The 265,081-nt window shown below is 31.9% G+C and overlaps 35 protein-coding genes, 1 long non-coding RNA gene and 2 other non-coding genes across 49 annotated transcripts; 12 read left to right on the plus strand and 26 right to left on the minus strand.

The window, feature by feature from the left end:
- Positions 1–2,468: 2,468 nt before the first annotated feature.
- Positions 2,469–3,880, plus strand: LOC109790323 (universal stress protein PHOS32). Its single transcript, XM_020349456.2, is given in 4 exon segments — positions 2,469–2,773; positions 2,886–2,995; positions 3,113–3,231; positions 3,466–3,880. Coding segments are annotated over 4 exon segments (534 nt in total). The 5' UTR covers positions 2,469–2,598; the 3' UTR covers positions 3,596–3,880.
- Positions 3,881–6,413: 2,533 nt separating this feature from the next.
- Positions 6,414–6,485, plus strand: TRNAD-GUC (transfer RNA aspartic acid (anticodon GUC)). Its single transcript has one exon. It is a non-coding gene; the product is annotated as a tRNA-Asp (tRNA).
- A 2,898-nt stretch (positions 6,486–9,383) lies between these two features.
- Positions 9,384–12,179, minus strand: LOC109790325 (protein THYLAKOID ASSEMBLY 8-like, chloroplastic). 3 transcript variants are annotated; one of them, XM_020349459.3, is made up of 4 exons: positions 11,517–12,179; positions 10,708–11,098; positions 9,995–10,026; positions 9,384–9,852 (listed from the first exon to the last, which is right to left on the minus strand). In XM_020349459.3, exons 1-2 carry the CDS (start codon positions 11,898–11,900, stop codon positions 10,709–10,711), a joined length of 774 nt encoding a protein of 257 aa, XP_020205048.1. In that variant the 5' UTR covers positions 11,901–12,179; the 3' UTR covers positions 9,384–9,852; positions 9,995–10,026; position 10,708. The 3 variants fall into 3 exon arrangements, with proteins under 3 accessions (XP_020205048.1, XP_082917948.1, XP_020205046.1); XM_083061822.1 differs by having other exon boundaries at positions 9,995–10,038; positions 11,517–12,178; XM_020349457.3 differs by lacking the exon at positions 9,995–10,026 and having other exon boundaries at positions 11,517–12,169.
- Positions 12,180–12,353: 174 nt separating this feature from the next.
- LOC109790332 (uncharacterized) lies at positions 12,354–13,609 on the minus strand. The gene has a single exon (XM_020349467.3). The coding sequence runs from the start codon at positions 13,301–13,303 to the stop codon at positions 12,692–12,694; it is 612 nt and encodes a 203-aa protein (XP_020205056.1). The 5' UTR covers positions 13,304–13,609; the 3' UTR covers positions 12,354–12,691.
- TRNAD-GUC (transfer RNA aspartic acid (anticodon GUC)) lies at positions 13,522–13,593 on the minus strand. Its single transcript has one exon. It is a non-coding gene; the product is annotated as a tRNA-Asp (tRNA).
- Positions 13,610–15,724: 2,115 nt separating the features above from the next.
- Positions 15,725–18,899, minus strand: LOC109790328 (Tetratricopeptide repeat (TPR)-like superfamily protein). The gene has a single exon (XM_020349463.3). The coding sequence runs from the start codon at positions 18,591–18,593 to the stop codon at positions 16,293–16,295; it is 2,301 nt and encodes a 766-aa protein (XP_020205052.2). The 5' UTR covers positions 18,594–18,899; the 3' UTR covers positions 15,725–16,292.
- Positions 18,900–25,611: 6,712 nt separating this feature from the next.
- On the plus strand, positions 25,612–27,488 carry LOC145949315 (ras-related protein Rab11C). Its single transcript, XM_083061852.1, has 3 exons — positions 25,612–25,842; positions 25,954–26,146; positions 26,807–27,488. Exons 2-3 carry the CDS (start codon positions 25,982–25,984, stop codon positions 27,290–27,292), a joined length of 651 nt encoding a protein of 216 aa, XP_082917978.1. The 5' UTR covers positions 25,612–25,842; positions 25,954–25,981; the 3' UTR covers positions 27,293–27,488.
- Positions 27,489–28,884: 1,396 nt separating this feature from the next.
- Positions 28,885–30,928, minus strand: MTPB1 (metal tolerance protein B1). Its single transcript, XM_020349464.3, has 2 exons — positions 30,657–30,928; positions 28,885–30,070 (listed from the first exon to the last, which is right to left on the minus strand). Exon 2 carries the CDS (start codon positions 30,055–30,057, stop codon positions 28,906–28,908), a length of 1,152 nt encoding a protein of 383 aa, XP_020205053.1. The 5' UTR covers positions 30,058–30,070; positions 30,657–30,928; the 3' UTR covers positions 28,885–28,905.
- Positions 30,929–36,128: 5,200 nt separating this feature from the next.
- LOC109790330 (elongation factor 2) lies at positions 36,129–40,587 on the plus strand. The gene is made up of 4 exons (XM_020349465.3): positions 36,129–36,437; positions 37,336–37,380; positions 37,470–37,557; positions 37,916–40,587. The coding sequence occupies exons 2-4, from the start codon at positions 37,378–37,380 to the stop codon at positions 40,354–40,356; spliced, it is 2,532 nt and encodes an 843-aa protein (XP_020205054.1). The 5' UTR covers positions 36,129–36,437; positions 37,336–37,377; the 3' UTR covers positions 40,357–40,587.
- Positions 40,588–45,604: 5,017 nt separating this feature from the next.
- On the minus strand, positions 45,605–47,664 carry LOC109790327 (tropinone reductase homolog At5g06060). The gene is made up of 5 exons (XM_020349462.2): positions 47,491–47,664; positions 46,579–46,786; positions 46,281–46,497; positions 46,101–46,207; positions 45,605–46,023 (listed from the first exon to the last, which is right to left on the minus strand). Exons 1-5 carry the CDS (start codon positions 47,574–47,576, stop codon positions 45,835–45,837), a joined length of 807 nt encoding a protein of 268 aa, XP_020205051.2. The 5' UTR covers positions 47,577–47,664; the 3' UTR covers positions 45,605–45,834.
- Positions 47,665–55,310: 7,646 nt separating this feature from the next.
- LOC109794479 (senescence-associated protein 13) lies at positions 55,311–57,085 on the minus strand. Its single transcript, XM_020353927.3, has 5 exons — positions 56,909–57,085; positions 56,360–56,567; positions 56,005–56,224; positions 55,809–55,915; positions 55,311–55,667 (listed from the first exon to the last, which is right to left on the minus strand). The coding sequence occupies exons 1-5, from the start codon at positions 56,986–56,988 to the stop codon at positions 55,485–55,487; spliced, it is 798 nt and encodes a 265-aa protein (XP_020209516.1). The 5' UTR covers positions 56,989–57,085; the 3' UTR covers positions 55,311–55,484.
- A 3,352-nt stretch (positions 57,086–60,437) lies between these two features.
- LOC109794708 (tropinone reductase homolog At5g06060) lies at positions 60,438–63,340 on the minus strand. Its single transcript, XM_083062688.1, has 5 exons — positions 62,988–63,340; positions 62,690–62,897; positions 61,809–62,025; positions 61,600–61,706; positions 60,438–60,883 (listed from the first exon to the last, which is right to left on the minus strand). Exons 1-5 carry the CDS (start codon positions 63,191–63,193, stop codon positions 60,692–60,694), a joined length of 930 nt encoding a protein of 309 aa, XP_082918814.1. The 5' UTR covers positions 63,194–63,340; the 3' UTR covers positions 60,438–60,691.
- Positions 63,341–70,419: 7,079 nt separating this feature from the next.
- Positions 70,420–74,814, minus strand: LOC145950891 (uncharacterized). 4 transcript variants are annotated; one of them, XR_014428722.1, is made up of 4 exons: positions 72,147–74,814; positions 71,399–72,074; positions 71,247–71,319; positions 70,420–71,166 (listed from the first exon to the last, which is right to left on the minus strand). XR_014428722.1 is itself a non-coding variant. In XM_083062759.1 (2 exons), exons 1-2 carry the CDS (start codon positions 74,139–74,141, stop codon positions 71,808–71,810), a joined length of 2,262 nt encoding a protein of 753 aa, XP_082918885.1. In that variant the 5' UTR covers positions 74,142–74,814; the 3' UTR covers positions 70,420–71,807. The 4 variants fall into 4 exon arrangements, 1 of the variants encoding a protein (XP_082918885.1); XR_014428721.1 differs by having other exon boundaries at positions 70,420–71,319; XR_014428720.1 differs by having other exon boundaries at positions 70,420–70,984; positions 71,071–72,074.
- Positions 74,815–75,428: 614 nt separating this feature from the next.
- Positions 75,429–76,688, minus strand: LOC145950879 (uncharacterized). Its single transcript, XM_083062722.1, has 4 exons — positions 76,076–76,688; positions 75,835–76,002; positions 75,663–75,767; positions 75,429–75,583 (listed from the first exon to the last, which is right to left on the minus strand). Exons 1-4 carry the CDS (start codon positions 76,309–76,311, stop codon positions 75,475–75,477), a joined length of 618 nt encoding a protein of 205 aa, XP_082918848.1. The 5' UTR covers positions 76,312–76,688; the 3' UTR covers positions 75,429–75,474.
- A 2,999-nt stretch (positions 76,689–79,687) lies between these two features.
- Positions 79,688–81,462, minus strand: LOC145950603 (senescence-associated protein 13-like). The gene is made up of 5 exons (XM_083061809.1): positions 81,286–81,462; positions 80,737–80,944; positions 80,382–80,601; positions 80,186–80,292; positions 79,688–80,044 (listed from the first exon to the last, which is right to left on the minus strand). The coding sequence occupies exons 1-5, from the start codon at positions 81,363–81,365 to the stop codon at positions 79,862–79,864; spliced, it is 798 nt and encodes a 265-aa protein (XP_082917935.1). The 5' UTR covers positions 81,366–81,462; the 3' UTR covers positions 79,688–79,861.
- A 3,352-nt stretch (positions 81,463–84,814) lies between these two features.
- On the minus strand, positions 84,815–87,717 carry LOC145950602 (tropinone reductase homolog At5g06060-like). The gene is made up of 5 exons (XM_083061808.1): positions 87,365–87,717; positions 87,067–87,274; positions 86,186–86,402; positions 85,977–86,083; positions 84,815–85,260 (listed from the first exon to the last, which is right to left on the minus strand). The coding sequence occupies exons 1-5, from the start codon at positions 87,568–87,570 to the stop codon at positions 85,069–85,071; spliced, it is 930 nt and encodes a 309-aa protein (XP_082917934.1). The 5' UTR covers positions 87,571–87,717; the 3' UTR covers positions 84,815–85,068.
- A 7,079-nt stretch (positions 87,718–94,796) lies between these two features.
- LOC145950899 (uncharacterized) lies at positions 94,797–99,035 on the minus strand. 2 transcript variants are annotated; one of them, XM_083062779.1, is made up of 5 exons: positions 96,524–99,035; positions 95,776–96,451; positions 95,624–95,696; positions 95,448–95,543; positions 94,797–95,361 (listed from the first exon to the last, which is right to left on the minus strand). In XM_083062779.1, exons 1-2 carry the CDS (start codon positions 98,516–98,518, stop codon positions 96,185–96,187), a joined length of 2,262 nt encoding a protein of 753 aa, XP_082918905.1. In that variant the 5' UTR covers positions 98,519–99,035; the 3' UTR covers positions 94,797–95,361; positions 95,448–95,543; positions 95,624–95,696; positions 95,776–96,184. The 2 variants fall into 2 exon arrangements, with proteins under 2 accessions (XP_082918905.1, XP_082918904.1); XM_083062778.1 differs by having other exon boundaries at positions 94,797–95,543.
- Positions 99,036–99,270: 235 nt separating this feature from the next.
- LOC145950866 (uncharacterized) lies at positions 99,271–100,684 on the minus strand. Its single transcript, XM_083062704.1, has 4 exons — positions 100,430–100,684; positions 100,189–100,356; positions 100,017–100,121; positions 99,271–99,937 (listed from the first exon to the last, which is right to left on the minus strand). Exons 1-4 carry the CDS (start codon positions 100,663–100,665, stop codon positions 99,829–99,831), a joined length of 618 nt encoding a protein of 205 aa, XP_082918830.1. The 5' UTR covers positions 100,666–100,684; the 3' UTR covers positions 99,271–99,828.
- A 3,347-nt stretch (positions 100,685–104,031) lies between these two features.
- Positions 104,032–105,806, minus strand: LOC145950611 (senescence-associated protein 13-like). Its single transcript, XM_083061829.1, has 5 exons — positions 105,630–105,806; positions 105,081–105,288; positions 104,726–104,945; positions 104,530–104,636; positions 104,032–104,388 (listed from the first exon to the last, which is right to left on the minus strand). Exons 1-5 carry the CDS (start codon positions 105,707–105,709, stop codon positions 104,206–104,208), a joined length of 798 nt encoding a protein of 265 aa, XP_082917955.1. The 5' UTR covers positions 105,710–105,806; the 3' UTR covers positions 104,032–104,205.
- A 3,353-nt stretch (positions 105,807–109,159) lies between these two features.
- LOC145950610 (tropinone reductase homolog At5g06060-like) lies at positions 109,160–112,061 on the minus strand. Its single transcript, XM_083061828.1, has 5 exons — positions 111,710–112,061; positions 111,412–111,619; positions 110,531–110,747; positions 110,322–110,428; positions 109,160–109,605 (listed from the first exon to the last, which is right to left on the minus strand). The coding sequence occupies exons 1-5, from the start codon at positions 111,913–111,915 to the stop codon at positions 109,414–109,416; spliced, it is 930 nt and encodes a 309-aa protein (XP_082917954.1). The 5' UTR covers positions 111,916–112,061; the 3' UTR covers positions 109,160–109,413.
- An 8,276-nt stretch (positions 112,062–120,337) lies between these two features.
- On the minus strand, positions 120,338–122,481 carry LOC145950909 (uncharacterized). Its single transcript, XM_083062819.1, has 2 exons — positions 120,881–122,481; positions 120,338–120,808 (listed from the first exon to the last, which is right to left on the minus strand). Exons 1-2 carry the CDS (start codon positions 122,381–122,383, stop codon positions 120,542–120,544), a joined length of 1,770 nt encoding a protein of 589 aa, XP_082918945.1. The 5' UTR covers positions 122,384–122,481; the 3' UTR covers positions 120,338–120,541.
- A 756-nt stretch (positions 122,482–123,237) lies between these two features.
- On the minus strand, positions 123,238–125,727 carry LOC145950910 (uncharacterized). The gene is made up of 2 exons (XM_083062820.1): positions 124,787–125,727; positions 123,238–124,713 (listed from the first exon to the last, which is right to left on the minus strand). The coding sequence occupies exons 1-2, from the start codon at positions 125,020–125,022 to the stop codon at positions 124,533–124,535; spliced, it is 417 nt and encodes a 138-aa protein (XP_082918946.1). The 5' UTR covers positions 125,023–125,727; the 3' UTR covers positions 123,238–124,532.
- A 2,663-nt stretch (positions 125,728–128,390) lies between these two features.
- Positions 128,391–130,168, minus strand: LOC145950629 (senescence-associated protein 13). The gene is made up of 5 exons (XM_083061865.1): positions 129,989–130,168; positions 129,440–129,647; positions 129,085–129,304; positions 128,889–128,995; positions 128,391–128,747 (listed from the first exon to the last, which is right to left on the minus strand). The coding sequence occupies exons 1-5, from the start codon at positions 130,066–130,068 to the stop codon at positions 128,565–128,567; spliced, it is 798 nt and encodes a 265-aa protein (XP_082917991.1). The 5' UTR covers positions 130,069–130,168; the 3' UTR covers positions 128,391–128,564.
- A 3,346-nt stretch (positions 130,169–133,514) lies between these two features.
- LOC145950628 (tropinone reductase homolog At5g06060-like) lies at positions 133,515–136,417 on the minus strand. The gene is made up of 5 exons (XM_083061864.1): positions 136,066–136,417; positions 135,768–135,975; positions 134,886–135,102; positions 134,677–134,783; positions 133,515–133,960 (listed from the first exon to the last, which is right to left on the minus strand). The coding sequence occupies exons 1-5, from the start codon at positions 136,269–136,271 to the stop codon at positions 133,769–133,771; spliced, it is 930 nt and encodes a 309-aa protein (XP_082917990.1). The 5' UTR covers positions 136,272–136,417; the 3' UTR covers positions 133,515–133,768.
- Positions 136,418–139,479: 3,062 nt separating this feature from the next.
- On the plus strand, positions 139,480–141,124 carry LOC145950829 (uncharacterized). The gene is made up of 2 exons (XR_014428679.1): positions 139,480–140,168; positions 140,309–141,124. It is a non-coding gene; the product is annotated as an uncharacterized LOC145950829 (long non-coding RNA).
- Positions 141,125–144,319: 3,195 nt separating this feature from the next.
- On the plus strand, positions 144,320–146,018 carry LOC109816301 (uncharacterized). The gene has a single exon (XM_020381249.3). It carries the CDS (start codon positions 144,840–144,842, stop codon positions 145,368–145,370), a length of 531 nt encoding a protein of 176 aa, XP_020236838.2. The 5' UTR covers positions 144,320–144,839; the 3' UTR covers positions 145,371–146,018.
- Positions 146,019–150,475: 4,457 nt separating this feature from the next.
- Positions 150,476–154,619, minus strand: PTAC16 (plastid transcriptionally active 16). Its single transcript, XM_083062256.1, has 5 exons — positions 153,923–154,619; positions 152,343–152,795; positions 152,151–152,219; positions 151,835–151,893; positions 150,476–151,199 (listed from the first exon to the last, which is right to left on the minus strand). The coding sequence occupies exons 1-5, from the start codon at positions 154,364–154,366 to the stop codon at positions 150,665–150,667; spliced, it is 1,560 nt and encodes a 519-aa protein (XP_082918382.1). The 5' UTR covers positions 154,367–154,619; the 3' UTR covers positions 150,476–150,664.
- Positions 154,620–155,054: 435 nt separating this feature from the next.
- Positions 155,055–162,921, minus strand: LOC109816303 (splicing factor PWI domain-containing protein). Of its 3 annotated transcripts, none has more exons than XR_014428523.1 (15): positions 162,594–162,921; positions 162,307–162,396; positions 162,005–162,127; positions 161,573–161,740; positions 161,377–161,463; positions 161,111–161,238; positions 160,395–160,442; positions 160,245–160,301; positions 159,113–160,018; positions 158,728–158,910; positions 158,486–158,629; positions 158,165–158,359; positions 157,220–158,074; positions 156,904–156,977; positions 155,055–155,410 (listed from the first exon to the last, which is right to left on the minus strand). XR_014428523.1 is itself a non-coding variant. In XM_083062255.1 (13 exons), exons 1-13 carry the CDS (start codon positions 162,612–162,614, stop codon positions 157,438–157,440), a joined length of 2,787 nt encoding a protein of 928 aa, XP_082918381.1. In that variant the 5' UTR covers positions 162,615–162,921; the 3' UTR covers positions 157,216–157,437. The 3 variants fall into 3 exon arrangements, 1 of the variants encoding a protein (XP_082918381.1); XR_014428524.1 differs by lacking the exon at positions 155,055–155,410 and adding an exon at positions 156,467–156,825; XM_083062255.1 differs by lacking the exons at positions 155,055–155,410; positions 156,904–156,977 and having other exon boundaries at positions 157,216–158,074.
- Positions 162,922–171,727: 8,806 nt separating this feature from the next.
- Positions 171,728–177,821, plus strand: LOC109816314 (transcription initiation factor IIA large subunit). The gene is made up of 11 exons (XM_020381265.3): positions 171,728–172,093; positions 172,337–172,507; positions 172,607–172,759; positions 172,891–172,945; positions 173,021–173,079; positions 173,291–173,416; positions 175,215–175,358; positions 176,831–176,888; positions 176,994–177,157; positions 177,294–177,377; positions 177,473–177,821. Exons 1-11 carry the CDS (start codon positions 171,971–171,973, stop codon positions 177,494–177,496), a joined length of 1,161 nt encoding a protein of 386 aa, XP_020236854.2. The 5' UTR covers positions 171,728–171,970; the 3' UTR covers positions 177,497–177,821.
- A 2,287-nt stretch (positions 177,822–180,108) lies between these two features.
- Positions 180,109–183,914, plus strand: LOC109816313 (Major facilitator superfamily protein). Its single transcript, XM_020381264.3, has 14 exons — positions 180,109–180,442; positions 180,531–180,631; positions 180,837–180,915; positions 181,020–181,079; positions 181,181–181,247; positions 181,344–181,468; positions 181,539–181,640; positions 181,719–182,096; positions 182,237–182,284; positions 182,380–182,442; positions 182,528–182,608; positions 182,711–182,809; positions 183,109–183,246; positions 183,360–183,914. Exons 1-14 carry the CDS (start codon positions 180,242–180,244, stop codon positions 183,492–183,494), a joined length of 1,677 nt encoding a protein of 558 aa, XP_020236853.2. The 5' UTR covers positions 180,109–180,241; the 3' UTR covers positions 183,495–183,914.
- A 432-nt stretch (positions 183,915–184,346) lies between these two features.
- LOC109816311 (low-temperature-induced protein) lies at positions 184,347–186,839 on the minus strand. Of its 3 annotated transcripts, XM_083062703.1 has the most exons (5): positions 186,553–186,835; positions 186,106–186,408; positions 185,832–186,008; positions 184,713–185,798; positions 184,347–184,593 (listed from the first exon to the last, which is right to left on the minus strand). In XM_083062703.1, exons 1-5 carry the CDS (start codon positions 186,653–186,655, stop codon positions 184,541–184,543), a joined length of 1,722 nt encoding a protein of 573 aa, XP_082918829.1. In that variant the 5' UTR covers positions 186,656–186,835; the 3' UTR covers positions 184,347–184,540. The 3 variants fall into 3 exon arrangements, with proteins under 3 accessions (XP_082918829.1, XP_082918828.1, XP_082918827.1); XM_083062702.1 differs by having other exon boundaries at positions 184,713–186,008; positions 186,106–186,405; positions 186,553–186,839; XM_083062701.1 differs by having other exon boundaries at positions 184,713–186,008.
- A 1,486-nt stretch (positions 186,840–188,325) lies between these two features.
- On the plus strand, positions 188,326–192,487 carry LOC109816309 (protein TOC75-3, chloroplastic). Its single transcript, XM_029274975.2, has 7 exons — positions 188,326–189,396; positions 189,487–189,699; positions 189,796–189,903; positions 189,996–190,247; positions 190,341–190,589; positions 191,512–191,766; positions 191,863–192,487. Exons 1-7 carry the CDS (start codon positions 188,473–188,475, stop codon positions 192,100–192,102), a joined length of 2,241 nt encoding a protein of 746 aa, XP_029130808.1. The 5' UTR covers positions 188,326–188,472; the 3' UTR covers positions 192,103–192,487.
- Positions 192,488–193,645: 1,158 nt separating this feature from the next.
- LOC109816318 (Tetratricopeptide repeat (TPR)-like superfamily protein) lies at positions 193,646–195,713 on the plus strand. Its single transcript, XM_020381271.3, has one exon. The coding sequence runs from the start codon at positions 193,807–193,809 to the stop codon at positions 195,445–195,447; it is 1,641 nt and encodes a 546-aa protein (XP_020236860.1). The 5' UTR covers positions 193,646–193,806; the 3' UTR covers positions 195,448–195,713.
- Positions 195,714–198,429: 2,716 nt separating this feature from the next.
- Positions 198,430–200,435, minus strand: LOC109816315 (transcription factor PCL1). 2 transcript variants are annotated; one of them, XR_002241247.3, is made up of 3 exons: positions 199,407–200,435; positions 198,568–198,834; positions 198,430–198,477 (listed from the first exon to the last, which is right to left on the minus strand). XR_002241247.3 is itself a non-coding variant. In XM_020381266.3 (2 exons), exon 1 carries the CDS (start codon positions 200,274–200,276, stop codon positions 199,419–199,421), a length of 858 nt encoding a protein of 285 aa, XP_020236855.1. In that variant the 5' UTR covers positions 200,277–200,435; the 3' UTR covers positions 198,430–198,834; positions 199,407–199,418. The 2 variants fall into 2 exon arrangements, 1 of the variants encoding a protein (XP_020236855.1); XM_020381266.3 differs by having other exon boundaries at positions 198,430–198,834.
- A 9,820-nt stretch (positions 200,436–210,255) lies between these two features.
- Positions 210,256–216,901, minus strand: LOC109816300 (pumilio homolog 2). Its single transcript, XM_020381248.3, has 9 exons — positions 215,934–216,901; positions 213,181–214,706; positions 212,965–213,106; positions 212,780–212,887; positions 212,448–212,660; positions 212,257–212,367; positions 211,652–211,846; positions 211,025–211,199; positions 210,256–210,751 (listed from the first exon to the last, which is right to left on the minus strand). The coding sequence occupies exons 1-9, from the start codon at positions 216,582–216,584 to the stop codon at positions 210,714–210,716; spliced, it is 3,159 nt and encodes a 1,052-aa protein (XP_020236837.2). The 5' UTR covers positions 216,585–216,901; the 3' UTR covers positions 210,256–210,713.
- A 6,697-nt stretch (positions 216,902–223,598) lies between these two features.
- Positions 223,599–225,072, plus strand: LOC145950778 (uncharacterized). The gene is made up of 3 exons (XM_083062501.1): positions 223,599–224,109; positions 224,222–224,517; positions 224,623–225,072. Exons 1-3 carry the CDS (start codon positions 223,599–223,601, stop codon positions 225,070–225,072), a joined length of 1,257 nt encoding a protein of 418 aa, XP_082918627.1.
- Positions 225,073–241,453: 16,381 nt separating this feature from the next.
- Positions 241,454–249,178, minus strand: LOC109798558 (pumilio homolog 2). The gene is made up of 9 exons (XM_020358882.3): positions 247,991–249,178; positions 245,357–246,882; positions 245,139–245,280; positions 244,954–245,061; positions 244,621–244,833; positions 244,429–244,539; positions 243,532–243,726; positions 242,113–242,287; positions 241,454–241,942 (listed from the first exon to the last, which is right to left on the minus strand). Exons 1-9 carry the CDS (start codon positions 248,639–248,641, stop codon positions 241,905–241,907), a joined length of 3,159 nt encoding a protein of 1,052 aa, XP_020214471.2. The 5' UTR covers positions 248,642–249,178; the 3' UTR covers positions 241,454–241,904.
- Positions 249,179–259,158: 9,980 nt separating this feature from the next.
- On the plus strand, positions 259,159–261,010 carry LOC109798800 (E3 ubiquitin-protein ligase RDUF2). The gene has a single exon (XM_020359198.3). It carries the CDS (start codon positions 259,207–259,209, stop codon positions 260,272–260,274), a length of 1,068 nt encoding a protein of 355 aa, XP_020214787.1. The 5' UTR covers positions 259,159–259,206; the 3' UTR covers positions 260,275–261,010.
- The last annotated feature ends 4,071 nt before the right edge of the window (positions 261,011–265,081 follow it).

The raw sequence follows: 265,081 nt of genomic DNA on the forward strand, positions 1-265,081 counted from the left end.
TTTAGATCTATGTTTAAAAAATGTTAGATTAAGAATTAATACCATCCCCACTTGAGTGATTGAAACTTTTATGATATCTAGAAGTCTCGGGATAAAATATCCTAATTCTAATCGTGGCCCAAAAAGAAAATGCAAATAGGAAAAAAAAAATTTATGAAGCTTTTATCACGTGTTCTCAAATATTAAAGTCTCAAATTTGAGTTTTAATTTTGATAATAAAAAAATAATGTTAAAAAGAATAATCTTGATGTAGTTAAAATTTTGAGAGAATATTTTTTTTACGAAACTGATAGATATTTTTAGGTTAAAACCTTTATTTGGTTCCTGATAACATTTTTTTGTTTCAATTTAGTCTCACTTTAATTTTTTGTCTCAATTTGGTCCCCGATAATTTAAATCGTTGCAATTTGGGATTTCCGTCCAAATGATTTAAACGAAGTTAACTATTAGTCACGTAGATGCCACGTGGATGCCATGTAGATGCATAGGTACACGCCAAATTGCATGAATGCACCTGGAACCAGAACGACCCGTTTTGAAACCAGAACAGACCGTTCTGCTTGCACATGGTATGTGTTAATTTTGCAACCGGAACGGGCCGTTCCAAATGCAAATTTCACACATCATGAGTGCATTAGAAAGAGCCGTTCTGAAACCAGAACGCCCCGTTCTGGTTTTAGAAAGGGCCGTTATGGATTCAGAACGAGCCGTTCTAGATTCAGAACGGCCCTTTCCAGAAAGCCAACTTCATGCATGCGTTGACAAAAATGCTGCAATGTGATTCAAAAATTGAAAATAAAAATTCATAACATATCATAAATTCAAAGACAGAAACATGATTCAGAAACTGAAAACAAAAATTTAGAACATAACATATACTAAAAAAGTTCAAAGAAATTACTGAGAAAGGAAATGATCGGGTAACGCTCAATGGAAAACACCGTTTTGTTTAATCCTTGATTGTATAGTGTCAATTTGTAGTAAATGGTTCACTCCAGTTTGACTAACAATGAAATAAAATCTGCTATCATTGTCTTTAGTAATATACTGCATTGTCCTTAATGATACATTGTATAGCCCAACTGTTTAGCAATTGAAGTTATCAATTTTCATTGACAATATTACCAAATTCAGTGTTTGAAATGCTTTGTACCTTGGGTCTTTTTTCTTTCACGATTCATAACCGTAAACTATAATCAGTGACCATTCGTGTGTGGTATTCTAGAACTAGAACGGCCCGTTCTGGTTGCACTCTTAATATGTTAATTTTGCACCTGGAATGGGCCGGTTCGGATGCAAAATTAACATACTAAGAGTGCATCTAGAACCACCCGTTTTGGTTTCAGAACGGCCCGTTCTGGTTCCAGGTTTTTTCATAAAATTTGGCGTCCACGTGACATCCACGTTGGCAACAGTTAACTCCGTTTAAATCATTTGGACGGAAGTCCCAAATTGCAATAATTTAAATTATTGAAGACCAAATTGAGACAAAAAATTAAAGTGAGACTAAATTAAAACAAACAAAAAATGTTATCGGGGACCAAATAAAGGTTTTAACCATATTTTTATCAATAGCATAATGCAAAAAAAAAAAAAAATCCATCACATGAAATAGTGACTAATTTAATATTTATAAAAAGATATGTTATGTATTAAAATATATATTTATTATAATTATTTTATAAAAATCATTAATATTGAAGATATAAATTGATTGATATAAAATTATAGAGTATTTGTTTACGAGCAAGTTATTAATATAAAATATTTATAGTTTTGTCATAATCAATTATTGAGAAATCTAATTAGTTATTTTAATAAAATTTTTACTCTTAATCATATTGATCTTATTCATAGACTCGATCTCAAAACTATCTTAATAATAACGGCTAGTTCAAAGAAGCTTTTTATAAATATTTTGTAAAATGTAAGAAAATATTTGAAATAAACTTTCCATAAGTGGAGTTAAAACTAAAATTAAAAAAAATTAATAAGATAAAACTACTAGAATTCTTTTTGGTATATAGAATTTTTACAAATTAATTTATGTATAAATTAATTTTATATTATAGAAAAATTATTTTACTTTTTATCTTTATTTATTCTCTTAAAAATATTATCAAATATGTTTAATTATAACTAAATTTTTTTTGGTAAAATTGACTCAATGTTCTTATATTTGGTTTTTGTGTGTCAAAATAATATATATCCAATAAAAATCACATCACATAAAAATAAATTTATCTTTAATTATTAATTCAAAGAAAAATCATGTCCAAAATATTTTACTTATGCATAACAAAAGCTATATGCTATATGAAGTATGATCGCATTTAATAATGAATAAATGTCTATTTTGGTCTTTAGTGATTTTGGTTTCAAATATCTAAATATTATTATTTTAGATTTATTTTATATTTTAGATGGATATAATTGTAAATTGAGAGTTTGACACGCGGAGAAGCAGTAGAAAGAAACGAAATTAAAATAGGAATAGGAATTTTGGTCGGTGGGTAAAACCCTACCTTAGAATCAAGCTTTGTTTGCAAAGGTGAGTGGTGGAGGGTTTGTTGAAACTCAGCTATTGAATCAGAAACGATGAGCAGTGGAAGGAATATTGGGGTGGCCTTGGATTTCTCCAAGGGAAGCAAGAGTGCTCTCAAATGGGCTCTTGAGAATCTTCTCCGCGACGGTGACACCCTCTATATCATCCACATCAAACCTTCTCAAGCCAGTGAATCCCGAAATCTTCTCTGGTCCACCACCGGTTCACGTAAGCTCCTTCTTTTAATTATGCCCTTTTCAACAAAATCCTCTTTTTTTGCCTCTATCGTCTTCGATCTTCCAATTCTGATTATGGTGATGATGTGGGTGTGTGGGCGAAGCTCTCATTCCCTTGTCAGAGTTTCGTGAGAAGGATGTGATGCACCATTATGAGGTCGATACTGATCCCGAGGTTTTGGACATACTTGACACCGCTTCTAGGCAGAAACAGGTTTTGGTTCTTTTACCTTTACCAATTACTAATTATTACTCTCTGTTGTTGGACTTGGTTTTTTTTTGTTTTCATTTATGATGTTATTTTAGTTGCATCATGTTGCCTTGAATACAGGTTACTGTGGTGGCAAAGCTATACTGGGGTGATGCAAGAGACAAAGTTTGTGAAGCCGTTGGTGATTTGAAGCTTCACTCTTTGGTCATGGGTAGCAGAGGCCTCGGCGCAATACAGAGGTCTTTCTGCTTTAATAAAGTTTAAAACTGAAAATTGATAAATAAAAATATATTTAACATGCAAAATTGCATTAAAACTTATCATTTCTGTTTCTATAACATAATCATTGTTATATTACCTATTATACCTATACTCCTCTCCAGGTGTTATCTAGCATGTGGTGCCCTTGCATGATTTTCTAATTAGAAAATGAATCTTTGTTGATGCTGTTTATATTAATTGCTTGATTGTAGGGTATTGCTGGGGAGTGTGACCAGTTATGTTGTCACAAATGCGAATTGCCCTGTAACGATTGTGAAAGATATCTGATATGCTACTGAATTTGGTTGGCCTTTCAATCGGTTGTTCCATCTTCATCAGTGACTAGATTGTGTTTCCCTTCGTTCTAATTTCTTATACATGTTTAGTTTCGGATAATGAACACACTTGATGACTAAGGATTCGCCAAGCATAATGTATAGTTTTGGGAGTCTCTTAAGTGCTTGGTTATAGCCAAAAGTGTGCATCATAAATAAGCTCTGTGGTGGATATGTTTCAAACTTATAGGGCATGTGATGTATTGTGTGTTTGAGATATACTTTAAAAAGTTAAGTTGAGTTGAACTTAACTTAAACTTAAAAAGTTTAATTAAAAATAGATTTAAGTTAACTTGATTCATGTTTGAATATTAAAAGTATTTTTATCAAAAGAAAATTTGTTTGAATGATAATAATTAAAAGTATTTTCAAATATGTATTTATTAAAATGGGTATGAATTTTATAATATAATATGAATGCTATTTATTTCATTATTTTTTAGGTATATTTGAATTGATAATATATTATTATTAATAAAAAATGATGATAATATTATAAATTAAATTATAAATTATGTTAAAATATTTTCATGACAATATTGATTAAACTATAATAAAATAAATAAAGATAAACAACAATTAAATATATATTCTTTGTATTCAAATATAACATACAACAAATATAAATACATGACTAGTTAAGTTGACATATAGTTTCTAATTTGATCTTGGATTGAGTTTAGAACAAGATTTATCTCTATTGAAAACTTTTCAATTAAAAGTAAGGGTTGTTCTTCACTAATATGATCATCATTTTCATGCTCTATATTTTCATTTTGTAGAAATTCAAATTCAGATTAAGATTAGCTTCTAATAAAATCATTTATAGTCATTGTTGTAACAATTGGTTGAACTTGTGTTTCAAATTTGAACTTATAGGCATGTGACATAAAATTGCAAATCTATTCTTGCATATCCTAAAAGTCCTTTTTATTGTGTACCTCATCTAAATGGTAATAATTAAACACCTTATTGTATGTTGAAATTCTAAGTGATAATGTTCATATTTATACGGGCATTATATCTTATTGGTGTTGGGTAACCAACATCAATCAAATAATATTTACTTAATAAAAAATAAAATTATCATCATGTAAATTATGAGTTCATTAACATATAGATAAATTTTAATTATCATAAACATTTACCAAAAGGTGGATGTGGAAAATTCATGAAAGGAGTTGTTAAGGCATTCTCAAATACATGGACATTATGTGAAGTATCTTCCTATCGTGATAATGCAAATGTGAAACACATGTTCCAATTACACACAATCATTACATTGTGCTGAATGTTCCTTTCTTCCAATAAATTTTTATTGTTCACTAGGATTAATCATGTATAAAATATGAGTACCATCAATTGCTCCTATAGTATCCTTGTAAAATGATCAATATTGTCATTTGTGTTGAATTTTTTTATGGACATTATAAAACCTAGAATCTTGTGGCTTGATGTATTTAAAGGCAAATCTAAGACATGCAACTAATACTTGATGGAAATACCTACTTATAGTTTCTCCTAAATATTGAAACCTTTCTTGTATCATCCTATTGTCTACCTCATGACCAACCATGTTTTAAAAACATTGCAACCATTTCTTGAATACTCATTTGCTTAGTTCCTTTTACACCATGTTCAACCAGTTCAATACAAAGTTGATTAAATACATGTTTTTTTATTTGAAACATATCATAATAGCGGATAGGATGTTCATTCAAAATGTCTTGCACTCAACCTATTTGTTGATTAATTCTACATTACTTATGCAATAAATGGTAAAAATGTTAAGGTAAAAATTGTTTGAGATGTCAAGGTAATTAAAATTTATATTAAAGTATACTTGGAAAAAGTGTATAAAAGAGGAGAAAATGGAACTACCCTTACTAAGAAGGGGTGGAAAAAGTTGTTGAACTGCTTTCGAAATATTTAATGACCTGTTTATGTTGATTTTTAGCGAGATGGTTTTCGAAATATTTAATGTAGTTATACTGTTCTTAGCACTCGCTTCTTGTGTTTGAAAAATCGAAATCAGTAGTTTATCCAAACAAATCATAGTATCCGTTGCAGAAAGTCTAATGCTATTTCTCTTCCCTTCTGTTTATCTCCTTTCTTGGTTTTTTCATGATTTTTTTTTTCTTTTTATTAATTGTCTCCGGTGAATAGACATTTGATTATTAAAATCCTCAACAAAAGGATTGCAATCACCTAATTGAATGTCTTTGGAGAGAAACCCTTGGAGGTCATCCTATACAATTAAATAAAAAGTACAAAATATATGATGAGTTACGTACCTAAAAATATTACTAGAGAAGATATTATGATAAATATATTTAATAAAACGTGACATGAAATCTGTAAATGGAAATAAATTGTTAAGGTAAAGTATAATGCTTACTAATAATTATAAAATAATAAAAGCTGACAACTATTCATTACTTTGGAATAAATATTTCATATCATGTTTTATCGTAAAAAAATTAAAAATATCGATCTCTTAACCAACGTGTTAACATATTGTTTTAAATGTTTATCACACGCATATAATTTTATAATCCAACTTGATTTTTTTTAAAAAAAAATTGTAAAACTGATTGAAAAAACTAACAAATCTTACAAAAATGAGAGGAAGAAACATTAATATTTATTATATGATTTATTCAATTATTAAATTATTTAAATAGAAAGTTAGTTATTAAAAAAAGAATATTGATGAATGAAAAATAATATCCCCCTATGTTAAACTTAAACAGAAGGGTCAAAGGGTCAAAGGCCCAGTGTGTAAGATAAATTGGATAAATTAGTAATAATTGGAAATGTGAAGTGTCGTTGTAGTATAGTGGTAAGTATTCCCGCCTGTCACGCGGGTGACCCGGGTTCGATCCCCGGCAACGGCGAGTTTTTAATGAATTTTAATTTTTTGGTCTTCATTCATCATTCCCTTTCTATTTTCAGCATTTATTGGTTGGAAACAGAAGCTTGTATGGTAAAACATTGGCTGAGGCTGAGGCTGAGGCTGAGCATGAGCATCATCGTATATTCATACAAAATGCTGTCTTCCTTCTTGAATTTGGGTCCATCGAGGAATATGTCTGACGTGGCGTCACGCAATGAAGAAGAAGCCACCACAACGACACGGTTTCGGCTTTTGGGTCGGTGGTGGGATGCGTGTTTTTGGTGATGTCTCTGGTGAACTTGGTTCAGATCAAGTTGGGAACGTTTGCTTGTGGTAGTCCTCATACTTACGCTGCTGTTCTTCCCATCTTTATTCTTGTTCCCTCTGCGCTTCTTATCTACGTTGTTCTCCTTTTCTATGCTTTACTCGTTAATACTTCTACTACTCAACCTTAACCTTATTATTATACTCATAAACAAATTCAACTTACTCCATCATTTTATGTGTCGTCCAAGTGTATCCATCGTAGGAAAGGCTCCATGAAATCAAGAGGCCTGCTAGCCTCCAATCTCCATAGTCGTTATTCTTTTTTATTATTGTTATTTTTGGCTAGGAAATTGTATTGTTCAAATTTTATATATTGGATATATATATGAAATATGATATACATTTTTTTTTTTATTTGGCATTGTGAACGTAGAAGCCTGCATGCAGCTTGCTGAAAAATTGCTTCCTCTTGTGTTTGGTTGGGAGGGACGTACATGGAGAATTAAATCATTAATGTTAATTACTTTTTGCCAAGTGTCTCTTCCCATGTTGCTAGTCAATGAAATAACTTGGTTTTTACTAAATTTAGAGGAAGAGGATATACAATTACTCACTCCTTGAGATAGGAAATTTTTCCACAAATTTGGAATTGTAATGTGCATGTGTATAAGACCGAAGGATTCAGGGGGAGAAAGGGCAAGTACATATTTTTTGTGTTTTAGATTCGGGCAACTTCCAAGTGTTTTTTATGACGTATTCCATACCATAATATTTTGGTGTCCACTGTTGAATTCAGTGAAACTCTTTCTGATTGGTGGACGATTTTTCATTAGGATGCAGACTTAAAAAGAATATTGCAAGTCCGACCAACTATTCTGGTGAAAAACCCTTTGTTCCAAGTTATGGAGTTAAAGAAATAAAAACAAGGTCATTTAGAGTGACCATATCCACTAGAGGTAGTTGACAAAGACGTTTTTTTTGTGGTAGTATAATTCTTTAGACATATAGTCCAGCTAAGTTCTCAATATCCATCCTCTTATTATTATTTTTTTTTCTTACTTTTCTTTATGGGATTAAATTTCTTGTTAGTTTCAAAAGGATGATAATGCGTGGAAAAATATTTTTAAAAAAATGCACTATAAAAAAAAATTAAAAATAATATGAATTTTTTTTTCCTGATGATGATTTGATCGTGTTAAATATAAGTTTTCAATTTCAATTTGCAATTGCGCTATTAGATTGATGTTATGCAATTGATTGACTAAATGTGTTGGCTTAAGCTCATGTGCTAATTCAAATACGCCTGAACGTTAATTGTTATATTGAATGGGTATTTCACTAATAACCAATTTTTAATTTGGCATGCTAGTCATGTTTTCAAGTTTAGCTTCTTTTTTTTTATTTAAAAAAATGTTAGTGGCAATTGTATTTGATTCGTGATTAATGTTTGATACATTCCTTTTAAAAAAAAAATATATTTGATACATTCAAGATGATTTCAATTGTATCCTTAATGGCCATTAATTTCAATTAATGGTGATTAATGGTTTGATTTCTGTGTTAAAATAATGTGTTATAAAAAATAAAAATAAAAAAAAACGCTCTAGCATATGCAAATTAATTCTTGACTATTAACTTTGATATATGTAAAGACTATGTTTATTTACACAAGAAAAATGCATTCAACTTATACACGATTCTCTTTCAAATTTTTTAATTTGATATGTTCTATTGAAAGATTATTGAAATAAATTAAAAAAAATATTATTCAACTTATCAATAGAGTTTACTTAACTGGTTTATTTTTAAGTTAGATAAAAAAAATTAGTTGATAAAATTAATTTTGATTTGTTTCCATAATAAGGATGCATGTTCAAATTAATTACAGCTATAAATTTATTTAGAAACTTGTTTAAACGAGCATGAAATGAAAATTGATTGCATTAATTGATTTTAAATTTCGTGCTAAATTTAATGTTACAACTTACAGTAGTTCTGACACGAATAGAATCATATTCTTTCCATTGAAATACAACTTGCAATAGTTAGTAATTTGAAAAAAAAAAAAAAAGACTTATAACTTTTCATTCGATTTTTTATTTCAAGTTATACTTGATATATTTGATTGCATTATTTGCTTTAAATTTTGGAATAAATAGTAAGACAATATTTTAAGAAAAATCATATCACAAGTCATCTTTTTAAGTTTTTAATTCAGGTTTTATGGTAAACATTTTTTTTATTTATCATGTTAAACATAATTGAGAGCTTTTAAAAAATTTAATGCAATTGAAAAAAATTAATACCTTGTTTTTATGGAAAATGCTAAAAACGGTTGTTAAGGAATAATTTCTATTAAAAAGTTTATTTGTGATGTAAATGAGGCTTTATTAGCGCTATATAACAATGTATTATTTTGCTGGTTGCATTTGACTATTAACGGTGTTTTTGAATAATAATTTACACGTTCTAACTTATAAGCGGACGTCTACAATGGACAAACGTGAAAACAATCATGCACAATTTTCTTTGAAGGATACCCCAACAAGACTTGTCAAATATTTTTTTACAACATAAAAGTTTTCAAATATTATGTCTGAAACCAACAACTAATAAATATAAACAATGTAAATGGGTAAGTATAATAAGGATACAATATCAACTCAACTCTTATGTTTGTCAATTGTAATTTCTATGGGTTAAAAAAATAAATATACTCAACTCCCCCATTCCTCCCTCACCTTCTTCATCCAAGGCAACATACATCCATCATTAGACAGTAGGGCACAAAGTACCGACGAGTTTATTTTCCTTTGTTAACAATTTGTTCAATGCCGTTATGGACAATGAAACTGGAAAAGAGCATTAAGATCTTTCAAACTGAGTAAAGTTTAACCAGTTTTAATACCAAAAGCTTATCTCCCTCGAGCAAGGACATCGATGGTAAACAGTTAGTGTAAACCCTCAGTCAACTTACTAACTATCGCAATGCACACAAAGCTTGAAAATGATCGCAGCCTCTATCCTCAACTCCTACATCTGCTGTCATTGAAGATCCAGCTCCTTCCAGAATTCATCATGGCACCCGGGACCGGGAGATACTATTTATACAATAAGAGGTTAATGGAATTTTCATGAGCATTACTAGTTACTACCTTGTATATATAGAAAGAGACTAATGATTGAAGACTTTTTATCTTAAAACAAAACAAGCTTGATCCTTGAAGATGGATAAGATGGTACCTCATAATATAAAGTCTTTTTTAGATAAATTTCTTCAAAAGTACCTCCAAAAGAAATAAAAAAAATCAAAAAAAAAATTTCTGTAAGCTAAAAGTATCTTATGCATGAATTCAAAATAAGATTTTGAAAAAGTTAATAAAAGAAAACTTCTATAAATTAGTTTTATGTTACTTATGGAAAAATTTATTTCATTTTTCCTTCATCTTTAATTATCCAAGAAATGCTTATAAAGAAATTTGCTCAAATAAGTCCATAATCTAAATAACAAAATTAGCAAAATGATACATGTGAGTACATGACTCCAATACGACCACAGAACATTTCCGAGGGAGATAAGTGGAACTTAATGGCATCATCATATTCTATTTTCTAATGAAATCATGATAAGTTAAAATCCCTATACCTATTACTCATTCTCATCGTTGACTTTCTCCGTACAATTTCGAATCAAAAAGCCAGCCTAGTTGACTAGTTCTATAAAATTGACTATCTTCTCATCATATTTTGATGGAAAAAATTGACTATCTGATTATACCAACGTAGAACCTATTGACCCCCGTGCACACAAGCATACTTAAAAACTTGTAATTGTTTCAAATTTAACTCATTAACACTGTACTTTGTGAGCATTACTGTGCTCATGAGTACAAGAAAACACCATTTATCTAAAAGCAAACTTCGGATCACAGGATAACTAAGAAAAGGGTTCAAACCTCAGCGTGCACCAAATATCTCTTGCGGCGGATCATAGATACTTGAATCAGGAAAAATCTCCTCGAAATCCTGTTTCACTTTGTTTCTCAAAAGAGGATGTGGCAGGAGCCCTTTCAACAAAATTCTGAACGGCAACTCCTCTGGTGGATCCGGAGAATTCTTCATGTCCTCATATATGTTCATCGCATCCGCGGGAGATCCATAGTTCAAGAAGCCCCTTATGACTTCAGTATAAGTCTGAGAATCAGGGAACAGATTTTCCTTTCTCATGCTTTCCCAAATTTGCAATACTTCATCCATTTTTTTAGACCTTGCCAATGAAATGATCAAGTCCTTATAGAGGTATGCATCAGGCTTGTACCAATCTTGCTTTTGCATCACCTTAAACATCTGAAAAATTCATCAAGTTAGTAACTTATAAGATAAATACTACAAGTAGAGTGACAATAATGTCATAATGACAATAACAAAGGTTATGACTAATGGTTCGAATGAGTCTATAAGCAATCATAGAAGAGAAAAATAAATTAATAAATAAATATCTTTATAAGTTAAAATTAGTTATATATAAATTAATTTGTAGAAGTTTTTTTCTTGTTACTTTTTAAAAAAATTTATTTTTAACATAAACGAGTTTTGATATGTTAAAAAGCTTATTTTAGTTTTCTTTCTTATTTTTCCTTCTCTTACAGGTATTTCTCAGTAAGTTTATCTAAACATGTCCTAAGAAGCATTACGACAAACAGGTTACGGGTGAATATTAATAACACAAGAATTTAAAATGTAAGAGGATTAGAAGAGTGAAAACCATGAGAGCGAGAGAAACTTGTTCCTGGCGCTCAAGTTCAGTGAGAACAGAAATCATGTCCATCTTCAAGAGTCTGAGAACGTGGGTTTTGATGAACTTGTGAAGCTTATCCTCGTCGTCCTTAAACCTCTTCAACCCAATTATCACAAAGAGCGCTTCTTTGCCAATGAGCTTCTTTCCTCTCCAAAGGGGCCCTCTGGGTCTTCCGTCGTGGTAGTGCCTCAACCACGACGCCGTTTTGAACCAATTGCTTTCGGACACTGCAACCAAGGGCATTGAAGTTGAAGCGTCTTTGATGGGTTTGCGACTTCTCGTAAACTCTCCCACTATTACTGAACCCAAATCACGGATTTTAAATTTATTTGAGAAGGAACGAAACGCCATCACACTGCTGCAATACCAACACAAATAAGGCACTGTTTGGATTGAAAATAGATATCCCGAATAGTTCTATACCAAGGAAATGAATTCACAGATAGACAGAGATCAAAGCTTTGCTTTGTAACTTGGTTTCGTTTGGACGGGAAAAGAAGGGTAATTCTCCGGCTCATGTGGTTTGGGCCCAAAGTTGGGCCTAAAGCCTTTTTTAATGTTCTACTATTTTTTTTATCAATAATGTTCTCCTTTGATCACCAACTGCAAAATAGAAAATACAAGAGCACTATCTTTTTTTGGAAATACAAAAGTACTATTAAAACTCAAGTAGAGATTCCTATTAAAAAAAAATGTAGAGAATCATTAGAACTATGATAATTTATCCTCTGTGACATTCCAGTGTTATTACAATGTTGTAATACAAACATTGTTGCGGAAATGAAACAATAATTAGAGAAGAGATAAAAAAACACTGCTTTATTTATTTATTTATTTAGAGAGAAATGGCTTTTTTTTTTCTGTCAAGGTGGAAATGAGAGAGAACTTCTGATTTCCAAAGCAAGAGACCTGATCAGATGCAGGAGGTAGTGAGAAGCAAGTAAAATGAAGAAACCTAATCATGGGTTCTCCACTCCTCAGTGCAAGAAGATGTCATAATAATATTTGATATTTGATATACACAACAAAATTTGAATGATAGAATTTGCAGGCAAATACATCCTGATGAAGCTTCCTCCTACATGGATCCTTGATTCCTTAACTGATTAACATGATCCACTTAGAGGCATGGAAAATTGATATTAACGAGTAAAGGCATAGAGTACAAGAAAAACATAGATAAGCAACGCAGTGGGAACGAGAACAAGCAATGGAGCCACGGCAGCGTAAGTATGAGGACTCCCACAAGCCAAAGTTCCCAACTTGATCTGAACCAAATCCACAAGAGCCATCACCAAGAAGCCGCACCCGAAAACCGACCCAAAGGCCGAAACCAGAGTCCCCAACCTCAAAACGACCGTGTTAATTTTGGCGACACTGTGGAACCACGTGTTGATGCTGGCGCTGTCGTTTCCCAGAACGAGGCCGTCGTCGTCGACGTCCTTGCTGATGTTGATGACGTTTTTGAGGGCCAAGGCGATGAGGCTGGAGAAGAGGAAGGAGCTGAAGGAGTAGACGTGGTAGGCGATGAGGCCCTCCGAGATGGAGGTGGCGGCGGCGCAGGCAGCGTCGTCGCCGATGAGCGTGTTGGTGGTGCTGGTGGTGGTGATGCCGAGGAAGAGGGCTAAGGTGAAGAGCGAGTTCACGTTCACGATGCCGTCTAGGGCCATTATGTGAATTCTGGTCGTCGATGCTTTGCGCCGTGACACGTCAGACATATCCGCCGATGAAGGAAAACCCAAGAAAGAAAGCATGTTCTTGTATTATGTATACTATGTAGTATAGAATACGATGATGCGCTTTTCTTTGCTCACCCCATCTATTTCTATTGCTTGCAAGCAACAATAGAACTGTGTTCAAAGTGGCGTACAAGCTTACGTTTCGAACCAAACACACTTTACTTTTCTCCTTCTCTCAACAAAAATGGTGTAAACAGAAATCAAGTTCAAAAATTAAAAACGCCTACAAGTTTCGCCGTTGCCGGGGATCGAACCCGGGTCACCCGCGTGACAGGCGGGAATACTTACCACTATACTACAACGACAACTGATGCTAAAATATTTGTCTTAATTTTAAAATAAATATAAATCATGTACAAATATTTTTTTTCTCATTTTTTATAATATTACATTAAAGTGTTTTTTTTTTCAATCTTTTTAACAATAACTTTTTTTTTTTAAAACATATCAAGTTAAATAATTAATAAATTTCCATGTTTAAAACAATGTGTTAAAACATTACATAGCGAATTATATATGCTCACAATACAGTATGTCAGTATATAGTTTTCACCATACTTTTTCAAATTCTAATAAATATATTTGAACACTCACCATAGATTGATTCTTTTTTCAGTTTTATATTTTGATGCAATTAATAAATACTAGGATTAATTATACCTTATCGTTTTGTTATTTAAATCATTTGTATCTGTCATGTATCAATATTATTTCCTGATATGTAATTTTCTATTTAAAGAATTTTAAATTTTTTAATAAGATATTTATCTTACTTGAAATAAATAGGCTATATTATACTTTTAGTTATTTGTCTTAATTTTGAGATTCATTTTGATCCTTTATCTTCTAAAATATTCATTTTAATTTTTTATCTTCTAAATTTGAATCTATTTAGTTCTTTTAAATCATTATTTTTAATTTTAAGAGAAGACTTTAAATATTTTGCTAACTGATTCAAGACTTAAAATATTACTTATTAGATTCATCTATATTATATAAATAACTCCAAAAAGTGAAAAAACAATTTTAAAAACTTAATTTCATATTATTTTAATTATTTATGAGATATATTTATCATATAATTTTCACTATATTTATAAAAAAAAAAAAATTAGATTCAATAGTTAATAGGTGAATTTAATGAGACAAGTTTTAAGTTTTGAATTTGTTAACCAAAAATTCAAAATTGTCTCTCAAAATTAAAAGTAATTATTGTTCCAAAAAGATAAATAGATTCAAATTTGGGAAATAAATGAACAAAATAAACAATTAAAATGAGTTTAAAAAATAAAATAAAGAACAAAAATATAATTTAACTAAATAAATATAAATCATGTACAAATATTAATTTTGTTTTCCTCATATTTGTTACAAATGTACGTTAAATATATTAGTTTTTTTTTCAATCTTTTCCATAACTTCTTAAAAAAATTATCAACTTATAATGTTGAAAACAATATGTTAACATTCCTTAGCTAATTGATATATGCTGACAATCCAGCAAATAATAGTTTTAACCTTACTTTTTCAAATTCTAATAGATATTTGAATACTAATGATCAACGTAAACAATTCAGATTATCCCAAAAGCAACAGGTTGTTAACAATGTGATACAACAAAGACAGTGAGAATCAAATCAATATTTAACATTTCACACCATTATATCGTGTGCACCAAGTCTGAAACAGATCCAGCACAAAGCTTATTTAAAAGCACACTTTTAGCTATAACCAAGCTCATTAAAGAGACTCCTAACACTATGCTTGACGAATCCTTATTCATCCATCAAGTGTGTTCATAATCTCAACTATGAGAAATGCTAACAACTATTAGTTAAAACTTATTAGAAATTAAAACACAAAATTTGATGATCGTAAAGTTGCTTCTCCATTCTTATCCTGCAAAATCTGTATCCTATTAATTCTCCGGTGCACCAAGCTAGAAAAACAACCGCTGTACAATAATGACTGTCAGAGAAATCATCACAAACCATTATAAAAATTTTAAAAATTAATATTTATATTCACGAACAGTTATGGTGGTATCAATCCACAGCTGGTTCCTTTTCCTGGCAAACAGAAAGTCCAGGTTCATTTAATACGAAGATTATCTATAAACATTACACAGCTTTTTTTACTTACTAACAAGGCAAAATACGAAAAAAGTAACAAAACAGAGGAATCTTTTGGCAAGGTCGAGAATATCAGTATAATTTTAATGGTTTCCATATTTAAAGATCCTAACAGTTTTTTTCCCCACACCTTTTGTGTCTTATGGTGAGTGCAGTGTTGAAAGAAAAGCCGCCAGTGATAAATGTTTAGGTCACAATACACACGTAGCAATGTTAAAGAACCAGTGAATATTGTTGAAGGAGTAATAACGAGTGGAGTCCCTATTTAATTTGTAAAGTAGAGACCACAAGACAAATAAAAGAATGGATAAAGGGAGTGCAATGAATGAAATATAATGAGCGATGGTTTACAGGATATGCTTCTTTAATTTGCAATTTCTCATTGCACCTAAGTTCGTAGACATGGGATAAAATAATTAATGTCCTGTCAAAAATCACTAACCTGCTGTAACCCAGAAAAGAAAACATCTAACCTCCAGGATCAAATTATTTTCAGTTCAGTATATGTTCTGTTCTGCTAGTGTGTGACACTTTAATGTATGTGTTTCACATATCCCATAACACGTACAGAAAGCTCGCACTTACACCAATTTCTGATCTAGATATACATGATGCCTAGCACTGCAACGATTCCAGGCTTCCAATAACATCCACGACGAAGTTAGGTTGAATCCATTAGGTGTTCTGAGTTCTTATCTCTGAGCTTCAATTATTAGCACAGCAATTTCTTAAAAATAATTAACATTGTCTTTGATCACAGGAACATGAGCAGACCACAACTCAGGACAAAACTAAATTATAAATTCCAATTTCATAGTCTGCTAGAATTGTATCCCATCCCCAGCACTTAAGTTATACCCAAGTTTGCCATCTCAAGATGGATCATCTTTTTCGCTCAAAATTGATGCCTTTTGGAATCTCAATTTATCAATCTCCCTCCCTAGATAATCTAAAGTTGTGTCTGTAACATGGTTAGGAGTGCATCCCGCATCCAGCATCATTTTCAAGAACTTATAAGCCTCCTTCAATCGCCCTGCCTTACTGTGAACTTCAATTAATGTATTATAAGTGACAACATCAGGATTTATCCCACTGCTCCTCATTTGCTCAAAGAGCTTGTTCACCTCATCAATTCGGCCTGCCTTCCCCAAAGCATTGATGAGAGTGTTATACATAACTATGTCAAGATAACCACCCTGCTTCAGTAGCCTATCAAGAACAGCACTGGCTAGATCTGCTCTTCCCATCTTTCCTAAACCTTGAATGATCATATTGTATGTGGCTATATCAGCTGGGCAAAACTTCTCTCCCATTTCAGTTAGAATAGCCCAAGCCTCAGTGAAATAGCCCTTTTTGACAAATGAGCTCATGATAGAATTATAAGTATAACTCACAGGATCCACACCTGCATCACTGAAAATCTCAAACAGTTTGCAAGCCAAGCTCAACTTTCCCTTGGCCAAAAATATAGACAAGAAAGTATTCATCATATCAACATCAAAAGAATCCGACCCTTTTTCTTGAACTCTTTGTCCACGAGAAGGAGTAAACAGCTGGGAAGAATGGCCAGCGGAGCTCACTTGATTGGCCAATTTATCCATGTATGGCGATGATGACCACTCGTCAATTTCATTGCTGGAAGTTTCCTCCCCATCATTAATGTTGGCGGTATCCTGGGGACCACTCATGAAGCTCATGATGTCACTAAAATCTCCTTTGGCAGGGAACAAGGGTGAGTAATCCTTTTTCTTGCTAGGTGGGTTCTTCATAGAAGCTTCCATTCCAGCTTTCCATTTGAGAACAGAGAGTACCAAATTACCTTCCCTGATATGCTTCATAAGGCGGTCCGTCCAATCCCAGCGACCGTGTCTATGAATGCTAATCAAGAGGGATGTTATAGTAACAAGGTCAACAACAAAACCTCTGCTTTCCATTTCTTCCACCAACTGCAGCGCCTCCTCTAATTGATCCTCCCTACAAAGTTGCAACACAACAATGCTGTAAGTAATCCCATCCACAAATTGGCCCTTCTTCTTGAGGTCACAAAACATAGTATACGCCGCTTCCGCCCTGCCATTCCTAAGCAATCCATGAATGAGAATATTATAAGTCCAGGATGACGGCTTCACCCCTTCTTGAACCATTTTCTCAAACAGCTGACAGGCTTCTGTAACCTTAGTGGCCTTAAAATGTCCATCCAGCAGAGAGTTATAAACAACCGTTTCCGGCCTGAACCCATTGCTCTGCATATGGTTAAAAACCCTGGTGGCATCATCTAATCTGTAAGTCTTGGAGCACGCCTGAATAAGGTTCGTGTAAGTGAAGCGATCGGGTTGATGAGGCGAGCCATTCAGCTCCTCCCACACGACGAGCGCATCATCCACCTTGCCAAGCCTGCAAAGCGCTGCAATGAGACTGTTGTAGGTGCACAAGTCAGGGGCAACCAACCCCTTAGCATCCTTCATCTCCTTGAAAAGCTCAAAGCAAGTAACCAAATCGCCCCAACAACCAAAAGCATGGATACACACATTGTAACCCCACGTGTCAAAGGAAAACCCTCTCTTCTCCCTCAACCTTTGGAACACTTGCTTGAACTCCACCCGCATGTCCGCTTTCCTAAGAGCAACCAATAATTGATTGCAGGCGATGGATTTCGAATCAACGGCGTGTGGGAGCTTGAAGAAGATGGAGAGGGCGAGGGAAAGTTGGTTTTTCGCGAGAAGAGCAGCGAGAAGCGAGTTGTAGACAGGGGTAGGGTCGAGGTGAAGGTGTTGCACGTAGTCTAGTAATTGGAGTGCTAAATTGAAGTTAGAGGAGAGGATGAAGGAGTGGAGGAGGAGATTGAGGGTGTGCGGGTCCAAAACGACGCCGTCTTGCGTCATGGAATGGAGGAGGGAGGGGATGTCGGAGAAGTTGCCGGCGCGGGAGAGGGCGCGGAGGATGAGGGAGTACGCGGCGGGGGAAGGATTGTGGTGGGAGCGAGACCACTCGAAGAAACGGAGCTTGTGCGAAGGGTGGAGCGTAGGGTTGGAAAGGATTTTGAGAATTAGGGTTTGGTTGAGTCCAACGGCGAGGGTGCGAGGGAGGTTGAGAGTTGCAGAGTGAGAGTGAGATAGCGTGTTGGTGATGGAAGCCGCCACCAACACCTCTCCCAATTGCTTCCATTGCCGCATTCCGCAAGGAAGCAAAGTACTATCGATTGTTTTGGTTGCTTTATGATTAATCTTCCATGATAATGTGCATCAACAATCACGGTCCTAGAACCCTAATCGCACTAACTGAAAAACGGCGAAATCGAAACATGAGAGGTAAACTTGTTGCGATTGTGAATGGTCTGTGAAACCATCGCAGCTTCTTCGTCTTCATACGTCGCGTCGTTCAACCACGGAAATTCCAGATTGCCGTTTCGGTGTTACTCGGTTGCCGTTCCGGTGGATAGATACGGCATACGGGTATACTGGACAGTGGTCAAACACGACTTTTACACTTGTTAAAAGTTAATATACAAACAATAATTTAATGCAATTATACAATTTTTTGTACTTCAAAATTTTAGTATAATTATTTTCTTTTTTAAATTATTATAATTATGCAACTTTTACACCAAATTTTAATTTTTAAAATTATATAATTTTAGTCTCATTTATTAACAATTTAATAATTTTAAAATTATATAATTATTGACATATTTAAGTTATAAAAAATGACTTAATTGATATCATTAATAATATAATAAAGAAAAGAATTATAGTGTTTACAAAGTTTAAATTTCAGTTGTCATTACTATATTGGTGGTTTCTAGTGTGAACTAGTTTATCAAATGGTATATGGTGTACCACTTTTATTTATCATTAGATGCATCTAATCCTATTAGCATATTATATATCTTGTTACACAAGATCTAATTCTTCCACTATTACCGCACTGTTTTCCTCCAAACTTTTTACTAAAATAATATTTTTTTTTAAAATTACCCAAAAAATATCTGTTCTAATTTATTTACACAACTAGCACGTTTTATTGTTCACGTTTAGAATGGGTCGTTCCTAATGAAAAAATAATACACGACGAATGAATCATAACAGCTCGTTCTAGATTCAAAAATGACACATGACCAGTTGAACCAGAACGGACCGTTTTGGCCAAATGGGTCGACATATGGAACAACAGACGTGAGCACACATTGATGGGTCATCCAATGCAAGGCCCGTTGTTTCACACACGAGAATACATGGAATGGTACATGGCCAATTCCATCTATTTTTTATCTGTGCTACGACTACTACAATGCAAGTTCCGACATGAAGATTATTGGCTAATAATGACAAGCCTAGATAACCTGCAGATCACACTAGGAAGACATGTCCAAATAATGTATAATTATAATAGTTTATAAGCGAAATAGTGCATTAAAAGTAAAAATGCATAGCATTAAAATTCATATTACATTGATAAAGAGACATAGTGTATTAAATTTTATTGTTAGTTAGAACTTTTTACCATTATAACTCTCCATGGATAACCCTTGCTGAAATGTTTGGTCGCCTTTAAGATGAACAACTATTATCACAAATCAACATAAGATTTTTTGACATACTTAATTTCCACTAGTACACTTTTTGGGAAACTTCTTGAATGACCACCCATTCGTAAATCACTACAAGTTAAACACATTTAATTGTGTATTTCTTAATTGATGAGGCATTGACAAGTAGATACATCTTGTTAGTAAGTAAAAAACGATAACATTAAGATAGAGTGAATTATATAAGTTTTTTAATCTCCGTAATGGTGTCCAGTTCTACAACGAGGGCAACGTTTGTTACGACCTGAATTACGCCGTGAAGGTTGTTGCTCAGAAGGAATTGGTTCATTATCAAGCACTAGTTGTTGAAATGCTGTTGAATAACTACCAGGTTCATTAGCGAATTTCGGTTGATAAAGAGATTGCATGTATGATTGTACTGAAGATGGAGTTCTAAAATCTACTCCAAATAAATTTGTAAAAAAATTCTCTGAAGTTGTTGTAAACAATTGCCTTCTATCAATTATGTTTTCTTGTAGGTGATGTTGTGTGGAGGATTTGATACATGCTGATGAGTCTCTTCATACGATCGCATGAAAGTTGCACCAGTTTCAAATGTTGTGAAAGTCCTTCGTCGTTGATGGGTCCTTGGATCTTGTAGTAGTCGTGGCACGATAGGAAATAGATGGAATTGGTCATGTACCATTCAATGTATTCTCGTGTGTGAAATAATGGACCTTGCATTGGATGACCCGTCAATTGTGTTCACGTCTATTGTTCCATATGTCGACCCATCTGGCCAGAACAGCCTGTTCCGAATTCAGAACGGCCCATTCTAGTTCAATTGGTCATGTGTTATTTTTGAATCTGGAACGAATTGTTCTGATCCATTCGTCGTGTGTTATTTTTTCATCTGGAACGGCCCGTTCTTAACGTGAACAGTAAAGCATGCTAGTTGTGTAAATAAATTGAAACAGATGTTTTTTGGGTAATTTTTTTAAAAAAATATTATTTCAGAAAAAATTCGAAAAAAAACATTAGAGAAATTAAATCTTGTGTGACAGAACGTATAATATGCTAATAGGATTAGATGCATCTAATGATAAATAAAAGTGGTACACCATACACCATTTGATAACTAGTCCACTCTAGAAACCACCTACTATATTATGAACAAGTGAAGTTATCTGGATAAAAACTAAGAATAGAATTTGTGAAACTATTGAAATGTAGTCTACCTGCACCAACAACATGTCCAAATTCAGAAACATCCCTATGAGGGTGACCGATACTTTGAACCAGTGTGTAGCAATCCATTAGAGAAGTAACTAATTTCACTCCAAACTCTCCTATCCATTTGACCGGTTCCTTCTCCCTGGTGGGGTTTGAGTAGGAAAGGGAGATTACATATTCTGCCTCTCAACAAAGATCCCATATGGTCCTAAGAAAATCCCGATCTTCAAAACCTTTGACCCTCGGAACTGGGAAAAGAGCAACATCTATATTAATTTATCTATAAATATATTATTCATATTATTCATATTAATTTATCAATAATATTATAATACTAATAATATATATATATATATATATATATATATATATTTAATTTATTTAATAATATATAATATAAATAAAAAATTATAATATATATTTTTTAAATAGGTTAAAAATTTTAATATATATATATATATATTATAAATTTAAAATTATTAAATTTTTAATAAAAAAATTAAAATTACATAATTACGATATATATTAAAATTACTTAATTAAAAATTGAAAAACTAAAATTCAATTTTGAGACTGAAATCAAACAACTACTTAACTAAATTAAAATTACTCAATTAAAATTTAAGAAATTAAAATTATATAATTATAATTAATACATTTAAGCCTAAAAGTTAATAAATAATAATATAAATACATACTTTCATACTTGCCCCACTTGAATCTTAATAATAAAAAATTAATTTTAGAATACTGCATGAATATTTTTATGAAAAAAAAAAACAACAACTGTTTTTGTATTATTGGCGTTTTTCTTATAACAAAATTCAAATTTTAAACTTGCTATATATTACCTCAATGAGAACTTTAATAATTCTATTGGATTTAGTCTCTTCTAAAAAAAATTGTATTAGGTCAAAGTCTAGTGGTAGAGTTAATATCACCCAGAGTGAAAAAGTATTGCCAATCATATGATCCAAATTTATAATTTGACCAAGTGTGTTTGATTTAGTCAAAAATTAAGTTTATAAAAATATATACTTGCAATGTATACGTCATGAAACTATAGTATTATACAGTCATGTAAGAACAGATAACACGGTATAACTAGTGAATGTCTGGTCTTTGATTAAAATAATTAAATTCTCAAGTTTGTTTTCTTCATGCAACTACCAGACATATTTTATGGTTGAAAAATGAGGATATGTGTCCAACTTAATTAATTTGTGTTTAGCAAGTTGTTAATTAGTTGTTTCCGCGATGAAAAAAGTTGTTGCCTTGTTGGCGCTAACAACTACTACATCAAGTTACTTAAAGAACTCAACCTATGTTATTTTAAGAATTTATAAGAATTGTCTTGTGAATTTTAATATATTTTGTAAAGGTTTAATGATTTTTAATATTTTTTTAAAATATTTTGTAAGAATGTAATAATTTCAAACAAAAAAAATTAAAGACTTTTTTAATCAAGATTTTGTAATATAAATTTTAATAGATTTTAATCTTAAGAATTTATAAGATTTAAAAGAATTTATTTAATTTTAAAGGATAATATGAAATTTTAAAAAACAATACAGTTAATAAAAAAAAAACATGAAAGATAAGATTTGAATGAAGAAAAAAAAGTAATTTTTTTAATCTTTTAATATACAAATAATTATAGTTTCATGTCCTATTTCTTTATATATAACTTTTTAAATATTTATATTTTTTTCATTTATATTATTGAATTGATCAAATTTATAATTTATTAATCAATAGAATTCTCAAAATATATATTTAATATATTTTTGAAATTTTTATATTTTAATATTAAATTTTATTAAAATTAAATATTTGTTAACTTTTAATAGTTTGAAAATTTTAACAACATATAATATTGGATAATAAAATTGAAGATGAGAGAGAGAAATAAAGAAAAAAGGAAAAATAGAAAAAAAAATCTTGTAAAATCTCAAAGATTTTTGTAAAATTCTTAAATAAGTAAATTATATGTAAATTCTATTTAAAAAGGTCATACAAAATCCATCTTTCAAAACAATTCGTTGAAATTTCTATGTTTCATAATATAAATTGACTTTTTTAAGTGGAAAAAATACTTAATTGAATATGACTAGATTTTGATGCATGTTTTTGAAAAAAATTATAATTGTTTGTAGCACTTTTATTTTGAACTTTAATCGTATTCAAAATATTTTATTATTAAATTTTATGAGATAAGTTTCAAGTTTTAAATCATTTAAAAATGATTTTAAAAGATTAATTTAACTTAAATTTAAAAGATAAATGATAAAAATGAATATTTTAAAAGTTAAAATATCAAAATAAATAAAAGAAACACAAGATAAAGAATCAAAATATAATTTAGAAAAAAATCAAAAATCAAAAAATTTAATGATCTTAAACCTTACATAGAAAAAATGTATTTCATGATTAATTTTTAATAAATTTTAATCGATAAAAGATATTGTATTAAAATGAATGTAAAAGTAGGTTGTTAACTTTTTTATATATAGAAATATTAAGTTTATAATTTAATGGTACTGCTAAAACTTTATAAGAAAAAAAGTAGCAAAATTATATATATATATATATATATATATATATATATATATATAAAGTTACGAGATTAGGATTTTTTTATTTGAAGAAAATTTTAATATTAAAATTGATAACTTTTAAATAAAAGATTAATCAATTTAATTTGTGAAGTAAAGATTAATAAAACATAAAATTTAATTTATTTAAAATTTATTATTTCGGTCAAAAAAACTTGAAGAAGAATATAATTAATTAGTATTTTAGTGACTAAATATTTATTATATATAATTAAAATTTGTAATAAATTATATATACAACAAACATTTTGTTTGAATATATAATATGTATTTAAACTTTATATATAAATAAATATATTTAAACATATAAATTGTATTTTAAATTTATGCTAAATAATTTATGTTGTATAATAATATTATTTTTATTATTGATAATTCATTTAAAAATATTAAATTTTAATTCATAAATAATAATGACAAATAAAAACTAAATTAAAAAAACTTTAAAAGTATCTTATTAAAAAAAATTAAAACGTTATTGTCCAAGATAGAAATTTATATTTAGTATAAATAAGTTCATTAAATAAAAAGTTTAAAAAGAATCATAAAAACTTTCACATAATTTTTTTTTTAAAATACTATCACACATGACACAGATGAAAAAAAGTGTAATTAAACCTTTTATTTTATTATTTTTAATTTACAACCTATTTTATCTTCTACGTATACCTCGAATTGATATGTGGATATACTGTACACATAAACATATTTAGTAAAAGCTTAAAAGGTAAGATAAATAAATATTAGTAATCCAACCATATTCATAGAAAAACTATTGTTTATTATCAACACGACAATTTTGAACTCAAATCTAAATCCTTAACTCCCATCGAACAAAAATTTCTAAAAACATTATTGCAATAAATAAATATCAAGAAAAGTGTAATTAAACTTTTCATTTCATTATCTGTAATCTATTTTTTTTTCTTCTTTTAAACTTTAATCTGATATGTAAATATACAGTATCCATGAACACATTTAATAAAATTTTGAAAGGTAAGATGAATAAATATCAATAATTCAATCATATTTACATAAAAACTATTGCTTATTGTCAACATGACAATTATGAACCCAAACCATTCAATTACATAGGTTATAGATCGAGGTAAAAAAAAATAAAGATTGAAGTTAGTTAACGATCATATAATTTAAAAAAATCATATATGCTTTTTGTAATTTTAATTATTCATTTAAAGTTATATGATTAATATTTATAATTTTAATTTTTCTTGTAATTAAGAGTTTTCACTAATTACTTTTTTCAAGATTAAAAGCATAAAAATACTAATAGCACATATCTATCATGTTCATTCTAAAAAAAAATTAGAAATCAGAAAAATTGTGAGTATACTACTAATATTTCTCTTAAAACAAAATCAACCCATGAGATCGGAAAAAAGAAAACACAAATTGGTGAATTGAAAACAAGATCATAAGCATAAGAATGTCACTGTGACAAAGCATATGGACCTCAAAATTAATAAATATGGTCAATTGCTGAAATTCCATTCCATTCCCCTCATTAATTTTTTTTTTTTTTTTTAAAGCCTTGCAAGGTCAGGAAGTAAGGTTGTGATTGGTTAGGATATTGATCTGGCAAGAAGGAAGAAAAGACGCCAACAAAGAAAAACGTGGAAAAACAGTGGCAACTGGCAAAGGGCACTCTACTCTACCCTTCCCACGGACTTTGTCCCATTTCCCAACACGACACCGTTCCCTTCCCTCCACGATATAAAAACCACACCAAATTTAAATTATTATTTTTCTCCCAAAATTAAAAAAAGAAAAAGAAAAAAACTTATTTATTTGGCGTTGGAATTGCTTTCTCACTCATCGACATTTCCGTTTTCTCCCATTGGCCAATTCGGCCACTCTCCTCTCAAAAAGCCTCCTTCTTCTTCTTCATCACCAAAATCCTCTGCGGTTCCTTCGCTTATTCCAACCGTCTCTCAAGTTCCCTACTTCGCTCAGCTACCGCCAACTAAAACCTCACCCAACGCATTTCCTTCACTAATCCCTCGCTGTCTCGTATCAATACGTCTCACGGTGAGTTCTCTTCCTCTCCGATTCAGTTCCTTCGTAGATCCGTTGCTTCGTTTCGCGCTCCTAACGCTGCCGTTTTGGATCTGAATGAATATTCGCTCTTGGATCTCGCAGGTTCCAGAGATCGGAGGGGAGAGGAGCCATGGCGCATAGAGTGGACCACGAGTATGACTATCTCTTCAAGATCGTTTTGATCGGAGACTCTGGTGTTGGCAAATCCAACATCCTCTCCAGGTTCACTCGGAACGAGTTCTGTTTGGAGTCCAAATCCACTATCGGAGTTGAGTTCGCCACCAGGACTCTTCAGGTACTTCAACTTTGCTGATTGATTATTTCATTTTTACATGTCTGGATTTTGTCCTGTTATGTTTTCCTTCTGCTTTAATTTTGCGTAGATAGATATTTGATTATGTTATTTTATCTTTTTTAATCTCTGTTTCAAAGCATTGATTCATTAGCTTATAGTACCTCGCATTCTCTTCCGAGGATAGCAACTAGTATGAATAGTTGTTAAGAATGATTTTAGTTTTTGGTGCTATGATCGAGTGGATGAGGACTCGGATTTATAATTTATAGTATAATTAAAAAAATTGATTGAAGTCTTGGCCCGACTTTTGTACCTTCTGATGGATTGCTTCGTAGTTAAAAATTCGGATTATCAGTAACCAAATAATTATCATCTATTAACTTAGGACTAATACCATGCAGTGGATGTTGAGTGAATTTTTTTGGTTATGTTTGAGGGTTATTGGATGATACACGGATTTATTTATTTATAATTACGAACAAGGTATATAAATTACAATTACGGTATTGTCGCAACACTTAATAATGCTGGAAATTGCGGACAAATCAATTGAACAAAATCATTGACGCTGTGGCCATGGATCGATTTTTGGAAACCTTGATTAGGAAGCTTTGTTTGTATTACAGCACTACTGACTAAGGGTTGTTTATTTGTCTACAGGTAGAGGGAAAAACCGTGAAAGCACAGATCTGGGACACAGCGGGTCAGGAGCGATACCGTGCCATTACAAGTGCTTATTATAGAGGTGCTGTTGGTGCTTTACTTGTATATGACATAACAAAGAGGCAAACCTTTGATAATGTCCAAAGGTGGCTGCGTGAACTGAGGGACCATGCAGATTCTAATATAGTTATCATGATGGCTGGAAATAAATCTGATTTGAGCCATCTTAGAGCGGTTTCGGGGGATGATGGTCAAACATTGGCAGAGAGGGAAGGTCTCTCGTTTCTCGAGACATCTGCTCTGGAAGCAACCAACATTGAGAAGGCATTCCAAACCATTTTGACAGAGATTTATCATATTGTTAGCAAAAAGGCACTAGCAGCTCAGGAAGCAGCTGCTAGTACCTCAGTTCCTGGTCAAGGTACCACCATCAATGTTGGGGATGCATCTGCGAATACAAAGAGAGGCTGCTGCTCCACTTAAAGTGAAATTTGAGTAAAAAGCATTGCTAGCAGATAGTATTCCCCCCAATTCTGTTTTGCCCCCTTTCTCTTTTTATCTTTTTTTCCCCTCTTCTTTATGGGTGAGAGAGACACATGTAGAGTACATTTACTTCATTGAGTTGCGAAAACGAAGTATGTGAAATTTATAAAATAGTCTTGCTAGTTTCTTTCGATTATCTCTTCCGTGATGTGATAGTTTCTCATGAATTGATGTAATATTGGAACTGACATATTGACGATATAGCGTGGTGGTTAATGGGAATCTGACATTTTCAGAGAGGTCAGGTCATGTAAGATTATACGTACCTTCGGGATTTTGTTGGTTCATTGTTGTTGCGAAGCTACTTTGAGATCTGCTTGACAGAATATATTAACCCGCCGTTCGTTACTTCTGGAGGCAAAATCTAATCAAGAACCGCGTTTTGTAAAAAGATAATTACAAGTACTAGTTTAAACCGACAACTATCGAGGTAGCTCAGTTATCAAGTATGGGGAGAGCATTTCTTAGTCGATATAATTGCAAATCATGTCGACAATTTTGTATCGTTGAATCCAGTAATATTAATGCTTATAAAACAGAGTACAAAACCAAATTTCTTGCGTTGGGTATCTACTTTAAGTGTTTGTACGTTTGCTATGTTATTTAACAATAAAAAAAAAGTTTCATGTTGACACTGGACGCAAAGGTTAATGTCAGAGATTAGCATGTATTTCTAAGATGAATTTCTAATTTTAATTAGAGAAAAACATTAATTGATTCGTTAAAGAGGTAGGACCTTGAAGCCTTTACATTTTCTTGTATTTTGATTTCTTTTCTCCTTAGTGCCTAGTATATCTTACTCCAAAGGACATCCCATACTCAACTGTTCTCACGGTGCCCAACCACTGTCCGCACCTTTCACACCACACGAACATGGCCAGTCTTCACTAAGCTTGACGAACTTTAGGCAAACAAACCTTCATCTTTGGGTTGTTGTTGCTTTAACCGCCCCCTGCAAGCAATGTCAGTCTCCACATTATGCTCTTAAGTGTAGTGGTGTTTGTGCCGAGTGTCACAGATAACAGGGGAAGAAAACTGAGAGACAGGTGGTACATAGAAGAAGGATATTAATGAGAGGAAAAAAATGGTTGAGTGCTCTTTACTTTTGGAATTAATGAGATGAAGAAAATGTTGAGTGTTGTTTACTTTAGGATGAAGAGGGATATTAATGAGAGGAAGAAATGGTGGAGCGTTCTTTACTTTTGGATAGTGCTGTGCATAATAGTCTTTCAAGTAACAATTTTACAGGATAATTATAAACATATACTCGATTTCTCATTTTTTGTTTTTCTTTATCTTACTACATAGCATGTATCACTTATTTTCTCTACCTTTGCTTTTTTCCTTTCTATCTTTCTCTTTTCTCCACCCGAAAATGGGATGAACATTTACAGTTTTCCAATTTTTAAACTTTTGTCCTATGCTTACATTTTCTAAAATCAAACACGAATATTATTTTAAACTGTCTAATTCTTCATTTTTTTTAGCATATCAAACTCACTCTGCCAATAATTCATATGGGGAGAATAAAGTAACGGGAAAACAATGTAGCATTACTCAATTTGTATGGTTACATGTTGTATTTGATATGTTTGTTCACAGTAATGTTTAATCGTGCCTATTAAATCAATGGAACTGGTGCCAGATTCAGCCACTATGTGGCAAGACAGAACATATTTTCCAATGGTTATAGCCCAAACATGCAAGTCATGAACATCTTGCACTCCCTTTATATTTCTGAGGCCATTTTCCAGTTTACTGATATCGATCTCACTTGGAGTCCTTTCCATCAGAATGCCATAAATATTCCTAAGCATGGGAAGAGTAGTACTTAAAGATAAAACAGAAAATATAAGAGTACACACAAGGTCAACTATAAACCACTCCGGTTGAGCCCATATTATGGCTCCCGCAATCATCACTCCAATAGATTGAATCATATCAGCCATGACATGCAAATACGCCCCCTGGAGATTTATGTTCAACACATTAGTATTTCTCTGACTACTTGAAACCAGGGTAACACTCTCCTCATCAGTTATTGTAGATAGTTCCTCCTTCCCATGATCATGATCTGCATGGCATTGTTGATGACTATGATCATGACCTGAGTTTTGACAGCCATGATGATGATGACTATGATCGTGACCAATCCATGCAACCATGATAAAGTTTAGAACAAACCCAAGTGTTGCAATAGCAAGCATGAGCTTTCCATTCACACTGGCATTTTGGAGAACAAGTCTACCAACTGCTTCATATATTAAAAAACCAGATATCAACCAAATTAACTGCACAGATATAAGAGCCCCCAAAACCTCAAGACGATTGTATCCAAAAGATTGATGCGGTGTTGCCTCCCAACCTGAAGCCCATACTGCAAAGAGAGAGATAGAGAATCCAGCAATATCAGAAAGCAAGTGTGCTGCATCACTGATGACAGCTAGGCTGTGAGCTTTTAATCCACCAATAATTTCCACAACCATAACAATGGTATAGAAAACAATGAGTCCAGAAAGCTTCTTCGCTGACTTTGACGACTCCTTTGATGCTACAACACTGTTTTCATGTCTGGAAAAAGAACAAACAGAACTACAAGATGATTCTGCCTTCATAGGAAGAATATCAAGTCTTTCAGAGGCAATGGGTATCTCAATTTCCTGCATAGCCCTTTCTTCCAAGATAGGGGCTTCCTCATGTTCCATTTACTTCACCAATCTGGGTATTTATAAAACAAGCAAAACAAAATCATTTAGAAAAGGTCATCCCCGAGGCTTGGTGGATTATCAGATCACCAACAACAACATAAGGAAGAGCAATCAAAATCCCGTTCCTATGTGGAAACGGCCATGTTTTGGTAAATTGTGAACATTTTTGCAATTTCAAACTGAAGCAAGGCACAGTAATAAGCATAAAATAAGATTAAAAAAATGTTATTTAATTTATTCATCGCGGGTAAGGACGAATTCGACTGTTTCAAAGAAGTGTGTAATTAAACATAAAATAAAGAGAGATGCATTGAACTATAGGGTTGTTGAAAAAACACAGAAAGAGGCAAAGCTACACACACACGCCTATTGTATCATAAAAGGATTGAGTATTTTGCCACGTGAAAATTTGGCTTTTATCTGAATCTTTCCATTGGCTTAGGTAAAGGTGATAGTGGAATATCAATTTTGCATACAAGGGAGAAGAAAAAACAATAAAAAATGCTTCTTTAGTGTTGGAATAACAAATGGTGAAGAATGAATCTGCAGAAAAACAAGAGGGCAAAAATGAAAAGAACAAAGACATAAAATCGTACCAGTGGAAGTGAAGCGATGGTGGAAGTGGAGAGAATGAATTGGAAATTGAGAAATTGTTTGGGAAGGAAGGGCTTAGGTTTGAGGAGGGGAGAAATTGAAAGGGAAAGAGAAGGAGAAGAAAAAAAAATGAGAAAGAAAGAGAAAATGATTGGATGTTGAATTGATTTGAACGTAACGTTGTTTCGGAGCACATCTATAGGCAGAGAGATAGCAGAATATCAGCCAACAACAACCAAGTACAAACAAGCTCTTCTCTCATATGGATTTCCGATCTCATAGTTAATGTTTTCATATCAAAATTAATCAATTAATTTAGTAATCAAAATTAATCAATTAATTTAGTAATCAAAATTAATCTGCCTCAGGATACACTTGCATCTAATGGCTCATACTTAATGTATTCATATTATACCTCTTATTTAGTAATAAATCAATTAATTTTTATGCTTCAGATCCTTTCCGCTTAATTTCTCAATTGTACAGGATCTTACTCCTCTAAATTAGGGGAAAAAAATAAAATTAAATAAAGTAAATACTGATTTTCATTTCTTAAAGTGCTCAAACTGCTTTTTTAAAAAAAGAAATAAATATCTAGATTTTACAATTTATTATAATTATTTTGATTTCTAAATACACATCCACTAATATTTCAGCACTTGCAATGTGTGATAAACATTTTTTTTATAAATAAGATATTTTTTTATTTTAGGAATAATATGCATCTCTATATCCACAAAAAAAAATTATATCTATCTACTTTGTAATTATATAATATAACAATTTTCTAGTTTATCCGACATTATTTTATAAACATACTATGTAGATATACAACTTTTTATTTTATTGTATAAAATAAATTAAATTATAAGCAATTTTTGTCATGCTATACATATCCTTCCTTAGTTAACTATGTCAAAAACTAATCTCATTCGCTGTATTACATTTGTCATTAGTATAAACAATTTCATAGCATAACATAATGTTTAATCACTATATTAAATAATCAAGTTAATTTGTAAACATTTGAAATTAACTACCTCAACTGTTTCAAAATATGCTTTTTGAAACTTAATAAAACTAGAGTGTGTATCTATGTAAGCAAGAGGTGTTGGGTGCTATGTGAAACCAGCCTCATGTTGTACCCTCCAGTTTAGGGACCAGGAAACCTCAGCCTTGGCTCAAGTCCCATTGCCCAACTCTCTATTTTGTGCATCCTCTAGCCCAATATATTATTTTTAATATAGTTTTAAAGTTTAGTTTCACAATATTTGCATTCTTGAACTGAAGCTTTTATACAAGATTTAAATTATAGAAATCAAATTAAAGTATAATTTTATTTAGACTTAAATATATATTCTTTTACTATAACTTAAATATGTTTTAATTTTTTAATGTTTATAAAATCAACACCATCCTTATTATAAGAAACTTATAATATAATCATGAAGATCAATATAAGTATTTGTTTTTATTAGTTATTTAAAAGAATATTATAATACACCAAATTTATCCTTATTACTTATCAATTATCATTCAATTATTATAGAAGAGGTTTAACTATTAGTTATGCACCAATACTAGTAATTATTGACCTCTAGAATATTTTCTTTTATTTTTATTTACAGATAATGAAAACAGTAGTTAATTCTCTATAAAAATTATAAAATAATCAATTTTTCATAAATTATATTTTATAACAAGGTCAAAGTGAGTATTTGATTTTATCTCTTCAAAATATGAAATGTTTTTTTTAGTCTTTAATAATAAATGACACTCATTATTTTTTTTTCAAAACACGACACTCATTAATTGCTCATATGTTTAATTGAAATTTAAATAACCATCTTAAGTGACATTTCTAGTGTTTGTAGTACTATGTTAATATGTCTCACCTCCAAAAAAAAATAAAAATTATAGACCTAAATATGAATGTTATTTATCTACTTTCAAAAATTGTTAGAAAAAAATAACGATATTGGATTTAAGACGAATGGTTATCAAGAAAAAATAACTCACATCGACTAAAAGAAAGTTTTTTTTTTAAATTATAGAAAAGAAAAATAATAAATAAAGATTTGTTTAGATATTGTTTAAGATTTTAAGAAAATCATACACTATTCACAATTTCAACAAAATATTTATAACATTTTGTAAAAAATTAAATTTCAACAAATTGTTTATAATAATTTAAATAAAATATCAAATTTGAAAATATTAACTTACCTCCAGCTATTGTTTAATTACAAAAGAACACATGATATTTTTAAAGTATAAAAATTCAAATCTTTTGGTGATAAAACTTATTGCGAATCACAAATTTTTCCATTGCCTTTGGTGGGAGAAAGGGTTTAGGAGGGTTACTCGGATTCTAAATTGGTGGTGGATCTCTTGCATGCTAATCATTGCTATGAAAATTCATCAGTTACTTTGTTCTTCACACTTTATAGCTAATGATAGACTAATTATTTTACAACTGCTCTTTTATTTCCTCACTCTTTGGCCTCTAATCATAAACTCTCTTATTTTTCTGTTCTGTCTTTTGTTTTGTTCCACTAAAAATCTAATACTTAAAAAGGAAAGGTACCAGTACCATTTAGGAATGAAATCCTCACAAATATAATATTATTTATGTATCAAAGCAAATAAATATTTTTGAATATGAAAGTAATTTTTATCAAAATGCTTTAAAAACAAATTGTGTTTTAGAAAGTAATTTTTGAATTTTTTTTTAACACTCTGGAAAGTATTTTTTACAAAATATTAACAAAAAGCAAACCAGTGTTTTAATTTATTTTTTTCAAAAGAGTGAACAATTTTTCAATTTTTTAAAAGAATGATTATCTATGTGTTTGTTTGAACTTAAAAATAAGTGTTTTAAACAAGTACATTTTAAAAAAAAAATTGAAAACTGATAGAAGTTGCTTCTTAAAATAAAAAATTAATTACTAAAAAATTAAACAAATACATAAAAAATTAAAAACACTTATTTTATTTTAAAAACATGTTAATAATTTTTTCAAATAAACGAACACTATATTGTAATTGAAAAAAATCAACCCTTATATATTAAATACACATTTATATTTCATACGAGAGTATTTTTATGAACTTTTTTGTTGATGGGAGGATTTTTAAGAATTCTTTAATTTTTTATCAAATTTAATTTTTATTTATCATAATTATATATGAATAAAATTTTAATATTTTAAAATGAATCAATCCTTATATATTAAACAAGAATATATATATATTGTATGAAGGTGTTTTTGAGAGTTTTTTTTTTCAATAAGAGGGTTTTTAGAAATCTTTTAAATTTTTTTATTTAATTTAATTTTTATTTATTATAATTATTTTTGAACTAATTTTTTATATTTTAAATTAAATTATCAATAAATAAAAACAATATTCTATTGTAAACTATATTATTTGTAATAAATTTTAAATATAATTTATATATTTAAAAATATTTATTTATACAAATTTTAAATATAATTATATATTTAAACATAATATTTTTTTTTATATAATTTATTATAAATTTTACTTGTATATAATAAATATTTCACCAATACATTACACAAATTAAAATATTATTACTTTCTTAGAACAAAATACAAATAGTCAAACGAAATCATTAAAGAAAATTATCATCGCTATAACTTTAAAAATGGTTTGTCAATATTGTACAAAGAAGGAAATTATGATCACTATAATTTCAAAAATGATTTGTTGACAAATCCGTAGCTAAAATATTGCAAAACAAGGGAGTGAACACACAAGTAGGAGGAAGGGTAAGTGTGAAACAGAAACACAAATGTGATCTTTTAAATAAAGAGAAAAGATAGAAAGTTATTTAAGTAAATACAAATAAGAAAAAAGGAAGTTCATTTAGCAAACACGGGAGAGTTTAAATAGAAAATCCCTAAGAATTTGTTTGAATAAAAAATTAAAATGAAATAATTTATTTATTTGAAGAATTTCAAATTTTTTTAAAATGAAATATTTTATTTGAATGAAAAATTTATAAAAAATTTAAAATATAAATATTTGTAAAATTTATTAAAATAATAGATTTTTTAACTCCAAGCGTGTGGTTCAGAGGTAAGGGTTGATCCACGCTTAAGCAAAGTCAGTGGTTCAAATCCTGCCTTGTGTATGCAGTCGCGTTAAATCTGGGGGTCAGCTACCCCACCCTTTGAGGTGCCTCCAACGTAGCGAGAAGATTAGCCACTGCTATCGGCAAAAAAATAATAAATTTTTAAATTATTTTAAAATAAATAAATAAAAATTTTTTATATCTTTTTTATTTTATTTATATATTTTATCTTATCTCGTTGTATTTTTAATTATTAAATATTCAAAAATATTTTAAAAATTATTAATTATTTAATATTGTTAAATTTTTAAATACTAATTAATATTTATTTTTATAAAATTTAATTTAAAAATTTCAATATATAAATATATTTTTAAAATTCATTTTACTATGATAACATCAAATTATAATATTTAAACTAAAAATTCAAAATTAAAAAAATTTAATTAATTAATTTAAATAAATTTTTTAAAAATAATAAAAATTAAAATCAAAATAATTTAAATATTAAAAATTTTAAAATTTCTCATCCAAACATATCATAAATGCATTTATATAGGAAGGTTGATGATAAACACACCTCCACTCTCGTATAAGCACACCTCATTTTTTTAAAAATATATATAAAATGTCTAAATTACCCTTAAAAAAATGAAATTCCTAAATTTACACCCCCTTCCCCGCACCCCCTTTCCCGCATCCCACACCCCCCTTCCCCGCATCCTAACACCTCCACTCTCGTATAAGCACACTCCTTCCCCGCACCCCCTTCCCTGCACCTTTTCCAAATTGTGTTTGAGAAATTAGGTGGGCTTCTATTCAAGCCTGGCGGGAGTAACTTGCAGCATGCAACAGCATTCTCATTTCTGTTTCTGGTTTATGCTGGCTATTTGAAAAAGACTAATCAACAGATTGATTGTGGTGGTAATGTTTTGGCTTCTCCAACGCGACTCAAACAAATAGCAAGAAGCCAGGTATATATGCAAATTTTAGATTTAACTATACTTTTAAGTCCATATGATAACTCAACGATTTGTTTTTATATGTTTACTGTACATGTATACATTTATGCAGGTGGATTACATACTTGGAAGCAATCCATAGAATATGTCATACATGGTTGGATACGGAGGAAAATATCCTGAAAGAATACATCATCGTGCGTCGTCATTGCCATCCATAGATGAGTACCGTGGCCACATTGGTTGCAAAGAAGGATCCTTTTATTTTCAAACCCAGAATCCAAACCCCAACTTGCTTTCAGGAACTCTTAAACACTTGGGGTGCGGGGAAGGGGGGTGCGGGGTGCGGGGAAGGGGGTGCGGGGTGCGGGGAAGGGGGGTGCGAGGTACGGGGGTGCGGAGAAGAGGGTATAAATTTAAGAATTTCATTTTTTTTAAGGGTAATTTAAACATTTTATATATTTTTTTTTTAAAAAGGGGGTGTGCTTATACGAGAGTGGAAGTGTATCATCTGCCATATAGGAAGTATCTAGCCCAATGGTTAACTAATTTTTGCTGGTTCAAGCCCAGTCCAGTCGGGCCCAGAATGAGAGAGAACCCTACGGTGCAGAATATTTTGGCATATACTTTTCTGCTCTTCTTTCTCACACCACACTGTATATATAGCTGATCACAGAGAAAGAAAAAGCTGCGATTCCTTTGCAGCCTCTCTCTCTTTCAGGGTTTGTTTTATATGGCTCTATTTTTTGCTTAATGCCATTTTAACTCCCATTGTGATTAAACTGATTCCTGCATTGTTGGTTGAATTGACTGATTATCATATACTCTGTATGTAGCTACATTGTTTGAGATATTTTGTAATTTTCGCATGCCTCAATTTTGCATGATTACACCTTCATCGTCATTATTTTTTTTTCTTTTGGGTTGATCAATTTAAAGGCTTGATTTTTTTCACTAAGCATTTCTATTTCCAGAACTCGGTGCAACCAAGATTGTGATAGTGTTTCTGCAACATTGTTTTAGTTTTTGATGATGTTAATTAATAATTAATATTCACTTTTTTTTGTGTTACTCTGTTTCACGTATCTGAATCAATCGTTACTCAGTTTCTGTTTTATTGAGTAGTTGGAAAGTGGCTGGAGTGAAAATGATTTTGAGCCAACGTTAATTTTCTACTTCTATTGTAACGTCATTTTTGTTTCAAAGTCTCCATGTTTCCTCTTTTCATGTAACTAACCACATGGATTAATAGACTACCGGTACATTTTTTATTTTGAAATTCTCCGATACATTGTTTTGCTGAATTTTGATTGTTGTATTTCGTTCATTTTTTTTCATATTGTACAGAGCACCTTCTGTGGATTTTGAAAACTTTAGCCGATTTGGAACATACTCTTTTACAGGCCTTAGCAAACAAACTATTTAATTTGCTTGAAGTTATTTGTTAGGATCCTAACAAAATTAATTTGAGTCACAATGAATCATTTGTTAGCAGTTTCAATTTATCATATTATAATAATTCTTTGGTAATTTTTTCAGAGTATGTTGTGTTCAAACAGATTATATGTGATTCTGGACCCTTTCTGTATATGAGCTAATTGTTCTTTAATTCATTTGCAGTCACATTATTTTGACTTGTTTTTGGTGCAAGGAAACGTCAAGATGGTAAGTCAAAAACTTTGCTAAAATACCCTGTTGGTGTATTTTCATTAACTATTCATCACGTAAACTGTGAGATCTGTCAATGCGTGCAGGTGAAGTTTACAGCTGAAGAGCTTCGTCGCATTATGGACTACAAGCACAACATTCGTAATATGTCTGTTATTGCTCATGTTGATCATGGTATGGGTCAAACTGGCACAATTTTTTGTTCTGGTTACTTCTTTTCTGTTATACACTTTCCAGATGTGAATTTGATTTTGTAATTTTGTCTCTGTTCCTTATATGGAATCATGGTTATTATGCTATTTTGTTTAAAAAGTATCTTATGGTTAGTCAATGGAGATTTTCAATTGCATCTATTCTGTTCTTTTTATCATCATCCAGTGGGATAAGGCATAGGTTGTTGCTGTTTATTGTTTTCTGAGTATCATTGTGGTATCATAATTATTTGTCATACTAAAAAGTTACCTTGTTGTTTCTTTTGCTAAATGATGTATTTGTCTAAATGATAGTGGGGTGTTGTTATCTCTAAATTCAGGAAAATCAACTCTTACGGATTCTCTAGTGGCTGCTGCTGGTATTATTGCACAAGAAGTTGCTGGAGATGTTCGGATGACAGATACTCGTCAAGATGAAGCTGAGCGTGGCATCACAATCAAGTCTACTGGTATCTCTCTTTACTATGAAATGTCCAATGATTCTCTCAAGAACTTCAAGGGAGAACGGAATGGGAATGAGTACCTCATCAACCTTATTGACTCTCCTGGGCACGTGGACTTCTCTTCTGAGGTTACAGCTGCCCTGCGCATTACTGATGGGGCACTTGTGGTGGTAGATTGTGTTGAGGGGGTCTGTGTCCAAACTGAAACAGTTCTCCGTCAGGCTCTTGGTGAAAGGATTCGGCCTGTTTTGACTGTTAACAAGATGGATAGGTGTTTCCTTGAGCTTCAGGTGGATGGAGAAGAAGCTTATCAGACATTTCAAAGGGTTATTGAGAATGCTAATGTGATTATGGCTACATATGAAGATCCCCTTCTTGGTGATGTTCAGGTCTACCCAGAGAAAGGAACTGTTGCTTTTTCTGCTGGTTTGCATGGCTGGGCTTTCACTCTGACCAACTTTGCTAAAATGTATGCCTCAAAGTTTGGTGTTGATGAGGCAAAGATGATGGAAAGGCTCTGGGGTGAGAATTTCTTTGATCCAGCCACCAAGAAATGGACCAGCAAGAATACTGGTTCTGCTACATGCAAGCGTGGTTTTGTTCAGTTTTGTTATGAGCCTATCAAACAGATAATTTCAACTTGTATGAATGATCAGAAGGACAAGCTGTGGCCTATGTTGCAAAAACTTGGAATCACCATGAAATCTGAAGAGAAAGACCTAATGGGTAAAGCTCTAATGAAACGTGTCATGCAGACCTGGCTCCCAGCAAGCACTGCACTTCTGGAGATGATGATTTTCCATCTTCCGTCCCCTTCAAAGGCCCAAAAGTATCGTGTAGAGAACTTGTATGAGGGCCCCCTTGACGATGTTTATTCTACTGCTATCAGGAATTGTGATCCCGATGGACCTTTAATGCTTTATGTTTCAAAGATGATTCCTGCATCTGACAAGGGCAGATTTTTTGCTTTTGGCCGTGTTTTCTCTGGAAGGGTCTCAACTGGTTTGAAAGTTAGAATTATGGGTCCAAATTATGTCCCTGGAGAGAAAAAAGACTTGTATGTCAAGAGTGTGCAAAGGACTGTAATTTGGATGGGGAAAAGGCAAGAAACTGTTGAGGATGTGCCTTGTGGTAACACTGTTGCCATGGTTGGATTGGACCAATTTATCACCAAGAATGCAACATTAACAAATGAAAAGGAAGTTGATGCACACCCTATCCGAGCTATGAAGTTTTCTGTCTCACCTGTTGTTCGTGTTGCTGTCCAGTGCAAGGTTGCTTCGGATCTTCCTAAACTTGTTGAAGGTCTTAAACGATTGGCCAAATCTGATCCTATGGTCGTGTGTACGATAGAGGAGTCTGGAGAGCACATTGTTGCTGGTGCTGGAGAACTCCACCTTGAGATCTGTTTGAAGGACTTGCAGGATGATTTCATGGGTGGAGCTGAGATTATTAAGTCAGATCCCGTTGTCTCCTTCCGTGAGACTGTCTTAGAGAGATCTTGCCGCACTGTGATGAGCAAGTCACCCAACAAGCACAACCGTCTATACATGGAGGCCAGACCCTTGGAGGAAGGGCTTCCTGAGGCTATTGATGATGGTCGTATTGGTCCAAGGGATGACCCCAAAGTTCGTTCTAAAATTTTGTCTGAAGAATTTGGTTGGGATAAGGATCTTGCAAAGAAAATCTGGTGTTTTGGACCTGATACTCTGGGACCTAATATGGTGGTTGATATGTGTAAAGGTGTTCAATACCTGAACGAAATTAAAGACTCTGTTGTTGCTGGTTTCCAGTGGGCATCAAGAGAAGGTGCATTGGCTGAAGAAAACATGAGGGCCATCTGCTTTGAAGTGTGTGATGTTGTTCTCCATGCTGATGCTATTCACAGAGGTGGTGGTCAGATCATTCCTACTGCCAGGAGAGTATTTTATGCTTCCATGTTGACTGCAAAGCCTAGGCTTCTTGAGCCCGTGTACCTGGTTGAAATACAGGCACCTGAGCAGGCTCTTGGTGGCATCTACAGTGTTCTTAACCAGAAACGTGGGCATGTATTCGAGGAAATGCAGCGCCCTGGTACCCCATTATACAACATTAAGGCATACCTCCCTGTCATTGAGTCCTTCGGCTTCTCAAGCACATTGAGGGCTGCAACATCAGGCCAGGCTTTCCCCCAGTGCGTATTTGATCACTGGGATATGATGTCATCTGATCCATTGGAGTCTGGATCACAAGCTTCACAGCTTGTTGCTGACATTCGTAAGAGGAAAGGTTTGAAGGAGCAAATGACACCACTTTCAGAATATGAGGACAAGATTTAAGTAATCTAGCACGTTGAACCTTAGTATTCAGTTTTTTAAAGTTTAGAATTTTGTTTTGTTTCTCTTCTATTGCCAATTAAAGTTAAAGAAAAGCTTTGCTGTACTCAGCTGTTAATTGCCTCTTATGGGTTTTAGCCTTTTAGGAATTGTAGATAACGTAAAGGCAGCGTTGCATCGTCTTCGATTGAACTATTTCGGAGAAGTTCAATTTAAAATTACTGTTTTCCTTCATACGCTACTTATATTTTAGCATGGTTTGTGCGGTACTTCAATTTTAAAACAAATTGAGGTGAAAACATTTGAGATGGCATTATCATTTGCGGTCGCGTAGCCAAAATTAGATGTTCACAGAATCACAAACGCCTTGCACCACCTTTTAGTGCTACAAAGGTAAGCAGTCCAATCCGAATTGATTTTTTTTTAATTTAGTAATTCATCTTTTTACATTTTTTTTAAATTTAGTTCGCAAAGTTAGACATTTGTTTATAATTTATGAAATTTTATAAAATATTTTTTATATTCTCGTGCATGAATTACTATATCATATTACTATTTCATGATATTATTTGTATGTATCAAATTTTAATTTAATCCCTACTTGTATTTTTTTTTATTAATCTCCAAGTCATAGCATTATGGAGTTTTAGCAGGTAGGATTAAAATATGATTCACACAAATGATATGAAATAATAATCTAATATAGTTGTTCAAGTAAAAAAATATATAAAAAAATATTTTGTGAAATCTTATGGATCATAAACAAATTTCTAATCTCAAGAACTAAAATATAAACAATAAAGAATTTAATTACAATTTCAAGTCTTTATTTAAAAGAAAACTGGTTGGACCACTAAAGATAGTTAATAAAAAATAAAAACAAAAAATACAAGTTTGACGTATATTAAATGGATCAAGATATTGTATATTTATTATTGTCGTTAAACATGGCCAATTACATATTATACACTGTAATTATAATTATAATGACAACTACAGAATTTGTGATTATTGCAAGATATGGAAGTGATAAAATAGAAGCAAGGGACTTCACTCTTTATTCTTAATATTAATTAATATCTTTATATATAAAAAGAAAAAAAGAGTTACAACAATTAATATCGACAATTTTTTTATCATTATTTGAAGTTTAATGATTTTTAATATATATATATATATATATATTAATTTTATCATTTATATTTTAAAATAAATTATGCATGAATATATATAATAACTGTAGAGTTATACACTTATACTTATTTAATTATCAAGAGAATCATTGAGAAAATTTTAAATGATGCAATGGGAATTCAAAACTTTGAATGAATTAAAAGTAATTATAATTTTTAAGACAATTCGCATTTTAATAATTTAATGTAATATATATGTTATACGCGGTAGAATGATACTTCTTTAATTGTTGAGAGAATCTTAAACAATATATTTGGTATATTTAAACTTTATTTGTTTTAATAGATATTGTTATTTCTCCATTTATCTAGAATTCTCTTATGTCATATTCTCTCAATTTTTTGGTATTTTTCCCAATTTTTCTATAGGATCTTAATATGCATAAAGCAAACAACTTTTTCATTATATACATGTAGTAAAAATAAATTATACCAATAAATATTTTTTAATAACTATCATTTAGAACACTAAATACCGTGAAATAAGGTCATACAACATATTTCATTCTCTAAAAGTGAACAATTTTTCATATAAATACATATAAGAAGAAGAAGAAACTCTACTACTAAACATCCTTCAACAAGTATCATTTAAAGTGTTAAATACTATGGAACAATTCTAAAAAATCGTGATTATACATATTTCATTTTTAGGAAGTTATTCTCATCGAATAATTTTAACTTGTATAAATGAACTTTAATCATCATATTTTCATCATTATATTTCTTTTCATTATTAAGTAGTTTATTTGTCATTTCATTTCAAAAGCAAGTCTCGTGCATAACCTACTTATTTTGTACTATCGTTCATTGATATATGCAAACATGTTTGGTTTGCAATTTGTAGAAATTATCCAAAAACAAGTCTTTTGCTATGAACATGTTTGCTTTCCAATTGTAGAAGAGGTTGAGATATATAGTAACCTAACCCGATTCTTTTGGATCCACCAGTGATTAAGGATGTAAGCAGGTTGCGTTGGACCAGATTTGGATAAACTCATTATCTGAGCCAATCAAAATTTAACGGGTTGGGTTGGTTCAGATTTGTGTATTTTTTTTAAAAAAATCTAATCCAACCCTACCAATCACGAATGAGTTGGGTTACATTGGGTTAATCAAGTCAACATAATTTATATTTAATTTTTTGTAAAAATTTAAATATTTTAAAATAGATGTAAATCATTTGGTACATTATTGCAAATTCAATGTTATAAACCTATAAAGTAAACAATGATACAAATTAAATTATAAAATAAATATTAATTTATTACATTATTATCAACTCAAAAAATCAACATTAATTAATACAAAATAAAACTTAAAATAAATATATTATATTGTTATAATGTTATCAACCTAAAACACAATTTTTTTTTACTAAATAAGAGTAACAATAAGTATTATCTTGAACAAATAATTATTCAAATATTATTATTATTATTATTATTAAATATTTGAATGAGTTCGAATTCACATATTACCCATACATGTATGTATACATCCTTTAAGAGTCATCATTCCCGTCAAAGACCATCTGCTGCTTACCTCAGTCATTTCTCGTCGATTCTCTACAATCAAGGAGTAGCCTCTGAAATATCTCACACTTCTTATTAGTATACTACTAACTTCTCAATGGCTAATATTTATTTATATTCTCCAAAGAATGGTTAATATTCTCCAAAGGAAAAACATGAGAAATTATTTCTTTTTCTTTGAAAGATATAATAATGCATTAAAAAGTGGAAATCACAGCCAAATACGTACTTTTATAATAATTTATTAGGAAACTCTTTATATCTTTATTAAAAATAAAATAAAAATAAAAATAAATAATAAAAATGTATTGATCAATATAATGATTGGTCCTTCAATTTTAAGTCTTAAATTTGATAAAAATATTTTTTTTTACAATAAAATAAAATAATAGTATCCCAAATATAAAGATAAGTAATTACTTAAAAACAGTATCCTGTATAGATATAAATAATAACTAAAACGTCTTTTTGGGTGTTGAGAAAGAGCGGTTAAGGTTGGACCATGGAGAATAGTTTTGAACCTGCAGTAGACACGCTTCAGTTAGTGCACAACCTACTATTATGAACATATGAGACAAAGTATACAGGTTTTCTACCCAAATAAAAAGTATTAATTACAAAAACATCGTTAGTCATGTCTAAAATAAATTCTAAATCTAACGAGTTTTCTATTATTTATTTAATTTGGTTGTTGTCTATCTCCATGATTTCCATTAATCGTTATCAATTCATTTCATAATTTATAAATTTAAATATTTATTATATAAATTTTGGTTGAGATCATGAAAAATTGATTTATCTAATTTTCTTTTTTGTTATTCTCGCTGTTTAGTGCTAGGTGTTATATTCTCTTTTCCCCTTCTAGTATTAAAAAAAAATATTGACTATACATTTTTTCTATGAACATATTTGACCATGCATAAAGGTATTTTTTTATTTTTTTATGAAAGAGTTTTTGAAATTTATAAATCATTGGGATAGTTCTATCAGAATATGTACTTCTTCCATTAAAGTTATAACACTTGGTATATATATATATATATATATATATATATATATATATATTCATATTTCAAAATATTTTTAAAGAAGAAATAAGTGAAAAAAAAATTAAGAAAACCAACTATAAAAAACAATATATGTACGAGTAAGCAAGTTTTGACGCCATTTTTCTAAATTATATGTTTAACCTACTTATTTACATATTTTAAAATCAATATTCATTAATCTAACACTTAATACATTGACTTTTGTGGTAAAGCATTCCTTTTCTATTAATTAAATCCCCTTTATCTCATTCATATTTCATTAACTTTTAATACATAATTTTTTGTAGTAGTTTTTGTGATTTTCTTTCGCTGCATAATACTATTTACCTAATTCTTAATTTAGATCACATTACAATACATTCTATTTTTTTTTTATAATACTTAATAAAAAAATATTAAATAATAATAAATACATGTCTGTTTTCATTTTTTTTAATTTTTATGAAAGAGTATTTGAAATTTATAAATCATCAAGATACTGCTATAAGAATATATGTATTTCTTCCATTAAAGTTATAAAACTTGATATACATATTTTTTCCCCATATTTTAAAATATTTTTGAGGAAAAAATAAGATTAAAAAAAAGCATAAAAAATCATCACAAGTGAAACTAAGAGTTTTTGGGACTTGGTTGATATATGAAGCACAAAAAACATTTGGGAAGTCTAAGAGTATCTCCAATGAAGGTTGCTTATAAGCAATTCTTGTGCCACATCACTGCCAAATTAGTTGACTCACTTTATGGATTGCTTAAATTTTAGCAGAGTTACTTCTACAAACAATTTTCTAAAATTTAAGCAACCCACAAAGTGAGACAGAGCTAATGTGACATATGGAGTTGCTTATAAGCAACTCCGTTGCAGATGCTCTAAAGGAGTTTACAAAGGTGAACACGAAGTCACGAACAAACTCCATACTTCGTATTTAGGCAGAGAAATTCACAATCGTGAACTCGAACAGAATAATAGTAGTTAATATACAAGTGTTTAAATTATAATTTATTTACATGACAACATATGAACAATTAATAATAATTAATAAATTAAAATTAAAAATAAAAAATTATTTATAATTAAAATTTTATTATAAACACTTATATATCAATGTATTATTACGTTGAATATATTATTGTCATTATAATTATTATCATCTTTATAATTATGATTATTTTTGTTATTATCTTTATTATTATTATTCTTATCATTACTAATTTAATTGTGAAAGAGTTGGAGATAAGAAAAAAACAATGATGTGATAATGAAAGTGATGATTGTCACGGTGATGGTAATTGTGGAGTTATGTTTGTCGTCATTGCTTACGATCATAACTCCACAGTTACCATTTTTCTAACGAATAAATAGAGTCGTGTTGAACCTTTCGTGCTAATAAAAATTTGATCACTCCACGTGAATTCACTTTGTAGGACAAGTCAATTTTGAAGTTAGCAACCAAAAAGCGAACTGATACAGATCTGCAGTAATATCTGGCATTTATTATCACCATTAAGCATGGCCCATTACATTGAAAGACAAACTTTGTGATTATTCATAATTGCAATTCCAACCCATGTTTTCTTTTTCGCTGAAATTTTCACCTGTGCAAAGGATAAGATTGAACCAAAGGACACACACACTCTTTATTCTTATTATTAATTAAGAGTTAAGACAAAGACTAGTACAACAGGAGTGCACAGGCCTTGCTTCTATTCAAAGTCTGCATGGAGACCATTCACCGTTAGCCCGCCATCAACACAAATGGTTTGTCCTGTTATGAAAGAGGCTGCAGGTAAGCACAGAAACGCCACCAATGAAGATACCTCCTCTGCCTCTCCTATTCGTCCAAGTGGGGTTTGCGAAATGAAACCATCATGAATTTTTGGATATTTAAGAACCTGTAAAGAAATGTGTGTTACTAACACTTCTCATGCAATGATTCTCTAATTAACAAGAATGCTACTTAGAAAATTACTTCGGCAGCAAGAGCGGTTTTGATTGGCCCTGGTGCTACGGAATTAGTCCTTATGTTGTCTTTGGCCCACTCACAAGCCAAATTTTTTGTCAATTGGTTCATTGCTCCTGCATGTCAATTACATAGGTAATTATCATATCAACATGAATGAAAAAATACAATGAAAGAAATGATTATTACCTTTTGTTGCACCATAAACGGATCCTACATTTATCGACACCACACCAGCAATGGATGATACAAAAACGATGCTTGCAGCCTCTGAAGCTTTTAGGAGAGGATGTGCAATCTGGCTTATGTGGTAAGAGGATTCAAGATTGGTACTAATCAGAAGTGAGAAATCTTCCTCCGTAACATCCAAAGTCCGTTTGGGTACGTTTGTTCCCACGTTGTTTACCTACACCAGTTTATAAATGTGACAAATACTAAGTACTAAAACGAATACTTAAATTTCATGGCATTCAAATGAATTACTGACAAGAATGTTGAGTTTGCCATTAAACTCAGAGGAGACTCTAGCTATGAGCTCTTTTCTGTCTGCACGTGACGCCATGTCACAAACTGAACCGGTTACTCTGTATCCTTTTGCGGTCCATTGATGTAAGCATTCATTGAGTTGAGCTTCGTTACGAGAGCAAGTGTGTACTCTGGCTCCAAGCTGTGCCAGCTCCTCCACAATAGCATATCTATAGTAAGAATATCTCAGAGAAATTGTGAGAAATAAGTCTCATGTTACTCTCTAGTTGTACAATTATTATTGTCTTTGATATGGGACAAATTAAGGGTGTTAATGGATCGATTTTTAAAAAAAATTTGAATCGAACCGTTTTATAAAAGTGAATCAGTTAATCCATCCATTTTTTATAAAGTGGATTGGTTTGATTTTTTTAAAATATGGGTCGGTTTGGTGCGGTGCAGTTATCCACTTTTTACTCATATATGGATCAGTTTTTTTAAAAGACCAAATCGAACCGAACCGAACCGATCCATTTTATAAAAATGAATCAGATAACTGAACCAGTTTTATAAAGTGATTCGGTTCAGATTTTTTTCAAAATGAATCAGATTTTTCAATACAGATCAGGTCGGTTATGGATCGATTCGAATCAATTTGAATTTTTTGTACACTCCTGGTACAAATCACTAAAAATTAAACAACTAGCTTGGTTGTAATTAATTATTTTTTTAATCCATCATATTCGAACTCTACTAAAAAAAAATTATAACACTAACACATTTTGTTTAATATCTCAGCATAGTTGTCGTTGTCAATTGATAGCAGAGAAACATGTATTTTTAGTAACGACTTTCAAATTAAGAATATATGTAGAAGGAATATAAAATGAAATGAATTAATGTGTGGAAGAAGAACTTGAGATAGTAACCTAACCCGATTCCTTTGGATCCACCGGTGACCAAAGCCGTCATCCCTTGCAAAGACCATCTGTTTTTGCTACCTATGTTTACCTGAGCCATTTCTCTTCTCTATCTCTAAAATATCCCACACTTTCACACAAGTATTGCTAACTTCTCAATGGCTAATATTTATAGTAATGCTAGGCCTCTTTACTAGATAAAATTCAGACCTAACATGTATGCTGTTTATCGAAATTATTTTCCCACATCTATCTTATCCAGTGTTGAGTAATGGCTTACATAAGGTTGAAAAGAATTAATTGTATGTGGGGACTATGTTTTGTCTCATATGGAATGTACATCTCCTGCAGCCAGTTAGGATTTACTTGTGAGTTTTGAGTGTAAAACTCGTCTACTTATTATCAACCAAAATCTTTTTTATTTATTAAACAAATGTGTACAATTATACATTTTTCCTCTGTCCAGGTCTTTTTCTTTTCTTATTATGAAACATGTTAGATAGACTATTAGGGTTAACATAGTGGTTGAGTAGGTAGGGTTAGCATATAATGGTTGGGTGGGGAAGGATTGAGGTAATTAGAAGTATGAGGACATAAGTTCAATTCTCGCGATCATCTTTATAATTTTTTCTATCTTTACAAAAAAAAGAAAAGTTGTTAGATCTACAAAATATACATTTTTGCAAACTAAGTTAAAATATTATAGAATATCATTAGTCTTATCTGAAAGAAATTTTGAGCTTTTAATTATTTATTAGATTGTCGATCTACCTGATCACATTTAAAAATAATATATAATTAAGTTATTAATTATTTTTATAATTAATTTTTTTGAATATGTATTATAAACAATAGTGAAGACCATAAAAAATCAGTAGTTTTAAAATACAAGTTTGTTTAGATAAACTTTTTCAAAAACACTTAAAACAAAAAAATAGTATAATAAAAAGTTGAGTATTTTTTTTAAATTAAAATTATTTAATGCATAAATTAAAAATTAAATTTTAAAAAATATAATATATATGAGAATTTTTATAAATTAATTTATGCAAAAACTAATTTTAATTTATAAAAAAATTTATTTTATTTTTTCTTTTTATTTTTCTCTCCTAAAACAGTGTATGGAAAACTTTATAATACGTATTTAATAATTTCTTCTATTGGTGGCAGTCAAAATTGACAAGTTTTGGTGGCGTACTTTTTTGGCTACTAGCTAATTCAAGTAAAATTTCCAGTTTTAACTAAATTATTTGAAACATTTTTAGAATTTTTTTGGCTACTAGCTAATTCAAGTAAAATTTCCAGTTTTAACTAAATTATTTGAAACATTTTTAGAAATATATATATACTGATTATTTAATTTTTAAAAGTAGTTTATTTACAATACGGTAGAAAAGTTTAACAACTATACAGTAAATTATTAAAAAAAAAAACTAACCATTTATGAAGGTGGAGAGATTTTATTCCTATTTATTTACGAATTAATATTTTTTTAAAAAAATTAATATTGCTAGTTTAATAAATTATGTGGTAAAAAAATAGAAAAAATATTATTATATAAATTATTATGAGTCTTTTTTCTCTTATAAATCTTCTTTTAGAAATAATCTTGATTCAACAAAGTCACTAATTTGAACACTACTTTTAACGGAATTTTGAACCCTTTCACGTGCAAGACTAATTCCTTCTAGTCTTTTGCTAATACTGTAGACCCAACTCCCATTAGTATATTTTTGTTTAAGTTATTGTGTGAATAACATATTTTTTAAAATGTAAATATGTAGTTTTTCAAATTTAATAATGTATTTGATTAAATTCAAATTTAGAAGGCTGTTTTACTAAATCTCACCGGATGAAATCGAAATTTTCTGTTCAAAGTTAGGGGGATAAATAGTGAATTTTTTTCTTTCTTTTGACTAGTATATGTAATCTTAGCAAATATTAATTTCTTACACTGCTACTCTGCTAGTTTTAAAACTTATGTCCTTTACACTGTGTCTGTCTGGTATACAGGAGATTGATAGGAGGAGAAGGGTTGAGGAAGAAAGTGAGAAGAAGTAGGTAGGAGGAGAATGGATGAGGAAGGTGAGGGGAGGTTAGTAGGAGGAGAATGGTTGAGGGAGAATGTGAGTAAAAATTGGTAGGAAATGTTAATTATTTTAGTAGTATTATATATTGAGATATTAATTGTTTTTGTTATTATTGTTATTAAAAGTATTTATTATTATTTGTCAACAGATTAATTTCTTTTATATTATATTAGTGGAATTGAGATATTTCATATCTTTATTAAAAATTAAAAAAAAAGAGATTAAATAAGATAAATGGAGTGAGTCTTAAAAGAGAGATGATTATCTATTTTTTTTACATTTTTTCATATTTTTTGTTGTGAAACTCTAACGTATTTGACTTCAAGTATATGAGTTTAAACACATCCTAATGTAAGTCTTGAGAATTAAATTGGTTATTGAGTTGCATTAGAAGTCTATTGAGAATTCGCTTTCAAGACGGTGATTTTTGTCACGACATAATATTCTCTTTTATTATTATTTTTTAATATTTTCTAACAATCTGAAAGCAAATTCTTTATCTTTTATTATTGTATTGTTCTAATAAATTTGTTGTTTATGAAATTGATTTGGTTAATGTATCAAAACTTAAACTCTTTGATGAAACTAACAACAATATGACAAATCCAAAGATTGTTAATATTCTCTAAGTAATTGGAGACTGACAATATTTTGAAGATGAATCCATAACTTGTTTTTTTTTTTTTTTGATTACATAATCCATAACTTGTTTGAGAATACAATGAGGTAGTAAAATCAAATTAATTGAAAACTCCCCAAAAATACAGATAAGTCATATTCTCTTTAATTGTATATCAAATTTTTTATTTGATTTTTGTGTAAAACAATTTACAAAATGTTTATGAAAAAAATAGGAAATAAAATGTGATAAAAAATAAATAGTTAATAATATCTAATATGCAATTAAAAGGCTATTTAGAAAAAAAATGATTTATTATTTTGTAATATTATTGTTTTAATTAGTTGTATATGTTAAAAATCTTGTTTTGATGATTGTTTCTTATATAATGTATGATCAAATTTATTTGATATTTATTATGTGATCAAATTTTGTGCATGATGCAATGAAAAAACCAATTATTATTATTTATTTATTAATTTGATGAGAAAAATAAAAATAAAATTATAGATTTAATCATAATAGAAATGTTGAAAATACATACATTATCATATATGCTCAAATGTAGTCAACTAATATGTATAAATAATGTACAAAATGAAAGTATAAAATTATTGTTACCTTAGAGGTTGTTTTATTAATAAGTATAAAATAAAATATAAAATGCTAATGAAATGAAATGATTTGTTAAAATAAAATGTAGGCATGATGGATCAATAAAAGAAAATTACATTGAGATCCACAAGATTATTTTATATCAAGACAATAATACAAGATTTGTAAGCTTATATTGAATGGTTTAAAACAAACAAATAAGCAATGGTAGGATAAGTTTAATAAACACTAATTCTTGTGTGTATGTAAAAATGATTTATTCTAATTGTGATATTATATGATTATATGTTATAATTTGACGTCTACTTGAAAGTAAAAATCAAAATTAAAGAATTTTTAATTTTTAGTTTGAAATGAAAGACTTGAGATAAAAATTGTATGATTTAAGGTATTAAAATACAACAAGAAAAAAAAACTAAAAAATAGTTTCTCTTTTAGTCAAGCTTATTATATTTGAAAATTTATTAAGGAAATTTCAATAGTTTCAATTTTGTGTGTGATAGAGCATTATATGATCACACACGCACACGTACATGCAGTGACGGATCCAGAAATTTGAAGTAGTGGGGCAGTATTAATACATAAATTTATAGTATTAAATATATATTTATATTTTTTGAAATATAAATATACATTAAATTGTTCTCTATGAGATTTCATATTTTGAAAATATTGAATGATTTTCTCATTTTTAACACTTTCAAAAATATCTCTTTCTATATCTCGTATCAAAATTTTGACCTTTTTTCATTTTAAAATTAGTATAATATGAATTTAGATCAATTATCACTCCTTAATCCTTTTGCTAGCTTGATTTAACTATTACTAGTACTCCCTTTATCTTATAATAAGTATCGTTTTAGGTTGTTTCATACAAACTAGAAATAAAAAACTTATAATTAATTTTCTTTACTATAAATAATACAATACAATATTCACTTTCTAAAAAATATTATGAAGGGTATAAATGAAAAAAAAAGATAATTAATATTATATTAAAAAAATAACATGACACTTATCTTAAGATTTAATTTTTTTAAAAAAAACTTAATATATTAACTCTGACTTTTTTAACAAAATAAAAATATAAAAAGAGTGGGAGCACTTAATTTTTAACATGACAAGTGTGAATACATTATTATAAATTTATAATAGACTTAAATATGTTTTTAATATCTCAAATTTAAGGTAAATTTGTCTTTAGTCCTCAAATTAAAAATTGATTTTTTTAATCCTTGTAATTTTTAAAAAATCTTGTTTCAATTTTTATACTCAAATTTTGTCAGAGAATCTATCAAATATTGTTGTCTAAAATCTATCTATTGATATCTTTATCCGTAAAAATATCGCATCAAATCCGATTGAAACTACATTACTATTTTAATATGTCATTTGTATATATGTTATTGATGACTTGAGAGATTAAAACAAAATTTTTAAAAAATTATAGAAATTAAAAATAATAATTTTACAATTGAAGAAATAAAAATATATTTAAATCTTAATATAATATATATATATATATATATATATTTAAATTAATAAAATATATAAAAAATGTTAGTGGGGGCAAGTGCCCCCACTAGGATACATGTGTATCCGTCCCTGCGTACATGCACATGCATACATATGATGGAATGTTATTATCTTTATTACTTTTCTCTTTATCAAACACATTAGTTTGTAATTTGTAAATTTCTTTTGACCAGTTCAAACTTATATCCTTTGATCTATAATTTTAAAATTCAAACCAAATTAATAATGAAAATTGTAGCATCCCAAGCTTTTCAAAATTATTAAAAGGATGTTTTAATTAATTAAATAAATTTTAGAAAATATTTTAGAGACTTTTAATAATTATGAATATTTTTATTAATTTAAGAAAAGTTTGTGAAATCATTTGTTATATCAATTATTAGATATATATATATATATATATATATATATATATATATATATATATATTTTATTTGATTTTAATGTATTTTGATTATATATTATAGTTTTTAATTAATTATATTTTATTTTAATATTTGAGGGAATGGAAGTGTAATTATGGTTTGTTTATTTTATTGGAGGGTTAAACATGTGTTGGGAACTTTTTAAAAGAGTCGTGTTAGTTTTTACATTTTACGGTCTCATTATTTCTTTATGCTAGTGTTCATCGAAGTAATTAAGGATAAGTGAATAGTCTCGTTCTAGGCTTGAGATAATTGTTGGATAGAGCTTCCATTCTCTTTTCCATTGTATGCGTCATATGAAAAGGGAAATTCTAATTTGTGACTTGTGTTGTTTTTGTCTTTCATAGGATTCTTCAATGCTTTATTTGATGTTATTAATGTATACATGTGTTTAATTACGTGTGTCAAACTAATCTTGTAGATCTTGGATTGTCCACGAGTTTCCATGGGAACCCTAGGGAATGAACGTATTGAGTTAATACGGAATAATTGATATGAATATGTAAAATTAATATTGGATTTGAGTAATTGAGGACTTAGTAGAGTGGTTTTAAGCTTTTAATCTTTGATTCTATTAATTTGAAGGTCACTCTTGGTGAAATCTAGTAATGAGATGAGACACGAGTTTGAAATAATTGAATTTCATATATGTTAGATTGTGTCATAGGTGTGACTAGTGAGTCATGATTATCATACCTTATATTGACCTTGGCCCTTTTTAGAAACGCGAGCCAGTCACGAGCGTGATCAATGTTACGACTATGACCGGTGAGTCATGGATGTGACGCATCTTGTTGCTTCCTTTTCTCATTCTTTTCTCGTTTTTTCTCATCTTGTCGCTTAAGATGAGTTATATTTATGAACTTGAGATAACTTTAGGATGATTAGGTTAAGGATAAGATCTAAGTATTAGTAATGATAAGGAAGTAATTGAGTTAATGTTCGATAATTATAATATGTTCTATTAATGATTTTGATTGAGGTGTTTTAATGGCGTGGCTTAGGATCATGATTCAGAATATTAGTATTGATACGAGAATGAGAGAGGATATTTGTGAATGAGTTATGATGAAAATACAAAATTATGTTTGTGAGACCTTTTGCATGAGACTTTGTGTTTGTATGCAATATGAGGTGTTTTTATGTGATGTGTGTGATATGAAATGTTTATGTATGATATGATAACCTTATATGTAATATGAGATGACAATGTGTAATATGAGAATAACACGATAATTATATATTTGCATGACATTGATGAGATGATGATGTGTATTCATGAGATTGATATGAAGATGATATTTTAAGCGAATAATACGAGTATGAGTTGAGTCTATGAGATGAAATAATGTATAGAGTCCAGTACGAATGACATAAATTATATGTATAAATTTTTTTATAATTGTACATGAGTATTAACCGCACATAAATATTAGTCTTTGGACAACCATACATGAGTATTAACTACATGAATATTAGCCTTTGGACAACTATACATAATTAGTATTAACCACATATGAGTATTGGCCTTCGGACAACCGTACATGAGTATTTGTTTTCAGACAACCTTATATGATTATTAGTCTTCAAGTGCGTAAATTGTAATTACTTATGTGGTTTGATATGTCTTTGTTGTTACTAGTAACTCTGAGATATTGTTTGGATTCTCAATATTAATTGTATATGTTATATGTTATGTATGTGACTTCCTGACCTTATCTCATATTGAGAGTTAGAGTGAGACATATCTCACTCGCTTTTGCTCTACTTATTGTTCTTATGTATGTTTTGTAAGAGGTTATTAGAATGATAATAATGTTAATGTTGAGATTTAGGCTTTAACATGTTTATGGATGAAACTCTAATAGGATGTGACATCGAAATTCATAGATTGAGATTTGTCATTTTGTTTACTTAGTTTATATTTCATCCTTTTTTGAAGCAATGTTAGTCCTTGAATTCAAGTATTGATTTTACGTAGTCACTTTGGTCTAGTCATTATTTTAGGGATATTTATATTTTTAACAAAATACTTAGACAAGTTCTTTTGTTTCATTAGTATTTATAAGTATAAATATGTGGAATAGAGAGTGTCACATAAATCAACACAAATTTCTCTTCCAATTTGATTTAAATTATTTACCTCGACTAAAATTTTGTGACCTCTCTTACTTTTTTTTTTTTAAATTCTCCTGACACTCCATATTAATAAGTAATTAGAAAATATATTGACACAAAATAAAATAAACTATTTAATATAATAAAAATAGAAAATAAAGAATAATTGATATTAATAAGCTTTTTTCATATATTAGATTAAAATTAGAACTCGTCTTTTTAATATGTTATACTTCGAATAATTTTTATTATCGGTTGAAAAACAAATTTTAGTAGAAAATAGGAGGATGAGTGAATAAATGAGTCACTAGTAGATTGAATTTGATCGGTAGGATATTAGTTGGGTTGAGTTATATTTCATTGAAACCCAAATAAATGTGAAGAGTGTATGCTAAAATTTTGGGAGTATTGCAATTTCATACAAAGTTAAGGAGATTATAAAGACGGGAGCTGACAAATGCAATTTCAAGCAATGTTTTTTAACAGGAACCCTCAACCATCCTAATTAACGTACGATACAAATTGAAACTAGGTAAGAGAGTACACTCTTTTATTAACTTTATTCTAGATATTGATATACTAATTACTAAGTAAAAGAGTGAAGCCTAGCTTATATAGAGGCCATTGACAGTGAAGCCGCCATCAACACAAATGGTCTGTCCTGTTATGTAAGAGGCTGCAGGTAAGCACAGAAACGCCACCAACGAAGCCACCTCCTCTCCCTCTCCAAACCGTCCAAGAGGAGTTCGTGGAATGTAAGCATCAACAATTTTTTCCTCTTTCAGAAACTGCAAAGTGCAAGCAAATAAATAATCATAACATGCCCTAAAAAATATACAATAATATCTTATATATAAAATTAACTTGTAAACGCCACTTATAACTCTATTTTAATACTAGTCAACTATAATAACATAACAGAATATCACCTCGGTAGCTGCAGGGGTTTTGATTACTCCCGGTGCAACGCAGTTAGTCCTTATGTTGTCTTTGGCCCATTCACATGCCAAATTTTTTGTCAGTTGGTTCATGGCTCCTGCATGTTCATTTGCATAAACACTTTAGTATTTTACATTTATCAGTTACTACTTACTTACTACCCTCACTAAACTCTTCCTTAATTACCTTTTGTTGCACTGTATACAGCGGATCCTAAATTTATTGATACCACACCACCTATGGAGGATATGAAAACGATGCTTGCAGCTTCGGAAGCTTTTAGGAGAGGATGTGCTAGCTGGCTTAGGTGGAAAGCAGATTGCAAATTCGTATTCACCACAAATGAGAAATCTTCCTCTGTGTAATCCAGCAGATCTTTCCATATGTTTGTTCCCACGTTGTTTACCTATATCCATTCATAAATGTAAACCTATTTATAATATGATGATAAAATATAAAATATTGGTAATTAAAAAATATTCTTTTAAAAGGATGGAAAAGTAACTTAAATCTGATGGCATTCAAATTATAAATTACTCACAAGGATATTGAGTTTGCCATTAAACTCGGAGGAGATTCTAGTTATGAGATTCTCTCTGTCTGCAGGAGATGCCACGTCACAGACCGAACCAGTAACTTTGTATCCTTTTGTGGCCCATTCATGCAAGGATTCTTTGAGTTGAGTTTCGTTCCGAGAGCAAGTGTGTACAATGGCCCCAAGCTGTGCCAACTCCTCCACGATAGCATATCTATGAGAGGAAAAATTTGTGAGAAAACAAAACAAGTCTCATGCATGACCCACTATTATTTTGTATAATTATTACTATATGATCGATACAACTTAACATGTTTGGCTTGCAATTTGTAGAAATTACCCAAAACAAGTTTCATGGTGAGAAACATGTCTGTTGTTGTTAATTGATAGTTGTGAAACAAGTAATTAATTTGAGTAACGAATGGACATTCAAATTATAAGTAGTATATAATATATGTAGTAAGAATTAACGTTTAAAAAATGAAATGAATAAATGTGAAAGAAGAAGGAAATTAAGAAGGTAAAATCATGAGTGCAAAGATAGTAAGTAGTAACCCGATTCCTTTGGATCCACCGGTGACGAGAGCTGTCATCCCTTGTAAAGACCACCTGCTGCTAATGTTTGTTTGAGCCATTTCTCTTCAATCAAGGATCAACCTCTAAAATGTACGACAATAATATCTTCTGTGTAGGCTGCTTAAGCTTATAATTAACCTCTTTGCTTTTCCATGCTTTAAAACAAGTTGCTGTTGTTTTATTCATATCTTTCAATGAGGTGGACCCCGATTATCATGGTTGAAAATAAAAATTTCCCTTTACATTTCTTCTTTTTAGTTTTTACTTTACCTTTTCTTTTTTAAAAATTGGAAACAAAATGATAGGATAAAATACACTTACAATAATTTGTACAACTAACATACACAAGAAATACAAAAAAAATATTAATCTTAAAGACAAAAAAATGTGAATATAGACGGGATGACAGTGTGATAGGATGCTTTTATATTTTAATAAGTGTAAACATATATATTAATAACTTCAAGATTATAAAAAAAATTAAAAATAAAATTATGTTATTAATTAATATAAATATCTAAGTTTAATTATTATTAAATTAAATTTAAATTTAGATGACATAAATCTTAACAACATCCCCTCAAAAAAAAATAGTAACGACATATTTCTTTAATTTTTTTTTTAAGTTCAATTAAGATAGATGTGAAATCGCAGAAATGTATTAAGTATTAATTTGTTTATATAAGATTTTTCTTCCTTTGACATTGCAAAACGAAATTCGTTCTCTCTTTTAAAAATGTCAAGTTTAGAAAATAATTTTGTTAACAATTAATGAATTTACATATTGAGAGTAAAATCCATTGAAGGAATAGGAGATATTATGTTAGTGGAACTTATATAATTTTTTTTTTATTGACAAAAGCAATCAAAAGACTGATTTATGAATCAGCTTATGTCAATGAATCAGTAAGAATTTGTTAATCACAACATACAAATATAATAAAACTATATCCATAAAAGTTCGGAGTGTATTGTACACTTTTTTTTTTCTTTCCTTTTTTGTTTTTTTTTTTTATAAAATCGAAAATATAATGAAATTACCTGTGTAAGACACTAAGACCACAAAGAAGTAATTAATGATCGTCAAAAATCTAATCAATTTTAAAATTTGCCAATGGGAAAATCAAACTCTTCGATTTACGTAAGATTATTATATGAGATTGATGTAGTGTAAATATTTTAATTTATACTATCAATTAATTGATTATCACTATATATATATAATTTTTTAAATATTTATTACAAAATTAATAATATTACTTTATAATAATCTATAACATAAAATTAAATTTTCTATAGTGCGTGGGCTCAAAGTATTCACTATAAAAGTTTAATCATTATATGATATTATTTATGCATATACTCCGTCAAAGAACATTTTTTCTAAATCTAATGAAAACATTTACACTTTAACATAAATATCAGTAAAATAGTGGTCTTTATGAAAAAAATGACATGATTGTGATTGATTATTATATAAAGCATTTGTGTTTATGAAGCCTTCTAACTTTTCTTTATGCATCTTTGTTCAGCCATGCATCTAAAACAAAACACAAAACCAGGATGTATTTAGACAGAAGACGTGATAATGACTAATGAGTGGGGCAGACGTTTGAAAAAAAAAAAAGAATACTTATCTTTGTCCTCCGTCGTCATTCATGATTAAACATTGAATAGTGTAAAGTTATATTAAAATATTTTGAAAATAAAATAATCAAGAAAATTGTTTGAAATTTTATAAATTATCCCAGTTATTATATAGAAATTCTACTATGATGATGACAATGAGGATTATTCTAACTATTACGCCAACCTAATAGTTCGTACCCATTTTATACCGTTGGTGATACATAAAATAAATATTAATATATATTTTATTTGTAATATTAAATTAACGTTATATATACATATACATATATATTTAAAAATATATATAAATGTTTAATTATTTTTATTATTATTCATTTTTAACATAATATAAAATTACTGACAGCGTAATAATAAATAAAAAATTATATCGGTATAATTTCATATTTCTTATAATTAAATTCAAATCATGACGGCTATTTCACTAAACGTCTAAATCACCTCCTTGGTAAATTAATTAAATTTCCTGTTCGGAATCTGAATCCCAGCTTAATGACTTTTCATTGCGAATCTTTCTAGCGCCACTCTACTAATGTTGCATTTTGGAACAATTCAAAATTGAGTTTTCCTTTGCTTGGATATGACATAGGTGATTACAGAATAATGTTTACTTTTAAAAACAATTTAACTTTTTTTTATATATAATTATAAGTAATAAATCAATGTACCAAAAAAAAAAAGTTACATTTGACTTGGCCTCATGGCAACTACCAAATAAAATCAATGAAATGATGACCTTATCTTTAAGTTATTAACTCGTTAGGTTTTAAGTTTTATGGATGAAATAATATGGTTAAAAAAGTTAAATTTTTTCAAAGATTATTCATTAACAAAATTGATAAATATTATACTTTAACAACATAGTTATTAAAAAATTATGTTTTGAATTAATACATGTATGTGTGAATTTAAACTTTACATCACTATTAATAATAAAAAATGACATTGTATACATAAATTTTTTTATAGAAGTTGAGACATTAAAAATAATTGTTCTAGTGTGTTTAAAAAGTCTTATATTACTTAAAAATTTATATTACGGATAGTTTATAAATATTTTTTCTTCTTTAATCATCGAGATGTCTTTCAAGAATAAAATCATAATAGTTTAATAAGTATCAAAATAAATAATTTTTTTGAATATGATAATCTTTCCTAGAGTTGCTCCGCCTACCGGAACACTTAAGGGAGCTCCTGTGTCAATCACTTCCATTCCTCTCATTAGACCATCTGTAACACTCATAGCTACAGTTCTAACTCGATTATTTCCTAATAATTGCTATACTTCACAAGTTATGTTAATTTGTTGATATTACTTTAAAAGTCTTATATCACTTAATAATTAAAGTTACTAGTAAGACTTATGATCGAAACATCAACAATTATTAAAAAGAGTAATATAATAAATTTTTGCATTACTATTTTATATATACTATTCGTTATTTACCAAACAATATATAAAACAAAAAATTATCTAATAATCTAACTTGTGTTTATTCTCTTAGCATAATATTTATCAAACCTATCCATATGTTGTGTGTGATACACAATAAGGACCTATCCATATGTTGTGTGTGTTACACAATAAGGACTTTATTTAGGCAGAGTAAATAACAAATTCTAACGCTCTTTGAGATCATAAATATAAAATGTAACCTTTATTTTTATTACAATCTCTTTGTTTTTTTTTCACCTTGAAACCCAGAAAAAAAGAGTTTTGGGAAGATATAGATGTAGGAAAAAAAATTATCATGTTCTAATATGAGTCTATGCAATAATTTCTCCTAAAAGACAATTTTTGTCTAAACTGGCATAAATCAAGACCAAGTAGATCAGTAAATTTTTAGGTTACAGCTATGAATTAAAAAAATTACTGGAAATCTTCCATTAGATAGCACGGCCATATATTGTGATTTAGTACACAAAAAAATTACATTAGCAGACTACAAAATCTTGGAAGTGCCTATCAGGGGTTGGTCGACTTTTGGTGTGGCCTAAAAGTTCAGAATAATTGGAATTTGACAGAGAAGTAGAGAACCAAGCCAAATGCTCCACATGAATGGCAGTTGGAGAGGAAAATTGGTGAGGGTGCATGATATAAGCTGCATGCAACTCTTAGAACTGTGTTGTTGGGTAGAAACCATTCACGGACATTCCTCCATCAATACATATAATCTGGCCAGTGATGTATGACGATGCTGGCAAGCAAAGAAAGGCAACAAGAGAAGAGACTTCTTCTGGATCTCCTAGGCGCCTAAGAGGAGTTCTTGAGTACACTTCTTCCAGATAGTCTTTGTTGCTGAGCACCTAAAAACAAGAGGGTAAAAGTCAGATAATGGAGCACTACTGACTAATGTTTGAATTTTTCACAAGTTAATATGCAGCACCAATTTTAGGTGATTGATTTCTATGCCAGGAAAATGCAATTTTTCACGAGTTAAGGACTAGGGATGGTTTACTGATCTTTTATTCCTGATCAAATCCAGGATGGTCCAATTATGAGAAGAGTGTCTTAAAAATCCTATCCTTGGATAATTGGAAGGTAGTAAGAATCTATTATGTTTCTGTTTCTGCCATTTCGATGCAAATCATCAATGAGATGTAATATATGCGTGTGGAGGAGTTACTGTTCCAGAGGACTGACTGGATTCAAGATAAGTAGGTGGTTTAGTAATTCACCAGAAAATAGACTTGTTACAATCTACCTAAGAGGGCACTTCAGCAGGAAGAATTAAGGAAAGAGATTATGCATATTTACCAAGTACCAAGATGTAGGATCAATTCTGTTCCGTTGAAATAGAAACTTACAAAGGGAATGGAAGATTTAAAAATGGGAGGAGGTGTATTTCCTAGTAATTTCAAATCTGTTCTGTTTCAGAATAAGTTTTTCAAGCACTCAACCAAATTTTTCAACAAAAAATGTAGAAAAAGTGATGCTATTGCTATACCATTCATGGTACTAATTAGTGTCATAGGCAGCTCATTCTAACAAATGGTTACAGGATAAAACGGAAGAAAATTACCTGCTCTACCATTGAAGTTCTGATGTACCAAGGTGCCACCGCATTACTCCTTATATTGTCTTTTGCCCACTCACAAGCTAGATTTCTTGTAAGTTGATTTATTGCGCCTGTTAACCAGAAAACAAACAAATCTTCAAAATTCCATAAACTCTTCAACATCATAGCACTTGTTAAGCAAGCTGCAATACAGCATTGAGAAGGTAAATTACCTTTCGTAGCTCCTTGAACAGACATCAACTTCAGTGAGACAAAACCAGAAACAGACGAGATAAACACAACACTTCCCATTCCCGATGCTTTCAAAAGTGGATATGCAAGTTGGCATATATGAAAGACGGATCCCAGATTGGTATCAATAAGAGTGGAATACTCTGTACTTGTGAAGTCTGTCATTGGTTTCCGAATGTTTGTCCCCACATTGTTTATCTATACATCAAACTGATAGGGTTACTACAAATAAAGAGGGTTACTAATCCAGAGTGAACCTCAAAGCAATCCAGAACAACGAAAAATGCATATTTTGACCCTTGATAGCATTGGGGGGAAAATGAACACAATAGTTATAATTATGAACGTGAAACACACCCTCTCCCATTGCAAAGTTAGACAAATGTAAGTGGTCTAATAATGACTCGTTAATGAGTGGTTTAATAAGTCCAACAACAATTACTAAAATAGGCTATAATATCATCTTATGATTTGAGTTTGGGATTAACTTAATCTTAAAAGCTAGCAGTGAGGATTATTCCCTATTTATATACATTATTTTAGTTATATTATTAACCAATGCTAAATCTCCCTTGATAGCATGGGGAAAAATGAACGTAAGAGTCATGATTATCAACATGAAACACCCCCTCCCCTCAAGAGTTACAAGATTGAACATATGCAGATAGTCTCATAATGGCTCGATAAGGAATTGGTTCAATAGGTCCAACAATAACTATTAAAATAGACTCAAATCATTTTATGATGAGTTTGGGATTGACTTAACCTTAAAAGCTAATTATAAAATGAAGATTGTTATGCACTTATATACATTATTTCAATCATATTACTTATCAATGTTAGATCTGGAACAACAACTTACAAGGATGTTGAGTTTCCCATGGAAGAGAGAGGAAACAGACTGCATAAGCACCTCCCTCTGGTGAGGAACTGAGACATCACAAACTGAGCCAGTGACCTCAAAACCCGAAGCATTCCATTTCTCAAGGCACTTATTGAGATCGTGCTCGTTCCTGGCACAAGTATGCACTCTGGCTCCAAACCCCGTCAATTCCTCCACAATGGCGTGCCTTTACAGTACCCCACAAAAAATCACAAGTTAAAATGAGGATGAGGTGAAAAGGGTGAGAAATAGAAATTGAAAAATGAAATGTTGGTACCCTATTCCGCGAGTTCCACCAGTGACGAGAGCTGTCATGCCCTGAAGAGTCCATCTATGCTGTTTGGACTCGCTCCTAATGCAATTGTTGGACAGTGATTTTCTTCTTCCGTGGTTGAAAATGAAAGAGGTGGTGGCTGGAGAATCAGTGCGGTTTGAGGGTAATGGAAGAGTAGCAATTGGATTTATGAGGGAAGATTGGTGCATTTTGTTCTAATCATGCGACTAACAATTTTCTTTTAAGGTAATATAATGTTCCATTACATTATTCAGAGGGCTCTGTGTGGTGCATGGATTGAGAAAAGCCCTAATGCATCCTATTCATCTCCTTAGAGGGAAGTTTTGAGGCAAGACAATGGACATGGAAAGGGAAGTCTTGTCAAATAAAAAAAAAAAAAAAACAATACTGTATTTAAACATAAATTAATATAAAATTGAAGATTATTAATTTTTTGTAAAATTATTTTAATTACATTTTTTATTAATTAATCGATGATATAAATTTTTTACATAATATATCAAAATTAAATTCTAATTTTATATAAAAATCTCATAAATCTTTTACATGAGTTTTTTTTAATATAAAAGCAGAATTTTAAGTTCGATATATTATTTCTAAAAAAATATATTAATTACTATTCACATTCATGAAAAAAAAATTATAAATTTTCAAATACTCCCTAAATATTGTTTATTAAGTATTAACAGGAAAAAAAAAACACTAAATACCAATCATATTGTTCTTTTATGTTAATGATGAAGCTCATTGTGAATATTTTAATCTTGAAGATTTTTACTATCAAATGGAAAAACTTTGTCCTGGATGCGCAAAAACAAATTAGACACATTAGTGAAGAGAGTGAGAGGGATAGAACCATGTTGGCGTGTACAAGACTGTGGGCTGATACAGCTAAAATGTTGCTACATGGAGGACTTCACTTGTAAATTTAGTAGCAATCTAAATCTAGGATATTTGTAGAGTGTAATTAATCTGCTTAATCTTAATCCTATGAGAGATTATATACTTGTATTTGGAATTATTAAAATTCTCAATTCTTTAAAGATACTTTTCAAATATTCTCATATAAATACATCTAACCTTATTTATTAGACCATTATCTTAACTAAGCTGGTAATCGACATAATCATCTACATATGCACGTCGAGAATAATTTACTCTAGTTAGTTGAGTCCTCAAGGTAGAAAAATATCTAAATTGGGCCCATTATGCCCCATGTATTCATTGTTCATGTTGATTCTTTAGTTTATTGTTAAGCATCTGAACTCATTTTGGTGTCATTTTTTTCTTAATAAAAGTATTTAGCCCAAATATATTATTTGTATTTGAGAAAATAGTCTATGTATCAATTGTAAAGAGATTTTTTATTTTTTTTATAATGTTTTTGTTGGACCCACTCGAAAAACTACAAACAAGTCGAAACAATCATGTAGATTCCTCGAAAAATGATATGAAGATGGACACCTTCTAGTGACAAATATTCGAGATCGAGAAGAGTTGTGCTCGAAAACTAGTAAAAGTGTAGTACCAATGGTCACATGAAGGTGGTCAAACGTCTAAATCGAGAAGTTAACATATGTGAGGACAGGTAGGTCGAGAGGTTAATATGAACGTGGGAGGACGGTTAAAGGAAGTTATAACTCAAGACCACGTAGCAAGCATAGTGGATAGCAGTTATGAGTTAGAGGTGTACGTGCACAAAATTAACCGCTCTTGATTGCTCTATAAATACAAGGATTACGGACCGTAACAGAGGTCGGAAAAACTCATACTTGAATTAACTTCTGAAGCACTCTCTGCCTACACATACATATGGCTTTCGTGCACAAGATCGTTTTTTGGTATGACTGACTCTCGGCCACTCTTCTTTTACTTTTTAGGAGTAGAATTAGCATAGTTCTCTTATTTATTTCCTTTAATCACGTAGTTATATTACTTTGATATTGTAACTCTGGAACATTATGCAAGTTGAACCATAGTTTTAAAAACCGGACCGGTCATCGAACCGGTTAAGGTACTGGGTCAGTGGGTCAAAGGTTGAACCGGTGGGTCACTAGTTGAACCGCATGACTCGATTTTTATTTATTTTTATTAAAAAGTATTCATATTAAATATATTTTATACTTATAAATTTTAATAAATTCATATCTTATTTTAAATTTCAATTTTTCTATCTTATTTAAAATTATTTTTATTTTTATTTTGTAAAAAAATACATAAAAAAATTACATGTTAAACGGTATATTAATACAAATTAAAAATATAAATAATATGTACATATATAATATGCTTGCAATTAATATCATAAAATAATATATGTAATATTTACATAGATATTGCATTATTAAATATATAATTTAAAATTAATAATATACTATAAAAGTTATTTAAGTTGTATATATTGCAAACAAATATATTAGAATAAGTAGTCATTGTTATATTTAATAAGATTCCTTGCTTTTTCATTAAGAGATTCAATTTTCATTATTATTTTTGTGATTTATGGTCCCTTAAAAAAAAAAAAAAGTGGTTGAACTGGTTTGACCCACCGGTTCACCAGTTGAACCGGAAAATTGACCGGTTCAATCCGGTTTGAAACGGGTCGACTGCATAACCGATCCAACTTCAGATTCGGACCGGCTGGACCACCGGTTCCCGGTCCAACCGGTCCGACCGGCCGAGTCGGTCCGGGTTTTAAAACACTGAGTTGAACTATGATTTGTATTGCAAGTATCTTAATTATTCATTCTGTTCATCTTAGCATTTATATGTGTGAAAATTATTGCTTGTTAATTATAGAAGAATCTTTAGAAACAAGTAATTACTAAAGTTGTTCACTCCTTTTCCTGTTCTTAAATCACAAATCCTAAATTGAAACCATTTACGTGCTAGTTCGAGTAAAAAGAACCCTTAAACGACGTTTTTCACCGTAAACAGTTTTCCAACTAAAAATTGTCTATTGACTTGTATAAAAATCATTAGAAAGTTATATATAGAGTGTGTGTTTAAATTATAATTAAAAAATTGAATTAAATTCAATTTAATTTCTCAAATTAGCTTTCAAATAAAAGTAATATCTTTCTAACTTTTATTTCAATTAAGATTTATTTATAATTTATATTTAATTAAAAAAATTGTCAAACATATAAACATTATATTCAAGTTCAGTTTAGAGCCGTTAAAGTGAGTTTCGACTCGTGGGTCAACTTAACCCACCTTGAAAATAGGTCAGGTTGGACCAAAACATTGAAAAAAAATTCATAATGAGTCAAAAATTATAATTCGACTCACTTTCGACTTGGTCCATATGGGTTGAACCCATAATGAACTGGACTGTTCACCTAACTCTACTTACTCTCCTATCAACTCAACTTACTAACAACCTGCTTAACCATTTATTATTATATATGAATTATTTTAAAAAGATATGATTATTTTTTGTAAATAAAGATAAAGTCAATGTTAAATAACATGAAATTGCTATAAATTTATCTACTCAAGCTTCCAATAAAATTTAATATTAATGAATAATCACTCTCATGAAAAGATTTATATTTATATTTTTTGATTATTTAAAGTTGTACACTTTTTAATTTAAATTTAATATTATATGCATGATATTTAGTTTGACAATTTTTATTTTAGATTAGAGATTATTTTAGATTGAAATTTATTTTAAATTAAAAAAAATTAGGTGGGTTGGTGGGTTAACCCGTTTAGCTCATCAATCTATAATGGACCGGGTCAATTAAAAAATTTTGAAGCTTAAAAATGGTGGACCAAACCGAATCAATACACTTTTTAAATGGATTGAGGTGAATCAGGTCAAACAAGTCGGTTGACTCATTTTGAACTCTAATTTTACATCATAAGTGTATAGTCAGCAATTAAAACTCTTAAAGCTATTTTCTTATGTCTTTCATATTGTCTACATGAATTCTCTTCATTTTCTAGTATGAGATAATGGGAAATATCAACTGCTGATTTGGTCATCGAATCCATCGAATTAAGCTGCAACGTTAGAAAATGGTTCGCCTGTTCGGGTTTCGACTTTGGATCGATCACTGGAAATTGAAGTAGGAGAACAAGGTGGACAGTGTTGTATACATTGTCGTGTTATTATATATATTATTAAGATTAATAGCCATGCGTATGCATGTATATATTGTATGATGTATCGTATACGGTATACCCAACGTTCTAAGTTTCTCTTTCTTCTTTATTTGCAGCTGCATTGATCGGGTATGACTAGCTCCTCCATATGTCCAAGTCCAACTGGCTTAATGCCTTTGTGGTTTCCAACTGGAAGATGTTCATGAATCAATGAATCATGATCGTGGCTACGTTACGTACGTACATATGTTTTATGTTCATTGTGTCGGTTTGGTACAACCAAGAGAAGATTATTTCCTCTTCCAGCTACGAATACCCTGGTTCTTTTTATTGTTTCCTTTTTGCATCTGCATTGCCCCAAGCAACAATACCAAGTCAACTTCAAATTTAATCTTCAGGACGGCTAAACATGCACACGTTGGAAACTTTGTTTTTTATATATATATATTTATATAAATAGAAGACTGTGTTGGACTAGAGAGACTATATGGAAACACCAATATGCATGGAATTATAAAATAATTTACGATTATTACTATAATCACTTCTCCATATTTTCAACATATATATTATATAAACCAGGACTTTAGTTTTATTTCAAGATTCATCTAGAGACTTTAATTAATTTGAAGATTCGAGAAACATTGGAAAGCACTAATCGGGTTCACATAAAGTTATATTTAAAAATAAAATTAATAAGATTGTGTTGGAAACATTTTTTTAATAAAATATTTCTAATTTTAATTTCTTAATCTGTATCATAAAAGTAATTATATAAGGCAGAATCCATCCAATAAGTTAATTGTTAAGTATTTGTTTGTATAATTTTAATTAAGTGGTTTTGAACAAAGGTTTAATTAGCTCATATGGTTAAGCAGTTCGTGATTCGCTGTAAACTCATAGTTTTACTTCTTCTTTCTTTCTTTTTTTTTTTCTAAATAAAACTAACCAGTTTTAATACAGGACAGGGATAAATAAAATATTCAAAAATTTCTGACTATTTTATAAATCAAATGGTCATATTCTAGATGATTGCGTGATTCCTAAGATAATAACCTTTTCATTTTGAGAGAGAAACTTATCTAATTTGATACAAATATTACTTTTCTTTCTTCCGTCCATTTAGCTCATCTAAAGAGAAAAAGAATTTTTATTAGAAAATAAAGTATATTAATCACTGTTATTAAAAAATTAACAATAAATATCATAATAAATTTTAAATTTAATTATACATGTATTTATTTTTCTCATGATTTTCAATCATTAATTCTTTTAGTTAACAATTATTATTACACTTTATCTTCTAAAATATAGATTTCACTTTAAAGGAGACAAATCCTTCCTCCACAGCTCACAATAATTTTCACTTTGAAAAAAACATTTATCTAGAGGTGTACAACAAATTTAAATCAATCCACAACCAAATTGATCCATATTAAAAAGTATGATTCATTTTAAGAAAAAATTCAAACTGACCCATTTTGTAAAATCGGTTCAATTATCTGATCTATTTTTTATAAAATAGATCCATTTGGTTTAATTTGATATTTTTTAAAAATAAATTCATATATAAGTATAAAATAAATAACCGAACCACACCACACCAATCAAATTTTAAAAAAAATATAATTTATATTTTTAAAAATCAAACCAATTTACATTATAAAAAAAATGATTTGATTAATTGATCTAGTTTTATAAAATGGATCGCTTCGATTTGATTTGAATTTTTTAAAAATGTAATTCATGAACACTCCTACATTTGTCATCTTTGTTTTAGCTTTCTTGATTCATGCTTTATGATTAGAAAAAATTTAGAGGGTTAATGGTTTTAAAACCATCCACATTTAAAAAAAACAATAATGGTAGATAAGTTTCAAAAGTATGCATATGTTTTTTTTAATCCATAATAATGGTAGATAAAAGATGACACTTCATAATTACTAGGTGGGGTTAATGACATGTTGAAAATTCTCAAATCAAGTATCACGTACTATCACTTAGTGGTTAATCGAAACTTAACACTGTTCAATTTGATTCAATGATATATTGGAGATCTCTTTAGACCAAATATCATTATCCATTAAGAGGTTAGCCAAAGTTAAGTTGGGCATAGCTTGACATATATAGGACTTTACTTGTTAAAGTTCAAAGTTAATAAAAGCTCATATGAGAAATTTTACCTTAAAAATTTTTTTTAGTAGATATATGTAGTAAATACCATTTGTATCTTATACTATATTTGTGTAAACTCAATATATATATATATATATATAATTAATATCAGCTAACATCATTTCATTTTAAAATAAATACTTACTCATGCTTTAAATTATAATAATTTTTACAATCCAAACTCTATTTATTCAACAGACAGATTTAGAGACCGAATACGTTCTGTCACTAAAGAGTTTAATTTAGATATGGATTTAGAGACCATATTTGTAGTCTCTAATAAATCGGTCTCTAATAGTCAAAGTTTATGAACTATTTTGTGTCTAATTAAAATGAAATTAGAAAATGATTTTTCGTTATTTATTTATAAACTCAAATTTTGATCTATTTAAAATATAATTAGAACATACGTTTATAATTGCTAATTAACCTTTTCAGAGTTTTTTTACGGTCTCTAATATAAATGTAAATGTAATTAGAAACCCATAATTTAGTCTATAACAAAAATTTAATTATAAACTGGTTTTTCAGTCGTTAACAACCTATTTTAAAGATGATTTTTCTGAATAATTATTTTTTTTTACAATCCAAACTCTGTTTATCTATATATATATATATATATATATATATATATATATATATATATATATATATATATAATCTCTTATAACCCAAAATCTGCTTGTGAATACGAAAATCATTACTTCTTTTCTGGAAAAAAAAAATCTTTACAATATCAACTACATAAGAAAATTTACTTTAAAGTAGTAATATACACGGCGTAAATTTACGTCGGGGATTTTTCCAGACCGACGTAAAAAGGGGCAAAATCATGCCACAAATTTACGTCGGACGTGGCCTTGTCCGACGTAAATTTACGTCGGTCATTGCAAGGCCCGACGTAAATTTACGTCGGACAACGCCATGTCCGACGTAAATTGTGGCAGTTTTTTTTTAAAAACGTTTGTAAATTGATATACCCAACACCTGCATATAAATATAATCCAGAATACCAAATCTAAACCAGGCAGTCCAGAATCGAAATTCAAATTGTATTTCAAAATTGACACTAGGACACAAAGGGTGTTTTACGTCGTGTATTTTGACCCTTTTACGTCGGAAAAGGGTCCGACGTTAATACGGGAGTCGTAAATTTACGTCGCCACTGGAAGACGACGTAAATTTACGTCGGGAAATTTTTCAGACCGACGTAAAAAGGGTCAAAATCGTGCCACAAATTTACGTCGGACGTGGCCTTGTCCGACGTAAATTTACGTCGGTCATTGCAAGGCCCGACGTAAATTTACGTCGGACAACGCCATGTCCGACGTAAATTGTGGCAGTTTTTTTTTAAAAAACGTTTGTAAATTGATATACCCAACACCTGCATATAAATATAATCCAGAATACCAAATCTAAACCAGGCAGTCCAGAATAGAAATTCAAATTGTATTTCAAAATTGAATGACAAAAAGAAAATAATATATAAATCTTAAAAAACATAAATTATGACAATGTAAATCCTATTATCCTAAAAAAGCTATAAAACATGTTTGTCAATGCTATCTAAATAACTAACTATCAAACTATAAACATAATATCTAACTAACTAAACTTAGAAAAAAAGTTGCCCATTGTTCTCTTATCTTGAGCATCTCATCTTCGGGCAATGGAGATGGATCTTGAAAGACCTGAAAGGGTAATTTAAGTGTCATTAATATGCAATGTTAATTATTCTAAAGGTAAATATAGTTAAATAAATTTTGATATGAATTACCTGCGCCCAAGAATCAATAATACCCGCAGAAACTATGGCTTTCATCCAATACATGATGTAATAGCCACATTCAAACGAGTCTTGTTGCTTATTACACTAAAATGAGAAACAAATAACTATTAATTCCAAAGTCAATAAATTTAAATATTATTGACTGTATGAATTAATTTGCTAACCTTAGGGTATATGAAATGCAATGACTTTGATGATCTGGCTCTTCCACTTAATATATTAGCTCCAGACACGATTCTAATTAATTGAAATAAAAATAAATGTTAGCCAATATATATAATTACAGTGTTAAAACATAATGAAAAAATTTAGTTACCCATGTAATTGGCTTTTAATTTCCTGGCTTGGTTTTCGATGAAGTGAACAAAACCACACCACGGTATATTCCTTAGGAATGATTACCATTAACTGCCAATGAGACCTACATTGTATGACAAACAAATCAGTTAAAAAATTACCATGATTAAAAAATCAATTAAAAAACTAACCCGTCAATGTATGGAGCCATGTATATATGTCTTCTTGAGTCACTCATCCATGTTTGCATATATTGTTGGATCTGGACCTGAGTGTTTCCTGATTTTTGGATGGATTGAGGCTCAATAAATCCATATACTTCTGCTTGTGCTTGCTCCACACTCAATTTGTCCATGTACCTAACACAAATAATTATTATAAGTTAAATGTAATTATTGTAAATTTAGACTCATAAAAGAAAATATGACTTACATGGCCCACAATTGTATGATAGATATATTTAACATGGAGGTTCCCCCAACAATCTCTAATGCATCAGGCAGAGATATGTATAGTGGAACATCAGAGCTATCAACTCCAAAAACTCTAATGTCCCACTGCAATTGAATTGGTTGCTTCTTTAATCGTGGTAATTTGATTAGAAGCTTAGATATGGGATCATCCTCAGCTTCTGCGATATTAGCATCATGAACATGAGGTTCTCTCATGACCTCCTTACCACGATCGATAAAATCCTAAAGAAATAATGAAAATTAGTTAAACAATAATAGAATTATAAGAATCTAAAAGAGCAATAATATAATTACCTTTGCCCGTGCTGAAAGCGGCATGACCAAACATTTTGGCCAAGCTAAGAATGTGCCGGTTGCCTGCCCCACTAGTTGAACCTCTGTATTGGGCAAAGGCACTGGAGCAGCAGCATCTTGAACTTGGTCAACCACAACCCGTGTCCAGTCTGGCTGTAGAGGGACACCATGGATGGTTGAGCCACCCTCAAATACTCGGCCAATAGCCACTAACCGTGGGGGGTCATCCTCAACATATAACTCGCACTGGTTTGGTACATCAGTGTGAGCATGTTCCCCTGAGAAATTTGGAGCAGCACAACTCCCTTTAGTGCTGACTCGAACACCATCATGAGCAACTGCAGTCTGTTGCTGAGAACGAGCCAAAAGTTCAAACTTCTCTTCAAACTGTTTTTCAATATTCTTCAGTTTCTCTTCAAACTGCATCTCCAATCTCTGCTCCAATTTCTGTATAACCTCTTGACTGCAAGAGTCGACAGTGCTCCTCGATGATCGGCCACCAAAGAAATCTCGGTGGCTCCAAGAACCACCAACACTATACCCACTGTATGATAGATATACTTCTTCACCATTGCGCGGTGTCGAGGCAATTTCATCCTCTTGACTTCCATTGAATGCTTTCTTCAATCTACGGTATGGATGACTACGAACAAGAAACTTACGATGCCTAGTGTACGCAGTCTTTTGCCCATGTTTCAATTGGGTATAACTTGTGTTTTCTTCACATATAGGACATGCATAATGACCCTTCACACTATACCCACTCAGGTTACCATATGCTGGAAAATCATTTATTGTGCAAAATAACATTGCACGCATGGTAAATTTTTCTTCACGATATGCATCAAACACCTCCACTCCTGTGTCCCATAACATTTTCAAGTCATCAATCAATGGACTAAGATACACATCTATGTCATTTCCTGGTTGTCGGGGACCTGATATCATCATAGACAACATAATATATTTTCTCTTCATGCATAGCCAAGGAGGCAAATTATAAATGACCAACAAAACTGGCCATGAACTGTGTTTACTACTTAAGTTCCCATAAGGATTCATGCCATCTGTAGCTAAACCAATTCTCAAGTTTCTTGACTCTGCACCAAATTCTGGAAATGTTTCATCAATCCTCTTCCATTGCGGAGAATCAGCTGGATGTCGAAGAAAGTTGTCACATTTTCTACCATTTTCATGCCATGTGAGGTTTTTTGCATCTTCTTTAATGGCAAACAATCTTTTAAACCTAGGTATTATTGGCAAATACCATAAGACCTTAGCAGGGGGACCCTCTATTTCTTCCTCACCATTACTTCCATCAGTTTTCTTTTTGAACCGCGACAATCCACATGTGGGACACACTTTCAGTGTAGCAAAATCATTTGTATATAATATGCAATCATTAGGGCACGCGTGTATCTTCTTATACTCCAAACCCATTGGACATAGTATCTTTTTTGCCTCATAGTTGCGATTAGGTAACGTGTTATCTTCTGGAAGCATCTCCTTCAATAACTCCAACAATTCTGTGAAACTTTTATCAGTCCAACCATTTCTTGCTTTTAAACTAAACAATTTTAAAGTTGCTGATAATCTTGTAAACATACTGCATCCTGGGTATAATGGTTGCTCAAAATCAGACTTTAAGGTATCATACACATGTGCTCTTTCAAAATTTTCTTCACCAACATCACGTATCATCTCTTCTAAGTTATCGTTCATCCCTTCAAAATTTTCAGTTGTTGACATTGTTGGAATGTCTAATATTTCTCCGTGCCATGTCCATACTGTATAACTCTTCACAATACCATATATAAACAGGTGATCACGTATTTCTCCAACTTCTTGACGTATCTGATTCAAACATCGAACACATGGACAATAATATGCCCCTTTGATGGGTTTCCCATTTTCTCTTGCAAATTGTAAGAACTCTTCAACTCCATTTCTGTACTCTTGACTAATGCGACTTGCATTCATCCAACTTCGATTCATTATCTATATATTAACACAAATTAACTATTGACTCAGTTATTCATAATTTTTTTAACCTAAACTACAACCCTAAAAAATCGATGGTAAACTAAAGGTCAATGCCTAAAAAAGTCTCTTCTTTAATGCATCTGGAACGGCCGTACTGAAACTAGAACGGGACGTTCCAGATCAACAAATTACAACAAAAAAAATTCCAGCAGAACGGGCCGTTCTCCATGCGGTACGACCCGTACTGCTTGCAGAACGACCCGTTCTGCAAGGAGAACGGCCCGTTCTGCAAGGAGAACGGCCCGTTCTGCAAGGAGAACGGCCCGTTCTCCTTGCAGAACGGCCCGTTCCAGAGGAACAAATAGCAAAAAAAAAACAAATAAATTACGGGGACAACAAACTAACCTCAAACGACCAACGTGCTGACACTTACAAACTTGGATACGTTGAATGTAGCCGTAAACGCAGAGGGAGACTCAAGTAATTCAGAGGATTTCGTATAAACTGTGAGCGCGGGAATGAAAATGGGACTTTGGGGGCAATATAGGAGAACTATTACGTCGGATAAGGCGTCGCCGACGTAAATTTACGTCGCCCTTGTTGAACTCCGACGTAAATTTACGTCGGATTTGGGTGGGACCGACGTAAATTTACGTCGGACTACAGGGAACCGACGTAAATTTACGTCGAAATAGTGGTACCCGACGTAAATTAACGTCGGATTGGAGGTACCCGACGTAAATTACCTAATTTACGTCGGTCTAAGAGAGGTCCGACGTAAATTAGTCTCCACTTATTTACGAAACTGCCACCCCGCGTTTTTACAACGTCGATGTTTGTGGTTTGCGACGTAAATTGGGTGACGTAAATACCCTTTTTTGCACTAGTGTGAATGACAAAAAGAAAATAATATATAAATCTTAAAAAACATAAATTATGACAATGTAAATCCTATTATCCTAAAAAAGCTATAAAACATGTTTGTCAATGCTATCTAAATAACTAACTATCAAACTATAAACATAATATCTAACTAACTAAACTTAGAAAAAAAGTTGCCCATTGTTCTCTTATCTTGAGCATCTCATCTTCGGGCAATGGAGATGGATCTTGAAAGACCTGAAAGGGTAATTTAAGTGTCATTAATATGCAATGTTAATTATTCTAAAGGTAAATATAGTTAAATAAATTTTGATATGAATTACCTGCGCCCAAGAATCAATAATACCCGCAGAAACTATGACTTTCATCCAATACATGATGTAATAGCCACATTCAAACGAGTCTTGTTGTTTATTACACTAAAATGAGAAACAAATAACTATTAATTCCAAAGTCAATAAATTTAAATATTATTGACTGTATGAATTAATTTGCTAACCTTAGGGTATATGAAATGCAATGACTTTGATGATCTGGCTCTTCCACTTAATATATTAGCTCCAGACACGATTCTAATTAATTGAAATAAAAATAAATGTTAGCCAATATATATAATTACAGTGTTAAAACATAATGAAAAAATTTAGTTACCCATGTAATTGGCTTTTAATTTCCTGGCTTGGTTTTCGATGAAGTGAACAAAACCACACCACGGTATATTCCTTAGGAATGATTACCATTAACTGCCAATGAGACCTACATTGTATGACAAACAAATCAGTTAAAAAATTACCATGATTAAAAAATCAATTAAAAAACTAACCCGTCAATGTATGGAGCCATGTATATATGTCTTCTTGAGTCACTCATCCATGTTTGCATATATTGTTGGATCTGGACCTGAGTGTTTCCTGATTTTTGGATGGATTGAGGCTCAATAAATCCATATACTTCTGCTTGTGCTTGCTCCACACTCAATTTGTCCATGTACCTAACACAAATAATTATTATAAGTTAAATGTAATTATTGTAAATTTAGACTCATAAAAGAAAATATGACTTACATGGCCCACAACTGTATGACAGATATATTTAACATGGAGTTTCCCCCAACAATCTCTAATGCATCAGGCAGAGATATGTATAGTGGAACATCAGAGCTATCAACTCCAAAAACTCTAATGTCCCACTGCAATTGAATTGGTTGCTTCTTTAATCGTGGTAATTTGATTAGAAGCTTAGATATGGGATCATCCTCAGCTTCTGCGATATTAGCATCATGAACATGAAGTTCTCTCATGACAAGTGTGAATACATTATTATAAATTTATAATAGACTTAAATATGTTTTTAATATCTCAAATTTAAGGTAAATTTGTCTTTAGTCCCTCAAATTAAAAATTGGTCTTTTTAATCCTTGTAATTTTTAAAAAATCTTGTTTCAATTTTTATACTCAAATTTTGTCAGAGAATCTATCAAATATTGTTGTCTAAAATCTATCTATTGATATCTTTATCCGTAAAAACATCGCATCAAATCCGATTGAAACTACATTACTATTTTAATATGTCATTTGTATATATGTTATTGATGACTTGAGAGATTAAAACAAAATTTTTAAAAAATTATAGAAACTAAAAATAATAATTTTACAATTGAAGAAATAAAAATATATTTAAATCTTAATATATATATATATATATTTAAATTAATAAAATATTAAAAAAAAAATGTTAGTGGGGGCACTTGCCCCCACTAGGATACATGTGTATCCGTCCCTGCGTACATGCACATGTACATGCACATGCATACATATGATGGAATGTCATTATCTTTATTACTTTTCTCTTTATCAAACACATTAGTTTGTAATTTGTAAATTTCTTTTGACCAGTTCAAACTTATATCCTTTGATCTATAATTTTAAAATTCAAACCAAATTAATAATGAAAATTGTAGCATCCCAAGCTTTTCAAAATTATTAAAAGGATGTTTTAATTAATTAAATAAATTTTAGAAAATATTTTAGAGACTTTTAATAATTATGAATATTTTTATTAATTTAAGAAAAGTTTGTGAAATCATTTGTTATATCAATTATTAGATATATATATATATATATATATATATTTTATTTGATTTTAATGTATTTTGATTATATATTATAGTTTTTAATTAATTATATTTTATTTTAATATTTGAGGGAATGGAAGTGTAATTATGGTTTGTTTATTTTATTGGAGGGTTAAACATGTGTTGGGAACTTTTTAAAAGAGTCGTGTTAGTTTTTACATTTTACGGTCTCATTATTTCTTTATGCTAGTGTTCATCGAAGTAATTAAGGATAAGTGAATAGTCTCGTTCTAGGCTTGAGATAATTGTTGGATAGAGCTTCCATTCTCTTTTCCATTGTATGCGTCATATGAAAAGGGAAATTCTAATTTGTGACTTGTGTTGTTTTTGTCTTTCATAGGATTCTTCAATGCTTTATTTGATGTTATTAATGTATACATGTGTTTAATTACGTGTGTCAAACTAATCTTGTAGATCTTGGATTGTCCACGAGTTTCCATGGGAACCCTAGGGAATGAACGTATTGAGTTAATACGGAATAATTGATATGAATATGTAAAATTAATATTGGATTTGAGTAATTGAGGACTTAGTAGAGTGGTTTTAAGCTTTTAATCTTTGATTCTATTAATTTGAAGGTCACTCTTGGTGAAATCTAGTAATGAGATGAGACACGAGTTTGAAATAATTGAATTTCATATATGTTAGATTGTGTCATAGGTGTGACTAGTGAGTCATGATTATCATACCTTATATTGACCTTGGCCTTTTTTAGAAACGCGAGCCAGTCACGAGCGTGATCAATGTTACGACTATGACCGGTGAGTCATGGATGTGACGCATCTTGTTGCTTCCTTTTCTCATTCTTTTCTCGTTTTTTCTCATCTTGTCGCTTAAGATGAGTTATATTTATGAACTTGAGATAACTTTAGGATGATTAGGTTAAGGATAAGATCTAAGTATTAGTAATGATAAGGAAGTAATTGAGTTAATGTTCGATAATTATAATATGTTCTATTAATGATTTTGATTGAGGTGTTTTAATGGCGTGGCTTAGGATCATGATTCAGAATATTAGTATTGATACGAGAATGAGAGAGGATATTTGTGAATGAGTTATGATGAAAATACAAAATTATGTTTGTGAGACCTTTTGCATGAGACTTTGTGTTTGTATGCAATATGAGGTGTTTTTATGTGATGTGTGTGATATGAAATGTTTATGTATGATATGATAACCTTATATGTAATATGAGATGACAATGTGTAATATGAGAATAACACGATAATTATATATTTGCATGACATTGATGAGATGATGATGTGTATTCATGAGATTGATATGAAGATGATATTTTAAGCGAATAATACGAGTATGAGTTGAGTCTATGAGATGAAATAATGTATAGAGTCCAGTACGAATGACATAAATTATATGTATAAATTGTTTTATAATTGTACATGAGTATTAACCGCACATAAATATTAGTCTTTGGACAACCATACATGAGTATTAACTACATGAATATTAGCCTTTGGACAACTATACATAATTAGTATTAACCACATATGAGTATTGGCCTTCGGACAACCGTACATGAGTATTTGTTTTCAGACAACCTTATATGATTATTAGTCTTCAAGTGCGTAAATTGTAATTACTTATGTGGTTTGATATGTCTTTGTTGTTACTAGTAACTCTGAGATATTGTTTGGATTCTCAATATTAATTGTATATGTTATATGTTATGTATGTGACTTCCTGACCTTATCTCATATTGAGAGTTAGAGTGAGACATATCTCACTCGCTTTTGCTCTACTTATTGTTCTTATGTATGTTTTGTAAGAGGTTATTAGAATGATAATAATGTTAATGTTGAGATTTAGGCTTTAACATGTTTATGGATGAAACTCTAATAGGATGTGACATCGAAATTCATAGATTGAGATTTGTCATTTTGTTTACTTAGTTTATATTTCATCCTTTTTTGAAGCAATGTTAGTCCTTGAATTCAAGTATTGATTTTACGTAGTCACTTTGGTCTAGTCATTATTTTAGGGATATTTATATTTTTAACAAAATACTTAGACAAGTTCTTTTGTTTCATTAGTATTTATAAGTATAAATATGTGGAATAGAGAGTGTCACATAAATCAACACAAATTTCTCTTCCAATTTGATTTAAATTATTTACCTCGACTAAAATTTTGTGACCTCTCTTACTTTTTTTTTTTTAAATTCTCCTGACACTCCATATTAATAAGTAATTAGAAAATATATTGACACAAAATAAAATAAACTATTTAATATAATAAAAATAGAAAATAAAGAATAATTGATATTAATAAGCTTTTTTCATATATTAGATTAAAATTAGAACTCGTCTTTTTAATATGTTATACTTCGAATAATTTTTATTATCGGTTGAAAAACAAATTTTAGTAGAAAATAGGAGGATGAGTGAATAAATGAGTCACTAGTAGATTGAATTTGATCGGTAGGATATTAGTTGGGTTGAGTTATATTTCATTGAAACCCAAATAAATGTGAAGAGTGTATGCTAAAATTTTGGGAGTATTGCAATTTCATACAAAGTTAAGGAGATTATAAAGACGGGAGCTGACAAATGCAATTTCAAGCAATGTTTTTTAACAGGAACCCTCAACCATCCTAATTAACGTACGATACAAATTGAAACTAGGTAAGAGAGTACACTCTTTTATTAACTTTATTCTAGATATTGATATACTAATTACTAAGTAAAAGAGTGAAGCCTAGCTTATATAGAGGCCATTGACAGTGAAGCCGCCATCAACACAAATGGTCTGTCCTGTTATGTAAGAGGCTGCAGGTAAGCACAGAAACGCCACCAACGAAGCCACCTCCTCTCCCTCTCCAAACCGTCCAAGAGGAGTTCGTGGAATGTAAGCATCAACAATTTTTTCCTCTTTCAGAAACTGCAAAGTGCAAGCAAATAAATAATCATAACATGCCCTAAAAAATATACAATAATATCTTATATATAAAATTAACTTGTAAACGCCACTTATAACTCTATTTTAATACTAGTCAACTATAATAACATAACAGAATATCACCTCGGTAGCTGCAGGGGTTTTGATTACTCCCGGTGCAACGCAGTTAGTCCTTATGTTGTCTTTGGCCCATTCACATGCCAAATTTTTTGTCAGTTGGTTCATGGCTCCTGCATGTTCATTTGCATAAACACTTTAGTATTTTACATTTATCAGTTACTACTTACTTACTACCCTCACTAAACTCTTCCTTAATTACCTTTTGTTGCACTGTATACAGCGGATCCTAAATTTATTGATACCACACCACCTATGGAGGATATGAAAACGATGCTTGCAGCTTCGGAAGCTTTTAGGAGAGGATGTGCTAGCTGGCTTAGGTGGAAAGCAGATTGCAAATTCGTATTCACCACAAATGAGAAATCTTCCTCTGTGTAATCCAGCAGATCTTTCCATATGTTTGTTCCCACGTTGTTTACCTATATCCATTCATAAATGTAAACCTATTTATAATATGATGATAAAATATAAAATATTGGTAATTAAAAAATATTCTTTTAAAAGGATGGAAAAGTAACTTAAATCTGATGGCATTCAAATTATAAATTACTCACAAGGATATTGAGTTTGCCATTAAACTCGGAGGAGATTCTAGTTATGAGATTCTCTCTGTCTGCAGGAGATGCCACGTCACAGACCGAACCAGTAACTTTGTATCCTTTTGTGGCCCATTCATGCAAGGATTCTTTGAGTTGAGTTTCGTTCCGAGAGCAAGTGTGTACAATGGCCCCAAGCTGTGCCAACTCCTCCACGATAGCATATCTATGAGAGGAAAAATTTGTGAGAAAACAAAACAAGTCTCATGCATGACCCACTATTATTTTGTATAATTATTACTATATGATCGATACAACTTAACATGTTTGGCTTGCAATTTGTAGAAATTACCCAAAACAAGTTTCATGGTGAGAAACATGTCTGTTGTTGTTAATTGATAGTTGTGAAACAAGTAATTAATTTGAGTAACGAATGGACATTCAAATTATAAGTAGTATATAATATATGTAGTAAGAATTAACGTTTAAAAAATGAAATGAATAAATGTGAAAGAAGAAGGAAATTAAGAAGGTAAAATCATGAGTGCAAAGATAGTAAGTAGTAACCCGATTCCTTTGGATCCACCGGTGACGAGAGCTGTCATCCCTTGTAAAGACCACCTGCTGCTAATGTTTGTTTGAGCCATTTCTCTTCAATCAAGGATCAACCTCTAAAATGTACGACAATAATATCTTCTGTGTAGGCTGCTTAAGCTTATAATTAACCTCTTTGCTTTTCCATGCTTTAAAACAAGTTGCTGTTGTTTTATTCATATCTTTCAATGAGGTGGACCCCGATTATCATGGTTGAAAATAAAAATTTCCCTTTACATTTCTTCTTTTTAGTTTTTACTTTACCTTTTCTTTTTTAAAAATTGGAAACAAAATGATAGGATAAAATACACTTACAATAATTTGTACAACTAACATACACAAGAAATACAAAAAAAATATTAATCTTAAAGACAAAAAAATGTGAATATAGACGGGATGACAGTGTGATAGGATGCTTTTATATTTTAATAAGTGTAAACATATATATTAATAACTTCAAGATTATAAAAAAAATTAAAAATAAAATTATGTTATTAATTAATATAAATATCTAAGTTTAATTATTATTAAATTAAATTTAAATTTAGATGACATAAATCTTAACAACATCCCCTCAAAAAAAAATAGTAACGACATATTTCTTTAATTTTTTTTTTAAGTTCAATTAAGATAGATGTGAAATCGCAGAAATGTATTAAGTATTAATTTGTTTATATAAGATTTTTCTTCCTTTGACATTGCAAAACGAAATTCGTTCTCTCTTTTAAAAATGTCAAGTTTAGAAAATAATTTTGTTAACAATTAATGAATTTACATATTGAGAGTAAAATCCATTGAAGGAATAGGAGATATTATGTTAGTGGAACTTATATAATTTTTTTTTTATTGACAAAAGCAATCAAAAGACTGATTTATGAATCAGCTTATGTCAATGAATCAGTAAGAATTTGTTAATCACAACATACAAATATAATAAAACTATATCCATAAAAGTTCGGAGTGTATTGTACACTTTTTTTTTTCTTTCCTTTTTTGTTTTTTTTTTTTATAAAATCGAAAATATAATGAAATTACCTGTGTAAGACACTAAGACCACAAAGAAGTAATTAATGATCGTCAAAAATCTAATCAATTTTAAAATTTGCCAATGGGAAAATCAAACTCTTCGATTTACGTAAGATTATTATATGAGATTGATGTAGTGTAAATATTTTAATTTATACTATCAATTAATTGATTATCACTATATATATATAATTTTTTAAATATTTATTACAAAATTAATAATATTACTTTATAATAATCTATAACATAAAATTAAATTTTCTATAGTGCGTGGGCTCAAAGTATTCACTATAAAAGTTTAATCATTATATGATATTATTTATGCATATACTCCGTCAAAGAACATTTTTTCTAAATCTAATGAAAACATTTACACTTTAACATAAATATCAGTAAAATAGTGGTCTTTATGAAAAAAATGACATGATTGTGATTGATTATTATATAAAGCATTTGTGTTTATGAAGCCTTCTAACTTTTCTTTATGCATCTTTGTTCAGCCATGCATCTAAAACAAAACACAAAACCAGGATGTATTTAGACAGAAGACGTGATAATGACTAATGAGTGGGGCAGACGTTTGAAAAAAAAAAAAGAATACTTATCTTTGTCCTCCGTCGTCATTCATGATTAAACATTGAATAGTGTAAAGTTATATTAAAATATTTTGAAAATAAAATAATCAAGAAAATTGTTTGAAATTTTATAAATTATCCCAGTTATTATATAGAAATTCTACTATGATGATGACAATGAGGATTATTCTAACTATTACGCCAACCTAATAGTTCGTACCCATTTTATACCGTTGGTGATACATAAAATAAATATTAATATATATTTTATTTGTAATATTAAATTAACGTTATATATACATATACATATATATTTAAAAATATATATAAATGTTTAATTATTTTTATTATTATTCATTTTTAACATAATATAAAATTACTGACAGCGTAATAATAAATAAAAAATTATATCGGTATAATTTCATATTTCTTATAATTAAATTCAAATCATGACGGCTATTTCACTAAACGTCTAAATCACCTCCTTGGTAAATTAATTAAATTTCCTGTTCGGAATCTGAATCCCAGCTTAATGACTTTTCATTGCGAATCTTTCTAGCGCCACTCTACTAATGTTGCATTTTGGAACAATTCAAAATTGAGTTTTCCTTTGCTTGGATATGACATAGGTGATTACAGAATAATGTTTACTTTTAAAAACAATTTAACTTTTTTTTATATATAATTATAAGTAATAAATCAATGTACCAAAAAAAAAAAGTTACATTTGACTTGGCCTCATGGCAACTACCAAATAAAATCAATGAAATGATGACCTTATCTTTAAGTTATTAACTCGTTAGGTTTTAAGTTTTATGGATGAAATAATATGGTTAAAAAAGTTAAATTTTTTCAAAGATTATTCATTAACAAAATTGATAAATATTATACTTTAACAACATAGTTATTAAAAAATTATGTTTTGAATTAATACATGTATGTGTGAATTTAAACTTTACATCACTATTAATAATAAAAAATGACATTGTATACATAAATTTTTTTATAGAAGTTGAGACATTAAAAATAATTGTTCTAGTGTGTTTAAAAAGTCTTATATTACTTAAAAATTTATATTACGGATAGTTTATAAATATTTTTTCTTCTTTAATCATCGAGATGTCTTTCAAGAATAAAATCATAATAGTTTAATAAGTATCAAAATAAATAATTTTTTTGAATATGATAATCTTTCCTAGAGTTGCTCCGCCTACCGGAACACTTAAGGGAGCTCCTGTGTCAATCACTTCCATTCCTCTCATTAGACCATCTGTAACACTCATAGCTACAGTTCTAACTCGATTATTTCCTAATAATTGCTATACTTCACAAGTTATGTTAATTTGTTGATATTACTTTAAAAGTCTTATATCACTTAATAATTAAAGTTACTAGTAAGACTTATGATCGAAACATCAACAATTATTAAAAAGAGTAATATAATAAATTTTTGCATTACTATTTTATATATACTATTCGTTATTTACCAAACAATATATAAAACAAAAAATTATCTAATAATCTAACTTGTGTTTATTCTCTTAGCATAATATTTATCAAACCTATCCATATGTTGTGTGTGATACACAATAAGGACCTATCCATATGTTGTGTGTGTTACACAATAAGGACTTTATTTAGGCAGAGTAAATAACAAATTCTAACGCTCTTTGAGATCATAAATATAAAATGTAACCTTTATTTTTATTACAATCTCTTTGTTTTTTTTTCACCTTGAAACCCAGAAAAAAAGAGTTTTGGGAAGATATAGATGTAGGAAAAAAAATTATCATGTTCTAATATGAGTCTATGCAATAATTTCTCCTAAAAGACAATTTTTGTCTAAACTGGCATAAATCAAGACCAAGTAGATCAGTAAATTTTTAGGTTACAGCTATGAATTAAAAAAATTACTGGAAATCTTCCATTAGATAGCACGGCCATATATTGTGATTTAGTACACAAAAAAATTACATTAGCAGACTACAAAATCTTGGAAGTGCCTATCAGGGGTTGGTCGACTTTTGGTGTGGCCTAAAAGTTCAGAATAATTGGAATTTGACAGAGAAGTAGAGAACCAAGCCAAATGCTCCACATGAATGGCAGTTGGAGAGGAAAATTGGTGAGGGTGCATGATATAAGCTGCATGCAACTCTTAGAACTGTGTTGTTGGGTAGAAACCATTCACGGACATTCCTCCATCAATACATATAATCTGGCCAGTGATGTATGACGATGCTGGCAAGCAAAGAAAGGCAACAAGAGAAGAGACTTCTTCTGGATCTCCTAGGCGCCTAAGAGGAGTTCTTGAGTACACTTCTTCCAGATAGTCTTTGTTGCTGAGCACCTAAAAACAAGAGGGTAAAAGTCAGATAATGGAGCACTACTGACTAATGTTTGAATTTTTCACAAGTTAATATGCAGCACCAATTTTAGGTGATTGATTTCTATGCCAGGAAAATGCAATTTTTCACGAGTTAAGGACTAGGGATGGTTTACTGATCTTTTATTCCTGATCAAATCCAGGATGGTCCAATTATGAGAAGAGTGTCTTAAAAATCCTATCCTTGGATAATTGGAAGGTAGTAAGAATCTATTATGTTTCTGTTTCTGCCATTTCGATGCAAATCATCAATGAGATGTAATATATGCGTGTGGAGGAGTTACTGTTCCAGAGGACTGACTGGATTCAAGATAAGTAGGTGGTTTAGTAATTCACCAGAAAATAGACTTGTTACAATCTACCTAAGAGGGCACTTCAGCAGGAAGAATTAAGGAAAGAGATTATGCATATTTACCAAGTACCAAGATGTAGGATCAATTCTGTTCCGTTGAAATAGAAACTTACAAAGGGAATGGAAGATTTAAAAATGGGAGGAGGTGTATTTCCTAGTAATTTCAAATCTGTTCTGTTTCAGAATAAGTTTTTCAAGCACTCAACCAAATTTTTCAACAAAAAATGTAGAAAAAGTGATGCTATTGCTATACCATTCATGGTACTAATTAGTGTCATAGGCAGCTCATTCTAACAAATGGTTACAGGATAAAACGGAAGAAAATTACCTGCTCTACCATTGAAGTTCTGATGTACCAAGGTGCCACCGCATTACTCCTTATATTGTCTTTTGCCCACTCACAAGCTAGATTTCTTGTAAGTTGATTTATTGCGCCTGTTAACCAGAAAACAAACAAATCTTCAAAATTCCATAAACTCTTCAACATCATAGCACTTGTTAAGCAAGCTGCAATACAGCATTGAGAAGGTAAATTACCTTTCGTAGCTCCTTGAACAGACATCAACTTCAGTGAGACAAAACCAGAAACAGACGAGATAAACACAACACTTCCCATTCCCGATGCTTTCAAAAGTGGATATGCAAGTTGGCATATATGAAAGACGGATCCCAGATTGGTATCAATAAGAGTGGAATACTCTGTACTTGTGAAGTCTGTCATTGGTTTCCGAATGTTTGTCCCCACATTGTTTATCTATACATCAAACTGATAGGGTTACTACAAATAAAGAGGGTTACTAATCCAGAGTGAACCTCAAAGCAATCCAGAACAACGAAAAATGCATATTTTGACCCTTGATAGCATTGGGGGGAAAATGAACACAATAGTTATAATTATGAACGTGAAACACACCCTCTCCCATTGCAAAGTTAGACAAATGTAAGTGGTCTAATAATGACTCGTTAATGAGTGGTTTAATAAGTCCAACAACAATTACTAAAATAGGCTATAATATCATCTTATGATTTGAGTTTGGGATTAACTTAATCTTAAAAGCTAGCAGTGAGGATTATTCCCTATTTATATACATTATTTTAGTTATATTATTAACCAATGCTAAATCTCCCTTGATAGCATGGGGAAAAATGAACGTAAGAGTCATGATTATCAACATGAAACACCCCCTCCCCTCAAGAGTTACAAGATTGAACATATGCAGATAGTCTCATAATGGCTCGATAAGGAATTGGTTCAATAGGTCCAACAATAACTATTAAAATAGACTCAAATCATTTTATGATGAGTTTGGGATTGACTTAACCTTAAAAGCTAATTATAAAATGAAGATTGTTATGCACTTATATACATTATTTCAATCATATTACTTATCAATGTTAGATCTGGAACAACAACTTACAAGGATGTTGAGTTTCCCATGGAAGAGAGAGGAAACAGACTGCATAAGCACCTCCCTCTGGTGAGGAACTGAGACATCACAAACTGAGCCAGTGACCTCAAAACCCGAAGCATTCCATTTCTCAAGGCACTTATTGAGATCGTGCTCGTTCCTGGCACAAGTATGCACTCTGGCTCCAAACCCCGTCAATTCCTCCACAATGGCGTGCCTTTACAGTACCCCACAAAAAATCACAAGTTAAAATGAGGATGAGGTGAAAAGGGTGAGAAATAGAAATTGAAAAATGAAATGTTGGTACCCTATTCCGCGAGTTCCACCAGTGACGAGAGCTGTCATGCCCTGAAGAGTCCATCTATGCTGTTTGGACTCGCTCCTAATGCAATTGTTGGACAGTGATTTTCTTCTTCCGTGGTTGAAAATGAAAGAGGTGGTGGCTGGAGAATCAGTGCGGTTTGAGGGTAATGGAAGAGTAGCAATTGGATTTATGAGGGAAGATTGGTGCATTTTGTTCTAATCATGCGACTAACAATTTTCTTTTAAGGTAATATAATGTTCCATTACATTATTCAGAGGGCTCTGTGTGGTGCATGGATTGAGAAAAGCCCTAATGCATCCTATTCATCTCCTTAGAGGGAAGTTTTGAGGCAAGACAATGGACATGGAAAGGGAAGTCTTGTCAAATAAAAAAAAAAAAAAAACAATACTGTATTTAAACATAAATTAATATAAAATTGAAGATTATTAATTTTTTGTAAAATTATTTTAATTACATTTTTTATTAATTAATCGATGATATAAATTTTTTACATAATATATCAAAATTAAATTCTAATTTTATATAAAAATCTCATAAATCTTTTACATGAGTTTTTTTTAATATAAAAGCAGAATTTTAAGTTCGATATATTATTTCTAAAAAAATATATTAATTACTATTCACATTCATGAAAAAAAAATTATAAATTTTCAAATACTCCCTAAATATTGTTTATTAAGTATTAACAGGAAAAAAAAACACTAAATACCAATCATATTGTTCTTTTATGTTAATGATGAAGCTCATTGTGAATATTTTAATCTTGAAGATTTTTACTATCAAATGGAAAAACTTTGTCCTGGATGCGCAAAAACAAATTAGACACATTAGTGAAGAGAGTGAGAGGGATAGAACCATGTTGGCGTGTACAAGACTGTGGGCTGATACAGCTAAAATGTTGCTACATGGAGGACTTCACTTGTAAATTTAGTAGCAATCTAAATCTAGGATATTTGTAGAGTGTAATTAATCTGCTTAATCTTAATCCTATGAGAGATTATATACTTGTATTTGGAATTATTAAAATTCTCAATTCTTTAAAGATACTTTTCAAATATTCTCATATAAATACATCTAACCTTATTTATTAGACCATTATCTTAACTAAGCTGGTAATCGACATAATCATCTACATATGCACGTCGAGAATAATTTACTCTAGTTAGTTGAGTCCTCAAGGTAGAAAAATATCTAAATTGGGCCCATTATGCCCCATGTATTCATTGTTCATGTTGATTCTTTAGTTTATTGTTAAGCATCTGAACTCATTTTGGTGTCATTTTTTTCTTAATAAAAGTATTTAGCCCAAATATATTATTTGTATTTGAGAAAATAGTCTATGTATCAATTGTAAAGAGATTTTTTATTTTTTTTATAATGTTTTTGTTGGACCCACTCGAAAAACTACAAACAAGTCGAAACAATCATGTAGATTCCTCGAAAAATGATATGAAGATGGACACCTTCTAGTGACAAATATTCGAGATCGAGAAGAGTTGTGCTCGAAAACTAGTAAAAGTGTAGTACCAATGGTCACATGAAGGTGGTCAAACGTCTAAATCGAGAAGTTAACATATGTGAGGACAGGTAGGTCGAGAGGTTAATATGAACGTGGGAGGACGGTTAAAGGAAGTTATAACTCAAGACCACGTAGCAAGCATAGTGGATAGCAGTTATGAGTTAGAGGTGTACGTGCACAAAATTAACCGCTCTTGATTGCTCTATAAATACAAGGATTACGGACCGTAACAGAGGTCGGAAAAACTCATACTTGAATTAACTTCTGAAGCACTCTCTGCCTACACATACATATGGCTTTCGTGCACAAGATCGTTTTTTGGTATGACTGACTCTCGGCCACTCTTCTTTTACTTTTTAGGAGTAGAATTAGCATAGTTCTCTTATTTATTTCCTTTAATCACGTAGTTATATTACTTTGATATTGTAACTCTGGAACATTATGCAAGTTGAACCATAGTTTTAAAAACCGGACCGGTCATCGAACCGGTTAAGGTACTGGGTCAGTGGGTCAAAGGTTGAACCGGTGGGTCACTAGTTGAACCGCATGACTCGATTTTTATTTATTTTTATTAAAAAGTATTCATATTAAATATATTTTATACTTATAAATTTTAATAAATTCATATCTTATTTTAAATTTCAATTTTTCTATCTTATTTAAAATTATTTTTATTTTTATTTTGTAAAAAAATACATAAAAAAATTACATGTTAAACGGTATATTAATACAAATTAAAAATATAAATAATATGTACATATATAATATGCTTGCAATTAATATCATAAAATAATATATGTAATATTTACATAGATATTGCATTATTAAATATATAATTTAAAATTAATAATATACTATAAAAGTTATTTAAGTTGTATATATTGCAAACAAATATATTAGAATAAGTAGTCATTGTTATATTTAATAAGATTCCTTGCTTTTTCATTAAGAGATTCAATTTTCATTATTATTTTTGTGATTTATGGTCCCTTAAAAAAAAAAAAAAGTGGTTGAACTGGTTTGACCCACCGGTTCACCAGTTGAACCGGAAAATTGACCGGTTCAATCCGGTTTGAAACGGGTCGACTGCATAACCGATCCAACTTCAGATTCGGACCGGCTGGACCACCGGTTCCCGGTCCAACCGGTCCGACCGGCCGAGTCGGTCCGGGTTTTAAAACACTGAGTTGAACTATGATTTGTATTGCAAGTATCTTAATTATTCATTCTGTTCATCTTAGCATTTATATGTGTGAAAATTATTGCTTGTTAATTATAGAAGAATCTTTAGAAACAAGTAATTACTAAAGTTGTTCACTCCTTTTCCTGTTCTTAAATCACAAATCCTAAATTGAAACCATTTACGTGCTAGTTCGAGTAAAAAGAACCCTTAAACGACGTTTTTCACCGTAAACAGTTTTCCAACTAAAAATTGTCTATTGACTTGTATAAAAATCATTAGAAAGTTATATATAGAGTGTGTGTTTAAATTATAATTAAAAAATTGAATTAAATTCAATTTAATTTCTCAAATTAGCTTTCAAATAAAAGTAATATCTTTCTAACTTTTATTTCAATTAAGATTTATTTATAATTTATATTTAATTAAAAAAATTGTCAAACATATAAACATTATATTCAAGTTCAGTTTAGAGCCGTTAAAGTGAGTTTCGACTCGTGGGTCAACTTAACCCACCTTGAAAATAGGTCAGGTTGGACCAAAACATTGAAAAAAAATTCATAATGAGTCAAAAATTATAATTCGACTCACTTTCGACTTGGTCCATATGGGTTGAACCCATAATGAACTGGACTGTTCACCTAACTCTACTTACTCTCCTATCAACTCAACTTACTAACAACCTGCTTAACCATTTATTATTATATATGAATTATTTTAAAAAGATATGATTATTTTTTGTAAATAAAGATAAAGTCAATGTTAAATAACATGAAATTGCTATAAATTTATCTACTCAAGCTTCCAATAAAATTTAATATTAATGAATAATCACTCTCATGAAAAGATTTATATTTATATTTTTTGATTATTTAAAGTTGTACACTTTTTAATTTAAATTTAATATTATATGCATGATATTTAGTTTGACAATTTTTATTTTAGATTAGAGATTATTTTAGATTGAAATTTATTTTAAATTAAAAAAAATTAGGTGGGTTGGTGGGTTAACCCGTTTAGCTCATCAATCTATAATGGACCGGGTCAATTAAAAAATTTTGAAGCTTAAAAATGGTGGACCAAACCGAATCAATACACTTTTTAAATGGATTGAGGTGAATCAGGTCAAACAAGTCGGTTGACTCATTTTGAACTCTAATTTTACATCATAAGTGTATAGTCAGCAATTAAACTCTTAAAGCTATTTTCTTATGTCTTTCATATTGTCTACATGAATTCTCTTCATTTTCTAGTATGAGATAATGGGAAATATCAACTGCTGATTTGGTCATCGAATCCATCGAATTAAGCTGCAACGTTAGAAAATGGTTCGCCTGTTCGGGTTTCGACTTTGGATCGATCACTGGAAATTGAAGTAGGAGAACAAGGTGGACAGTGTTGTATACATTGTCGTGTTATTATATATATTATTAAGATTAATAGCCATGCGTATGCATGTATATATTGTATGATGTATCGTATACGGTATACCCAACGTTCTAAGTTTCTCTTTCTTCTTTATTTGCAGCTGCATTGATCGGGTATGACTAGCTCCTCCATATGTCCAAGTCCAACTGGCTTAATGCCTTTGTGGTTTCCAACTGGAAGATGTTCATGAATCAATGAATCATGATCGTGGCTACGTTACGTACGTACATATGTTTTATGTTCATTGTGTCGGTTTGGTACAACCAAGAGAAGATTATTTCCTCTTCCAGCTACGAATACCCTGGTTCTTTTTATTGTTTCCTTTTTGCATCTGCATTGCCCCAAGCAACAATACCAAGTCAACTTCAAATTTAATCTTCAGGACGGCTAAACATGCACACGTTGGAAACTTTGTTTTTTATATATATATATTTATATAAATAGAAGACTGTGTTGGACTAGAGAGACTATATGGAAACACCAATATGCATGGAATTATAAAATAATTTACGATTATTACTATAATCACTTCTCCATATTTTCAACATATATATTATATAAACCAGGACTTTAGTTTTATTTCAAGATTCATCTAGAGACTTTAATTAATTTGAAGATTCGAGAAACATTGGAAAGCACTAATCGGGTTCACATAAAGTTATATTTAAAAATAAAATTAATAAGATTGTGTTGGAAACATTTTTTTAATAAAATATTTCTAATTTTAATTTCTTAATCTGTATCATAAAAGTAATTATATAAGGCAGAATCCATCCAATAAGTTAATTGTTAAGTATTTGTTTGTATAATTTTAATTAAGTGGTTTTGAACAAAGGTTTAATTAGCTCATATGGTTAAGCAGTTCGTGATTCGCTGTAAACTCATAGTTTTACTTCTTCTTTCTTTCTTTTTTTTTTTCTAAATAAAACTAACCAGTTTTAATACAGGACAGGGATAAATAAAATATTCAAAAATTTCTGACTATTTTATAAATCAAATGGTCATATTCTAGATGATTGCGTGATTCCTAAGATAATAACCTTTTCATTTTGAGAGAGAAACTTATCTAATTTGATACAAATATTACTTTTCTTTCTTCCGTCCATTTAGCTCATCTAAAGAGAAAAAGAATTTTTATTAGAAAATAAAGTATATTAATCACTGTTATTAAAAAATTAACAATAAATATCATAATAAATTTTAAATTTAATTATACATGTATTTATTTTTCTCATGATTTTCAATCATTAATTCTTTTAGTTAACAATTATTATTACACTTTATCTTCTAAAATATAGATTTCACTTTAAAGGAGACAAATCCTTCCTCCACAGCTCACAATAATTTTCACTTTGAAAAAAACATTTATCTAGAGGTGTACAACAAATTTAAATCAATCCACAACCAAATTGATCCATATTAAAAAGTATGATTCATTTTAAGAAAAAATTCAAACTGACCCATTTTGTAAAATCGGTTCAATTATCTGATCTATTTTTTATAAAATAGATCCATTTGGTTTAATTTGATATTTTTTAAAAATAAATTCATATATAAGTATAAAATAAATAACCGAACCACACCACACCAATCAAATTTTAAAAAAAATATAATTTATATTTTTAAAAATCAAACCAATTTACATTATAAAAAAAATGATTTGATTAATTGATCTAGTTTTATAAAATGGATCGCTTCGATTTGATTTGAATTTTTTAAAAATGTAATTCATGAACACTCCTACATTTGTCATCTTTGTTTTAGCTTTCTTGATTCATGCTTTATGATTAGAAAAAATTTAGAGGGTTAATGGTTTTAAAACCATCCACATTTAAAAAAAACAATAATGGTAGATAAGTTTCAAAAGTATGCATATGTTTTTTTTAATCCATAATAATGGTAGATAAAAGATGACACTTCATAATTACTAGGTGGGGTTAATGACATGTTGAAAATTCTCAAATCAAGTATCACGTACTATCACTTAGTGGTTAATCGAAACTTAACACTGTTCAATTTGATTCAATGATATATTGGAGATCTCTTTAGACCAAATATCATTATCCATTAAGAGGTTAGCCAAAGTTAAGTTGGGCATAGCTTGACATATATAGGACTTTACTTGTTAAAGTTCAAAGTTAATAAAAGCTCATATGAGAAATTTTACCTTAAAAATTTTTTTTAGTAGATATATGTAGTAAATACCATTTGTATCTTATACTATATTTGTGTAAACTCAATATATATATATATATATATAATTAATATCAGCTAACATCATTTCATTTTAAAATAAATACTTACTCATGCTTTAAATTATAATAATTTTTACAATCCAAACTCTATTTATTCAACAGACAGATTTAGAGACCGAATACGTTCTGTCACTAAAGAGTTTAATTTAGATATGGATTTAGAGACCATATTTGTAGTCTCTAATAAATCGGTCTCTAATAGTCAAAGTTTATGAACTATTTTGTGTCTAATTGAAATGAAATTAGAAAATGATTTTTCGTTATTTATTTATAAACTCAAATTTTGATCTATTTAAAATATAATTAGAACATACGTTTATAATTGCTAATTAACCTTTTCAGAGTTTTTTTACGGTCTCTAATATAAATGTAAATGTAATTAGAAACCCATAATTTAGTCTATAACAAAAATTTAATTATAAACTGGTTTTTCAGTCGTTAACAACCTATTTTAAAGATGATTTTTCTGAATAATTATTTTTTTTTACAATCCAAACTCTGTTTATCTATATATATATATATATATATATATATATATATATATATATATATATATATATATATAATCTCTTATAACCCAAAATCTGCTTGTGAATACGAAAATCATTACTTCTTTTCTGGAAAAAAAAAATCTTTACAATATCAACTACATAAGAAAATTTACTTTAAAGTAGTAATATACACGGCGTAAATTTACGTCGGGGATTTTTCCAGACCGACGTAAAAAGGGGCAAAATCATGCCACAAATTTACGTCGGACGTGGCCTTGTCCGACGTAAATTTACGTCGGTCATTGCAAGGCCCGACGTAAATTTACGTCGGACAACGCCATGTCCGACGTAAATTGTGGCAGTTTTTTTTTAAAAACGTTTGTAAATTGATATACCCAACACCTGCATATAAATATAATCCAGAATACCAAATCTAAACCAGGCAGTCCAGAATCGAAATTCAAATTGTATTTCAAAATTGACACTAGGACACAAAGGGTGTTTTACGTCGTGTATTTTGACCCTTTTACGTCGGAAAAGGGTCCGACGTTAATACGGGAGTCGTAAATTTACGTCGCCACTGGAAGACGACGTAAATTTACGTCGGGAAATTTTTCAGACCGACGTAAAAAGGGTCAAAATCGTGCCACAAATTTACGTCGGACGTGGCCTTGTCCGACGTAAATTTACGTCGGTCATTGCAAGGCCCGACGTAAATTTACGTCGGACAACGCCATGTCCGACGTAAATTGTGGCAGTTTTTTTTTAAAAAACGTTTGTAAATTGATATACCCAACACCTGCATATAAATATAATCCAGAATACCAAATCTAAACCAGGCAGTCCAGAATAGAAATTCAAATTGTATTTCAAAATTGAATGACAAAAAGAAAATAATATATAAATCTTAAAAAACATAAATTATGACAATGTAAATCCTATTATCCTAAAAAAGCTATAAAACATGTTTGTCAATGCTATCTAAATAACTAACTATCAAACTATAAACATAATATCTAACTAACTAAACTTAGAAAAAAAGTTGCCCATTGTTCTCTTATCTTGAGCATCTCATCTTCGGGCAATGGAGATGGATCTTGAAAGACCTGAAAGGGTAATTTAAGTGTCATTAATATGCAATGTTAATTATTCTAAAGGTAAATATAGTTAAATAAATTTTGATATGAATTACCTGCGCCCAAGAATCAATAATACCCGCAGAAACTATGGCTTTCATCCAATACATGATGTAATAGCCACATTCAAACGAGTCTTGTTGCTTATTACACTAAAATGAGAAACAAATAACTATTAATTCCAAAGTCAATAAATTTAAATATTATTGACTGTATGAATTAATTTGCTAACCTTAGGGTATATGAAATGCAATGACTTTGATGATCTGGCTCTTCCACTTAATATATTAGCTCCAGACACGATTCTAATTAATTTAAATAAAAATAAATGTTAGCCAATATATATAATTACAGTGTTAAAACATAATGAAAAAATTTAGTTACCCATGTAATTGGCTTTTAATTTCCTGGCTTGGTTTTCGATGAAGTGAACAAAACCACACCACGGTATATTCCTTAGGAATGATTACCATTAACTGCCAATGAGACCTACATTGTATGACAAACAAATCAGTTAAAAAATTACCATGATTAAAAAATCAATTAAAAAACTAACCCGTCAATGTATGGAGCCATGTATATATGTCTTCTTGAGTCACTCATCCATGTTTGCATATATTGTTGGATCTGGACCTGAGTGTTTCCTGATTTTTGGATGGATTGAGGCTCAATAAATCCATATACTTCTGCTTGTGCTTGCTCCACACTCAATTTGTCCATGTACCTAACACAAATAATTATTATAAGTTAAATGTAATTATTGTAAATTTAGACTCATAAAAGAAAATATGACTTACATGGCCCACAATTGTATGATAGATATATTTAACATGGAGGTTCCCCCAACAATCTCTAATGCATCAGGCAGAGATATGTATAGTGGAACATCAGAGCTATCAACTCCAAAAACTCTAATGTCCCACTGCAATTGAATTGGTTGCTTCTTTAATCGTGGTAATTTGATTAGAAGCTTAGATATGGGATCATCCTCAGCTTCTGCGATATTAGCATCATGAACATGAGGTTCTCTCATGACCTCCTTACCACGATCGATAAAATCCTAAAGAAATAATGAAAATTAGTTAAACAATAATAGAATTATAAGAATCTAAAAGAGCAATAATATAATTACCTTTGCCCGTGCTGAAAGCGGCATGACCAAACATTTTGGCCAAGCTAAGAATGTGCCGGTTGCCTGCCCCACTAGTTGAACCTCTGTATTGGGCAAAGGCACTGGAGCAGCAGCATCTTGAACTTGGTCAACCACAACCCGTGTCCAGTCTGGCTGTAGAGGGACACCATGGATGGTTGAGCCACCCTCAAATACTCGGCCAATAGCCACTAACCGTGGGGGGTCATCCTCAACATATAACTCGCACTGGTTTGGTACATCAGTGTGAGCATGTTCCCCTGAGAAATTTGGAGCAGCACAACTCCCTTTAGTGCTGACTCGAACACCATCATGAGCAACTGCAGTCTGTTGCTGAGAACGAGCCAAAAGTTCAAACTTCTCTTCAAACTGTTTTTCAATATTCTTCAGTTTCTCTTCAAACTGCATCTCCAATCTCTGCTCCAATTTCTGTATAACCTCTTGACTGCAAGAGTCGACAGTGCTCCTCGATGATCGGCCACCAAAGAAATCTCGGTGGCTCCAAGAACCACCAACACTATACCCACTGTATGATAGATATACTTCTTCACCATTGCGCGGTGTCGAGGCAATTTCATCCTCTTGACTTCCATTGAATGCTTTCTTCAATCTACGGTATGGATGACTACGAACAAGAAACTTACGATGCCTAGTGTACGCAGTCTTTTGCCCATGTTTCAATTGGGTATAACTTGTGTTTTCTTCACATATAGGACATGCATAATGACCCTTCACACTATACCCACTCAGGTTACCATATGCTGGAAAATCATTTATTGTGCAAAATAACATTGCACGCATGGTAAATTTTTCTTCACGATATGCATCAAACACCTCCACTCCTGTGTCCCATAACATTTTCAAGTCATCAATCAATGGACTAAGATACACATCTATGTCATTTCCTGGTTGTCGGGGACCTGATATCATCATAGACAACATAATATATTTTCTCTTCATGCATAGCCAAGGAGGCAAATTATAAATGACCAACAAAACTGGCCATGAACTGTGTTTACTACTTAAGTTCCCATAAGGATTCATGCCATCTGTAGCTAAACCAATTCTCAAGTTTCTTGACTCTGCACCAAATTCTGGAAATGTTTCATCAATCCTCTTCCATTGCGGAGAATCAGCTGGATGTCGAAGAAAGTTGTCACATTTTCTACCATTTTCATGCCATGTGAGGTTTTTTGCATCTTCTTTAATGGCAAACAATCTTTTAAACCTAGGTATTATTGGCAAATACCATAAGACCTTAGCAGGGGGACCCTCTATTTCTTCCTCACCATTACTTCCATCAGTTTTCTTTTTGAACCGCGACAATCCACATGTGGGACACACTTTCAGTGTAGCAAAATCATTTGTATATAATATGCAATCATTAGGGCACGCGTGTATCTTCTTATACTCCAAACCCATTGGACATAGTATCTTTTTTGCCTCATAGTTGCGATTAGGTAACGTGTTATCTTCTGGAAGCATCTCCTTCAATAACTCCAACAATTCTGTGAAACTTTTATCAGTCCAACCATTTCTTGCTTTTAAACTAAACAATTTTAAAGTTGCTGATAATCTTGTAAACATACTGCATCCTGGGTATAATGGTTGCTCAAAATCAGACTTTAAGGTATCATACACATGTGCTCTTTCAAAATTTTCTTCACCAACATCACGTATCATCTCTTCTAAGTTATCGTTCATCCCTTCAAAATTTTCAGTTGTTGACATTGTTGGAATGTCTAATATTTCTCCGTGCCATGTCCATACTGTATAACTCTTCACAATACCATATATAAACAGGTGATCACGTATTTCTCCAACTTCTTGACGTATCTGATTCAAACATCGAACACATGGACAATAATATGCCCCTTTGATGGGTTTCCCATTTTCTCTTGCAAATTGTAAGAACTCTTCAACTCCATTTCTGTACTCTTGACTAATGCGACTTGCATTCATCCAACTTCGATTCATTATCTATATATTAACACAAATTAACTATTGACTCAGTTATTCATAATTTTTTTAACCTAAACTACAACCCTAAAAAATCGATGGTAAACTAAAGGTCAATGCCTAAAAAAGTCTCTTCTTTAATGCATCTGGAACGGCCGTACTGAAACTAGAACGGGACGTTCCAGATCAACAAATTACAACAAAAAAAATTCCAGCAGAACGGGCCGTTCTCCATGCGGTACGACCCGTACTGCTTGCAGAACGGCCCGTTCTGCAAGGAGAACGGCCCGTTCTGCAAGGAGAACGGCCCGTTCTCCTTGCAGAACGGCCCGTTCCAGAGGAACAAATAGCAAAAAAAAAACAAATAAATTACGGGGACAACAAACTAACCTCAAACGACCAACGTGCTGACACTTACAAACTTGGATACGTTGAATGTAGCCGTAAACGCAGAGGGAGACTCAAGTAATTCAGAGGATTTCGTATAAACTGTGAGCGCGGGAATGAAAATGGGACTTTGGGGGCAATATAGGAGAACTATTACGTCGGATAAGGCGTCGCCAACGTAAATTTACGTCGCCCTTGTTGAACTCCGACGTAAATTTACGTCGGATTTGGGTGGGACCGACGTAAATTTACGTCGGACTACAGGGAACCGACGTAAATTTACGTCGAAATAGTGGTACCCGACGTAAATTAACGTCGGATTGGAGGTACCCGACGTAAATTACCTAATTTACGTCGGTCTAAGAGAGGTCCGACGTAAATTAGTCTCCACTTATTTACGAAACTGCCACCGCGTTTTTACAACGTCGATGTTTGTGGTTTGCGACGTAAATTGGGTGACGTAAATACCCTTTTTTGCACTAGTGTGAATGACAAAAAGAAAATAATATATAAATCTTAAAAAACATAAATTATGACAATGTAAATCCTATTATCCTAAAAAAGCTATAAAACATGTTTGTCAATGCTATCTAAATAACTAACTATCAAACTATAAACATAATATCTAACTAACTAAACTTAGAAAAAAAGTTGCCCATTGTTCTCTTATCTTGAGCATCTCATCTTCGGGCAATGGAGATGGATCTTGAAAGACCTGAAAGGGTAATTTAAGTGTCATTAATATGCAATGTTAATTATTCTAAAGGTAAATATAGTTAAATAAATTTTGATATGAATTACCTGCACCCAAGAATCAATAATACCCGCAGAAACTATGGCTTTCATCCAATACATGATGTAATAGCCACATTCAAACGAGTCTTGTTGTTTATTACACTAAAATGAGAAACAAATAACTATTAATTCCAAAGTCAATAAATTTAAATATTATTGACTGTATGAATTAATTTGCTAACCTTAGGGTATATGAAATGCAATGACTTTGATGATCTGGCTCTTCCACTTAATATATTAGCTCCAGACACGATTCTAATTAATTGAAATAAAAATAAATGTTAGCCAATATATATAATTACAGTGTTAAAACATAATGAAAAAATTTAGTTACCCATGTAATTGGCTTTTAATTTCCTGGCTTGGTTTTCGATGAAGTGAACAAAACCACACCACGGTATATTCCTTAGGAATGATTACCATTAACTGCCAATGAGACCTACATTGTATGACAAACAAATCAGTTAAAAAATTACCATGATTAAAAAATCAATTAAAAAACTAACCCGTCAATGTATGGAGCCATGTATATATGTCTTCTTGAGTCACTCATCCATGTTTGCATATATTGTTGGATCTGGACCTGAGTGTTTCCTGATTTTTGGATGGATTGAGGCTCAATAAATCCATATACTTCTGCTTGTGCTTGCTCCACACTCAATTTGTCCATGTACCTAACACAAATAATTATTATAAGTTAAATGTAATTATTGTAAATTTAGACTCATAAAAGAAAATATGACTTACATGGCCCACAACTGTATGACAGATATATTTAACATGGAGTTTCCCCCAACAATCTCTAATGCATCAGGCAGAGATATGTATAGTGGAACATCAGAGCTATCAACTCCAAAAACTCTAATGTCCCACTGCAATTGAATTGGTTGCTTCTTTAATCGTGGTAATTTGATTAGAAGCTTAGATATGGGATCATCCTCAGCTTCTGCGATATTAGCATCATGAACATGAAGTTCTCTCATGACAAGTGTGAATACATTATTATAAATTTATAATAGACTTAAATATGTTTTTAATCTCAAATTTAAGGTAAATTTGTCTTTAGTCCCTCAAATTAAAAATTGGTCTTTTTAATCCTTGTAATTTTTAAAAAATCTTGTTTCAATTTTTATACTCAAATTTTGTCAGAGAATCTATCAAATATTGTTGTCTAAAATCTATCTATTGATATCTTTATCCGTAAAAACATCGCATCAAATCCGATTGAAACTACATTACTATTTTAATATGTCATTTGTATATATGTTATTGATGACTTGAGAGATTAAAACAAAATTTTTAAAAAATTATAGAAACTAAAAATAATAATTTTACAATTGAAGAAATAAAAATATATTTAAATCTTAATATATATATATATATATATTTAAATTAATAAAATATTAAAAAAAAAATGTTAGTGGGGGCACTTGCCCCCACTAGGATACATGTGTATCCGTCCCTGCGTACATGCACATGTACATGCACATGCATACATATGATGGAATGTCATTATCTTTATTACTTTTCTCTTTATCAAACACATTAGTTTGTAATTTGTAAATTTCTTTTGACCAGTTCAAACTTATATCCTTTGATCTATAATTTTAAAATTCAAACCAAATTAATAATGAAAATTGTAGCATCCCAAGCTTTTCAAAATTATTAAAAGGATGTTTTAATTAATTAAATAAATTTTAGAAAATATTTTAGAGACTTTTAATAATTATGAATATTTTTATTAATTTAAGAAAAGTTTGTGAAATCATTTGTTATATCAATTATTAGATATATATATATATATATTATTTGATTTTAATGTATTTTGATTATATATTATAGTTTTTAATTAATTATATTTTATTTTAATATTTGAGGGAATGGAAGTGTAATTATGGTTTGTTTATTTTATTGGAGGGTTAAACATGTGTTGGGAACTTTTTAAAAGAGTCGTGTTAGTTTTTACATTTTACGGTCTCATTATTTCTTTATGCTAGTGTTCATCGAAGTAATTAAGGATAAGTGAATAGTCTCGTTCTAGGCTTGAGATAATTGTTGGATAGAGCTTCCATTCTCTTTTCCATTGTATGCGTCATATGAAAAGGGAAATTCTAATTTGTGACTTGTGTTGTTTTTGTCTTTCATAGGATTCTTCAATGCTTTATTTGATGTTATTAATGTATACATGTGTTTAATTACGTGTGTCAAACTAATCTTGTAAATCTTGGATTGTCCACGAGTTTCCATGGGAACCCTAGGGAATGAACGTATTGAGTTAATACGGAATAATTGATATGAATATGTAAAATTAATGTTGGATTTGAGTAATTGAGGACTTAGTAGAGTGGTTTTAAGCTTTTAATCTTTGATTCTATTAATTTGAAGGTCACTCTTGGTGAAATCTAGTAATGAGATGAGACACGAGTTTGAAATAATTGAATTTCATATATGTTAGATTGTGTCATAGGTGTGACTAGTGAGTCATGATTATCATACCTTATATTGACCTTGGCCCTTTTTAGAAACGCGAGCCAGTCACGAGCGTGATCAATGTTACGACTATGACCGGTGAGTCATGGATGTGACGCATCTTGTTGCTTCCTTTTCTCATTCTTTTCTCGTTTTTTCTCATCTTGTCGCTTAAGATGAGTTATATTTATGAACTTGAGATAACTTTAGGATGATTAGGTTAAGGATAAGATCTAAGTATTAGTAATGATAAGGAAGTAATTGAGTTAATGTTCGATAATTATAATATGTTCTATTAATGATTTTGATTGAGGTGTTTTAATGGCGTGGCTTAGGATCATGATTCAGAATATTAGTATTGATACGAGAATGAGAGAGGATATTTGTGAATGAGTTATGATGAAAATACAAAATTATGTTTGTGAGACCTTTTGCATGAGACTTTGTGTTTGTATGCAATATGAGGTGTTTTTATGTGATGTGTGTGATATGAAATGTTTATGTATGATATGATAACCTTATATGTAATATGAGATGACAATGTGTAATATGAGAATAACACGATAATTATATATTTGCATGACATTGATGAGATGATGATGTGTATTCATGAGATTGATATGAAGATGATATTTTAAGCGAATAATACGAGTATGAGTTGAGTCTATGAGATGAAATAATGTATAGAGTCCAGTACGAATGACATAAATTATATGTATAAATTTTTTTATAATTGTACATGAGTATTAACCGCACATAAATATTAGTCTTTGGACAACCATACATGAGTATTAACTACATGAATATTAGCCTTTGGACAACTATACATAATTAGTATTAACCACATATGAGTATTGGCCTTCGGACAACCGTACATGAGTATTTGTTTTCAGACAACCTTATATGATTATTAGTCTTCAAGTGCGTAAATTGTAATTACTTATGTGGTTTGATATGTCTTTGTTGTTACTAGTAACTCTGAGATATTGTTTGGATTCTCAATATTAATTGTATATGTTATATGTTATGTATGTGACTTCCTGACCTTATCTCATATTGAGAGTTAGAGTGAGACATATCTCACTCGCTTTTGCTCTACTTATTGTTCTTATGTATGTTTTGTAAGAGGTTATTAGAATGATAATAATGTTAATGTTGAGATTTAGGCTTTAACATGTTTATGGATGAAACTCTAATAGGATGTGACATCGAAATTCATAGATTGAGATTTGTCATTTTGTTTACTTAGTTTATATTTCATCCTTTTTTGAAGCAATGTTAGTCCTTGAATTCAAGTATTGATTTTACGTAGTCACTTTGGTCTAGTCATTATTTTAGGGATATTTATATTTTTAACAAAATACTTAGACAAGTTCTTTTGTTTCATTAGTATTTATAAGTATAAATATGTGGAATAGAGAGTGTCACATAAATCAACACAAATTTCTCTTCCAATTCGATTTAAATTATTTACCTCGACTAAAATTTTGTGACCTCTCTTACTTTTTTTTTTTTAAATTCTCCTGACACTCCATATTAATAAGTAATTAGAAAATATATTGACACAAAATAAAATAAACTATTTAATATAATAAAAATAGAAAATAAAGAATAATTGATATTAATAAGCTTTTTTCATATATTAGATTAAAATTAGAACTCGTCTTTTTAATATGTTATACTTCGAATAATTTTTATTATCGGTTGAAAAACAAATTTTAGTAGAAAATAGGAGGATGAGTGAATAAATGAGTCACTAGTAGATTGAATTTGATCGGTAGGATATTAGTTGGGTTGAGTTATATTTCATTGAAACCCAAATAAATGTGAAGAGTGTATGCTAAAATTTTGGGAGTATTGCAATTTCATACAAAGTTAAGGAGATTATAAAGACGGGAGCTGACAAATGCAATTTCAAGCAATGTTTTTTAACAGGAACCCTCAACCATCCTAATTAACGTACGATACAAATTGAAACTAGGTAAGAGAGTACACTCTTTTATTAACTTTATTCTAGATATTGATATACTAATTACTAAGTAAAAGAGTGAAGCCTAGCTTATATAGAGGCCATTGACAGTGAAGCCGCCATCAACACAAATGGTCTGTCCTGTTATGTAAGAGGCTGCAGGTAAGCACAGAAACGCCACCAACGAAGCCACCTCCTCTCCCTCTCCAAACCGTCCAAGAGGAGTTCGTGGAATGTAAGCATCAACAATTTTTTCCTCTTTCAGAAACTGCAAAGTGCAAGCAAATAAATAATCATAACATGCCCTAAAAAATATACAATAATATCTTATATATAAAATTAACTTGTAAACGCCACTTATAACTCTATTTTAATACTAGTCAACTATAATAACATAACAGAATATCACCTCGGTAGCTGCAGGGGTTTTGATTACTCCCGGTGCAACGCAGTTAGTCCTTATGTTGTCTTTGGCCCATTCACATGCCAAATTTTTTGTCAGTTGGTTCATGGCTCCTGCATGTTCATTTGCATAAACACTTTAGTATTTTACATTTATCAGTTACTACTTACTTACTACCCTCACTAAACTCTTCCTTAATTACCTTTTGTTGCACTGTATACAGCGGATCCTAAATTTATTGATACCACACCACCTATGGAGGATATGAAAACGATGCTTGCAGCTTCGGAAGCTTTTAGGAGAGGATGTGCTAGCTGGCTTAGGTGGAAAGCAGATTGCAAATTCGTATTCACCACAAATGAGAAATCTTCCTCTGTGTAATCCAGCAGATCTTTCCATATGTTTGTTCCCACGTTGTTTACCTATATCCATTCATAAATGTAAACCTATTTATAATATGATGATAAAATATAAAATATTGGTAATTAAAAAATATTCTTTTAAAAGGATGGAAAAGTAACTTAAATCTGATGGCATTCAAATTATAAATTACTCACAAGGATATTGAGTTTGCCATTAAACTCGGAGGAGATTCTAGTTATGAGATTCTCTCTGTCTGCAGGAGATGCCACGTCACAGACCGAACCAGTAACTTTGTATCCTTTTGTGGCCCATTCATGCAAGGATTCTTTGAGTTGAGTTTCGTTCCGAGAGCAAGTGTGTACAATGGCCCCAAGCTGTGCCAACTCCTCCACGATAGCATATCTATGAGAGGAAAAATTTGTGAGAAAACAAAACAAGTCTCATGCATGACCCACTATTATTTTGTATAATTATTACTATATGATCGATACAACTTAACATGTTTGGCTTGCAATTTGTAGAAATTACCCAAAACAAGTTTCATGGTGAGAAACATGTCTGTTGTTGTTAATTGATAGTTGTGAAACAAGTAATTAATTTGAGTAACGAATGGACATTCAAATTATAAGTAGTATATAATATATGTAGTAAGAATTAACGTTTAAAAAATGAAATGAATAAATGTGAAAGAAGAAGGAAATTAAGAAGGTAAAATCATGAGTGCAAAGATAGTAAGTAGTAACCCGATTCCTTTGGATCCACCGGTGACGAGAGCTGTCATCCCTTGTAAAGACCACCTGCTGCTAATGTTTGTTTGAGCCATTTCTCTTCAATCAAGGATCAACCTCTAAAATGTACGACAATAATATCTTCTGTGTAGGCTGCTTAAGCTTATAATTAACCTCTTTGCTTTTCCATGCTTTAAAACAAGTTGCTGTTGTTTTATTCATATCTTTCAATGAGGTGGACCCCGATTATCATGGTTGAAAATAAAAATTTCCCTTTACATTTCTTCTTTTTAGTTTTTACTTTACCTTTTCTTTTTTAAAAATTGGAAACAAAATGATAGGATAAAATACACTTACAATAATTTGTACAACTAACATACACAAGAAATACAAAAAAAATATTAATCTTAAAGACAAAAAAATGTGAATATAGACGGGATGACAGTGTGATAGGATGCTTTTATATTTTAATAAGTGTAAACATATATATTAATAACTTCAAGATTATAAAAAAAATTAAAAATAAAATTATGTTATTAATTAATATAAATATCTAAGTTTAATTATTATTAAATTAAATTTAAATTTAGATGACATAAATCTTAACAACATCCCCTCAAAAAAAAATAGTAACGACATATTTCTTTAATTTTTTTTTTAAGTTCAATTAAGATAGATGTGAAATCGCAGAAATGTATTAAGTATTAATTTGTTTATATAAGATTTTTCTTCCTTTGACATTGCAAAACGAAATTCGTTCTCTCTTTTAAAAATGTCAAGTTTAGAAAATAATTTTGTTAACAATTAATGAATTTACATATTGAGAGTAAAATCCATTGAAGGAATAGGAGATATTATGTTAGTGGAACTTATATAATTTTTTTTTTATTGACAAAAGCAATCAAAAGACTGATTTATGAATCAGCTTATGTCAATGAATCAGTAAGAATTTGTTAATCACAACATACAAATATAATAAAACTATATCCATAAAAGTTCGGAGTGTATTGTACACTTTTTTTTTTCTTTCCTTTTTTGTTTTTTTTTTTTTATAAAATCGAAAATATAATGAAATTACCTGTGTAAGACACTAAGACCACAAAGAAGTAATTAATGATCGTCAAAAATCTAATCAATTTTAAAATTTGCCAATGGGAAAATCAAACTCTTCGATTTACGTAAGATTATTATATGAGATTGATGTAGTGTAAATATTTTAATTTATACTATCAATTAATTGATTATCACTATATATATATAATTTTTTAAATATTTATTACAAAATTAATAATATTACTTTATAATAATCTATAACATAAAATTAAATTTTCTATAGTGCGTGGGCTCAAAGTATTCACTATAAAAGTTTAATCATTATATGATATTATTTATGCATATACTCCGTCAAAGAACATTTTTTCTAAATCTAATGAAAACATTTACACTTTAACATAAATATCAGTAAAATAGTGGTCTTTATGAAAAAAATGACATGATTGTGATTGATTATTATATAAAGCATTTGTGTTTATGAAGCCTTCTAACTTTTCTTTATGCATCTTTGTTCAGCCATGCATCTAAAACAAAACACAAAACCAGGATGTATTTAGACAGAAGACGTGATAATGACTAATGAGTGGGGCAGACGTTTGAAAAAAAAAAAAGAATACTTATCTTTGTCCTCCGTCGTCATTCATGATTAAACATTGAATAGTGTAAAGTTATATTAAAATATTTTGAAAATAAAATAATCAAGAAAATTGTTTGAAATTTTATAAATTATCCCAGTTATTATATAGAAATTCTACTATGATGATGACAATGAGGATTATTCTAACTATTACGCCAACCTAATAGTTCGTACCCATTTTATACCGTTGGTGATACATAAAATAAATATTAATATATATTTTATTTGTAATATTAAATTAACGTTATATATACATATACATATATATTTAAAAATATATATAAATGTTTAATTATTTTTATTATTATTCATTTTTAACATAATATAAAATTACTGACAGCGTAATAATAAATAAAAAATTATATCGGTATAATTTCATATTTCTTATAATTAAATTCAAATCATGACGGCTATTTCACTAAACGTCTAAATCACCTCCTTGGTAAATTAATTAAATTTCCTGTTCGGAATCTGAATCCCAGCTTAATGACTTTTCATTGCGAATCTTTCTAGCGCCACTCTACTAATGTTGCATTTTGGAACAATTCAAAATTGAGTTTTCCTTTGCTTGGATATGACATAGGTGATTACAGAATAATGTTTACTTTTAAAAACAATTTAACTTTTTTTTATATATAATTATAAGTAATAAATCAATGTACCAAAAAAAAAAAGTTACATTTGACTTGGCCTCATGGCAACTACCAAATAAAATCAATGAAATGATGACCTTATCTTTAAGTTATTAACTCGTTAGGTTTTAAGTTTTATGGATGAAATAATATGGTTAAAAAAGTTAAATTTTTTCAAAGATTATTCATTAACAAAATTGATAAATATTATACTTTAACAACATAGTTATTAAAAAATTATGTTTTGAATTAATACATGTATGTGTGAATTTAAACTTTACATCACTATTAATAATAAAAAATGACATTGTATACATAAATTTTTTTATAGAAGTTGAGACATTAAAAATAATTGTTCTAGTGTGTTTAAAAAGTCTTATATTACTTAAAAATTTATATTACGGATAGTTTATAAATATTTTTTCTTCTTTAATCATCGAGATGTCTTTCAAGAATAAAATCATAATAGTTTAATAAGTATCAAAATAAATAATTTTTTTGAATATGATAATCTTTCCTAGAGTTGCTCCGCCTACCGGAACACTTAAGGGAGCTCCTGTGTCAATCACTTCCATTCCTCTCATTAGACCATCTGTAACACTCATAGCTACAGTTCTAACTCGATTATTTCCTAATAATTGCTATACTTCACAAGTTATGTTAATTTGTTGATATTACTTTAAAAGTCTTATATCACTTAATAATTAAAGTTACTAGTAAGACTTATGATCGAAACATCAACAATTATTAAAAAGAGTAATATAATAAATTTTTGCATTACTATTTTATATATACTATTCGTTATTTACCAAACAATATATAAAACAAAAAATTATCTAATAATCTAACTTGTGTTTATTCTCTTAGCATAATATTTATCAAACCTATCCATATGTTGTGTGTGATACACAATAAGGACCTATCCATATGTTGTGTGTGTTACACAATAAGGACTTTATTTAGGCAGAGTAAATAACAAATTCTAACGCTCTTTGAGATCATAAATATAAAATGTAACCTTTATTTTTATTACAATCTCTTTGTTTTTTTTTCACCTTGAAACCCAGAAAAAAAGAGTTTTGGGAAGATATAGATGTAGGAAAAAAAATTATCATGTTCTAATATGAGTCTATGCAATAATTTCTCCTAAAAGACAATTTTTGTCTAAACTGGCATAAATCAAGACCAAGTAGATCAGTAAATTTTTAGGTTACAGCTATGAATTAAAAAAATTACTGGAAATCTTCCATTAGATAGCACGGCCATATATTGTGATTTAGTACACAAAAAAATTACATTAGCAGACTACAAAATCTTGGAAGTGCCTATCAGGGGTTGGTCGACTTTTGGTGTGGCCTAAAAGTTCAGAATAATTGGAATTTGACAGAGAAGTAGAGAACCAAGCCAAATGCTCCACATGAATGGCAGTTGGAGAGGAAAATTGGTGAGGGTGCATGATATAAGCTGCATGCAACTCTTAGAACTGTGTTGTTGGGTAGAAACCATTCACGGACATTCCTCCATCAATACATATAATCTGGCCAGTGATGTATGACGATGCTGGCAAGCAAAGAAAGGCAACAAGAGAAGAGACTTCTTCTGGATCTCCTAGGCGCCTAAGAGGAGTTCTTGAGTACACTTCTTCCAGATAGTCTTTGTTGCTGAGCACCTAAAAACAAGAGGGTAAAAGTCAGATAATGGAGCACTACTGACTAATGTTTGAATTTTTCACAAGTTAATATGCAGCACCAATTTTAGGTGATTGATTTCTATGCCAGGAAAATGCAATTTTTCACGAGTTAAGGACTAGGGATGGTTTACTGATCTTTTATTCCTGATCAAATCCAGGATGGTCCAATTATGAGAAGAGTGTCTTAAAAATCCTATCCTTGGATAATTGGAAGGTAGTAAGAATCTATTATGTTTCTGTTTCTGCCATTTCGATGCAAATCATCAATGAGATGTAATATATGCGTGTGGAGGAGTTACTGTTCCAGAGGACTGACTGGATTCAAGATAAGTAGGTGGTTTAGTAATTCACCAGAAAATAGACTTGTTACAATCTACCTAAGAGGGCACTTCAGCAGGAAGAATTAAGGAAAGAGATTATGCATATTTACCAAGTACCAAGATGTAGGATCAATTCTGTTCCGTTGAAATAGAAACTTACAAAGGGAATGGAAGATTTAAAAATGGGAGGAGGTGTATTTCCTAGTAATTTCAAATCTGTTCTGTTTCAGAATAAGTTTTTCAAGCACTCAACCAAATTTTTCAACAAAAAATGTAGAAAAAGTGATGCTATTGCTATACCATTCATGGTACTAATTAGTGTCATAGGCAGCTCATTCTAACAAATGGTTACAGGATAAAACGGAAGAAAATTACCTGCTCTACCATTGAAGTTCTGATGTACCAAGGTGCCACCGCATTACTCCTTATATTGTCTTTTGCCCACTCACAAGCTAGATTTCTTGTAAGTTGATTTATTGCGCCTGTTAACCAGAAAACAAACAAATCTTCAAAATTCCATAAACTCTTCAACATCATAGCACTTGTTAAGCAAGCTGCAATACAGCATTGAGAAGGTAAATTACCTTTCGTAGCTCCTTGAACAGACATCAACTTCAGTGAGACAAAACCAGAAACAGACGAGATAAACACAACACTTCCCATTCCCGATGCTTTCAAAAGTGGATATGCAAGTTGGCATATATGAAAGACGGATCCCAGATTGGTATCAATAAGAGTGGAATACTCTGTACTTGTGAAGTCTGTCATTGGTTTCCGAATGTTTGTCCCCACATTGTTTATCTATACATCAAACTGATAGGGTTACTACAAATAAAGAGGGTTACTAATCCAGAGTGAACCTCAAAGCAATCCAGAACAACGAAAAATGCATATTTTGACCCTTGATAGCATTGGGGGGAAAATGAACACAATAGTTATAATTATGAACGTGAAACACACCCTCTCCCATTGCAAAGTTAGACAAATGTAAGTGGTCTAATAATGACTCGTTAATGAGTGGTTTAATAAGTCCAACAACAATTACTAAAATAGGCTATAATATCATCTTATGATTTGAGTTTGGGATTAACTTAATCTTAAAAGCTAGCAGTGAGGATTATTCCCTATTTATATACATTATTTTAGTTATATTATTAACCAATGCTAAATCTCCCTTGATAGCATGGGGAAAAATGAACGTAAGAGTCATGATTATCAACATGAAACACCCCCTCCCCTCAAGAGTTACAAGATTGAACATATGCAGATAGTCTCATAATGGCTCGATAAGGAATTGGTTCAATAGGTCCAACAATAACTATTAAAATAGACTCAAATCATTTTATGATGAGTTTGGGATTGACTTAACCTTAAAAGCTAATTATAAAATGAAGATTGTTATGCACTTATATACATTATTTCAATCATATTACTTATCAATGTTAGATCTGGAACAACAACTTACAAGGATGTTGAGTTTCCCATGGAAGAGAGAGGAAACAGACTGCATAAGCACCTCCCTCTGGTGAGGAACTGAGACATCACAAACTGAGCCAGTGACCTCAAAACCCGAAGCATTCCATTTCTCAAGGCACTTATTGAGATCGTGCTCGTTCCTGGCACAAGTATGCACTCTGGCTCCAAACCCCGTCAATTCCTCCACAATGGCGTGCCTTTACAGTACCCCACAAAAAATCACAAGTTAAAATGAGGATGAGGTGAAAAGGGTGAGAAATAGAAATTGAAAAATGAAATGTTGGTACCCTATTCCGCGAGTTCCACCAGTGACGAGAGCTGTCATGCCCTGAAGAGTCCATCTATGCTGTTTGGACTCGCTCCTAATGCAATTGTTGGACAGTGATTTTCTTCTTCCGTGGTTGAAAATGAAAGAGGTGGTGGCTGGAGAATCAGTGCGGTTTGAGGGTAATGGAAGAGTAGCAATTGGATTTATGAGGGAAGATTGGTGCATTTTGTTCTAATCATGCGACTAACAATTTTCTTTTAAGGTAATATAATGTTCCATTACATTATTCAGAGGGCTCTGTGTGGTGCATGGATTGAGAAAAGCCCTAATGCATCCTATTCATCTCCTTAGAGGGAAGTTTTGAGGCAAGACAATGGACATGGAAAGGGAAGTCTTGTCAAATAAAAAAAAAAAAAAACAATACTGTATTTAAACATAAATTAATATAAAATTGAAGATTATTAATTTTTTGTAAAATTATTTTAATTACATTTTTTATTAATTAATCGATGATATAAATTTTTTACATAATATATCAAAATTAAATTCTAATTTTATATAAAAATCTCATAAATCTTTTACATGAGTTTTTTTTAATATAAAAGCAGAATTTTAAGTTCGATATATTATTTCTAAAAAAATATATTAATTACTATTCACATTCATGAAAAAAAAATTATAAATTTTCAAATACTCCCTAAATATTGTTTATTAAGTATTAACAGGAAAAAAAAACACTAAATACCAATCATATTGTTCTTTTATGTTAATGATGAAGCTCATTGTGAATATTTTAATCTTGAAGATTTTTACTATCAAATGGAAAAACTTTGTCCTGGATGCGCAAAAACAAATTAGACACATTAGTGAAGAGAGTGAGAGGGATAGAACCATGTTGGCGTGTACAAGACTGTGGGCTGATACAGCTAAAATGTTGCTACATGGAGGACTTCACTTGTAAATTTAGTAGCAATCTAAATCTAGGATATTTGTAGAGTGTAATTAATCTGCTTAATCTTAATCCTATGAGAGATTATATACTTGTATTTGGAATTATTAAAATTCTCAATTCTTTAAAGATACTTTTCAAATATTCTCATATAAATACATCTAACCTTATTTATTAGACCATTATCTTAACTAAGCTGGTAATCGACATAATCATCTACATATGCACGTCGAGAATAATTTACTCTAGTTAGTTGAGTCCTCAAGGTAGAAAAATATCTAAATTGGGCCCATTATGCCCCATGTATTCATTGTTCATGTTGATTCTTTAGTTTATTGTTAAGCATCTGAACTCATTTTGGTGTCATTTTTTTCTTAATAAAAGTATTTAGCCCAAATATATTATTTGTATTTGAGAAAATAGTCTATGTATCAATTGTAAAGAGATTTTTTATTTTTTTTATAATGTTTTTGTTGGACCCACTCGAAAAACTACAAACAAGTCGAAACAATCATGTAGATTCCTCGAAAAATGATATGAAGATGGACACCTTCTAGTGACAAATATTCGAGATCGAGAAGAGTTGTGCTCGAAAACTAGTAAAAGTGTAGTACCAATGGTCACATGAAGGTGGTCAAACGTCTAAATCGAGAAGTTAACATATGTGAGGACAGGTAGGTCGAGAGGTTAATATGAACGTGGGAGGACGGTTAAAGGAAGTTATAACTCAAGACCACGTAGCAAGCATAGTGGATAGCAGTTATGAGTTAGAGGTGTACGTGCACAAAATTAACCGCTCTTGATTGCTCTATAAATACAAGGATTACGGACCGTAACAGAGGTCGGAAAAACTCATACTTGAATTAACTTCTGAAGCACTCTCTGCCTACACATACATATGGCTTTCGTGCACAAGATCGTTTTTTGGTATGACTGACTCTCGGCCACTCTTCTTTTACTTTTTAGGAGTAGAATTAGCATAGTTCTCTTATTTATTTCCTTTAATCACGTAGTTATATTACTTTGATATTGTAACTCTGGAACATTATGCAAGTTGAACCATAGTTTTAAAAACCGGACCGGTCATCGAACCGGTTAAGGTACTGGGTCAGTGGGTCAAAGGTTGAACCGGTGGGTCACTAGTTGAACCGCATGACTCGATTTTTATTTATTTTTATTAAAAAGTATTCATATTAAATATATTTTATACTTATAAATTTTAATAAATTCATATCTTATTTTAAATTTCAATTTTTCTATCTTATTTAAAATTATTTTTATTTTTATTTTGTAAAAAAATACATAAAAAAATTACATGTTAAACGGTATATTAATACAAATTAAAAATATAAATAATATGTACATATATAATATGCTTGCAATTAATATCATAAAATAATATATGTAATATTTACATAGATATTGCATTATTAAATATATAATTTAAAATTAATAATATACTATAAAAGTTATTTAAGTTGTATATATTGCAAACAAATATATTAGAATAAGTAGTCATTGTTATATTTAATAAGATTCCTTGCTTTTTCATTAAGAGATTCAATTTTCATTATTATTTTTGTGATTTATGGTCCCTTAAAAAAAAAAAAAAGTGGTTGAACTGGTTTGACCCACCGGTTCACCAGTTGAACCGGAAAATTGACCGGTTCAATCCGGTTTGAAACGGGTCGACTGCATAACCGATCCAACTTCAGATTCGGACCGGCTGGACCACCGGTTCCCGGTCCAACCGGTCCGACCGGCCGAGTCGGTCCGGGTTTTAAAACACTGAGTTGAACTATGATTTGTATTGCAAGTATCTTAATTATTCATTCTGTTCATCTTAGCATTTATATGTGTGAAAATTATTGCTTGTTAATTATAGAAGAATCTTTAGAAACAAGTAATTACTAAAGTTGTTCACTCCTTTTCCTGTTCTTAAATCACAAATCCTAAATTGAAACCATTTACGTGCTAGTTCGAGTAAAAAGAACCCTTAAACGACGTTTTTCACCGTAAACAGTTTTCCAACTAAAAATTGTCTATTGACTTGTATAAAAATCATTAGAAAGTTATATATAGAGTGTGTGTTTAAATTATAATTAAAAAAATTGAATTAAATTCAATTTAATTTCTCAAATTAGCTTTCAAATAAAAGTAATATCTTTCTAACTTTTATTTCAATTAAGATTTATTTATAATTTATATTTAATTAAAAAAATTGTCAAACATATAAACATTATATTCAAGTTCAGTTTAGAGCCGTTAAAGTGAGTTTCGACTCGTGGGTCAACTTAACCCACCTTGAAAATAGGTCAGGTTGGACCAAAACATTGAAAAAAAATTCATAATGAGTCAAAAATTATAATTCGACTCACTTTCGACTTGGTCCACATGGGTTGAACCCATAATGAACTGGACTGTTCACCTAACTCTACTTACTCTCCTATCAACTCAACTTACTAACAACCTGCTTAACCATTTATTATTATATATGAATTATTTTAAAAAGATATGATTATTTTTTGTAAATAAAGATAAAGTCAATGTTAAATAACATGAAATTACTATAAATTTATCTACTCAAGCTTCCAATAAAATTTAATATTAATGAATAATCACTCTCATGAAAAGATTTATATTTATATTTTTTGATTATTTAAAGTTGTACACTTTTTAATTTAAATTTAATATTATATGCATGATATTTAGTTTGACAATTTTTATTTTAGATTAGAGATTATTTTAGATTGAAATTTATTTTAAATTAAAAAAAATTAGGTGGGTTGGTGGGTTAACCCGTTTAGCTCATCAATCTATAATGGACCGGGTCAATTAAAAAATTTTGAAGCTTAAAAATGGTGGACCAAACCGAATCAATACACTTTTTAAATGGATTGAGGTGAATCAGGTCAAACAAGTCGGTTGACTCATTTTGAACTCTAATTTTACATCATAAGTGTATAGTCAGCAATTAAACTCTTAAAGCTATTTTCTTATGTCTTTCATATTGTCTACATGAATTCTCTTCATTTTCTAGTATGAGATAATGGGAAATATCAACTGCTGATTTGGTCATCGAATCCATCGAATTAAGCTGCAACGTTAGAAAATGGTTCGCCTGTTCGGGTTTCGACTTTGGATCGATCACTGGAAATTGAAGTAGGAGAACAAGGTGGACAGTGTTGTATACATTGTCGTGTTATTATATATATTATTAAGATTAATAGCCATGCGTATGCATGTATATATTGTATGATGTATCGTATACGGTATACCCAACGTTCTAAGTTTCTCTTTCTTCTTTATTTGCAGCTGCATTGATCGGGTATGACTAGCTCCTCCATATGTCCAAGTCCAACTGGCTTAATGCCTTTGTGGTTTCCAACTGGAAGATGTTCATGAATCAATGAATCATGATCGTGGCTACGTTACGTACGTACATATGTTTTATGTTCATTGTGTCGGTTTGGTACAACCAAGAGAAGATTATTTCCTCTTCCAGCTACGAATACCCTGGTTCTTTTTATTGTTTCCTTTTTGCATCTGCATTGCCCCAAGCAACAATACCAAGTCAACTTCAAATTTAATCTTCAGGACGGCTAAACATGCACACGTTGGAAACTTTGTTTTTTATATATATATATTTATATAAATAGAAGACTGTGTTGGACTAGAGAGACTATATGGAAACACCAATATGCATGGAATTATAAAATAATTTACGATTATTACTATAATCACTTCTCCATATTTTCAACATATATATTATATAAACCAGGACTTTAGTTTTATTTCAAGATTCATCTAGAGACTTTAATTAATTTGAAGATTCGAGAAACATTGGAAAGCACTAATCGGGTTCACATAAAGTTATATTTAAAAATAAAATTAATAAGATTGTGTTGGAAACATTTTTTTAATAAAATATTTCTAATTTTAATTTCTTAATCTGTATCATAAAAGTAATTATATAAGGCAGAATCCATCCAATAAGTTAATTGTTAAGTATTTGTTTGTATAATTTTAATTAAGTGGTTTTGAACAAAGGTTTAATTAGCTCATATGGTTAAGCAGTTCGTGATTCGCTGTAAACTCATAGTTTTACTTCTTCTTTCTTTCTTTTTTTTTTTCTAAATAAAACTAACCAGTTTTAATACAGGACAGGGATAAATAAAATATTCAAAAATTTCTGACTATTTTATAAATCAAATGGTCATATTCTAGATGATTGCGTGATTCCTAAGATAATAACCTTTTCATTTTGAGAGAGAAACTTATCTAATTTGATACAAATATTACTTTTCTTTCTTCCGTCCATTTAGCTCATCTAAAGAGAAAAAGAATTTTTATTAGAAAATAAAGTATATTAATCACTGTTATTAAAAAATTAACAATAAATATCATAATAAATTTTAAATTTAATTATACATGTATTTATTTTTCTCATGATTTTCAATCATTAATTCTTTTAGTTAACAATTATTATTACACTTTATCTTCTAAAATATAGATTTCACTTTAAAGGAGACAAATCCTTCCTCCACAGCTCACAATAATTTTCACTTTGAAAAAAACATTTATCTAGAGGTGTACAACAAATTTAAATCAATCCACAACCAAATTGATCCATATTAAAAAGTATGATTCATTTTAAGAAAAAATTCAAACTGACCCCTTTTGTAAAATCGGTTCAATTATCTGATCTATTTTTTATAAAATAGATCCATTTGGTTTAATTTGATATTTTTTAAAAATAAATTCATATATAAGTATAAAATAAATAACCGAACCACACCACACCAATCAAATTTTAAAAAAAATATAATTTATATTTTTAAAAATCAAACCAATTTACATTATAAAAAAAATGATTTGATTAATTGATCTAGTTTTATAAAATGGATCGCTTCGATTTGATTTGAATTTTTTAAAAATGTAATTCATGAACACTCCTACATTTGTCATCTTTGTTTTAGCTTTCTTGATTCATGCTTTATGATTAGAAAAAATTTAGAGGGTTAATGGTTTTAAAACCATCCACATTTAAAAAAAACAATAATGGTAGATAAGTTTCAAAAGTATGCATATGTTTTTTTTAATCCATAATAATGGTAGATAAAAGATGACACTTCATAATTACTAGGTGGGGTTAATGACATGTTGAAAATTCTCAAATCAAGTATCACGTACTATCACTTAGTGGTTAATCGAAACTTAACACTGTTCAATTTGATTCAATGATATATTGGAGATCTCTTTAGACCAAATATCATTATCCATTAAGAGGTTAGCCAAAGTTAAGTTGGGCATAGCTTGACATATATAGGACTTTACTTGTTAAAGTTCAAAGTTAATAAAAGCTCATATGAGAAATTTTACCTTAAAAATTTTTTTTAGTAGATATATGTAGTAAATACCATTTGTATCTTATACTATATTTGTGTAAACTCAATATATATATATATATATATATATATATATAATTAATATCAGCTAACATCATTTCATTTTAAAATAAATACTTACTCATGCTTTAAATTATAATAATTTTTACAATCCAAACTCTATTTATTCAACAGACAGATTTAGAGACCGAATACGTTCTGTCACTAAAGAGTTTAATTTAGATATGGATTTAGAGACCATATTTGTAGTCTCTAATAAATCGGTCTCTAATAGTCAAAGTTTATGAACTATTTTGTGTCTAATTGAAATGAAATTAGAAAATGATTTTTCGTTATTTATTTATAAACTCAAATTTTGATCTATTTAAAATATAATTAGAACATACGTTTATAATTGCTAATTAACCTTTTCAAAGTTTTTTTACGGTCTCTAATATAAATGTAAATGTAATTAGAAACCCATAATTTAGTCTATAACAAAAATTTAATTATAAACTGGTTTTTCAGTCGTTAACAACCTATTTTAAAGATGATTTTTCTGAATAATTATTTTTTTTTACAATCCAAACTCTGTTTATCTATATATATATATATATATATATATATATATATATATATATATATATATATATATATATAATCTCTTATAACCCAAAATCTGCTTGTGAATACGAAAATCATTACTTCTTTTCTGGAAAAAAAAATCTTTACAATATCAACTACATAAGAAAATTTACTTTAAAGTAGTAATATACACGACGTAAATTTACGTCGGGGATTTTTCCAGACCGACGTAAAAAGGGGCAAAATCATGCCACAAATTTACGTCGGACGTGGCCTTGTCCGACGTAAATTTACGTCGGTCATTGCAAGGCCCGACGTAAATTTACGTCGGACAACGCCATGTCCGACGTAAATTGTGGCAGTTTTTTTTAAAAACGTTTGTAAATTGATATACCCAACACCTGCATATAAATATAATCCAGAATACCAAATCTAAACCAGGCAGTCCAGAATCGAAATTCAAATTGTATTTCAAAATTGACACTAGTACACAAAGGGTGTTTTACGTCGTGTATTTTGACCCTTTTACGTCGGAAAAGGGTCCGACGTTAATACGGGAGTCGTAAATTTACGTCGCCACTGGAAGACGACGTAAATTTATGTCGGGAAATTTTTCAGACCGACGTAAAAAGGGTCAAAATCGTGCCACAAATTTAAGTCGGACGTGGCCTTGTCCGACGTAAATTTACGTCGGTCATTGCAAGGCCCGACGTAAATTTACGTCGGACAACGCCATGTCCGACGTAAATTGTGGCAGTTTTTTTTTAAAAAACGTTTGTAAATTGATATACCCAACACCTGCATATAAATATAATCCAGAATACCAAATCTAAACCAGGCAGTCCAGAATAGAAATTCAAATTGTATTTCAAAATTGAATGACAAAAAGAAAATAATATATAAATCTTAAAAAACATAAATTATGACAATGTAAATCCTATTATCCTAAAAAAGCTATAAAACATGTTTGTCAATGCTATCTAAATAACTAACTATCAAACTATAAACATAATATCTAACTAACTAAACTTAGAAAAAAAGTTACCCATTGTTCTCTTATCTTGAGCATCTCATCTTCGGGCAATGGAGATGGATCTTGAAAGACCTGAAAGGGTAATTTAAGTGTCATTAATATGCAATGTTAATTATTCTAAAGGTAAATATAGTTAAATAAATTTTGATATGAATTACCTGCGCCCAAGAATCAATAATACCCGCAGAAACTATGGCTTTCATCCAATACATGATGTAATAGCCACATTCAAACGAGTCTTGTTGCTTATTACACTAAAATGAGAAACAAATAACTATTAATTCCAAAGTCAATAAATTTAAATATTATTGACTGTATGAATTAATTTGCTAACCTTAGGGTATATGAAATGCAATGACTTTGATGATCTGGCTCTTCCACTTAATATATTAGCTCCAGACACGATTCTAATTAATTGAAATAAAAATAAATGTTAGCCAATATATATAATTACAGTGTTAAAACATAATGAAAAAATTTAGTTACCCATGTAATTGGCTTTTAATTTCCTGGCTTGGTTTTCGATGAAGTGAACAAAACCACACCACGGTATATTCCTTAGGAATGATTACCATTAACTGCCAATGAGACCTACATTGTATGACAAACAAATCAGTTAAAAAATTACCATGATTAAAAAATCAATTAAAAAACTAACCCGTCAATGTATGGAGCCATGTATATATATGTCTTCTTGAGTCACTCATCCATGTTTGCATATATTGTTGGATCTGGACCTGAGTGTTTCCTGATTTTTGGATGGATTGAGGCTCAATAAATCCATATACTTCTGCTTGTGCTTGCTCCACACTCAATTTGTCCATGTACCTAACACAAATAATTATTATAAGTTAAATGTAATTATTGTAAATTTAGACTCATAAAAGAAAATATGACTTACATGGCCCACAATTGTATGATAGATATATTTAACATGGAGGTTCCCCCAACAATCTCTAATGCATCAGGCAGAGATATGTATAGTGGAACATCAGAGCTATCAACTCCAAAAACTCTAATGTCCCACTGCAATTGAATTGGTTGCTTCTTTAATCGTGGTAATTTGATTAGAAGCTTAGATATGGGATCATCCTCAGCTTCTGCGATATTAGCATCATGAACATGAGGTTCTCTCATGACCTCCTTACCACGATCGATAAAATCCTAAAGAAATAATGAAAATTAGTTAAACAATAATAGAATTATAAGAATCTAAAAGAGCAATAATATAATTACCTTTGCCCGTGCTGAAAGCGGCATGACCAAACATTTTGGCCAAGCTAAGAATGTGCTGGTTGCCTGCCCCACTAGTTGAACCTCTGTATTGGGCAAAGGCACTGGAGCAGCAGCATCTTGAACTTGGTCAACCACAACCCGTGTCCAGTCTGGCTGTAGAGGGACACCATGGATGGTTGAGCCACCCTCAAATACTCGGCCAATAGCCACTAACCGTGGGGGGTCATCCTCAACATATAACTCGCACTGGTTTGGTACATCAGTGTGAGCATGTTCCCCTGAGAAATTTGGAGCAGCACAACTCCCTTTAGTGCTGACTCGAACACCATCATGAGCAACTGCAGTCTGTTGCTGAGAACGAGCCAAAAGTTCAAACTTCTCTTCAAACTGTTTTTCAATATTCTTCAGTTTCTCTTCAAACTGCATCTCCAATCTCTGCTCCAATTTCTGTATAACCTCTTGACTGCAAGAGTCGACAGTGCTCCTCGATGATCGGCCACCAAAGAAATCTCGGTGGCTCCAAGAACCACCAACACTATACCCACTGTATGATAGATATACTTCTTCACCATTGCGCGGTGTCGAGGCAATTTCATCCTCTTGACTTCCATTGAATGCTTTCTTCAATCTACGGTATGGATGACTACGAACAAGAAACTTACGATGCCTAGTGTACGCAGTCTTTTGCCCATGTTTCAATTGGGTATAACTTGTGTTTTCTTCACATATAGGACATGCATAATGACCCTTCACACTATACCCACTCAGGTTACCATATGCTGGAAAATCATTTATTGTGCAAAATAACATTGCACGCATGGTAAATTTTTCTTCACGATATGCATCAAACACCTCCACTCCTGTGTCCCATAACATTTTCAAGTCATCAATCAATGGACTAAGATACACATCTATGTCATTTCCTGGTTGTCGGGGACCTGATATCATCATAGACAACATAATATATTTTCTCTTCATGCATAGCCAAGGAGGCAAATTATAAATGACCAACAAAACTGGCCATGAACTGTGTTTACTACTTAAGTTCCCATAAGGATTCATGTCATCTGTAGCTAAACCAATTCTCAAGTTTCTTGACTCTGCACCAAATTCTGGAAATGTTTCATCAATCCTCTTCCTTTGCGGAGAATCAGCTGGATGTCGAAGAAAGTTGTCACATTTTCTACCATTTTCATGCCATGTGAGGTTTTTTGCATCTTCTTTAATGGCAAACAATCTTTTAAACCTAGGTATTATTGGCAAATACCATAAGACCTTAGCAGGGGGACCCTCTATTTCTTCCTCACCATTACTTCCATCAGTTTTCTTTTTGAACCGCGACAATCCACATGTGGGACACACTTTCAGTGTAGCAAAATCATTTGTATATAATATGCAATCATTAGGGCACGCGTGTATCTTCTTATACTCCAAACCCATTGGACATAGTATCTTTTTTGCCTCATAGTTGCGATTAGGTAACGTGTTATCTTCTGGAAGCATCTCCTTCAATAACTCCAACAATTCTGTGAAACTTTTATCAGTCCAACCATTTCTTGCTTTTAAACTAAACAATTTTAAAGTTGCTGATAATCTTGTAAACATACTGTATCCTGGGTATAATGGTTGCTCAAAATCAGACTTTAAGGTATCATACACATGTGCTCTTTCAAAATTTTCTTCACCAACATCACGTATCATCTCTTCTAAGTTATCGTTCATCCCTTCAAAATTTTCAGTTGTTGACATTGTTGGAATGTCTAATATTTCTCCGTGCCATGTCCATACTGTATAACTCTTCACAATACCATATATAAACAGGTGATCACGTATTTCTCCAACTTCTTGACGTATCTGATTCAAACATCGAACACATGGACAATAATATGCCCCTTTGATGGGTTTCCCATTTTCTCTTGCAAATTGTAAGAACTCTTCAACTCCATTTCTGTACTCTTGACTAATGCGACTTGCATTCATCCAACTTCGATTCATTATCTATATATTAACACAAATTAACTATTGACTCAGTTATTCATAATTTTTTTAACCTAAACTACAACCCTAAAAAATCGATGGTAAACTAAAGGTCAATGCCTAAAAAAGTCTCTTCTTTAATGCATCTGGAACGGCCGTACTGAAACTAGAACGGGACGTTCCAGATCAACAAATTACAACAAAAAAAATTCCAGCAGAACGGGCCGTTCTCCATGCGGTACGACCCGTACTGCTTGCAGAACGGCCCGTTCTGCAAGGAGAACGGCCCGTTCTGCAAGGAGAACGGCCCGTTCTCCTTGCAGAACGGCCCGTTCCAGAGGAACAAATAGCAAAAAAAAAACAAATAAATTACAGGGACAACAAACTAACCTCAAACGACCAACGTGCTGACACTTACAAACTTGGATACGTTGAATGTAGCCGTAAACGCAGAGGGAGACTCAAGTAATTCAGAGGATTTCGTATAAACTGTGAGCGCGGGAATGAAAATGGGACTTTGGGGGCAATATAGGAGAACTATTACGTCGGATAAGGCGTCGCCGACGTAAATTTACGTCGCCCTTGTTGAACTCCGACGTAAATTTACGTCGGATTTGGGTGGGACCGACGTAAATTTACGTCGGACTACAGGGAACCGACGTAAATTTACGTCGGAATAGTGGTACCCGACGTAAATTAACGTCGGATTGGAGGTACCCGACGTAAATTACCTAATTTACGTCGGTCTAAGAGAGGTCCGACGTAAATTAGTCTCCACTTATTTACGAAACTGCCACCGCGTTTTTACAACGTCGGTGTTTGTGGTTTGCGACGTAAATTGGGTGACGTAAATACCCTTTTTTGCACTAGTGTGAATGACAAAAAGAAAATAATATATAAATCTTAAAAAACATAAATTATGACAATGTAAATCCTATTATCCTAAAAAAGCTATAAAACATGTTTGTCAATGCTATCTAAATAACTAACTATCAAACTATAAACATAATATCTAACTAACTAAACTTAGAAAAAAAGTTGTCCATTGTTCTCTTATCTTGAGCATCTCATCTTCGGGCAATGGAGATGGATCTTGAAAGACCTGAAACGGTAATTTAAGTGTCATTAATATGCAATGTTAATTATTCTAAAGGTAAATATAGTTAAATAAATTTTGATATGAATTACCTGCGCCCAAGAATCAATAATACCCGCAGAAACTATGGCTTTCATCCAATACATGATGTAATAGCCACATTCAAACGAGTCTTGTTGTTTATTACACTAAAATGAGAAACAAATAACTATTAATTCCAAAGTCAATAAATTTAAATATTATTGACTGTATGAATTAATTTGCTAACCTTAGGGTATATGAAATGCAATGACTTTGATGATCTGGCTCTTCCACTTAATATATTAGCTCCAGACACGATTCTAATTAATTGAAATAAAAATAAATGTTAGCCAATATATATAATTACAGTGTTAAAACATAATGAAAAAATTTAGTTACCCATGTAATTGGCTTTTAATTTCCTGGCTTGGTTTTCGATGAAGTGAACCAAACCACACCACAGTATATTCCTTAGGAATGATTACCATTAACTGCCAATGAGACCTACATTGTATGACAAACAAATCAGTTAAAAAATTACCATGATTAAAAAATCAATTAAAAAACTAACCCGTCAATGTATGGAGCCATGTATATATGTCTTCTTGAGTCACTCATCCATGTTTGCATATATTGTTGGATCTGGACCTGAGTGTTTCCTGATTTTTGGATGGATTGAGGCTCAATAAATCCATATACTTCTGCTTGTGCTTGCTCCACACTCAATTTGTCCATGTACCTAACACAAATAATTATTATAAGTTAAATGTAATTATTGTAAATTTAGACTCATAAAAGAAAATATGACTTACATGGCCCACAACTGTATGACAGATATATTTAACATGGAGTTTCCCCCAACAATCTCTAATGCATCAGGCAGAGATATGTATAGTGGAACATCAGAGCTATCAACTCCAAAAACTCTAATGTCCCACTGCAATTGAATTGGTTGCTTCTTTAATCGTGGTAATTTGATTAGAAGCTTAGATATGGGATCATCCTCAGCTTCTGCGATATTAGCATCATGAACATGAAGTTCTCTCATGACAAGTGTGAATACATTATTATAAATTTATAATAGACTTAAATATGTTTTTAATATCTCAAATTTAAGGTAAATTTGTCTTTAGTCCCTCAAATTAAAAATTGGTCTTTTTAATCCTTGTAATTTTTAAAAAATCTTGTTTCAATTTTTATACTCAAATTTTGTCAGAGAATCTATCAAATATTGTTGTCTAAAATCTATCTATTGATATCTTTATCCGTAAAAACATCGCATCAAATCCGATTGAAACTACATTACTATTTTAATATGTCATTTGTATATATGTTATTGATGACTTGAGAGATTAAAACAAAATTTTTAAAAAATTATAGAAACTAAAAATAATAATTTTACAATTGAAGAAATAAAAATATATTTAAATCTTAATATAATATATATATATATATATATATTTAAATTAATAAAATATATAAAAAATGTTAGTGGGGGCAAGTGCCCCCACTAGGATACATGTGTATCCGTCCCTGCGTACATGCACATGCATACATATGATGGAATGTTATTATCTTTATTACTTTTCTCTTTATCAAACACATTAGTTTGTAATTTGTAAATTTCTTTTGACCAGTTCAAACTTATATCCTTTGATCTATAATTTTAAAATTCAAACCAAATTAATAATGAAAATTGTAGCATCCCAAGCTTTTCAAAATTATTAAAAGGATGTTTTAATTAATTAAATAAATTTTAGAAAATATTTTAGAGACTTTTAATAATTATGAATATTTTTATTAATTTAAGAAAAGTTTGTGAAATCATTTGTTATATCAATTATTAGATATATATATATATATATATATATTATTTGATTTTAATGTATTTTGATTATATATTATAGTTTTTAATTAATTATATTTTATTTTAATATTTGAGGGAATGGAAGTGTAATTATGGTTTGTTTATTTTATTGGAGGGTTAAACATGTGTTGGGAACTTTTTAAAAGAGTCGTGTTAGTTTTTACATTTTACGGTCTCATTATTTCTTTATGCTAGTGTTCATCGAAGTAATTAAGGATAAGTGAATAGTCTCGTTCTAGGCTTGAGATAATTGTTGGATAGAGCTTCCATTCTCTTTTCCATTGTATGCGTCATATGAAAAGGGAAATTCTAATTTGTGACTTGTGTTGTTTTTGTCTTTCATAGGATTCTTCAATGCTTTATTTGATGTTATTAATGTATACATGTGTTTAATTACGTGTGTCAAACTAATCTTGTAGATCTTGGATTGTCCACGAGTTTCCATGGGAACCCTAGGGAATGAACGTATTGAGTTAATACGGAATAATTGATATGAATATGTAAAATTAATGTTGGATTTGAGTAATTGAGGACTTAGTAGAGTGGTTTTAAGCTTTTAATCTTTGATTCTATTAATTTGAAGGTCACTCTTGGTGAAATCTAGTAATGAGATGAGACACGAGTTTGAAATAATTGAATTTCATATATGTTAGATTGTGTCATAGGTGTGACTAGTGAGTCATGATTATCATACCTTATATTGACCTTGGCCCTTTTTAGAAACGCGAGCCAGTCACGAGCGTGATCAATGTTACGACTATGACCGGTGAGTCATGGATGTGACGCATCTTGTTGCTTCCTTTTCTCATTCTTTTCTCGTTTTTTCTCATCTTGTCGCTTAAGATGAGTTATATTTATGAACTTGAGATAACTTTAGGATGATTAGGTTAAGGATAAGATCTAAGTATTAGTAATGATAAGGAAGTAATTGAGTTAATGTTCGATAATTATAATATGTTCTATTAATGATTTTGATTGAGGTGTTTTAATGGCGTGGCTTAGGATCATGATTCAGAATATTAGTATTGATACGAGAATGAGAGAGGATATTTGTGAATGAGTTATGATGAAAATACAAAATTATGTTTGTGAGACCTTTTGCATGAGACTTTGTGTTTGTATGCAATATGAGGTGTTTTTATGTGATGTGTGTGATATGAAATGTTTATGTATGATATGATAACCTTATATGTAATATGAGATGACAATGTGTAATATGAGAATAACACGATAATTATATATTTGCATGACATTGATGAGATGATGATGTGTATTCATGAGATTGATATGAAGATGATATTTTAAGCGAATAATACGAGTATGAGTTGAGTCTATGAGATGAAATAATGTATAGAGTCCAGTACGAATGACATAAATTATATGTATAAATTTTTTTATAATTGTACATGAGTATTAACCGCACATAAATATTAGTCTTTGGACAACCATACATGAGTATTAACTACATGAATATTAGCCTTTGGACAACTATACATAATTAGTATTAACCACATATGAGTATTGGCCTTCGGACAACCGTACATGAGTATTTGTTTTCAGACAACCTTATATGATTATTAGTCTTCAAGTGCGTAAATTGTAATTACTTATGTGGTTTGATATGTCTTTGTTGTTACTAGTAACTCTGAGATATTGTTTGGATTCTCAATATTAATTGTATATGTTATATGTTATGTATGTGACTTCCTGACCTTATCTCATATTGAGAGTTAGAGTGAGACATATCTCACTCGCTTTTGCTCTACTTATTGTTCTTATGTATGTTTTGTAAGAGGTTATTAGAATGATAATAATGTTAATGTTGAGATTTAGGCTTTAACATGTTTATGGATGAAACTCTAATAGGATGTGACATCGAAATTCATAGATTGAGATTTGTCATTTTGTTTACTTAGTTTATATTTCATCCTTTTTTGAAGCAATGTTAGTCCTTGAATTCAAGTATTGATTTTACGTAGTCACTTTGGTCTAGTCATTATTTTAGGGATATTTATATTTTTAACAAAATACTTAGACAAGTTCTTTTGTTTCATTAGTATTTATAAGTATAAATATGTGGAATAGAGAGTGTCACATAAATCAACACAAATTTCTCTTCCAATTTGATTTAAATTATTTACCTCGACTAAAATTTTGTGACCTCTCTTACTTTTTTTTTTTTTTAAATTCTACTGACACTCCATATTAATAAGTAATTAGAAAATATATTGACACAAAATAAAATAAACTATTTAATATAATAAAAATAGAAAATAAAGAATAATTGATATTAATAAGCTTTTTTCATATATTAGATTAAAATTAGAACTCGTCTTTTTAATATGTTATACTTCGAATAATTTTTATTATCGGTTGAAAAACAAATTTTAGTAGAAAATAGGAGGATGAGTGAATAAATGAGTCACTAGTAGATTGAATTTGATCGGTAGGATATTAGTTGGGTTGAGTTATATTTCATTGAAACCCAAATAAATGTGAAGAGTGTATGCTAAAATTTTGGGAGTATTGCAATTTCATACAAAGTTAAGGAGATTATAAAGACGGGAGCTGACAAATGCAATTTCAAGCAATGTTTTTTAACAGGAACCCTCAACCATCCTAATTAACGTACGATACAAATTGAAACTAGGTAAGAGAGTACACTCTTTTATTAACTTTATTCTAGATATTGATATACTAATTACTAAGTAAAAGAGTGAAGCCTAGCTTATATAGAGGCCATTGACAGTGAAGCCGCCATCAACACAAATGGTCTGTCCTGTTATGTAAGAGGCTGCAGGTAAGCACAGAAACGCCACCAACGAAGCCACCTCCTCTCCCTCTCCAAACCGTCCAAGAGGAGTTCGTGGAATGTAAGCATCAACAATTTTTTCCTCTTTCAGAAACTGCAAAGTGCAAGCAAATAAATAATCATAACATGCCCTAAAAAATATACAATAATATCTTATATATAAAATTAACTTATAAACGCCACTTATAACTCTATTTTAATACTAGTCAACTATAATAACATAACAGAATATCACCTCGGTAGCTGCAGGGGTTTTGATTACTCCCGGTGCAACGCAGTTAGTCCTTATGTTGTCTTTGGCCCATTCACATGCCAAATTTTTTGTCAGTTGGTTCATGGCTCCTGCATGTTCATTTGCATAAACACTTTAGTATTTTACATTTATCAGTTACTACTTACTTACTACCCTCACTAAACTCTTCCTTAATTACCTTTTGTTGCACTGTATACAGCGGATCCTAAATTTATTGATACCACACCACCTATGGAGGATATGAAAACGATGCTTGCAGCTTCGGAAGCTTTTAGGAGAGGATGTGCTAGCTGGCTTAGGTGGAAAGCAGATTGCAAATTCGTATTCACCACAAATGAGAAATCTTCCTCTGTGTAATCCAGCAGATCTTTCCATATGTTTGTTCCCACGTTGTTTACCTATATCCATTCATAAATGTAAACCTATTTATAATATGATGATAAAATATAAAATATTGGTAATTAAAAAATATTCTTTTAAAAGGATGGAAAAGTAACTTAAATCTGATGGCATTCAAATTATAAATTACTCACAAGGATATTGAGTTTGCCATTAAACTCGGAGGAGATTCTAGTTATGAGATTCTCTCTGTCTGCAGGAGATGCCACGTCACAGACCGAACCAGTAACTTTGTATCCTTTTGTGGCCCATTCATGCAAGGATTCCTTGAGTTGAGTTTCGTTCCGAGAGCAAGTGTGTACAATGGCCCCAAGCTGTGCCAACTCCTCCACGATAGCATATCTATGAGAGGAAAAATTTGTGAGAAAACAAAACAAGTCTCATGCATGACCCACTATTATTTTGTATAATTATTACTATATGATCGATACAACTTAACATGTTTGGCTTGCAATTTGTAGAAATTACCCAAAACAAGTTTCATGGTGAGAAACATGTCTGTTGTTGTTAATTGATAGTTGTGAAACAAGTAATTAATTTGAGTAACGAATGGACATTCAAATTATAAGTAGTATATAATATATGTAGTAAGAATTAACGTTTAAAAAATGAAATGAATAAATGTGAAAGAAGAAGGAAATTAAGAAGGTAAAATCATGAGTGCAAAGATAGTAAGTAGTAACCCGATTCCTTTGGATCCACCGGTGACGAGAGCTGTCATCCCTTGTAAAGACCACCTGCTGCTAATGTTTGTTTGAGCCATTTCTCTTCAATCAAGGATCAACCTCTAAAATGTACGACAATAATATCTTCTGTGTAGGCTGCTTAAGCTTATAATTAACCTCTTTGCTTTTCCATGCTTTAAAACAAGTTGCTGTTGTTTTATTCATATCTTTCAATGAGGTGGACCCCGATTATCATGGTTGAAAATAAAAATTTCCCTTTACATTTCTTCTTTTTAGTTTTTACTTTACCTTTTCTTTTTTAAAAATTGGAAACAAAATGATAGGATAAAATACACTTACAATAATTTGTACAACTAACATACACAAGAAATACAAAAAAAATATTAATCTTAAAGACAAAAAAATGTGAATATAGACGGGATGACAGTGTGATAGGATGCTTTTATATTTTAATAAGTGTAAACATATATATTAATAACTTCAAGATTATAAAAAAAATTAAAAATAAAATTGTTATTAATTAATATAAATATCTAAGTTTAATTATTATTAAATTAAATTTAAATTTAGATGACATAAATCTTAACAACATCCCCTCAAAAAAAAATAGTAACGACATATTTCTTTAATTTTTTTTTTAAGTTCAATTAAGATAGATGTGAAATCGCAGAAATGTATTAAGTATTAATTTGTTTATATAAGATTTTTCTTCCTTTGACATTGCAAAACGAAATTCGTTCTCTCTTTTAAAAATGTCAAGTTTAGAAAATAATTTTGTTAACAATTAATGAATTTACATATTGAGAGTAAAATCCATTGAAGGAATAGGAGATATTATGTTAGTGGAACTTATATAATTTTTTTTTTATTGACAAAAGCAATCAAAAGACTGATTTATGAATCAGCTTATGTCAATGAATCAGTAAGAATTTGTTAATCACAACATACAAATATAATAAAACTATATCCATAAAAGTTCGGAGTGTATTGTACACTTTTTTTTTTCTTTCCTTTTTTGTTTTTTTTTTTATAAAATCGAAAATATAATGAAATTACCTGTGTAAGACACTAAGACCACAAAGAAGTAATTAATGATCGTCAAAAATCTAATCAATTTTAAAATTTGCCAATGGGAAAATCAAACTCTTCGATTTACGTAAGATTATTATATGAGATTGATGTAGTGTAAATATTTTAATTTATACTATCAATTAATTGATTATCACTATATATATATAATTTTTTAAATATTTATTACAAAATTAATAATATTACTTTATAATAATCTATAACATAAAATTAAATTTTCTATAGTGCGTGGGCTCAAAGTATTCACTATAAAAGTTTAATCATTATATGATATTATTTATGCATATACTCCGTCAAAGAACATTTTTTCTAAATCTAATGAAAACATTTACACTTTAACATAAATATCAGTAAAATAGTGGTCTTTATGAAAAAAATGACATGATTGTGATTGATTATTATATAAAGCATTTGTGTTTATGAAGCCTTCTAACTTTTCTTTATGCATCTTTGTTCAGCCATGCATCTAAAACAAAACACAAAACCAGGATGTATTTAGACAGAAGACGTGATAATGACTAATGAGTGGGGCAGACGTTTGAAAAAAAAAAAAGAATACTTATCTTTGTCCTCCGTCGTCATTCATGATTAAACATTGAATAGTGTAAAGTTATATTAAAATATTTTGAAAATAAAATAATCAAGAAAATTGTTTGAAATTTTATAAATTATCCCAGTTATTATATAGAAATTCTACTATGATGATGACAATGAGGATTATTCTAACTATTACGCCAACCTAATAGTTCGTACCCATTTTATACCGTTGGTGATACATAAAATAAATATTAATATATATTTTATTTGTAATATTAAATTAACGTTATATATACATATACATATATATTTAAAAATATATATAAATGTTTAATTATTTTTATTATTATTCATTTTTAACATAATATAAAATTACTGACAGCGTAATAATAAATAAAAAATTATATCGGTATAATTTCATATTTCTTATAATTAAATTCAAATCATGACGGCTATTTCACTAAACGTCTAAATCACCTCCTTGGTAAATTAATTAAATTTCCTGTTCGGAATCTGAATCCCAGCTTAATGACTTTTCATTGCGAATCTTTCTAGCGCCACTCTACTAATGTTGCATTTTGGAACAATTCAAAATTGAGTTTTCCTTTGCTTGGATATGACATAGGTGATTACAGAATAATGTTTACTTTTAAAAACAATTTAACTTTTTTTTATATATAATTATAAGTAATAAATCAATGTACCAAAAAAAAAAAGTTACATTTGACTTGGCCTCATGGCAACTACCAAATAAAATCAATGAAATGATGACCTTATCTTTAAGTTATTAACTCGTTAGGTTTTAAGTTTTATGGATGAAATAATATGGTTAAAAAAGTTAAATTTTTTCAAAGATTATTCATTAACAAAATTGATAAATATTATACTTTAACAACATAGTTATTAAAAAATTATGTTTTGAATTAATACATGTATGTGTGAATTTAAACTTTACATCACTATTAATAATAAAAAATGACATTGTATACATAAATTTTTTTATAGAAGTTGAGACATTAAAAATAATTGTTCTAGTGTGTTTAAAAAGTCTTATATTACTTAAAAATTTATATTACGGATAGTTTATAAATATTTTTTCTTCTTTAATCATCGAGATGTCTTTCAAGAATAAAATCATAATAGTTTAATAAGTATCAAAATAAATAATTTTTTTGAATATGATAATCTTTCCTAGAGTTGCTCCGCCTACCGGAACACTTAAGGGAGCTCCTGTGTCAATCACTTCCATTCCTCTCATTAGACCATCTGTAACACTCATAGCTACAGTTCTAACTCGATTATTTCCTAATAATTGCTATACTTCACAAGTTATGTTAATTTGTTGATATTACTTTAAAAGTCTTATATCACTTAATAATTAAAGTTACTAGTAAGACTTATGATCGAAACATCAACAATTATTAAAAAGAGTAATATAATAAATTTTTGCATTACTATTTTATATATACTATTCGTTATTTACCAAACAATATATAAAACAAAAAATTATCTAATAATCTAACTTGTGTTTATTCTCTTAGCATAATATTTATCAAACCTATCCATATGTTGTGTGTGATACACAATAAGGACCTATCCATATGTTGTGTGTGTTACACAATAAGGACTTTATTTAGGCAGAGTAAATAACAAATTCTAACGCTCTTTGAGATCATAAATATAAAATGTAACCTTTATTTTTATTACAATCTCTTTGTTTTTTTTTCACCTTGAAACCCAGAAAAAAAGAGTTTTGGGAAGATATAGATGTAGGAAAAAAAATTATCATGTTCTAATATGAGTCTATGCAATAATTTCTCCTAAAAGACAATTTTTGTCTAAACTGGCATAAATCAAGACCAAGTAGATCAGTAAATTTTTAGGTTACAGCTATGAATTAAAAAAATTACTGGAAATCTTCCATTAGATAGCACGGCCATATATTGTGATTTAGTACACAAAAAAATTACATTAGCAGACTACAAAATCTTGGAAGTGCCTATCAGGGGTTGGTCGACTTTTGGTGTGGCCTAAAAGTTCAGAATAATTGGAATTTGACAGAGAAGTAGAGAACCAAGCCAAATGCTCCACATGAATGGCAGTTGGAGAGGAAAATTGGTGAGGGTGCATGATATAAGCTGCATGCAACTCTTAGAACTGTGTTGTTGGGTAGAAACCATTCACGGACATTCCTCCATCAATACATATAATCTGGCCAGTGATGTATGACGATGCTGGCAAGCAAAGAAAGGCAACAAGAGAAGAGACTTCTTCTGGATCTCCTAGGCGCCTAAGAGGAGTTCTTGAGTACACTTCTTCCAGATAGTCTTTGTTGCTGAGCACCTAAAAACAAGAGGGTAAAAGTCAGATAATGGAGCACTACTGACTAATGTTTGAATTTTTCACAAGTTAATATGCAGCACCAATTTTAGGTGATTGATTTCTATGCCAGGAAAATGCAATTTTTCACGAGTTAAGGACTAGGTATGGTTTACTGATCTTTTATTCCTGATCAAATCCAGGATGGTCCAATTATGAGAAGAGTGTCTTAAAAATCCTATCCTTGGATAATTGGAAGGTAGTAAGAATCTATTATGTTTCTGTTTCTGCCATTTCGATGCAAATCATCAATGAGATGTAATATATGCGTGTGGAGGAGTTACTGTTCCAGAGGACTGACTGGATTCAAGATAAGTAGGTGGTTTAGTAATTCACCAGAAAATAGACTTGTTACAATCTACCTAAGAGGGCACTTCAGCAGGAAGAATTAAGGAAAGAGATTATGCATATTTACCAAGTACCAAGATGTAGGATCAATTCTGTTCCGTTGAAATAGAAACTTACAAAGGGAATGGAAGATTTAAAAATGGGAGGAGGTGTATTTCCTAGTAATTTCAAATCTGTTCTGTTTCAGAATAAGTTTTTCAAGCACTCAACCAAATTTTTCAACAAAAAATGTAGAAAAAGTGATGCTATTGCTATACCATTCATGGTACTAATTAGTGTCATAGGCAGCTCATTCTAACAAATGGTTACAGGATAAAACGGAAGAAAATTACCTGCTCTACCATTGAAGTTCTGATGTACCAAGGTGCCACCGCATTACTCCTTATATTGTCTTTTGCCCACTCACAAGCTAGATTTCTTGTAAGTTGATTTATTGCGCCTGTTAACCAGAAAACAAACAAATCTTCAAAATTCCATAAACTCTTCAACATCATAGCACTTGTTAAGCAAGCTGCAATACAGCATTGAGAAGGTAAATTACCTTTCGTAGCTCCTTGAACAGACATCAACTTCAGTGAGACAAAACCAGAAACAGACGAGATAAACACAACACTTCCCATTCCCGATGCTTTCAAAAGTGGATATGCAAGTTGGCATATATGAAAGACGGATCCCAGATTGGTATCAATAAGAGTGGAATACTCTGTACTTGTGAAGTCTGTCATTGGTTTCCGAATGTTTGTCCCCACATTGTTTATCTATACATCAAACTGATAGGGTTACTACAAATAAAGAGGGTTACTAATCCAGAGTGAACCTCAAAGCAATCCAGAACAACGAAAAATGCATATTTTGACCCTTGATAGCATTGGGGGGAAAATGAACACAATAGTTATAATTATGAACGTGAAACACACCCTCTCCCATTGCAAAGTTAAGACAAATGTAAGTGGTCTAATAATGACTCGTTAATGAGTGGTTTAATAAGTCCAACAACAATTACTAAAATAGGCTATAATATCATCTTATGATTTGAGTTTGGGATTAACTTAATCTTAAAAGCTAGCAGTGAGGATTATTCCCTATTTATATACATTATTTTAGTTATATTATTAACCAATGCTAAATCTCCCTTGATAGCATGGGGAAAAATGAACGTAAGAGTCATGATTATCAACATGAAACACCCCCTCCCCTCAAGAGTTACAAGATTGAACATATGCAGATAGTCTCATAATGGCTCGATAAGGAATTGGTTCAATAGGTCCAACAATAACTATTAAAATAGACTCAAATCATTTTATGATGAGTTTGGGATTGACTTAACCTTAAAAGCTAATTATAAAATGAAGATTGTTATGCACTTATATACATTATTTCAATCATATTACTTATCAATGTTAGATCTGGAACAACAACTTACAAGGATGTTGAGTTTCCCATGGAAGAGAGAGGAAACAGACTGCATAAGCACCTCCCTCTGGTGAGGAACTGAGACATCACAAACTGAGCCAGTGACCTCAAAACCCGAAGCATTCCATTTCTCAAGGCACTTATTGAGATCGTGCTCGTTCCTGGCACAAGTATGCACTCTGGCTCCAAACCCCGTCAATTCCTCCACAATGGCGTGCCTTTACAGTACCCCACAAAAAATCACAAGTTAAAATGAGGATGAGGTGAAAAGGGTGAGAAATAGAAATTGAAAAATGAAATGTTGGTACCCTATTCCGCGAGTTCCACCAGTGACGAGAGCTGTCATGCCCTGAAGAGTCCATCTATGCTGTTTGGACTCGCTCCTAATGCAATTGTTGGACAGTGATTTTCTTCTTCCGTGGTTGAAAATGAAAGAGGTGGTGGCTGGAGAATCAGTGCGGTTTGAGGGTAATGGAAGAGTAGCAATTGGATTTATGAGGGAAGATTGGTGCATTTTGTTCTAATCATGCGACTAACAATTTTCTTTTAAGGTAATATAATGTTCCATTACATTATTCAGAGGGCTCTGTGTGGTGCATGGATTGAGAAAAGCCCTAATGCATCCTATTCATCTCCTTAGAGGGAAGTTTTGAGGCAAGACAATGGACATGGAAAGGGAAGTCTTGTCAAATAAAAAAAAAAAAAAACAATACTGTATTTAAACATAAATTAATATAAAATTGAAGATTATTAATTTTTTGTAAAATTATTTTAATTACATTTTTTATTAATTAATCGATGATATAAATTTTTTACATAATATATCAAAATTAAATTCTAATTTTATATAAAAATCTCATAAATCTTTTACATGAGTTTTTTTTAATATAAAAGCAGAATTTTAAGTTCGATATATTATTTCTAAAAAAATATATTAATTACTATTCACATTCATGAAAAAAAAATTATAAATTTTCAAATACTCCCTAAATATTGTTTATTAAGTATTAACAGGAAAAAAAAACACTAAATACCAATCATATTGTTCTTTTATGTTAATGATGAAGCTCATTGTGAATATTTTAATCTTGAAGATTTTTACTATCAAATGGAAAAACTTTGTCCTGGATGCGCAAAAACAAATTAGACACATTAGTGAAGAGAGTGAGAGGGATAGAACCATGTTGGCGTGTACAAGACTGTGGGCTGATACAGCTAAAATGTTGCTACATGGAGGACTTCACTTGTAAATTTAGTAGCAATCTAAATCTAGGATATTTGTAGAGTGTAATTAATCTGCTTAATCTTAATCCTATGAGAGATTATATACTTGTATTTGGAATTATTAAAATTCTCAATTCTTTAAAGATACTTTTCAAATATTCTCATATAAATACATCTAACCTTATTTATTAGACCATTATCTTAACTAAGCTGGTAATCGACATAATCATCTACATATGCACGTCGAGAATAATTTACTCTAGTTAGTTGAGTCCTCAAGGTAGAAAAATATCTAAATTGGGCCCATTATGCCCCATGTATTCATTGTTCATGTTGATTCTTTAGTTTATTGTTAAGCATCTGAACTCATTTTGGTGTCATTTTTTTCTTAATAAAAGTATTTAGCCCAAATATATTATTTGTATTTGAGAAAATAGTCTATGTATCAATTGTAAAGAGATTTTTTATTTTTTTTATAATGTTTTTGTTGGACCCACTCGAAAAACTACAAACAAGTCGAAACAATCATGTAGATTCCTTGAAAAATGATATGAAGATGGACACCTTCTAGTGACAAATATTCGAGATCGAGAAGAGTTGTGCTCGAAAACTAGTAAAAGTGTAGTACCAATGGTCACATGAAGGTGGTCAAACGTCTAAATCGAGAAGTTAACATATGTGAGGACAGGTAGGTCGAGAGGTTAATATGAACGTGGGAGGACGGTTAAAGGAAGTTATAACTCAAGACCACGTAGCAAGCATAGTGGATAGCAGTTATGAGTTAGAGGTGTACGTGCACAAAATTAACCGCTCTTGATTGCTCTATAAATACAAGGATTACGGACCGTAACAGAGGTCGGAAAAACTCATACTTGAATTAACTTCTGAAGCACTCTCTGCCTACACATACATATGGCTTTCGTGCACAAGATCGTTTTTTGGTATGACTGACTCTCGGCCACTCTTCTTTTACTTTTTAGGAGTAGAATTAGCATAGTTCTCTTATTTATTTCCTTTAATCACGTAGTTATATTACTTTGATATTGTAACTCTGGAACATTATGCAAGTTGAACCATAGTTTTAAAAACCGGACCGGTCATCGAACCGGTTAAGGTACTGGGTCAGTGGGTCAAAGGTTGAACCGGTGGGTCACTAGTTGAACCGCATGACTCGATTTTTATTTATTTTTATTAAAAAGTATTCATATTAAATATATTTTATACTTATAAATTTTAATAAATTCATATCTTATTTTAAATTTCAATTTTTCTATCTTATTTAAAATTATTTTTATTTTTATTTTGTAAAAAAATACATAAAAAAATTACATGTTAAACGGTATATTAATACAAATTAAAAATATAAATAATATGTACATATATAATATGCTTGCAATTAATATCATAAAATAATATATGTAATATTTACATAGATATTGCATTATTAAATATATAATTTAAAATTAATAATATACTATAAAAGTTATTTAAGTTGTATATATTGCAAACAAATATATTAGAATAAGTAGTCATTGTTATATTTAATAAGATTCCTTGCTTTTTCATTAAGAGATTCAATTTTCATTATTATTTTTGTGATTTATGGTCCCTTAAAAAAAAAAAAAGTGGTTGAACTGGTTTGACCCACCGGTTCACCAGTTGAACCGGAAAATTGACCGGTTCAATCCGGTTTGAAACGGGTCGACTGCATAACCGATCCAACTTCAGATTCGGACCGGCTGGACCACCGGTTCCCGGTCCAACCGGTCCGACCGGCCGAGTCGGTCCGGGTTTTAAAACACTGAGTTGAACTATGATTTGTATTGCAAGTATCTTAATTATTCATTCTGTTCATCTTAGCATTTATATGTGTGAAAATTATTGCTTGTTAATTATAGAAGAATCTTTAGAAACAAGTAATTACTAAAGTTGTTCACTCCTTTTCCTGTTCTTAAATCACAAATCCTAAATTGAAACCATTTACGTGCTAGTTCGAGTAAAAAGAACCCTTAAACGACGTTTTTCACCGTAAACAGTTTTCCAACTAAAAATTGTCTATTGACTTGTATAAAAATCATTAGAAAGTTATATATAGAGTGTGTGTTTAAATTATAATTAAAAAATTGAATTAAATTCAATTTAATTTCTCAAATTAGCTTTCAAATAAAAGTAATATCTTTCTAACTTTTATTTCAATTAAGATTTATTTATAATTTATATTTAATTAAAAAAATTGTCAAACATATAAACATTATATTCAAGTTCAGTTTAGAGCCGTTAAAGTGAGTTTCGACTCGTGGGTCAACTTAACCCACCTTGAAAATAGGTCAGGTTGGACCAAAACATTGAAAAAAAATTCATAATGAGTCAAAAATTATAATTCGACTCACTTTCGACTTGGTCCATATGGGTTGAACCCATAATGAACTGGACTGTTCACCTAACTTTACTTACTCTCCTATCAACTCAACTTACTAACAACCTGCTTAACCATTTATTATTATATATGAATTATTTTAAAAAGATATGATTATTTTTTGTAAATAAAGATAAAGTCAATGTTAAATAACATGAAATTGCTATAAATTTATCTACTCAAGCTTCCAATAAAATTTAATATTAATGAATAATCACTCTCATGAAAAGATTTATATTTATATTTTTTGATTATTTAAAGTTGTACACTTTTTAATTTAAATTTAATATTATATGCATGATATTTAGTTTGACAATTTTTATTTTAGATTAGAGATTATTTTAGATTGAAATTTATTTTAAATTAAAAAAAATTAGGTGGGTTGGTGGGTTAACCCGTTTAGCTCATCAATCTATAATGGACCGGGTCAATTAAAAAATTTTGAAGCTTAAAAATGGTGGACCAAACCGAATCAATACACTTTTTAAATGGATTGAGGTGAATCAGGTCAAACAAGTCGGTTGACTCATTTTGAACTCTAATTTTACATCATAAGTGTATAGTCAGCAATTAAACTCTTAAAGCTATTTTCTTATGTCTTTCATATTGTCTACATGAATTCTCTTCATTTTCTAGTATGAGATAATGGGAAATATCAACTGCTGATTTGGTCATCGAATCCATCGAATTAAGCTGCAACGTTAGAAAATGGTTCGCCTGTTCGGGTTTCGACTTTGGATCGATCACTGGAAATTGAAGTAGGAGAACAAGGTGGACAGTGTTGTATACATTGTCGTGTTATTATATATATTATTAAGATTAATAGCCATGCGTATGCATGTATATATTGTATGATGTATCGTATACGGTATACCCAACGTTCTAAGTTTCTCTTTCTTCTTTATTTGCAGCTGCATTGATCGGGTATGACTAGCTCCTCCATATGTCCAAGTCCAACTGGCTTAATGCCTTTGTGGTTTCCAACTGGAAGATGTTCATGAATCAATGAATCATGATCGTGGCTACGTTACGTACGTACATATGTTTTATGTTCATTGTGTCGGTTTGGTACAACCAAGAGAAGATTATTTCCTCTTCCAGCTACGAATACCCTGGTTCTTTTTATTGTTTCCTTTTTGCATCTGCATTGCCCCAAGCAACAATACCAAGTCAACTTCAAATTTAATCTTCAGGACGGCTAAACATGCACACGTTGGAAACTTTGTTTTTTATATATATATATTTATATAAATAGAAGACTGTGTTGGACTAGAGAGACTATATGGAAACACCAATATGCATGGAATTATAAAATAATTTACGATTATTACTATAATCACTTCTCCATATTTTCAACATATATATTATATAAACCAGGACTTTAGTTTTATTTCAAGATTCATCTAGAGACTTTAATTAATTTGAAGATTCGAGAAACATTGGAAAGCACTAATCGGGTTCACATAAAGTTATATTTAAAAATAAAATTAATAAGATTGTGTTGGAAACATTTTTTTAATAAAATATTTCTAATTTTAATTTCTTAATCTGTATCATAAAAGTAATTATATAAGGCAGAATCCATCCAATAAGTTAATTGTTAAGTATTTGTTTGTATAATTTTAATTAAGTGGTTTTGAACAAAGGTTTAATTAGCTCATATGGTTAAGCAGTTCGTGATTCGCTGTAAACTCATAGTTTTACTTCTTCTTTCTTTCTTTTTTTTTTTTCTAAATAAAACTAACCAGTTTTAATACAGGACAGGGATAAATAAAATATTCAAAAATTTCTGACTATTTTATAAATCAAATGGTCATATTCTAGATGATTGCGTGATTCCTAAGATAATAACCTTTTCATTTTGAGAGAGAAACTTATCTAATTTGATACAAATATTACTTTTCTTTCTTCCGTCCATTTAGCTCATCTAAAGAGAAAAAGAATTTTTATTAGAAAATAAAGTATATTAATCACTGTTATTAAAAAATTAACAATAAATATCATAATAAATTTTAAATTTAATTATACATGTATTTATTTTTCTCATGATTTTCAATCATTAATTCTTTTAGTTAACAATTATTATTACACTTTATCTTCTAAAATATAGATTTCACTTTAAAGGAGACAAATCCTTCCTCCACAGCTCACAATAATTTTCACTTTGAAAAAAACATTTATCTAGAGGTGTACAACAAATTTAAATCAATCCACAACCAAATTGATCCATATTAAAAAGTATGATTCATTTTGAGAAAAAATTCAAACTGACCCATTTTGTAAAATCGGTTTAATTATTTGATCCATTTTTTATAAAATAGATCTATTTGGTTTAATTTGATATTTTTTAAAAGTAAATTCATATATAAGTATAAAATAAATAACCGTACCACACCACACCAATCTAATTTTAAAAAAATATAATTTATATTTTTAAAAATCAAACCAATCTACATTATTAAAAAAATAATTTGATTAATTGATCTAGTTTTATAAAATGGATCGCTTCGATTTGATTTGAATTTTTTAAAAATGTAATCCATGAACACTCCTACATTTGTCATCTTTGTTTTAGCTTTCTTAATTCATGCTTTATGGTTAGAAAAAATTTAGAGGGTTAATGGTTTTAAAACCATCCACATTTAAAAAAAACAATAATGGTAGATAAGTTTCAAAAGCATGCATATGTTTTTTTTAATCCATAATAATGGTAGATAAAAGATGACACTTCATAATTACTAGGTGGGGTTAATGACATGTTGAAAATTCTCAAATCAAGTATCACGTACTATCACTTAGTAGTTAATCGAAACTTAACACTGTTCAATTTGATTCAATGATATATTGGAGATCTTTAGACCAAATATCATTATCCAATTAAGAGGTTAGTCAAAGTTAAGTTGGGCATAGCTTGACATATATAGGACTTTACTTGCTAAAGTTCAAAGTTAATAAAAGCTCATATGAGAAATTTTACCTTAAAATTTTTTTTAGTAGATATATGTAGTAAATACCATTTGTATCTTATACTATTTGTGTAAACTCAAAATATATATATATATATATATATATATATATATATATAATTAATATCAGCTAACATCATTTCATTTTAAAATAAATACTTACTCATGCTTTAAATTATAATAATTTTTACAATCCAAACTCTATTTATTCAACAGACAGATTTAGAGACCGAATACGTTCTGTCACTAAAGAGTTTAATTTAGATATGCATTTAGAGACCATATTTGTAGTCTCTAATAAATCGGTCTCTAATAGTCAAAGTTTATGAACTATTTTGTGTCTAATTGAAATGAAATTAGAAAATGGTTTTTCGTTATTTATTTATAAACTCAAATTTTGATCTATTTAAAATATAATTAGAACATACGTTTATAATTGCTAATTAACCTTTTCAGAGTTTTTTTACGGTCTCTAATATAAATGTAAATGTAATTAGAAACCCATAATTTAGTCTATAACAAAAATTTAATTATAAACTGGTTTTTCAGTCGTTAACAACCTATTTTAAAGATGATTTTTCTGAATAATTATTTTTTCTTACAATCCAAACTCTGTTTATCTATATATATATATATATATATATATATATATATATATATATATATATATATATATATATATATATAATCTCTTATAACCCAAAATCTGCTTGTGAATACGAAAATCATTACTTCTTTTCTGGAAAAAAAAAATCTTTACAATATCAACTACATAAGAAAATTTACTTTAAAGTAGTAATATACACGGCTCAGCTCTTTCAAATCCTTACAAACACATCGCAGAAAATGATTTTATGTTTAGTAGCCAGCAAAATCAAACAAATAAAATCACTTTTTACATGTTTTATTATCCAAACATAATGATTTCTAAAAGAAAATAGGTGATGTAGTAGTCTTACACTATTGCCTAATTACAAACTAGGATGGAAAAAATACTCGCACTCGCGGGTATTTGCGGGTAAAATCCGCTATGGATAATAAATGGATCAGTTAATTGAATACCTGCCGATAACGGAGATGGATAACTTTTTTACCCGTTTATAAATAGGGCGGGGGCGGGTATGATGATATTCATACCCGTGGTACCCGTTTAATAATATTTCTTAAATATCCTAATTATCTTTGTACCACATAATCCTAAAACTACACTCTCTCATCTTATTTTCTTTCCATAGAATTATGTTGGATGTAATTTGATTAATTTTCTAGCTTTGATTATTGAACCAATAAGATTTATGTATTTTAAATTGTTTACTTTCGTTTGGAATTATGAGATTGAATTATTGTAACTTTATGATATGAGACTTTCACTTACTTGTGTGAGATTGGTGTATTTTAAGTTATTGTTTATCTTGCATTTTTATTATTATTTCAATAAAATTAACGCTAAATACAAGTTTAAACTTAACATTGAATTTTCATTTTTAATATTTCAATGATATTAAATATAAACTTAAAATTATTTGTAATTAATTTTTTTAATTTCTTAAAAAAATTATAAATATCTATGGATATCCGTGAGTATTCGAGAAATTCATGGATACCCGTTTAATAGATATCCACGTGAATATGGCGGGGCGGGAACGGGTTTACTATTACGCGCCCCCATGAGGTCTCATTGTCATCCCTATTACAAACCATTATTTACAATAAGTTATTAATTTTTATAATAGATAAATAAATAATTGTAATATGTAATTAATTAATAATATATAATTATTTCATATACTGCCATACTTAAACTCAAATAAGTGTGTATATATATATAATATAACTGGCTAGAAACAACTTAGAAAGCAAGCTTTGTAGAGAACACACGGCAATATAATAATAGTTACACGAAATTATATATAGTTAAATACATAGTATATATTTATATAAAAACTTGTGTTGATAGTAACATTGTGAGTTTATGCGAGACAACATTTGAATCAAACGTAGGCCGAAGCCACAAGCCAAAACACAAAAGTTGTCCACATACAATATTTGACTCAGTAGTATTTCAAGCCTGAAGTTATTTTGTCCTTTGCTACCACTCAAGCTGTAAAACATCCAGGAAGCTACATTCTCATTACATGGCACTTGCATAAAATAATGTGAACATGAAAGCAGCAGGCCATATATAGAAATTATTATAGAGAAATTATCGAATAATCCTAAACCGCATAATCTCTAATTAATATCTATATCTATGTTTTTTAATAAATACGAATCAAATACAATATTAAACTACTCATGCAGAATGCTTAACCAACTGAGTTAAACTTTTTTAATTTTAACCAGAGTCATAACTTGTGATTTGTTTGTGCTCCCATTCAGCATATAAAACCACCCCTATCTGCCTTTGTTGACCATCTCTATTCCTGTCTATGTTACTTCATATTTCTACATCTTGAAAAAAGTTGAAACTCATCAAATGGAGTCTGATCTTAATCATCAAGCTGCACCATCAGAAAATCCCACTGAGGGTGAGGATCAAGGTGCAAGTCACGTGACATCAAGGTCCTATGAGTGCAACTTCTGCAGGAGGGGGTTCTCTAATGCACAAGCACTAGGGGGACACATGAACATCCACAGAAAAGACAAAGCCAAGCTCAAACAGCAGCAGCAACAACAACAACAATCTTCAATTTCAAACCAAACTGAACCATCTTTGGACAAGGTCATTCCGCAGGATCAAGCCATGTCTGGTGAAGCAAATTGGAATTGGAATGTGTCATCTCAACAAGAACACGCCTCCTCCAGAGCCATTCACACGAAGCAGCTTCCACTCTTTGCAGAATCACCAACTAGCAGTGAAACGCAAAATTCGCCACTAGGTCAAACTACTACTGAACAGACTTTGTTACCTAGACAAGATTCTTCATCGGAGGAGTTAGACCTTGAACTGAGACTAGGACCTGAACCACAGGATCCATCAGAAACGGGTACAAGAAATTTTTTTTGAGTTCAATCCTCAATACGTAATTATTTGTAGATGTTCATGAAACCCCTTTTTTTTCTTTGCGAAGAGAGTTCATATACTGTTTGATTTAAAATTAATTATGAGCATTGTTTTGTATTTCATATGTTGGTTGTAAAATTTACTGGACATGACATGATTACTGCTTTTGATTCGTTTATTTTGGGTACAATTTTGAGTCTTGCACCGCAATCCAAGTATTGCCTCAAACCCTATTAATCTAATCAATTCTTATTCGACTCAAGTACACCAAAATTAAAGTAGAAGCAACAATTAATATGTATGCAGCTTGCCCTTGCTTGATGTATGTAGATTATGCTTTCAATGAATATGAGCTTGCCAAGGAAAGAAAATATGTAGATATATCATATGATGTCAACCTCAGAATAAATGTATTTTGTTTCCATTTCTGACAAGATTTTATTATCGATTAGAACAAAGAGAACTAGCCTTGCCATCTTCAACCCCTTAGTAATCGTCGATAAGAACAAAGCAATTAATTTCCTGGCCTGTATCTATATATAGAATTAATCTATTTATCAAATGTATAGTTTAGAATGCTAGCAGACGATATATATATATCAACAATTTTAAATTCTGACATTGTCAATCATGCTAAATATAACATTTGTAATTTTGTTTCGCTTTAATTAGTTTCTGAAAAAGTGAGTTTCCATTTTGCATCTATTTTTAAAACATGTCAACATATTCGTAACGTAAGTAATTTGATATCTTTTTGGAGTATTCAGTTTAACGAGTTTCTTCACTATTAGTGGCTCGAGAAATGCTAAACTTTCATTTTCTGTGATGGAAAAATATATTTAGTCACTTGAGATGCTATTGGACACCAAACGAAAGAGATAAAAGAGAAATAAATATAAATATATATGATAGGTGATATAATGTTACATATGAAGAGGTAGATAATAAAAGAAATTAATGGTAAAAATAGGGTACCGGTGTTTAAAAATAGGGAGTGTCTAAAAATCATAACTCTACTATAGAACTATCAACTGTCTCAACTTTTCTCATTTAATTTATGATTCAGCATAACCGTAAGATCTCTCTGCAGTGGCAACATTTTTTTTTTTTTTTGGCGACATATAGCTAATGTAAGAAAAATAGTTAGTTAGTAGTGTATTAATTCAGTATACATTATCCACCCGCATAATCTTGGGTTACTTTTAGTCCTTTCCTTACATTCAGTATGATATATATATATATTCATTGCAAGTATGCTTTTAACTGACACTACTCTAGGATTAACTCAGTAATCTACATGCACTATATTAGATAAGAGTATTGTTAGTTGTTCTGCGTTTCTGTGTGTAAAGAGGTTTGAACTATATTGTAAAAAAATGAAATGATAACGAAGGTGAAATATATTGATTTCTTAGGTACATGTAAATATTTAATAGGTAGATTAATTATCCGAATAAAACTCTAATTCTAATTTAAAAAACAACATTAAAAGTACTTACCAAATTTTATTATCCAATTATAATCTCAGTAGTTAAGAATAGCAAACAAATTAAAGTTGCTTAAGTATATATATATGTACGCGATGTGATTCCTTGTAGAAATTGTTTATTGTTGTTTCCTTTTGACTCATGACAAAAATATGCATATAGTTTGCAGTTTCTTATGATCGGAACCGCTGATGGTAAAATTTGTTATAAGTTCATAGCCTGAGCTATTGACATTTTTTTAAGAAAAATCCTTTCCATATATCAATTCCTCCCCTTCCAGATTATTTTGCGCACGAAATATTGTACACGTATTGTAATTTTTGGAATTCAATTAATTATGACTACATCCTAATCAATTTCATAATATTTTACATATTATAGTTGCAAACAGTATTTGTAAAGTTATACACACAATACATATAGGAAAAATTAGGTATGCATAAATGTTAAAATATGCATATAGAGAGAAAACATATCCAATGAAAACATGTTTTAATATAAGAGATGAGATGAGTAAATTATAACTTTTAAATTATAAATCAAAATAATTAATAACTAAAATTAAAATTGATAATTGTAAAAGAGATAATATTAATAATATTGTAAAGAAGTTCCTTACAATTATCTCTAAACCACCCTCTATCTGTGTGTGGAAATACAAATTAAACAGGATCAAATAAACCAGTTTAATTTAAGGAAACGTTTTCTATTTTTTTCTTGTTTTTAAATAGTTATAAAAATATCATTTTATTTTTCTTTGATTCTTCATTTTAAAGAGTTGTATTTTTTATGAGAAAAGATTTCTATAAGACAGATCAAAAACAAGATTTTTGCCATTTTAACTATTTATGATAAAAATATATTTGAAAATAGGAAATGCAATGACAAAGAATAAAAAATTAATAATAAACCCTTGATTTTCCTAAAAGAAAATGTAAATATGCTTAAGCGAAATTTTTAAGTGAAACTTATTATCGCACATGAACAATTTATCCGACATCATCTAATTACATGATTAGTTGAAAGCATGTAAGCCTAAAAGCATTAGATTCTTAGACAACAGTCAGAGTACAACCATAAATATTCCGTTAATGGCCAATTATGAAGCTCAACAACAGGAATAAGATATTTACTATTTGCATTGATCCTAGCTAGTAGCCTCTAAGATAATAATTGGATAGGGATATACACCATTGCTAAGTGGCTTACTCCGATATCAAATGCTACAATTTTAGAAAATTCATCATGCCAGAAGTAACGCACTTTGAGAAGGTACGTAATTTATGTATCGTTCTAGTAGAATATCATGTGTATTGTATGTGTATTATTTATATATATATATAACTAATTGAAATAAATACAATTGAATTTTTTATTCATGAAAATCAAAGTTGATATCAATGACTTTAAAGTAACTCACGTACTGCATTTAATCAATTGAACTAAACTTTTTTTATAAATAAATATAAATGTTTAAGTATTAAGAAGAGACGCATTTTAATATAAAATAAAATTTGAAATAAATTGATTTAAAAGTATAAAAAGATAAGATATAAGATAAGAAAAATTAAAATGTAAAATAGAAATTTAAAAAAATAGAAAAGAAAAAGAAATTTAAAAGCATTTAATAATATTAATTATAGAAAATATTAAATTAAATAATGATATATTCACGTTTGTTAACTCAAAAAGAAAGAGATATCTTGAGTTTCAAATTAGGTGAAGTTAAACATACTTTAAAGGGACTACGACCCTCTAATTTGTTTTTTATTTGTAACATATTTAAAAATTACTTTTTATTAATTTAAAAAGGTAATTAAAAAGGTAACTTAAAAATGTAGTTTCACCTAGTGTAACAAGGTTTTAATCGTCTTAAGGTTGACCTAATAAATTGCACTATAATTATAATTGCATGATTTAAATGGACATGAAAAATTATGTGCATTTTTTTTAGAAGTAAAGCACTTTTAAGATCTCACAAATGTCTTGACTTACACGGGCAAATCTCCATCTTTCATGCAACCAGAGTTTTTGTCATATTTAAATTTGCCCCTTCTCAAATCCGAATTGTGATTTGAAACAAGTATGATTTACAAACACTCAAATTATCAATAAAGCAAGTGGTGAAAGATTTTTTACACTTGGCAAGTAGATCAAATTTCCTGTAATAATTTAAGATATCGTTCTCCTGGATTTGGAAATATTATGTAATTTTCTTCCTAGTTTAATTTGTATAAACATCCATATACAAATATATTGAGCAAATATGTAAATAAGATAAATTGTAAATCAGATGTTTAACACTATTGATTCAAGAAATTATTCTTATGCAAGAAATTTGGGGTTAAATGTACTTTTACAACACTTATGTTTTCCGATGAATCTTCTATATGAATTCAAGTTTTTATATTCCCACATTCATATAGTTACTTAAACTAATTCCTCAAACTTGAATCTCTAAGGATTAAACCTTGAAACATGATTCTTAAATGATCCAAATTAAATCTTTACATTAAGCATAAGGATGTAAATGGCTAACAAATCTAAATCTATTCCTAGCACAAGTCATTATTAGGTTAAATGATTCAAACTAAGTTTAGAAAATGTTTTCCAACAAGATTCAAAATTATAGATCAAAAGATGAGTGATCAAATCAGCTTACGCATTAAGATCAGAATCACAATACAAATATGATAATATATATATATATACATCTATATATACATCTATATATATATATATATATATATATATATATATATATATGTATGTATGTATGTATGTATGATTCAAAGGATTACACATGGTAGTTACATTCAAACCCAATCTAAGAGATGTCAGTCACTCATGCTAAGGGCTCTAACTGGTACAAAGATGAAGAAGAAAAAACCCTTATTCCCAAAGGATCTCAACCTTCCAAAACCTCCTTCAAAGCTCATTTCTTTCTCCTAGATTTTTTCTCTCTAGCTCACATTTTTCATCCCCCTTCTTTCTCTCTCTTTGTTTGTTATTTATATGATCTTTAAAAACAAGAAAAAGTTGAAAATTTTAACTCCACTACTGCAACCATGGATCATCACTACAGTGGTGAAAAGTCCTTTATAGTGAAGAAAGCTCCTACAATTTGGGTGTTGATTGAGCGTTACAATGTTGAGATTCCTAATTTTTTGCTTCTTCCAGATTTTTCACCACTATGACCGCAAACTAGCGTTATAACCATGATTCTATGACTTGTTCATTCTTTCTCCATTCTTCACAGTTGCAACCATGAGTAAGCATTATAGTCATAGATCTCTGACTTTGTTATTTTTCTTACACAAACAAGAGAAAACTTTAATTAAAAATTCACCACACACTATTTAACATTTTCCTTTTAATTACTACTAAAATTAAAGAAAATTATAATAAATATATACAATAACTTAAAAAAAAATACTAAATATATAATAGAATCACATATTCCAATCACTCCTTAGTAAGGCAAGACCATGGCCTAAGCCCTAAGACATTATTAATTATTAGCAAGATGTACTCACATGATACCAAATTAGTGTACATAAAAGTCAACAACTTTCACCTTACAATCATCAAATTTATAAGAATTAACGAGAGCAGAGAAGATAAGGGAAAACCCTTTTATTGTTTTCCCCCGAAAACAGGGTTCTGAACCAGTACAATACAACTAAATAAATATCCTGCTTCAAAACATAGAACTTTACAAGACCATACACATGCAACCAAATTATCTACGGTAACACAGACTCAAGCAACATAGTTTTATGCCGTGCAAGATAAGATGCTCCGCCTCCACTAGTCATCATCAACATAGATAGTCTCTTGCTTGAACAGGCCACCAAATACATTCCTCACTTCCTTTGCTGTCTCTGCCTGCTTTGGTTTTTCCTCCTTTGGTTTACTAGCAGCCCTTCTCGGAGTTGCTTGCTTAACCACTGCTTTGTTGGGGGCCAGATTCCGAGCCTTGGCCTGTCCCCTTACAGTGGCTAGCTGCACCTTTGGTTTCTCTTCCTCACCATCAGGTTTTTGGATTGAAGTGGTAATCTGTGTGCTCAACTTTTCCCAGGAAAACCCTGCACCAAAACCCTTTGCCTTGTTCAAAAGGGTTTCCACTGAAGCCCCAGCTGCATCTGCCTTCTCTTGGGCCTCTTGAGCTAAACTAGCAGCCAGTGCTTCTTGCTGGGAAAGCTTTTTCACCTCTTCTTCCAGCTTCTTTGCTGAATCAGCAGCTTCACGGGCCTTCTCAGCAGCCACTCTTGCCTCTTCCTCTGCCTTTGCTTTTACCTGCATTTCAGCATAGGCTTTCCTTCTTCCATCCTCAGGAATAGTGCTGTAAGAAGAAAGTTGCATAAATCAGATAGAATAGGAACACATACTAATCCTCCTCAAAGGAAAGCAACTTAAAAATCTTTGTTCTATTTTCTGTGTTTGGACGAGATACTCTTTTGGTATTGATCACATGTATTCTTTGCGGGAGGCAATTCTACTTAAGTGGGATAGAACTTTTATGACAATTAGGTTTTTCCTCCGTGTATTTAACATAGTTGCATATTCAAAATTCGAATTCGAGATATTGGTTAAGCTGAAATAACCCATTACCAGTTGATGGATAAGTGTTTCTAAAATTGATTTTGCAAAATTGTTTATGGTTAATTTTAAAGTAAAATGATTTATGTTTAAGTATTTTTATTCTAAACATGACTTTCAAATAAAACTCAACAAAAATATATATATATATATATATATATATATATAATGTTAGAGTTAGTTAGAGTTAGTTAAAGTTGTTTCAGTTGAAAATCAATTCTGGGCTCAATTCTTTAACTTAAAACATATGAACATTTATTTAAAATCACATTAATCGATAATTTAACGTGATTTTTTTGTTTTGATGATTCAAACATGAAACCAAACATGCATGCTGTAATGAAAAAGAGAAACGACAAGCTATATCAGCTGATTTACTTGAAAAGTTCATCTACACGCTTCAAGGGAGCATTGGGATCCGAGTACACTTTCACAACCTATTAGACAGAAAAATGTATTGATCAACAGAATGCTTCGATCTTTATAACTTGTCAAATATAAAAATCCAAAATGTTCTGTTATTATATGATTTCTATATTTTCAAATTTACTATTCCATTCGATGCCAAAGTATTAACATGATTAATTAATCAGAAGATTTTACTGTGGAGGATATAACAGTATTCATTCAAATGTATATCTCAATTAGATATAACAAACACTAGATGCATAATCCAGCTAATGTAAAAGAATACCTTGTTTTCTGCTACCTCAGTGTTGGAAAAGACATCGGCAACCAACGATGCAATCTTGGACTTGGCTACCTATAACAACCATCATTTTCTAAAAAACTATTACCTACATACAAGTATGGAGATAAGAATGTAACAAAGGGAGGGGAAAAGAGATACAATATCGATCAGATATTATCGCATACATTACATTACTTTATAGTCGTTTGCACTGGCGCTTCCTTCGCCTAAGACGACAACATTGTAGGAACTCTCGGGTGTGAAATCATCGGTCAAACTTGTCCTGATGAAGGTGTATTTGACGTCCGTTTCAATGACCTTCTGCAAGAACTCTTGAATGGTCAACGGTTGAGACCGGGAGAAGAGGTTGTTGAAGAAGGAGGAGAGGCCATCGAGTACGTTGTAGGTAGAGGCTCCGGCGGTGGTCTCGTCGTAGATGACTGCCACGTGGCCTACTCCTGCGAGCTGTGCGGCCTGAACCACTTGCAAGGCGTCTGATGTGGACACCTCTGCGGTTGGACCATTCTCTGTGGGACCAATGGTCACAACCACCTTGCTGGCGTTGCCTATTGCTTTGGCTATTGAGTCTGCATTCTCAAAACTTGACTGCACAGCGTTCAGACGCTTTGCTTGTTCATTTGATATTATCTGCGTTGCTCATCATGCATTAGTATCTCCAAATGGAATACACTGCCAAATACAGATTTTATACAACACAAATACTAGCTGACACCTTTCTATATTATACACGTCAGTCATATTCTTTATATTTTTTTTCTTCTTTTTATTGCATCATATCATACTTATATTTTTCTCTCTTTTATAGAGTTGTGAAAAAATGAACCGAGTCGAACTCATTCAACACTGACCCAACTAATAAAAAATTAATTTATTTTGAGAAAAATATTGACATGAACTATTTTTTAAAATTGATTTAGTAAACCATTCCACTTTTATATAACGTTTTAGTTTAAATTGATTTGATTTGATTTTATAAAAAAAAAAAAATTGATTCCGAGAATAAAGTCCATAATTAAAATGCATCAAACAAATTTATTTTGAAAAAACTCAATCCATTTTCAAACAAATCGACTCATTTTTAAAAAAAATTCTATTAACCTGTTTTATAAAATAGATTCATTCGATTCGATTGTTTAAAAAGTGCAAACTATGAACAATCCTACTCTTTTAACTCTCATTCTCTCTTTAGGTGTTAATTAGAGATTGGTATCACCAATATTTTTTCTTTCATATAAGTTCAATTGATGCTCCCATTCATTGCTCTATATTATTGGTGATTTCTCCGGCATGCTCAGTGAATTAGTACACTTTGTTGCCACATCAGATATTATTAATTAGTCTTAATATCATTTCAAACTTGTACTTCAGTCGTAGGGTCTTATTTGCATAGTTTTTTTACATGGTATAGATCAATTTTGTGGTTCCACTGACACTAGAATTTGTAATGCGATATTATATCATACGGAATCGCACTCTGGTTAAAGTGCTTGAAATAGCAATTTTATATTACCATTATATTTAAGTAACGAGAATACATACAAGTCATAATTTCATAACTATGTCCTTTTTGATTGTGATTTGTGTAATAGCCAAGTTGATCATATTCTTAAATATGATTAAAGCAAATATAAAATTTGAAAGAAAAAAGTTGAATTTAAAGGGGAGCGGCAAGAGTGAGTTGTGTAGTTTGGTGAGTGAGGGGGGAGAGAATGAGAAATTGAAGAGAGGGGGAAGTTATTGATGAGTGTGTTTACCTTGTATTGAGCAGCAAGACGAGCGAGTTCTTGTGCAGAAGCAAGTTCGGGGACTCCAGCACGTACACTAAAACCTTCCCTAAGCAGCGTTTGTGCAATGCGAATACCAGCTTGGCCTGATGCGCCAGCGACAAAGACGGTGGAAGGGTCCTTGCGCCTTGGGTTTCCAAATGAAAAGCCTGGCGAAGAAGAAGTGTTGTTGGTTGGAACAGGGATCAAGGAAGTTACGTCGGGTAACTTTCCCAAGTTCAAACGAAAGGGGTTGGAATTGGATGAGGTGTCTCCTTCTTCAGGAGAAGAATCGTCTTTGGGTTTGCCTAGCCCAAATGATGGGAATGATCCAGACTTCTTAGCAAACACTCTCACCCTTGGATTACGGAGGCTCAACCTTGAATGAGGCGTCGTGGCTAAGAGAGATGAATTTGATGTAAGAGTGGGAGCCATGGATGGATTTCCAAGCTCACCCTCGACTTCAACAGGACTGGCTCACTATCACTGCCTTAGCCTCTCAACCATTATTTTTCTTTGCTCTTTCTGCCAATTATCTGAATGGAAGAGGTAACCAGAATCTAGCCAATTGCTTCCAGCCACGTTGACACACTATCCATTAGGCAAATATCCAACACCAAGCGTTCACATACCACAGAAAATGACGTTCCCCTCTAGCTATGTTTTCATCCGTCAATTAGTGTGCTAACTTCGCAAAAAAATAATGCACTAAAATTTTAGGTTAAGGGTACAGTACCCCAATATAAGGTAGGAAATACTTTCAAATTCAAACACTCAATTACGACTAGCATTTACCTCGCCTGAAAAAAAGTTTCCGAATTTGCTTGTTGGTTGTTCTTGTGTGGGCCATTAACATAATACAGTCACGTAAATATAGATAAATACAAATAAGTATATACTGTATATCGTTAGTTTTTAACATAGTATACTTAATACTCGCGTCTATTACCCTTCGTAGACTATATTAAAAGCTTAAAAAAAGATTCAAATTAAAGTTCAATAATAACTAGTCCTAGACAGATAAAAGTATAAAACTAAACTAAAAGTGGGAGCAGAGAAAGTTAATTATGCTTCAAGTGATTACTGATTAGCATAACAAATTTTATTTAAACACGATGGTAAATTCCATCTAATCACTTACAGTTTTTTTATTGCTTAACTGTTTAATGCATAATAGAGAAGTGATGTGAGTCTAGGCGACTAGGCGCGGTACATGAGCTGCGTACTTGCAAGATTTAGATGAGATAGGTAAAATGTTAATTTAAAAGTGTTATGTTTCAGTAAAAATAAAAATAAAAAAACAATGTTATGCTGAACCTTGACTGTTTCATGAGCAATTTAAATAATTGGGACCATCGTTCAAGGCGAGAATAGTAGCAGTATGTTTTTACTGTCGTTTGGATGGAGTCCAGAGTCCAGACCAGGTGAAATCGCATGACTTTTATAGCGCAACTGCCCAAGGATCTCGTTCGATAAACCCTAGACCCAGAAAATATAGTGAAAAGTATACAACTTTATTAAATAAAACTTTATATCATAAAATTTACAATAAAACTAAACAAAGCAGTTAATACAGGTTCATGAAAAATGAAAAAAAAAAGTTTAATTTTATTAGCTCAAAGAAATTTCATATAAATTCCAAACACAATGCCAATTGAAATGTTATACCGAAAGGCATAGACTCCTATTTTCCTCGCTTCCTCTGCTCTCACTTTCTGAAATAATAACTCCAACATAATGAATATGTACCCACGGTTTAGAAGAAAAAAAATTTAAATAATAACTATATTATTTTAAATTTAAAAAATGTTTAAAAACTCGAGTTAAGATTATTTGGACTTTTCATAAAAACCAATTCAAAAAAAAAAACTGGTTCCAATTTTTGTAGGTACTCATCCAAACTTTAAAAAAATATAAATCAAATATAAAAAAATAATACATATTATTTTGAAATTTTTAAATAACTTGTGGAAGAAAAAAAACCATAATTGACTTTTCTTAAAAATAAAATTATCTTTCATTAATTTATCAAAAATATTTAAAAATCACTTTATATATGTTGAAACACTAAAAGTTAAACATTACCAATCACCTGAATGCACGACTAATCAAAAACATTATGTACAGTGCAATGCTACGAAACAAAAAGGACACGTTATAATAATTCCTCAATATACATTTTCATAAATTATTTCAGATGTCACTTAAAAATAATACTCTAATTAGTTCTTTTATATTCCTTTTTTTAAGACTTGTATAATCATTTTTCAAATTATTTTTTTATATTTTTATTAAAAAATCTCTGAAAAGAAAATGGCCCACAGAAAACGTTTTCACAACAATCTACAAAAAGTTAATTTATATTATTTAAATTTCATTAAGGAAGCCAGTAGCCACGCCTTCAATTTTAAAAAATTACCATATTTCATACTCGGCGAGTATCGATAGTATACTACTCAAGCAGCACAAGAAACAACCCTCTGAATTTCTATGGACAAACAAGCCTTGAAGTTTCTCATTAGCACAGAAAGGACGGAAATAAAGGTATTTGCATTGCAACTAAGGAAAATTGGAAACAAGCATTTCTTTGAATGCAACAAACAACCACACTCTGCATGAACTTAACATTGCCACGAAGCAGGGAAATTAAAATTAATTGCTCTACACGAAGCAACCACAATAAACCTCACTAAAGCAGAATGCTTGAAAAAAAAATCGCCAAACTCTTGCACACAATCAAAGTAGGCACCCCAACAACACATTTGTACAAAGCATACAGCTACATCAACCTTGTAGGACCCAAAAATACATGGAGAATTCCAGGAAACACAGCCCAGGAACAACTACTAATATGCAAAGTTAGTTTTGAAAAATATACAGCGAGGAAGAACCACCTATGCACCATACAACAGATTACTTATGAAGCTCTTCTAGAACCAAAAAAAAAATGCCAAAAGAATGAAAAACTTCACCTGAATTGAGGTTCAAAATATAGATCTGCACATGGTCTTCTCACCAGGTCATCTAGAGTTGACATAAAATTCATCTACCAATTGACCAGAAAGCTAATTTAGTATAAACCTCATTAATAATATTACCAAGACCTTCAGGATTAATCTGGTCTAAAGAAACTAGTCAACATTACCAACCACATCAAAGCCACAGGGAAAAATAACAAAACAATCGAGAAACCACAAACCAAGATAGCAGAAAAAATATAAAGAGACAGAACCAAGATGCACCACCCAGAAAACATGAAATTCCCAACGAAGGGGAGACAAATATTACCAGTAAAAACAGGGCAATGTCTGCAAAGAGTTGTACTCAACAGATTTGCTCAGAAAGCTTTATCCCTTTCCGCTGCCAGCATTAAAGATAGATAACATCAAACATTTACCCAAAAATAATGAACATAACATTTATAAAGCCTAGTTTCTTAAACAAACTAAGATATTTCTCAAGAAGTTTTTAAAGCATAAAATGACTTAAACTCGAAAGTGATGCATTTAGTTATTCATGCCCCTCTTTGCTTTGAGGGATTCAAGAGCCTTGTTCCGTAATTCAATCTCAAGCTTCTTTTGCTCAGATGGTGTCTCTTCACTATCACTGTGATGATAATCCATTCGTTCAGCTTCCTCATCATCTGAAATATAGTCTGTTTTACTCTTCATTTTCAGCTTCTCTGCACGCCGTTCTTCCCTTCTGCGACGCCTCTCCTCACGTCTTCGACGCTTCTCCTCCTTCCGCAGCTTCTTCTCCTCTTTTTTCCTCTTCTTAGCTTCTTTCCTGTCCTCTAACTCAGAATCATAACTATAATCTCCGTCGGAAGACGCATACTTTTTCTCAGACCTTTTATGCTTTCTCCTATCCTTTCCCTCCCGTCTATGCTTACCACTCTCCTCAGAAACAGAATCATATGAAGCACTCTGATTGGCACGATCATTTTTTCCAACTAGATCTTGAGTGGCTTCAGATTTGTGGTGCCGGTCACTACTTTTGGCAAAATGGGATTGGTCCTTGTCATCTGATTTCTTAATATCTACAGCATAGGATTCATGAGGCTTCTCCCGGGAAAAAGTTTCTTTGTCCGCTGATGTCTTCTGTTGAGCAGGAAATTCACTGCCCTTTCCAGAAGATTTATCACTGCCAACAGAGTTAACTATTATCAGATATTTATGCAGTGTACAGGCACTCAAATTAGTTAGGACAGCTGCAGTATGCCAAACATATTACCGTTTTATATCCCGGCCTGTCTTTCTCCCATCATTATTATCATAATGACGATATTCAGAAGTTGGATGAGCTGCCACCTTTTCAGGAGAAAACTCATCCTCATGACGATATTTTGCAGGTGAACCTTTCCGCATACTAACCGGGGAATGTTTTGATATCTTTTGTGATGAATTCATTTTAGGATCTCTGCTTTCTCTGTCAAATATATAAAGAGAATGAGAAAAAGGAGCAAGCGAAATAATAAATAATTTATAATACTAACTTATATTCTTAAAAAAAAGCAAACCAAATAACTGAAAGTAATCCAATTCAACATCAAACCTGGAATAGTATGTTTCTTCTGCTTCGGCTCTTGTCTCTGGGCTGTCAATGCTAGGTTTATGGGTTCTTTGTTTCTTCAGAGGACTCAAGCTTCTTTCATTGGTCAATTTTTCCCTTCTTTGCTTCACAGGGCTCTCATGAGGACTAAACATTTCAAAACCAAATAATAGATGTGCATGAACATTCAAAATCTGAGCAATGATGAGAAGATAAGAATGTAGCACGAAGTCAAGAACAACTACCTTCTCCCTTCACTGCTGGTCTCACTCCTTGCTTCTGGAGATACAGATCGAATTCGAGACTTCTCAGGTGTGGACATTGAATCTTTTGAATTATAGTGAGAAGCTCTGCCACCTTTATCTCTTCGTATAGGCCCTAAAGGACTAGAGGGTTGATTTGCCTCAGATGACAATCTTTCTTGGGTTCTGCAACATATGTATCCCCGAAGATTTTATAAATTTACTTTCAAGAACAAACATGATTGAAACCATTGCTACAAAATTTTGCAGTTCCAAACAGAGTGTAGAGTACAAACATTAAGCTTCACTATTATCACAAATAAATTTATGCACCCCCAAGACAAAACACAATAATATTATTCAAGCATTTTCTTGAGTGCCACTATACCTGACTCTCCCCATAGAAGACTGCAAAGGACTTTTTTGGTGTCTTGGGGAATCTTTTCTAATCGGAGATGGAGATACACGCCGTACAGGAGACTGAGAACTCCAATCATCTCGAGGAGACCTTTGTGGGGAGATACTAGGAGATCTTCTCTTACCAGAAATAGGAGACCTACGTCGCAATGGAGATGGAGAGTGTGGAGGAGTTCTACTACCATACCTTCGTCGTATAGGGGAGGGGGACTGCATAGGGGAGTCTGATCTATGTCGTACATTGGTTGGTGGTATTCGACGCCCTGGTGAAGGTGACCTATGCCGAGTGACAGGAGATCTTCTTCGTCTAGGTGAAAGCAACCTCCGTCGTCCAATAGGTGAAGGTGATCTATGTCGATGCCCAAGAGAAGGTGATCTACGCCGGCGTACTGGAGAAGGTGATCTACGTCGTCGCACTGGAGAAGGTGATCTACGTCGTCGCACTGGAGAAGGTGATCTACGTCGTCGCACTGGAGAAGGTGATCCTCGCCGCCTCACAGGAGAAGGTGATCCTCGCCGCCTCACAGGAGAAGGTGATCCTCGCCGCCTCACTGGAGAAGGTGATCCACGTCGCCTCACTGGAGAAGGTGATCTACGTCGCCTCACTGGAGAAGGTGATCTACGTCGACGGAAAGAAGGCGAACTTCGATGGAATGGAGAATGCATTCTACGTCGTACAGGAGAAGGAGATCTGTAACTTGAGCGGGATCTAGATCTTCTCCTTGAATAAGGCAATCTCCTATGAGGAGAACGACGTGGTGAATGCCTGTGAGGAGAAACAGATCGTCGTCGTGGAGATCGGCGAATCCTTTCAGAAGAAGGAGAGCGTCCTCGAGCCTCTGTAGACCTGGATACACTCCTTGACTTGTGTCTACCACTAAACAACATACACCCATTAATACAAAATGACAAATCCAAATTAAAATTAAATGCATAGTATTATAGTTATTAGAAGACTAGATAGGTGGGGAACAAAATGAAGATCCAACAACTGGCCAAGTTGCATATTTAATTATGCACCAAATTTGGATAAACGAATGGGAAAAGGCACAAAAATGAATCAAGTCAAAAAGGAAATTAAGTTAGCAAATATACAAGCATACCCTGAATAACTTCGAGAATTTGAAAATGATTTGCTCATTGACCTTGAAGGTGAACCTCTGCAACAGATAGCAAACACATTTTTCAGTCATCCAAATCCAACTCAAAATAAAGATGAAAAATATAATTAGAATTTAGTTTTTAAGTGTTACCGGTGAGGTGAAGCAGAAACTGCAGGTGAATGTGGGGACCTAGAATGCCTATAATAGAGTAACAACAAATTAGTACTCAAGATCTCAATTGCAAAGTTTCAAAGAGCCAAGTCCGTCAAGGTTCTCTCTAGTCATAAAATACTTAAATAACAGCTAAAACTAATTGGGGGGGAAAGTTGAAATGAAATGTGTATGTCATGATTGACAACACTTGAGAAAAATTGAAGATGTAATTCCAACCACATATAATATAATGTTCAAATATCACATCAATAATTAACATTGAATTCAAATGACTTCTTAAAGCTGAAAGTTTCAACAATTTAATGTAATTCTCATTGAGATTTTTAAGTAATATAGGCAATTTTATGGTTGTCAATTGGCATGGTAAAATATGAGCACTAGTAGGATATAGCTTTGGATTCAAGAATGATTTTTAAGTTTGTTAACTTGTTAATCCAGCTTATTCTACAAATAGATCTCTTGTGGATAAAGTGAGTTACACGGTATATTTTCACCCTGGCAGGTCATCAGCTAGAACTATGACTAACCTCTTCCACCATATATAAACATAACTTAATAATCCACCCATTGTAAGAAACTAAAACAATTTTAGTTTATATTCTGGTATTCTGAAGCTTGACCCACGGGGAAACCATTAAAAAAGACAAATAACATCACATGTAATTATTAAAAAACGAATGAATCCATTTCACCTGCTCCTTGCTCTAACACCATTCCTCTTGTCAGTTTCCTTCCCGTCACGATCATAGAAACCAGAATCCCTGAGCCTCAAGGTTGGGTCTGATGCTGTATCATTATCCTTGGAATCAAATCCACCGTCCTACAGTAGTTTGAGGTAAAGGACATGAACCCAAATAATTGCAGAAGCTAGCTGAACGTCATAGAAACACAAATGAAAGTTAAAACCAAAATCTCGGCTCTATAAAATGTGACTCCAGCATGTACAGAGTAGTATTACCAGTTTCTTCAGCCTCTCTTCCATGAGCTCTCTACCTTCCTTATCTTTTTTCCTCTGAACTTCACTTGTTATCCGATCATTTTCGGCCTAAAACATCCAGAAGACAAAACTTCTGTCAGAAACCCCCTAAAAGTAAAGAGAAAAGGTATTTTGAGAATTTAGATCCAACAAATGGCATATCAAGAGTCAAGAGCACCTTCTTCTTCAGGAGTTCTTCTTCCTTGGCATCCAAGAACTGCTGAGGAACACCACTGGCATTTTTTTGTGCACTGAGAAGAAGTGTCCAGAGCTCTTTCATGAACTTTCCAGTATTTTTTTCCATAAATCCAGTAATTTGTATTTGAACTTCTTTCCCATTCACTTCCTGCATCAAAACGAATAGAATGTGACCAAATGGTGAAAAAATTAAAGTATAGATATATCAAAAATCAAAAAGTTGGTGATAAAGCAATGAAAATAGCCAAAAATGCATGAATGCATATACATCAACAATAGTTTAGTTTAAGGAGGAGTAAGACTGCACAATCACAACCTAAAAGCAAATAGATGTTAGATAAAATAAATATAATATAATTTCAACAAATACACACTAGGAGGAAAAATGACAATATTAAAAACAGTAAATTACCTTTGCATCCAGAAGACTGTGTATGAAGTTAATAAGCACTTCATCTTCGAATCCAAGAAGTTCAGTTACCCTTCGGGTGATCCAAGGCTTAATTACTTCCATATTCACCTTCGTCATGTCCACCTAAACCATATTACAAGCATATCTGAATTTGTTACAGAAAGTGGCAGACAGAAAGGCAATGAGTACAAATTTTATTTATCAAGCTCATATAAACGATAATCCTCGTCGCTCCAAACAGCAAAAGCACTTCGAAAAACCCTAACAAAATCTACAGATCAAAGTTAACCAAGGAAACAGACCAGATGCTCCAATTCCGGTGCAAACTTCTGCGATTTCATCAGCTTCGCTTGCTTGTTCGAAAACCGAGTGTCCTGATCCGCGGATGTGCCCTATATACGAAATTCAACATGTACAGTCCACAAGCTAAGTAACACGCTACAATTACGATAACAAAACAATACAAGGACGAGCGAAACAAGTAAAAAATGGAACACAGAAGATCTGAGAAATGTTGAGATAAGTTAGGTCCGATTCAATTGAACAGGAGAAAGAGTAATTGCAAGTTCAACGGTGGCGAAATACTAACTCGAAAGAAACCGCCCGACATCTTCTGATGCCAATGTTACCGAACGGAGAGAAGAGTGTGTGGCGGAGATTGCGAACGAGAATCTACGCGCAGAGAAAGGTGGATTCGGAGCAGCACTTAGGTTGAACCTGTGGCATGCGCCGATAAACAAGGGGATAGAAGATGGATGGGTTCTGATGCTGAACACTGGTGGAAAAGAGAAGAGAAGAGAACCGAAGCTCCAGGGATGAAGCGCAGACTAGATATACTGGTTTGCGTTTTCAGAACCTACTCGAAGCGTGCCCTAATTGAACTGACCCGATTACTGAATCCATCCCTCGTATTGAAATTACAACGCTGCCCATCGGTGAGTCTTGCCCTTGTGTTTGATTTTTATTTGGATGGAAATAAATAGACAAAGGCGAAACTCTTTCCACACAAAATTACATTAATTATATTTTATTTAATATAAATTAAAATAAAATAATTATTATATAAATTTCAAGTAAATCTTTTAATAAATTAAATTAAATTTTTATAAATTTAAAAATGAGATAAATACGTGATAGATAATTATATATTTATTTTTATATTTAATTTAACAAATCAAATATTATTGATACTCATACATGTATTTAATCAAATCAAGTGTTTTTTTGTTAAAATTAAGATGAGTTTATATATTATCCACAAGTACAAGTTTATTTGTCATTCCTTATTGCGAGTGACTTTGATACATGTTGAATAAGAGAACTATTTAATTTTTGAGCTAAGTTTTCATCTTATAACTTAATTGATAGATAAAGAATAATACAATAAAATAAATTGTTTCCCTTTTACTCTAATATATTTTTTGATCAATTAAAGCATAGTCAAAATATGTATATTTGTGTTTCTCTTTAAGTGAATTCACTTTATTATCCACCCAATTCCTACTTTTAGGTCATAGACAAGGATGTCAGTTTCTTCTTTCATACTATTTTTGGTAGAGTTTAAATCTACAAATTAAGTACAAATAATTTTTTAAGTAAAACTTCGAATCCTCCAAAAATCGTGTGAATTTTTTTTATTTGAACTAACAACCTATTATTTTTTAACTTTAGGGTGTGAGAAATGTTAAAGTTTACATTTTGTATGTGATCAAAACTACAAGCATAGCATAAATAATTAAAAAGATTAAGTTTCAAGAAAAAAAATAATGAAAAAGTAATTTGCACAAACGTAAATAAGTTAAGAGTTTGAAAAATAAATTAAGATTAAGAAGTAAGAAGATCAGGTTTGAGAAGAGCAAGTAAGAAAAAAAAGATTTCAAATAAATGTAAAACATTGAAATTGAAATGATAGTTGAAAATATTATTTTTTGTCAACTAAAAGTTATAATATATATATATATATATATATATATAATCATATTATATCCAAATATATGACATACCGTTTAGCAGGTTATTAAGCAACAAGTAATTGACAAAACAATGTCCTATGAGTCTTCCATGTTATTACTTTATATTCATCACAAGTTAATAAAAATATTACGTAACCATATTTACTCCAAAGATTGCAATAGGTGCATCGTTACCCTAACATGTCATATTAAATGTTGACTCCCACCAAAAAAGTCATAACATATTGTTGTTGGCATCCAAAAGTTATCCATGCAACTTTATCATCATTAGATTAGTGTCCCTCAATCATGCAACATTGTATTCCATTTAAATGATCATTGATACTTACATGCACATCACCGTTTTCCTACATCATTTCCACTATGTGGTTTATTTGTCCACAATACATGCAATTTTGTTTGCATTCCATCAAGTGAACAAGTAACAAAAGGTAGGATCATATGCCTTTAACCATAACCAACAGTGAAAAAAAAGCTCATGTGTAATTTCTTTTGGATTCACACACTTGTTTTGGAGGACACGTTCATTTCCTCTATTCCATATTGTCCATATTATGAAACAATAAACAAATCTCCACCAAATGTGTGCAATGTTGTTTCTTCGTAACATAATGTGTTGCAAAAAATGTGCCTTTGCAAATGTAAGGGAAATAAATCGAATACCAAACATTGAGAATAATGAATCATAAATCTCTATAATAATATTACACCCAAACAAAACATGGCTCAAAGACTCCTTTTGTTTTTCACAAAAAGGGCATGATAGATTCTCATCATTAGCCATAATATTTCTCTTTATCAAATTTTGTCACGTTGCTAGTTTATCCAACATAACCCTCCATAAGAAGAAAGTAACTTTCACGGCAATTGCAACTTCTATAATTGAAAAAATATTTATTCTTCATGTGATGGATTCAAGGAAACATGTAAGCCTTGTATGACAATCTCACTTAATATAGGTCATATGTTCTCTTTTAGCCACTCCCAATAAACACGAATCTCCTTATAATGCATGAGGTCTTCCAACTAACAAAGGAAGCGATTAAGTTGTTCTATTTCATACTTGAACCATTATCTCCACCAACAAAAAAATAATCTCCAAGAATCACCCTCACATTGTTTGTCATCTTTGTTAAGAATAAAGTTATGTCCTTGTATAATATGTTTCCAAGGATTGATCTCAAAGCTATAGATCTCTCCAAAACATCACTTTCTCTCCATCCCCTATCTTCCACTTTATCATGCTATCAAACCACTTGTTATTATTTTGACCACCATAGACCTTACGCACATTCTTCCACCACAAAGATGATGATTTGTTAAGTTCCACTCAAAAAAGTCCCCTCCATACATCATATTTAGACACCAATATTGCACACCATAGTGTTCCCCTGTGATGAAAAAGTTCTCACCTCCATTTAACCAAAAGGGTCGCATTAAATAAAAGAAATGTTTTTTTATTCCCAAGTCTCCCACAATCCTTTAGTTTAAGGTTTACCCATTGTACTTTCTTTTTGTCTTCCTCACAACCCTACGAGAAGTCTTTTTGGAGACTAATGATTCCCCACAACACTTTTAGGCATTTTGAAGAAAGAAAGGAAAAATAATGGAAAATATGTGAGTATCGAGTTAAAGAGACACACCCTTCCCGCAAAAGATAATATCTTATGTTTCCATAGGAACACTTTTTTAAACAATATGTCTACAATCGGTTTCCAAGTGGATCCAACACTAGGGTTTACACTTATAGAAATCCCTAAATAATAGAAAGGAAAGATCAGCATTTTACAACCTAGAAAATTCGCGTACCTTTCTTGCACTTCATTATCTACCCCCAATAGTCCTAAAGATGTTTTTTTTATAGAAGTTGACCTTCAAGTCGTAAACAAGTTCAAAGCATTTAAGCATGCTTTTGATTACCACCACATTGGAAAAAGTTGCTTCCCTCATGAAAAGAGTGTCATCAACATATTAAAGGAGATTTACATGTATATTTTTACCCCCCCCCCCCACACTTTAAAACTTGTGAATAGTTTTTTATCAACGACTTCCCTCATCATTCCACTCAAGCTCTCTGCTACAATTGTGATCAGGAAAGGAGAAAGAGGATCTCATTGTTTTAATCCCTTTGACACCATAAATTCATTTGGAGGATTTCCATTAACCTAGGTTGATACCATATTACTTATTAAACACCCTCAAATTCATTATATCCATTTATGTTGGAAGCCTAATATTTGTAGAATGTATAACAAAAACTCCCAGCATACTAAGACATATGTCTTCTCATAATTCACTTTAAATATCAAACTCTTATTCTTGTTCCTTTTTGCCTTCCCCACCACTTCACTTGCCACAAGTGCACTATGTAAAATATATCTCCCACCCAAAAATGCACTTTGCCTTTGATCAATGACATCTCCCAAGACCTTTTGGAGTCCATTTGATAGAATTTTGGTCAATATCTTATACATGCAATCGACCAAAGATATTAGCCTAAATTATTTAAGCTTTGTGGAACTTTCACCTTTGGAATAAAGGATATAAACAACGAATCACAACCCCTAGGGAGGATACCATTTTCATGAAATTCCTCAAGAAATCTCTACATGTAGCCTAAATTCTCTAAGCTTTGTGGAACTTTCACCTTTGGAATAAAGGATATAAACAAAGAATCACAACTCCTAGGGAGGATACCATTTTCATGATATTCCTCAAGACATCTCTACACATCCCCCTTAAGTAAATGTTAGAATGCATTAATGAATTTAATATTAAAATTTTTTGGGCCTGAGCTTTTGATACTACCACATTCGCACATTGTCTCTTTAAACCTCCACTCCTCAAACTTAGGATATTATAAGTGTTTACAAATTCCAACCCATGTTACAATGAGTTTGCAAGTATTCATTTAAAATAATTATAAACTACTTATAACTATCTACAAATCTTGATCATTGAAAACTTTTGCCTTCATCTCCATCATTGATAACTTGTATGATCTTGATTCTTCAAGTCTTCGAAATTTTCATTATAACTTTGTAAAAATAAGATTAATTGAAAGATAGTATCCCATCACTTAGTCAAAATAATATTCAAACATATCATCTCCCAACAATCGGCTAAAATGATTTTAGAAAGCCATTTTTAATATCAACATCTATATATTAAACACAATCACTATTTTTTTTCGATAATAATTTTGGGATTTTTTTTTACAAGAGAGTTTGTAGTATTTTGTAACCTTTTATCTAACTCATTTTTTATTTATCATTTTAAAATAAGGTATCAATAAATAAAAGTATTTTGTACTACAATATAAATTACTTATCATAATTCTAAAATACAATCTATATGTTTAAAAATATAAATTTATACAAATTTTAAATATAATTTATATATTCAAATATAATATATATGTTATATATATATATATATATATATATAGAGAGAGAGAGAGAGAGAGAGAGAGAGAGAGAGGAGGATTCCATTTATTACTTACTCTATTAAATAACTCATATTTTATATCAAATTTCAACGATTCAACTATTAAATTTAAAGTTCTTAATGCATAAATAAAGTCTGCAAATTTTTAAAAAATTTAAAAATCATTTGATACTTCATTTTTTTAATTCAAATTGACGGATAATCATAAAATTATTTTATACATTGATTTGAATTAATGAAACCAAGTATCAAATAGTTTTTAAATTTTTTAAAAATTTGCAGACTTGATCTATGCATTAAAAACTTTAAATTTAATGGTTGGATCGTTGAAATTTGATGTAAAATATGAGTTACTGAACAAAATAAGTATAGGTAGACTTACTCCTAAAATAAATGGATCATTTCTTATATATATATATATATACACTGGATGTACAAAAATACTAGTTATAAAAAATAATGGTGTTAACAAAGTTCCCTCAATATTTATCTCTTAACTAGATATGAAAAGAACAAATAATACTACCTTCGTTTCTCTATATAAGATGTAGTTATCTAATTCATCAATATTAAAAATAATAGTTAACTTAATTTATAATAATAATTTTTTCCTATTTATGTATACTTTTAAATTAATTTTTTTCCAATTAATACTCATATTTCTCTAAATAAATTATAGTACATTTTCTTTAAAAATATTATAATTAATATATTTTATCAAATTAAAAGAACACTATTTTAATTTTAAAATAATTATTATATAAAAGAATATAAATTAATATTATATAAAAAAAATTATTCTAAAGTAGATTTTATTAATAGAAATAGAAGCAGTATAATTTATTTTGGAGCAAAATTAATTTAACATCACAATTGGATTTTATTCAGCTATAAACTTTAGTTTATTCTTCATAGCTAACCATTTTTCGATACTATTAAAAAAAAAAAATTGTCATGTTTTTTTTTTGTTCGTCCTTGGAGTATCCATCGCTGATAAGCGTGACTAATCTCCTCGCTAGGTTAGATACACTTCAAAATGTGAGATAACTGATCCCAAGATTTAACGCGACTGCATACACAAAGCAAGATTCGAATCCCTAACCTTATTTAAGATCAACCCCTACCGCTAAACCACACGCTTAGGGTTAGGAAAACTGTCAACACCATCACAATGTGTACACCAAATATAATGCGGAGTATACATAGACAAGGAGATAAAAACATGGACATCAAGTATGGCAATGTTTATAATAAAATAAGTAGGTACTAGTTAAATGTTAAAAAATAATAATGTATTAACCATTACAATTCACACGATAAATAAATCAAACAGCAGAGAAATGTCACGATTCACGAATGCAAACGCTACGAAAATAGACGTATATTGGTTTTTTTTTTTAATAATAGCATTAATATGGGGTATTCATGATTAAAAATAGTGACTATTTTGTGTATGGAAAATGAGTATTCGCCTTTCGATATAATTTACTTTATACCCAAAATATATTGGATTTAATGATTGGAAAGAATAATTTAGGAGGACATGTTTTATATACATTAATGAATATGTATAATAAAATTTTTGTTAGAGTTTATAAGTGTGTATGAAATGAGTATTTACCTTCTAATATATTTTATTCCTTATTCAAAATATATTGGATTTGATGATTGAAAGGAATAACTTGGAAATACATGTTTTATATTTATCACTTTTTAATTTGCACATCACATAATTACATCAATTTCACATAATTCTTAATAGACTAATGATAACTAAGTGATCTCAATACCAATATCTTAAAAGGAATAAATTGAGTTATATTAAAAAATATAAGATAAATCTGTTGATGATAGAATAAAATAATCCTGCCATTTAAAGATAATTTATTATTTATGATAAATCATTAACTTTTTATAAGAAATAACAAAATAGTCATACTAACAATAGTATTTAATTGAATGATAATATAAAATTATTTTATATGATAAATATATGATTATTAAACTCTTAAAAATTTTAAAAAAATTCTATAACTGTATATAATATAGTTGAGAATGAGAGAAATAAGGAAATCCGAATTTCAATTGAAATTGCAACTTACATTTGATCTCTAAGTCATGTTTAAGATTTTTTTCACCAATTTATCAAAATTTACGGTACAATAAACTTTTTTTACATTTAAGGAGCCCTCTTTATAACGTAACTCTTGGGTGTTCCTCATCATATTACAGAAGCTCCTTCCCAAATTGCTCTAATCAGGGAAAACCCACCTAGAGAATAAAATATCATATATTGATTCATATTTTTCTCATCAGTTCAAATATGCTAGCATTTGAGTCGCTAAAAACATGATTTAATAGCATTAAAATATCAATTATATGTTTGATTTTAAAAATATAATAAAATATAAAAAAAAACCTTTGTTCTATGTAATTACCAACCAGTGTTTAACAAATTTAAAAAATGAAAATTTGTTCTCTTTATTTCCATTTTAATTGAAAATTATAATGCTTTTATTCTATTGTATTCATTTTTATTTATTTATTATGTTATAAAATAACTTTACTAATCACAAATATCTCATTTCTTTAAGCCACTAATTGGCTAACGTCTTCTATTGTATTTTTTTTACTTGGCATTTATTTCACAAATGTCTATTTTAAATACTATATATGATATATGATTAGAGGTTTAAAATAGAAAAAATTTGCTCCACCTTACCTAAGCATGATGAGGTGGGTTAACTCACATCGAAAAAGTGAATTAAATTTTTTAATTCATTTTATTTAGTGGTAGGTTGACATATGCTAAAAATAATAAAAAAAATTGTTGATGAATTTACTAAAAAATAACAAATATATAAAACTTAAAAAATAAAAAATACCCCCAAATAATAATTTTAATTATTCTCCGCTATGCAATAAGATAAAAACATGTACTCATCCCTGTATTGTAACAAGACCAAAAGGATGTAATTAACCACATCAATCATATCTCAATATTTTTCATCGTCAACTGTAAATGCTAAGTGTTTCTTTCTTAATTTACAAATCATTCAAATCTCGTGTAAAAGAAAATCCAAGAAAATGTCATTGAAACACTATTTCACCAAAATATTGAAATTCATCAAACAATGCCAATAATTAAAGATATTAAAAGTTAATCACCTATAAATTTTTTTTACAATAATAATCAATTATATTTTTTAATAGTGTCATATCAGTTACTTATTTAATAAAATAAAAATAAAATAAAATAATTTAAAAGATATAATTGATTATTAGTGTAAATTTTTTTACATCAATGGATGATTGACTAATAATTAAAAGCTATATTTCGATAAAAAGTAAGAAACATTATTTTGGAAATTCCAATACGTATTTTCAAATTCGAAGGTTCAAAATGAAGAAGGAAACTTTTGTCAATTTGAAAATAGATTCACTTTTAAGCTCTCCAAACTACAATTTAAACACACTACACTCATCAATCTAATCAAATCTCCACCACTTCATCTGCTTCATTTTCACAACTAATTAAGTGAGATGGATAAACATTAATTATATACAAGTTTAACATTAAAACAAAAATCAATGCTACCGTAGACCATCACAGTGCACCACTTTTATTCACCATTTGATTTATCTTATCATTTGGTAATGTGGTATACCACCTTATACTGGATTTCTCTCTCTCCTTCATCATTTATTTGTACACCACCGTCTTTATCACTAATCGCAAAACCACAAATTCCACAACCCCATCCAATTCCTATTTACAGTTGTTTGGTCTTCCTCTTCCTCAAGATTTGCGCGTGTAAAGCTAAGCAATTGGAGTCTTTCATTTTCCTTGGCACTTAATCTGCAACACCTTCTCCCCTTCAATGCTGAGCCATATGCACCAGTGGTCCTTGTAGCTATAAATCGATCCGAAAGTCGCACTAGGATCCAAAAATAGGTGGATGTAGGTGGCGAGTTTTTGGCTCTATTTTTTTTTTTTTGGAAAAAAGGAAGGGTTTAAGGTGAGGGACAAACAATAAAAATAATCTAGTGTGGGTGGGTAAATTACATAGTTTTGTTATAAGATAAATCTTATCTAACAATAAATAAAAGCGGTGCACGGTTTATAACAAATAAATATAAAAACCAATCTCTTTTTTTATTTTTATTTTTTAATTAAAATTATTTATAATTTTCTAAAACCATCTTTTATTGTTAGAGTGGGGCATGGGTGTATGATAGATATTGTAATTTGTAAGAGGGGAGCGTAGGAAGTAGGAAGTAGGAAGTAGGAAGCGAAGATAAGAATGAAGCAGATCTGAACACGTGGTGTGCGCTTCTTATAATCGGATGCAAACCTATTTATATTCCATCCTTTATTCTCTCTTTCTGGTCCGCCCCTTCCCATCTCATCTAATCTCTCTGTCCTCAGCTTTCACTCCAAACCCTCCCAAACCCTAACCAAACACCTCACCCCTCTCCATCCATCCCTTTCGCCCAATCCGACAATCCACCGCACGCCGCGCAGCTCCGGCGGAATAAATCCACCATGGCGGCCTCCACCACCAGCCAGGTCTACATCCAGGTAATCGACGATGTCATGAACAAGGTTCGCGACGAGTTCGTCAACAACGGTGGTTCCGGCGAGGAAGTTCTCAAGGAGCTTCAATCCGTAATAACTCTTCATTTCATTTCCATTTCCATTTCCATTTCCCTGTTGTTTTGATTTCGTTTCACCTGTACGTGCTTTACTTTCAAATTGATTCATAGATAAATTGAAATTGTTGACTGATTTGGTTTGGGGGAAGTCGTCTTATTTTTAATTAGGGCTTCGATCTAAGCATTTGCGCGATTTTTGTTTAGTTTATGAGTTTATTTCTTCAATTGTAATCAAATCTTTCGTATGTTTGTTTAGATATGGGAATCGAAGATGATGCAAGCTGGTGTAATTGTTGGTCCCATAGAAAGGTCCGTGCTACCTAAGCCAACGCCCGGTGGTCCAATTACTCCGGTTCATGATCTTAACGTGCCTTATGAGGGCACTGAAGAGTATGAAACTCCTACAGCGGAAATGCTTTTCCCCCCTGTGAGTTTGAGCTCTTTATTGTGAATTTGTAAGTTACATCTTCCTGGAAACGTGTTTTTGTGAGGGTTATTGATTGGGATTTTTAATGTAATGTAACAGACGCCGTTGCAAACTCCTCTTCAAACTCCTTTACCAGGAACTGTGGATAACTCGATGTATAACATTCCCACTGGACCTAGTGATTTCTCATCTGCTGGAAATGATTCTGGAGGAAATAATGAGATAAAAGGTGGAAGACCTGGTCCATACATGGTAATGTTTTATCATTCTTTCAGATTTTACTTCCGTAATATTTTAAGTAGATGCCTGACACAGTGCATGGTGGTACTACTACTTTTTTTTCTTTTTGATGCATGTATTATTTACCTTGAAATATTTTACAGCAACCTCCTTCTCCCTGGGCGGCGAACCAGAGGACTTCACTTGACGTCAATGTTGGTAAGTCTCATTTGAATCTAGAGCATGGTTTTAAGCAATATGGATTTACAATAATGACTGTGTGTGTTACTTTAGCTTATGTGGAAGGGCGGGATGAGCCAGACAGAGGAACTTCTAATCACCCTCTGACACAGGTAAGCAACTAGGTGAGGTCTTTTGGAAAAATTGTCTGTTTTCAATTTTGAAGAGGCCTCCTGGCAGAGTTTCTTTCATGAAGTCAGAATGTTACTTCTTTCTCCTTGTAACATTTTTATCAGTATTCTTTTGTCTTAAATTGACCTGAAAAGAGAAAACAGAGAACCCACCTAGCATTTACATATTATTGGTGTTTGGGAAAACATGCAGGACTTCTTCACAATGTCCTCTGGGAAGCGGAAACGTGATGAAACTGCTTCACAATATAATTCTGGTGGATATATACCTCAGCAAGATGGAGCTGGAGATGCTGCATCTCATAATTTTGAAATTGAAGTATGGTCTTCCTTCATATTGCCAATATCAAATTGATATTTTGTACATTTACACCTGCTTGGTGCTTGCATATTATTTGTAGTTCTGTATTGATGGTAATAATAATATATTTTCATCTCTGTGACCACATCTGTTTTTCTTGTAAATGAACTTGTGGTGTATGACTGAAGGTATACAATAGTAGATCGGGTTTAATAACATATATTTCAACTTGTTCTGTTGGATACCTTTTTTATCTTACCTACAAGCAATGTCATGTTTACATCATTGGAGGCAAAAGTGCTTGGATTTTCACGGGGATAGTATGAGGTTATTACTGACACTTGAATGGGCACTGGGGCAGCACGGAAATATTTCTAAAGAGGATGATAGGATATTTGCAGACAAGTTTGAATAACAAGGGTTCTCTGTTAACAAAAACTAAGCTTGAATTTAAGGTTCTCACACTGTCTAAATGTGTTATCAGAACCCACAGACAAATTGCACTGGGTAGTGTATGCAAAAATCACGCTGTCATAACGTGGGAAGTGGTGGGGTTGGGAGGAGATTGGGATGTGGGGATGGAAGATGGTGAAAACAAGCCTTGCCATCTCTACCTACTTTACATCAGTTTTTCCCCCTTTCCAAAAGGGCATAGGTAATGCAGAAATCTCATAAGTTTATCCAGACACAATGGTGTGAAGTTGCAGTTTACCATGTATACAAATAGATAATGACTTGAGTTCAGAACACAAGTTTTGTATAATATGCTTGAGTTGACTAAAGTCTGAAAAGGCTGCACCCTAGGACACCTTGTGTCAAATAGATACAACAAAAAACAGTTTATAAAAGTTTTACTAAAGATAACGAGATTTTCTACCCCCTCAAACTCCATTTGTCCGAGCAAATTAGAGATTGATAGGTATTAGGTAGGTTGAGGCTTTTGTTATTCTGTCGTCTATTATTGTTGTAATAGATTGTGTTGTTTTTAATCTTTAAACTTGCCCTATTTAGGGTTGAAGTTTTAGATTCAAGACAGACATTGAAGTTTTTATTAGTTCCCCAAACACCATTGTATCATATGTTCTCTTGTCAATGAAATCATTTACTTGGTATAAGGGAAGATAACTAATTTGATGCTTGATCCACATCTCAAATTCTTTATTGTGTTAATTATTATTATTAAATTATAGTAATTTCATCTCACATCTCAATATATATTAAGACTGTCCAATTTTGGAGACATTGCATTTGATTTTGTGATCTTTCCTGCCATTCAATGTTTAACGTTTTTGTTATTTATTTTTCTTCCTAAATGGATTGTTATTGGCCCAACTATTTTGATTTTCTTTTCCGAAGCACTCATGCAGAGCATGCAGATGCTGATCTAGTTGAAAGATAACAAATTTCCTCATCTGGGATTTTATTTAAGATTTTATTGAACTTAAGAGACATTGTTCCATGAACTTTGTTTCTTTTGTATGTGATGAACCACATAATCCATAACAAGTGTTTATAGTGTTCTTTTTTAATGAGCTGTTGTATGAATAGCTTCCATTTGACAGTATATAAGATTGCGTTTCTCAACTGTGGCAAACATTATGTCACTGATCTGCAGCATGTATATTTGCTCAGATGACTATGTTAAACAGTATAGGTCTGTCTTCTTTCTGAGCTGATTATTGTAATAATTGTACATTGTACTTTTGGGATCTTGCTTTACATATATGCATGCATTTATTTCTGTCTATTAATTGTTAACTGCTGGTTGATTGAAAAGCCGATTTAATTGCTGAATTTTTTAATATAAATCTTTCAGGTATATGGAGGGGACATCTCAATTGATGCAGATCAGAATACTTTTAAAGGAAAAATGTCAGCACATTTGGAAAGGACAGCTTCTCAGATTCCTCAACTTGATGGACCAATTCCCTTTGATGATGATGTGCTTTCTACTCCAAATGTGAGTAGTGGATTTTTTCCTCCTTGTGCTCATAAAAGATTGTATTGAGATGCTTCCTCTTTTGTTCTTTACTGAGGCTTATAGATATGCTTCTGTACATTTTTCACTTATATCTTTTGTTTTTTGGGTTTCCTATTTTCGTCTTACTTTTAATATTTTGGATAAAGGTGTATTAAACCCTTTTAATGTTGGGTTTCTAGTACATAGACACCTCAGCTTTCAATTTTTGTAGTTATTAATCTGCTTGCATTTTGAAAAGAAAAAAAAGAGGATTCATTGTGTGCCTTTTCTGCTTTCATTTGTTGATATGAATATAAACTTCAAAACAACCCATACTCCCTTAATAATGTTCAACTACCAATGCTTCTGTTCTTTACTGAGGCTTATAGATATGCTTTTGTAAATTTTTCACTAATTTCTTGTGTTTTGTTTCGTACTTTCCCGCTTTTAATATATTGGGTAAAAGTGTATTAAAAACCCTTTAATGTTGGGTTCTAGTACATAGACACCTCAGCTTTCAATTTTCGTAATTAGTAATCTGCTTTCAATGTGTGCCTTTTCTGCTTCAATGTGTGCCTTTTTCTGCTTTCATTTGTTGATATAAATATAAACTTCAATACAACCTGTACTTCCCTAGTAACGTTCAACTACTGAACTACCAATGCTTCTGTTCTTCTTTCATTTGTCAATATGATTATATGAATATAAACTTCAAAACAATCCATTCTTACCTTAAAAATGTTTAACTACCAACGCTTCTGTTGTTTGCTTTGGGAGCTGGGACTGGGATAAGATCTTTCCCTGATGAAATAACAATTTATTTCAATGTGTTTGGTCCTCATTCACTAGATTTGAGGCGATATGTGAGGTTGCTTGATTGTCACAAATGAATGCCATTTGAGTTAGATTAGGTCACAAGTAAAGACACGACTCAATATTTCTCTTTGGCATTAGATCATACAATAACACTTTGTTTCTTGCTTTTCCAAGGAAGAAATTATCACCAATAAAGATTCATTACCCAGAAACGGATCTCCTGTTAGTAAGAGAGTCTACCCATTTTACTTTTGAATATCCCCCACAACTTGAGTATGCCTTTTTCTTCATGCAATAAGAGACCTTGTATTGGAGTTACTTTAAGATATTTCTAAATGTAAATTATTGCATCCCAATGTCCTTCACTGGGAAACTTGAGAAATTGGCTTATCAACTTTAAAAGAAATATTTGGACTAGTGACAGTGAGATAATTTAGTTTCCCAACCAGCCATCCTGTGTCTGGGTCAAAAGTGGCCCCTTCTAACTTGCAGAAGTTTGACATTGGGGTCCATAGGAGTGTCCTCTAAAATGTCCATTGCATTTTCCTTTTTTAGTACATATATTATTCTCCATTATGTTATTGAGACACAAAATTGATCACACATCTTGTTTTTGTTGCATTCAATCTTACTGTTTTTATTTTACTTGGTTGTAGATATACAATTATGGAGTGTTCAATGAAGACTACAACGTTGCAAATACACCAGCTCCTGGTAAATTGGGAACGTAGATATGTTACTTATATTATGTCTAGGGTTTTGTGCATTTATCTATCTATCACAAATGTTTCTGATGCATATTTTCACCCTATTTATTAGAAGTATCAGCAAGTACCCCTGCTCCTGTTGCTCAAAATGAGGTTGATGAAGAAGATGACGATGACGAGCCCCCCCTAAATGAAAATGATGATGATGATTTGGATGATTTGGATCAGGGTGAGGATCAAAATACTCAACATCTTGTTTTGGCCCAGTTTGACAAGGTAGCAACGTTGCTCTTCCACCTTTTGTGTAACTTATATTTTGAGCGCCATAAAAATGTGATATTGTTGTATGTTTAATGATTCATTTTTGGAAAATCATATTTTGAGACTAATAGATGTCTTGCGACAAACTTAGGTGACACGTACCAAGAGTAGATGGAAGTGCACCCTAAAGGATGGTATCATGCATATAAATAATAAAGACATTCTCTTCAATAAGGTTTGTTAGTTGTGAAGGAGAACAATGATATGCACTTTTCTGTTCAGTTCAACTTGTCAAATTGTTGTGTTGGCTGAAACTATGCTATTCTGCAGGCAACTGGAGAATTTGACTTCTGATTTTGTCAGGGATTGGTCTGCCATTTAGTGGCAGTGCTTTGGTGAAGTCGAGTATTTTGTAATCTTTCTTTGATTATAATTATTAAATTAGATCTGGAGGAAGAGAAAAGTCCTTAATACTTTCGCCACTGTTATATTGATGTTGGCCTGTTGTACATAAAGGATGAGCAAATTTTGGCCTTTACATGGATAGGTAGTCCGAGGCATTTCCCGAAGTTTGCCATTTGTCTAGTGGGATATGTATGTCTATTACTCTATTAGCTCTGCATACTTGGACATTTTGTTTTCCATTTGAGACTATATGATATTAGACATTTTAAACTGCCGTGACTCTCGTTTGTTTTTTGGCCTTCCTAAAAACGACGATAATGACTACTGTACAGGTTATATGAGGTTACTGTATTGGAGAACAATCTAAAGAATTGAACCTAATTTTTGTCTCGGTGTTTTCTGTATTACTAATAACTTCCATTTTCTTATTTATTTATGGTAGATGAATGGTACAAAACCCAAAATCCATGGTTACTGCATGTTAACTGGGCGGGGAATAGGAACTTTCGTTGCTAAAAAGTGAATTGATTAAGAAAAACTAAATAACTTTCTAGAGGTATTGGTTGAGATTAGAAGCTTCAATCTTATAGCCTCCCTTAATCTCCAGTGTTGCTTCATTGAGATTTGAGAACCATAGGACATGGTTGCATGCGGCAGCCGAGATTACTGGCGGCAGTTAACTGCCATTCTTTTAGGCGGAATGGATTTTAAAGTTGGTATCTAATTTAGAATATCATTTAATAAGTTAAAAATTTGAAAGGCTTGATCTTTCATTTAGGAAGTATTTGAAAGGATTTCTTTAAATTGATGGAAGTACCTTGTTTTTTTCATACTTTTTACTTTTTTTTTATAAATTTTATTTCAATAATTTACTTAATGCAGTAAAAACAGATGCGAAGGTAAACTAAGGCTAAGGTCGTTTGAATAAGTTTTATATTTTTATAATTTATTATTTATTTTAAATAACCAAACATATTGAGATTACGCTTAAACCATATTTTATGTCAGATTCAAACATAATTTTATTTTACAAAAATCAATTACATTAACAACAATCGAATATTAAAATAATCTCTAAATTCAATTCATTTCAATCATGGATTTATTCCTATTCTCATGCAACATATGATCTATTTTTAGATTAAAAATATACAATATCGAAAATGAAATTCTCACTTTTCATACTCTTATTTATTTATTTTATAAAATGGAAGGTAAAAGCCCAATCAACTACAAGTGCATTTTATAGGATATTTTCAAATCCATGATATCCTTATAAAGGAACATAACACTACCACGTGGCGTATCCAAAAAATTCAATCCAATGTTGTGATTATGAGCCAAGGAAGCTAAGTAATCCTCGACAACAAGCAACCTAACTATTTTCATCATTTGCTTTAAAAGTGATACACACTGCTTCCGCATATAATAATAAAATTTTAAATTTAAACATGTTTTCGGTACTTATAAAATTAATAAGTTTTTATTTTTTTTTATCATTCTAAAATTTATAAACATTATTTTTTTATTTTTATAAAATAAGTAAATTTTAATTTTGATCTCTATAAAATATATATTTTTTATTTTCATTTCTCTAAAATCTAAACTAATTATTTTTAGTTTCTAATGATCATTTTAAGATGAATAAATAATATTTATTTTAAAGACCTATAAATTCTTTTAGAGGTGTTAAATATTAATATGATATTAGTAATGGTTGTAGGTAATATTTAAGATAATTACTTAAATTTTAATAAATAAAAATAATAGTTTTAATTTTATGGGATGAAAAACAAAGAATTTAAAAAAAAAACTAAAATCAAAATTTGCTAATTTTATAGGGAATGAAAACATATTTAAATCTAAAATTCATTTATCAACCATCTTAAATTATCCTCTTGTTTGTTACTAAATCTTTATTGTTTAATTGATACTTTCAATCAATCTTTGTTTTATATCTCTAAGTTGAATTTTTTTAAAATATTAATAATTAAAAATAATTTTATGTTGTTTTTCAAAAAAATAATTTTATATCATATTTTTTTTATGAATTTATAATTTAATTTATACATTTAAAATATATTATAATTTATATATTTGAAAATAAAAGAAATTACACGGAAATGTCATAAAAATGCTTGTACACTATGTCACTATATGTCTTTTCTATTTTTATACTAACTCTCCTAAATCTTAATTTTTTTAAAATACATTAATATTTCTTTCGTAAAAAAAATTTCTTAGATATTACTCAGGTCTCCCTTAATTATAAAAAGAGACTGTTGTAAGGAGATTGCAAAGTTTACCTTCGAAAATGTTTGTTTATCATAAATTTTAGTTTACTTATAAAATAATAATGTTTTTTTACACAAGGTAGTTGTTTTTATGGACGAAAACAGTTGTAGTATTCCAGAAAATTACATTAAGCGATGCATCTGACCACGTATTTCAAGTTTGGTTTCTTGTCTCTCTTGGTCAATATAGAACACAATGTTCCAAGTTCAATAATTATTTGACAAATATCTTGGTAATCTGATCGTGCTCCATACATCACACACGGGGGGCATTACTTTTCAACATTTAGAAACAGATAACAAAACCAAACCAAAGCTACGATGATTCCACGCACACTTCACAGTTCATACATAGTAATAATCAAACCCACACACATATTCTTTGTTCTCACTGCCTCTCATGGCATCAACTACTCTCTTCAGCTTCAGGCTCTCTCTGGTTAACCCACTGCACCATCAACCGATAAAGAGACCAAAAGCTCTACTCTCCTCTTCTCGCATCAATCCACGCCTCGTTTCTCCCATTAACAATCATTTGTCGCTCACACGTCTCACATATCCACTTATCCTATCTCGCTCTTCTCCTAACCGCAGATTCCACGTGAGGACTTCCTCCCCAAAAAATTAAAGAAAAGCTCATCAAAGTTCCATATTTTTAGTCTAATTTTGCTGAATAATCATATGGGCAGGTTGGAGTACAGAAAGAGTATTCTGATGGGGAAAGCTCCGAGTCGCTTGTTTCTGACACAACAAACCAAGAGGAATTCTCTTGGTCTTCTGTAATTCTTCCGTACGTTTCTGTCATTGTTCCTACATAGGAGAAGAGGGATGTTTTTGGAGGGAAAAGTGAAAGTTTGTCACTTAATGAATGTGTGCACGAGAAAAGCATCGAATATCAATCCTAGTTAGTTTAATGATCAAGCATTGTTAATTTTAAAATGTATAATCTGCTGATTTCCTGTTCCACTTAATCAGTATGTTATTTCAAAATCTAGGTTTGTGTTTCCTGCATTGGGTGGCTTGTTATTTGGTTATGATATTGGTGCCACCTCCGGTGCTACAATCTCACTGCAGGTAAATTTGTTCTTCAAATGTCTTTCAATTGAATTTTGTTCTATTTCTATTGTTAGTACAGTAACAAAATATTAATTTTTAATATTGTTGATTTGAATTCACAGTCACCTGATCTTAGCGGTATATCATGGTTCAATCTTTCTGCCGTTCAGCTTGGACTTGTGGTACGATTTCAGCATCACAGTTGGAAAACTTCTTGCAATTTTATGGGAAAGTTATTTGTCATCTGTACATTAGAATCTAATCGTTAAATTCAAACATATAGGTCAGTGGTTCCCTATATGGGGCTCTACTTGGCTCGCTTCTTGCATATGCCATAGCTGATTTCCTTGGTAAGTGCTTTGGTTGGTTACTTACATTATCCAACAACTGAAGCTTCTTTTTTAGATTGTTTCTTATTAAATCTATTAAGTTGGCTAAAACACTAGGGAGGAAGCGACAACTCATTGCTGCTGCCCTGTTGTATGTGTTTGGTGGTGTGATTACTGCCTATGCACCAGAACTTGGCGTGCTCTTAGCAGGAAGGCTACTTTATGGACTTGGTATAGGTTTGGTAGGATACTTTGACCTGTAACATTTTTTGCAATATTCTTGCACCATCTTACAAGTGAATTGCATTACAGGCCATGCATGGGGCTCCTTTATATATTGCGGAGACTTGTCCATCACAAATCCGTGGGACTCTAGTATCATTGAAAGAACTCTTCATTGTCCTGGGGATTCTGGTATTGCATTGTCTTTTATATATCTTTTATCAACTAAGGAATTTATTGAGGCGAGGACTGACCTTTTATGTTATGCAGCTGGGTTATTTTGTGGGTAGCTTTCTGATTAATACAGTTGGGGGATGGCGGTTCATGTATGGCTTTAGTGCTCCAGTCGCTGTATTAATGGGGCTTGGAATGTGGACTCTCCCCCCTTCTCCACGGTGGCTGCTTTTCAGAGCAGTGCAAGGAAAAGGTTCTTTTCAAGAATTGAAGGAAAAGGCAATTGTTTCCCTGAGCAAATTAAGGGGCCGACCAGCTGGTGACAAAGAATCTGAAAAGCAAATAGAAGAGACCCTTGTCTCATTAAAGTCTGCCTATGCAGATCAGGAATCAGAGGGGAATTTCTTAGAGGTGTTTCAGGGTCCCAATCTGAAAGCTTTCATAATTGGAGGGGGACTAGTGTTATTTCAGCAGGTAGGTCAACTTTGGTGCAATGAGTATGTTCATAATTGTCGTAATTGTTTTGTATATTTCAACTTTATTCATGTTATACTGAAGGAAATGTGGAGAAAATTTTCTGTATTTTTGTCTGATTAGTCACCTTATTATAATAGATAACAGGTCAACCAAGTGTTCTGTACTATGCAGGACCAATTCTTCAGGTACTTAATCCTTATATTCATTTCTACTTTGTTGTGACTGAATTTTTTTTTTCATTCTTGCTCACTTCGCATTATATTCTGTCATTTATATCTAGAGTGCTGGATTTTCTGCTGCATCTGATGCTACTAAAGTTTCAGTTGTTATTGGCTTATTCAAGGTATAACTAGTTTCATTTGTTCTTCCAAGTAAGAGGGACCACTTTGTGACACTGATTATAAACTTTGTGATTGATGAGACTGTAGTTACTAATGACTTGGATTGCTGTCCTAAAAGTTGATGATTTGGGGAGAAGACCTCTGCTGATTGGAGGCGTCAGTGGCATTGTAGGAATTCCATCACATATTAAACTAACAGATTCTTACTTTGCTGCAAGTCTGCAACTTGTCATATGCAAATGGTCATTTGGTTTTCTTTGATTTTTGTAGGCCATTTCTCTTGTTCTCCTTTCGGCTTATTATAAATTTCTTGGAGGGTTCCCACTTGTTGCTGTTGGAGCTTTACTTCTTTATGTTGGTTGCTACCAGGTAAATAAATTTCTTCTGGTCAGGTTTGGTCATTGACCCTGCTGCTTTCATTATCATATTCAACCTGGGGATAGACTTCGTCTTCAGTAGTATTCAATTAATATTAGCTATGCAATTTGGATACTAGAATATAGGTTGACATGAAGTCATTTAGAGACCTCTCTGTTTCAGAAAATGGAGAACCTTGCATTGCAACAAATAAATTTTTTTGATTTAATGTTGCTGTTGATCATGAGATCAACACAATGATTGATTGAATTACTGTGGCACATTTATGCCAAATTACATTTCCGTTGCAGATATCATTTGGGCCAATAAGTTGGCTAATGGTATCAGAGATCTTCCCTCTTCGCACTAGAGGAAAGGGGATAAGCCTGGCTGTACTTACCAACTTTGCTTCAAATGCTGTTGTCACCTTTGCCTTCTCCCCATTAAAGGTTTTAGATTTTTTACTTTCTTTTGTATTATTTTTCATTCAAGGTTAATTTATCATTTTTAACTTAGTCTGAATGCTCTTGAAGTTTATAATCTGCACTGACTTCTGCTGCAGGAGCTTCTAGGAGCAGAGAATCTTTTTCTCCTCTTTGGCGCTATTGCTCTTCTGTCACTTCTGTTCATTATATTTTCTGTCCCAGAGACAAAAGGCTTGAGTTTAGAAGATATAGAATCCAAAATCTTGAAGTGACAACTTAATCTAAACTAGCACTTTTTGATGTGAATGTTGTATATTATGGTGAGTCTGTCACCTTGTGCATATATCTCTAGCGTGGAATTTGATAGTAATGGTACCATTTGCAGTAAAGACGACGGAATTTTTAATCTCTAACGAGATACTCAAATCAAGGTTTTAGTGTTCATGATTCAATTGCCACGAGAGTTGCCATGTTAACGGAGGACCTATAACTGGGTACCAATCTTTTCAAGAAGAATATTACTAGTGTTAATACTTAATATTCTATATTTTGTTGACTGACAAAATTGTTAAGTGTTTCCTAATCTTCTGGTGACAAAGTTGTATCTCCTCTAATTTTGAAAGTGTTTAACCAATTAGTTGGGGATTATGTTGTAAGAAAAATATAGTGGCTTGTTTGTGCTTGTTTCTTGATTTGGTTGTGTAATGCAGCTGCAGTCTTGCAGTTTTGAAGCTAACTTGCTTTAATTCTAACCCTTGTGATTAGGATTCGGAGTACGTATCGTTCCTTATTGTTTATTGGCTCATATTTGCGTAACAATTTCGTGTGCATTCCTCACGAGTTGGACTATTTTTTTACCACCCAACACAATGCTTACTTTATTATTATTTAGTGGAGATCATTTCATGTGAGAAAATATAAACTGGGGAATTTTTTTGTGCATTTAGCGTTTCATTTTCTATTTTCGTATGGCTTTCCATTTAAGCTTGAAATAGCTATATGTTCTCTCAGATTTCCTCACCTCTCTTTGAGATTAGAACAAGGCTTTGTGTCGCATGATATGTAAAATCGGCAATATGCTATTAAGCAAAGATGTTTGAGATAACTACTAATACTGGTGAGTGTGAAAAAGAGGACAAATGCCTTAATTATAGCTCATAACTTTATATTCCGTGCCAACAAGATAAAAACTGAATGGTAATATGTAATGTAGAACAAATATATAACAAATACACGGAAATTATCTTTCCAGTCTAATTGTTGGGTACATCATAAAAAGATTGAACACAAAAATGTAGGAAACATGTTATGGAGGCTTTTAATTTGCCTGAAGAATTCGGCCATGGTTTTCTTCCTGAGCCACTTCATAGTCTGCATATTTAGAAAGACACAAGATGAATATGGAAACCAAAGGCGCTCAGATAGACATCATATTACAAAATTGCATGAAGAGGAGATAATAGTTAAAGAATTGGTATTTGTTATGTTACCTGCAGGTTGAGCATTGGTAGATACTGGGATTTGAGATGAAGTGCGATAAACGTTGGTAGATGATGCTGGCCTCTGAGATGAAGCACGAGTAGAGCTGGTAGATGATGCTGGCATCTGAGATGCGGCATGAGAAGCATTGGTAGATGATGCTGGCATTTGAGATGCAGCACGAGAAGCATTGGTAGATGCTGGCATTTGAGATGGAGAGCGAGGAGAAGTGTTGGGAGTGGTAGAAGCTGGGAATTGAGAAGACATGCGAGGAGTAGTAGTAGCACTAGTAGGAGTATTAGGATTAGATGTGTCTGTATATTTTGGTGATCCCTCAGTTCGGAGCAAAGAAGTTACAGCTTCTCTCACCTTCTCCATGACTCCTGCATCACCAGGAGTTCTTCTAGGACTCATTGCTTCAGATATCACCTGAGACAGTGCCTTCTCATCTTCCCCAGGCTCCAATTTGGTCATCAAGTACTCTTTCACCGACACACCCTTATCCCATATTTGTGCACTGGGGCTTGTGTTCTTCCCACTCGGTGGAGTAGTAACAGATGCAGGCGCTGTAGGAGTCACTGAAGGTGATGATGCAAAAGTTCGCGGAGAGCTTGAAGAAACTTGAGAGGGTACCTTTACAGGTACATGCGCAATAGGAGTCACTGGAGGTGATGGTGCAAAACTTCGCGGAGAGGTTGAAGAACCTCGCGAGAGTGCCTTTGCAGGAGCTGTACGTGGAGCAGCATATGACAAAGAAGCGTTATTAGTTGCTTTAGGTGTAACTGCTGCTGCTGCTGATGATGATGCAGTGTGATCACGATGATGCTCTGTAGGTTTGGAATTGGATTCAGCAAGGTTTTGAACTTTGGTGGTTATAGATTGAGCTTCATCTGGTGCTTCTATATGAACAGGTGCCAGTTTCCGTGACACGGTTTCAGTCGTTGTGATGGTTGGACCAGAAAGAGTATCAGCATTAGCATTTTTATTGGTATTATTATTAGTATTAGTATTAGTAACAGTAACAGAATTGGTGGTAGTAGCATTTGGATTGATTGTTGTTTTTGCAGGTTGTGTTGTTGTTGTTGTTGATGTTGCAGGTTGTGTTGTTGTTGTTGTTGTTGATGTTGCAGGTTGTGGTGTTGTTTTTTTCTTAGATATGGAACGGTTTAGTGTCTTTTCTAGATCTTGTTCCACCATGTGTTTGTCACTGGTAGATATAAAATGCCTCTCAGGGGTTACTGGATTTGCTCTTGGACTTGGATGCTGCCTTGCATTTCCTTTTACAGGAGTCTTCTCCGATTCGTAAACTGAAACGTTAATAATTTGAGACAAGAGTTATAGATGTGAAGGACAGAGAAATATGTTTGAGAAAATTAATGAAGGGAATGATGTTAATTGGATTACCAGGAGGTCCTTGGTATTCAGCTTCGTCCTCTGCTCCATCAGCTTCTAAACCAGTAGCTGATGAGGGACTACTGACGTTGCCGTCCTCGTGTTTCTTCTTGCTGAGGCTGTGGCGTAACTTCTTGGCCTTCTCCTTGACTTTGGTGAGAACTGATTTCTTCTGACTCTGGCCATGATCTTCTTCTGAGTCATGGTGCCTCAACCTTTGGAAGAATGGGGACGAGGGGGAAGAAGAGTGGGTGGACGAGGTAGACGAGCACGTGGAAAAGGTTGGTGACTGCTTAGACTTGGAAGCTTCTCCTGCTGTGCTAAGTGCTAACTAATTAGAAATCATGATTCATGACAACTATTATTTGATCCACATATTTAGTCATATAAATTCTCTTGGTAAGAATTACATGATGATTATGGTTTGGCTGAAGGCATATAAGATAAGAAAAGGATTACCTCGGAGGAGTTGTTCCATGGTATGGATTGTAGCCGGAGTTTTGGATGAAGCATCAATCTGTCTCTGAGGGCGTTCGAGTTCAGCCATATTTCTCTCTATCATTTCCTGGATCGCAATTTCTCTAAACCTTGGGACAAGTCTTTCTTTTTTATATTTGTTCTTTACGTGGATAATATGAGGCAGAGATTGAACGCAAATTAATGAAGCCTGGTCGTGCAATTGTTTCCGGGCTTCTTGCACTACGCAACCGTTCAGTTCCTCCAATCGACTCCTTTTCTACACGTGTACACACACTAACCATTTTGCTTCCTACTAATCCTCAAATAACTACAAACTCTTTTCCTCATATAGTTATTTGACCAGGCAAAGACGCCAAAAATCGTTCAACATCTTCCACTCTAATGTACATCCTTCAACAAACTCAACGTTCAAATTCTGTGAGCAAAATACAAACTAACTCAAATGCCCTATGTAAATAACAATTATAAACCTAAATAAATAAAGATTGACGGCTAAAATTGTGTGGATTTAAATTTCGCAACACTTTATATAAAAGAATTTTAATATAGAGTGCATAATTTTTTAAAAAGTGGGGATATAATATATAATTGGAGTTTATATATGATAGGTCCTAACATTCGTAGCTACAATATTCTCAATGGGACATGTTGCTAGGTTTATTTATTTATTTATTTTATAAAAAATATTTATTCACATAAGTGATGTGCATTACTCTAAGAGCATGTTTAGTTTAATGTTTTCCCTCTTTTTGAATCTATATATACGAATACCATATATATATATATATATATATATATATATAAAGATAAAACAATTATATAAATATGTGTAATGTGAATATAATAATCCTATAAATGTAAACTATACAATTCAAGTTGTCAGTCAAATAATTAATATTATCTACACAAGAACCAACTTAAAAGGTAGTCATCAAAAAAATATCCAATTTCAACTCTCTTGATTGACCTCCATTGTATAATTCCACACTTATCTCTATCGTACTTTCATATCATATATGATTATCGCAATTCAAATCATATAAAAACATGTAAAAATAAACTAAAGTTTAAAATATATATATATATATATACATATATATATATATATATATATATATATATATATATCATACAACATAGATCATCAACAATTTTAATACATCATAATCACACCTTGATGTAAAATGTTTTTTTTTACTAAAAGCTCACGTCCTTTGAACACAAGCTTTCTAATAAATAAAAAAAATACAAGCTTTTTAAAATCTCAATAATATCTTACTTATGATTTATTCTCTCTATTTTTTTATTTTAAACAAAAAGAGAAATATATTTCTTATTCTTAAATTTAAGCAAATTTAACTACTTTTGTATTATTTAATGATACTTTTTAAATATCTTTTCTTTAATACATGATCTTTTAATTACACTATTTATTTTAACATTTATAATAAGAACAATTTATAAAGAATCTTATAAAAAATAATTTTTTTTAATATAAATGACTAATTTTATTAATATGCTAAAATCAATTATTTTTGTTTGTAATAGAGAATAGAGGAGGTAGTATATAAAGTTTTGTATTTAAAAATTTTAAAAAATATTTATAACACAATTCAATCTATTGTTATTGCATGTTTTAGGTTTTTAACTTTTAATATAATTTTAAAAATAAAACATGTTAAATTAATCTTATAAATAAATTAATGTCAGAAGAATTTAAATACTAAAAGTAGCAAAGAAAAATCGTGAGATATTTTGGCTTGTTACAGGTTGGTCTCTTTTTTCTTACATGCAAATGCAATGCAAATCGCCAAACAATGATTGCATTCTGATTCTGTTACGGAGCGTACAAGAGAAGAAAAAACAGTTGCAGTCATCGTCCTCACTTGCTCACACACCATGTTTTCTTCTAACACCTTCACCACTCCGCATCCTCCTTGCCTCAGCAGTTTCAGGCCCTCTTCTTCCTCCAAACGTCGCTTCTCCATCAAAACCCTCGCCACCGGCGGAGCAGGAGGGAACACCGGCGGCGGAGGCCGAGGAAACACCAGCACCGGTGGCAGCGGCGAAGGTTCATTCTGGTCGAGGCTTCTCTCTCCTGCAGCATCCGCTCTCTCCGACGAACCGGAACCACGTGAATGGGATTCGCACGGCCTCCCGGCCAACATCGTGGTTCAGCTGAACAAACTGAGCAGCTTCAAGAGGTACAAAATCTCAGAGATCGCATTCTTTGACCTTGTCCGAAAAGCGAACGTTGGAAAGGAGGATTCGTTTTCGGAGATGGTGAGGCTCCGTGCCGGAAGCGTGTATACCAAGGCACAGCTCCAGACGGAGCTGAAAACCCTAGCTTCATGCGGAATGTTCGAGAAAGTCGAAATGGAGGGAAAAACCAAAGCAGACGGGTCAGTAGCCTTGACCGTATCGTTCAAGGAGAAAACGTGGCCGTCAGCGGAACAGTTCCGTTGCATTGCGATAACGGAGAGGTTGGAGGATGATTACCTAAGGAAAGTTGAAAACCCTAGGCCTTGTCTTTTGCCTATGACGGTGCAACGTGATATCGTGGACATGCTTATTCGGAGTCGGGGGACGATGAGTGCCAGGTTGTTGCGGAGGATAAGTCACACTGTCCATAAGTGGTACAACGATGAAGGGTATCTTTGGGCGAATGTGGTTAATTTGGGGAAGCTTGATATGGAAGAGATTGTTTGTGAGGTTGTGGAAGGGGATATTACTAAGTTGAGTATTCAGTTTCTGGATAAGTTTGGCAATGTTGTTGAAGGGAACACTCGGATTCCTGTTGTGCAAAGGCAATTTCCCATGCATGTATGTAGTTGTTTTGTCCCTATACACTTGTGTTTGATTTGTTTTTATTTGGTTAATGAATTTTTGTGTTGGATTGGATTGGATTGATAGTTTCAGCCAGGGTACGTTTATAACAATGAGGTTGGGAAGCAAGTTTTGAGGAACTTGTATTCGCTCGGGTTGTTTTCCAATGTGGAAGTGAAACCGTTGCCTGATGTGGGAGGAGTAGTTGTTGAGGTTAATCTTACAGAGAATGACCACAAAAACGTTGCTCTTGATACTGAGTGGAACATTGTCCCTGAAGGAAGAGAGTTTCCGATTTTGGTATTTTTCCTCTGTTGAATTGGATATATGTGTACCATGGAAATTTAATTGGCTGCTTGATTGATGAATAGTTTATTTTTGCAAATGTTTGCACAGGATTCGGTCCACGTGGGAGGGACTGTTAGATTAAACCATCGGAATTTGCAAGGGATGAATAGATCTTTTCATGCTTCAGTGACAACTAACAACATCTTCAAACCTCAGGTATTCCATGCATGCGTTTTTATAGGAGTAGTTTATTTTCTCATCAATGGTAAGTGTTGGAATTTTGTAAAATTCTGGGGGAATGTCTGTAGGATGACCTTTCATTTAAGTTCGAGTATGAACATCCATATTTGGATGGTGTACATAATCCAAGGGACCGTACTCTCCGTGTGAGCTGTTTCAATAGCAGAAAGGTGAGCCCGGTATTCACTGGGGGAACATGGATAAACAATGTGCCTCCAATATGGGTGGATCGTGCTGGCATTAAAGCCAATATCACAGAGATAGTTTTCCCACAATTCTTGTTTTGGCTGTTAGGAGGTATTAAAGCCAATATCACAGAGGTAGTTTTCCCACAATTCTTGTCGTGGTTATTTGGGCTGTTGGGAGGTATTTTACTCTTAAATTTTATTTTTTTTATCTTGTTTGCCAAGCAGAATTTCACACGCCAGAGTAAATTCACTTATGGATTAGTCATGGAAGAGATAACAACGCGTGATGAGAGGCGTGATATCCGTGCCAATGGTCTAAGAGTTTTGCCTAGAGGAAGATTTAGTGCAGGAGGACTACCAACCACCCTCAGTGGTACTGGTACCGACAGGATGGTAGTTTTACAAACAAATATTACTTGTGATAGCACAATGTCTGTGAATGGAACTATAGTTGGTAACAGGAGTGTGTTCCAGGTGACTCTCATCTTACAGTCATTTTTGTTGATGTTGTTATATTTGGAAGATACTCTCAGCATCTTTCGTTTTGGTAAATATAAATTATAGATTTTAGTATCTACCAAAAAAACATACATACATAAATTTTAGTGGGGTCTTGTTAATTTATGGAGATACCATAACGGAATTGAATTTTTCAAATGCTTTATTCTTTTAATCATAATTGTCAATAGCGTGCTATAGCGGCAGCATAGTGGTGCATAGCCGCCCCGGATGCTACATAGCATTTCTCTTCACTCAGTACTCATTGTTCTCATTCTTCTCTTTGTTCTATATTCTCTTTTTATTATGTCACCCATCTGAGTATCTGGGTTTTTGTTTCTGGTCATCTACCAACCAAAGATCGAAAACCATTTACTCTTTTTTTTTTCTCTAACTCTTTGATTAGTCATGGTCATGGGCATTCTTTATTTCTACTTTACCGAAAACCTTTTTTTTTTCTTGATTAATGTTTATGAACATTTAAAGTTATTTTGAGTATTTTTAATTATTTGTAATTAGAATGAATTATAGAAGCTATATAAAAAATTTCAAAGTAGAAGTTAACCGCAATGCACTATATATACCACTCTAACGTTTTTCGGCTCAAATGCTAAGCACCATTATCCGGGGTTGATGAATATCCTTTTAATATTGTAGCTTCGAATCTGTATCTCAAATATGAATTCAAATTTTGTTGGGCCTTCAAAAATTTTGACTGGAATTGTACCCAATCGAAAATATTTATAACAAATGTTGTACCTAATTTTGTTTTTCTAGTTTAGAAACTGGTCAACATTGTTGTAACTTTGAGAACAAGAAATTTACGTTTTCTTAATATATGATCTTGAAGTATGCCATGTTAAGTTATATGTTGACAGTTACTCTATACAAACTGCAGATAGATCAGGCCATTGGCATTAGCACCCAGTTATCGTTCTCTAATCGTCACCAGTTAACTATGACTCAATTTATCCAGTTGAGGTCTACGGAGGAAGGGGCTGGTAAACCACCACCACCGGTGCTTGTCCTTCATGGCCACTATGGTGGTTGTGTAGGTGACCTTCCAAGTTATGATGCTTTTACCCTTGGGGGCCCTTATTCTGTAAGGGGTTTCAGAATGGGTGAGATTGGAGCAGCACGGAACATCCTTGAGGTAATAAGACTATGCATTTTATTGAAATATGATACCATTTTATACATTATCCACTAAATGTACGTAGAACTATCTGAGTTCTTGTTCTTTCTGCAGCTAGCAGCTGAGTTATGGATACCCATCAAAGGACAATACGTGTATGTATTTGCAGAACACGGCAATGATCTGGGAAGTTCAAAGGGTGTCCAAGGGAATCGTACGCAAGTCTATAGGCCGATGGGTCATGGGTCGTCTTATGGTGTTGGGATCAAGCTTGGTATAGTGAGAGCAGAATATGCTGTCAATCTTAATTCAGGAACAGATGCAGCGTTTTTGCATTTTGGAGAGAGATTTTGAGGAGCATATTTTGTCCTCACCAAAATGCAAAAATGTTGCACCTGTTCCTGAATTATGATTGACAGCATATCTTGCTCAAACTTATCCCAACATCATAAGACGACACATGACCATTAGCCTATAGACTTGCGTAGGATTCCCTTTCACATCCTCTGAACTTCCGTCGACTAGATAAAGAAAAAGGTCATCATACACCGAATATTATTCTTTTTTGTTTGCAAAATAAATCTTTCAGCCAGAGACGTTGATAATATTGCAAGTAGTTTCATAAATGCTTAAACCTAATTGTTTAATTTCTCACGGATAAAAGGAAACGAGTGAACTGGGTATGGGTTAAATAAGAATTCTCCAGGTTGGGGTATGTTTGTGCGAGATGCCCCTTGTATATACATGAGATGCAAATTCCCGCTCCACAATAAATTATTAGATGATACGAAACATCGTGATAATTCTTTTACGTAAATTAAAAAACTTGAATATGTACTACCTAAAGACCAGGAATATGGATGTTAGTGAGTGATTACCAAATAATTTCTTCCATCCCACTCCAACTGAGAGAACCTACAACATCCAATTTAAGAAAATGGAACTTCTCTTTCAAACGAATCATATGGGGAAAAAAAGTTAAAATGCCAGAGCATTTAATGTTTTCTGTCTGTTGTCCAGTCCCTCTTTTATTCAATGGTTCTGAAAATGAGAATCCATACATTCAGAATTACACCATATAATAGAACATATAACTTATGAATCAGAAAACTAGCTAAGGCAGACTAGAAGAAATATGCCAGAATTCTCATCATACAATTAAGTGACAAATCAGATGTGTGCCAAGAAGTTTGTAAATGATCCCTAAAATTATCTTAGTTGCCCATCCCATTTGCAAAGGTATATATTTTTCAGGTCAATTTAAGGTTTGATGTATATATTTTTTCATCTACGAAATTTAAAATTTATATTTTTAATCTCTAAAATATAAAAAAAAAAACATATATTTTGATATTTCAAATTAAAATTTATTATTTTAATTCTCATAATTTTAAAAATATTAATTTAATCTTTATTATTATAACCGATAGTAACAAACTAAAAAACATTAAAATAATATTTGAGGAATTAAAATAATGTTTTTAAAAAAAATTATAGGACTAAAAATATAAAAAAGAAATTTGTGCGTGGACATAGTTTAACTCCAAGCAGTGTTCTAAAATTAATAATTAAAGATTAATTTATACTTTTGACATATAACTTTTATTAATGGAACATTATTTTAACATGAAAAAAAAAAAACTTAAGATGTCGACCTTAAATTTGAGAAACAAAATAATATATACGTCACATTACAATGAGATTATGAATACTATTTTATCTTTTAACACAAATCTGCATACAAAAAGAATATAAAACACAAGGGAATTTAATATTGAATTTATAAATAAAAAAAATGAAATAAACCGTGGCAATTTTTGCAATTATAAAATCTAAAACACTATTAAAATTAAATTTTAACTATCAAGCGATTTTAAATTGTTAGTGTACATATACTTACAATACCCAAAATAAATGTATTACTAGTAATAATTTTTAGAATCTATTGGTCGAATATGAAATGGTAATAAAGCAATCAAACAGTAATGAGAAGAAGGTGCGGTTTTATTTTTGAAAACTAATAACCCAGTAGCTATTTCAAGTAGCTGAGTTAATGCTATGCATGGGCTACTCAGAAGCAGAATTCCCAAGAGCAACGGCATCATCAACCGTCGATTTTTCCGATCAGAACCCGAATCCTATGCTCAACTCATCAATATATACGCTCGCGATCGAGCGTTTCACCTTGGCAAGAAGCTTCACGCCCACCTAATCACCAACGGCTTTGCTCGTTTCAACCTCATTGCTTCCAACCTCGTGTCCCTTTACGCATGCTGTGGCCAACTCTCCCACGCGCGGAAACTGTTCGACAAAATTCCCACAACAAATGTTCGCCGCTGGATCGCCCTCATTGCCACGTGCGCTCGATGTGGCTTCTACCATCATGCTCTTGCCGTGTTTTCTGAGATGAGATCCGAACAAGGGCTTACACCCAATTACGCGTTCGTCATCCCAAGCGTTCTCAAAGCTTGCGGCCACGTAGGGGATCAAATCACCGGAGAGAAAATTCATGGCTTCATTTTGAAGTGTTCGTTTGAACTTGATTCTTTTGTGTCCAGTTCCTTAATTGTAATGTACTCCAAGTGCGCGAAAGTTGAGGATGCACGCAAGGTGTTTGATGGGATGTCTGTGAAAGACACGGTGGCTCTAAATGCTATTATTGCTGGGTACGTTCAACAGGGTGCTGCTAATGAGGCGCTTGGTTTGGTGAAAAGTATGAAGTTGATGGGTTTGAAGCCAAATGTGGTGACATGGAACTCTTTGATATCCGGTTTTTCGCAGAAAGGTGACCAAGGAATGGTGTCTGAGATTTTTGGGTTGATGATTGCAGATGGGGTGGAACCCGATGTGGTTTCATGGACTTCTGTTATATCTGGTTTTGTACAGAATTTTCGTAATAAGGAAGCATTTGATACGTTTAAGCAAATGTTGAGTCATGGGTTCTGCCCAACATCGGCTACTATCAGCACCCTTTTGCCTGCTTGTGCCACTGCAGCAAGAGTTAGGGTTGGGAGAGAGATTCATGGCTATGCTTTGGTGACTGGGGTGGAGGAAGATATATATGTAAGGAGTGCTCTTGTTGACATGTATGCAAAATGTGGGTTCATTTCTGAAGCGACGAGTTTGTTTAGTAGGATGGCAGAGAAGAACACTGTTACATGGAACTCTATCATTTTTGGTTTTGCAAATCATGGGTATTGCAAAGAAGCTATTGAGCTCTTCAATCAGATGGAGAAGGAAGGGGCAGCCAAGCTGGATCATTTAACTTTCACGGCAGCTCTCACTGCATGCAGTCATGATGGAGATATTGAACTTGGGCAGAGGCTGTTCAAGATTATGCAAGAAAAATACGGTATTGAGCCAAGACTGGAGCATTATGCGTGCATGGTGGATCTCCTTGGTCGAGCAGGGAAACTTGTTGAAGCATATGGCATGATCAAGACGATGCCTGTTGAACCTGATTTGTATGTGTGGGGTGCATTACTAGCTGCTTGTAGAAATCATGGGCATGTGGAGCTTGCAGAAGTGGCTGCTATGCATTTGATGGAATTAGAGCCCGAGAGTGCTGCAAACCGTCTTCTGTTGTCTAGCGTATATGCCGATGCTGGCAAATGGGGAAAGGTTGAGAGGATCAAGAAAAGGATAAAGAAGGGAAAACTCAGAAAACTTCAAGGTTTGAGTTGGATAGATAATTTATAATATTATAGGTTGGTAAGGGGCCTTGGGTTTGGCTTCTTCATTAAGAACAGAATGACACATCCAACGAATTAATTTTGGATGTATCGATTGGTGCTCCTCGTGAGGCGACAGCTCCATAAGATGCACCATTGGACCTAAACAATATCTTGTCAATATGCCTTCATCCTTTTTTGATACAGTGGAATAGATGAAAGGAAAGGGAGAGGAATAGCACCATTTCATTGTCTGGATAATATATTTTATAATGGATTAGATAGTTCCATACATATCAAATTCGAGGTTAAGAAAGAAGGCATTGAATGAATGGAAGTATCATTCCATTCCATCCCTTGAGCAATGTTTGGATTGATAAAAAAAAAAAGGATGGAAAAGAAAGAAATGAAATTAAACGATACAAGATATTTTTCTTTTGACTGTTAAAAATATGATATGATTTTTTTATAATTAATATTAATTATTAATTATTATGTTAATAAGAGAATTCGAATCATCTTTAAATTACTAGAGCACCTTATAACTCCAAAATATAATATGATATGATGTAACGGAATAGAATTTCATTTTATTAATTAATTTTTCTTCTTATCTTCCAATTTGGGAAGTATGGATGGAGATAGTCATTTTTTCTGTTCTATTATAAAAATATTCATATATGAAATAACAACTTTATTGTAACTTTTTTATATAATTTTGTCTTGTTTCATTTCATTTATCACTAAGAACAAATTCTTAATTATATATTCTCATTTTAAACAAGAAAAATTTTAATAATATAATTTAACAATCTTATCAATAAGTTTGTTTTTTTTAATGATTGTATTATTTTTAGAATTATAGACGAATAATAATTTGCTTGTGAGTATGTTCAAATGCAATCCAATTCAATTACGATTTAATAAGTTATTTGATTAGGTTGAGAATATTTTAACTCGTCTAATTATAATTGAGTTTTGGTTAATGAATTTCTAATCCAACTTGACCTAATCTAAAATAAATAATAATAAATGCTAATTATAGTTAAGACATGCATTGACTATATAATTTATAGTAATATTAGTTGAGGCCATAGTTTTAAGAACTAGCTCACACCAGATTAGCTTGGTGGTGCAATCAATCCAAGTTTCTCACTAGGTTGGACGTGCCACTAATTGATGTAATTCGACTAATTTACTAAACAAATCAATGAACTAAACGTTCGCTGATTGAGTTAAATTTTAGCAAAACAATAACAAAATGGCTGGAGGTAGAATTCAAACCATGGTACTATTGGTTGAGGACCATTTGCTTGATCACTAAGCCTCTCAATTTTATGTTCATATATTTGACAAACATAATATATACTTAAATTATATTATATTTTATTCATTTCAATTCTTGCAGCTTATTATCTCTTTCGAGTCATCTAATGGTCTGCGTTTTAAAATTATGCTTAAAACATATATTAATTGTATAATTTATATTAGTGTTCATCATATAATTTTTTTTCTAATTTTTTCAAAATTTTAGAATTATTAATATTTTAATAAATTGGTCTAATTTCCCAATTCAATTTGATTAAATTCGAGTTAGGATAGATTATTTGATAATAATAAAAAAAAAAGCATCAATCCAACTTAATTTGATTATATTTTATTAGACTGGATCTTAAATAATGTTAAACTTGATCTATATACACTCTACTTATTATTATCATATAGAATATTTGTAAAATACCAAATAATATGAAATTTTTTGTTTATTTAATAACCTTACCTTATTTGGTGAGATTGTATATATTGCACTTAAAAAAATTAGTGAATAAAAAATATGTTGATGGCACTTTATTTCAAACTAGCTCAAAAATCAACTTCTTGACTCAATGGTTGTAGGATATAACTTACTACAGAGGAGGTTGACACGATGTTTATAAGATCAAGTTCCATAATATTAAAATAATATTTGACTAATCAAAAATCATGTTTTATAAATACAAATTAATTTTTTATTATCAATTTTTAAAATCATGTCCATGAATTAAAAAAAAATTAACTCAAAACAAACTCGCCAAGGTTGCATAGGCCGCACATGTCAAAAGTTCTTCAAATGCATTTGAATATCACATACTTGCAACGAAGCGAACCAGCACGCAGAAAGTTTTGTTCTTGAAAATATACAACGAATAATTTGCTTCATTCTTCACCAAGTTTTATTTTCAAGCGAAAAGGACTTGTGGTCCATTTTTTATATCTAAAGAATTGTTCCGGGAACCTAAAACTTTACTCTGTTTTCTCAAGGAAACCTAATCCACTAAAGGCAATTGCGCCTTTGTTAATGATTCCACAACACCCATTCTTCTTTTTTATTTATTTAAAGGGAAATGTTGGTATTGGGTGCCTTTTCTTTTAATCCATTCAAGTTTCCTTTAATTGACCTCCAACCAGGTTTCTTTGTGCTTTGAATCTTTTAGTAACTTTTTATCATTTACGTTTAAGAAATTCAATTCACAAAGCAGTTTAAGGAATGTACTACACATTTAAACAAACCTTGTCCACTCCACAAGAGAATGGATTCAATATACAGTGATAAGTTGGACAAGAGGGAGGGAAGACTCTCAGTATCGATCTTTCCCCAAGCTCCTATTTATTTTGATCAAAATGTATTTGTACCTTTCTCGTTAGAGTGAATATTCTAAACAAGTAAACCGTTGCCGTTTGTTCATTATCACCAAAAAAAAAAAAGATTGCCAAGTCCAGATGAATTTGTTTCTCACAAGTAAAAGGGGACAAGTGAATTGTGTCATGGGTTAAACAAGAATTCACCGGGTTAGGGTAGGTGTGTGTGTTGCGCCTTTATATATACAAGATACAAATCCTCGTTCCATTCTCACTGACATTTCTTTAACATGAGGACCTACAGCACCCAATTTAAGAAAATGGAACATCTAATTCAAACGAAATAATGAGAAAGAGCTTTAAGATATAGAAAAACATTTAATCCAGAGCATGGTATAAATGTTTGCTGTCTGTTGTCAGTCTCTTTTATTCAATGGTTCTGAAAAAGAGAGTTAACTCATTCAGGATTACACAATATAATAGAATAGAACCTATAATTTATAAATCAGAGAACTAGTTAAGAATTTACTTTAGAATCAGCTGTCTAGACAGACCAGAAGAAATATACCAGAATTCTTGTCATACAATTAGGTGACACTGACAGGAATTAGAGATGTGTGCCAAGATGTTTGTAAATCTGCCCACAGGGTACACACAACTTACTCAGATTGTAATCTAGCTCCATATAGTCTTCTTCATATACTTCCTCCAGACTCGTGTGAATTCCAGGGTAATCATCAATAATACAGTTACTTCCCTTCTCAGAATGTCTCTACCAATAATCAAGTGTTTGAATCTACAAAAGACAATACATTACTATCTTTTTCACAGGCCATAAAAGCAAATCCGATGGCATTAAAAGTACAATCAATCAGCAACAATAACTTATAATGGCGAAGAATCTAGGCAATGACAACATAAATTCAATTGAAGATCCAAACATCTAACCTACTAAAGGAAAAAGAAAGTATCCCACAAAGATCCAATGAACTATATTTTCAACATTAGACACCAAGCATTACTACCCTCAATAATCACTGTAAACAACATAAAGCTAGTTGATCATTTCACACATGGGATTTAGATAGACAACTTGAGAGCCATCAAGTGGAGAGATTATCAGATTATTCGAGGTATTAGTAATTTTAGAAAATGTAATAATTTCTCTACCAGGAATCCACCAATCAATAATTTCCTTTAAAGTCAAAGGATCTGTCTGAATACAAGCTTAAACAAAATATTTTGAATAGAGAAAGAGAGATTTAAACTAGTATTCAATGGCATAAAGAAAAAGAAGCTAGGTGATCCTGATCCTACTTAACGAAGATGGCATAGAGAAAAGAGAGGATGCAATTGGTGAGTGGTGACCTTAGAGGCTGATCATTTATCATTAGGAGCAAGATGAGGCCAATCCCTGTGGTGCAACATGTTATAAGGATGGTAAGCGGAGGTGGCGGAGGAAGTGGGGAGGGGGATGCCCATGTGGGGATGGGGCATGCCGAGGACAGGCATGGACATCATGGGAGGGGGATAGGGCATGGGAATGGGAAGAGGGAGATGGCCATGGGAATGGGAAGAGGGAGGAGCAGAGTCATGCAAACTCTGAGGCACAGGCGTCGAAGCGAACAACTGATCGGAAGAAGAAGGACCCTCGTTCGACAGACCCTGCATCCGCTTCAAGTATAGCCGATACTTCTGGAGATGACTCGCCACATTCTCGCGAGTCAACCCTTCCACGTTCATCAACTGCATAATCGTCTTCGGCACCGCGTTCTTGATTCCGAGGTGCGCCACCACATCCACGAACCGCTTGTGCAGCTGCGGCGTCCACACCAGCCGCGGCCGCTTCACCGCCGCCCGCTCCTCCGTCCGCACCGCCGAGTCCGCCTCCTCCGCGCACTCGATCCTCCGCTGCTTCCGCGAATCGGACCCCTCGCCGTACTCCTCGTCGTCGTCGTCGTCGTCCTCTTCGTCGTCGTCGCGGTGGCGGTGGTTGTTGGAGGAGGAGAAGGCCTGGTGCACGGCCCCGCCGCGGAGCGTGGAGAACGTGTTGCGGGAGGCGCGGTTGACGTCGAGGAGCGTGCGGTGGGGCTCGGGCGTGATGCTGAAGGCGGAGGCGAGCTCCGGCGGGATGAGGGGCTGCGAGAGAGGCGTGAGATCGTTGGCGTTGGGGAGGCCAATCTCCCACTCGATGACGCGCTCTTCCTCGTACTCGCTGGTCTTCACCTCTTCCCCCATTCAGTTATAACGGTCTCTCACACGCACTCTCTGTGATTTGCAAATTTCACAACACCACAATACAAGATTCCCCAGATTGGTATTTGGTGAGATTAGATGAAGGAAGGAAGGAACCAAATAATAATAATAATAATGCTTCTTTTTTTCTTAGGGAAATTCTGAAAAGGACAGAAAAAGTGCAATATCTTATTCCACATGCTGCCAACGTGGACGACTTAACCAGATATTTTTGATCTTCTAAATATCTATCTTATGCCTCTCCTTTTCTTTATTATTTCTACATTTTTTTTTATTTTTTATTTTCTTTTTACCGACTCTCGCGCCTAATTGAAACGGAACACACGTGCTTCTCTTCGCCTCATGTCATTGCCACCATTTTTTTTCTTCTACTTTAATTACCCTATCTCTTAAACACAAATTAACAACTAATTATCAACACATTCAAAAATACTAATATTACTCTTTTTATAATATTTTTTTATTCATTTAAATTTATTAAAAATAATAAATTTTATTGATAAGTATATTACACCAATAATATGATTAAAAAAATTATAAATTATAATAAATTTTATAATTGATTTGGAATTAATTCTCGTATTTAATGAAAGATTCTCTAAAATTTATAATTTAATTTTTTAATAGAAAAAAATTATTGTTAACATTTATTTATTATAATTTATTTAAAGAACTAATAGATTTTTCTTATGAGAACGGCTACATCTTTCAAATTATATAAGTCGACTTATTTTTTAAAGTTTAAAAAAATACGTTATTAAATCAAAATATATTTATTTTTTTTACGTGAAACCATTCTACTTATATACAACTTTTAATGTTTGGAGGATTTTTTGGTTTGTAATTTTCAGAGGATTCAGCATTTTTATTTTTTATATACACATGATATTAAAAAATCAATATATTAACTACATATTTAAAAATAATATTATTTATCGACTTATGACGCGATATTAGTATGCGATTCCGGCAATGAAGCCATACATTCATGATTCAAGTGTAAAGATTCTGGATTGATTTATCGTGTCACTTCTACTTAATTTCTCTGTACTGTATTTATGATTTCTATGTATTAAATAAAAATCATTAAAAAAAAAATACACGTAAAAGTTATTTTCATACTAAGAAAATAAATATAATTTTAAATTTAACTGTTCCAACTTCCAAATGAAAAGTATTTTTTTATCTTTTTTCGTTGATGAATCATATCATCCAAACAAAATGTTAAAGAAAGGGGCGTGACATAAGCTTAAGCGCATGCTAATAAAGAATTATTAGAAATTTAACTAAAGACAATTATTTTAATGTTGTGTCATCATACCAAATAAGTTAATTTTCATCCTCATCAAAATATACTACCGGCCAGCCATTAGTGCAATTCCTAGTTTATTCTTCAAACCAACAATGGTAATAATTAATTAATTATAACCAAATAAAATTAAGTAGCGTACATACGACAATATCTTTTTTTTTTTTTTTGAGAGGCAATATCTATAAGTTGATACTCAATAAAAATTAATGTATATATATATATATAAGCAATTTATTTCCTTTTATAGAGTGATTAAAAGTTCAAACTTTTATTTAGAAAATATTTATAAACGTGTATTTGTCTTTAAAGTTCCAAACGATTATTAATATAATTAAACTTATATAGTTATAGTTTTTTTTTTAATTATTAAACAAGTAATGGATAAAAAAAGAATCTCATTCATAGCAGTGTATATATTTTTTATATAAAAAATAATTCAATGATTCATAGCAGAGTATGTTATTAGATTCTAAACAAAAAGTTTAATTTTATTAGAAGATAAGCCAACCCAAATACTGTAAAACTTAGTTTAATCTACAGCTTGTATCCGACCTTAAAAAGGATCCATTATAGTTAAAAATGAGTTACAACTGATGGAATTACTCTATATAATGGTATTATTTTAATTTTAAAATACTAGTATTGAAGTTATAATAAAATCATGATATTTTTTATGATAAAAAAAAATTAGTGTAATTACAATATAATTGGAGGGACAACAGTCTTTAACTTCATGCTTTACTCCAACATCAACTTTAGATATATAAGAAACTCAACAATTCATTCCAAGAGATAATACTTATACACAAATTTTTTTAACAACTAGACTCACAGAGCACCACGCTAATATCCACGCAAATGGGATATCCAACTTTCAAAAACACTCGGCCCTCTCTTATAGTCCTAAGTCAATCAACATGCCTAAATGTTTAAAGCATTTTCAACATTAACACCTTAATAGGTCAACAATCATGTTTAAACGTCTAAAATATTCTCAACATCAACACCTTAATAGGTCAATGGTCATATCTAAATGCCTAAAGCATTCTCAACATCAAACCTTAACAATTATCATTTATATGCATTATCCCTGGTTAATGAATATAGATCTAACAACATATAATCATTTACATATATTATCTCATATCAATATGCATAAATCAAATATCAACAATCAACATACAACATATAATAGATTCAGCAATCTTATTCATGTTCGCCAATCAATCATATAAGCATGAAACTATTAAAGAACAACTTGTGCCCAATGTTATCCACCTTGTATTTAGTGCCATTGAAGTAGGGATCCCTCTTCCTCGCTATTGGGAAAAATCCAAGTCCCGCCAATCCTAGATCATTAAAAAGGGTCACCCACCATTTATCCACGTACCAAGCCTGATAGTGCTGGACGTGAGAGGGTGTATTGGGAAAAACTCAAGTCCCACATCGACTAGAGATTAGGCAATTGAATAGTATATAAGTGGAAAGCAACCCTCACCTTACAAGCCGGTTTTGTAGGGTTGAGTTAGGCTTAATCTACTATTCTAACACTCGCCAATGCTCAATACCATTCAACCTGTGTCTAGCGTAGATTAGGTAGAGACTTTAGGTCCTCACACCTAACATGGCATAGTCCCATGTTAAATCCCAAACCATCTAGAAACAAGTCTCTCCTCTCATGCTTGACATTAATCCAGACAGAGACAATTCTTTCACCTTGTGCCCAACACCATTCAAACCATGCCCAATAAGAGTTTAATCCGAGATGATTCTCTCTCCTCACGTTCAACGCCGTCAATGTGTACGTAAGATAGAGGCCCCCTAATTGAAGCCACACTCAATGCATTTAAGGCATGCTCAACACGAGGACAAGTTCTGTACGTGGAAGACTTAAAATTTGCCTCTAATCCACATGAAAAACAGGAAAAGCTAAACATACTACACAAAACAACCATACCGATCACAACAAACTCATATCTATACTCAGATTCAACATGCAAAACCATTTTGGACCAATCAGCAAGAATCACCTTCATAAACTCAAAATACCAAAGTACAACAACATATAATACCCACATCCAATCATTCATACCATCATACATTTAACAAAATTAAAAGTATGTGCAACTCCACAATCTAGCAAGACCAAGTTCTGATTTCCCTTACCTCGAATCCAAAGAGAACCGAAAGAAGAAAAAGAAGAAATGAAAGTCGGGCTCCAAGACTCTGCACCAACACAGATTCTTAGCTCCACAAGCCTTGAATCACCAACTCAGTCGATCAATTATGATCCTCCACACCCAAAAAATCTAGAAAGTAGAAGTAGAAGGATTAGAACTCAAGAATCTATCTCTCTAAGGTTTTTAAGAACTAAACTAATGAAGCTTAATTTTAAAAATAAACTTTATATACTATTATTTCCTTAAGGTCAAACTAGACCTCAATCCAAAGAAACCCTTTAAGACACTTGAAGACTCCTTAGAAGTTCATTAACTCTTGAAGTCCACAACACACTTCAAAATACTACAACACACAATTATTGCTAAAAAAGTAATAATTAATAAAAACTCACAATGTTATACACACACACAATGAGAGTTTTAGATTAAAATAAACACACACACATGCAATGAGAGTTTTAGATTAAAATAATTTGATAAGAAATCAATTTTTTTTATTATTAATATATTTTAATTTTATTTTATTATGATGTTGTTAGTATAATATACTTACCAATTTTGTTAATGATTAATATTTGTCAAAGAACCTTATTGCACATATTTAGTTTTATTTTTATCAAGTCATTTCATATAAAGACAAAGTAATACTTATATTTGTGACTTCATTTTTAAGATCAGGATTGAACTCTAATCCTGACTAAAAACAAAAAAGTTGAGTCACTTATAAATTAATGACTTATAGTTTGATCTTTCTTTTTAATCACATTTTTTTTCATTTACAGTACTTGAATAAGAGATATTACTTAAAAAAATTTGAGATTAATTATACTTAGACTAACAAACATACTTAGTTTCATTAAAATCAACATTATTTATTCTAACAAAATATTATTTATATACACAATTATTTTTTCACAAGAAATTGCTATATAGATAATTAAGATTTAAATTTTGATGTGTTTAAAGATTTAACAATCCATTAATTGTTTAATATGTTTTACTTATTTATGTTATTAATAAATAAATAAGATCACAATAATAGTTTTAAAATTTTAATTATAAGACTTTATGTATATTATATTAATTTTTCATGACTAGATTGACTTTAAAATTAATTTCTTTCGTAGAATTTTGATGAATATGTTAAATATCAAAACAAGTATCATTCAATGATATTAACCTATAAAAAAAATCTCAGATATATTTTGTTAAGGTTTAATCAGCAAATTTTGGTCACTTATTTTTAATTACTTAATTTTAATTTTTCAATTTTAAAAATCTGTAATATGGTCCAAGTGTTAATTTAATTGGCATTTTAAATTTAGAAAAATTACTTATTATAAAAAGTAAAAATTTGAAGATATTTAATGTTGTTATATTATTACATATTATGTAATATAAAAAGTATTACTTTAAAAATTATATATCGTCGCATTACTACAGGCGTGCATATTTGACTATTAAAATGAAATTACGAATTTTTAAGATTTGAGACTAAAAACAATTAATTGTGATTAAAAATTACATAAAAAGTAAAGTACAATTTTACTAATTTTTTTTAATAAATATACTTATGCATAAGATAAAAAGGATTAAAATACTTTTTAATTTTATAATTTCCTTTATTTTATTTTTTAGTTTCTATATTTTAAAATAAATATTTTTAGTCTTTAAACTTATTTTTTTTAATCATTTATAGTCTTTATATTTTAAAATTTTATACTTATAATTTTTTATTTCTTTAATTTTTTTTATTTTTTTATGAACTAAAAAAATATATCACTACAAATTTAAAGAATTAAGATATTTATTTAAAATTATGAGAACTAAGTAAAAGCATAAAAACTAACAAAAATATATTTTAAGTTGTAGAAACTAAAACATAAAAATAAATAAAATTATAGAAGATTTAAAAAAAAAATATTTAGACTAATAAAAAATGAGAAGTTCTATGGTACCTATGTTATTTGAGAGGGTACCGGTACAGTTGTAATTACAATTTTATTTTATATTTTATATTTTTAATAATTTATTTAAATAATATTTATGATATTTTATTCTTTTAATTTTTAAATTATTTAGTCATTTTATTTTTATTTTATATATTTTAATTTTATTTGTAATAATATTATTATATATTTAAATAGTTTAATTTTAATAATTTTTTTAAGTATATTTTTATCTTTTCACTTAAAATTTTTAAATTTCTATATTTTAATTTTAATAATTTTTTAAGTATATTTTTATCTTTTTATCTTAAATTTTTGAATTTTTATATTGTAATTTTAATAATTTTTTATTTTTACTATTTATTAATTCTTTTCTTTTTTAATGTTTTATAACATTATTAAAATCTTATAATTTTAATTTCTATAATTTTATCTTATCTTTTATTTTATAAATATAATTTAAATTATTTATTTTATAATTAAATTAATTTTTTTAAAATTTTATAAATTTACATAAAAAATATATATTAAAATTCTTCTACCTTTAAAAGTACCGTATCAATTCTCATAAAAAATATCAACAAAACCTTATTCATGTCACGTCAACAAAATAAATGCGCTTTTTGAGCTTTTTTCTTTTTTGACAAATGAGAATGCGTAAAGTTTCCAAAAGGCGAAAGCGTGTTGGAAGACAGCTGGAAGCGTGATCGAACGAACGGTGGTGATTGATTTTTGTTTTCAGAATCAAGCGCACTATTTTCTATGATGAATCAAGCGGCTCAGAATCACACGACGGAATTTTTTACATAAATAATATTTTTTTAAAAAAAAATTATAAAAGTAATATCTGTATAACATTATTTACTCAACTAGAACCAATCACTGTTCATGCTTAGAATTCGGTTTTCCGGAACCGGAAACCGAGTTCTGAGCTTCAATTTTTTTTTTAATTTTTTTTTGTGCTCAGAATTCGGTTCTCGGGAACCGAATTCTGAGTTGTTTTTAATTTTTTTTGCGTTTCTGGGAAGTTATTTTTGAAATTGGAACGGCCTGTTCTGCACCCGTTCCAATTTCAAAAATAACACTCTATGTGTTTAAGCAGAACGGGCCGTTCGACTTCCGGAACGGCCCATTCCACTTCCCAGATTCGCCCAAACTAGGCCTCAAACGCAAAAAAAAAAAAAAAAATTAAAACAACTCAGAATTTGATTCTTCGGGAACTGAATTCTGAGAAAAAAAAAAAGGAAAAAAAAATATTGAAACTCAGAATTCGGTTTCCGGGAAATCGAATTCTAAGCATGAACAGTGATTAATTCTAGTTGAGTAAATAAAGTTGCACAGATCTTACTTTTGTAATTTTTTAAAAAAAATATTATTTACGTAAAAAATTCTCACACACGCCCATCCAATAAACGATCACCCACTCCAGCAATCTGCGCCGCTTTTCAAACACAAAGCAACGTTAATGAGCGCTTTAATAATATAAAAAATACAAATAGTGTAAGACAAATAAAAAAATAAAATTTAATTAGTTTTTGTAATCACAGCATAATAACATAATATCCACGTCACTAATGTTTTAATTAATCAAATATTTTTTAATGATTATGCAAATAATTGTGGCGATTCTGCTTGAAAAAAAATGAAAGTTTTTTTTGTGGCGGTCTATAAACAACCGGTTTCTGCGGAAAAAAAAAATATTAAAAAATATTGTAGTAATTTGTAAGCTCTACCTCCTCCCCATATTCTCATTCACCACCCCTCCATTTTTTACGGTACAAAACACTTATTCTTATTTTAACTCTTCTCCTATTTCATGCCTATTTTGTTACTACCAAAGAAGTGGTAAGAAAAATGAAAACAAAGATTTTTTTTTCTTCAGTGATAACAAATATATTTAGTTATACAAGATTAAAAATATTTTTAAAAATGATATTTATTATACAATATTTGAAAATCAATCCAGTAGTATTTAGTGAAATATATATTTTTAGTTATCATTATAATAAATAATATATTTTTATTTTATAGTTATTTCATAGTATCTTCAAAGAACTTTTAATAAGATTTTAGTCTCTCAAATTTATGATTAATTTATTTTATCTCTCAAATCTAAGATTATTATTTTCAATTCCTGTAATTTTTAAAAATATTATTTTAATCTTTCTGATAACATATTTGAAAGTGACAGATTAAAATAATTATGCAATATTAATTAAGTTTAATACAATATTTTCACTAATAATAATATAAGTTTATAGATTTTGAATGACACTATTTAATAAATTCTCTAACAAAATTTAAGTATAAAGATTAAAATATTTTTTTCTTAAAATTACATGATTATAGAAATCAATTTTAATTTGAGGGTGAACTCAATTGATATTGCATAATTGTTTCAATTTGTTACTTTTAAATATGTTATTAGTAAATTGAGAGATTAAAATAAGACTTTTAAAAATTACATGGATAAAAAATAACAATTTAAAATTTGATGAACTAAAAAAAATTTAATCTAAAATTGAGAAATTAAAAAAATATTTAATTCTTTTAAAATCTTGAAAGAAATTTTAAACACTCTTATTGTTCAAATTCATTGCAATTATCTTTTTGAAACATTAATATATTGAATATTTAAATGTGCTGACGAACTTGTAATAATGGCGGAAAACAATGGCTTGTAAGTTAGCGTTAAGACTTGCATTATTTTATATACAACTTGGCCTCTGCCACCTGGTATGGCCATTATAAAACTCATGAAATCAGCAATAAATAAATAAACAAAAACTAGTAGATAACGTTATTTATTTGATGTTCGTGGAAGATGCAACTGCCACAAATAAAAAGAAGTCTCATATATTATTTCAAATCTTTTACTGGATGGAAATAGGATAGGATCCGAAGTTTCGATCTATTAATGTGATACTAAGAAACATAAATAGTACTTAAAACAGAATGAAGACACATGTTTTCCGCCAAGAGAAGATGCACAGTGGAGTACAATTCGGAAGGTAAAGATTACTGCACCTTAGAATTTCTCCCACATAAGTTTAATTAATTGGAAAGGAATATATCGTGTAAACACAACTATTATATCATCCAGATCACTAGATTTAACTAATTTTGTTGTTACATGTAACAGTATTTTATTACTCACTCTGTTTTACTTGTCAGTTTGATAGTAATTTTTTCAAATTTTATGACAATATTAATTATTTTTTCATCAATTATATATTTATATCTCACTTAACTTTTAATTAACTTATACATAACAGCTAATATGTATTTATTGTAAATAATAGAAAAAGTTTATTACATTTATTAATTTGTGTTAGGAGTGACAAATAAATCTATTTATTCATCATCTATCTCATTAATTCATAAATAAATTCATTCAATTCATCCCTTATAATAAAAAATTATGGACTAGGTCTAATATATCTATTTAATTTTATAACTAATTAATAATCTATCTACTACTTTTTAGAATCCATCAATTACATATGAGATGTTTATTAGATTGAGATTATTTTGATATGAAAAAAAATGTTGTGAATTTTAGAAAACTATATAAAGTATAATGAGTTATAAAGAAAATAGAGAGAAGTCAAACATTTCAAAATATATTATCATAAAATAAAAATTATATAATCTTTAAAACATTACTTTTATAAGAAAATTATTAACAGATGGATTGAATAAATTTTTTGTTTTAAATAAATCGGATAGATTGAATTTTTATATAAATTTTTAGTGAATCTAAATAAATTAATGAATTATTCTTATCCAATTTATTATGATATATCTAAAAAATTAATTGGTCCATTCAATTGTCACTTCTGTAAAATAATCTTAAATAATTATTATAAAAAAATGGGAGAAGTAATTCTTTTTACAAACTAAAAATATGAATTATATATCACGTGAAAATTCAACCTTTAAAACCCAAATAAAAGGCTGAGACCAAAAGATGATTCAATGAAAGCCATTGGTACTTACAAACAAGTTTCTCATTGTTTTTTCAGTTTTTCTTAAATAAGTCAAGAAACCTACTTTTTGCCGGCAACTTTGTTGGTTTTGAAAGGTCAAGCTAAATCTTCTAACATTGTATTTTGGGATAACCTTGTTTACACCGAGTCTACAACTATATGTAATAAAAACTACAATCACTGAGTCATAGAAAGGTATCAGATTAATTTTAATTAGGACAATATCTCAAATGTTTTAAAATAAGAATTCATTTGTTAGCACTGCGAAAATCAAAAGTAATTATTGAAGCAAGACTTTAATTTGATTAAAATTTTACATCAAAGGGAAACAAAAACTGCACTTAAAATGTTATCTTGTTTTAAAAAGGAGCTAGAAAAGAGAACCTTGAATACTTTTCCAATCATTTTATACCACTACTTTAGAACCTTTATTCTAGTGCTCATTTCTCTTCCCTTTTTAGCCGTGATTGAATAAAAACATATCAACAATGCAGACTTATATTATAGATATCATAGGAGAAAAGCGAAATATAGACTTGCAACATAAATTATACTTGTTGAAAGTGGAAACAAAGTCAATAACCATACATGATGAAAAGAAAGGAAAAAAAAACTGCCATTGTCTAAACAAGAACAGCTCTCCGCATGCCATCATTTTGTACAGTCGCGTCAACTTAAAAACTAGCTCACCAGTCACCATTTTATAATCTTTACACCATAAAAAGGCTTGTATAGGCATTTTATCTCCTCTGCAGGGGCATCAGCTGCATAAAACATCTGAGCCTCATCTCGCATAAATTCTTCGTATAAACTTAAAACTACAAAATGTACAGTTCTGCAGTACAACCGAAAACTTTATTTCCAATTGGCTATTACCCATCTTCACAGATAGGTAAACATAACCTCTTGATTTGGGAGAGAAAGAGAAGAAGCAACAGCTCACACTAGCCTCAGTTAGCTGTACAATATTATTTTTCTAAGCCACCTACCTAAGCAGGTTGAGGAGACTGAGCAGCAATTCTCCTTTCTGCAACAAATTAAATGACCCGTTGATAAAATATGTATATAATACCTCAAAATATGATAAAATTAAGCTGTTAATTAAATGTGCATATAATGATACAATTAGAAGTAGCATAATGACTCGGTCTTCATGCGAGTATCTCAAGGATGCATTTATCACGTAGGAGCATGCTTTCGGATGAAAGTGCTCCTACAGCGCACACAAGCATGCTGAAATTAATATCAGAATGTGCGAGAGAATGCAAATGAGGAATGACAACATGGAAGGAGTAAGTACCTCCAGCAGCAACAAGTTTTTCGACACGTGCAACGATGTGCTTTCCATAGGTGTACTTTTTCAATGCATTCAAATGAACCTTAATTCTTGAAAGAATCAGCTCGCGTTGTTGATCGTCACAAGTTTCCAGCACCTTTTGTACTACGTAATTTGCAAATTGATCTTTCATCATCGCCTGTATATAAAAGGAATCTAATTTATCATTTTGCAAAGCTCGGGATGCGGGAAAGGTCTCATTTAACAAGAAACAAACCATTATCAACTTTAAGACAGGTTGCGTTAAATATAAAGCATGCAGAGGCAGTTGATCCAACAATAGAATTAGGTTAGACTTGGTTACCATCTTAGAATTTAGACTTGGAATTTATAAACTTTATTTAAACCATATCTCTAGTCGATATGGGACTAAACCTCAATCTTGAAACTGCTATTGAGGTAGTTCCCAAAGATGACACAACTAAGGTGGGTTAGGGGTGCCTATGTTTAAAATGGCTTTCGAACAATCATTTATGATGATGGTATTGAACCTAAAAGTGGGCATCAAAATGTATATTAGCATTGTCTTCTAGTTTGCCTCAAATTCAGAATGGTATAGGCATACGTTAGAAACAAGGAAGTTCAACAAACCTGAAGAGGCTCATTTTCATCTGTGGAGCCAAGCATTTCATTCACTAGTAATTGGCGCTCAGAAGGACCACCAAAGGTCAAACATTTCTCCACAACATTGGAGGCAAACTTCTGTTGACTCATTTGAACTATCTTGCCTGCTAATTCCTTTATTATAGAAGAGCGTTCATGAGGCTTCCCATGTTCCAGTACATGCTGTTATCAAGGAGGGAAGAAACCAAAAGTAAGAGATCAACTCACATATAAATGGCATAGCACAAGGATGTTGAAGCAAGTTATATTTCTATCAAACAGTATCACACTTGGTAAGTAATTTAAATGTAATATTACGCACAGCAGAGACCACAAACCTGTATCATGAGAAAGAGAAAGAAAAACCAATCTTTGATGGCACAAGAATAAACGGGACTACACTCAATCAACAGGTCCATGAAACAATTACAAAACTATTTCTCAAAAAAAGCTTGAGCAGCAGTCTTGCTACCAAGAATGCACATGCAGAAAACCATGCTCAAGTAAACCAAACAAAACATGAGATAAAATATATCCACCACTATGACAATAAGAAACAAGCCCAAACTGTCTAGTCAGAAAAAATTATAAACCTGAACAACATAGTTGCCATACTGATCCTGAGCTAACATGCTAACTGCTCCTAAAATCTCATCCATAACTTTCTGCTGTGTTGTAGGGTCTTTGCAGTGCTCCAATACTCTCTGCCATATAGAAGGCATTCTTATATGACAATGATCTTGGCTACAAAATAAGAGTAACACAAGCAGCGAAGAAATCTTACCTGTATCACCCGACAACCATATGGATGGGTTGAGAGTGTCACAACTTGATCAAAAAATGTTGAGACAATAAAGTGTATTGCATCTTCAGGGACACATTCAATACACTTCTGAATGACATGATTACCATTCTGATCACGTACACAGCGCATGACATTACCATCAAGCTCTTGAACCATCTCTATCTTCTGATCCAAATCAACAACTTCGATAGCCTAAGGAGGGATACATAATTGAAAGATCATAAGAAAAATAATAAGATATTCATAAAATTACAGATAGAGAGCCAAACAGATAGATATTATCAACTACTGCCATCTTATATTATCAATACCTTCTGAATGACCCGGCAACCATACATTTGAAGGCTAAGTGTTAGAACATGGCCAAGAAGTTTGTTGGCTAATTCTCTTCTCTGGGATGCAAGTCCATGCTCAAAAAACTGCAATATAACATTACCAACTATTGCTCCAACAACATTCATGAAAGAAAATAATAAATTGAAAGAGTAATATTTACCTTTTGAACCACATAATTACCAAAGACATCAGTCATCAAAGCAAGCGCATGTGGCATGATTTCCTGATAAACCATGTTTTTTTCTTCTGTAGTAGCTGTTTCAAGCTTTTGTTGAATAAACCGGCTCCCATATTGATCCGCACTGTCAATGATAATATATTAATCATATTTAATTCTTCAGGGTGGCAGCATAAAATGATCAAGAGCAAAAAATACCTGAATTCAACAACATGACCAGAAATTTCAGAGAGCTCAAAACATTTTGTTTTATTGCTTTTAAACTCTTCCAACAGAGAAGAAGCAAAACTTTCATCAATGTTCCCATTATCTACATGCCAAGGTCCCATGACCCCAGCTAAATTCCTCATTCCAGAAGCAAAACGTACATTTAGTTCATTGTGCCTAACAGGACTTCCAGAACCAACTGGAGAAGTGGATAAAACAGAGTTTGCCATTGGACTTCCTGGGTAAGACATCCCGACACCATATGCAGGATTTCCATAATAACCATGAGGAGTGGAGCTGCCTGATTTCCCACCCAGTGATACATTGTATTGCGATTTCTGAGGAGAGAGGATAGACCCTAGATAAGCTTTCTGAAGCTCAAGTAAATTCATGTACGAATTCCCAAAGTAGTTCCTGTCCATAGAGGGGTCATTAAGAGCACCAAGTTGTGCTGCAGCATATTCAGATGTCCTCAGGTATTGAAGATACATGGGATCAACAAAAGGAGCCTGAAGAGCACTGCCAGGAATTTGATTTCCCATCCTACCAAGATTATGCACATCAGATGGAGCAGCACCTCCAGAAGCCAAACCACCCCCAATAATTCTTGAGTCCATTGCAGGGGCCCCCATTGCTGATGCTGCAGCAACATTTTCAAATAAGGGCGGCAGGTTAGCAGTGCCAAGTTGGTTAGTCATCAAGGATGCCAATGCTGGATTTCCAGCATACCCACTCAGACCGTAGTTAGTAAACAATGAATTTGTACCATCTAAAGGCTGGTACTGAGGTGGCGAACTACCTCCTCTACTAAAATGGGAGGTAGGCGATCCTTTGAAATATGAGTTATTGGAAGGAACAGTAGACTTTTGCAGCTCAACCTGCCTATCCAGGGATGAATTGTTGAAATCTGACCCACTCCTGCTCTTACCTGAATTTTGCACGTGCGCTGATTCAGACTTCTTTAAATAAGCATGTTGCTTACCATGATCTTGACCACCTTGCCTACCAAAAAGATATCTCTGATGGTTATCAACATCTGATTCAACCTGTGATGGCAAACAGTTTTCACCATCTAACATATCATCTGCTGATAAGTTCATCCCTGACAATGCAGCCACAAGATCTCCTGACTCATTGATGCCAGATGAAACACCATTAAATGCATCTGTACTGGCAATAACTCTTTTGTCAGAGGCAATGGTTCTGCCGCCACCAATAGGCGTGATGCAGGGACTGGGAGCCCTAGCAACAAGTTGTGGATCAGGAGTGGTACTTCTTGACAAGGAAGATCCTAGTACAGCAGCATACGAATATGAAGTTGGCTGACCAATATTTTGGGCTGCAGATGATCCTTGAACATTTGATCCTGATCTTAACGCATCAGTGGCTGTGGGCTCACGGCGTGCATGAGCCATCTCTGCTTCAGCAGAACCCATGATGTCATTTTTATCAAATGCATTACGACTAGATGGACGAGAAGGAATACTTGCAACAGAAGTATTACGCCCCAAATCATCCTGCAATATTACTACTTGTAAATGATGGGCAGAAATAAAAGGATATGGAAATAAAGAAATTCAAAAAAAGATCAAAGAAAATATATGCTAAATTCACAACAGCATTGTAAATAATTGATAGTAGCAAGTATAAAATAAATATTGCTACAGAAAACTTCCAATATGCAAAGTCAAATGAATAACAATTTGAATATATCATATATTCAAAGATATAGCAAGAAACACATGCCGCAAACAAAATCAAATAAACATTTACTCCACTTCAATACAGTGAGGTATAAAAAATTCTTCAAAACTACTGGGTGTAATTGGGTAAAGCCAAGTCAATCACTACCCAATGAGGAAGAGTCTCTGCAAATTCTGATTTTTAAGTTATAAAATGAACGACATTATTCTGAGTACAACTTTGAATATATATAGTGAACAGTGTAGAAGAGATTGTTGTAACTTAATTACTTCAGTTGAACAGATACCATTATAATTCAGTTATTACAGAAGCAGTTAGTTACATAACATGTTAACTGAATTAACAGACTGATGGGCATGAATCCTTTTCAGTGGAAAATATTATTACACTAGATACAGTGAAAAATCTAACCGTCATATTTACTATATTTTGTAGAATAAATTAAATATTTTAACAGCTCTGATGTTATCCAGGGATCAATTGACTCGAGTGGACACTGGAGAATCACAACCCCAGACTGACACATGCTACAGTTGACAATATAGTACTACAGTATGCAGTATAGGATACATAAATAATAATGTGCCTAAAAGATTCTTCAGTGAATGCTACAAATCAACTAGATGTAGCTAAAAATCAGTATCAATATTATTTAGACACACTATGAAACTAAAGGATAGCTAGTACAACACAATCATAAAGAACCATTAAAAAATGAGAGGCCAAAAGTCAAATACACAGATGCATGTCATCATATAGAATTCGATTAATCAAAACATAACTTCCCTCAAAACTCACAATCAAGAATCAAAACATCTGAACAAGACCACACATAAAAACATAAAAATCAATATTTATCATAAAATACATCGACCAAATATAATACACAGCCTCACAACATATGCGTATCCGTAAACCATATGTCACAACAGATGAAACTGAAAATACAAAATGTCAAATCACACAATCCAGGAAAAACAAAGAAACAAATGCAGCACAGCACAAAGTCAATTAGTCGATCAATGGCAGAAGCAAGCCACCTGGAAAATTTCTGCAAAGCTCTTCTGTTTGCTCAGCCCTAGTCCAGGCAAACCAATCAGTCCATCACCACCCCACTCGGCAGAACCTCTGGTCTTTTCATTGTCCACCTCATTCTCTTGTTTCCTCATGTTGAAACCCGGTGGGGTAGAAAACAGCGATCTACCACCATTATCATCAGGCTTGTTCACCTTCCTCCTATCTCCAATTCCACCCAGAACTGAAGCTCCACCTTTAAGTCTTTGTTGAAACCTCCAATCCTCCTTTGACAGCAAAGGAGGCGGCAGCCTAGGATTCAAATTCACATTGGAGTAATAGTATGAAAGATAAGCTGGATCAGACCTAAGCTCTTCCTCAGAAGCAATCCCATTCACATCTTTAGTCCTTCTAAACTCCGAAAAGCCAGCATTTTCACCAGTAGAAGCGGCGCCACTGCTGCCGCCACCACCAAACAACCCTCCTACAGCACTCAAAGAACCCTCCACAGTTGGAGGCGCTGATCCACTCCTATATATATTGAGCTCTTGCTCACGATCATCAGCCTCCTGTCTGCGTTGCTCCCGAAGCAACATCCCTATCTCCTTCTCCAATTCATCACCAAAAGAGCCCTCGTTACTCCCAAGCACCGGTCTTCTACCCAATTCAGACAACATTTTTCAAAATCTTAATCTGATCACCACCCTCTAATCATCAACCTCGTATAGCTAAAACTGATCACTACCCACCACCATATATCAAACCCTAGTCCAAAAAACAACCCAAAGACTCAAACTTTTCCCATCATAGTGCGTAAACCTCCAAACCCCATATTAACAACCTCAGAAAATTATAACTTGAAGTTACTGGAAGAAAAAAAAAAAAAAAGTAAAACAAAAATCAAGCTTTAGCACCGTAGCCACTTCAGAAGCTGAAACAAAACCAACCCGAGAATCAAACGAGAAACGAGATTGCGAAATTCACCCAGAATTGGCTTCCATAAGTATAGACAATAAAATCGTAGGACATACGATACTATATATATATATATATATATATATATATACATAAACAAAATTAACGTGGGATAGTACAGGAAGAGAAGAGATAAGTGAGATCAAAAAAGGAAAGAGTGAGAGAGAGATCAATCCGGCGGCGATTGGTTCTTACAAGAACCCTTAGGGTTTTGTTCCATTTAGAGGAGGATTAAATACAGACGATGATAGGAAGCAAAACGAAACCAATTTATTTGGTTTCTATTTTTATTTTTTTAAGTAACCAAAGTTTCCATTTTATTTCTGAAAATCTCGGAAATATCCAGTATATTTTATGTATTTCCTGAACATTAGGGGTAATTGACCAAGTGATAACCGACTGATGCCATTGGCAATGAAAGAGAAATGGCGTTTATTTTCATATCAAGAAGCTGTCACGGACTGACACGTCGTCTATTAGATTCGCTAGGTCAGTTAAATAGTACAGTAAATTTCGCACCAGTTACCCCTCTTTATTCACTTCAGTTAACTTAGTTCTGCTGTGTTCATATTTATTACTAATATCATGATTTTAATTTTCACATTGATTACTACTTTCTTATTTCCTTCTATTTTATATGCCTACACACATAATACTTGTAATGCTAGGCATGACAAATTTGTGCCTCTACTTTTATGTTACATGGAAAGGAAGGTAGTATGGCAATTATCCGGTTATTCTTAGTTTGTTAGAGACTTGTTATTTTAGTTTGCTTTCTACTTCTTTCATTCCCAAAATTTGATTCATTTAAATTTTTACGTATATTTAATTTACATCCATTTAGATTAAATTATTGTCATGTATTAATTTTTGTTTGATTTTGAGAGAGAAGATGAAAATGTGAATATCATTGATTTAGAAATTGATTACCTTACAAAAGGATTACAGAACAATGTATTTATAAGAGTTAGAAACAAACTAACTCTAACTAACTCAAACTAGAAAAATTAACTAACTTGTAATAACAACTTTCATCCATTTCCCTTAACATCCTCCCTCAAACTCATGGTGTCCAAAGTGGTAACCATGAGTTTGTTTCGAAAATGATGAAAGTGTTGCTTAGCTAGAGGTTTGGTAAGCGTATCTGCAACTTGGTATTCTGCAGGAAGATGAATGACTCTTACTTCATTCTGTTTGACTTTATCTCTCACAAAGTGCAGGTCCAGCTCAAAATGTTTCGTTTTGGAATGCAACACAGAATTGGCAGTAATGAGTACTGCACTTAAATTATCACAGTAAATTCGGGGAAGAGATTTTGGAACCCTCAATTCACTTAACAGTGACTGTATCCAGATAATATCTGCTGCTACATCAGCTATGCTACGATATTCAGCTTCTGTTGTACTTCTAGAGACAAATTTTTGCTTTCTTGATGACCAGGAAATAAGATTGGAGCCTAGATACACACAATAGCCACTGGTTGACTTTCTATCATCTTTATCATTTCCCCAATCTGAGTCACAGAAGCCAGCCAGATTTAGTTGCTTATTCTTTTGAATGAGAAGACCATGATGGATGGTTCCTTGTAGATACCTCAGAATTCTTTTTACTGCCTTCCAATGATGTTCTTGTGGGCAGTGCATATATTGGCAAACCTTATTAACTGCAAAAGAGACATCCGGACGAGTAATGGTGAGATATTGAAGTGCTCCAACTATAGACCTGTAAAAGGATGGATCTGGTACTGATGTTGTCTCATTTTCTGTCAACTTCAGATTAGCAAGCATAGGTGTAGGTTGTGGCGTTGAATCACTCATGTTGGCCTTATGAAGAATTTCTCTGAGATATTTTGTTTGAGTCAAAAGGAGATTACCTTCCTTTGTGGTAGTTACTTCAACACCTAGAAAGTAGTGGAGAGAACCAAGATCCTTTAGAGAAAACTTGTCATGAAGAAAGGAAATTACAGACCTTATTTCTTCCTTCGAGCTGCCTGTAATAATGATATCATCTACATAGATAAGTATCATGAGTGTTGTGGTTTTGGAGAACCGCACAAACAATGAGGTATCACTCTTGGTTGAATGAAAACCCATCTGAATAAGTGTATTGCTGAGCTTACAATACCAGGACCTTGGTGCCTGTTTCAGACCATATATTGCTTTGTTTAGCTTACAAACCTTATCTTTGTGTTGAGTGTTGAATCCAGGTGGCTGAGACATATAAACTGATTCTTGAAGGTCTCCATGAAGAAACACATTATTGATATCTATCTGATGTATAGGCCACTGATTGGTGATAGCAAGGGATAAAACGATTCTGACTGTTGTTGGCTTGACTACTGGACTGAATGTCTCTGAAAAATCCAAACCTGGTTTTTGATTGTAACCTTTAGCCACCAGTCTGGCTTTATGTCTTTGGAAGCTCCCATCTGGGTTGTATTTGGACTTAAAAATCCACTTGCATCCTATAGGTTTGTATCCAATAGGTAAATCTACTAGAGACCAAGTTTGATTGGATACAAGAGCTTGATACTCATCCTTCATAGCCTTTAGCCATTCAGGTTTTGCTAAAGCTTCTTTCACTGTGTTTGGCTCAATAGTATGATCATAGGATGACTTCACGAGTGCAGCTGCATAAGTTTTGGGCTTAAAAATTCCTGCCTTAGACCTGGTGGTCATGAGATGAGCATTTTGTGGACCACTTGATGAGACACCTGGTTCAATTATTGGAACAGTTGCTACAGCAGCAGGATTAGTATCATTCAGAGATAAAGCAGTAGTAGTAACTATAGGATTAGAATTAGAATGATGATTATTTTGGGATGATGATGTCAAAACAGTAAGATGACTTAAATCAGAATTATTATAAACAAAATTGGATGATCTAATTGTAGGAATAAAGGGATTAGGTTGTGTTTGACAGGGAAAAACAGTTTCAAAAAATTTAACGTTTCTAGAGATATATCTCTTTCCACTTGGAGAGAGGCAGATGTACCCCTTGTGATTAGGACTATATCCTAGAAAAAGACATTGTTGAGATTTGAAATCAAATTTATGGGGATTATAAGGCCTTAGCAATGGATAACAAGTACAACCAAATATTTTGAGAAACTTGTTAATGGAGAACAATGTATTTATAAGAGTTAGAAACAAACTAACTATAACTAACTCAAACTAGAAAAACTAACTAACTTGTAATAACAACTTTCATCCATTTCCCTTAACAATTTTAAAATTTCTATAATTTTTACAAAATAGACTTGTAATAAATGATTATGGATCTAACTCGTGTTGATAACTGAATATTTGTGAATGATTCGATAATAAGTCGGTAATGAATAATAGTATACATAACAACACTTGTTAAAATAGACTCTAATACGATCTTAAAAAAGTATAATTGAGTTTAACTCAATCTTACAACTTATAAGGAGATAATTACTGTTACTTATACACTTTATTTTTGTTTATGTGGAATTTCAAACACATTCTCACACGTTAAAAGATGGTACATATTGAGCATGAAGTTTATAAGACTGAATATTTGTCAATAATTTAATAATAGCCCAATAAATCTAACAATAGTGAATAGGATAAACTTTTATATTAGATTAAATTGTTGTTTTGAATATCCATTAAGTTCAATGTGTTTTGGAAAATGAAAATTTCCTAAAATACATTATGAGTGTGTGTAATTTCCAGTTCACAGAGCTTCTAATGAACATTCAGTCTAATAATATTATACTCATGATTTGGTTCAACATATTTTTAAACATGTGCAAACCGAAAGCTAAACACTCATATCGATCAAGATTTACTTAATTTAACATGATTTTTAAAAATTTTGCATATGACATTAATATGTAGCTAAACACACTAATTGATTTAGATTACTAGTAAAAATCGGTAACAAAACACAACTATTGCCACAAAACACACAAATTGATTAAAAGTTATTATATTTTGATCTCTTATTTTTAAAATTTATTCAGTAAAATAGTTTTGAAGAAGAAAATATAACTAAATAAAAAAAATTATTATTATTGTTGTAAGTTTTTTTTTTTTTTTGCTAGGCTTGTTGTAAGCTAATTACATGTAGTCGCACACAATTAAATGAAGTTTTATTGATGTTGTAATATGTAAATAAGAAAATTTGTATGAAAAATAATATTTTTAAGACATGAAGAAAAAAAATGTGTTGGGTAAAATTAAATTTGTAATGTTTAAAAAATATATAGAGGTAGAAAATTCAATAGATTATATTTTAATTTTTATGATTTTATCAAACAAAAGAAAATAGATTAGATATGTCTTAACTTTTGAAAATAGTAAGAATAAAACTAAAGAAATTTGTTGTAGATTGTACTGTCCGTACTGCGAAGCCGAGCTCCGAGCTCGACATAACAGCGCAAGATGACCTCGGGCACGCGCTACGCGACGTCAGCTCGGCATTTAGGTAAATCATACCTGATCTCAAGGGATCTCGCTTCAAACGAGACCCATTATCTAATCTTATCATATCTTATCTCAGGCCCAGGGCCCAAACCAACCCTAATTCATACTAAGGTACGTGCATTACTTATACGAGATTCATATTCATACAAACCCTAACTTTAGCATCGGAGTCTCTTTTGCAGGTACCACCCCCATCTTGGAGCACCAGCGTACCAGCGAAGGAGGCTCACCGATCTTACTTGGCGGATCAGCTCTACAGCAGATTTCCGGTAAGAACATTTGGCGCCCACTGTGGAGCCGATTAAGACAGCTCTTATCGGCCACGCTTGTGGTTTTCACCAAAAGCCATAGCAGACGCGTAACAGACGACCTAGATCACACCACTAACATGGGAAAACGAAGCAACATTAAGACAACTGATCGAGCAGGTCGAGCAGATGCGGCAGCAACACGCCGCAGATCTACAAAGTATGCGTGCCAAGCACGAAACCGACCTAGCCGCGATGCGGACCGCCAATGAGGCTAACCTAGCGACTCTACGCACGGAAAACAAAAGGATTCGCGCTCAACTCCCGCGGCGACACTCTGATCACCCCCTCATACAAATAACCGCAATGAGGAAGAAGAACACTCCACTCTCCCCGACCAAGGTCGAGGAAAAGGACAAGGATGAGACAAAGGTCATGATTCAGGAGCTCGCACGGAACAGCCCTCTGCCTCCCAACTCAACCCCGGCGGAGCAATGCGAGCTGAGGTAAGCCAGGAAAAGGGACCAACTCCCCTACAGGGAGTAATCAGTACAATCGCAGGTGGTTTCGCAGGAGGGGGCGCCAGCAGCTCGACCCGGAAAAGACACCTGCGCAACGTCAACCACATATACTTCACCACCTCAGCTTCGCACCAGAGTGCACCGACGATTACTTTCACAAATGACGACTATGCCGGGGTCAACCCCAACCAGGACGATCCCATGGTTATAGCCGTAGCGTTAGCCAATTGGGAGGTTCACAAAACGCTGATCGACCAAGGGAGCTCGGCCGACATCCTGTATTGGCAACGTTCCTCAGGTTAGACATCCCCCACTCTCTCATACAACCTCACACAGAGCCCCTAGTCGGTTTTGCAGGAAGAAGCGTTTACACGCGGGGGTACGTGGACCTACTGACAACTTTCGGAGCACCTCCGGATACAAGACGGATCATGGTTCGATACCTCCTCGTGGAGGCCGACACCTCCTATAACATCATCATCGGGAGGCCAACCTTGAACCAGCTCAGAGCGGTGGTATCCACCCCACACCTCACCATGAAATTCCCAGGGCATGATGGGAAAATTATCTCCGTAAAGGCAAACTAGAAGACGGCACGACAATGCTACACCGAAAGCTTGGAAATTGCCTTACTCGGTGAGCAGTGCAAGAGCGATCCCACCTCCGTGGCTCACTCCAACCACGAAGAAATCATCGATCTCGATCCAAGATCCGACTCTCACGACGAACTGCCTAGCCCCATTGACGAGCTCAATGACCTTCACATCGAGAAACTCCCCGGGCAATCCACGAAGATCAGCAGACAGTTGACCCCAGAGTTGCGACAGCAGCTCGAAGCGGAAATCCTCAAAAATGCCGACCTCTTCGCCTAGTCCAGCGCTGATATGTCAGGCATAGACGCTGATTTCATCTGCCACAAGCTAGCAATACACAAGGAGGCAAAACCAGTCGTCCAGCGAAAGAGGAAGGTAGGCGGCGAAAGGCGGGAGGCCATCATCGCCGAAACGCAGAAACTGCTGAATGCTGGCTTCATCCGTGAGGTCAGGTACACCACATGGTTGGCGAACGTGGTCCTGGTAAAGAAGAATTCAGAGAAGTGGCGGATGTGCGTCGACTACACCAATCTGAACAAAGCATGCCCCAAGGACTCATACCCCTTGCCGAGCATTGACAAGTTGGTCGACGGAGCCTTCGGACACGCCTTCCTCAGCTTCCTCGATGCCTACTCCGGGTACAACCAGATAATGATGCACCCACCTGACGAAGTGCATACATCCTTCATCACCGACCACGCCAACTACTGCTACCGGGTGATGCCCTTCGACCTCAAAAACGCAGGCGCAACCTACCAGCGGCTGATGGATAAGGTTTTCCAACAACAGATTGGGAGGAACATGGAAGTCTAAGTCGACGACATGGTAGTCAAGACCACCTCGGCAGCAGACCATGTTGCTGACCTTGTCGAAGTATTCGCCCAAGTCAAGAAGCACAACATGCGCCTCAACCCGGAGAAATGTGTCTTCGGCGTCCAGGGAGGCAAGTTCCTCGGCTTCATGATCACTAGCAGAGGAATTGAGACCAATCCCGAGAAGTGTAAAGCAATCATACAGATGCAAAACCCACAAACGGTGAAAGAGGTCCAACGCCTAGCTGGACGACTGGTCTCATTATCCCGTTTCATCCCCAAACTCGCGGAAAAGGCAGGGCCCATTTTCACCGTGTTGCGAAAACCAAAAGACTTCCAATGGACAGATCGGTGCGAAGAAGCTTTCCAAAGCTTCAAAACCTTCCTCACAACCCCGCCGATCCTACAGAGGTCGGATCACGAAACCAACCTCCTCCTTTACTTGGTCATAGCAGAAGGCGCTATCAGTGCAGTAATAGTACAAGAACACCAGAAAGGGCAGACACCAATCTATTTCATCAGCCGAGTCCTCCAAGATGCGGAGAAGCGGTACCAGATGATCGAGAAGCTGGCACTAGCACTCGTCACCGCAGCTCGGCGTCTCCGACCCTACTTCTAGAGTCACTAGGTGGTAGTCAAAACCGACTACCCCATCAAGCAAATTCTGCGAAAAGCCATAACTTGCCAGACAGATGATTGCGTGATCAGTAGAATTGTCTGAGTTCGGCATCCAGTACAAAAGTCGCGGACCCCTGAAGGCCCAGTGCCTGGCCGACTTCGTAGCCGAGCTCACGCCTACCACTGCCGAGGAACCTCAGGTGTGGACCTTACATGTGGACGGATTCTCCAACTCTAAGGGTGGTGGTGCAGGCATCATATTGGAGGGACCAAACCAAGTCACTCTGGAACAATCCCTTAAGTTTGGGTTCAAAGTGACCAACAACCAGGCGGAGTACGAGGCACTTCTCGCGGGATTAAGGCTAGCCCGCGACCTCGGAGCCCGAAAGGTGAGTTGCAACAGCGACTCAAAACTCATGGTGGAGCAGCTCAGTAGAACGTACAAAGCAAAAGACACTCTGCTGTAGCGGTACTTTCACACTGCGTCCCACCAGATCTCGTCCTTCGACGAATTCACCATAAAGCATGTGTCGCGAGAACAAAATGCTCGAGCTGACCTCCTATCAAAGCTCGCCAGCACCAAAAGGCCTGGACAGCACCGAACCATCATTCAGGAAACCTTGCACTCACCTAGCTTAGACGACAAAGTCATCAACGTCAGTGACAATGAAGGCCTGGGATGGATGGCAAGCATCTGGAACTACTTGAAAGAAGGAACCCTGCCCGAGGCCAAAGACGAAGCTCGGAAGATAAGGATGAGATCGGCTAAGTTCATCATCATCGGTGATGAGTTATTCAAACGTGGAATTTCTTCTCCACCACTCAAATGCTTGACCGTGTCTCAGGCAGCCTATGTCATCAGGAAAATTCACCAGGGGATATGCGGCATGCACTCCGGGGCGCGCTCAATGGCGACCAGGGTACTCCGAGCTGGGTACTACTAGCTCACTCTGAAGTCAGACTGCCAAAGCTATATTCAAAAATGTAAAGAGTGCCAGCAATTCGGCGACACACACCGGCAACCACCCGAAACTCTCCACCACATGATGTCGGAATGACCTTTCTCCTAGTGGGGAATGGACATTCTCGGACCATTCCCCCCTGCGACAGGTCAACTGAAATTCCTCCTGGTGGCAATCGATTATTTCACCAAGTGGATTGAAGCATGTCCACTCGCCAAAATTACCACTGAGAACGTGCAAAAATTCACATGGAAGAACATCATTTGCAGGTTCGGAATCCCTCAAACTCTCGTAACCGATAACGGCCGATAGTTCATCGCGCAGGGATTTGAGGACTTCCTCCAAGAGCTCGGTATCAAGCATCTCCCGACCTCGGTGGAACACCCCCAAACCAACGGCCAAGCCGAAGCAGCCAACAAAGTCATCCTCCGGGAACTCAAGAAACGGCTGGGAAACGCCAAGGGACAGTGGCCCGACGAACTTCCCAGCATCCTCTGGGTGTATCATTGCACCCCCCAATCAACCACGCAGGAAACACCCTACAGGCTAACTTATGGAGTCAATGCAATGATCCCAGTAGAAGTCGGAGAGACGTCCCACCGACGCAGGTCTTCGATACCGAGCAGAACGCTAAAGAGTTGGCAGCTGACCTCGACTTGGTGGACGAGCTTAGAGACAAAGCTCAAATCCACGCAGAAGCATGCAAACTCCGAGCTTCCCGAAGATACAATACCCGAGTACGACCTCGTTCTTTCCGGACTGGTGACTTGGTTTGGCGATTGCTAGGCGAAGCCCGAAAGGACACGTCGGATGGAAAGCTTGCACCTACTTGGGGTGGCCCATTCCGAGTTACAGAAGACTTGAAAAATGGAGCATATATGCTGGAAGAACTCAGTGGGAAGCCCATACCGCGGACATGAAATGCTACGCATCTCAAGTTCTACTTCAGCTGAATTTTGTATGAATGAGTTGTGCACTCTTTTCCCACCTCAGTCTTTTATCCCCAAAAACAAGAAAATGGGTTTTCGCTGAGAGGGTTTTTAACGAGGCACACATTTCCATGAATAAGATAACTCATTCCCTTTTATTCACACCCTTTTACCTTCACCGTTTTACTACAAAATGCCCTACGTTTAACACACTTATCCGAGGTCGAATCCGAACCTTGATAAAACACATATTACTCTAAATCTGAGGTCGAGTACGAACCACTTATCCGAGGTCGAATCCGAACCTTGATGAAACACATATTACTCTAAATCTGAGGTCGAGTACGAACCACTTATCCGAGGTCGAGTACGAACCTTGATGAAGCACATATTACTCTAAATTCGAGGTCGAGAACGAACCTTCGATACGAACGTCCGAGGTCGAGTCCGAAGCTCGACATGATCCATTCTACACCGACTTAGGGTCGAATACGAACCCCAACACGCTTTACACAAATTCGAGGTCGAGAATGAACCTTAGAAACGCCCGTCCGAAGTCGAGTCCGAACTTTGGCATGATTCATTTTACTCTAATGTAGGGTCCAATACAAACCCTAACACGCTTTACACAAATTCGAGGTCGAGTGCGAACCCTAAAACGTTAATCCGAGGTCAAGTTCGAACCTCGGTATGAGTAAGGTCGAGCCCGAACCTTCGCAACGTGTCACTCAATAAAAATACAAGGCCGAATCCGAACTTTCGTACAACTCAGCCCACTTTAATTCGAGGTCGAATCCGAACCTTAGGTCGGATTCGAACCCCCCGAAAAGATTCATTTATGAAAAATCGAGGTCGAGGTCTAACCCCCGGCATGACCACCTCGGATCCATAAAAACACACAACAGACACCAAACGTGTCTCAAAACGCGCAAAACAGTAAAAACCAAGCGCAAATAAACAAAGCAAAATACGTATATACAGAGCTATGCTTACCAAGTTCAATAAATGAATTCAAAGGAAAGTAAAGAGAAAACAGGAAAACTAGACTATTACAAAAAAACGGCCTACATAGAGGCATTCTCGCTGGAGCTGTCCTCGACATCATCCTCCTTGACCAGCTTCCCAAAGCGAACGACCTTCTCCACGTGCATGCCGGAGAAGTCAAACACGGGCGCAAGGAGCCTGGCCTGGCGAGCAGCCTTGAGGAAGCCCCTCTTATGCTCCACCACGACGAAGCGCTCTACCTCCTCAAGTCTCCTCTCCAGCGCTGCCTTCTCGGCCTCCAGCGACGAAAGGTATACTCTCTGGGCAGCAATCTCCTCCTCTTTGCTACCAATGATGACCTCATCGCGAAGACGCTCCTCGGTTACCGACACCAGTTCGCTCTTCAAAAATGCGACCTCATCTTCTAAAGAGCGAACTTGCTCCCGAGAAAACATCACCTCGCCTCGAGACGAGGTAACAAGCCCCCGCAACTCACCCACTCGGGAGGCATAGTTTTCATTGGAGCGCAAGGCGATCTCCAATGACTTCTGGGCCCTGGCAAGGCCCCCCCCTCGCCGCCTGGAGCTCAGCTCCCTGCATCTTTGCTTCGCCAAGGGCGGCAGTCAGAACCCCGTTCTCCTCCCTCAGGACTCTATTCTCATCCTTCAGAGGCTGAACAAGGCTCCTCAGCTTCGTCATGTCCTCCTGCTGCCTCGACCACTTGTGTTTCCAGTAATCCACAATGGTTGTGCCTCTTTGCAGGAAGATCTGGGCGGCATCGAAACTCCCCATCGGCCCGGCCGACTCGATCATCGCCTGATCAGCCGTGCTCAGCGACCCCTTTGGGAAAAACTTCTCCGGAGTCACCGCGGCGCTCCACAGAGAGTCGACCTCCTCCGACGCACTCAAATGCTCTAACCGCATGGGCGCGCCCTATTGCGCATAGCGGTACGCCAGATACGGCCGCTTCGGCTTCGGTACTGGACCGGAGGTAGGGAGCCCGGAGCTCGACCCTTCCCTACGAGCCTCGGCGGAAGTAGACGCAGGCACCCTCTGCGCGACCAAGGAAGGATTCCCTTCTGACGCCCCAGAACTCGGGGGACCCGAAACACCGGTGTCGTTCCCCGCGTGCAAGAAACGAGGATATTCTTCTCAGAACAAAAGGTAAACAGAAGGGTAAAACATCAACGCCACAGAAGGGCCAACCGCTTACCTCGCCAACTGGAGCAGCAGGTACAGCACCCCGGATCATCTCCTCGGCAGTCGAGGTGGCCCGCCCGGCAGCAAGGACCACTTCCTTGGCAGCATCCCCTGCCTATAGAAAACAACCTCAAGTCAAAACGGAGAAAAATAACATAAAATGAAGAAAATAGAAACAAGACTAAGAAAAGAAAAGTACTCACCACGGCAGTCTGGACAACTCGCTCAACAGCTCGGGCCAGCACCTCGCTGGGCTGGGCGACAGGCCCAATAGCCGACGCCACCTCTTCGGTGGCCACTCGAACGGCCCCCTCCGACGGCGGACTTCCAGTAAGGTCCACCACGCCGGCTTCAGTAGCCTCGGAGGTGACCTCTCCTATTCCACGAGGGGCAGAGGTCCCCCCGACCTCTCTCCCGCCCCTCTTTCTTTTCCGGTTCACTTTCAGGGGGGAAACCTCCTCCTCTAGAGGCTCGGAGACCTCGAGCTCGGTCACATTGAAGCAGTGCTTCAGTTCAAGCCACAAATCCTCCCCTATAATGCCTGTAGACAGAAAATATGGCACATCAGCAAAGAAGAATTACACGAACCTCAACAAGCTACCAAAACATAAGATACTCACCCTCGAGGCCCCTCTCCCTATGCGTCGAGTTCGCCAGCGACAAGATCGACTTGCAGTCGAACGTGCGAGGAAGTGCCGAAAGATTCCCAATGGCGGCAGCCTCCGAGGCCGTCAATTGCGAAGGGTCCACCCCGTGAAACCTAGACGGTTTGGGGCACCAGTAGAAAGGGAACTTCGGCAATCCACCGAAATAGAAGCCCCCATCCTCTAAAGGGTCAACGTCCACGAGGGCAACCCGGAAGAACTCGGTTTTGGAATTTTTATAAGACTGGGAGTAAAGAGTGAATAAACCCCCTCTTTACTCCCATTCAAAGAAAGAACGTCATAAGGCGGAGCACCCAGCTTCAACTGATAAAAGTGAAGGAGAACGCGAAGGGACAACTCTATCCCTAGGACCGCACACAGGACTTGAAACACCCTCAAAAAACCCCAGCTATTGGGGTGTAGCTGACAAGGAGCCGCGTTGATGTAGTCAAGAAATCACACTCAAACTAAGTGAAAGGAAGACAAACGCCCAGGTCCCTGAAGAAACATTGATAGACATAGAAATGAGGAGGGTCGGTAGACCTCCCCATGTACACACCCTCACCGGCCGGAAAGGGCTCGAGTCGAATCATCCGAGAAATGGAAGGGTCGCAAATTTGGTGCGTCTTCCAAACCGCATTGACCTCCAGAGGCAATCTGAACACACTTTGGACCCCCCCATTTTGCGCTTAACCCAGTCGTAGCCAGGAACGCCCGACTCCAGGTCCTTTAGCGGAGTGGGTCTTTCCTCTCGGCGGCGCCCCTCCCGGTATCCACCGCCTTGCCGCGCGCCTTGCCCCTGGCAGGTGCAGAAGAACTGGCGCCACGACCACCAGCCATCAAGAGGAGTAATAGAACTCGAAGAGGAACTGTGAAAACGGAGACGAAAAACGAACGAAAGCAAGAAGGCAAGAAAAGTTATCGTACTCGAGAAGCCAAGAAGCAGAAAAAGAATAAAGTGGAAAGGGGAAGAGGCGCGAAGGAGAGAAAAGGTTTTTTCCAAAATCCAAACGGCCGCAACACGTGTCAACCAGGGGGCACACCTGATCACGCATTAAATAAGGTCATCATCACATAACCGTCACACCCATTAACACGCCGACCTCGGTTACTGAAATGAGAAACGACGGTTACGACACATGGCACCCTGACAGGCCAACGTACGCGAAAGGTCACTCCCCTCTAGCGAGCTCGGTCTTAACTCCTCGACCTACGGTCTTCGGAGCTCGGGGGGCTAGTGTACTGTCCGTACTGCGAAGCCGAGCTCCGAGCTCGGCATCACAGCGCAAGATGACCTCGGGCACGCGCTACGCGACGTCAGCTCGACATTTAGGTAAATCATACCTGATCTCAAGGGATCTTGCTCCAAACGAGACCCATTATCTAATCTTATTATATCTTATCTCAGGCCTAGGGCCCAAACCAACCCTAATCCATACTAAGGAACGTGCATTACTTATACGAGATTCATACTCATACAAACCCTAACTTTAGCATCGGAGTCTCTTTTGCAGGTACCACCCCCATCTTGGAGCACCAGCGTACCAGCGAAGGAGGCTCACCGATCTTACCTGGCGGATCAGCTCTACAGCAGATTTCCGATAAGAACATAGATAAATTGTTTAGCAATAATCACAAGGAAATATTTAAGATATATGTAGTTAATTTAATTAATAAAATAAAGTTCATTTTCATATTTACTTTTTCAAAATAAATATGTCTCTAATGAGAAAATACCTCGACTTAAATTATTTTCTGCTTTTCAAGGTGTACCTGCACGAGGGTACTCCAGTAATTTTGCTACTCCTGCTGGGTCTTCGTCCTCCATGATGTATCCTAGGGAAAGAGAGGGGTACCTGCAAAAGGCACTCTAATGCTTAAGTCAGTCATCGGTCTCAGAGATATCAGTGCTAATCAAACTGGTAATTATGAAAACGTACCTCTCTTTGTCACTAGTCACACTTATTTATACTAACCTTGGTGGGCTCAGGCCCATAAGAGGATCCATTAACGATACGAGAAGTCCTCAGTGTGATCACGCGAGGAGCTATAGATTCTTCTAAGGTGTTTTTCCTAATATTCATACCATTATCTGGTATACAAGGTTTTAAAAAAATTAAGTTATTAACTTTTATTTTTTTAAAAAAATCATTCTCAGTAATATAATAACAATAATGTTTCTAAGTATTAAAAAAAATGTTTGAATACTGATGATAATATTTTTTTTTATGAAAGTGAATGTAAAGAAAATTAAAATGGATAAAAAAAATAATTAATTATCATGTCATGAGAATCAACATATCTCATCTCTTTCTTTGAAAATAAAAACATGAAAATGTGCGAGTTTTTATTTTTGGAAATGTTCTATGCGGAGAAATATAATTTATAGTCTTATAACAAACATGAAAAAGACATTACCTAATCATATATTCTCGAGAATGTTAGAAGATAACTCAAAACAAACACACTATTATAATACTAGGTATAGGCATGTCAATTTACATGCCAAATTTGTCTGGTTATTGTTAGTTAAAGACATTTGTTATTCATGTTCTTTTTTTAAATTTTCAATTGATGTATAAATATTGTGTTCAATTACTGAGCATATATAAAACAATAAAGACTAAATTATATTTATTTATTTATTTATTTTGAGATTTAATTTAGTTTCATTATTTTTAAAAGATTTAATTTGATTCTTTAATTATTTTTAATGTTTAATATTGTTTTTCTGTCTAAATTGACATTAACGACGTTAATAAAATTATATGAAAAGACAAGATTGAACATCTTTTTAAAAAATTAAAGAATTAAATTAAATATTTTAAAAATAGTGAGATCAAATTAAACATTTTAATGATTCAATTTCGTTATCTAATTTTCAAACAATACTCAATATTGTTCTTCTATCAAATTTTATTAATGTTGTTAATGTCAATTTAGACGAAATGATATTTAACATTTTAAAAAAATAACTGAATTAAATCATTTAGAAATAGTGAGAACAATTGAATCTTAAAAATAAACAAGACATCAAACATATAATTTAGTCAATAACAAATTGTTTGAATCAAAGAACAAGTTTTAAAATAAAACTTTTAAATTTGTGTTGGTATTTTTGTAGAGGCACGTTTAAATGAACCTGTAATAAGAAAGAATTTATCATTCTTTATGTGATGCACCATTTTTAATGGACGTTAAATTCATCTTGTCCTACAATAATTTCACGTAACTTGCTGCATCAGATATTTTCTTTTTCTTCTCCAATTTTCTAGTTGTGTTTTTCCTTTCCCTCTGTCGCACCTCACTATGGTAATATGATAAAGTTTTATTCCGTGCTCGATGATTATCTCTTCAATATATGTGTTTTCTTATGGCAAATATGAGATTGCTGGCTTCCATGCAACCTCTTTGCATCAACCCTTAAAATATAAAATCAAATCCAAATAGAAAGAAGAAGAGAGGAGGGAGAGAGAAGTGAAAAGGAGGAGAGAAAAAGAAAGAAGAACAAGTGTTGTGGCAGATCCAGCTCGGTCATATGATACATATCCACGCTTGTACATTTTGGGTGCTGCGTCGTGAGCTTTGCTCTTCATTTCCGCGCAACGTCATGTGTTTGTGACTTCTGCTTGCATCCTTGGTGCTATTAAATCTGCAAATAAAACACCAGGTTTCTACTAGAGAAGAAGGAAAGGAGAAGAAGAGGGAGAAGGGAAAAGTGGAAAAGATGGGAAGAAAAGTGACACCACCTGCCAAAAATTTGTTAAGTAGAGGGAATAAAATATGTTGTATCATTTTTACTAAAAAAAATTAATAATTTTTTGAAAAATATATTTTTATGATAAAAAATTTAAAATATTTTATTTTAATAAATTAAATTATCTTATAAATAGAGTGATAATTTTTTTTATCTAAGATTACATTTAAGTATCATTTTATAAAAAAAAAATTACTTATTTAATAATAGAGGAATAAAATGATAAAAATTAATAGAATAAAAATAATAACATTATCAATTTATTTTTTTTAAGTATTTTCTAAATTTTTACACTCATTTAAAATAGAAATATTTTATGAGTGCAATGCCTACTTTTTTTTTATAAGAGTAAATGTCTTTATTTAAAGAGTTAATCATTCATACACTGCTAGTATAAAGTTTTTTTACACTGGCAACCAATCATATTTTTAAATTATTTTATTTTATTTTTATTTCATTAAATAAGCAAGTGACATGGTACTATTAAAAGACATGATTGGTTGCCAATATAAAAAAACTTTACACTTGCAGTGTATAGGTGATTAACTCTTATTTAAATATGTTTTAAGTTAAAAAAACGATGTGACAATTACTCTCACTAGTACAAAAGAAACATTTTACGTCTTTTATTTTAGATTTTTTATGTCGGAAAAAAGTCTGACATCAATGTGGGAGACGTAAATTTATGTTGGGTGTTTTAGCCGACGTAAAATTACGTCGGACATCTCCATGTCTGACGTAAAATGGTTGACAGATAAATAAAAAAATATAAATCCGTAAACATGTCCAAAAAATACTCAAATGCTTCAATCCAATCAGAGAGATAGGTCCAGAATAAAAAATGGGTTTTGCTGCCGTGTACCGTGAAGGGAAAACGCCCAAAGGTCTATTACCGCTGTTGCCAAAAATCGTTGGAGAGGAAAACAGTGTCAAAACACTCGCGTGCAGGAGTAAAACAACACTTTTACACAAAAATATCAACACACGCATGAAAGCACTAATCTCAATCCGTGAAAACGCCTAAATGCTTCAACCCAATTGGAGAGATAGGTTCAGAATCAAAAATGGGTTTCACCGCCGTTATCATCGCAGCTCACCGTCGTTGTCATCACCATTGTCGTTGTCGTCGCCAGAAATCGCCAGAGGAAAACCCTAGAGGAAAACATGTAAAAAGACTTGCGCGCACGAAAAAGATGAAGGTGCTGGGAGAATAAAATAACTTTTTTACGTTGGACCAAAAGGGATCCAATGTAAAAATTGAAATCTACATCGAACTGTACTTCATATCTGACATAGATTTTAATTTTTACGTCAGGCTCACTTTGGTCCGACGTAAAAAAGTTTAGATAATTTCAAAAATGTCACCGCGTATTTTTTACGTTGAGTATTTTTATGACCGACGAGAAAATGATGATGTAAAAGACTGATTTTTCACTAAGGTCTCATTCCTCTTAATGTAGATTCTCTCCTACCAACACAATATACATATACATGATCAAAACGTTAAAAAATAAAATAAAAATGAAAAAATATCTCACATTAGTAAACTAAATTATGACACCTTCAATGAGTAAAGAAGAAATAAATCTTTTAGTTAAAAAATACAGTATATTATAATAATAAAAAAAATAAGAAGGGATTGATAGATTTATTCCACTAAATAATTCATGTTCTACATCAAGTATTCGTCCGATCAATTAAAAGTCTTTAATGTATAGATCAAATTTATAAAAATAAAAATAAAAATTATTTAATACTTCATTTCATTTATTTAAATTGATGGATAATTATAAAAAAAATAATTATATGTTATGTTAAATCTATCTAATGAATTATCTTATGATTTTCAATTTTCTTTTAAAATTTGTAAAATTAATCTATACATTAAAATTTTTAATTTAATAGTTAGATTTTTAAAAGTTTGTTATAGAACATTAATTATTGAATATAGTAGATCTATTAAGACTTACTTTTAGAGTATGTGAATTTTTTCTCATAAAAAATTAAGATAATTTTATCATAAAGTGAAAGTAAATAAATAATAAAATAATATATTAATATATTTTATTATATTAGACATAATAGAATAATTAAAATATATTTAATAATATATTTTATAAAAATAATTTATATTTTATATAAAAAAGAAAATTAACAAAATTTTAGTGGGAACAACTGTCCCCACTACCGTAAACGTGAATCCGTCATTGCCAACAATAATGCATGATTGAGAACTAATGTATGGTGGTTGGTGAAAAAAAAACTAAGATATTAAGATATAATACAGAAGGTACATCATAATAATCTCAGTGTTAATTAATCTCTAAATGACATAAATAATAATGCATGATGAACCAACTATATAAGTAGACCACCCTAATCTCCATCTCTTTGTATTTTGGAAAGTGGAAATCTCCCAAAACAAACACACAATAGGTGTTTTTGGTTTCTCAAGCTTCGATAAAACATTCAATCTAATAATGCACACATATATTGGATTCAACATTCTTTGGAATGTGTTCAAAACCAAAAACTAAACACACAACACTATTTACTCAATTTGACAGGGTTTTAAAATTTTACATTTGCTATCAATGTGTGGCTACACACGCAAATGAATTAAGATTACTATATAATCAATGACAAAATAAAATGGTTGTCACCAAACACACAAATTGATTAAGAGCTATTGTATTTTGGTTTCTATTTTTATGAATTATTTAATAGAATATTGAAGAAAAAATAGAATTGAGTTGAAAAGTGTTGCTACAAGTTAATTATATGTTGTAGCACCCGATGGAATAAAGCTTTATTGTTGTTGTAAAATATATATAAGAAAATTTGTATGAAAAATAATATTTTGTAGAGATGAAAAAATAAATGAATATGTTCGGTTAAGTTATTTTATATTTTAAATATATATATATATATATATATATATATAAGTAAAAAATTCAATAGATTGTATTTTAACTTTTATAATTGTATGAAATCAAAGAAAGTAATTTGGATATTTTTCTTTTAGAAATAGTAAGAATAAAACTGTTGTTATAGGGTTAAGTCTAAAGAGACTTATCTGCAAAAAAAATATTTATTTGAAACTGAAAAGATTTATTTGTAAAAAAATATTTGTTTAAGTATGTAGAGACTTGATTGTAAAATAATGTTTGGTGTCGAAGAATATTTTTTATTATTTTAAAAAAAATTTAAAACTTCAAAAGAATAATAACATATAAATATATATTTATAAAATTTATTTTAGCTTTTTTTATCAAATAATATAAATCGTATTATATTTACCTCAATTTTTCAAAAAGCATAGTAATATTATAGGATCCCACTCTTCTAAAGTGGAGAGGAGCTACATCTATCACTTTAGAAGATAAAGAACAATAATAATCATTAATTAAAAAATTAATAATAAATATTATAATTAATTTTAAATTTTATTATATAATTATTTATCTTTATAATTATCAATCAATTCTTTAATCAATTATTGTGGGTGTATTTTATCTTCTAAAATACACTCCTTCACTTTAGAATAATTAAATTTAATATTATAATATCACAACAATTTTTAAGATGATATTATATTTAATAATGTTTAACTCCTATTTTTTTAAAATAAACAAATAAAACTCGCAATAAGCAAAATATGATAATATTTCACGATAATATTTCACAAAGCAAATTGCTAATAACATCTACGAAATGACATTTGTATTGTATAATAAGTTTTTCCAAGACTTCTATTGCATTTTTTTTCAAAACAGGATTAATTTATTTTTATAGTAGTTCTTAATATTCTCTAAATTTATACATTATTTATCTTTTAATCTACCATCTTTTTTTTTACACATTCTTCATTTCTCGCTTTTATTTGTATAAATTTCTTCTCCTTCCAAACTCTACAAGTGTCTCTTGTTGTCTTCTCCATATATACTAAGAATATGAACTAATATGAACTTTTGAGATATACAATGTAATGTCTCATAGGATTTATTTGTAGACTGCTACACAAATCCTATGATACAACTTGATCTTTTCGGTACTATACTAAGGATGTAGGACTTATTCGTAGACTCCTATGCAAGTCCTTTCCGATACTATACTCAGATACAAGATTTATTCAGAGACCTCTATGCAAGTCCCAAGATATACGACTTATTTACAGACTCTTACACAAGTCCTTTCCAATACTATACTCAATATAGGATTTATTCGTAGTCCCCTACACAAGTCCTAGGATACAGGACTTATTCACGGACTCCTGCACAAGTCATTTCCAATACTATATAGGATATATGATTTTTTCATAGACTCTTATTCAAGTCCCAGGATACAAAACTTATTTGCAAACTCCTACACAAGTCCCCAAATACAATAGGATCTTCTCAATAATATACTGCAAATCCTTCCCATTAGTATATTGAGGATGCAAGACTTATTCCAGTACTATATCGAGGATGAAAATTATTCAAAAACTCCTATGTAAATTCCTAGATATAACAAGATTTTCCAAATAATATACTGAGGATGCAAGACTTATTTGTAGACTTTTACGCAAGTCCCAAGATACACTAGGATTTCCCCAGTACTAGATTAAGGATGCAGAATTAACAAATTATTAACCTTAAAAAAAAAAAGAGAAATAGAGAAAAAATGTCGTATCCAATGTATTTGACTCCTATTAATTATCAATATTTATAAAAGGAAGCATTGATTATTACAGTTATAATTAATTGCAAGAGTTAAAAATAATTAATTTTAAAATGTTTGATCATTTAAAATTAATTAAAACTACAATGATAAGATATTATATCTCATTAAAATCAATACTAATTAGATTTTACAACTTGTAATTAATAAAATAATTATTTTAAATTTACATGATAAATAATTTTATGAATAAATTAACCTTTTAAAATATCTCAAAATATACATCATCTCCTTTTATTTCTTTCTTACATTACTTTTTTATTCTCTTACACTTTTTATCCCCTTACTTATTTCTCAAGCGTTAATACTAATAATGATGACCGATAAATGTACTTTCAATATTAATTTTAGATGTGAATAATCTCAAATACAATTACTTTTGTTTTTTTATTACATAAATAAATATGCATTAATTAGATAAAAGAAATTTTAAATTTATTTAAATAAAATTTTTTAGTAAAAAAGTTGGATAAAATAAATAAGTGATTGATTTAAGGTAAAATTTTTCCGACTTTCAAAACTTAAGCATAAATTTATCTTTATACTTTCATTAAAAAAAATTCATCCCCTGTTATATTTTATTCATGCCTTTTATGGTTGAAATGTCAGTGTGATTCACGATAAATTTGTCTTTCTATGAATTATGGATCAAATATTCATTAGAAATAGAGTTCTATTAGTTTTTTTTTATAATTTAGATAAAAATAAATAAAAGAATGAACTTTAACTCATTCTTCAATTACTTGCGACCACGATCCATGGAAGACTTCCTTAAAGTCGATCACAAATTATTATTATTATAAATATTTTTTTTTTGGAAGTTTCTCCTCATAGCTTCACGATCCATTTCAAATTTTTAATGTCTAACACAAAACTCTTTGAATTCTTGTATACAACTCAAGTGAGTACTCCACTCAATCAGAGTGTTTGACAATGTCAAAACTAACAAAAATATTTAAAAATTTAAATATAAAAGAGAAATAATTAAGTTAAATTAAGAAATATTGAACAAATAAGAATCATAGAAAAGTTTTGGAAACAAAAAATGTATATCATCTTGTATAGATAAAGTTCTCATAAATAAAATTATGTATAGATAAAATTTAAACACTTCAAATTCAAAATTTATCTATAATATACAAAATCTAGTAGCAACAGAAGTTTAAATTTAAGTAAAAACCTTAAAATTCAACGTAAAAAAAAATCTATTTTTTTTTAACCTATCAACGTTCATTCAAATATTTATTTATAATGATCAAAGAATTAAACAAGCAACAAAACCAAATCACCCTCCTTATAAATAACAATATATATATATATATATATATATATATATATATATAATTTAAACAATATTAACTTTGATCAATATATTTTATCAACATATTTGATTAATATTTAAATTGTAATGAACTTTTTATGTTTTTTTTTTTTTAAAACAAAGAACAATTTATTAATATGATACTACTAATGATATGATTTCCAATAACAAGAAACAAAAACAAAATGTTCAAATCCAAAAATACAAATGCAACATCAAACTAAATAGACCGAAAAAGTAAGAATTATTGTAGTTCTTCCAAGCACAAGACAAATTGTTCATTCTTGGCTCTTGTAACTTTTGTTTTTATGCAACCTCAAGATTTTTGCTTCACATCCTTGAATATATTCTCAATACATGGACTAGTATTTTTAAAAGATTGATTGATTTCTATGCAGCTACAATGACCACAAGACAAAGCACCAAATCAATAATGAAATTTTCTACAACTTGTTACCTCTTATGATTCCAATATGTTGTAGCAAGTGTCATACTATTTAGAAGTAGCGTAGAATACAAATCCATCAATGATAGCATTTTTGCCATACATGATATGAAAATGGGCATCCAAATAATAAGTGCTCAATTGTCTCAAGCTCCAAAGTACAAAATGGACAAGCAAGATCGACAACATCTATTAAAATCCTATGATAAAACAATTGATTATGAGTTTAAATATGATTAAGGAAAACACGTCAAACAAAAATTAACATTTTTGAGAAAACTCTAATCTTTCATAACAATTTAATTGCATCAATACCAAATTCATTATGGATATTTTGCATAAAGAATAATCGTGTTTCATTGAGTAGCAACTCACATCATCACCTCATCACACCCACTTATTAATCCTATCAATTTTTGGTCTATTTTAAGTAATATCAACAATCAACAAATCAATCAATTCAACTTCTCTTTCTAACAAATTCCTTCTCCATGGTATGCTCCAAGTCCAATCAGAACTTTCCCATTTTCCCGTATCTGCAACTAATACCTTTATCCTCTAGACATAAGGAAAACAATCTTTGATGCCTTAATTTTAGAATACCAACAGAAAACCATTTATCCTCTCAGAATCTAAACATCTTCTTGCCTAAAGAACAAGACAATTGCCTACTTAACCAATCATTTTCAAAATTTTCATTAGTTAAGTTAATCACATCATATCACCATTGGAATAGCTTAGTCCTTCCACATAAGCTACATGGCAAGTGCAGAGAACCATATTTTGATTTAAGATTTTAACCTTTATGGCATTACCTTCATTTAAAGATCTCCACCTCCATTTTGCTATGAATGCAATTTTGAATTTAGATATATTTTGAATTCCAAGTCCACCAAAATCCTTGCTTCTATAGACTTGATCTCATTTGATCCAAGTTACAAGTCTATCGACAACTGTAGAACCCCACAAAAGTCTAGTTGAATTTTGACAAATTTTCTTATCATTCCTTTAGGTAACCTGTAAAATGATAAGAAAAAGAGAGGAATTGAAAATAGGGTTGAATTTATTAGACTCACTTTACCCCCAATAAATAAATTATTTTGCTTCCAAAGCGAGAGTTTCTTTCACATATTCACTAAAACAAGATTCCAAACTTTTTCTTTATGTGCATTTACTTAAAAAGGTACCTCGAGGTGAACAATGAGAACATGAAGATGACCACTATTCAATAGTCTAGCAAAATTAACCGAAAATTTACTTGAAGACTTGTTGAAATTTCAAACCAACTTAAAACTATTTTTACAACAATTACATTTTCAAATTTAGACTCCTAAAAGAGAAGGATATCATCTACAAACTGTTGAAGATAGACATGTAAATTACACTTGCAAATTATACTTACCCACAAGTATACCAAACAACTATTTCAAATTCATTGTCTCCTTTTCAAATTCATTGTCTCCTTCACCAATCCACCATATCCTTAAGCAACAATTAAAAACAAAAAGGGAGTATGGGATCTCCCTAGCTGAACCTTTCTCAATTGAATATTCACTAATAACACACCCATTTATAAAGACAAATAAAAACCGACTCTAAAGACCAATATTCAAAGTATGTCTTGAGTAATAACATTTAAGTTTAAAGTACTTTGTAATTTCTCCTACAAAGCTATTTATGATCCAATATCAATATAGATTGAACTTATTTTTATATGTAACTGAATATTGTTAATTATTTTCTAAACTACAAATCTTAATTATATGTTGCATGAAAATTGAAAAGAATTTTACACAAATACTTGCATAAAATTGATTAGAATCATAAAATACATTATAAATATGAATCATGTAATAATTTCTCTTGTAATAATTCTCTTGATTTAGGCCACAAGATTACAAAATACTACTAGAGTTGTAAATTGAATGCTAATGCATCACTGGGCATGCTTATCTCCCTTGTATCTGTTTATCACTTGAAGTCTACATAACTAATAACAAAATAAAACGTAGAGAAGTGTTGGCTTGAGGAAGATAATTCAAAGAAAGCCATAGTAACTTACAAACTTGTTTCTCAATTTTTTTTATATAGTTTTTCATAAATAAGTCAAAAACTCAATATCTGACCTCAAAGTCATACAGAGGAGTCAGATTAATTTTCATTAAAAACAAAAACATAAAGACAGTACCTTAAATGTTTTAAAATTACAATTTCATTTTAACACAGCAAAAATCAACATCAATTATTGAAGCATAACTCTAGTTTAGATTAAAATTTTACATCAAATGAAAACAAAAGCTGCACTTAAAATTTTATCTTGGTAATGAGGACTTATCGATATCACAGGAGAAAAGGGGAATGTAAACTTGCAACAAAAATTATATTTGTTGAAAGGGAAAACATAGTCAATAACCATACACATGATTAAGAGAGAAGAAAAAACTGCCCTTGTCTAAACAAGAACAGCTCTCCACATGCCATCATTTTTGTACAGTCACGTCAACTTACAAACTACCTCACCATTTTATAATCTTTACACCATAAAAAGGCTTGTATAGGCATTTTATCTCCTCAATAGGGACATCAGCTGCATTAAAACATCTGAGCCACATCTCACTTAAATTCTTTGTATAAACTTAAAGCTACAAAATGTACAGTTCTGCAATACAACTGATAACTTCATTTCCAATTGGCTACTACCCATTTTCACCGATACACAAACATAACCCTCTTGATTTGAGAGATAAAGAGAAGCAGCAGCTCATACTAGCCTCAGTTAGCTGTACAAAGACTATTTTTCTAAGCCACCTACCTAAGCAGGTTGAGGAGACTGAGCAGCAATTCTCCTTTCTGCAAAAAAATTAGATGTACCGTCAGAAGTATTTATCTTGTGTTTCTCATAGATGCAATTATTATGTAGGGAGCATTCTTTCATATGAAAGTGCTCCTAACGTGCGCACAAGCATGCTGAAATATGTGAAAATGCAACTGAGGAATAATGACATGGAAGGAGTAAGTACCTCCAGCAGCAACGAGTTTTTCTACACGTGCAACAATGTGCTTTCCATAGGTGTACTTTTTCAATGCATTCAAATGAACCTTAATCCGTGAAAGAATCAGCTCGCGTTGTTGATCATCACAAGTTTCCAGCACTTTTTGTACAACGTAATTTGCAAATTGATCTTTCATCATTGCCTGTATACAAGAGGAATATGATTTATTATTCTGTGAAACTTGGGAAGAGGGAACGTTCTCATTGAACAAGAAAATCTATCATCAATTTTAGGACAGATTTGAGAGTTAACTAAAGCATACTCAACACTGACAAATATCAATTCTATTGAAATAATTATATTGGAAGATATAACCTCCCTTCTCCTTGACCTGAAATAGTTAGGTCATAGGTGATCAAAGTTCAAGGCAGGAAATAGGAAAGCTAATTGTTCAGTTCAAACACGTGAAGGAGATTTCAATAAGAAAAGTCCTACAGATGTTGCAAGTTGAGTTCATGCAATTGTATAAAGAACAAAAATTGATAAAAGTAACAAAAAAAGAACTATTGAACACTAACCACACAATAAAACAACAAACTTGCTGCCCTAGAGACAAAAGTCTCCTATCACATAATAACAAACAACAAATAACTTCACACTGCCTAATTACACAACTTATAACTAGATTTACACTCCTAATACATAACTACCAGCAGTTATTTTCTACACATAACTGTCATCCAACAAAATGTTCTGTGCAAACACATGAAGGATAAAAAAAATCCTACAAATGTTGCAAGTTGAGTTCAAGCAATTCAATTGGAAATCATGAGGTCGTTGGTGATCATTCTTTGAATTTGGACTAATGACCTAACTTAATCTCACAAAACTAGCTCGTAAGATAAAACAACCAATGATTTATAAGCTCTATTTAAGTAAGAACTCCAGTTAATATGGGACTAAAACCCCAGCCTCGGGGCTGCAATAAATGTGACCCTGAAGAGGCAGTGACTCAGGAAGGCTTGGAGTGACCAAATTAAGCCAGTTTTCCAACACCCCTTCATGCCCAGGCAACCAGACTGGATAGTGGCAATGCAGGTGGCCCAACAATGAATATAGAATAAACTCCAATACTGTATTAGAATTTGGACTTGGGGCTAACTCAACTTCAAAACCAACTTGTATTCTAAGATCTCACAAAATAAGTCCTATTCAAGCCATATCTCTAGTCAGTACAGGACTAAACCCAACCTTGAAGTCCCAAAAGATGCCACAACTAAGGTGGGCTACGGGTGTCAATAATTAAGATGACTTTCCAACAAACATTTATGATGGTATTGAACATAAACCTAGGTTACAATGGGCTTAAAAATGAATACGAGCATTGCCTTCTAATTTGCCTCAAAATTAAGAGTGGGATTATTAGAAAAAGGAAGTTCAAAAAACCTGAAGAGGCTCATTTTCATCGGTAGAGCCAAGCATCTCGTTCACTAGCAATTGGCGCTCAGAAGGACCTCCAAAGGTCAAACATTTCTCCACAACATTTGAAGCAAACTTCTGCTGACTCATTTGAACTATCTTGCCTGCTAGTTCCTTTATTATAGAAGAGCGTTCATGAGGCTTCCCATGTTCCAGTACATGCTGTTATCAAGGAGGGAAGAAATCAAAAGCAAGAGATCAAGTCACAGATATAAATGAAATACCACAGGAATGTCGAAGTTATAGCAAACTGTATCACATTTGAGGTAATGTAATATTAGGCACAGTAGGGAACAGAAGCCTGTATCATGTGAGAGAGATAACCAACCTTGGATGGCATCTTAAAATCATAAAGTAAATAGGACAGGAAGCTATAACATAACGTAACATATTTTTAAAAATAAAGAATTACAAGTAAAAACAATAGTCACTTAAGCATTACAAGTGTTCCAAAGCCATTCCCAATAAGTTAAGTAAAACTCATAAAAAGAAAAATATGTTTCTAATTGAAAGGTTTCATGATATCATTTATGATAATAACAATGTTGTATGTAAAGATTTGAAGACTGCCAAAGGAAAAGACATTCATTTTGTATTGTCAGTGAACAGATTAGAAGTATAAAAATCAATATAATGAGAATAATTTCAAAACACATTGTGGCGTGACAATTGTTGGGACTACACTCAATCAAAGGTCTAGATAAACAATTATGAAATCTATTTCTCAAAAAAAAAAGCTTGAAAGCAGAAGACTTGCAAACAAGAATGCATATCATGTTCAAACCAAACAAAACATTAGAACCATAAAAACATACTTCCACTACTAGACAATAAGAAACAAACCCATCAGAGAAAAATATAAACCTGAACAACGTAGTTGCCATACTGATCTTGAGCTAACATGCTAACTGCTCCTAAAATCTCATCCATAACTTTCTGCTGAGTTATAGGATCTTTGCAGTGCTCCAATACCCTCTGTCACATAGAAGGTTATTATTATATGACAAATGATCTTAAGTACATAATAAGAGTAACATACGCAGAGAAGAAACTTACCTGTATCACCCGACAACCATATGGATGGGTTGAGAGTGTCACAACTTGATCGAAAAATGTTGACACAATAAAGTGTATTGCATCTTCAGTGACACATTCAATACACTTCTGAATGACATGATTACCATTCTGATCACGTACACAGCGCATTACATTACCATCAAGCTCTTGAACCATCTCTATCTTCTGATCCAAATCAACAACTTCGATGGCCTAGAGAGAGATACATAATTGCAAGATCAAAAGAAAAATGATAAGATATCCAGAAAATTACAGATAGAGCCTAACACATCCATATCATTATCAACTACTGCCATATTATATTGTCAATACCTTCTGGATGACCCGGCAACCATACATTTGAAGGCTAAGTGTCAGAACATGGCCAAGAAGTTTGTTGGCTAATTCTCTCCTTTGGGATGCAAGTCCATGCTCAAAAAACTGCAATATACAATTACAACTATTGCTCAAACAAGATTAATGAAAAAATAATAATTAATTGAAATAGAAACGATTACCTTTTGAACCACATAATTACCAAAGACATCAGTCATCAAAGCAAGCGCATGTGGCATGATTTCCTGATAAACCATGTTTTTTTCTTCTGTAGTAGCTGTTTCAAGCTTTTGCTGAATAAATCGGCTCCCATATTGATCCGCACTGCCAATGATAATTTATTAATCATATTTAATTCTTCAGGGTGGCAGCATATAGTGACCAATAGCAAAAAGCATACCTGAACTCAACAACATGACCAGCAATTTCAGAGAGCTCAAAACACTTAGTTTTATTGCTTTTAAACTCTTCCAACAGAGAAGAAGCAAAACTTTCATCAATGTTCCCATTATCTACATGCCAAGGTCCCATGACCCCAGCTAAATTCCTCATTCCCGAAGCAAAACGCATATTTAGTTCATTGTGCCTAACAGGACTTCCAGACCCAACTGGAGAAGTGGATAAAACAGAGTTTGCCATTGGACTTCCTGGATAAGACAACCCAACACCATATGCAGGATTTCCATAATAACCCTGAGGAGTGGAGCTGCCTGATTTTCCACCCAGTGATACATTGTATTGGGATTTCTGAGGAGAGAGAATAGACCCTAGATAAGCTTTCTGAAGCTCAAGTATATTCATGTATGAATTCCCCAAGTAGTTCCTGTCCACAGAGGGGTCATTAAGAGCACCAAGTTGTGCTGCAGCATATTCAGATGTCCTCAGGTATTGAAGATACATTGGATCAACAAAAGAGGCCTGGAGAGCACTGCCAGGAATTTGATTTCCCATCCTACCAAGATTATGCACATCAGATGAAGCAGCACCTCCAGATGCCAAACCACCTCCAATAATTCTTGAGTCCATTCCAGGGGCCCCCATTGCTGATGCTGCAGCAACATTTTCAAACAAGGGCGGTAGATTACCGCTGCCAAGTTGGTTAGTCATCAAGGATGCCAATGCCGGATTTCCGGCATACCCACTCAGACCATAGTTAGTAAATGATGAATTTGTACCATCTAAAGGCTGGTACTGAGGCGGCGAACTACCTCCTCTACTAAAATGGGAGGTAGGCGATCCTTTGAAATATGAGTTATTGGAAGAAACAGCAGACTTTTGTAGCTCAGCCTGCCGATCAAAGGATGGATTGTTGAGATCTGACCCACTCCTAATCTTACCTGAATTTTGCATGTGCGCTGATTCAGACTTCTTTAAATAAGCATGTTGTTTACCATGATCTTGACCACCTTGCCTACCAAAAAGATATCTTTGGTGATTATCAACATCCGATTCAACCTGTGATGGCAAATGGTTTTCACCATCTAACACATCATCTGCTGACAAGTTCATCCCTGACAATGCAGCCACAAGATCTGCTGACTCGTTGATGCCAGATGAAACACCATTAAATGCATCTGTACTGGCAATACCTCTTTTGTCAGAAGCAATGGCTCTGCCACCACCAATGGGTGTGATGCAGGGACTGGGAGCCCTAGCAACAAGTTGTGGATCAGGAGTAGTGCTTCTCGACAAGGAAGATCCTAGAGCAGCAGCATAAGAATAAGAAGCTGACTGGCCAATATTTTGGGCGGCAGATGATCCTTGAACATTTGATCCTGATCTTAAAGCATCAGTGGCTGCAGACTCACGGCGTACATGGGCCATATCTGCTTCAGCAGAACCTATGATATCATTTTCATCAAATGCATTACGACTAGATGGACGAGAAGGAAGACCTGTCACAGAAGTATTACGCCCCAAATCATCCTGCACAATTACTGCTTGTAAATAATGGGAAGAAGAAAATGGATATGAAAATAAAGAAATCCAACAAAAAGATCAAAGAAAACATATGCTAAATTCACTACAGAATCGTCAAGAATTGACAGTAGCAAGTAAAATAAATATTGCCACAGAAAACTTTCAACATGCAGAGGCAAACAAATAATAATTTGAAAATGTCATACATTCAAAGATATTGCAAGATCGCAAGAACAAAATCAACATATACTCCACTTCAATACTGTGAGGTATATTAAATCCTTTAATATTATCGGGTGTAAATAATCTACCTGTTCATGCTTCACTGAAATTAGGTTAAAAAATGTAACTGATGTAGAAGCATGAACTGAATCCTGGAATGAATTTCTTGGAAAAAACCATGAATCAAAACAGAGAGAAAGTAAGAGAAAAGAAGGGACTGAGATAAAATTTGGCAAGTAAGAGTCTCTGCAAATTCTTTTTTTTAAGATATAAAACGAATGACACACTACATTCTAAGTACAACTTTGAATATACAGTGACTTCTGTAGAAGAAACTGTCGTAATATAATTATTTCAGTTGAACAGGTTCTGTTATAACTCAGTTATTACAGAAAAGAGAAACAGTTAGTTACATGATGTGTTAACTTAACTAACAGACTGATGGGCATGAATCCTTTGGAGTGAAAAAACTTCAATGCACTAGATACAGAGAAGAATCTAACCGTCCCTTCAATTAAAATGTTATATTTATTATCTGGTGACCAATTAACTGGCAAGGATCTCAACCCCAAACTGATACATGTTACAGTTGACAATAAAGTACTACAGTACATATGCACTACAGTATGCCGTATAGTATACATACAAGCATTTAGCATTCCATTAATGAAAACATAACTTCCCTCAAGAATTACAATCATGAATCAAAACATCTGAACAAGACAACCAAAGATTTTATGCAAACTCACTACATATGCATCAATTAACCATATGTCACAGATGAAACTGAAAATACAAAATGCCAAATCAAACAATCCAGGGAAAACAAAGAAGCAGATGCAGCACAGATTCAGAGTCAATAAATCAATCAAAGTCAAAAGAAGCAAGCCACCTGGAAAATTTCTGCAAAGCTCTTCTGTTTGCTCAGCCCTAGTCCAGGCAAACCAATCAGTCCATCACCACCCCACTCGGCAGAACCTCTGGTCTTTTCATTGTCCACCTCATTCTCTTGTTTCCTCATGTTGAAACCCGGTGGGCTAGAAAACAGCGATCTACCACCATTATCATCAGGCTTGTTCACCTTCCTCCTATCTCCAATTCCACCCAGAACTGAAGCTCCACCTTTAAGTCTTTGTTGAAACCTCCAATCCTCCTTTGACAGCAAAGGAGGCGGCAGCCTAGGATTCAAATTCACATTGGAGTAATAGTATGAAAGATAAGCTGGATCAGACCTAAGCTCTTCCTCAGAAGCAATCCCATTCACATCTTTAGTCCTTCTAAACTCCGAAAAGCCAGCATTTTCACCAGTAGAAGCGGCGCCACTGCTGCCGCCACCACCAAACAACCCTCCTACAGCACTCAAAGAACCCTCCACAGTTGGAGGCGCTGATCCACTCCTATATATATTGAGCTCTTGCTCACGATCATCAGCCTCCTGTCTGCGTTGCTCCCGAAGCAACATCCCTATCTCCTTCTCCAATTCATCACCAAAAGAGCCCTCGTTACTCCCAAGCACCGGTCTTCTACCCAATTCAGACAACATTTTTCAAAATCTTAATCTGATCACCACCCTCTAATCATCAACCTCATACGGCTAAAACTGATCACTACCCACCACCATATATCAAACCCTAATCCAAGAAACAACCCAAAGACTCAAACTTTACCCATCACAGAGCGTAAAGCGCCACACCCCATATGAGCAACTTCAGAAAATTCTAACTTGCGGTTACTGTAAGAAAAAAAGTAAAGAAAAAAAAATTAAGCTTTTGCACCGAAGCCACTTCTGAAGCTGAAACAAAAGAACCCCGAGAATCAAACAAGAAACGTGATTGCGAAATTCAGTCGGAATTGGTTTCCACAAGTATAGAGAATAAAATGGTAGGACATACGATAATATATATACATAAACAAAATTAACTGTGGAAAGCACAGGAAGCGAAGAGATAAGAGTGAGTGAGATCAAAAAGGAACGAGTGAGAGAGAGATCAATCCGGCGGCGATTGGTTCTTACAAGAACCCTTAGGGTTTTGTTCCATTTAGAGGAGGATTAAATACAGACGATGATAGGAAGCAAAGCCAAACCAATTTATTTGGTTTCTATTTTTATTTTTTTTAGTTATCAGAGTTTCCATTTTATTTCGCATATTTTATTTATTTCCTAAATATTAGGGGTAATTGACCAAGTGATAACCGACTGATGCCATTGAAAAAGAAAGAGAATGGCGTTTATTTTCATTTTCTCTCGTGTTCCATTACAAGAAGCTGTCACCAACTGACACGTTGGTGTATTAGATTCGCTATATGAGTAAATTGGTACAGTAATTTTCGCACCAGTTACCCCTCTTTATTCAGTTCAGTTAAGCTTTCTTGTTATAAATATCATCATTTTAATTTCCATATTTTATTACTATTCTTTTTTCTTTGCCTACCCACATGTCACTTGTAATACTAAGTGTAGGCAACTTACATGCCAAAATTGTCTGTTGGTTCGTTAGGCTTTTGTTATTCAGATTACTTGTTTCCAATTCTCAATTGATGTATAAATACTTTCTGCATTTTAGTGACTGTGTGTTTGGATATACTTTGAAGATCCACAATTTCATATCTTTATTATTCTTTTTTAAATAACTTAGATAACTAATTCAGCACAATTAGGAAAAGTTAGTTTTTTTAGAGTTAATAAATATGTGTTCACTTTCTATTTCTTTTCAAACCTACTCATAAATTAATGAGATATTTAATATATATATATAGAGAGAGAATTTTGTGTATTTTAAGAATAAAAAATGAGATTATTTATATTTAAGACATGAATTAAATAAAACTTGCTTGCTTCTTAAACTCAAAAATACATTTGGGTCTATTTTAAAAAAGTTTATAAGAGTATTCAGACAAATTTATAAAATATTTTGTTAGTAATTCATAAGATATTTTTAACTTATTTTGATAAGGTGTTTAGTGTAACTTATTATTTAACCTATATAAAAACATATTAAAAGATATTTAAGTTTATATCTTGTTATTAACGTAAATAAATTTTATTTTTATTTTTTAATATTTTTACTAAAATTTAGTTATATATTTTTTTTCATCACTTCATCTAAAAGCTTTTGTTTCTTTATCTAAAAGTTTTTATTTTTTTTCTCTTTCCCAAATTTTTTCTATCTCTTCCTCCCAAATTCCCTATTATAAAAAAAAAACTCAACTTTATTTTTTCTTTAAAATAACACATTTGAAATAATTTTGTTGTTGATATTTATACAATAATTTTTAAAAAAAAATATTTTATAAAATATATAGAAATGTTTTTTAATTTTTAAAAATTATAAATCTTAATTTTTAATCATGATTATATATATAATTAATTTATCGTATTTTATTATTAATTTATTTTTTATAAAATAAAATTGGATCGATGGTGACTAACATTTTTTAAAACATTTTTAATATTATTATGATGTATAATGTCAATTTTTTTTAAATTATTTTTTTACTTTTTACATTTTTATTTTACCTTCAGTCAAAATTGAATTTGTAACTTTTTTAATTTTTAAAATAAAATAACACCTTACAAGTATTTAATGATATATCTAAGTACTTTAAAATTGTATTTGTACTTCTTAACATGTATATTCAAATATAACTTATATAAAATTTTAAGCACTTATAATATAAATTTATATTAAATAAAAATTTATTATATAAAATTTTAAATAAATTGTTTGTTTAGATATATACTTAATAAGAATATTTTTATAAAAAAATAAATTAAATCTTATAAAGAGGACCAAACTAATTTCAAATTTTAAATCAATAATAAGAACACCAATAATAAACATTTTGCATTAAAACAATTTATTATAAGCCAGTAACATTTACATTATTTACTTAGCTTGTGTTTGGAAATGAAGAAAGTGAAAGGTAAGAAAATAGAGAGAATAAAAAAGAACACGAAATATGATATTTTTGTTTTGTTTGAAAGGAAAATAAAAAATAAATAAATAACTTTGAAAAATGAAAAAAAAATTGTTTATTTTCCTTCCATTTTCACTTCAATTTCAATTTCAATTTTTTCCCCTCTCACTCGCCTTCCACTCATCCAAACATAACATGTTTTTTTTTTGTTTTTTTTTATTTTATGAGTGTTATTTTGTGTGCCTACTCACACTAATTGATAAAGAATAACAGTACAGTTGGTGGCAAAAACATATTAATTATCACAATATACGACGAATGATTAAGTTATTGTATTTTGGTTTTATAATTTTAAATTTTATCCGATAAAATAATTGTGATGTGAAAAAAAAATAGAGTTAAATTAAAAAAAGTGTTGTGGTAAGCTAATTTACATGTAGTTGACGTAACATTAGATTTTAGTAAAATAAAATAAATATAGTTGTGTAATTATTGTTTATTTTATTGACTTGATTAATTTAGTTAATTAAAATTTTAAAATATTTAATTAATTTAATTAATTCTATTTTTAAAAATAAATAACAGGTGCTTTTAGAAAAATAAAATAAGTATGAGTTTCAATGTGTTATGTTAATAGAAAAGTATTGAGTCTAGATTCTAGAAGCTCAACCCACATTAGTTTGCTGGTGGGAAGCTCATTTTGTTTAACTTGTTAGACTCCACAACAATAACAATAACAATAATAATATTAGTAACAATTGTAATGATGAGTGGCTGTGATATTAATAGTTGTTAAATGTATAATAATAATAATTTTGCAAGTATGTATAATTAAATTTTAATATTAACTATTAAATTTTTTTATCTATAATTTAAAAGTTGTGATTTATTTTTTTCATCTCTTATAATAAAACATGTTTTCACGGTATATGTTATCTCTATATATATATATATATATGTTAAATTCTTAAAAATAAAATATAACTATTTGTATTTTTCAAAACATAATCAAATTACATTATTTTCTTCGAAAATATGAGAGTATTAAATCTCAATCCTTTCATATACAAATATTGCATTATATTCTCTTCATTTGTTAAAATTATAATAAATTACATTATTATTCTTTGAGAGATATTAATATTATATTGTCATCGTCATATTAGATATATTAAACTATAGAGTTTGAAGTTTTTAACTTAACATTATTAAAGGATATTAATCATTAGATTTTTAAATATATTTTATTAAAATATGCTAAAATAATTTTAGTTTATTGAGTTGTCTTTCACTCACTTGATTAAAAAAAAGTAAAATATATGATTGCATTTAAAGTGATTTAGCAAAATAATATATAATATAAATAATAAAATAAATTATATGTAAACTAATAAAGACTATCTTTAGCCCTAGACAAACATCATGAGATTGGGTTCAAAGGTTACAAACTACCTTATTATATCTTCACTTCACATCTAGCAAATGTGATCTATTATATATTATTTATATATTTTATAAATGGTTATAAAGTCAATTGTTTAGTTCACATGGATAACATTATTATTTCATGCAACAATACATCACTCGTTTAGACTCTTGTTCAACAACTATTTTCTTAATCTTCACTCAACAAACTCAATGTTGGTGATATGGACTATTTTTATAGCAAGGATTGAAGTCCGTCCTCAATTTGATGGCTCTCTTTATCTTACACTCAAATTATATTCAAAATATTCTTTCAAAAACTAATGTGTTGGGGGCTAAATCTATTTCTTAACTAATGGTAAGAGGTTGTAAACTGACTAAAGTTCGTTATAATCCTTTGTTCAATGCATCTTTCTACATATTTATTGTTGGATCTCTTCAATATACAACAATTACTCATCTTGGAAATAACTTCACTATTAATAAAGTTTGTCAATATATGTCTTCTTCTTGAAGATCATTAAAGTGTAATTAAATACATATTGATAAGGATGAATATATGAACTGATTTGATCCATTTAAGGCACAACGTGTAAAGTCCACATTTTTATTGGACCAGATAATCATAATCCATGAAATAAACAATCCAAAAGATATTGACCAAAACCTAATCCATGAAACTCACATATACATGAACATGTTCGTAGGATCAATGAAAATTTGGATTTAAAAAAAAAAAAACTATCAAGTTTGTTAAAAAAAACTCTCTTTTTTAAGTTACTGAAATATGAGAAAGAAAAATAATACTTTAAAAAGAATATAAATACATATTAAACAATATCAAACATTTTAAATAAAAAGTTAAAGCCTTAACATATCAATGTTTACACATTCTTAAAAAAAACATTAAAATTTGAATGTTTTGAGAATTTAAAAGTACAAATTCACTAACTAAATATCAAAATTCTAAATCTTAATATTTTGAAATTCTAAAAGTCAAAATACATTAAATATTAAAGTGTTAATGTCTTAAAATAAATATTGTTAAGTTTCAATGTTTTTAACCCGTGAGCTTTCTAAATTAAGCCTACAAAGTCAAACTATGGCAAAAAAATCATCAAGATCATATAAAACTTTAAAAAATGAGCATGTATCTACAAGAGTCGCAGGCTAAATAGGCCATTCCGCAGACCTTTTGGCTGATAAACCCACCCCTACATATTGCATTATTTGAAAGACATCATTACTTGGGGACTGCATCTGTTTCCTACTTCTACATCTGCCTTGCTTCTCCTTAACAACCGATTGTGATGTTGAATTGGGTTGCAAATCCTGGTGATTGCATATCTACTTCTGGTGTGTTCATTTTTCTTTTTGTCCCAATCTTATGTCATGGTGGTCCTAAAAGCAAACCATTGTGACACGACTCAATACTGAGATTGAGTATCACAACCTTGCTTTAGTTACTGCAAATGTTCTTTGGATTCAATCTTTACTATCTGAATTTGTTGTTCCTCATACCATACTTATAATTTATGTGACAATCTCAATATAATAGTCTTAGCTCACAATTCAATTCTTCATTCTGGTACAAAGCATCTTGAGTTATATTTTTTATTTGTTAGATAAAAGGTATTTGCCAAAGTTATTCTTGTTCCTCCCTTGAGCATCACATTGGTATGCGTACTAAGGCTTTCGCTTTCGATTTTGCTCACTTTGATCCAAATTTACTGATTGTGATATTTTTCACCCAACTTGTGCTTGCAAGTGGAATAAATGTATAAAAAATAAAATATATATATATATTTTGCATATATATATATATATATATATATATATATATATATATATATATATATATATATATATATATATATATATATATATATATATATATATATATAATGAGGGTTATAATAATACCGGTGTAACTTTTATTAAATATTACACCGTTCAATAACTTTATATTAAATGTGAATTTTGTAAATCTAGTCGTTATTGAAAATTTATATTACTTTATATGTTTATATCAAACTTGAAGGTAATTAAAGTGTTCAAATTTTAGTATATTTTAAAATATTATATATTACATTAATTTGGTTTTATAATAATAAAATATCAAATCATTTTAAATTAATATAAAATTTTATATATATATATGATCTAAGATGAAAGAACTTTCAATCTAACAGTTAGATTTACAAAATTTACATTTAATATAAAATTATTGAGCGATGTAATACTTAGTAAAAATTATATCGTTATTATTATAATCTATATACATATATATATTAATTATAATCACCTACATGTAATTGAAGCTTAGGTATTTTAATTGAGACTTAAAAACAATAATAGTTACTTTTTTGTTACAAATTATCTCTCTCCTTGAATTTCATTACTTGAAAATTGAAATGTAATTAAGATAAATTATAATAAACAACAATTAAACTTAACTTATTATTATAAAATAAACACTTTAAACTATGATTATAGTAAAATATTCTACTACCATATAATTTTAAGAATTATAAAATATACAAGACATGTGTTATTATACAATTATGTAAAAATATATCAATGTTTATTATTTATTAGTGTATATATAAATATTTAAATATGATATTTACTTATATTTGTAAAATTTAAAATAATTTAAAACTATAATATAATATATAAAATTTATAAACTATAAACTTAACCCGTCCAAGATATGGTTATTACACTAGTTTATCATATACAATACAGAAACCAAAGTCTAAAATGCTAATAACTTTTTTCATATACAATTTCACTTAATAATATACCTTAATTATTATACTAATTATTCCTTTCACATATATTCCCTTCTTGCTTGTTGTTTTCCCTTTCTCATATACATCTTTTTATTTCTCTTTTTTCAGTTTTTATATGCATTCTTTATTTTCTCTTATTTTTCAGTTCTTACAAGCACCCAAGTACTAGTAGTGACATTGATGTGCGACAGTAAGTGTTTACAAATTTCTCAAAAGTGTGTTTTTTACATACTTCCGTAACACTAAAATTAATAATTTCTAGAACACAAAAAATAAGCTTCTAAAAGTATGAAAAAGAAATATAAATTCAACTGAATACCTCTAGCATCAATTGTATATGTTACCAATGCATGTATTGGCAAAAAAATTTAAGAGATATTTCTTCTTGTTGTGTATAAGTAATATTAAATAAATTATAAAATGATTATAAATAAAAATTATAATTTAACACATTAATTTGTATCTTATATTTAATGTAGGGAACAATGAAAATAGAGTGAAAAAGAAGGTTAAAAAAATGATAAAGTTAAAAGTGAAAAATATAATTTAAAAAATATAAAGACAATGTATGACTATCTTAATTGTTGAAAAGATAAATTAATAACCAAAAAATGAAAAGAAAAAAAATAAAGATTAGATAAACTAAAAGAAAAAAAGGAAAAATGAAGGAAGGAAGTGAATGAAAAAGATAATTTTGTAAATAATTTTTTTAAAACAAAACTAATTAGAAGAGTATCTTAATTTTTTTTTCAAAAAAGGAAAAGGGAGTGTATTTTTTTTTAAATGTATGTATCATGAGCTAGTGCTAATTAGTCATAATTAAGAAGCATATTTATTTTAAATTAACCCACAATTTTGAACGTATTCAATAGGTGATACATCATATTGAGATAACTATTGTGGATAATCTCCTATATTTGAAGTAGAGGAGGAGTTGAGAAAAGAATGTATATTGGTTCCCCCTGAATACTGAGACTAAAGTTGAATGAAGTGGTAGTTGGTTGAGTGACAAAAGAGTTAATTATGGGATTTTGAGGTGTTGCGAGAGATGTAATAGGAGGTTGAAAGAGTGGTTTTACAAGCTTGACGAGTAATGGTGATTCAATTCGTGCATAATTGTTGACGATAGTGAAATGTTTGGAATTGTACTGAAACTCAAGTTAATGACACATAATTTGTGAATCAGATTACAATAGGATAGTTTCCATGATTCAAAAGTTGGATCATAGGAGTTATCTTCACAAACATTATGATATTGTCAGCAATATCAATAAGTTGATGACTTGAAATTAGAGGTTATTTTTGTGAATATCTCTTGAGATATAAACAAAGTGGTTAATGCTCTTGCAGTCAAAGAATAGAAATTCAAATATTTATATTATATGAAAAAGTTTTCTAATTTTTAGTTTTCAATGGATGAGATAAGATATTATTTCAATGTCGTAATTTTTTATTTATCATTTTTTTAATACATAAAAAAAATAGAGTAGATGAACGGGCCAATCACCAAATAAACCCAATATCTAATCGTAAAGTTTCCACATATGAGAATCCCTCGTGACTAATAGCAAATATACCCTCCTTTATTCATAAAGAACCTTAATTATAAACATAAGTGGATAACCGTAAATCAATGTAGCATGTATAACAGAGAAGAATCATGGCAAAGGTATATATTATTATTATTATTATTAAACCTTCACCATTGACTTCACCACTTGCTAACTTGATTGTTAAAGCATCATTACGAACACATAAAGACCCCTCCTCAATGGTCCATGGCAGTGTCTTGTTCCTCCTAGTACATGATCATCATCTTCTTAAACTTGCGTTGAACAATGTTCAAATAGTGTACGTATAAAATACTAATCATTATTGATTTAGTTATTATTCCCATTCATATATAAGATATAAGATATAGGTGAGCTGAAAGGCCGAAGTCAGCATCATCCACCAAAATGAAAACGGTGAATACTGAATATGGCTGTTTTGTGCAATCCAAATTCCACGGTTTCGTTCAACCGATTAGTGGTGCCTATACATTTGACTTTTCCTACTCTCCAAATTAACTCGTTTACGTCACATGCAACATTATTAAAATCGTCACAGCATGGAAGGCGAAAGAGATCTAGAATGAACTAAGCTTATGTTTTACATGGTCAACAATAACGTGTATTCAACACGTGTGTGTAATTAAATCCGAAAAAAAGATTAACAATGTTAAAAAAGAAATCATTTTAGTAAAACATGGATAAGTATAAGCCTATAAGGTGTGTGAGATTAGTAGGGAACAAGAATAGTAGTAAGAAGAAGGAAGAAATGAAATTAGAAAAAGAAAAAGGGTTTTGGGAGCGTGAAGGTGGGGCCAAGGCGAAGATGGTGAAGAAGAGAGTTGTGAAATGGAAAAGTGAAGACAACACATGGAGATGAAGGACCACACAGCACACAGCACACAGAACAGAACACACACTTTTTCCTCGTTTAAGGAATCTAATCTTAACATTAAATTAGACGGTGGCAGCAACAGTAACGGCTTTTGCTAAACATTTAAAAAATTTACGTTCAAATATCAAAATCGGCGTCTCTTCTCTGGCGGTCAACGGTCAACACTCGTATTTCTTCTTCCTCGCTTAGGGTTCGGTTTGGTCACGCCCTCGTCACATCATCCCTTACGCCCTCAATCTAATTATTAATTAATTAAAAAGACTCAATCTCTGTCAAAACCCAAAACCATTCTTCTTTCTTAATTCTTTATCTTCCTCCGCAAGTCGCCCCCATCTTTTGTATTTTACTAAATTATTGTTTCTAATTCTGATACATATTTGACTTACACTTAATTTTAAAGAAATGTACGTGTTTTTAGAAAAATACTATATATTATACAAAAACAATAAATATCCTTTCTTCACTGTATTTCTCACATTATTTATGGTTAATTTTGGATTCCAAAAGTCTACCTCGTGATTTAAAAATTTTAAAAAATAAGTGAAGTTCGAAGATATTTAAAACTTTATTTTATCTTTTCAAAACTTAACATAAATACTTATCATTGACTTGGAAAGTTCTGGAATTATAAATTTTCTTTAATTGATTTTTTTTAAATATTTATTTAAAGGTTTTATTTCATTACATTTTTAAGTCTTTCAAATATCATTTTTGTTTTCAAAAGATATATTTTTCTATATAATTAAGGCATAAATTGACTAAAAGTTTTTACATATTAAAAACAACATTAAATTTACGTTTTTAAGTAATAGTTTTGATTGTAGTAGTTGAATAATTTATGGTATGATAAATTAATAAAATAATAAATAATATCTAATAATATTAGATTTGATATATTTTTTTAATAATTTAAGATTGGTAAGACTTGAATTTTTTCTTAAAATACTCGTTCATATCTATTATTATTGAATCTGGTACATGAATCAATAATGAATGACTCTTTTAGAATAAATTTAAATAATTTTAATATCATTTTAAAAAATAATTTAAATTTAAAATTTAATTTAATAGTATAAAATCGATGAGACTTAAATATTTTTCATTACGATATAAAATAAATATAATATTTATTAGTATAGATGATTTTATTTGAATAGAATAAAACAATTATACACCATAAAATTGATGTTTTAATTATTTAATATAGCTGTATGTTTAAAATGGAGAGTACTATTAAAGTAGATAGAAATAAGTATTGTTAAAAAGTAGGAAAAAGTATTTATGGAAAAGTGGTGTTATTTTGTTGACAGCTAGAAAAGTGGTGTTAGGAAGAGGTGAGTTCGATTTACACAGTAAGAAGAATAAAAAAAAGAAAAAAGAAAAGAAAAGAAGTGAGAAGTTGCGATGTATGTTCGAGTAGGTCTTAACGCGTGGGCAAACACGCAAACGTTACTCATATTGCTTTTAAATTCAGGCTCTACCCTTCAACCCATCGCACACTCTCTATTCGGTCAAAACCAAAAACATGAATTCGGAAACGCAACACGGAACGGCGTCGTACTGGTGCTACAGCTGCACCCGCTTCGTCCACCTCTCCGCGCACCCCACCGTCGCCTGCCCCCACTGCCAGACAGGCTTCGTCGAAGAGATCCGACCACCCGCCGACGCCTCCCCGCGCCACCGCCTCAGCCCTTTCCCCGACCACGACCCGCTTTCTCTCCGCCGTCAGGGCTTCCGCCGCCGCCGCCGAGACGCCGCCAACCGCTCCCCCTTCAACCCTGTCATCGTCCTCCGCGGCCCCGCCGACGACGCCGACCAGGATGCCGCCGCCGCCTCCTCCTTCGAGCTGTTTTACGACGACGGCGACGGCTCCGGCCTCCGCCCCCTCCCGCCCACCATGTCGGAGTTCCTCCTCGGCTCCGGCTTCGACCGCCTCCTGGAGCAGTTCGCGCAGATCGAGATGAACGGCTTCGGCCGCCCGGAGAATCCGCCGGCGTCGAAGGCGGCGATCGAGTCCATGCCGACGGTCGAGATCGGAGAGGCGCTGGTCCAAACCGACGCGCACTGCGCCGTGTGCAAGGAGGCGTTTGAGCTTCACGCGGAGGCGCGTGAGTTACCGTGCAAGCACATCTACCACTCCGATTGCATTCTCCCGTGGCTCTCCATGCGCAACTCGTGCCCCGTGTGCCGCCACGAGCTTCCCTCCGATTTGGAAACTAGGGTTCCGAGCCAGATCGACGAGGAGGCCATAGGGTTAACGATTTGGAGGCTCCCCGGCGGGGGATTCGCCGTGGGGAGATTCTCCGGCGGTCGTAGGGGCGGCGATAATCACTTCCCGGTGGTGTACACGGAGATGGACGGCGGGATGAACGCGAACGGTGCTCCGAGGAGAATTTCTCGGTCGGTGAGAAGCAATAGGGTTAGGGAGAGTCGAGGGTTTGGTAGGGTTATTCGCAATTTCTTTTCATTCTTTGGAAGAATCGGTTCTAGGAACTCTTCTGAACATGGGTCCGTGAGTAGAAGCCGTAGCCAAGTGAGTTCATTGTTCAATAGAAGCTCGCGGAGCCATAGCAGGACTTGGGTCTTGGATTGATGATAGGTGATGCCAATTTTGCTAAAAATACTCTTTTTTTTAGATTCATTTCATACTGTAAATAGCATGTAACTAGCAAATATAGAAGCAATTGTAGTTTTCAGTTTCCCCTCTCTGTCGGAGAGTATTATATGGATTGATTCAACATCAATAGAAGCTGTGTTTTGCTTGTTCGGAAATGGTGGCTCAAGGAATGAAGAGTGCTATTTTTTCGGTGTGGAATTGAATCAAACATGTGTTGTGCGCTTTTACCAGTTGGCAATCACTAACTGTAGCAGTGGACTGGGACAAGAATGATGCTTTGTTTCCCGTGAACTGAATTATTTGATTTGTTTATAATATCATGTTATATTCTTTCAAGACTGTGTTTTCTGAGATGCCTCTTTCAACTTGCGGCACCATGATGTTTTGACCAATATGCTGATGAAGTGATGATGATAAGTCACTTTTTCTGTGGTGTGATCCTTTTAAGTTGATTGGGGATGGGAAGAGGATGCTGCATAGGAAATGCAATTTGAATGAACAGCTGCTAAATTGTTGTTGTAGTTTGGTAATCATAATTCATCTGAAAAAAATGTCTCAATTTTGAAATGTTTTGTGCCCTTGTGCTGCAGGACTTTTGTTCTATTATTGAGCTACTTGTTGATTGCATGATGAATTCCTAAGTTTCATGAATCCCTCTTTTCACCTTTTGTTCTAGCAACTTGATTAAAAGATTAAAGGCAATTTTTTATTCTCTCCTTGTCTGTTGTTTCTCTTTTGGTTCTGATGGTTGTGCTTAATTCCTGTTATTCCAATAATAATTCTCCTGGGAGGTGCCGTGGATTCCATAAAGGTTCCCTTTATTTGATTTATGTGCTTTGTTTTTCAAATAGTCGTGGCAACCACATGTCTACTAGCTACTGTTTAATAGTGCTCTTCCAACCATCATTTTGTCTTTCTAGCACTTCAAATTGGGCATGCGATTCTGAATTTTGGCAGGTGTGGTTTAAATTTGAAGTTTTCACTGCCGGTTAGTTTGCTATGTTTTGGGCTTAGCGCAGTTGGCTATCTTTGACCTTGAAAGCAATTTTGTTTTCATTTATCAAGTCATGGTTCTTCTCAAATCCGTTTGTTTGTAAATTAGAGGTGTAAGAATTGTTTTATCTAAATTTTATACGATTGCCAGAATCTTTGAAACGAATTAAAATGACAATGTTAGGGAATTAGGCCAAGGTATGATATCAAATAAAACCTATTACCTACTTCTCTCGATAACCTAATGTCCGTGATTGTGTCCAGTGTTTTCTTTTGGTACATCAGTTTACTGTTGCGTAATCGTCTAACGTCTTGCTAGTTCACCTTTTTTTATTTATTTATTATTATCAATGTCTGGCTAGTTCACTTTAAAATTAAATTTTGTAATGATCCTTTCAATAATAATTATTTTGAAGGAGAATGTTTGTAAGAGATATTGTATTTTTATCGACAACGTTGTTATTAGGATTTAGGAGTGAATTTAGGATTTTTTTTTTTTAAAATTTCTCATTTGTCTTTTGAAATTGATTTTAATACTTTTAAAAGGAGTCATTAATAATTAAAATAATATTGTACTACAATACAAAATATTTGTTATAAATTAATAATATATTATATATGTTTAAAATATTTATTTATTATAAATACTTGATTATAATATAATTTGTTTTGAGCGCCTATAAATATTTTTTTTGTCATTGTATTTTTTTAAGGTTATATGTTTTGTTTTTACATTTTAGTTTTTTTTTCCTCTCTAGTTTTTGTCACATTTTAGCTACGTTTGTCTTTTTTTGTTTATCTGTAATAATTGGTCTCCACTGTTAGATGTTAAAGGTGCCACGTCAAATTATGCCACGTGTAACTAAGTCAATAATGTGTCATGTAATGTAATTTGTTGAGGTGGACAGAGTAAATCAAAATAATCCTAATAGATTGTGACCTTTGAAAACAAATTACGTTTCCACTTTGAGGGCCTACTACTATTAAAGTGGGGGTAAAATTAAGTATTAAAACAAGTTTATTTTGAAATATATAATTGAATTTGAACTTTTTTTTTATGTTATCAAGAAATTGCTAAATTGAATGATGATTTCTAGTGTAACTTGATTTCATGTGGCAAGTTATGTGGACACACATTCCATTATTAAAAAAAATAAAAGTCTAGCAAGTGTATGTTATTAATTCACATGGCAACTCCTAAGAAGATTAAAAAAATTAAATACATAAATAAATAAAAATTCAAAATAATTTTATAAACCTATGTCTTATTTAATTAAATTTCACTTAATTATTTTTCTTATCAAATGATTAAATCACATTTAATTAATCAACTTTTGATTAAATTAAATCATATTTTATTTAATTTAATGCTAAGAATATTTTTTATTTTTTATTTGTTCGTCCCTTAAGTATTCACCGCTAATAACAGTAACTAATCTCCTCGCTACGTTGGAGGCATTCGAAGGGTGGGATACAAAAACTTGTTGAGATTTCCGTTGAAGTACTTTTGTTATAATTGAAATTTCGTTTAATTCTATCAACGGTCTCAAACACGGCAAGTATACCGGCCGTTCAAGTAGTAAAAATATCGTATCCACAGGGATTAGAAGGTAAAATAAGCATTTATTGACTATTCGTGACTAAAAAATAATTCCAATTTCATAATTTGTCATGTGAATTCAAGGTTAAGACTATTGGAATGAAAGCTGTAAATAAATATTGGTTTGTGAGTGGAAAGGGTAGAAATGATTTTATGGTTTTGTGAGATTGTGGGGTCAGATTTTACCAAACATCAAACTAATGAATCCTTAATCTCTTGTTAAATTCATTGCTTAGTCAACCCAATAGTTTACTCAAACCTAATCCCTTAGAGCAAGAGCCTAGATGTGGATACTGAATATCAATCCCTTGAGTACCCAATATCTACACCCGCATTACGGGCTAGGGTTTAAGACTACTAATGGGCTAAGCTCCATTCCTAGATACATTTCCCACTAGGCATTTGTTTCAGAGCTAGTTTCAAGGGTTATTTTCCAATACCCAATGGAACCTATATCATGCAATGAGATTAAATCCAAAGCAAGCATTAAGAATAGAAACATAAACAACAATGAATGAAACAACATGTATATATATCATAAAAACCGTAAGGATTACAATAGAATTCGTTGGTTACATCTAACCCCACAAAAATGGGTGAAACCACTCAACAAAGAGGGTAAATATAAAATAGAGATGAAGGGAGAAATGAAGAACCGAAGGAAAGACCCACACACGAACGGCTCCAAGCTCCGGGAATCCCTTCCACAGCTCCCAAAACGCGCCCAATGTGTAGATGAGGGAGAAACCCTCGAAAATGGCTTCAAATACGAGCCTGGGAGGTCAGATTAGGGTTTCGCGCCCGGCGCCTAAGTCTTCGCGCCCGGCTCAGAGTCTTCTGAGCACTTTCTGCCTCGTTATAAGCCCGACGCAATTACTTTTACGCCCGGCGCAGTGTCTTCCAGAGGCTTTCAAGCATTCTCTGCCTTAGATCAAGCCCGGCGCAATTCTCTATTAGGCCCGGCGCAATTCGTTCCAGAGAGTATTAAGGTACTCTCTGCCTCGATCACGCCCGGCGTGGTGGAGTCTCGCGCCCGGCGCGTGTATGACTTCTAGAAGCCCACTGCTCTGTTCTTCTCAAGCCCGGCGCGGAGTCATCTTGCGCCCGGCGCAGCCACTCTGCTCTGCTCCTTGGCTCCTTATGTTTCCAATCCAAAAGATCTTCAATCCTCTAATCTCTAGCTCAATACCTGCACAAAAAAATGAGGTGTATTAAGGTATTGTTAGCTAAAATGGGTTAGCTATATCTGCACAAAAGATAAGTCAAAAAGGGGACAATTATCTTGCAATGGTGCTAAGAATGAGTAGAGTTGTACAATAATTCTCATTCAAAAAGATGTATAATTGAGACTTAACACTGGTCCCAAGATTTAACGCAGCTGCATACACAAGGTAGGATTCGAACCTCTGACCTTGCTTAAACATGGGAAATATTTACTTCATGCATGTAATCGTGTAGGTTTTCAATAAAACTACAATAATATTAAGTATTATGTCAACTAATATTTTAGCTTTAATGCAAAGACATGGTTATTATAGATAATATAATTAAAATTTATAATATATTATATAAAAAATATTATATGTATAAATATTTTTAAACATATAAATTATATTTTAGATTTATGATAAATAATTTATATTGTATTAAAAAAATATATTGTTATTTATTAATAATTTATTTTAAAATATTAATATTTAATTCATAAATAATTATGATAAATAAAAATCAAATTAGATAAGAAGTTAAAAAAATTCTTACAAACCCTATAATTGAAGAAAAGTTCATAAAAATATTATCGAGTAAGATAAATATTTATGTTTAATATATAAAGATTGATATTAAATATCCCTTTCAATGTGATAATTTATTCCTTAACTTGAGTAGATGTGCAATCACAACCAAGTTATAAATATTTTTAAAAACCCCATGAAATCCCAAAAAGAATTTGAACGGGCCGTTTCGCAGCTTCAGCCGAAGGTACCGCGCCTGGCGTGATTGCACCCTTAACAAAAACCCCATGAAATCCCAAAAAGAAGAAGGAAAAATGCAAAACCAGACAAGAAAAAGTTGAGTGTGAACCTACTTGAGATGAGCTGTTGTAGAGGAGGAGAAATGGTATGCGTGACCCTGAGATGGAGAATGCTGAGAGTGAATGATGAAGAGAAGTTGAAGGAGAAGAGGTGGTTA

This window comes from Cajanus cajan, chromosome 8 (assembly GCF_000230855.2).
Source record: "Cajanus cajan strain Asha chromosome 8, NIPB_CcT2T_4, whole genome shotgun sequence".
Lineage (NCBI taxonomy): Eukaryota > Viridiplantae > Streptophyta > Magnoliopsida > Fabales > Fabaceae > Cajanus > Cajanus cajan.

Coding starts and splice junctions, on each gene's coding strand:
- LOC109790325 (XM_020349459.3), bottom strand. CDS start 11,900: ATGGCGTTTCGTTCCTTCTCAAATAAATTTAAAATCCGTGATTTGGGT. Junction 11,099..11,516: donor AAGTTTCTCTCGCTCTCATG/GTTTTCACTCTT, acceptor TGAATTTTTCAG/ATGTTTAAGGTGATGCAAAA.
- LOC109790332 (XM_020349467.3), bottom strand. CDS start 13,303: ATGCTTTCTTTCTTGGGTTTTCCTTCATCGGCGGATATGTCTGACGTG.
- LOC109790328 (XM_020349463.3), bottom strand. CDS start 18,593: ATGCGGCAATGGAAGCAATTGGGAGAGGTGTTGGTGGCGGCTTCCATC.
- LOC145949315 (XM_083061852.1), top strand. CDS start 25,982: ATGGCGCATAGAGTGGACCACGAGTATGACTATCTCTTCAAGATCGTT. Junction 26,147..26,806: donor TCGCCACCAGGACTCTTCAG/GTACTTCAACTT, acceptor ATTTGTCTACAG/GTAGAGGGAAAAACCGTGAA.
- MTPB1 (XM_020349464.3), bottom strand. CDS start 30,057: ATGGAACATGAGGAAGCCCCTATCTTGGAAGAAAGGGCTATGCAGGAA.
- LOC109790330 (XM_020349465.3), top strand. Junction 37,558..37,915: donor TATTGCTCATGTTGATCATG/GTATGGGTCAAA, acceptor CTCTAAATTCAG/GAAAATCAACTCTTACGGAT.
- LOC109790327 (XM_020349462.2), bottom strand. CDS start 47,576: ATGGCTCAGGTAAACATAGGTAGCAAAAACAGATGGTCTTTGCAAGGG. Junction 46,787..47,490: donor GGTGGATCCAAAGGAATCGG/GTTAGGTTACTA, acceptor TTCTTACTATAG/ATATGCTATTGTGGAGGAGC. Junction 46,024..46,100: donor AAACCGCTCTTGCTGCCGAA/GTAATTTTCTAA, acceptor ATTTCTTTACAG/GTTCTTAAATATCCAAAAAT.
- LOC109794479 (XM_020353927.3), bottom strand. CDS start 56,988: ATGGCTCAAACAAACATTAGCAGCAGGTGGTCTTTACAAGGGATGACA. Junction 56,568..56,908: donor GGTGGATCCAAAGGAATCGG/GTTACTACTTAC, acceptor TTCCTCTCATAG/ATATGCTATCGTGGAGGAGT. Junction 55,916..56,004: donor TGTATACAGTGCAACAAAAG/GTAATTAAGGAA, acceptor ATGAACATGCAG/GAGCCATGAACCAACTGACA.
- LOC109794708 (XM_083062688.1), bottom strand. CDS start 63,193: ATGCACCAATCTTCCCTCATAAATCCAATTGCTACTCTTCCATTACCC. Junction 62,898..62,987: donor GGTGGAACTCGCGGAATAGG/GTACCAACATTT, acceptor GGTACTGTAAAG/GCACGCCATTGTGGAGGAAT. Junction 62,026..62,689: donor ATGGGAAACTCAACATCCTT/GTAAGTTGTTGT, acceptor TTTGATGTATAG/ATAAACAATGTGGGGACAAA.
- LOC145950891 (XM_083062759.1), bottom strand. CDS start 74,141: ATGAATCGAAGTTGGATGAATGCAAGTCGCATTAGTCAAGAGTACAGA. Junction 72,075..72,146: donor CGCTTTCAGCACGGGCAAAG/GTAATTATATTA, acceptor TTATTTCTTTAG/GATTTTATCGATCGTGGTAA.
- LOC145950879 (XM_083062722.1), bottom strand. CDS start 76,311: ATGAGAGAACTTCATGTTCATGATGCTAATATCGCAGAAGCTGAGGAT. Junction 76,003..76,075: donor GTCATACAGTTGTGGGCCAT/GTAAGTCATATT, acceptor TATTTGTGTTAG/GTACATGGACAAATTGAGTG. Junction 75,768..75,834: donor ATGGCTCCATACATTGACGG/GTTAGTTTTTTA, acceptor CATACAATGTAG/GTCTCATTGGCAGTTAATGG.
- LOC145950603 (XM_083061809.1), bottom strand. CDS start 81,365: ATGGCTCAAACAAACATTAGCAGCAGGTGGTCTTTACAAGGGATGACA. Junction 80,293..80,381: donor TGTATACAGTGCAACAAAAG/GTAATTAAGGAA, acceptor ATGAACATGCAG/GAGCCATGAACCAACTGACA. Junction 80,045..80,185: donor AAACCCCTGCAGCTACCGAG/GTGATATTCTGT, acceptor TGCACTTTGCAG/TTTCTGAAAGAGGAAAAAAT.
- LOC145950602 (XM_083061808.1), bottom strand. CDS start 87,570: ATGCACCAATCTTCCCTCATAAATCCAATTGCTACTCTTCCATTACCC. Junction 87,275..87,364: donor GGTGGAACTCGCGGAATAGG/GTACCAACATTT, acceptor GGTACTGTAAAG/GCACGCCATTGTGGAGGAAT. Junction 86,403..87,066: donor ATGGGAAACTCAACATCCTT/GTAAGTTGTTGT, acceptor TTTGATGTATAG/ATAAACAATGTGGGGACAAA.
- LOC145950899 (XM_083062779.1), bottom strand. CDS start 98,518: ATGAATCGAAGTTGGATGAATGCAAGTCGCATTAGTCAAGAGTACAGA. Junction 96,452..96,523: donor CGCTTTCAGCACGGGCAAAG/GTAATTATATTA, acceptor TTATTTCTTTAG/GATTTTATCGATCGTGGTAA.
- LOC145950866 (XM_083062704.1), bottom strand. CDS start 100,665: ATGAGAGAACTTCATGTTCATGATGCTAATATCGCAGAAGCTGAGGAT. Junction 100,357..100,429: donor GTCATACAGTTGTGGGCCAT/GTAAGTCATATT, acceptor TATTTGTGTTAG/GTACATGGACAAATTGAGTG. Junction 100,122..100,188: donor ATGGCTCCATACATTGACGG/GTTAGTTTTTTA, acceptor CATACAATGTAG/GTCTCATTGGCAGTTAATGG.
- LOC145950611 (XM_083061829.1), bottom strand. CDS start 105,709: ATGGCTCAAACAAACATTAGCAGCAGGTGGTCTTTACAAGGGATGACA. Junction 104,946..105,080: donor ATGGCAAACTCAATATCCTT/GTGAGTAATTTA, acceptor GAATGGATATAG/GTAAACAACGTGGGAACAAA. Junction 104,389..104,529: donor AAACCCCTGCAGCTACCGAG/GTGATATTCTGT, acceptor TGCACTTTGCAG/TTTCTGAAAGAGGAAAAAAT.
- LOC145950610 (XM_083061828.1), bottom strand. CDS start 111,915: ATGCACCAATCTTCCCTCATAAATCCAATTGCTACTCTTCCATTACCC. Junction 110,748..111,411: donor ATGGGAAACTCAACATCCTT/GTAAGTTGTTGT, acceptor TTTGATGTATAG/ATAAACAATGTGGGGACAAA. Junction 110,429..110,530: donor TGTTCAAGGAGCTACGAAAG/GTAATTTACCTT, acceptor TCTGGTTAACAG/GCGCAATAAATCAACTTACA.
- LOC145950909 (XM_083062819.1), bottom strand. CDS start 122,383: ATGCTTCCAGAAGATAACACGTTACCTAATCGCAACTATGAGGCAAAA. Junction 120,809..120,880: donor CGCTTTCAGCACGGGCAAAG/GTAATTATATTA, acceptor TTATTTCTTTAG/GATTTTATCGATCGTGGTAA.
- LOC145950910 (XM_083062820.1), bottom strand. CDS start 125,022: ATGAGAGAACTTCATGTTCATGATGCTAATATCGCAGAAGCTGAGGAT. Junction 124,714..124,786: donor GTCATACAGTTGTGGGCCAT/GTAAGTCATATT, acceptor TATTTGTGTTAG/GTACATGGACAAATTGAGTG.
- LOC145950629 (XM_083061865.1), bottom strand. CDS start 130,068: ATGGCTCAAACAAACATTAGCAGCAGGTGGTCTTTACAAGGGATGACA. Junction 129,305..129,439: donor ATGGCAAACTCAATATCCTT/GTGAGTAATTTA, acceptor GAATGGATATAG/GTAAACAACGTGGGAACAAA. Junction 128,748..128,888: donor AAACCCCTGCAGCTACCGAG/GTGATATTCTGT, acceptor TGCACTTTGCAG/TTTCTGAAAGAGGAAAAAAT.
- LOC145950628 (XM_083061864.1), bottom strand. CDS start 136,271: ATGCACCAATCTTCCCTCATAAATCCAATTGCTACTCTTCCATTACCC. Junction 135,976..136,065: donor GGTGGAACTCGCGGAATAGG/GTACCAACATTT, acceptor GGTACTGTAAAG/GCACGCCATTGTGGAGGAAT. Junction 133,961..134,676: donor GAACTTCAATGGTAGAGCAG/GTAATTTTCTTC, acceptor TCTTGTTTTTAG/GTGCTCAGCAACAAAGACTA.
- LOC109816301 (XM_020381249.3), top strand. CDS start 144,840: ATGGAGTCTGATCTTAATCATCAAGCTGCACCATCAGAAAATCCCACT.
- PTAC16 (XM_083062256.1), bottom strand. CDS start 154,366: ATGGCTCCCACTCTTACATCAAATTCATCTCTCTTAGCCACGACGCCT. Junction 152,220..152,342: donor CCAGTGCAAACGACTATAAA/GTAATGTAATGT, acceptor TGGTTGTTATAG/GTAGCCAAGTCCAAGATTGC. Junction 151,200..151,834: donor CGTGTAGATGAACTTTTCAA/GTAAATCAGCTG, acceptor TTCTTCTTACAG/CACTATTCCTGAGGATGGAA.
- LOC109816303 (XM_083062255.1), bottom strand. CDS start 162,614: ATGTCGGGCGGTTTCTTTCGA. Junction 161,239..161,376: donor AAGAGAGGCTGAAGAAACTG/GTAATACTACTC, acceptor AAACTACTGTAG/GACGGTGGATTTGATTCCAA. Junction 158,630..158,727: donor ACCAGCAGTGAAGGGAGAAG/GTAGTTGTTCTT, acceptor TGAAATGTTTAG/TCCTCATGAGAGCCCTGTGA.
- LOC109816314 (XM_020381265.3), top strand. CDS start 171,971: ATGGCGGCCTCCACCACCAGCCAGGTCTACATCCAGGTAATCGACGAT. Junction 172,508..172,606: donor CGGAAATGCTTTTCCCCCCT/GTGAGTTTGAGC, acceptor GTAATGTAACAG/ACGCCGTTGCAAACTCCTCT. Junction 177,158..177,293: donor TTTTGGCCCAGTTTGACAAG/GTAGCAACGTTG, acceptor CGACAAACTTAG/GTGACACGTACCAAGAGTAG.
- LOC109816313 (XM_020381264.3), top strand. CDS start 180,242: ATGGCATCAACTACTCTCTTCAGCTTCAGGCTCTCTCTGGTTAACCCA. Junction 181,248..181,343: donor TGCCATAGCTGATTTCCTTG/GTAAGTGCTTTG, acceptor CTAAAACACTAG/GGAGGAAGCGACAACTCATT. Junction 181,641..181,718: donor TCATTGTCCTGGGGATTCTG/GTATTGCATTGT, acceptor TATGTTATGCAG/CTGGGTTATTTTGTGGGTAG.
- LOC109816311 (XM_083062701.1), bottom strand. CDS start 186,655: ATGATAGAGAGAAATATGGCTGAACTCGAACGCCCTCAGAGACAGATT. Junction 186,409..186,552: donor CATGGAACAACTCCTCCGAG/GTAATCCTTTTC, acceptor CACTTAGCACAG/CAGGAGAAGCTTCCAAGTCT. Junction 186,009..186,105: donor TGAATACCAAGGACCTCCTG/GTAATCCAATTA, acceptor TTAACGTTTCAG/TTTACGAATCGGAGAAGACT.
- LOC109816309 (XM_029274975.2), top strand. CDS start 188,473: ATGTTTTCTTCTAACACCTTCACCACTCCGCATCCTCCTTGCCTCAGC. Junction 189,397..189,486: donor AAAGGCAATTTCCCATGCAT/GTATGTAGTTGT, acceptor TTGGATTGATAG/TTTCAGCCAGGGTACGTTTA. Junction 191,767..191,862: donor CAGCACGGAACATCCTTGAG/GTAATAAGACTA, acceptor TTCTTTCTGCAG/CTAGCAGCTGAGTTATGGAT.
- LOC109816318 (XM_020381271.3), top strand. CDS start 193,807: ATGCATGGGCTACTCAGAAGCAGAATTCCCAAGAGCAACGGCATCATC.
- LOC109816315 (XM_020381266.3), bottom strand. CDS start 200,276: ATGGGGGAAGAGGTGAAGACCAGCGAGTACGAGGAAGAGCGCGTCATC.
- LOC109816300 (XM_020381248.3), bottom strand. CDS start 216,584: ATGTTGTCTGAATTGGGTAGAAGACCGGTGCTTGGGAGTAACGAGGGC. Junction 213,107..213,180: donor GGTCATGTTGTTGAATTCAG/GTATTTTTTGCT, acceptor TATCATTGACAG/TGCGGATCAATATGGGAGCC. Junction 212,368..212,447: donor ATGGTTGTCGGGTGATACAG/GTAAGATTTCTT, acceptor TCTATATGGCAG/AGAGTATTGGAGCACTGCAA.
- LOC145950778 (XM_083062501.1), top strand. CDS start 223,599: ATGCGCCTCAACCCGGAGAAATGTGTCTTCGGCGTCCAGGGAGGCAAG. Junction 224,110..224,221: donor ACTCGTCACCGCAGCTCGGC/GTCTCCGACCCT, acceptor CGTGATCAGTAG/AATTGTCTGAGTTCGGCATC. Junction 224,518..224,622: donor GCGACCTCGGAGCCCGAAAG/GTGAGTTGCAAC, acceptor GCGTCCCACCAG/ATCTCGTCCTTCGACGAATT.
- LOC109798558 (XM_020358882.3), bottom strand. CDS start 248,641: ATGTTGTCTGAATTGGGTAGAAGACCGGTGCTTGGGAGTAACGAGGGC. Junction 245,281..245,356: donor GGTCATGTTGTTGAGTTCAG/GTATGCTTTTTG, acceptor TATCATTGGCAG/TGCGGATCAATATGGGAGCC. Junction 244,540..244,620: donor ATGGTTGTCGGGTGATACAG/GTAAGTTTCTTC, acceptor TCTATGTGACAG/AGGGTATTGGAGCACTGCAA.
- LOC109798800 (XM_020359198.3), top strand. CDS start 259,207: ATGAATTCGGAAACGCAACACGGAACGGCGTCGTACTGGTGCTACAGC.